Below are 288358 nucleotides of genomic sequence, written 5' to 3'. Positions count from 1 at the left end.
TCCTCCCATATCACCTTTGTTCTTTTGAATTTTTATCATCTCATCCAACTTAGTTGAGCTAGCATTAAATTTTTCTTTGTTTGACTTGAAAGTTAAAATCCATAGGACTATTGAAAAAGAGGGCATTCCGTACACATATGTTATTGCCAACAGTTTTGCAGGCTACTTTCTTGCTAATTTTGCCCAGCTTGGCCTAATAGCTCCTCCAAGAGACAAAATTGTTATTTATGCAGATGGAACTGCCAGATGTAAGTGTCATTTTTATTTTTATTGTTGATTAATGAAATAAATTGTCATTCTTTATCATATTGCATTGTTGTAAGTGTCATTGTTATTTTCACACCACCTTTGTTCTGACTTTTTAGCATCTCATCCAAATTAGCTAAGCTATCATTGAATTTTTTGAACCTGTAGAAAGTGATATTCCTAGTTGTGTCAAGGCGATGCACTATTATGCAAGAAGAACATTTGAAATGTTTGATCTTCGAACAAGGGATGAGATAAAAAGTTGTAGGTAGAAAGAAGGTGAAATGGGGAGCCTATCTGCTGATGTTACAAAATCTCCAGTCTAGGATAGAGAGGATATCCTAGTGAATGAGCGCAAAAAGATGTCAAGTGATTGTCTTGATTGTAGTGGGGAAGCGCCCAAGTCACATTCAAATATCTGTTTGAAAAATTAGAATCAGTTCTATGGTATTTGCCTGCTTTGAGCAACGGAGGAGGGTGCTGACTTTGTTTTCCTTCGCTTCGGAGGAGTAAAGGTAGGTTTAGTCTTCTTTGGTTGAACCGTGTCCTCCTCTTTCAGGATATTCTACTCTCTAGCTCTGTGGATAGCTTCCTTTGTGATACCCATGTCTTCAGCAAGCTATTCTACTTCTTTCCTTACTCTCTTCTACATACTGGGCCTAGTGAATTGAGAATGCAAGCTTAGAATCTTCTCTTAATAAGTACCAAATCTCTCTTTCTTCTCATCCACAGGCTTGCTCAAAATATGTTGAGCGTACATGTTAATATTATTAGCATCAACTTCAAACCCCATGGGCATGATCCATACTATTCTAGGATCAACAACTTCCATCGAGCATTGATCAATATCCACCATGAAGCATATGGTTTCCTCATATTTCTCGACAATCTCCTTCAGGATCCTTTCCCTACTCTACATCATGCCTTGGAATGATTTGAAATAACCCCACAAAACAAATTTTTGTGCTTGTCCATCACCCAATCCTTGCAAAGCTTCCTTAATTTGTACAACCACTAGTTTATCATATGCCCATTGTACCTTACCTACACCAAGGATCTCATTCATGAAATAAAGTACCAAATAGACAATCAAAGTGCCAAACTTAAAGACGTGCTTCTTATCTTGTTTGATCTTCTTCAAATTGCTCATCAATTCACTCTGCAGTACTCTGCACAAGTCATACAACTTGTTCACCTTTAGGATTTGATATGTTGCATAAATTGCAGTATCGAAGACTATATTAGCTTTGCTAGATTGATATATCTTATAGCCAATCACCATGGATGTAAATCTCACATCATACTCAACAATATCACTAATTTTCATGGATTTGTTGTCATGTTGTGGACCGGTTACCTTTTTCACTGTTGTGTTTTTCACATTCCTTAGACTAAGGACTTCACTGGTTGCATTCAAACATGTTACTGCCTGGATTGTAATCTTAGTAATATTGTAAGATTTATCCAGCCATATAAATTCATCATGTACTCTGCTCAAAAAATACCTAACCCATTCGAGTTCATCGAAAATCGGAAAGTTCATGAACTGAATGAAACCCTTATCCTACAAAGATTTGAAATCAGGTTTAAGATTGCCCATACCATCAATTATATGTTTGGTGTAGAGAGATAGCATTTCTACATTTCCAAGCTCCTCAATATTGCAGTGGATATATGCCCTAACGTCTTCGACATGCAATGCCCCATACGAAACATATGAGAATGCACCATTCATATCATCTTCTATTGATTTGTAAGGATGCTTTTTGAATTGAGGCCTTGTCCTATCGATTATCTCGAAAACAAGTGGAGTCACCACACCAAAACAAGAAGATGACATTATTGCAATCTAGGTTATGAACAAATAGCTTCGAACTTAGAAAAAAACTTTTTGACTTCAACTGGATACAAGATATCTTTGTCGAATCTTCACAAGCTTTGTTTTCGCTGGACAATCTTCTTTGCCATACTTTTTAGTTCTCTCGTCTTGCACGCAATGTGAAAAATGAATGTCAAAGTGCCTTTTTATCTTTTGAATACCTAACTTTAAGGTGAAATAAATTCTCAACCCTAAAGTCCTTCTAGATACCCTGCAACTCATGAACATTATATCGAAGTATTAAATCAGAATAATCTCTTATGGATATCTCTTAGGATCATCTATACAACCATATACATCCATCTGCAACCATGTACAGCCGGTAACAGATCTCAGAAAGGGGATACATGAAAAGCTTCCCCTAAGGCCAAATGCCTTAGTTACCGGATGAAGATCCAACACTGGGATCAGGTGCAGACCCATTCGTTGTATTTGAATCTTCTTTCTTTACCCACATATTCTTGTGTTGTTCTTTGATCTCTTCAACCCTTTATTTTCCTTTTTCATCTGCTTTTCTCTTGTCTACCAGAGCATTCTTACTCGCATTCTTGCTTCTACAGTATTTTGGAATATGACCGATTTTTTTGCAATCACAACAAACAATGTTGTTTCTCTGATTAGGCTTGAAATTCCCTTGATTTCCTTTTGATCCGTTTTGGTTAGCAATATTTCCAAATATTCAATAAGCATAGCATCTTACATTCCTCCTATTTACCATACTTCTACATTCAATTGACTTATGACCATACTTATTGCAATTGAAACATTGACCGAAGAATGTTGTAGTATTCTGATTAGCTCTATTTCTGCATTGACTTTCCATATGACCAAATTTATTGCAAACAAAGCATTTACCATTGAATTTGTAATCATTAGTTTGTCTTACTGGAGTTCTCTTATTCTTCTAATGATTGCTTTGACCAAATCCGGAGCTTTCTCCTTTCTCAAATCCAAGTCCTCCCATATCACCTTTGTTCTTCTGACTTTTTAGCATTTGATTTCAATTTTCAAAATTAGTTTAGTTTCTATTTGTAATTGTTTCTATGGTGTATCATTCAAAAACTCCTCAAAACACTAAAAAACTCAAAACTACTTCAAAAATCCAAAACACCTATATGTTGGTCAAAGTCTCTGATGGAAACAAACATATTAGATTATGGTTTAGGATGAAGGGGCAAGTTGTAGGTGTTATGCCCTGCATACCTAACCCCATTAGTTTCCTTGTCTTGAAAATATGGGTCCCTCCTTTTTTCTTTTTGTTGCTTTGTTTTTTTAGTTTTTGCCTTGACACTTCGGAACTCTGGAACCCTAAAGTCCCAAAGTGTCCTTTGCCTATTTTGAAGTCCTACCCTGAAACCCTAGAGTTCCAAGGTAGGCACTTGTTCTTGTTTTTGTTCTTATCCCGGAGCCCCGGAGTTCCGAGGTAGGATTTTGTTTCTTGTGTTGGTCACAACCTTGGAACCTCGGAGTCCCAAGGTTGTGCCTTGTCTCTTTTTTTTCGTTGAAGTCTTGGAACCCTGGAATCCTGGAATTCTGAGTTCTTCATGTTTTGTTGCTAGTCATTTCGGAACCCCAAAACCCAAATCCCAAAGTTGTGTTGTTTTTCCAACCCTGGAACTCCGGAACCTAGAAGTCCCGAAGTTGCTTTGCTTGTTTTTTTTCTTTGTCCACCTCGAAACCCCGGAGTCCTGAGGTGCCCCTGCTTGTTCAAACGTTGGAACCCCGGAACTCCAAAGTTCTGAGATCTGCTTGTGGTTTTTTTGGCTTTTCTGTGTTTTCACCTCAGAAGTCCGGAACCCTAGAGTCTCGAGGTCATGTTTAAGGCGATTGTATAGATGGAATATCGAGGGTATAAATAGAGGAAATGAACCTTTTTGAGCTCATTTGTGCATTCAAGTTTTCCAATTTCTTTGCTCTGCCTCCCGACTTCGCACCTTAATATCGCCGAGTTTTCGAATGATTTCTTCTTCTAGGTTGGTAGATTTATTTGCCCTCTTTGTGTTTTCTTGTTTAGATCTTTTAGTTTTTTATCTTAGATTTATTTTTTTTATTTTTTTTCTTGTTTTGCATGTTCGTGTTCTTCCCGCATCCCTTAGGGTTTTCCAACCCTAGAACCCCAGAATTTCAGGCTCAGCAATTGTTTCACCTCAGAACCTCGGAGTCCCGAGGTTGATCTTTTTTGGAGTGTGTGTTTACCTCGAAACCCTGGATCCCTGGAGTTCTGGACCCCCCTTTCTGACCAAGTGATGAACTACACAGAACCTCTAAACCCCAGAGTTTCGAAGTTCCTTCCTTTTAGGACATTCGTTGAATTACCTCAGGACTTCGGGTCCCTGAAGTCTTGAATGAGCTGCACACTTAGTGCACCCCGAGACCCCGGAGTTCTGGGTTTATTGTTTTAAGTCTTGTCTTACCCCAAAAATTCGAAACCCTAGAGTCCCGGGATCCATTGTTTTGGTCCACCCTAGAACTCTAGAACCCTAGAGTCACGGGATCCGTTGTCTTGGTCCACCCTAAAACTTTGGAACCCTGAAGTTCCAGGCCATGTTATTTTAGCCCATCTTGACCTCGGAACCTCGGGTCCCTGGGGTCTTGAGGTCAATTGTTTAAAAAAAGAGTTTTTCACCCCAAAACCCTAGAGTCCGAGAGTCCCAAAGTGGATAATATAATTGATATATTTTATGATGTGATAGGCTAATTTGTGGTTCTTTCTTGCAGATCAAAAAATTAGATGGACCCAACTTCTAGCAAGAAAGGCAAGGAATTGGATAGACTCCCCACAACCATAAAGTACCATTATCAGGGGCAGGTTTATGTGTCAAAATTGGATGACCAAATCAAGTGGGTAACTGACACAAAGGTAGGACATGTTGAATTAGAGGATATTGCAACACAATTGGATAAACCAAGGTTAGAGGCTCCTTACAGGAGGATCAAGAGATTAGAGCTGTTAGAAGCAATTGTTTTTCCCCAATCCATCCAAGCCCCTGAATTCATTATGACCGTGACACACTTTTACAATGCAGACACTAGGAAGTGCATCGATGCCCAAGGAAGGATAGTGATAGATTTATCTATTGACATGCTAGGATATGTGTTTGGTATTCCTTCAAGAGAGGAAGAGATGTTGTTAACAATTGAAGAAGAAGCGGTCGAGGTATGGGATAGGGATGCTACTTCAAGAAAAAGGCATATGAATGAAAATTGGCTCGAGGAGGAAAAGAAAATAGGATAAAGGCCAATGACATTCTAAGGGAAAATTTCAAGGAGCCATAATGTCACCTGATTATTATGCTGAGCAAGGCCTTCGACAAGACAGATTGCTGACACTTCCACCCATGGATGTTTCACTACATGACTACTATTCTGATTGGCAAGAAATATTTTGACTGGGCTCAGATCTTATCAGATAATATACACAAGCAATTGGTAGATGTGCATAAAATGAAGAAATTATTTTTCACTTCATATGTGGTCTGGGTAGCAGCGCGAGCAGGAAAATTTCCATGGTTAAAGACAGAGGGCCAGCTCAGAGATGAGGAAGAGAACAAGAAGGTGTGGGAGTATTACACCCAACTCCCTCTTGACAACGCAAAGGCGCATTACAAAATAATAAACGATGCCTTTATTTTCCCTATCATCATCAAACTCACAAGTGATATAGGTTATAGAATAAGCCTAGAAGAAATGGCCATAATCAAGGAATGAGCATGTTGGTTCATTTAGAATGAGTGTTCCACATTTATTAGGGTCAGTGGATTCACAAGGAGCCTTATTTTGTTGCCAAGATATTGCAATGACCACATTATATTATTAGAATATGTCAGGCAGATGCTTGGGTTGCAATCACTTTTGTCTTCAAAACATAAGACAGGTATGGATTTTTTCAGTTTCTATTGGTTATTTTTCCTGTTCCAAGATTCAAGTAGCTAAGATGGCAGAGCAGGAGTTGCAAGATCTAAATTTGAAATAATTTAGTTATGCTAAAGAGTATTATGAGCCATATGACAAACTAAAGCAAATAATGCCAAAGGCATATGAGGGACACAAGTAAATATTGTGGGATTTTTGGGCCAACCTCTAAGACAGTTTTGAAGATAGAGAGAAAAAGTATTCCTGGCTCTCAGTTCCATAGATTAGGAATTTTAAAATAGAGACCAATCTCCCTAAAGAGTTAAGGAATGATGGTGATTTATTAGACCCTACATATAAGGAATGGGAAATTGATAAGAAGCCCCTCTCTCCAATCAGATGGTCAGGGCATGAAGAGGTGGATATTGATAGAGTAATTCAAACCATTATAGATAGAACTAGGCAGTGGCTAGGTTTGAGGGTTAGGCCAAGCGCTTCAAAGGGGAAGAAAAAGGAATTAACCTCAAGTGTTCCTCAGTCAGGGGATCATAAGGAGTATGCTCGGAAGACAAGGTCCAGCTCTAGAAAGAATACCTCTACGGACCTAGAAGAGGCCATGCAACTCGAAGAAAGTACTAAGGAACTCCTCAAGAAATTTAAAGAGAAGATGAGGAAGGCCGAAATTTTGAAGAAGGCTGCTAATTTTGGAATTAGAGAAGGATTAGGAGTTGTGCCATTGGCAGAGGTACTTCCTATTAGGGAAATAATTGGGCAAAGGCCAGGAGAAGGCACTCAGGAGGAAGATGAACAAGGGAAAACTAATGAAAGAACCCAGCCTCCTCCTGATACGACAAATACATCTACTCAACCCCTGCCAATAGCAACCACACAAGCTCCAATTTTAATGTCAACCACTACAACCCCTTTGCCAACACAATCCGGTATTTTTGCAACAACATCAACAACACTACCTAAAGTAACCACAAGTATTATTTCCTGTTGTAGAAAATGTAAGTATTCATAATATTGAATCAGATTCTGACCAAGAAGATAAACAGTTTATGTAACAATTGGTACAAAGATGGACTGAAGGGAAGAAAGAAAAGAAGTTTACCAAGCTCAAGGAACAAGTACCAGTTGACCCCATGAGCCTTGATGAACAAGGTCTACTAGCTGAGCAGCCACTTGGGGGAGAGAAGGAATGAAATGAGCCTGAGGATTCACAAGATGAAAGATTTCTCTTAACTCCAAAATACCAAGAGCATATGCTAAAAGAGATAGCTGCTAAGGAAGGTATGGAGGAAATAGATAAAGGTGGTAGAGAGTCTGAGAAAAAGATGAGTGATAGGTTAAGAGAGTTGCATAAGCAGCAATAGTTGAATGTTAATACTGCTCTCCAAGCCAACCTGGCTCGTCAAATTGCTTCACCCCAAGGAATTCAAGACCCTAGCATAAAAAAGAAGAGGAGAAAGATGAAGCAGAGGAGCAGTCAGACGTGCACGTGGAAACTACTGACATCGTATCGCATGAAGGTGAAAAGGATAAAGATGTGCCACAATGGTTAAACTTCACCTTTGAGAAGAAGAAGAAAGTGGTGCTACCAAAGGTTACATTACAATAGATCATCATTAAAGAACCATGAAAAACAAAGAGAGCAAAGACAGTGCATCACTTGTCAAGGATAAGTTCCGGTAAAGTGATTGTTGATGTAGCAGTTCTAACACAAGTTGAAGGTCAAGACTCCCCGAAATACCAGGTTTCATAGGTTAAATTGGGTAAATAGACCAAGTGGGGAGAGATGGATACATTGGAACTTGCTACTAGTGTCATTAGGGGTTGAATAGAAAAGGAGCACATCTCCCATTCAGAGGTTAAGACACAGCTAGAACAATATAAGTAGCTATTGGTGCAGATGGGTAAGCCCCTAGATACATGTATAGATGATAACCTACCTTCAACCTCATCACTCCCATAAGGAGATATAAAATTTTTGGTTGAGGTAAGACAGGTGGCGGCTACAGAAAAGGCATGGGCATGAAAAAATTATATTATTCTTGCAAAACACCATGAGGGAATATGTGAAAGTCGTAGGTTGGAGGAGAGTTAGCTTCTTGTTCTCAGCAGTGGGAGCGGAAGCTCAACATTTTTGGCAAACAATTTCGAATTTTGAATAAAGTTTTAAATCTTGGGGAAGAGGTCATAGTAAGAGAAGACCTCCTAGGCAGAGATAGTTGTAAGAATTTGCAATCCTACATATACATTTTGGAGTTCAAGATTGAAATTCTTCAACATTATGGGAAGGATATAGCAAGTATTCGGTCTCCCCTTCTCGGTGTAGTATAAAAGTACAAGAAGTTTGTAGGACAGTTGTTAGGAGTTTTGGGGCTTGATATAACCAGTGTGAGACATATGGAGGAGGATCAGGTACTCCATCGATGGGATGCATATGAGGCATAGTATTTTGCAGCTCTTTCTCAGTTTGATGTTGCGTTGATGGACAAGTATACATATTTGATAACTCAGTGTCAACATGTCATAGAAACAATAGAAGAGTTGGAAGGCAGAAGAAAGAATGTAGAGGAGATTTTGAGGAAGTATAAGTTTAGGATTAAACATGTTGCTGACCCTCCTACTGAAGTGATTGCATGTATCATCAACAATTACAAGACCTATAAAAAGAAGTGAAAGATAAACGTATAGTTGCTAATGATAGCATGACTTTTTGAAGGAGTTTTTGCATGATACCACACTGGGACTTCAACTGCACCTCCAACTTACACTTTGGTTTTGAGCAAAATTTTGCATGACTATGAAAGCTTGGCCCATGCAACACCGTTTTCGTAGTGCTCTCAGTCCCAATTTCGTAATAGTTAACTGGAGTCCAAGGCAGAGACTTGCATGTCAACTATGACTCCTTGCTTTTTAGTTCTTAATTTAGGTAGATTTATTTCCTAGAAAGTAGGATGAGTAACTCCATAAATTGAGTTTTATTCATTTGTAAGGGTCCACAAATTGATGATTTGAGGCCCACTTAGAGATTTTAGATTTTTTTTGCAGATTGTTATGAACTAGATTATTTTTGTAATACATTCTTTGAATTTAATACAAGAAGTAGCTTATAGATTGCCCAATCTATGTGTATGTGTTATTAATTTGTTCTTTGCAGTCTGGTAATGTCTATTGTTTGAAAATCAACAACTTGTTTTGGTCTTATGTTTATTGCTTTATGAATCATACTGCACACATAAGTGGTGTATGAGAATTACTGGGATAGACAATATTGTGGTGATATTTTTTCCATGAATTTGTGAGGTTGTTGACTTTGCAGGTTTATTGGAGGTTCGTTATTGAATGTTGATTTGGATGATATTGATGATTTTTTGATTGCAGGGTACTTACTAAGTAGCTCATTAAGTTGTTATTGAATTAGTTTCATTGTTATTTTCTTGTTTCCCTATCTTTGCAGTTTACTTCGAAAGAGTCTTAAATCATAAAATACAAAAAAAAAGGTGAAGTTATTGGGATCCGTTTAACCAGCATGCCCCTTCACAGGTACAATCACATCAACCATTGAGCTACCCATCATTGTCGAGACCCGACTATAAAGACCTTGGAGTGGTTAGTTTTTTTGAACTTATTGCTTTTTAGGAGAGGTGGTGAGTGTTTACACAAATTACCTGACTGTTGGTGTGTCAAAACACCCGTCAATAGTAGGCATAGGGCAGGATGATTTGATCACCCTTAAACATTGACCATTAATGAGACCTTAAGTTGTCTCACATTTAACCCATTAAAATCATCTATTACTTCTCAGTGTAATGATGGTAAAGTGGATTTGAGTAATAAATGGAAGTTCTTTAACTTGTTTAAGGTAAAATCTAAAGTAGATATTTGGTTTATTTTTAGTAAATAAATGTGATCCAAATCTATTCTAATATGTCTCCATGAGATTGCAAGATGTTACAATGCAGCTGAATGAGTTATTAAACTCATGACAACATGATTCAAAAATAGTTGAACTAGAGAGCTCCAAACATTAACTCCTAACAATTCTTTGAAGACATTATGAGAAGGTAAAGAATACTCCTATAGACTGCTAGTACACTCCAACATTCATGCAAAATCATGGAGCATCAGTCATTCTTAAATCAATGGACAAAGTATCTGTTTCATGCAAGTTGTAGTTGCACACTACTCTACATTATCTTTCTCCAACAAAGATAACTCAAGTTACCAAAGCACTCCAATGTAATTGCATGACTGCAACATCTTCTTCATGATGATTAACAATGATTTGGTCAACTAAACTAATGACTAATTCCATCATTCACGTTGAGAACTTGAAGACTTCCTAAAAATTAGGTGCCCAAAAATTGTGAAAAACACTCTCTCAGTAAAACAATGATATCTCACTCGTTTCTCAACAAAATTCAAAACTTTAAAATGATTTGGAAAGAAGACTTCAAGAGATAAAACTATTTTTGAGGGTTTGATGAGATTAACAATAGGGAAGGAGCACTTTGTATCAGAAAATGATTGAGACAAAGGTGGTAGGATGAAGGACAGCAATGTCAGTTTTCTCAAAGTTTTGTAAACGACCCCATAAAAATAGGATCTTGGATCCACCTTCTTAGTGGATTGGTTGGGTAGATATTGAATTAAAATTATATAAATATATTGTAATCAATCAAGCAAAATGGGTGATTAGAAAGGCTTCTTTTAGCATGAGGAAATAGGGTAGATCTAGTTTCATTTTCATTACTATATTTTCCAGTTTTTCCTAGAGTAAATTCAATTTCAAGCAAGTTTTTCATTTCTATCAAGTGTCAATTAGTTTATCCTTTTCAATTCCTACAAGTGTGAGATAGATTAGCATTTCATTTCATGCAAGTGTTCTCTTTTAAATTCCTACAAGTGTGCTTTAGACTAGCTTTAGACTAGTTAAAAGAGACTATCAAACTAGTTTTCTTCATTCTCTTTTGCATATAACAATGACACCACCCTAGTTTGATAAATTAAATGATGAATATTACGATGACCCCATCAATCATATAACTCCTTATGAAGCTAGACAAATGGTCAATAAAAGTGGCATGTTACTAGTTCTGTCTTGGAACTTAGGAGTGATATTTTTGTTAGATCAAATAAGGAAACAACAAGACCCATTATTTGTGGTTGAAGTTGACCGTGAAAGAGGAGTTAGTGTGATGGGGTATCATACTACCCTGTGTAGGGGAAAAAGTGAGACTAGGACAATGTACCCTAATCCTAACTTTTGACACACATTGCAGAATACGAAAGAGCCTAGAGATATCGCACGGTTGGCTACTTCTTTTGGTGAAAGAGAGAGCCACGGGATATCTATTAGGATTTCTATTCCCTTGTTGAAATTGAAAGCTAAAATGATACAAGTTCAAACCCTAACCTCAAAATGTAAGTATGAACTAGTAACAAGTTTGCAGAATTGAGATTAAGCAATGAACAGCTGTAAATGTAAGGATAAAATAAGAATGCAGATATGTACCCGGAGTCGAAATCGGACTGAAAATGTTCGGGACGGGGGCGCGTGCGCCACTGTCCTGAAAACTGCACCGGAAACCACTGTTTTGCACCCTGAAACACTGTCTGGAAACTGTCAGAAAGCTGTCTGTCCGGAGGACCAGGGCGCCCAGCGCCTTTGTCCCAGGGACCAGGGCGCCCAGCGCCCCTGTCCTGGCAGGACCAGGGCGCCCAGTGCCCCTGTCCCAGTCTTCTGAGCTGCAATTGCACACAGAGTTCTGCCTCAGTCTCCTCTTTCCGGATTTGTGTCCTGCGGCGTCGTCCGAATCCCGAAACCTGCAATAATATCTGAAAAGGGGGAAGGGCGGCTATATAGGGTTTTGCCTTAGTCAAACCCCCGCTTTGGTGATTTCCACCTCCACGAATAGCCAAGTTGTTTTGTAAAATGTATTGTGTGTGCAGACCTAGTGTGTGTGCAAGGTCCAAAATGCAAGAAAGCAAACTAGAGCAACCTAGAAAGTAAACCCTAATTTCTTGTAAATGATAATGCAAATGCTCTAAATCAAGATGCAATGTGATCTAAAGCATGAATAAATGATATATGAAAACAATATGAAATCATACCCAACCCTCAAGGGAGGAGTACAAGCCAATCTTCAGTCGGTAATCTCCTATTGTTCTTCAATGTCTTCCAAGCCCTAATTGGATGAATGAATGAATTTGATAGATGCTTGATAGAATGATGTTGAGTGTTGTTGAAGTCTTCAAAGATCTGCTCTTTCGCTGCATATGAAGTTCCTGGAAACAAAAATCCGATCCTTTCAAATGAAGAAAGAGAGCTCTTATGTATGAAACCCTAGGTCGTAAATTCGTATTTTGGCCGACCTAGAGATTGAATATCCCGCCAATTTCTTGGGGTTAAGCTTTATTTTATGATTGGATCGTGCTCCCAAAATTTTGGGAAAAATGTCCGGGACCATGTTGCACGAGCGCCATGGTCCCGACAACTTTTCACCAAATTTTCAGGGCCATCGGATATGATGATTTTAGAGAGAATCCCGAAGTTACAGGTGATTTCGAGATGTTTAGACCCCAAAACCAAGCCCCCAAGTTCGAAATAGGACTTAATTAGGGTTTTTGATTAAGTGGTGTATTGGAAGAATAAAATGCGAAGGGCGCGCTTTAGTGAAAGGGCCCAACTTTGTGATGTAGAAAATGATGAAATAGGGCCTTAGACCTAATTAATTTGATTAATTAAGTGCTTAAGGAGAAATGCAATGCAGAATGCAAAACGCACTAAGGCGGGTGCTAAACTAGGTGCGAAATTGTATCACCCTAGCGAGTGCGTACAATTTACGACGCTACATACCCTAAATGCATTGTCTCAATGCGCCAAATCACCCAAGACTTAGATTCCATGATTGTTGATTGGAGTTGAGGAAACAATTAGTGATGGTGTAGTTATCAGAATATTAAAGGACACAACTACCTTAAAAGTTGCTACAATTACTATGCACTCGACAATGTTTGTAAGAGATGTCATAGGGCACCAACATAAAATGCTTGAGAGATTGATTGTTGAACGAGTGGAAATGAATACAACATATAAAAAATTGTTCCAAGAAAATGTAAAGATGAATAATACCTTGGGAATTAAAGCCCCACTCGCTCTGCCAAAAGACCCCTCTACTAAAGATCAACCCTCCTCAACAAAGGATGCTAGTGTTGTGCCATCACAAGAGGTTGTGCAAATAAAGGAGCAGTTAAAAACAATTGAACAAGAGTTGAAAAGAAAAGCGTAATTTTTTACAAAGGTCAAAGCTATTGAGAAGGATGGGGATTTAGATGTGATGAAGGAACAATCTTACATAGGCCCTACAACAATGTAAGGGTTTTGTAGAAATTTTGAAACCATTGAGTGATACTTAACAACCTTAGGCCAGCACTCTAAGATATCTAACTATGGTCACAAGAAATTTCCCAACAACTCTAACAATCATCAATGCTACTAGAAAGATGTTCAATGTATTGGTAAAAGAAGTTCAATATTTGGAGAATAAGGAGCAAGTAATCAAGGAAAAATATGATTCATTTCACATGCTCCAATATTGGACAATCCCATAAATCCTAAATGAGGATGGGGAGATCAAGAGCCTAGAAGAATGGAAGAAGGATTTTGATGAGATGACACAAGTGGAAATTAGGAAGATTGATTAAGTAGATCAGCTAGAGGTGTCAATTTGTCATATTGTAATTGATAAGATCATTGCTACAGATATATCTTGTATGGAAAATTTATAATAGAGGCCAAAAATATTGTTGATAACAAATGCAAAGGCTTTGACTAGGGTACAAGAGATTCAAGGTTTTAAGTCGCCATCTAACTTTTAGATTGCACAATGGCATCAACAATATTTCACCATTGAAAAAGAATGAGTAGCGGGATGCTATGCAAGGATGGATAGAATATGCTTTAGACACAATTCAAATATGGGGACCTTGCCAGATCATGCAGATCATGGATGCCTCATGTTGACTCAGGGCAACTAGTTGTCTTTGGGGTATAGATTTTTTAGTCAAGTAGAATTCAATGCCTTGGTTATTTCACAAGGCTTCACTATCGGTTATTTCCTATTTTTCTTATTGTAATTCATTTCACTTTCCACTTCAGCACCAACTATGTCATCATTAGAAACTCTTGTTTCCAACAAAGTGTGCAATGAACACAACAGATCAACATGCCATGCCAACAAGCCAAATGTAACGGAAATTTTGAGAGAAAATAGTTATATTTGAAATTCCCTCCTTAGGAATATAAATAGGTTTTTGTCATATGTGAAAATGTTGAGGTACCTTGGAATATTCTTGTGTAGTGTTACCAAAATTTGACACATCAATAATGGAAGAAGATCACATAAGATTAACAAAAAAAATATTTTTGAGTCAACATGGAAGAGACCAAAAAGAGATCTCAATGCTTTGAATCATTCCCAAGTGGTGCAGGAGAACCCTTCTAAGGTCTTCCTCCTTTTGGTTTTTGTTGGTGTTTTGCTTCTTTGAGAAGCCATTGTAAATGTAATAAGAGCCATGAGCTCATTGGTCTTATTTAGGTCCTAGTTTAGGTCCTAGGTTCTCAAGTCTTGGTTGATATTTATTTTAGAGGAGAGGTAATGTGTGCCATTGATGAGTTTGGGGTCCTTTTAGCATGGTGGTGTCCATAGGATAGCCCAATGTAGGCCTAGGAGTCAAGAAAAGCAACTTTGCAAAAGTTGCTCAAAAGTTGCAAAAAGTTGCATGACAACTTTTCAAAGTTGTCAAGCAACTTTTCCACCTAATAGGTCAAAAACCTTAGTTTAGCGTGGAGAACCCTAATTTTGGCACACAAACCAAGGACAGGATACTATATATAGTTACAAACCCTAAAATGATGGGTTGGATGTTAGTTTTTGTACAACCCAAGAAAAGAGACCTTGACTGTGACTGTGATTTTGTTGCCAGTCGGCACAAATGGAGCATCAAAGAGTGATAATGTATTGTTTTGTAGAATAAACTATGTTTAGATCTTTGTGTTGTGTTTACTCTTACATTTTGAGCAATTAGCTTTAGTGTGTTGTGCATGTTTTGAGTCTTTTGTAAATATTTTGTAAAACACTCTTTCACTGTCTAGTTTTGGACTATTTTGTGTCAATGGGTTGACAACTCCTATCCCCATTGTGGAATCACCATGAAACCATGGAGAATAGGAGTACAGACCCTATACATTACCTTAGAGCAAGCAGGGCCCTTGAAGATGCAAGGAAGCCATCCAAAGACCCACTCCTAGGTGAGACTAGACAGTGCCCGGCTAGGAAGGGTTAAGGTTGCAGAGGTCTGTGAGAGCAAGGAAGGTCAAAGGAGGATGCACCCTTTGGAGGAGTTGTAGAGGGGTGTTTGGAGAAGAATTGGTGAGAAGGAGGGGCTTCCACCAATCCAGACAAGGTGGTAGAAACACCAAATCATCATTGTGACCCTGGCAGGCCTAAAAACCGTCTTAAAACCCCTTAAAAACCCCAAAATCCACCTAGGGAAGTGTATGGACACTTGGAGTCCCAAAACCTAGAAAATATTTGAGATTTTTCCAATTGACCAGTATTCCTTTTGGGGAGTTTCACAAGTTGGTTCATCGTTTGCAAGGGAGAGCCCTAAAAGTCTAGAATGGAGGCCTAATTGGGCTCATTCCTTGTAGCCCTATTTTGTAGGGAAGAAGCAAAATTATGAGATCGGTAACAAATAGGAAGGCCTAAACCTCTTGGGGGGCACATGAATGGATGGAAAACCATGTCTAAAACCTGTCCTATCCTTGCTAGGACCTAAGAAGGTGTAGGACAAGCCAAACCCTTATTAGCCTAAATAAGGGTTCTTTTGAATCTCATGAGTAGGTGAGACCTTAGGAGAAGTATTGCGAGTTGTTGGTGGGTGGATTGGGAAAGGTCAGGGGATTCCACAAGCAAGGGAAGTCCTAGAGACCCTAGGGTGTGGTTAGAACACCTGGTGATCCAAGGAAAGGATCAAAGAGCATAGACTAGGTTATTCTATCCCATACCCATTCCCATCAGATTGGTATCAGAGCAACTTAAAGATTTGGTGGACTGTGCATGTCTCTATATTCTAGTGAATCAGTAGAGGAGAACATAATGGTCACTAATGTAGAGCTGGCTAGGGAGGTAGAAGAGCAGAAGGAGAAAAATAGACTCCTTGAAGAAGCTATGAGTGAGATAAGGGACAAGCTGCAAGAAGTGGTTGATCAGAGGGCACATGGACTCTGGGGTGAGGACACCAAGGATAAAGGCAAGAAAAATATTGATATAGATGACATTATGCCTGAACCAGACCCCTTGATCAATGAAGAACCTTTTGTAAAGGCCATCAAGGCTTTGAATACAAAAGCTTTTGAAGGATTGCCACAATTCAGTGGAAGGATGGATATTGACACCGTCGTGGAATGGATTGAGGGTAGGGAGAACCATTTTGAGTGTGAGGGTGTAAGAGAAGCCCAAAAGGTTAAGGTTGCCAAATCTAGACTAAGGGGAGCAGCCTTGACATGGTGGAAATACTTGCAAGAGGAGAGGATTAGCATGGGGAAGCTACCTATTGCAAATTGGAAGGCCATGGTGAGTAAGATCAAAGAGAACTACTTGCCAGAGGACTAAGTCCAACTTCATAAGAAGAGATAGGGATTAAAGTAGAAGGATCTTGATGTGGCCTCCTGCACAGAGGAGTTTCAAAAGCTTTGTCTTAGATCCAAAGTCTAAGAAGAAGAATCCATCAAGGTGGCTAGGTATCTAAGTGGTCTAAAGTGGAGCATCCAAGAGGAGATAAGCCTATGGACTCCTGCCACTATCCAAAAGTGTCATCAACTTGCTGCTAAGGTAGAAGAGAGGAACAAAAGGAAGGGTGACTCCAACAACAGGGGTAGAGGCAGAGGTAGAGATCAAATGAATCACCAAGGTGGTTACCAAAGCAAGACAAGTGAACAAAGGAATCAAGGAGAGTCCAAGTTGAATGAGCATAATAGTGAGACCACCCTTAGAGGAGGTCATTCTCGAGGTAGAGGTACACAAGGGGGCCTAAATAGGGGTAGAGGTATTGACAGGAGTAGTTCCTACTTTGCAACCATGAAATGCTACAATTGTGGTCAATTGGGACACCCGGTCTATAGTTGCCCTGACAAGCCTACATCATCAAACAGTGGAAAAAGGGTTGCTTATGCCCATGAAGACACATCAAGCAGCAACACACTTGAGGTGGACCATATTGAATCAGAGATTGGAGAAATCCAATGTTCAATAGAGTCTTGATAAGACAGTCGGTTAAGGGTGAACCTAAGCATAGGAGAGCATTGTTTAGGGTGAGATGCAAGATCCTTGGTAAAGTTTGCAAGGTGATAGTTGATTTAGGGTCAACTGATAACATCATATCAGATGAGGTAGCCAAGAAGTTGAAACTCACAAGGATACCCCACACTAGCCCTTACAAGGTGACATGGTTGAATCAAGAGCAGAGTGTGCTTGTCAATGAACAGACTTGGGTAGAGCTCTCTATTGGAGGATACAAGGATAAGATCCTTTGTGATGTGTTACCCATGGATGCCTATCATCTACTACTAGGTAGACCCTGGCAATTTGATAGGAAGGTGATCTATGATGGAGAGGAGAACTCCATTTCCTTCAAGAAGGATAGCAAAACCTTTAAGATTCAGTCTCTGACAGAGGATGATGAAGGAACCTCAAGAACACCTAGTGTCTTACTTAACACTGGTAAAGAGTTCTTACACTTGCTGCATGAAAAGGAGACAGTGGGATGTGCCATCTTTGTGAAGCCAAAGGAGGAGGAAGACAAGTTGCAGACAGAGGTACCCAAGGAGGTGAAGAAAATGTTGCAAGAGTATAAGGACATAGTGAGTGATGGAGCACCTGCAACACTTCCACCAAGAAGGTCCATAAGCCATAAAATAGACTTTGTTCCCGGTGCATCCCTACCTAATAAAGCTGCATATAAGCTCACACCTGATCAAAACAAGGAGGTGGCAAGGCAAGTGCAAGAGTTGTTGGATCAAGGACTGATCAAGAAGAGCATCAGCCCATGTGCAGTCCCGGTAGTGCTAGCATCAAAGAAGGGAGGCAAGTGGAGACTTTGCACTAATTCAAGGGCAATCAATAGGATCACCATAAGGTATAGATTTCCTATTCCTAGGATAGAGGATCTGATGGACTATTTAGGTGGTGCCATGTATTTTACTAAGTTAGACCTTAAGAGTGGTTATCATCAGATTAGGATCAAGGAGGGGGATGAGTGGAAGACCGCTTTTAAGACCACATAAGGGTTGTATGAATGGCTTGTGATGCCATTTGGACTCACCAATGCCCCAAGCACCTTCATGAGGTTGATGAATGAGGTGTTAAAGGACTTCATAGGCAGGTTTGTGGTGGTGTACTTAGATGACATACTCATCTATAGTAGAACCAAAGAGGAGCACCTAGAACATCTGAGGTTAGTCCTAAAGAGGTTGCATGAAGAGAAGTTGGCAATCAACTTAGAGAAGTGTGAATTTTTGAAGCAAGAGTTGGTCTACTTGGGATTTGTGGTGTCTAAGGGAACCTTGAAGATGGATCCAAGCAAAGTGGAGGCAATCTTGAATTGGCCTACCCCTAAAACAAGGACTGAAGTTAGGAGTTTCCATGGTTTAGCCCAATTCTATAGAAAGTTTGTAAGGAACTTCAGTGGCATATGTGCACCAGTACTTGACACCATAAAAGGAGGCCTAAAAACCAAATTCAAGTGGATTGAATAGGCTAATAAAGCATTCCAATTATTGAAGCAAGAAGTAGCCACAAAACCCATCCTACTCTTACCTACTTTTGACAAGCTATTTACATTGGAATGTGATGCAAGTGGCATTGCAATAGGGGGTGTATTGAGTCAAGAGGGAAGGATTGTGGCATTTTTTAGTGAGAAGCTTAATGAAGCAAAGAAGAAGTACTCAGCCTATGACCTAGAATTGTATGCACTAGTTCAGTCTCTCAAAAAGTGGAGGCATTACCTACTCCCAAGAGAATTTGTGGTGTTCACAGATAACCAGGCTTTGAGTTCCATTAACACTCAAGAGAAGCTTAGCAATAGACATTTGAAATGGATGGAATACCTCCAATCCTTTACTTTTACCATCAAGCATAAAAAGGGGCAACTCAACAAGGTGGCAGATGCTTTAAGCAGGAAGTTGTTGATTGTCCAAGAGTTACAATTGCAGAGCATAGGAATAGAAGGTTTCAAGGACCTCTATGAAGTAGATGAAGTAGATGAAGACTTCTCATCAGCCTACAAGGTCTGCAAGGAGTTTGAGAATCATTTTCATGGTGAGTATGTAGAATACACTCTTCAAAGTGGTCTCTTGTTGAAAGGTAATCAGTTATGTGTGCCCAGAGGATCCATGAGAGAAAATATCATACAAGAGAAACACAATGGTAGTCTAAGTGGACACTTTGGGATCAATAAAACCTTGGATCTAGTATAGAGGTACTACTATTGGCCTAGGTTGCCAAGGGATGTGAGAAGGTATGTGGAGCAGTGTGGTGTGTGTCAAAGAGCCAAAGGAGGGTCAAGTAATGCAGGCCTCTATCAGCCATTACCGGTCCCAAATAGGCCTTGGGAGTGTGTGAGCATGGACTTTGTAGTAGGACTCCCCAAGACAAAGACAGGTATGGATAGCATCTATGTGGTAGTAGACAGGTTTTCTAAGATGAGCCATTTCATTCCATGTAAAACTACTCATGATGCTAGCTATGTTGCACATCTCTTCTTTAAGGAGATTGTAAGGATTCATGGACTCCCACTAAGTATTGTTTCAGATAGGGACAACAAATTCATGGGCCATTTTTGGCAAACCTTATGGAAAAGACTAGGGACCAATTTATCATTTAGCTCAGCTTACCATCCACAAACTGATGGTCAAACTGAAGTCATTAATAAGGTGTTAGGCAAGTTGTTGAGTTGTCTAACCAAGGAGTATGGGCAGACATGGGATCTAGTCATTCCACAAGCGGAGTATGCCTACAATGATAGTGTAAATAGGACCACTGGAAGGAGTCCTTTTGAGGTTGTCTATGGTAGACATCCAAGGGGAGTGTGTGAACTAAGAGAACTTGGTTCCATGGAGATGAAGAGTGGCCAAGTAGAGGACTTCACTCAAACCATCAAGGAGGTCCAAGAACAGGTCAAGTCTACTCAAAAACTGAAAGCTAAAGTGGATGAGAAAAGGAGAGAGGTTAAATTCAAAGTGGGTGACTATGTGATGGTCCATCTGAGCGAAGCTAGAATGCAAAGTGGCAGGCCTACTAAACTACAAATGAAGAGGGTAGGACCTTGTAGAATTCTATCCAAATATGGTGAAAACACCTACAAGGCAGATCTTCCTTCAGATTTGGCTATATCACCAGTCTTCAATGTTGCTGACCTGATACTATACAAGGGTGAAATAGCAGGACAAACTGAGAATCAAGCCAAGGTACTACAAGACTTGGATGTGAATGCTTTACCTCAAGTGAAGCAACCCATAGCAGAGGAGATCTTGGAGTCAAGGGTGAAAAAGTCTACTAGACACTAGGTCTAGATGGAACACTTGGTGAAGTGGGTAGGTCAACCTGAGACTGAAGCCACTTGGGTTGAAGAGGGCAGGTTCAAGAAACTTGGTATTGATCCGGCTCTCATTTCCCCCCTAGTTCCTTAAATTTTGTGCAGAGGGGGAGTATGGTGTAGGATCAACCTTCTAAGGTCTTCCTCCTTTTGGTTTTTGTTGGTGTTTTGCTTCTTTGAGAAGCCATTGAAAATGTAATAAGAGCCATGAGCTCATTGGTCTTATTTAGGTCCTAGTTTAGGTCCTAGGTTCTCAAGTCTTGGTTGATATTTCTTGTGGAGGAGAGGTAATGTGTGCCATTGATGAGTTTGAGGTCCTTTTAGCATGGTGGTGTCCATAGGATAGCCCAATGTAGGCCTAGGAGTCAAGAAAAGCAACTTTGCAAAAGTTGCAAAAAGTTGCATGACAACTTTTCAAAGTTGTCAAGCAACTTTTCCACCTAATAGGTCAAAAACCTTAGTTTAGCATGGAGAACCCTAATTTTGGCACACAGATCGAGGAAAGGATACTATATATAGTTACAAACCCTAAAATGATGGGTTGGATGTTATTTTTTGTACAGCTCAAGAAAAGAGACCTTGACTGTGACTGTGATTTTGTTGCCAGTCGACACAAATGGAGCATCAGAGAGTGATAATGGATTGTTTTGTAGACTAAACTATGTTGAGAGATTTGTGTTGTGTTTACTCTTCCATTTTGAGCAATTAGCTTTAGTGTGTTGTGCAGGTTTTGAGTCTTTTGTAAATATTTTGTAAAACACTCTTTCACTGTCCAGTTTTGGACTGTTTTGTGTCAATGGTTTGAAAACTCCTATCCCCATTGTGGAATCACCATGAAACCATGGGGAATAGGAGTAAAGACCCTATACATTACCTCAGAGTAAGAATGGCCCTTGAAGATGCAGGGAAGCCATCCAAAGACCCACTCCTAGGCAAGACTGGACAGTGCCCAGCTAGGAAGGGTTAAGGTTGCAGAGGTCCATGAGAGCAAGGAAGGTCAGAGGAGGATGCACCCTTTGGAGTATTTGTAGAGGGGTGTGTGGAGCAGCATTGGTGAGAAGGAGGAGCTTCCACCAATCCAGACAAGGTGGTAGAAACACCAAATCATCACTGTGACCCTGGCAGGCCTAAAAACCCTCTTAAAAACCCTTAAAAACCCCAAAATCCACCTAGGGCAGTGTACAGACACTTGGAGTCCCAAAACCTACAAAATCTTTAAGATTTTGCCAATTGAACAAAAGTCCTTTTGGGTAGTTTCACAAATTGGGTCATCGTTTGCAAGGGAGAGCCCTAAAAGTCTGGAAGGTAGGCCTAATTGGGCTCATTCCTTGTAGCCGTATTTTGTAGGGAGGAAGCAAAATTGTGAGATTGGTAACATAAAGGAAGGCCTAAACCTCTTGGGGGGCACATGAATGGATGGAAAACCATGTCTAAAACCTGTCCTATCCTTGCTAGGACCTAAGAAGGTGTAGGACAAGCCAAACCCTTATTAGCCTAAATAAGGGTTCTTTTGAATCTCATGAGTAGGTGAGACCTTAGGAGAAGTATTGCGAGTTGTTGGTGGGTGGATTGGGCAAGGTCAGGGGATTCCATAAGCAAGGGAAGTCCTAGAGACCCTAGGGTGTGGTTAGAACACCTGGTGATCCAAGGAAAGGATCAAAGAGCATAGACTAGGCTAGTTTATCCCATACCCATTCCCATCACCAAGTAGACAACACAAAGGCATGTTTAAATATTACAGGGCATGCATGACATAACATTGATACAACATATAGAAGATTTAAGATATGAATAGAGAAATGCCACAATAGATTTTGCACCTTTATCACCTTGCACCAACAGACTAATAAGGGTCATCCAAAGGACAGGCATCTCAAAACATGGCAGAGCGAAAAGGTGCGGGAACCCCAAATTTTAAATTGGGGAATGGCAGAATTCCTAGGGAAGGCGGATTTCCTGGGGAAGGCAGTTTCTTTGGGATTGGAACTAGTAAACAGGCAAGAGGACAGGCATATCAAGGGTCAGAAGAGGATAAGGAAATAGTCAACCGAGGGAGGACAAAGATTCGAAATTCGGGGACCCATACGACATAGGTAAAGGTAAAAAATGGTCTTCGCTCTTTGGAGTGAAACCACTGGCTAAATCTAGGCTCCTGGAAGTTAAAAATATCTCAGATCCAGTTTCGGGACTGGTTGCTATCTCTGTTCCGGATAAAGTGGTAGATATGACTGTAGCAGGTCTATCTATGACATTAGTGGGATGATTTTCTGGCTTTAGGCCTAACATCGATGATGTAAGGAATTTCATAAGGAGAAAATGGCTTGTTAAAGGTCAAGTGGATGTGGTAGCGCTGCCTAGGGGGTTTTTTTCCTTCGCTTTTAACTCTGAATAAGACATGAATAAGGCTCTTTATGAAGGCCCATGGATGCTTGGCAAGTCATCCTTGGCTCTTCAGAAATGGGCCCCGAACCTCACCCTTGACGAGTCCTTCGTTTCTGTGCCAGTATGGACATGCCTCCCGGGTCTCCCGCTGGAATACTGGAATGAGGAAGTATTCAAGGGTATTGTGAAATCATTTGGAGAACTTCTGTCGATTGATCTAATGACGGCAGCTAAATCAAGGTTAGTCTTTGCTCGCATCTATATTAATGTTAATCAAATGACGGATATGCCCCAATCCATAGAAATCATATCTAAACTTGGAAAATGGTCCCAAGCTATTGAATATGAATCACTTCCGTTTGCATGTTTCCATTGCAAAAAATCGGGGCATTGGGCAAAATCATGCCCGCTTAAGAAAAGCAAGGAAAGCAAGACTAATGGCAATATTAAGAACAAAAAGATTTGGCAAACGATTGATAAAAAAGGAGACCCATCAGCTGAGTGGGACCAAAATAAGGATGTTACAGAATTAGTTAATGAAGTCAAGAAGGCTGGGAATAGCATTAATGAAAAACAAGATTGTGTCTTCTCTAATAACCAACCAGAGAATTCTATAGAAGTAGAGCAAGGAACCGAGTTGAAAAATAAAAATAGCCCAGAGGACTAGGAGATTGGATTTGTCAGTCAGGAGAAGGAAGATTCCGGTCTAGCCTCTTCATTCTCAAAATCGGCCGAGGAAAACTTCAATGAAGCTCAAGACCCTTCTGACATCGAGCCCTTATTGCTTTTAACCAATGGAAGCCCAAAGCCTCATCTTTGTAAAACCCCTTCTCAAATTGTGGTAATGGATATTCTGGAAGGGAATCTCTAGATTCTTGGTCCAAGAGAAGGAAAAATGAACAAGGAGGAACTCAATGGAGGGATCTCAACTAGAAGTAGGAATAAAAAAAAGGTAGATGTTGGAAGTCAGAACAAAAAGCAGGGAAGGCCATCCCTAAAACATCAAAGGGAACAGGAAAGCTGGAAGAACCATGTTGATGGAACACAGTGTTCCATTGAGTCAGCCCTATCCCCAGTTAAAGTATGAAGATAATATCTTGGAATATCAGAGGGTTGAATGCCCCTCATAAGTAGGATGTGTTACGAAACATCATTAGAGATCATAAACCAGATGTGGTCCTTGTTCAAGAAACCAAGATGTCTAAGGAAAAAGTTGAAAAGATAAGAATTTTCAAGGAAAATGGTGTCATAGGTTCTAACTCAGAGGGAGCTTTTGGAGGAATTACGATTTTTTGGAACCAAAAAACCATTAAAGGTAGGGAAATCATCTCTGCTTTTAACAGGAACTCAGTTCAGCTTGAGCATATTAAGGACAAATTTGTCTGGGTGTTATCTAATGTCTACGCACCTAACACTAAAACCGAGAGAGTTAAATATTGGAGAAGCCTTGCAGACGACAAACTCAAGTTTGCTGACCAAAGCTGGATTATTATGGGAGATTTCAATACTTCGCTCAAAGAGGAAGAGAAAATGAGAGGTCTCCCTTTACAACTTGATGGGAAACAAGACCTTATGGATTTCATAAATGATCAAGCTCTCATTGAAATAATCTTCAGATCGTCATTTTCTAACAAAAATTATGTTGTCCCCCTAGGCAGTGTGTTTCAAATAACTGTATGTATATAATTGTCGATTAGTGAAGGTTAAGTCCAGGGGAGGTTACACTCTCTTTACATCTTTATTTTGTAGATGAGACCTACTTTCCCGCCTTGTTAATTCTTTGTTTTCATCTTTGTTTTGTAGATGAGACCTACTTCCCCACTTTGTAGGGTAGGTGCCCACTTAGAAGAATCCTAATAAGTTATTAATGCATAGGCAGTGACCAGGAAGGCACTTATTTGACCAGGAAAGAGAAGGAAGGGCGATCCCGGGTGGCGGTGATGCGGGCTGGGCCCAAAGGGCGCCTGTGACCTATTGCAATAGTACTTTTTCCTACTCTTTGAGGCAAACAGTTTCACCCGCATGAAAGATAGGGACAGGGGCAGAGGCACAGGTATCATGGGGTCATTGGCATCAGGGATTAAAGCAGATCCAATTAGCAGAGGTCATAAGCAAAGGCAGTTCGCTACCTAGCTATAGCAATCTGATCAACCGCTACTTTGGATGCTGATGGTTCCAAAACCTGGGTAGATAACTAGATCAACTTCATCTTAATATCCGACTTGATCCGCTTCTGGTAGATCCGCTTGCCCCTCTACCATTGGATATGGATACGCTCGATCCGCATCTGGAGGATATGGAACTGACTGCATCTGGATTTACAACTGGAGAATCTGCTAGGGCCCCTGCTCTATTCAGCTTTGTACCCAAACACGTTGCTGCATTCATTCATCCTATAGGTGCCTTTGCCTTTGTCTCTGCTCAATCAACTGGATCTCCAGGGCATCAATTACACTTGGACAAATAGAAGAACCGAAGCTAACCTGATTCAAGTAAAGTTAGATAGAACTTTAATTTCTCCTGATTGGTTAACCAAGTTTAGCTGCTCCCTTGCTTCTGTTATCAAAATTAGGTCAGACCATTACCCCATCTCCTTTTCTACCAACTCTCTTTCGGCCAAGAGAAACTTCCCTTTCAGATTTAAAAAAGCGTGGCTTTCCCATCCTTCCTTAGAAGCGCATATTGCTGAATGGTGGAATTCTGAAGTGGAGGGTAAGGCTCTTTTTAGAATAGCCAAAAAGCTCAATATCCTTAAGGCCAAAATTAAAATCTGGAACAAAGAGATTTTTGGGGATATTTTCAAGAGCAAAAATCAAGTCAAAACAGAAATTGTAGGATTTGAGAAATACAAATCCACAGAACCCAAAGAAACCTGCATGCAAGAAACCTGTCATAGAGAAAGAGAGAGAACGAAACAAGGGTTTTGGCTCTGACAAAGTGAAAAGATTTATTATCAGAGAAAAATGAATCAAGAGAATGACAATAATACAAGAGATCAATCCTTATAAAGGAGATCAACACCAAAAGGAAAACCTAACCCTAAGGTGAGTGCATTTAATAATTAAATATTAATTATTAAATGACTAATATATGCATAAAGTGAAATCTTAGGAGGAGAGTAAAGTTAATTAATTACTTTACTCTAACACCCCCCCTTAAGATGAGCTACAATGCAGCTACAAACAATGCAGAAGAAAGCAAAGGAACTACAATGCAATAAAGGGTCCCGGCAACAAGGCCTGATCAGGTACCCAAATACAAGAAAATCTCTATAAAGCGGAGTAAAGGAGAAAACCCAGTGGGAAAAAACTCCTCTCCAAAAAGAGATAAAGAATCATGCTAAAAAGAAAACATGAAGGAAGGAAGGCCTCACTAAGACCCCCCAAGGACAACTTCCTTCACCCCAAGCATGGAGCGCAACTGAAGATAGCGCGAAGATGCCAAAGGTTTAGTGAAGATGTCTGCAACCTGCTTCTCTGTAGGAATGTACTCCAAGATGAGAGAACCATCCTGAATCAACTGCCTGATGAAGTGCATGTGGATTTCAATGTGCTTTGTCCGCTGATGCTCCACTGGGTTGCGAGAAATGGGAATGGCACTCTGATTGTCACACCAAAGAATAGTGGGACAATCTGGAGGAAACCCAAACTCTGTCATCAACTGCCGAAGCCATAAAACCTCCTGACTGGCTAACACTACTGCACGGTACTCAGCCTCTGTAGATGATAATGCAATAGCAGACTACTTCTTGCAAGACCATGTAATAGGACCAGAACCAAGGCAAAAAATGAAGCCAGAAGTAGACTTCCGATCATTGACATCACTAGCCCAATCGAAGTCAGTGAAGCCAATGATGTGAGGGGATCCTGAAGTATAGTGAATGTCATAATGAGTGGTGCCCCGAATGTACCTCAAGATAGGTTTGGCTGCTTGCCAATGGCTCTCATGAGGATCATGGGAGAACCGAGAGACAAGGCCAACCGCAAAGGAAAGATCAGGACGAGAATGTGTCAGGTACAACAAACTGCCAACCAACTACTTGTATAAAGTGGGGTCTACTGAAGGAGTAGAGCAAGTGGAAGACAAAACAACACCTGACTGAAATGGAGTGGGGGCAGACTTGCAATCAAGCATGCCAAATCGGTGAAGCATATCAAGAGCATACTTCTCCTGAAATATGGAAATCCCATCTGAAGACTGAATAACCTGTAGACCCAAAAAGAAGTGCAAGAGACCAAGATCGGTCATCTCAAACTGCTCTATCAAAGCTCGCTGAACACGCTAAATCATGGAGGATGAGCTACCTGTAAGGATGAGATCATCTACATATAGCACAAGAATCAAAAGATCACCCTCCTGACGCTGAATATACACTGTGTGATCGGAATGACAGCGTGTGAAGTGAGAGGAAAGCAAGAAAGAGTCCATCTTCTCATACCAAGCCCGAGGGGCTTGTTTGAGACCATACAATGAACGTCGAAGTCTGCAAACCAAAGAAGTGTCCTGCACAAATCTCTGAGGCTGTCCATATAGATCTCCTCATGTAGGTCTCCATGCAAGAAGGCACTCTTCACATCCATTTAAAACACTGTCCATCCCTGTGAAGCTACAAGTGAAAGTACCAAGCGTATAGAATTCATCTTGGCGATAGGAGAAAAGGTCTCAGAGTAGTCAATACCCTCTACCTGAGAAAACCCCTTCGCAACAAGACGGGCCTTATACTTATCAATAGAACCATCTACAGCATACTTGGTACGATACACCCACTTGCACCGAACCAACTTTCTTCCCTTAGGAAGAGGACAAAGATCCCAAGTATGATTCTTCATCAAAGAAGAATACTCCTCATCCATGGCCCTATCCCACTCAAGGTGTCCTGTCGCCTCTGAAAACTTTTGAGGATCATCTGAAATGGCATGACTCAAAAGACTAGAACTAGATGTCTGAGCACGAGTGCGACGAGTATCTGAAGGATCACCTGCCAAAGAACCAGCTGCATCAACAGTATCACGGGTCCACCTCGGCAAAGACAGAGCAACTAGTGGTGGTGGAGAAGGTGGATCATCATCTACATCATCCTCAAGAGATAAGTAATCCTCAAGAGATGAAGAGGAAGGAGTAGGCAATGAGGGAGAAGTTGGTGATGGAGAATCCATCCGAGGATAGAGCTCATCAAACTGGACATCCCGCCGAAACAAGACCTCTCTGGAATCAAGATCAAACAACCTGTATGCCTTAACATCCTCACAGTAGCCAACAAATATGAGTGGTCGGCTCTTCCTCTCCATGGTTGTCCGCTGAGCATCAGGAATAAATGCCCAAGCCTCACTACCAAAAACTCAGAATGAAGAAACATCAGGCTTGACATGGGTCCAAGCCTCCTCAGGAGTCATATGTCACAATGCCTTATGAGGCATCCGATTCTGAATATAATTGGCACAATTGACTGCCTCAGCCCAAAATGAAGAACTCATGGCTCGAGACTGTATCATACAATTTGCCATCTCCCGTAAGGTTCTGTTCTTTCTCTCAGCAACACCATTCTGCTGAGGGGTGTAAGGAACTGTAAATTGATGTTGTAAACCATGCTCAGTGCAAAAATATCTGAAAGCCTGATTAACATACTCCCCCCCATTATCTGTGCGTATCCTCCTGATAGAAAATCCAGATTGCTTCTCCACAAATGTCTTAAAAATCCTAAATGAGTCAAAGACATCAAACTTGTACTTAAGAAAGTACACCCATGTACGTCTAGAGAAGTCATCAATAAAAGTGAGCACATAATGGGCCCCTGAAAAGGAAGGAGTCGGAAAGGACATAAGATCACTGTGTACCAACTCTAGGGTTGCCCTAGCACGAGAGGCTCGACCCTTAGGAAAAGGATCTCGATGATGTTTGCCAAGGACACAACCACGACATACACCATCAGTACAAGAAATCTATGGAAGCCCAATCACAAGTGCCTGTGTACTCATCTGCTGTAGATATCTGTAATTGACATGGCCAAAACGCTCATGCCAAAGCCTGCTCACTGAATCTGCATGTGCTATAAGAGAGGAACCAACAGTGTCTGAACTCTCAAAGCCATCAAAGCTATATAAGTGAGATGCAGAATTCACACTCCCAGTAGCCACAACCAAGTCAGGATCATGAAGATCTCGAATAACCACATCATGAGGTGAGAACTCAACTGTCTTACCAGAGCCAGAGTGGCAAATCTGATAAACGGATAGAAGGTTTGTCAAAATGTCAGGAACCAAAAGCACATCCTGTAGACAACCACCATCCAATGAAATAGTACCGAAACCCTGAACGAAAAGTTGTGCTGAGTCACCAACTGCAATATGTCTAGTGCCTATAGGGGCAAGAGCGGTGACCAAATCCTCTGTGTGTGTCATATGGTGAGAGGCACCAGAATCTAGAATCCAAGTGGACGCTGAGGACAATGCTCGTGCAGAAAGAGCATGACCTTTCCTTGTGGGCTGTGAAGGAGGCTGAGGTGCACTGATATTATGTTGCTGCATGGCTTCCTCCAAAGCCTCTAAACATTTCCAACACCTGGAAACGGGATGTCCTTCTTTGCCACAAAAACTGCAAGGATCACCAGATTTCTTCTTAGCCTTGGAGGAAGACTCACCAGACTTTGAAGATTTGCCCTGTTTAGAATTGGACTGTGGTTTTGAATCAAACTTAGGTGGTGGCTTGGAGGGATTCTCACTAGCCTCTGAATCTTTCTTAGGCTTCATTTTCTGCTTCTGTTTTCCTTTGGAGGACTGGGCTACCAATGCTTGGTTCTCTGAACCTGAAAGTGAATCCAACTGCTTAAGCTTAGCTTGCTCACGAGTTAGACGATCACAAAAGACCTCAAAAGAAGGCATGACATGTCGAGCACCCAAGGCATCCATGGTGGAATAGAAGGTCGAAGAGAAGATTTGAAATGGACCTCGAAGCTTGGAGAGGATCAGAAAAATACACTCTATATCAGTCTTAGTCTTACCACAACCCTGCAAGATAGATCTTTGCTGTTTGAACTTCATCAGAAAGTCCTCAATAAAGGGAAACGAATCAGGTACCGAGGAAGTTAACTCTGCCTCAAGTTGCAAATCTCTGAACTCGTTGATAGTACCAAAAAGTCCATCAAACTTGGTCCAAATGGCTCGAGGAGTGAAACAACCCTCAAGATGAAACTGGAGACTGTCAGAAATGTGTAAAGCCATCAATCCCATAGCCTGATCCATATTGTTCCTGTGCTACATAACCTTAAAAGGACGTGTCAACTGAGGCTGAACCTCATCCAAACAGGACCATAACCCTCAAGACTGGAGAAGATTCATCATGCGACCCTTCCAAGTGTGGTAATTATGCGGTGTGAGAGATTCAATAGGTCTGTTGGCCATCCTGTGAATTGTGCCTCAACTGCTCTGAATTTTTTTTAATTATTATTAAGTGGTCTTTTAGAACTAGACAGAAGATGCAGAAGGGGTTTGGTTGTTTTGTTTTGGTGTTTGTAGATTCTGGTTTTCTGATGTAAATAACAGAAAGCAAGAAAAAAACACCCCCCACAATGCAAAAAAATAATCCCCAGTACAAACTGAAAGCCTGAAAATGATAGAAAGCAGTAACTGGTTGAGACAAAATTATGAGCGCTTGAAGAATTTACTAATGAAATAGACTATAGATCTGGAAAGAGTACAGAACCACCTTTCCGACGCCTATTCTCTTTCGAAAAACGGAGCAAAAACAAGCAAGTTATGCCCCTCGGAGTGCAAACAGGCTCATCGGACTTTGACTGTGAAAAACTGCAATCAAACTAGAGAAATATAAAAAAATTCCAGCACCATTAAAACGGACTCGAAGTCAGCTTTCTAACGCCTATTCGTTTTCAAAAAACGGAGATCGGACGCCCGATTTTGTAAAACAGCTTCAAAAAGGCCAGTTTGGCCCTTCTAGCCCTCAAGGGCTTAAAAAAAAGGGGCCCCTGGTCCTCTGGGCGACCAGGAGCTGGCGCAAGGGGCTGGTGGCGTGGGAGCGGCGTTGCTGGTTTTGGCAGAGGGCGGGAGTCACGCAGGCGGTGTAGTGAGCGGCGGGCTGCTGGGCGGCGCAGCGGTGGCTGCCGGGTCGCGGCCGGTTGTTACCGCCGGCGGCGGTGGCCGGGCAGTGGCCGTCGGGCTGCACACCGGCGACGCACGCTTCAAACAGGCGGCGCCCATTTTGTTAAAAAAAAACTGCACTTTTTTTATATTTTTTTTTTTTTTTTTTTGTGTTCGCCTCGACTTGCGTGCCCTGGGGCCGTACGGTCTTGGGGCAATTTTTTTTGCCTTCTGGAGCAACTGTGTCCAAATCGAACGAATTTTATATGAAAATAGGGGTTTTTGGACACTGCGAGCACAACGGTGAGGTCCGTTTGGGCTCAAAGTGCACCGAAAAAAATACCCCCTATTCCAAAATAAAAAAACAGAAAACAAACACAGATCTGATGCAACCAAAATCTAGATCTCAAAATCTTTCAAAAGTCTGAACAAGCTGCAGCAGATATGGCTCTGATACCATGTAGGATTTGAGAAATACAAATCCACAGAACCCAAAGAAACCTGCATGCAAGAAACCTATCACAGAGAAAGAGAGAGAACGAAACAAGGGTTTTGGCTCTGACAAAGTGAAAAGATTTATTATCAGAGAAAAATGAATCAAGAGAATGACAATAATACAAGAGATCAATCCTTATAAAGGAGATCAACACCGAAAGGAAAACCTAACCCTAAGGTGAGTGCATTTAATAATTAAATATTAATTATTAAATGACTAATATATGCATAAAGTGAAATCTTAAGAGGAGAGTAAAGTTAATTAATTACTTTACTCTAACAGAAATAAAGGATGTTCAGGATAGAATCCAAGTGGCTGGGTTGTCTGAAGATCTTAGGATGGCCGAAAATGTCCTCTTGTCTAAATACCACACAATTATCTCCAATGAAGAGACGTTCTAGAGACAAAGATCTAGAGCCTTGTTCTTGAAGGAAGGCGATAAAAATACCCAGTTTTTTCACTTAACTGCTCTTAAGCATAGGGTGGCTAATAGAATATCCAGACTATCCTGCAGTAAAGGCATCCTAACAGAGGATCATGATATTAGGAAGGAAGCTCTTGAGCATTTTAGCTCCTTGCTGGGAGAAGTGGATAACCTGGATATCAGCAATCAAAATACCCTTTTACAAGCAATTCCTTCTATCCTAACTTAAGCTGATAATAACCTTTTATCCAGTATTCCCTCTAATCAGGAAATCAAAAAGGCGGTGTTCTCTTTTTAGGGTGATAAGTCCCCTGGACCGGATGGTTTTCCAATGTTTTTTTCCCAAAATTTTTGGCACATCATGGAGGCTGACATCTGCAATGGTGTTAAAGAATTCTTTGGCTCTAGAAGGCTCCTTAAGGAACTAAATGCTACCTTCATTGTCCTTATCCCGAAAATCCCAGGCGTTGATTCTCTCAGCAAGTTTAGACCCATTAGCCTGTGTAACTTTGTGTATAAGATTTTATCCAAGGTTCTGACTTCCAGGTTGTTGGATATTCTTCCAAGAATAATCTCTGCCCAGCAGAATGGCTTTTTCCCTGGTAGACAGATTCTGGATTCCATTATTTTCATTCATGAAAATATCCACTCCCTGAAAGTGGCGAATAACCAGGGCTTCTTCCTGAAGTTAGACATGGCTAAAGCTTTTGATAGAGTGAACTGACAGTTTCTCCTTAGAATTATGAAAGCTTTTAGTTTTAGTGGCAAAGTTATTCAGCTTTGTTCTCAACTTATGGAAACTTCCTCATCTGTTGTTATAGTCAATGGTTCCCCGTCCAAATTCTTCAAAAGCACCAGAGGTCTTAGACAGGGGGACCCCATATCCCCTATCCTGTTTACTATTCTAGCAGAATGTCTGGGTAGATTTATTCTTAAAAATGTGGAAGATGGCAATCTTAGGGGTCTGAAACCTTCTTCTTCCAATGTTGTTTGTTCTCATGAACAATTCGTTGATGATTCTATTACCATGGGGGAAGCTACCATCTTGGAAGCTAAAATATGAAGAATATCTTGAATACTTATGAATCTGCCTCTAGTCAAAAAATCAACTAGGATAAAAGTTCTTTGTTCTTCATCAATACCCCAGTCCAAAGGCAACTAAGGATTGGTAGAATTCTTGGCTGCACTATTTTTGAGCTTCCCTCCACTTATCTGGGGCTTCCTCTGTGTCTCAAGCCCGAGGATTCCTTCTGGAATAAGTTGATAGACAGACTTAACTCGAAACTTGCTGGTTGGAAAGGGGCTATCCTTAGTCAAGCGGGCAAAATTACTCTACTTAAAGCCATTCTCCAAAATCTTCCTGTTTATGCTCTCAGCTTGTTCAAAATCCCCACTAAGTTTGCGGAAGCCATTGAAAGAATCCAAAAAAAGTTTCTTTGGTCGGGAGTGGAAGTCAAAAATAGAATTCCCCTTATTGCCTGGAATAAAATTTGTTCCCCCAAGGCCTCTGGTGGGTTGGGCTTAAGGAATATCGGTACTATGAATAAAGCTTTATTAGCCAAACAAATTTGGAGATTGAAAGGAGAGGAAAGAGAATGGAACTCAATCTGGAAAAACAAATATCTTTATATGCAACCTTCTGAGGAAGAATTCCTTGATAATTCTTTCATTGTTGAAGGTTCGACTATATGGAATGTTGTTCAATCTGCTAAAAGTTTGGCTGCTACTGGTCGAGCTTGGAACCTTGGGGATGGGAGGAGAATAAGATTTTGGGAAGATAGATGGATATTGGACAAACCCCTAGAGGAAGTCCCAATCCTTAAAGACTGGAAAGACTGGTTCAAAAGTAGGTTTGGTGAGCTGGTCAGAGATTACTGGAGAAATGGGAACTAGATTGATTTTAGCCAGCAGTGTCCGAGGCTCAAGTTCCTTCAGATTTCTCTTTCTACTAAAATCCCTATAGACAACAAAGATGACAGATTGATATGGAGGGAAACCCCAGATGGGAAATATTCTATTTCCTCAGCTGTGGCTATTCATAATGATTCTATGGAAGAAATTCCTATCTGGGCTAAAGTTTGGAACAAGAAGTTAGTTCCTAAGGTTAACATCTTCTTTTGGATTTTCATCCAAAATAAGGTTTTAACCCTGGATAACCTTCAAAAGAGAGGTTTTGTTTTTCCTAATAGGTTTTCTCTTTGTTGTAGGGAAGAAGAGATGGCTTGCCATATTCTCAATCAGTGCACTTTTAGTCGGGATATTTGGAAAATCATCTTAAGCAGGTGGAACCTAAGTTGGGTTTTCCTGAACTCCCTAGGGGATTCCTGGCAGTAATGGCACTGCCCTAATTCTAATCCTAAAATTGTGGAGACCTAGAGACTCACTCTGTTGATTGTTATCTGGAATATCTGGAAAGAGCGTAACAATAGGATTTTCAGGGATAAAAGGGCTATTCCCAAAGTGGTGGCAGATAAAATTTATAGGAGTATATTTGAATGCCTCTATGACACTTATCATGGACCAGCTGCTAAAGATGACTTCAAAGACAGGTGGAACCTCTCCACCACTACTACTAGCAAGGAGAAAGGAAGAGATGGTCTTGTTTGGTGTTTTCCTCCTTAGGGGTGGATTAAAGCTAACTTTGATGGGACCTCAAAGGGGAATTCGGATAAATCCAGATATGGGGGCATTGTCAGGAATTTTGCTGGAAGTTGTTTAAAAGCGGTGGCTGGTCCTTTGAGGAATCAATCTAGTCATTTTTCCGAAGCCTCAGTTGCCTTGAACACCTTAATTTTAGCCAAAAGTCTTAATTATGAAAAATTATGGCTTGAGGGAGATTCACTTAATATTATTAAGTGTCTCAAGGGGGAGTCGGATCCATCTTGGTCTATTGAAAATATTATCATGAAAGTCAGGGAGATCATTACAAGTTTTAAGGAAATTATTATTCAACATGCCTTTAGAGAGCAAAATAGTGTGGCAGACTATCTAGCAAATATAGGAGTTTACTCTGACTCCCAATCAATTTGGCACGAGGAAGATCTCAATTTAAAGATTAAAGAGCTCTTTAGAAAGGATCGTCATATGGGGAGAGAAGGACAGTATAATCATGACAGGGATTATGAATAATTTATGCCTTGATGGAAAGGTCATCATTACTTGGAAAAGCGACTGATCCCCAATAATCTATAATAATTTGCCGCACGCTTTGTGGGTTTCTCGATTCAATATCTTGAGCAACTTCGGGAAAGAAGGGCTTAGTTTGCAGAGAAACAGAGTAGATAGTTTGAATCCGAAGATGGGAGGAGACCTCACAAGGGAGGAACCAGACAATACGTCGACTTGGAAAGAGATGTCGAAAGTGTGGGCAAAATTGGAAAAGGGTTCTCTCACAAGCTTCATGGAGAAGCTCGTGGACTATGATAAAGGTAGGGTAAACCTCGTCGTTTCCAAAATTTCCGAAAATTGGTCTAATGGCTCATTTAAAATCTATGGAGTTAAGTTCAAGCTGGACGCTGGGCTTATAGCTACAGTGACTGGAATGCCCCACACTGGGCTTAATTTCTTTTGAGACCTTAAAGTCTCCAACAATGCGGTCAATCTGTTCCCGAGGAAAGAGAAAGAGAGGGTTAGAATCGGTAAAGCCACTGGGGGCTACTACGAAGCAGCTAATATTAAGAAAATATGGGGATGGGTTCTAAATGCAATTATGGAATACATCACGATTGAGGGCCGATTCTCTAGGGCCCACACCTACCACTTCGTTCTCTTAAACCATTTCAGACACAAAAAAAAGGTATCTCTGTCCTACTACCTTTTTAGGTCCCTTTCCAGGTCCCTCAATAAACATAGTAAAAATCCCTCTAGCCCGATTCTCCACTGTGGGCTTTTGCTTCTCATCTATGAGCATTGTAAAACCCTCACCCTGCTGGAAAACAAGAGGATTTCTGCCTCTCCGGGTATGAGAAAGATGGAGGGAGGAGACTCCAGCAAGGAGAAGGAGTCCTCTAGTAAAAAAAGAAAAAGTGCCCCTGGGATGGAAACAGAGGAAATTGATAAGGAATGCAGCGAAATGGAGACTGATGACTCCAATGGCGAAGACAGCTGGAACGATGAGGAGTTGGGCAATGAGGAAGAAAGTGGTGATAATGAGCCTGGAAATGAAAGCCCTACCCTCAATGATTGCCCTGGTAAGGACAACAACTATCCCATGGAGGATGTGGATTTCAAGGATAATGAGGAAACTGATGTGAATTCCGAGAAGGAAATGAACCAAGATTCTGAGAAGGATATGACTAAGGACAGAGCTAGTGAGGATAAGGAAAGTGCGGATAAAGGGCTTCTCTTGGATAACCTCAAGAAACTCACTGAAGTGAGAATGGATTATGATAGATGGACTTACGAGCTTCTGAAGAACCTGGAAAAAAAGGGGAAAAACACGAATGAGAAGAGGGAGGATGACAACAAAGACCAGATAAATTGGAAGCAGAATATGGAGGATAAGGTTAAATCGCTGGAAGAAGGGAGAGAGGCAATGAAAAATCTTATGGGCGTTATCCCGAGTATCCTTTGTGCTGTCACTAAAAACCTGGAGGATATTGCTAAGGTCGTTGATCATACCAGCTCTCCAAAACCGGTTGTGGAACTTGACTTGGACGAAGAGACTATCCAGACTGGTAGTGGTGATGTTACTCTGGTTGGTGGCGCTGCGAAGAGGACTAGGGCTAGTGTCAAGAAAGTTGTGGCTGCTTCTGCAAAGGATCTCCCTAATCTTGGGGATAACATCAAAGAGCTGCATGAAATTAGCAACACCCTGGCGAATGCCCTGGAAAAAATCAACTAGTTTCTCTCTTGGAGTCCGGCTGGCTTGCTGGCTTTATGGGGCTTTTTCTAGTTTTCTTTGGTTTTTTGTTGGCTTTTCAATGGTCTGTTCCTTTTTGTATCTCTTTGCTTTTGTTGTTTAAATTCTGCTTGTAAAGGGTTTCGAGGCCCCTTCAAAACCTGCTTTTACCTTAATAAAAAACAAGGGTCATCCAAAGAGAACCTAACATAACATAAAGACATATCAAACATCACATCATAGGGGAAACACATTACACACAATAAAACACACACAATAATCTATGACACAAATGAAGCTAATCAAGCAAATCGTTTGTGTTGAACACAATGTACCATTGACTAGAGGGGGTGAATCAGTGGTTTCCAAAATTCTTAAACCTTTTCATACTAAGAGAGAGTATCGGTTGGTAAAACAAACACAAGTAAACCTACTGATGAGATAATGCAAGACTTCACAATGCAATCACACAAAGGCACATCACATGACACTAGTATATACGAGGAAAAGCCAAGATGGGAAAAACCTCGGTGAGAAGTGTTGTTGGAGTCTACTACTCCAATCTAGCCTCACAATGAAAACCTTCAGTTACAACATTTAGGGCACCAACCCAGGGAGTACCACTCTTGCTTTAGGGCACCAACCCAAAGAGCACCAACCCCTACACCGAGCTCCAACTCAGTGATCTATAATTTACATAATCAATTACAAAAGTAATAGTCTAATTACAAGTGAATCTTGTAACCACTGCATACACTTTACCCTATCGGTTTCTCACCTCCTCTGCCTCATCGGTTGACTTATTCTCTTCCTTCTATCTATCTCTCTCTCAATCTCTCTTCTCACCTTCACTTGCTGTTGCTGACACACCGGTTCTACCTCTGCCCGTTGGATGATTAGTCATAATATACACCTGTTGTTGGTTACTCTGCTCGTCGATTTATCCTTACTCTGCTCACTACCTGCCCAATCTTCTCTCCCATACACACATGTAGTTGCTTCAATCTCCACTACCTTCCAGTTGGATTGAACACTTTCGGTTTCCACCTCTGCAACTCACTTTGCAATATGCTGGTTTGTTTGATCTTGTCAATTAAGCCATTGTTAAACCCTCTCACCAGTTTAACCTTCCCTACTAGCTCTTTTCTTCACATGTTGAGTTCCTTGACTCTTCTCAGCCTTATCTACTATCTTCTCTACTCACGATTACTCTCCTTTACCAACCAACATCCTCGAATCTGGTCTTCTGCCTCCATTCTTATTACTGAGCTTTCCTGCCAAAACGCAACTTCAAAATCTTGGCGTGCAAGGGTTTCTTCCACTGATCATGAGGTTAATCAGATCCAATCATATATCATTTTGCATGAAGATGAACAACCTGCAAGCAACTAGCCATCACCTACCATATCTTCTTTCTTCCAAGGCACATTTGCTAAACTTAGCAAACATGGATAGTCCGTCGGCAAGGCACTTGATCAATCACCATAAATGGTTCAACAGATTGCATCACCAACCTTGTTTTGCACCTGGACATTCTGCATTAATCGATGCATCCCATCGATCACCTCTATTTGACCTTCCTCGAGCCGCACACCTCTGCAACACCTCCTATGATTTACGAGGTCTGCATTTAATGTCGATCAACTATGTAACTACCTCGTCGGTGCACACTCCATCTACCGCTTCATGCATGTCCACCACCTCGACTCCACATGGCACCTCTATTGATATTCATCAGCTTAGACCTCTGTGTCGGTTCAAACAAAATCACTGACCGAACACTTAACCAGTGCATACCTACTAGTCATCTGACCCTTACTGGTATACCATATTTTACCGATTAACCTTCTTGCCATTGCCTTCTATGTCTTGCCAGTTTATTGTATTTGCTCGATCATCAATCATGTCGGTCCTCACTAGTTATCTAGGATGAATCACCATGCGCAACTTCATCAGATTGAGAGCACTTCATTTTTGTCTTTGTTCACTTGGTTGTATGTTGGTATCCACTTTGTTTACGATTGACATGTTTTTGCCTTCATACCTGTAATGTACATGATATCTTCATGCCATCCATCTCCAACTGTTATGCATCTGTGGCAACACCACTTTCTATTTGCATACCGGTAACTCCATGTGTGCAACTCCAGAGCCTTATCTTCATTTTACTAGTTCTCTTCTCAATCGCTTTGCCAAGGAGGCAAACTCGCCATATTAACTCTTCCTTCTCTGCCCTGGTAGCACATCATGTCTTCACATGTTGATTTGGTGCACATCTTTGATCTCAACCTCAAGAGGCTTCCTCATCTTCTACATTAGTCATCTGTTCTATGCATCCAATCACCTGCCTTTGCTTACTCTAACTGTCTTATCCTGGAGAGTCATGATGCATGCCAAGTAAATTGTGGGATAAGCAAGGTATTAACACTTGCCAATAGGAATAATAGTCATTGCACTTCAGTTGCCAAACACCAGTGGAGGAAGATCTATGTCACCTTCCAGTAATAATGTGACTTCATTGAGGAGAAGATACCTCTTCAACTTGACATATATCCTGGTAGCTTTTCCATATGTCATCTTTTCTCACTAAAGCAACACACACTCTTTCAACCTTCTCTTTCTCGATGGGAGTCCTACTAGTTGACAACATACTAGCATATCGGTTGCACTGCTAACCCTTTATTAGTTCATACTACAACAAACTTTACTGGTCACAAGCTTATCGGTTCATATCACTCACTGGTCACTTCTCTATCATGCTTGTTTAGCATCAACATGCATACTCACAAATCGGTTCCTTCTTCCCAATACTAATATGTAAACCGGTTACTCCAACATTATTACCTGGTGACTTCACTGTCCACACTACCGGTCGATAGCACTAACAACATATCAACTATTCTCCCATACAGGTTGTTTTATTTTATGATATACCGGTCGACATCAATGACAACACAATGCCAACAATTTGCCTCCCAATATTGCTTAACATTATTTAGGGATGGTGGACAAGATGAAAGAGGAGCAAAAATGAGCATGATCGATGGAGCTAATGCAATTTCTAAACAAAGACCATGCTCTAATGATGTGTCACTAGGAGCTAGGATTAATGCTTTTGAAAAGTGTGAAGATAGTTCATGATTAATCTCAATAATCTCATACATATCATTAGAAACATTAGGTTCAACATTGTTATCATGAACAACATTATTATCATCATCCATATCATCATTTGAATTAATCATAATAGGATCTGTAACACAAAAAGAAATTGAATGGTCATCATTTTTCTTAAGCATCTTTAACCTTGGTGATTAGAGTTGAAATTCCTCCCTAAGGTTAGGTGAAGGTTGGACAAATGGGACTATGTCAACATTTGGTGTCTTTAGGGAGGAAATGGGTTGAGAAGCAAGTTCACAAGCCTTGGAATGACATGTTCGTCAATGTCCTCTCGCACAACAATTTATTTCAGTATTAAATGAGACTTGTGAAGGTTGAGGGTCAATCAATATAGGCTTATTTTCTTCCCTCATGGGGGAGGAACAAAAGGAGCCTCACTATGTTTAGAGATACTAAATGTTGGGCATTTTCTTTTATAAGATATGGTAGGTGGGATTGCAACATAGGAGGAACAAAATGTGTAGGTGATGCAGGAGCATCCTCTATCTATGAGCAATCTTGCATCAACCAAAAATATTTCCTTAGAATTGTTCCTGTTTAGTTCATGTAGCAGTATTCTATGTTTCTTTCTGTGTATTCCGATGGTTGTTTATCTTTCATTGCAGATCATATTTTCGGGTTCTAGGTGTGTTATTGTGCAGTATTCCATATTTCCAATTCATTTGGGTTCTTTTCTAATGATTTGTTCCTTCCAGAGTAACTATTTTTGGGTTCTGGAGCAGTTTTGAGCTTATCATCTAAGTTGGAGATTTCTTCTTTTTTGGAGCGATTCCTAGGATTGCAGATCAGTTTGGTAGCACACTCAATATTCATAGGCCCTTGGCTGACCTTCCTTTATGGTTCACACTTCCAAATTGTTCTTGGAGGATGAGATCTTCATGTTTTAGGGCCGACCTGTCTTACACGTTTCATTTTCCTTGGTTAATGTAATCTTTTGTGGCTAACTCGGATGTGTTATATATATATATATTGTTTTCTATAGTCATTAGAGGGAGATTGATTAGTATGAGGTTCTAGATTCATGATTAGAGATCCAGATAACTCTGAGAGTTCCAGATGGATTGTAACCTAGCATGTTAGCCTGCATGTAACCGGTTGATTACCGGATGTTCTATGATGAATATATGACGATGCAGATGTCTGACTCTGTAATATTTCTGTGTTATTATTTCTTTTGTTGTGTTACTCTTGATGCATGATCTGGTCAGTTCTCTTTGACGACCCACCAAACCATGGCTACATCAAGTACTATCAAAGCTGGTTGTGAACCTTGAGGCATTCCTATGGGTGAATAGATCGTCGAGTGGAGGAAGGCTACGAGTGTGTTCAATAGATCATCGAGTGTGAGGCAATTGAAACCTTCAGTCATATCACCAAGTTGAGTCAATTGCACCAGATCAAACGAGGAGATGCTTCTTAGAAGGATGAACCCCAGACAGTAGAGAAGATGATGGGGGATTTCAAGAATGAGATGAGGAACGAGATCCGGAATGCATTGGCTGGTTTGCAGAGGAATTCAGAGTCTGAGGATGAATATGAAGAAGCTAGAGAAGAGCTTGAGGTGGAAGAGGTTGAAGGACCAGAAGATGGAAGAGAGGAAATATTTCTAAGAGTGGTGGCACAAGCAAGTAAAATACATAAAGTGGCGATTTCAAACTTTTTCAGAACGCTGAATCTGGAGGATTTGATTGATTGGATTGAAGAGTTGGAGGACTACTTTGAATTTGAGTATATTAAGGACCCGCAGAAGGTTAGGTTGGCACAAACTAAATTGAAAGGGAATGTTGCCTTATGGTGGAAAGAGTTGCAGAAAGACAAAGTGGAGAATGGTGAAATGAAGATCACTTGGTGGAGACAAATGGTTGCAAGATTGAAGGGTAAGCTCATTTCGAGAGACTATGAGTTGGAATTGTTTAAGAAGCTGTAGAACCTGAAGCAGAGGAATATGATTGTGAAAGAGTATATGGAGGCATTATACAAGGTAATGATCAGATCTGGACATAGAGAGATGGATAGGGAAAAGGTGGCTAGATACATAAATGGACTTGCATTTAACATTCAGTTTGAGATGAGTATGCTAAATATCTCTATAGTTCAGGAGTCTTACCAATATGCTTTGAAAGATGAGGAGAAAGTGAAAAGAAGACAACATAATAACCCTAGAGAAAAAGAGAGAGATATAAGGGGCAGATGAGTGACAGTTTAGAGAAGCAAAAAGTGGATGAAGAACCAAAACCTAAGTGGAATAAAGAACTAGATCAGAAGACAAAGAGAAAAGGTAGTGGCAGTAGCAACAAAGGATTTTTGGGCAGAAGTTTCAAGTGTGGAGAGGCCGAACATAGATCTTATGAGTGTAAGCAAGGGGTGGCAAGAAATTATGTAGCAAATGAGGATCAGGAAGCTAGAAACACTGAATCTAAATGTGCACTGAAGCAAGGAGAATCTCTTATGTTTAGGAGAAACTTGATGGAGTAGAGAAGTGAAGATACCAGACCTACTCAAAGAAGGAGTCTTTTCTGGACCGTATGCAAATCAAGTGGTAAGTGTTGTAAGGTTATTGTGGACAATAGAAGTACTAATAATTTGGTATCTGAGGAGATGGCGAAGAAGCTTGGATTGCAGAGGCTTAAGCATCCTTGTCCTTACAAGGTGAGTTGGTTATAATATGATCAAAAGATAGAAGTGAAGGAGTCGTGTTTAGTGCATTTTAATATTGGACCTTTTAGAGATGACGTCTTATGTGATGTTGTGTCTATGAGTGCTTGTCATGTTTTGTTGGGTAGACCTTGGCAGTTTGATAGAAGAGCTGTTTATGATTGTAGAAGAAACCTGATCAGTATTGAGAAGGATGAGTAGAAGTTTGCTTTGACTTCCTTGAGGGAGAAGGAGAAAGAAGTGAGAAATTTGAGTCTTGGAAAGAGTTACAGTAATGAGAAGCCAATTGTAGAGGCTACACCGATTGGTAGCATGCATTTGCAAATGGATCTAGTAGATAAGTCTGATAGGAGGATGGAACCGGATGGCAATAAGGTTATGGTAGCAGACTGGACAAAGTCTTGTGGCAGAAATAAATCCGAGTTATAGAGTAAAGAGGGAAGCAGTAAGCAGAGACAGTGTGCAAGTAAGAAGCAAGGGAAGAAGAATAAAGGGAACCGTAAGTTGGAGAATATGATCGAGGTTCTGGAAGAGGAAAGGAAGTTGTTTGCAAACAAGGAACATGTTTGGATAAAAAATGAGCATGGGGTTTATATTCTGAATCCTTTTAGATGTTCATGAAATGCCACTCATGGAACATCTATTTCTACATGAGGTGTTTGATGTAGGAGCATCCCCGGTCTATGAGCAATCTTGCATCAACCAAAAATATTTCCTTAGTTTTGTTCCTGTTTAGTTCATGCAACAGTTTTGTATGTTTCTTTCTGTATATTCTGGTAGCTATTTATCTTTCATTATGGATCATATTTTCAGGTTCTAAGTGTGTTATTGTGCTTTATTCCAGATTTCCAGTTCATTTGGGTTCTTTTCCGGTGAGTTGTTCCTTCCGAAGTAACTGTTTCTGACTTCCAGAGCAGTTTTTAGCTTATCGTCTAAGTTGGAGATTTCTTCTTTTTCAGAGCGATTCCTTGGATTATGGATCAGTTTGGCAACACACTCGATATTCTTAGGCCCTTTCTTGACCTTCCTTTGTGGTCTGCACTTTTGGATTATTCTTGGCGGATGAGATCTTCACTTTTTGGGGCCGACCTGTCTTACACATTTCATTTTCCTTCCTTGGTTAATATAATCTTTTGTGGTCGACCCGAATGTGTTCCAGCGGATATATATATTGTTTTTTGTAATCATTAGAGGGAGATCGATTAGTATGAGGTTATATATTCATAATTAGAGATTCAGATAACTCTGAGAGTTCTGGATGGATTGTAATTTGGCATGTTAGCCTGCATGTAATCAGTTGATTATCAGATGTTTTATGATGAACATATGATGATGATGATGTTTGATTCTGTAATATTTCTATGTGTTCTTGTTGCTTTTGTTGTGTTACTCTTGTTGCAAGATCTGGTTAGTTCTCTTTGAGGACCCACTAGACCATGGCTTCATCAGTAGGAAGAAAACCAGGTCCAGGATGAGGAGGAATATCCACGGGTGAATGGTCTCTAGGTTTACTTAAGGCCAATATTATGTCAATTTTAGATTTTTGATGAGATGGACAAATAATATTATCTCAAAGCTTTAAAGGTTTATCTTGTTTAGGCCAAAAGTAGTCAAGGGTGAAATTTCCATGCTTTGTTGGGGATTGGTAAAGGCTACGATTAATCATGATAATAGTCCCACTGTGAGGGAACTTCAAACACTTATGGATTGTAGAAGGGATAACTTTCATGGAAGAGAGCCAAGGATGTCCCAACTTCACACAAAATTGATTCAATGTAGGAATAATAGAAAAGGTAGCATCTAAGTACTTAGTACCAACCTCAACGGGAAGAGTAATAGAACCAATAGTAAGGGAAGAGAAACCGTCATACACCTTGATATATCATTAAATCAGATTTATCATATGTGAATTGATGCAATTGTTGAGTAAAAAGATGTTCTTCGGTAATAAAATTCACCATACATACTGGATCAATAAACACCCCTTTGTGAGAGTTTGCCTTTAACCTTCACAGTAATGTATAATGGTCCATCAGGTGCAAGAATAGTCTCAATAGGATCAAAGGTGATAAGTAATTCAGGTTTAGATTTAGGTTTTTCAATGAGGTTCACGACATTATTGGACTCCACACCCAAGTTATCAAAAAATAATGCGAGAGGCTGAGACTCAACAACATTGGTAGAGTGGGAAGGCAAAGGATTGTTGAAGATTTAGAGGTTTAAATTAGGAGGTGCTGCTGACTTTTTCCTTTTATCATTCACTCTAGCTATAGATATAACATTGTTATAAATAAGGTCTTGAATCTTATGCCTCAATTTATAACTTTTTTAGTATCATGACTTGCTTAGCAATGGTACTGGAAAAAGGTGCTTTGTGGTCAAAGGAAGGTACTAGAGGCTTAGAGGTATCTATAGGCTTGGTGGGAGGAAGTTACAACACATTAGCATTAATAAACCTCAATATTATGCTATACAAGGACTCAAAAAGAGGAGTTAATTCTTTCCTAAAGTATTTGGATAAAGGGGCCACACTTGGTGTTGTGGCTATTGTTGCAAGGTGTGTGCCCTTGGTATCCTTGTGTTGTGCATAGAAATCGGGTTTGCGACATGGCTTAACCATCTCCCTAGATTTATTAAATCTCATGGTTGTATCAAGAATTAATAGGTCAATCTTTTGGTGCAACGACAACTGTGTTTCTAACAAGTGGTATCAGTGCCTAGGTTAGGGGTTTTGTAGACTTCTCTACAACTGTCAAGTCTTCCCAACTTCAACATGCATAGATAGTGGAAAATTCATTTATGATTGGGGAGGCCCACCTACACCCAAATACTGAAGTCCAACTCTCTTAAAGGATCTACTTTCTGCCATGTGTCATCATAGTGGAACTCTAAAGTCTCCCTGTGAAGTTCCTCTAAAAAAGCTTTGCTAGCTCTCCACCTGTCCTCCTCGCAGAAGGTCTCCTCCAAAGAACTAAAAAGATAACCCCGAGCCTCGACTACAAGACACATGTCCTGATGACATCCCTTCTATAGGCTAAGATGATCTTTAGTAGATAAATTATGACCGCCACACCAACTAGATGAAGAATAAAAATGAGAAGAAACACGCATATGCATGAACCAGAAAGCTTCAAGATTTTTTAAATCCAAGAAAAATCATGAGAATATTGAAATCCATTATTCCCTTAATCATGATAAAACACAAATGCTTTTCATGCCAAAAATTAAGGGAGAATTGATAGCTCAGAGCTTTTCAGTACAAAATTGGTTAGTAACAGCTTGTGCTCTGTCTTTATCATTGGCGCCGCTGAACACTGATTCCTTTTGGGAGAATTGGTTATAAAAGAGGAAAAACATTATGTAATAGTAGCTCTTGGGTCTTATGGCTTCAGTCACTATTATGTGATCTTTTCATTCAGAAGTTAAAGATTCTAAGAATTCAGGGTCTTAAGACTCTTTAAGTTGTCCTTGAAATGATTGTTAATCTCTAATTATTTGAATACATTGTGATATACATTTGAAGCCTTTGCACTATATACTAAATGACAAAGCATTCCCTTGTTGCTTTTATGTTTTCATAGATAATGCACTGTGCCTACAACAATGTATGATTATTGTCTTGTATGTGTTTCTCTAGTTTCTTCTCTTGAAATCTAAATCATGTTAAGTATTTACTCCTTCATTTTTCATAAAGAAGGGGTCTAGATTATACTCATAGGAAAGTTAATTGGATTAATGCTTTCACTTGGCCTTTATGTTACTCTCATAGATAGGTTCTGGATATGGTGCCTTATGCCCTTGTTGCTTTTTGTGCCCTGTTCTCATTCCAATTTAATTGAAAAGTAGCATGATGTGCCTAATTAAGTGAAATAAGTAAATTCTCTAATGCCTTTTCATGTGTTGCTTAAAGTGATTTAAGAGATTTGCATTCATTGAGGCTTCCTTTTAAAGATATTTAGATTCAGGGTGTGATTTCTTCCTTCCCTTTTCCCCCTTTATAAATTTGAAGAGTTGACTTCTAAAATTTTGGAGGTTGTTTCATAGGTCGCATTTTGTCCACCTGTGAAACTTCTCGATTGCCCCACTCTTAAGGTTAAACCTTATTGGGGATCAACAATTTTAAACCCCTCACTTTTACTAGGGGAGATTGTTGCAAGGTGTGTGCCCTTGGTCTCCTTGTAGTCAAGTTTGCAAAATGGCTTAATTGCCTCCCGTGGATTCATTAAATCTCGTGGTTGTATTGGACATTAAGAAGTCGACCTTTTGGTGCAACAATAATCATGTTTCTAATAGCTTCCATTTGAATGTTGATGTTGTTGGAAGAGTGACACAAACAAGGTAGGGAGATCCAATGAAGGACGTCCTCGCCTTGCAGCCTATAACACAAAACACCATGCAAGATACCAACAACCGATAACACAACATAAGATATAATCGGTAACATATAAAGAGCAACCTAACTGGTAGAAGCAACACATGATATAACCGGTAAATAGATAAATCAATCGTTACAACCATTTAATGAATTACATATGCCTTCAGCGGCTACACTTGCTGGACCACAGCCCAGGATTACAAAACAATCCATACAACACAAATCTAAGATCCCCAGATCTTCTGCTCGACAAATAGGTCTCCGACAACAGTTTGCACTATTCTGCACACTGATCCGGACCTCAGTCCTTCCAGACTTTACTCCCCCCGGACTATAATCTCTCAGGAAACTACATCCTCACTCGATCTCTTCTTCCTCCAACCTCTGTCCTCCAAAATGAATCTTTAAACTTTTCCTTTATACCATCCACAAGTAATAAAAACTCGATCAGGTTGGCCAAAGACCAATCGGTTCATGATGAAACGTGTAAATGATAACATGTCGGCCCAAATCACCAAGAACATCTTCAAATCCATAAAACTTCATGCGGTCCTCCGGAAACATCGGACAAGGCCCAAAACAACATCGCTCAATGATCTGCAAGTTACAGAAATCAACCGCAACCCAAAATTCTCCTTTGCCACACACTGCAAGACCAACTGGTACGAACATACCAAAACCGAGCCAATACCGGGATCAAATCCAAATGTCGGTTTGAACTACTCTAGTGCTCCTGCATCAAAGAGTTATTATTTATCTTGATGAAACCTTTGTTGTGTTTGTTGACTTTTGGAAATGATTGTTGAGTGCTCACATTCTTATCAACTGAAGCCATTGAAGGAGATGATTCAAATTGGCTCACTTGAAGCCAATAGTTATAAAGCACTGCACATAATTTCATGAAAGAAGTAAATTCAAAAAATAGAATCTTATCTCTAATATCCTTTTGCAAATTAGTAATGAATTTTTTTATCATGATCAGGCACATGATAAGAAATTTATGAATGCAAATGTTTGTATCTACCAATAAAATTAATTACTTTTTCTCTAACTCCTTGCTTACAATGAATCAAATCAGTCAAAGTAATTTTAGGACCAATGTTATTTTTAAATTGTTAAATGAAAGCATTAGCCAATTGTTAAAAAGATATGATAGACTAAGGAAGCAAAGAATGATACCATTGCAAAGCTTTATCTCTAAATGTTCAGGTAAATATTTTTGCCATGAGTATTTGATCACAAGAGAAATCACTACACAAGGTTTGTAATGTCTTCACACGAGTCAAGGGGTTCACCTTTTTTATTGTATGACTCTAATTTCAAGGGATTTCCACATTCTTATGAGAAACCGTACAAACAATCTCATCAGATAATCGACTTGCTACATCATAAGTGGGAAAGTTGAATTTTGATTGGGAAAAAGAAGCCAATTGTTGTTGTAAGGATATAAAACTTTGTGCTAAATTATTGATAGTGGCTTTAATGGATGGATTAGAATTGGACATATTGGATTGTGATGGAGGAGAAATGTTATCATAGGTGGGTGGAGGTTGAGAATAAGGAGGGGGAACATTGTGATATGTTGGTATAGGAGATGGTTGGGAAACAAATGGAAGACTCACAAAAGGAGGTATATAAGAGTATGAGTTAATAGGATTTCCCCCATGACTAACATGTATAGGATTAACATTTTGCATAGAGGTAGTCATGATAGAAGATGCATACATAGGCACACTAGGAAAGGATGTAGCCATAGCTGAATTGAATGCTCAACTTGATTAGTAGGATGAGAATAACCAAGAACTTCAACAAAATTTAGATAGGCATAATATTGATATCAACAATACGAGAAATGCCACACAACACTTCCACACCTAACCCATCACTTTGAACCATTATCTTCAATCCTTTAATCATGGAGATTGCCTCACTATTTGGGTATTCTTGGCCTATCTATTATTGGAAATTGTGAAATTCCATGTCAAGCTTCTCCAATTGAGCACTATTAACCCTAGTTAGTGATCATCATCCTCGTCATAAGAAGTGTGAGGTGAATGAGGATATATGATATTATGTATGTCATGTTTTCTGGATAAGAGGAAGTACCAACACTCACATGGAATAGGTTATTTAACTTGAGCTCCATATCCTTGATGTTTAAACTTTGGGGAGACATAAGTCTACAACTTCTTCTTACTTGAATATTGGATGTAGGACTAAGGGTAACAAAAATCATTCACAAAGAAAGAAATATTGTATGCAAAGATTTGAAATCATAAATTTTTTGATAATGCAAGCTATATGTATGATTAAACAATGCAATTTTTTTGTAAAATGATTGATTAACCAAAGAATTAAGCAATGTGAATTATGAATTTGAACACAAGATGCTTCTAAATTTGAAAATGATATGGAATTAAAATTAGATCTAAGCATGTAAGTTGAAAGTTATTTAACCCATAAATCAAAATTGTAACAAAATATCTAGGGTTTTGTCAATTTAACCTTTTAATTGATGTTAGTTAAGTGCAATGCTTAAAGGGTAAGTTGAATAAAATTCCTAAAAATTAGATTTGAACATAAACAAGCATGAGCTACAGGTTCACCAAAATGTAAGATGTTGGAAAATTAGGGCTTCAACACCTTAATTGGTAACTTGGCCGCTAATTTCTATGGGATCACTATTACATAAAGAAAAGGAAATTGAACCTGCTTGATCCAATCCTAAAAGGATTGAATTCAAACTAGGTTAATTTTTCCCTTGTTAGAGTTGAAATTGAATTGTAATTAGAGTTACTTGCGATGCTAGACCTAGGACAACCAACGAGAAATTGACATAAAATGATAGTAATAGAATGTTCCAGATATCATGTAGAGTTGTAGTCCTAGATTTGAGGAAGGAATGTGGATTATAACCTACGATGGAAGATTTAGGTTGAATTGTTGGGACCAAGGGGAGTGGGTCGCCCTGGTCCTCCAAATGTCAGGGGTAGACAAACCCAATGTTTTTCAGATTAGGATGACGCACAAAATTTATTATTGGAAGATCATAAAAAATTCTCAGGACCAAGGGGAGCTGGTTGTCCTGATCCTCCACTTTTTATGCCTTCAAAATCTGAGTTTTATTGTTATCGTCTACACTGCTGTATTCCTCGCTCATAGCTCCAGAGACAATTCCCTATACACAGAAAGAAGGAATAGGTTTGGTTGATGGAGGTTTGCCTTTGGTCAAACCCCACTTTAGGAATTAACCTTGAATTGAATTGATAATTGAAATAGAACTAAACTAAAATAGAATGCTTTCCTTTTGAGGAAAAGGCTAGATCTGATTTGAAAATGCTTGAATTTGATACCTTGATGAAGTTTGTTTGAATCCTCATGCAAAGGTTTATGATGCAATGTAGAATGTCTTTATAGAAGGTTGATCATGGATGCTTGATCTTGACATCACCTTCTCCTTCAATGCTTGATCACATAGACCTGAATTGATTTTGTAATTAGGAACTCACTTATGATTTCTTAGCTCTCCGAGATTACCAAATGAGAGGGGTAGGCTTCCTTTTATACCTAACTATGCATCAAAGGTTTGGATTTTCGAAGCAGGCCAACATGGAGGCAAATTTACCACCCACATCAAGTGACCATTGTGAGGTCCTATTTTGGGTCATGATTTGGAGGACCGAGGCACCTAGGTCATCCTAATCCTATCAATTAGAACTCAAAATGGGATAGAGGCTAGGTAAGGAGTTGAAAATGTAGATTTCAAGATGGTAGGAGTAGCTTCAAGGTAGTCATTAAGCACTGGAGATCAGAACACCAAGCTAAGGGCTAAGCAAGGATGAAATTGTATAGGGATACAATTTACAATGCTACAATATCATATAAGAAGATTTAAAAATCCCTCCATAAGAGTTGAAATTAAGGTGAAAAGTAAATATATTTGTTGTCTAGTTAAGGGTTTATGAGATTATCTTAATGTGAGACCAATACATATACAATACCTAAAGAAACATAAATAAAGACACTATTTTTTTACTAAAAAGATTGTTGAGACACATAATTGTACTACATCATTGAGTATGTAATCTACATCTACATTAATTAGAAAGACAACTTGAATACAAAGAACCTAATAAAAGACAAGGCTAAATAAAATAATAAACTATCTATTAAGATCCACACTAAAAGACCCTTAAATTTTTATAATACTTCCTAGAAAACCCTTATACTTAATTTTATCTTAATAGATGTAGTTTTGCTACTTTCTTAATCTCATTGATTGTATGATCTCTAATTAAGATCTGTGGTTAAGGTTGGGGTTCCATTGAGGGGTGCTTCCTAAAAAATAGAGCTCGAGCTATTGAGTTTTTTTAGGAATATGATAAAGTTAGTGGTCCCATGAATTTCGTATTGCACTTTAGCTAAAATGTTTAAGCTCCTAAATTTAAGGACATTGACAGTCCCATGAACTTTATGATGCATATCAACTTAAGTTTAAATTCCTAAATTTAAGCAAGTTTATGGTAAATAATTTTAGTTTTCTTTTGATGTTTTTTAGTGGGAATAAAATTTAGACGATTGACAAGTGTCATAAAATATTCCTAAGTTGGTGGGACAATTTTTAGGCCCACCCCATTTTCATGTGCTTAATTTTGCAAGCCTAAAAAGTAGGGGCTCCTATTTTATAGAAAAAAATTCCAAATAATCCTATAGCAAAATAACAATTTCTTGATGAGACCACCTCTTCAAGTAAGCTAATGCTTAGCTGAAGGGAACCCTCTTTGGGGTTTTCTAACAAATAATAAAAAATAAAAACAGAAGCTTAACCCCATGTCCCAATGTTGTTGCTTAAGTGCAATTTCTACTGGTTTAGCTAAAACGCTTTATCTTCTCTCTTATCTTGTATATGCTTGATATTGCATTATCATATCTAACAAATCTTTGAATGCATCTATCATCTAGTTACATTTAAATTAGTTATCTTTATATCTCATGTAATAGGGGTTTTTCTCCATTAAGCGGGGTTTGTTTCTGTTGCTCTAGATCTTTTTATCATTGCATCTCATGTAATAGGGGTTTTGCTCCATTAAGCGAGAGTTGTTTCTTTTATGTTTATCCTTTTATCTATTCTATTAATATGGTTGTCTGTGGCGCTGGAAACACTAAAGTAAGGTTTGACTGAGGCAAATCCTATACAACTCAAATATTTCCCTCATCCCAGTGTGTGCAGATGACGAACATGTTCTGTATTGTCGAGAGTATATTTTAGAGTATTTTTGTATATTTTTAATTCTCTATCCAGACAAACAACAACGAAGTGCATAGACGTCCTTGCAACGCGTACGCATCCTCAACCCGAGACCGAGCCAACTTTGTGGTATAATTTGCTTTATATTTATATGCTTCTTTTATAGAACTTAGAATTTGCTTATTTTGTTATATGTTTTTGTAATGTGGTGAATTTTAGGGTTTCCACCACTACATGTAGTAAAATCACTAATTTTGTTTAGGGACCAATTACATTAAAGAGGGATGAATCCAATAGATCTACCCTCAGATCAACAAGGATAGGGATGGTAATTCTGAATAGATTCACTTGTTAAGATTTGATTACCTCTTTTTAAGTTGAATCACGAAAATGCTAAAATTAGGGTAAATGTGCTAAAATTGAAGTAATTATGCATGAACTAAGCTATAGTCATCAAACAGAGCCAAAAACCTGGATCTAAGCAATATGTGAATGTTCGGATCTATTACTAGAAGTCAGCCTGAATTGTCGGAACTAGAATGCCCGTCGCTCTAGTCCTTTGAACTTTTTGCCATCCAAATGGGAACCTATTCGTCTCTATCAATAATGTTGATCATGAAATTTGCATCTTCGTACCTATTTCCTGCACACAAAAAAGGAGGGAAAATTGTTGGGAATAGGGGTTTACTAAGTCAAACCCCAGTTTAGGAATTAACTTTGAATGAAATAATGCAAACACTGAAATAAATGTTGGAAAAATATACCTTAGATCTACAATTGTTGATGATGATGCTTTGCTTCTTGAATGTAATCACATATGTTGTATGAAATGGCATGAACATGACAAAACCCTAATCACACACACATGCTTGCATAATTTTTAATTAAGCGGAAATGATAAATTAGAATCATTTCCTATTTTAGTGAGGAAACAACTGCTTAAAAATTGAAAATAAACTTTGAAAAAAAAGCGAGGCTGAAAATAAGTAGCAACTGCTTATTGGGAAGGATAACATGTGGTTTTACAATTTTTTCTCCCTTCTTTTTATTTGTTTTCAATTTTTTTTCCAAAATTTATGTGAAAAATAAATACTAAAGATTTCTTTTAAAAAATCCAATTTAATATGACTACTTATTTATAAGTAGCGAAAATTCAACATTCATGGGGCCACCAGCTTCACAAATTACTACTAAAAACATTGAGTAGCAACTAATTGCTAGCAAAATACGCTAAGCAACCGCATGGAACCTTGCCCTAAGACCCATAAGATAGGGGTCCCATGGAGCTTGAGCTCTATATTTAAAGAAGAGGTGGTCTCATGAAGAAATTGTTTTTTTGCCATAAGATTATTTGGAATCTTTTTCAACAAAAATAAGAGCCCCTAATTTTTAGACCGAATTTAAGTAGGGAAAAATGGGGTGAGACTAAAAATTGCTCCACCAACTTAGAAATATCCAAAGTTCTCTTCTTCTTAATCAAAAAAGATTTTAATGACGTGGGGAAGACCAAACTTGATTAATTAAAAAAAAAGCTCAAAATCATAAATTCATCTTGAAACCGTTAACTTTGACTACGAGGCTGGCAGTTTGTTAATCGTAAGTCTCAAATAACTGTGCAGACTGCCAACTTGGAAGCGGCAATTTTTTGGTTTCCTCCTCGAAGTGAGCAGGGTAAAGGGGTTAGTGCAAGAATCAACATTACAGTGGTTCCTATGTTTTCCGTCTTTGGTGAAAGTCTGAGAAGCGGTGGTAGGGAAGAAACTGTGATGATATTATCGAAAAGAAGAAAATTTAAGAGCTTAGTATTGCAACAGACAAATCAGAGATGCAAATAATCAAACGGCTAAGCAGCCGGGGGATAGGGAGAGAGGGGTGGAGAGTGACTGCCAGTGAAGGCAAGGAGATTTCCATACGCCAGTCTTTACAGTGGCAAGGCGACATTACGTATCCCTTTTCAGAGAAAAAACTCTCCTTCCTTTATTGTTATTTGACGATTATGAAGAGTATGTTCTCAAAAGCCAAAGGGTACGAGCAGGGCAGGAAGGAGCTGCTGAGGGTGCCGGGAATAGGAGGGAGAAATATGCAGAAGCTGCTGGACAAGGGCATCACAGATATTGCCCATCTTAAGCACCTCTACCGCCACAAGGTAAGCCTGCTAACTGCCTGCTGCCTCCCGCCTTCTTGTGTTCAGCTTACAAAGCGCTATTAGTGTCTCTTACACAAGCTCGCCACTAATATAATTGGTCAAACAATCCATGGTTGATAACAAACTAACCAAAACATTATTTGTCGGACTCTAATTTCCGTGCAAGATGGAAATGGTGTTTATAAGATAAAAAGTGAATAAATATTTCAAGATTAAGTCTAGAAAATTCCCCGTCCACTTGCCTTGAGTTATATATATCTTTGTGAAATCGTATGTATTCTTTATTCGTGGTTCTTTAAGAGGGAGGTTTTGTATTAATGATCTCAATGTGACTTAGGCATTGCTGGCCATGGAGCCGCCGTCCTCTGTTTGTGAGCTTGCTGTCATTCTGCCATGGTTTTTTTGATATTAAAGCTCTGCATTTTTTCATCCTTACTTGGACATCAAGCATTCTATATTTGATTCAATTTCAACGGGAACATTACAAACTGCCACAACAACACGAGACGATTAGTTTTTACCCCGATTTATCGATCATTGAGGCTTATATACATAATACATGGAGGCTTACGTACATAATACACGGAGGCATAACCTTACATAACTCTAATATTCAATTTCTTGTTGTTTGTTCAATCTTCTGGATTTTCATAATTTTGGGTGTGGGCATCTTTGCAGTCATTTTAAAAAATTCTATGAAAAAATTTGTCTTGTTTTTAATTTTTTCCAGAATTTGGTCTGTGAGAAATGTTTTCTTGATGCTTTCCATTGGGAAAAGGATGAAATAAATGAGAACTAATGTGCATCCTTAAATGAGAACTAAGGTGCATCCTTTTAAGATGGCGATTATAAAATAAAACTGGTTGCTTGCAAAGGACATCTGAGTTACTTGGCTTCATACTTTGGTGATTTTCATAATAGAACGATCTCAAATATGGGGAAGAACTGTATCGCAAGCAAGGTGTAATAGGTCTTTTGTGATGCCCCCCTTTTTCAGGTTAAATTAAATTAATAATATAATTTAAGTTGGGTCTCAATAAACTTTAATTTTATGGGCAACTTAATAATAATATTATAATTAAAATAAAAGTTATTTCTTAAATGCTAGTTGTAAGGGGGTGCTGTCTCGGGGAGACCAGTATGCTTCTGGGGTTGTAAGTCCCTTGTTATTCTCAGCAGGTGGAAGTTGTGGTGACGGACATATGGATATTGCCAAGCTACAGTTGTGTGAGAACTGGACGAAAAACTTATATAAGGGGAAGCAGAGTACCCCGACTGTTCACGAGAGAACGTATCTACATTGTGCTTTACTTTCCCACAGGCGAAGGTTCATGGTGGAGAAATCCAAGGAGGACCAAAACAACATTCCAGTGAGCAAAGGAGTTCAGAGCGATTGCAGAGCAAAGGTGAAGTAGGAGCAACAGCAGAGTGACTTGGAGTCCCCGTTCAGGGAGGGGGCTTGGGTCTTGTACTGGGTAAGTCGTCGCGGGCTCACGAGAGAGTCAGTGGTGCGCCAGGTTGAGTTCCAAAGGAGACAGGGCCTTTGTGGATCAGGAGTTTACGTGAGAAGCTACAGCTAGGGGCAAGGTGCAGTGGTATTTGTACCAGTGTTTCAAGAGTGGACGTTGATCCAGGGGCGGGAACTTGTAATCGGGTGTTGGGGAAGTACTCGGGGTAGTGACCAACGACATAGTTGGAATTGTTTGTAGACCGGGCCAGGGGCCATTCTTCAGATCAATAAAGCTATCTTATTGCCCCAACATTGTGTTATTGTGTAAGGATTCCACCGTGCAAGTTTGTACGTGTTGTGCAAGTGTGTGTGTGCAAGTTCTGGAGCTTGGGAGTGCTTACAGGCGTAGTCCGAGTTCTTGGAAGTGCTTGGATCTCACAGACAAGTACCTAAAAGATCGTTGGTGCCGCATGGGAAAACCTAGCCCCGTGACAGTTGGTATCAGAGCACAAGGTTTTGATACCCCAAGCTAGCACACTAAAAGGCAGTTCAGTTTACAGCAGTCATGACGAAGTCAAGAGCGGGGGATGCTGATGAGGAGTCAGAGGGGGAGCAGGGCTCGCCCCATATTCATGTCACTGAGAGGTCCAAGACAAAGGAGCGACTTCTTGAAGTGAGAAATTGTTTGGAGGCTTTGGAAGAGATGGAGCTGCCGGCGCGCGTGGAGGCCGCCGAGGTAAGACTGGACGTTGCTAAAGGTGAGATCAAGGATCTCCAGGTCCTGTATGGACATGAACAGCAAGAACGAGTTAGACTCGAAGATGAGTTGAAGAAGGCTCTTCGGGAGATTGAGTTTGTCAAGAGTTGTGTTTCTCAAGCAGGGATTACCAAGGGTGCAAGAGTGACACCACCTGAAAAGTATGAGGGTGATCGAGATGACAAGATCATGGAGAATTTCTTCTTTGACATGGGTAGGTACCTGAAATCCATGAGGGGATTGACGGACGAAGAAAAGGTGGAGACGGCCACAGGATTCCTCACTGGAGCAACAAAGCTTTGGTGGAGGACCAGACTTCAGGACATGGAGGCTAGTAGGTTGGTAGTCAAGGTAGACACATGGGATGAGTTGCGGGACGCACTCAAGGAGCAGTTCAAGCCAGAGAATGTAGGTTGGACCTCCTTCAAATAGCTTTCAGACTTGAAGCAAACAGGGAAGATCCGAGATTATATCAAAGCTTTCCGGGTCCTTATGTTGGAATTTCCAAATATGGATCAAGATTTCAAGTTGTACCACTTCTTGAAGGGTCTGGCACCGTGGGCTCAGAACGAGCTACAGAAGCTGAAGGTTCCAAATGTCGAGGAGGCCATTTCAGTCGCGGATCGATTGGTTGACTACAAGGATTTGTCGAAGGCACCGGGTGGATCCTATCCGCCGAAGAAAGACAAGAAGCAGTTCCAACCCAAGGATGATGGAAAGTCTAAGGGAAAGGGGGACTCTTCTAGCAGCAAACAGAGCGGGACAGGGAAGTCCTCATTTGGTAAAGGTTCCAGCAAAGGTTCGAGAGACGCCGAGTCAAAGACTGACAAGAGAGGGCGTGGGTGTTTCATCTGTGGAGGCTCAGATCATTGGGCGAGAGAATGTCCGCAGCGGCAGAGGTTGAACTCTACACAGATGTCAGCAGAACAGGATGGTCAGATTGCAGCGATGGGTGTGATCCAGCGTTTGGGTGCAGTCAATGCCACCGAGCAGCCTAGGGCAACGGCTGCCGAACCTGAGAACCGTAATAAGTTGTGTTACGTGGAGGCCCAAGTGAGTGGGAAGTACACAGTGGCTATGGTGGATACAGGAGCTACTCACAACTTTATCTTAGCCGGGAGAGCTAGAGATCTGGGGTTGAAGGTGCAAGTAGATGCATGCTCTTTCAAGGCGGTGAATTCCCCGTTCAAAAAGATACATGGTATTGTCCGGGACATACCACTGAAAGTCGGCTCGTGGCAGGGTCGCATGGATCTGACAGTGATCGAAATGGACGATTTCGAGTTGATTTTGGGTTAGGAGTTCTTGAAGATCAGCAAGGTTGCGGTGATACCTCACCTAGATTCGTTGGTGTTTTTAGATCCGAAGCAGACATGCTTGGTGAAGATGACAGAGAGGCGACAGTCTGGGAAGGCTCCGATGATTTCAGCATTGGGAATGAAAAAGGCGGCTAAGAAACATGGTAAGGAACCGATGTTTTTGGCAGCGCTACTTGGAGGTTGGGATGAACTTGAAGATGTGCAGGAGACACCCATTCCACCTGAAGTAGAGGAAGTCATTCTGGAGTTCGAGGACATTATGCCAGTCAAGCTACCCGCTCAACTCCCAGAGAGGAGAACTGTAGATCACAAGATTGAATTGGTACTAGGGGCGAAGCCACCAGCACAGGCTCTGTACAGGCTATCTGGTCCCGAGATGGTAGAATTGAAGAGGCAGTTGGAGGAGCTGCTTGAGGCGGGTTACATCAAGCCATCCCGTTCTCTGTATGGGGCGTTCGTGTTGTTCTAGAAGAAGAAAGATGGAACATTGAGGTTATGTATCGACTTCAGGGCCCTGAACAAGTTGACCATCAAAAATAAGTATCCCCTTCCTCTTATTGCTGATTGTTTCGACCGATTGTCTGGGGCAAAGGTCTTCAGTAAGCTTGATCTTAAGCAGGGCTACTATCAAGTGAGGATTGCAGCGGGAGACGAGGAGAAGGTTGCATTTGTGACCAGGTATGGGTCATACGAGTTCATGGTGATGCCGTTTGGGCTATGCAATGCACTCGCAACATTTTGTACACTCATGAACGATGTGTTCGACCTCTGTTGGATAAGTCTGTGGTGGTGTATCTGGACGATATACTAGTCTACAGTAAGAACATGGAGGAGCACAAGCAACACTTGGCATAAGTATTTCAGTTGCTCTGGGAGAACAAGCTTTTTGTCAAGAAGGAGAAATGTGCGTTTGCTCAGGAAGAGGTGTACTTCTTGGGGCATATCATTGGAAAAGGTTTCATTCGTCCAGATCCAGAGAAATTGAGAGCAATCCGAGATTGGGAACCCTTGCAGAATATTCATGAAGTGAGGTCGTTTCTCGGTTTGGCGAATTACTACAGGAGGTTTGTTGAAGGGTTTTCTAGATGTGCTGCGCCCTTAACAGAGCTTCTAAAGAAGGACCGGAAGTGGAAGTGGTCAGACAAGTGTCAGATGGCCTTTGAGACACTCAAGGAGAGGCTCACGTCGGCGCCAGTGTTGGCATTGCCTGATTTCACGAGGCCATTCGAGGTTCAAAGCGATGCTTCGGACTTTGCAGTCGGAGGGGTGTTGATGCAGGATAGACATCGAGTGGCTTATGAGTCAAGAAAGTTGCAGGATAGGGAGAGGAATTACCCTGCCCATGAGAAGGAGATGACCGGGATCATTCATTGTCTTCGAACTTGGAGGCACTATCTCTTGGGAACGCAGTTTGTGGCGAAGACAGACAATGTTTCCTCAACGTATTTTAAGACTCAGGCGAAGCTCACTCCAAAGCAAGCCAGGTGGCAAGAGTTCTTAGTAGAGTTTGATTTTGAGATTCTCTACAACCCAGGAAAGAAGAATGTTGTAGCAGATGCTCTAAGCAGGAAGGGACAGTTAGCTGCTATTGAAGAGGACAACAGCAGGAACATACCAACCTGAGGACCAGCATTTGTCAAGGACAGGCTGGGACTAGATGTGGAGGAAGTGATCGCTGTAAAGGAGCGAGGATTTGGAAACAGGAAGTGGAAGGAGTTCTTAGTTCATTGGCAGGGCCAGTCCCGAGAAGAGGCAACTTGGGAGAAGGCTGAGAACCTCTGGAAATATGAAGCCAAGGTTTTGGAGTTCTTGGAGAGGAACTCCAGCCTCCCCTTCTAAGTGTAAACAAAGTTGGGGGCCTTTGCAGCATAAGTCTAGGACTGTGTTGCCGGCGTCGAGGACGTCGCCTATTTTAAGTGGGGGAGGATGTAAGGGGCTGCTGTCTCGGGGAGACCAGTATGCTTCTGGGGTTGTAAGTCCCTTGTTATTCTCAGCAGGTGGAAGTTGTGGTGACGGACATATGGATATTGCCAAGCTACAGTTGTGTGAGAACTGGACGAAAAACTTATATAGGGGGAAGCAGAGTACCTTGACCGTTCACGAGAGAACGTATCTACATTGTGCTTTACTTTCCCACAGGCGAAGGTTCATGGTGGAGAAATCCAAGGAGGACCAAAATAGCATTCCAGTGAGCAAAGGAGTTCAGAGCGATTGCAGAGCAGAGGTGAAGTAGGAGCAACAACAGAGTAGCAGAGTGACTTGGAGTCCCCGTTCAGGGAGGGGGCTTGGGTCTTGTACTGGGTAAGTCGTCGCGGGCTCACGAGAGAGTCAGTGGTGCGCCAGGTTGAGTTCCAAAGGAGACAGGGTCTTTGTGGATCAGGAGTTTACGTGAGAAGCTACAGCCAGGGGCGAGGTGCAGTGGTATTTGTACTGGTGTTTCAACAGTGGACGTTGATCTAGGGGCGGGAACTTGTAATCGGGTGTTGGGGAAGTACTCGGGGTAGTGACCAACGACACAGTTGGAATTGTTTGTAGACCGGGCCAGGGGCCATTCTTCAGATCAATAAAGCTATCTTATTGCCCCAACATTGTGTTATTGTGTAAGGATTCCGTTGTGCAAGTTTGTACGTGTTGTGCAAGTGTGTGTGTGCAGGTTCTGGAGCTTGGGAGTGCTTACAGGCGTAGTCTGAGTTCTTGGAAGTGCTTGGATCTCACAGACAAGTACCTAAAAGATCGTCGGTGCCACACGGGAAAACCTAGCCACGTGACACTAGTATTAAAATAAAAGTATTTTTAAATATTTAAAGTAAAAAAAAAAGGAATTAAAAGTATTCTTAAATGTTTGGAGGGAAATTTAGGATCCAAGGACCCAATTTGAAAGGTATATCAAGGAGGTGCATATCTTCATTTGGAGATCATTCAAGCTATCATTTGCATGCCACTTTCAGATTTGAGCAATTGTTCAATCTAGGACATCTAAGGATGAAAACTCTCGGTTGTTCAAATTCTTGAAGTCAAAAACCCTTTGGAATTTATCATATTGGATCAAGGATGAAAGCCCTCGTTTCCTATTTTGGGTGATTCCTTTCAGGGATCACAATTGTGCCAACTTGTTGAAGATTTGAAGACACTTTACAATCTGCTGGATTGCCGCTACAGTAGTGCTACAATGTTTGTTGCTGATTTTTGTAGAATTGATGCAAGATCCCAGCAATAGACCAATTTTGGTGGTGCAGTCACGGCAGGAGAGTCCTCAAGAGAACAGTTTGGACCGTGTGGCAAGAGTCACACAATAGAAACAACACAACGCAATGGAGGCAATGCAGAATCAGACTTTTATTATATCAATGAATTCAAATACAAATTGGCCAGCAACATGCGGGCTTACAGATTCGGCACACAGGCCTGATTACAAACATGTTTAAAATACAGTATCCGGGCTCAAGCAAGAATGCGAGCCAACTCCGGATCCCCTAACCTTCTGATTAATCTTCTATCTTTGATATATTACTTCCGTATGCCTAATTACATTGATTTATATGATATTCATAGCTCTAGGATGATCCGCGTCGGCCCAAGATGGAACAATTGCCGATGAATAAAGATGCAACGTGTAGAACAACAAGGTCGGCCTTTGACAAAAGAATTCCTCCAAAAACAACATAGAATGATGTGTGGACCTAAGAAAAAGGTCGGCCACAAGACAAGGAACATTGAAAGCAACAAAATTAGGCTCCACAAGCTACGGAAATGATCCACAAGATTCTCCATTAGCAAAATAGGTCCAAGCGGCTTCGGTGCTCTGATTAGCACATATTCCGGAAGTGACAACTTGCTGGAAAAAGATCCAAACGTCCTGAGAACTTAGGATAAGATAGATGAACATGTCCACCAACAAAATCTAGCTCCACAAGATCCGGTGAACAAATGTGGCAAAACATAGAATGAAATGTTGAAACTGCAAGCCGAACTGAACAGAAAACAAAACAGAAAAACAAACTGGAATGTAAATGTTTTTGGATGATGCAAGATTGCCAAGAACCAGGGATGCTTCTGCATCATTTGGTTTGCAAGAAAATTTCAGTATTTTATTGCCATAGTATATTTGAAGACTTCTATATTTTGGGAGAGTCATTGTGCAGTAATAGGGGCTGGATCTGAATTATACAGGTCTATGACAGTCAAGCCTAGCTGAGCACCACCATTGGGAGGATACATTTGACAATATATTGCTGTTTCAACCCTATTTCCAGCAGATCTGCATCATTTCCAAACTGATTAGAGACTTTTCTAGCATTGTACAACCAGCCATACATCTCCAAGTAGCAGCCATACTAGTCACCAACCTTTATTTTCTGTTTACAAACATTGCAAGGTCTGATCTAAATCTAATTTGCATTGTTTCAGTTGCATACAACATTTGTGAGTGCAAAAGTATCATGTATGTTCTAATTTGTACTTTCCAACATCTTCATTCATTGTTTTTAGTAGTTATACTGTTAAAATAAATGATATTGGAATATTATTTGACTGCCTTATTTCAGAATCGGCTTCATCTCATCCTGGAGTTTTTATGACATAAATCAGCAAAGTTTGGTTTTGTTTATTGCAATTCTGTATTGATATCAATAACTTAAGGGTCTTGAAAAGTGTGGTTAGAATTTATACTTTGTTTGGATTCATTTCCTTTCATAAAAATACAAAAATAAATAAAATACAAAAAGGGACATTAGAGTAATATTAGAGCAGCAATCCTCCAACCGTGGGTTTGATTTTGTGCATGCAGATTTACAATGGACACTTGAGTGAAAGGTTACCTTGGAGAAAGAACATGGATTGGCGGCGTAGGTTCTTACCAAAGAAAGAAAACACAAATCTTAAACACAACTTTTGGAGCAATTTTGTAGCATTAAAATGCATTTAGCGGAACACAATAGAATGATCCTGTTCAAAGGGCAGTAGAGGATCAACTAGAAAGAGATGAGTGCAAATTTATTGCCTATTGTAAATATGAGCAAGAGTCTGCTATTTATAAATTCGTTATCAACAATGAGGAATACTTGGAGATATTCAAAGAGAAGAGAAGAGAAAAAAGTAAGGAATTGATGAAGGAAGAATCAAAATCACAAGCAGAGGCCGAGGAAGGAACCAAGAAGCAAGAGAACCCAACTAGCAAGTTGAAGGTGAAGATTCTTTGTTGGTTCTTAACAAGCTTACACGGAGACATGTCCCCAGCCTTGGAGGCTGGTGCCCCCGTCCCCTTGGTGTTTCGAGGACGGCAGGACAGTACAGGGACGTCCCCCTGCCGTCCCCCTATTTGCAAATCCTCTGGAAATGCCCCTAGATTGTGTGGGGATGCCTAGCCATCCTCAAGATGTCCGTAGGACTTCTAAGGGGACGACCAAGCATTCCCTACAACAGTAGTATAACAGAAAATTTTGCCCTATAAATGCATTTTTCTACATTTCTGCTTCATCTTTTCAATCATCCAAATTTTTTTTTTGCACCCCCCTCTATTGTTGGGTTTTTCTCACATCTAACACCTTGTGCAGCTTATCATTGCTGCCCCTCAAAACCCATTAGGTTCTTGTAACAAGCCACCCCCGGATCATGAAAACAAGTCTGATTTTTTTTTTTTTCGATTTTCTGATTTTTTTGGTTTTTGTTAGTTTTCTGATTTTTTTCTTTTTTACTTGAATTTGACAAAGAATTGATTGCAATAATGAAAGAATGCTAAATAATTACAAGGAACTGAATATAGGACTGCAAAGGACAAATTTATTGATATTAATTGGTAATAAGGGGTCAATTACATACCCTAGGAGATAGCTACAAGTCTGCTACAAAGTTCTGATCTACTTTTATGAAACTCTAAACCCTATGTTGCCTGAAGATGATGTTTTTTGGCAGAAACTGGCTGATTGATGACCGAGGTTGGTACAGCCAGGTCTGGTCTGGAAAAATAAGTCTGAAACAACACGTATAATACTATCCAAAGTGGCAATATACTCCCACGTGGGCTGCAGCTGGAGTCCGGCCTGCCAGGAGTTCTCAATACTTCTGGATCTGCTGATAAAACTCTCTGATCTGTCCTTGAAATGCTGGGATCTTGATGCAGGAGCATCCCTGGTTCTTGGCAATCTTGCATCAACCAAAAATATTTCTTTTCTATTTGTTTTCTGTTTTGCAGTTTCAGCATTTCTTTCTGCATTTTCTTGCATTTGCTCACCGGATCTTGCGGAGCTGGATTTTGCTTGTGAACATGATCATCTTCCTTATTCCTAAACCGCGAAACGTTTGGATCATTTTCTGGCAAGTCATCGCTTCTGGATTTCGAGACAGTTTTCTGGCTTAGAACACCGGAACCGCTTGGACCCATTTGCTATTCGTGAATCTTGTAGAGCTTTAGTTTGTTGATTCCAATGTTCCTTGGCGTGTGGTCGACCTTTCCTCTATTCCGCACTTATTCCTTTGGATTTTTCGGAGGATTCTCTTTGGTGGAGGCCGACCTGGTGTTTTACATGTTTGATCTTGTTTTTCGGCATTTGATCCCTCTTGGACCGACCCAGATTCCTCTAGTCCATATAAATCAATGTAATTAAGCATCATAAATCAATCAGGAAAAATATAGAAGACATATCTTGAGATTTAGAGGTCCGGAGTTGACTGATTCTGTAATTGAGCATGTATGTAGCAGGTCAGTGAGCCGAATCTTGTAACCCGGATGTTACCGGTTTTCTGTAATCAGTTTTCATGATCTAATTCATTCAGTTTTGGATTGCCTCCATCATATCCTCTTGTTTCCGTTGTGTTTAGTCTTGTTGCCTGGCCCAGACTGATCTCTTTGAGGTCCCTCCTAACCGGTGACTGCACCAAGTGGTACCATAGCGAGATTTCGTTTCGGAGATTGCGTTGTTCTGGAGATTTTGTTGTGGGGTGGCGGATTGTGGATCCGACCTGCAGCTGCAGAGGACTAGCGTGAAGATGGCGCAAAGAGGAAATAGGAATGGTGGAGCTCGTGGGAATGCAAACTCTTCTGTGATGGAAATGTTGAAAGGAATTGCAGCCTAGTTGGAATCTGTTGAAACAACTCAGAGAAGAGGTAGACATATTGAAGATGTAAGTGAAGATGAAGAAGAAGAAGCACCAACATAACAAGTAGCAAACCCACCGGTGATCGATCCAGACAAAGAGAGGTTCTTGAAGGTTTTGAGTAGGGCGAATGCCAAACCACATTTTACCCCACCGGAGTATGATGGTAAGTTGGATTTGGATGAATTAATGGATTGGATCTTGGAGATGGAGAAGTATTTTGATTTTGAGAACACCGCAAAGGAAAGAAAGGTGAAATATGCCTGTACCCGGTTGAAAGGTCATGCATCTCTTTGGTGGGAACATTTGTAGATTGATAGACAGAGAAGAGGTAAAGAGAAGATCAAAACGTGGGAGCGGATGGTTGCCAAGTTAAAATCGAAGTTTATGCCAGCTGATTATCAAGTAAATCTGTTCCGGAAGTTAAAGATCTTGAAGCAAAAAGAATCTAGTGTGAAGGAGTATACCGAAGCATTCTACAAGTTGAATATCAGATCCGGACATGTTGATGATGAGATTGAGCAAGTTGCGAGATATTCGAATGGATTGCGGATGTCTATACAAAATGAACTCAGTTTGATCAAGTTACAGAGTGTTGAAGAAGCTTACCAATATGCCTTGAAAGTAGAAGAGAAGTTGAACAAAAGACATGAGCAGAGACAACGAGGTAGAGGTGGAAGGTTTTCCGGAGAAAGATTTCTGGGAGGAAGAGGATATTCCAGAGGAAGAGGAACCTATACAGATCAGAACAAGGAGAAGGAAGTAAGCAAAAATGGTAATTCATACCGGAAGGATGACAAAAATTTCTACTAGAGGAGAGAACCTGATTTTACTGGAATGAAAATTTTGGAAAAAATGATAGAAGACAAGATAAGAGAGTGTTTAGAGGAACTTGCTATAAGTGTGGAGGAGAAGGACATCGTGCTTTTGAATGTAAGAACACTGGGAGAACAACATTGGTGGAAGAAAGCCCCATCGGATCAGCTAACAAACCGGAAGATGGAGAACCGTTGATGATGAGGAGAGTTTTGTGTCATACCGGAGAGGATGAAGAGCCCTTGCAGAGGCGAAATTTGTTCAAGACCAGATGTAAGGTATTCGGTAAGTGTTGTAAAGTAGTTATTGATAATGGTAGTTCGGATAATCTTGTTTTAGAAGAAATGGTGAATAAATTGAAGTTGGAAAGATTGAAACACCCTAAGCCTTATCAAATAGCATGGATTCAAGATGATCATAAGTTCTAAGTGAGCAATGCTTGGTGAAATTGAAAATTGGAAATTACCATGATGAAGTTTTGTGTGATATTATGCCTATGGATATTTGTCACCTTTTGCTGGGTAGACCTTGGCAGTTTGATAGACAGGCAATACATGATGGAAGAAGGAACATATACACTATTGTGGCGAATGGGATGAAGCAAACCTTGCTACCCTCGGAGGAGCCCTTGAAGAGTGAAGTCTGTACGAATGCTAGAATTTGTTTGGTGGATGGAAGGAAATTCTTGGATGGAATGAGACATGAGAACGTGTGTTTTGCCTTAGTTCCTAAGAGGACTGAGAACCTAGAGCATGAAGAAGAACAACTGGAGGAGGCACAAGAATTGCTGACAGAATATGAGGACATCATTTCAGATAATGTGGTTGATGGATACAACTTGTGAGGAGTATCAGTCATTGCATGGACCTTGTTCCCGGAGCTAGTTTTCCTTACAAAGCTGCACACCTGATGACACCGACAGAGAATGAGGAGTTGAATAGACAAGTGCAGGAGTTGTTGAAGAAAGGTTTGATCAGAGAAAGTTTGAGTCCTTGTGTAGTACCAACAGTGTTAGCACCTAAGAAGAATGGAGAATGGAGGATGTGTACCGATTCCAAAGCAATAAATAAGAACACGGTGAAGTACCGATTTCCTTTACCTAGGATGGATGACATAATGGATTGTTTGAGTGGAGCCAAATACTACACAAAGATAGACCTGAAGAGTGGATATCTTCAGATAGGAATCAGAGAAGGAGATGAGTGGAAGACATCATTCAAGACAAATGAGGGATTGTATGAATGGTTGGTGATGCCTTTTGGGTTGACTAATGAGTACTTTCATGAGGTTGATGAATGAGGTGTTGAAGAAGTTCTTGGGTAAGTTTGTTATTGTATATTTGGATGACATTTTGATTTTCACTAAGACAAAAGAAGAGCGTTTGTTGCATTTAAGACAAGTTTTGCAGAGGTTGAGGGAAGAGAAGTTGCTGATAAATCTAAAGAAGTGCAGTTTCATGAAAGACGAGTTAGTCTATTTGGGGTTTGTGATATTGCGAATGGATTGAAGATGGACCTTGAGAAGGTAAGAGCAATTGTTGAATGGCCTACACCAGAAAGCATTGGAGAGGTAAGATCATTTCATGGATTGGCTAGTTTCTACCAGAAGTTTATCAGAATTTTCAGTTCAATTTGTAGCCCTATGACTAAGACAATGAGAGGAGATAAGAAAGAATTCAAGTGGACAACCGAAGCAAATAAAAGTTTTGAATTGCTGAAGCAGAAGGTCATTGAGCAACTTGTGTTAGCTTTACCGGATTTTAACAAAGTATTTCAAGTGGACTGTGATGCAAGTGGGAACGCAATTGGAGCAGTATTGAGTCAGGAAGGGAGAGCAATAACTTATTATAGTGAAAAGTTGAATGATGCCAGGAGGAGATATTCAGTGTATGATCAAGAATTTTATGCCATAGTTCAAGCCTTGAAGAAATGGAGACATTACTAGTTGCCTAAGGAATTTGTGTTGTATACTGACCATCAAGCCTTGTAGTATTTGAACAGTCAGAGTAAGTTGAATCCGAGACATATGAGATGGGTAGAGTTCTTGCAGAGTTACACCTTTGTGTTGAAGCATAGGAGTGGGAAGTCAAACAAAGTTGCTGATGCATTGAGTAGAAGAAGGAATTTGTTGACAGAGATGAGAGTGACAATATTAGTATTTGAGGAGCTGAAGACCTTGTATGATGATGACCCAGATTTTGTAGAACCTTGGAAAGCATGTAGAGAACCGGTTATGGTGGACAAAAGTCAGTGGTTGGATTATTTCATTCAGGATGGGATGTTATTCAAAGGAGTTCAGTTGTGTATACCTAAGAGTTCTATGGGGGAGAATCTGATAAAGGAAAAGCATAGTGGAGGATTAGCCAGACACTTTGGTGTTGACAAAACAATAGCATTGGTGAGTGAACATTACTTTTGGCCCCATATTCATAAGGATATCAGGAAATTTGTGTAGGGCTGTAGAGTTTGTGGTTGCAAAGGGTAGTAGTCAGATTGTGGGATTGTATAAGCCTTTGACAGTACTGGAGAACCTTGGGAGGACATAAGCATGGATTTTATACTTGGATTACTTAAGACACAGAGAGGAAATGATTCTATATTTGTGGTGGTGGATAGATTCTCAAAGATGGCTCATTTCATACCTTGTAAGAAGACATTAGATGCAGTGCATGTAGCTGACTTATTTTTCAAGGAGGTAGTAAGATTACATGGATTACCTAAGAGCATAGTTTCAGACAAAGACACTAAGTTTGTTGGTTATTTTTGGAGGACACTTTGGAAGAAGATGAAGACAGATTTGAAATTCAGTTCTACTTTTCACCTACAGACTGATGGACAGACAAAGGTAGTAAACTGGAGTTTGGGAAATTTGTTGAGATGCTTAGTTGGAGAGAAGACCGAAAGTTGGGATTTGATTCTTGCACAAGCAGAGTTTGCCTACAATAATTCAGTGAACAAGAGTATTAGAAGAACACCTTTTGAGATTGTTACCAGATATCAGAATTGAGAGATATCAGTAATGAGGACAAGAGGAGTGCATAAGCAGAAGAGTTTTTGTAGATCACATGGTGGGCTTACATATTTAGGTTAAATAGCATTGGAAGATATGAACAACAAGTATAAGGAGAAAGCAAATGAGAAGAGGAGACATAAGGAATTTGAAGTTGGCGATGAAGTGATGGTGTATCTGAGAAAAGAAAGATTTCCAGTTGGAACCTATAACAAATTGCAGATGAGGAAGTTTGGACCTTGTAAGATCTTGAGGAAGTTCAGTTCCAGAAATGCATATGAAGTGGAGCTACTCGATAGTTTGAGTATTTCACCTATATTCAACATTGCAGATCTACATCAGTATCATGAATTGGAATTCAGTGAAGACAGTATTGCAAACTTGGAGAACCAGTTGCCCTGGAAGGAACCAGATCAGATTGAAGACATTTTGGACAGTAGGATTGGACGTAGTACCCAGAGCAGTCAGTACAAGGAGTATCTTGTAAAGTGGAAGGACATACCAGTTGAAGATTCATCTTGGATTTCTCAGGCAGAGGTGGACTGCCTTGGTTTTCCTCTGATCCCAGTAAAGTGAGGGACTCACTTTTTCAACAACCCCGAATGTCTGATGCAAGAGCATCCCCGGTTCTTGGCAATCTTGCATCAACCAAAAATATTTCTTTTCTATTTGTTTTTTGTTTTGCAGTTTCAACATTCCTTTTTGCATTTTCTTGCATTTGCTCACCGGATCTTGCGGAGCTGGATTTTGCTTGTGAACATGATCATCTTCCTTATTCCTAAACCGGAGAACGTTTGGATCATTTTCCGGCAAGTTATCGCTTTCGGATTCCGAGATAGTTTTCTGGCTTAGAACACCGGAACCGCTTGGACCCATTTGCTATTGGTGAATCTTGCGGATCCTTTCCGTAGCTTGTGGAGCTTCAGTTTGTTGATTCCAATGTTCCTTGGTGTGTGGCCGACCTTCCCTCTATTCTGCACTTATTCCTTTGGATTTTCCGGAGGATTCTCTTTGGCGGAGGCCTACCTGGTGTTTTACACGTTTGATCTTGTTCTTAGGCATTTGATCCCTCTTGGGCCGACCCGGATTCCTTTAGTTCATATAAATCAATGTAATTAAGCATCATAAATCAATCAGGAAGAATATATAAGACATATCTTGAGATTTAGAGGTTCGGAGTTGACTGATTCTGTAATTGAGCATGTATGTAGCAGGCCAGTGAGCCGAATCTTGTAACCCGGATGTTACCGGTTATTTGTAATCAGTTTTCATGATCTAATTCATTCAGTTTTGCATTGCCTCCATCATATCCTCTTGTTTCCGTTGTGTTTACTCTTGCTGCCCAGTCCAGACTGATCTCTTTGAGGTCCCTCCTAATCGGTGACTGCACCAGATCTGCTGCTAATTCCCTTCTAAACTGAAAATGGTGACTTTCCAACAAACCTCTGTAAGATACAACCTGTATGAAGGCCTTTGGGTGGTCTTTTATACTTATAAGCACCTCAAAATTGTGAAGGATTCCGTCTTCACAATCCAATATCTGAAAACCTCACTCAGAGCTCCAATTTCCAAGAATACCAAGCTGAAAAATGATTGAATGAATACCCAATTTCCTCTCCAAATGTTGCTTTAGGCCGTACCCTTTTTAGGGTTCCAATGGCATCTTCCTTGTAATATTCCCTTTTTGATGCTCAAGGGATGTTCTCAAAATGGTTTGAACCCCTTTTAGGCATTAACATTTTGATTTATCAAAATCTGATTTAAAAAATAACCTTGTGCTTACTAGGAAGCACATCCTCCAAGGTGGTCCCCTCCATTTGACCACTTTATTATTTTAATTATATAAATGACTTTATTAAAAGGCAATTATTTAATTAAATTGAAATATTAAAGTTATCACTTTAATATCCAAATTTATTTTGGAACTAACACTCGACCACCTCCAACTATAAATCTGATGATGCCACCGGTACTTGGGATGATGTCTGGATGTAGCAGGCCAACTGCCAGTTTTCCCTAAAAAATAGGGATTCTCCTAAATCATAGGGAACTGTCTCTAATCACCTAAAATTGCTCCTCTAGCTCCTTGCCAATCTCCTTGACCTCCTGAAGGTCAATAGGTGAAGTACATGTTTGCTCCTTAAAAATAGGAACCTCCCTAGAAAGGAGGAGACAACCCTCGAGCAACTGAAAATGTTCATAGGGTCTCTTGCTATGCTCCATAAGCTCCGGGTGATCTTCGAGTGAACTGTCAGTCACAACTTAAAAAATAGGACCCCTTCCTAAAAAATAGGAAATCGGCTTTGAGCTTTGGAAATGCCTCATAGACCCCTCCAAAGTCACTTTACCCCTTTGAATAGGTCCCTTGCCCTTTGCATTAGCCTACGAGAACCCCTGTCAATAGGCTAACCTTGCTAGAAATCATCTGCCTTACGAAGGTGCAAAAATGGGGACATTTATAGTTTTCCACTCTATTATATTGCAGTTATACTACTGTATTAAAGTTTATTATGCTATTATACTACTACTATCATGATTTATTTTAATTTATATATTGATATTGCTGTTATTTGTTATTGACATCTCTCTCTCTCTATTATATATATATTGAAAAATGGCCCTTAGACTGCCCTCCCCAAAATGCGTTTACCGTACTCCACCACTTGCAGCCATATAGATAGTCATGGGATTGAGTGATTTTCAATTTGTTATTGTTGTTGGTATATTTCCAATCATTATATGGGCGTTTTCAGCCACTATGATGCTAATTTTGCAAGGGAACTCTAGTATCGTAGTTGTTTTACCATTTTAATATTGTTTTTAGGGGTTTTGATTTTGGACTGTTGTTATCGGTCATATTCTGCTACCAGTTTGTAGAATTGTTGAAATTTTTATGCATCATGCTGTTTGTGAAGGGTTTCAGCCACTTAAACTGTAAAAAACAATGGACTTGACTATTGCATTGCAGATTTGGATGAGGTTAAATTCTGGCTGATACAACTTCATTTCAGCTTATATGCAAGCTGATTGGGCCAAATTCATGAGGATTACAGTCTACAGGATAGTGGTAATGCCCACATAACTCGAGGGAGTTATCATAATCCTTTGGTCTTGTGGGAGTTTGTGGATATTTTCATTCCTCCTCATGTCCAAGAGGAGTATAGGGAGAGTTGGAAGCCTTCATTGTTTGATCGAAGTCGAAGATGGAAAAGTATAATGTTGGAGTAATTAGGACATTTATCTAATTATTTATTAATTGGGTCCTTTATTACTTTTTCACTTACTTTCTTCATCTAGAATTTGCATTTTTGCTTTTCTAGCATGTAGTTGAGCTTAATTTAGCTCCTATTTTGCTTTGCTTTAGTTCTACTAATATTAGCATTAGGGTTTGCACCTAGGGTTTCATTCATCGTTTATAAGAATTCATTCATACATTGTAATTGTATCTCCATTCATTCTTTTGTGCAATAATATAGAATTCTCTGGTTGTTATAGAGCATATTATCCTTGCTTCATGTCTTTTGTGTGATAGGTGTTTTGTTTGTAGATGAATCTTGTCTCCTATGGTTGTATCAACTTCTACATGGTATTAGAGTTGATCTATTAAGTTCCTGTTTGCATGCTTGAGGGATCCTACTTGGGGTGATTTTTTAGTGCACATTGGGCTCAAATGAAAGTCACCATCGTGCTTAGATGGTCCATAATCTCTAAAATGCTTGTCAATTTGTCAAAAACGAAGATAAAACAATTTTTTGCAAATCTTTTTAGTGGTATGGATTTTTGTACAGATCCATACTGCTTGCATTAGCAAAAAAACAACACCTAACAAAAATCAGGTCAAGAAAATCTCAATGCAAAACCTTTTCTTGGCAAAAAAATTTGGAATTTTTTAAAGTTTTCAGAGTTTTTTTGTAAGTTAAAGAGGTGCGATTTTTTTTTTAAAGAGGCAAAGTTCATTTGCAGTGTACAAACAAGTATAGCTGCAAGTTTCAGCAAGGAATATTCCTCTTTCCTATTTTTCTAAGTTATTGATTTGGGTACGGGTATAGATTCATGGTTACGACAATTTTTTTTCCTTGGGTACGGGTACGGGTCCATTCGTACACACACATTATAATAATATTATTATATATATTATATAACTATAATATAATATAGAATATATAATAATAATAATATTATATATAATAATATGATTATATTTTATTATATATAATAATATTATATATATGAATTTAAAAAAATTAAAATTAATAAATAAATAAAAAACCTATTTTACTATGGTCTACATATACTTGTATACAAAAAAGACAAATACAAATGCCATTGCAAACGGAAACGGAAATATCCTGCATTTATAACGAAAATTGGAAGAAAGTGTGATGACATTTTACTATAGGCGAAAATGCACAAAGATTAGAAATGAAAACGGAAAGGCACAAATATCTCCTATGATCAGAAACGAAAATGAAAGGGCACAAATATTTCCTATGATTAGAAATGGAAACGGAAGGGCACAAAGATTTTTGGCGATTAGATTTGGAAATAGGAGGGCACCCATAGGGAACTCAGTCACTTGGGACGAACTTGAGGGCGAACCTGGTTTGTATAGGGACCAGTTTATGCAAAAAAAAAGAAATTCATTATTTGCATTTTTTTTTTATTGCATGAAGAATATTATAGGGGAATCTTTTGCCACATTAGCAGAGTACGCTACATCATCAGGTTAGTGCCACATCAACAGTCCTATCAGCACCATGTCAATAACCCAGTTTGTGCTGACATCAATAGTTGGTCAATCAACCCTTTGACTAGTTTGACCCCTCAAACCTTCAAATCAGAGAAACGGGACTCGCCTGGACTCGCCCAGACTTGGCGAGTCCGAGTCCGAGTCATGCTCGGTGAGTCCTAGGGGCTCGGACTCGGACTCGTCCGAGTCTGGCGAGTTTGGCCCAAACTCGCCAAACTCGGTTAGTCCCGAGCCTCGGACTCGGCCGGCGTAAGGCAAATGAAAAACACACAAAAAAAAATATAATGCAAAGTTTTTTGAAGTCCGTTTTTTTATGTTAATTGTCTTCTAGCCCTAAAAGTGACTTTCATTTCATTCACTTGCAAAAAAAGGAAGAGTAAAGTGAGTTGGGAAGAAAAACAAGGGTGCATAGAAGAAAAACCAGCAAGGAGGAAGCTCAAGTTTTCTTCAATTTGTCACATTGAAGCTGCATTGTGTTTCAATTTGGTGCATCAAGAGTTGGATAGGAAGACTTTGCAGCTCGTTTCAAGCTTGTTGTAAGAGGTACGGTTGTTTTTTTGAAGATTAGTTTGTTTCTTGTATGCAAAAATTCCATTTTGTATCCATTTATTTTGAAAGTTTTACATCTTCTTTCAAAATCTTTTGTATGTGTGTATGTAGCATGTAGTATGTAGTTGTAGTGTTGTACTATGTAGGGTTTGTAAATTTCTTTTTTTTTAAAGTAGGGTTTGACAAACCCTACTTTAGTTTTTTTGAATGTATGTAATATGTATTAATTTTATTTTGTATTTGTAATGTTTTATTGCAGCAAACTTCACTTTATTATTTCAATTTGCCTCAACTTCAAGTTTCACAAAACTATCCTAAAATGTCTACTTCAGCTTCTAGACCCCCCATTAGAAAGGACTCTGCTTGGAAATATCATGAGGATTTTCTAGGGCAAGGGAAGGGGCAAACTAAATGTATGTTTTGCAAAACAATATTCCATGGAGGTATATATAGGCTGAAATACCATATTGCTGGTGTGCGTGGACATGATGCCTAACCATGCCTAAAAGCAGTCCCTGAGGTTGTACGTGATTGTTATGTAATGGTTGAGGAGATTGAAAGAAAAAAGAAACAAAAAGAGGATCGAGCAGCCATTGGGAGAGAGATAGTTTTAGGAAGAGGGACACAGTTAGGTTGTGTTGGAGGCCCTTCTTCCTTACCTCCATATTGTCCCACTCAGTTTGCTACTGCTGGTGCTTCTGTTTCTGCTTCTGCTTCTATAAGTGGCAGTGCCACCGCCACTTCTCATGCTCCTACCACTAGTAGTTGTAGTGGGAATGTTACCATTGGACCTAGGATTCGTAAATCTAGGTTGGATTCCTTCTTTGTGCCTCGCACTACTCCTGGGACCCAACTGTCGCTTGAGGGCATGGGTTGGAACAAGGAGGTCCATGATGCTGCTAAAATGGCAGTTGGCAGGTTTTGGAGCTACAACTGTATTCCATTCTTTGTAGCCAGGTGAATGTTTTACTAACTTTTATGTTTGATAACTTTGATTGTTTTAATTTTTATACTTATCTCATTGAATTTTTATACTTAACTTATCTCATTGAGTTTCTTTGCGACAGGTCTCCTTATTGGCAACAAATGGTTGATGCCATTACCATATGCGGGGCGGGGTTCAAAGCCCCTAGTGAGAGTGATTTGAGGGGACCCATTTTGTCTCAAATGGTGGATGATGTGAAAAAGGATTTAGATGAACAACGCCACATATGGAGCACTAAAGGTTGCACCATCATGACTGATGGTTGGACGGATAGGAGAAATAGAACTCTCCTTAATTTTCTTGTTTCTTCCGCAGGTGATTGATTAATTTTAGTTTCATATAGTCTTTAATTTTTTATTTTTTATCTAATGGTTTATTGAATGATCATTGACCTAGCTTTATTTTTTTATTTCAGGGGGCACCGTTTTCATCAAGTCCATTGATGCCTCCGCCCATTGCAAGAATGCCACCTACCTATGTGAGCAGATAGAGGAGGTGATTGAAGATGTGGATGAGGAGAACGTGGTACAGGTGGTGACCGACAATGCAGCAAATTATGTTGCTGCGGGTAAACTTTTGATTACAAACTAATTTTGTTTGCAAATTAATTACTATCTTGTAGTTTGTACCTCCATTAATTACAATTTACAATGCAACAACTTATGTTGCTGCAGGTAGACTATTGATGGAGAGGCACCCATCTATAGTTTGGACTCCATGTGCTGCTCATTGCATTGACCTCATGTTGGAGGATATTGGAAAAATCCCATGGGTCAAGAGATGTGTAGAAAGGGCAAGAAATGTCTGCAAATTTGTATATAATCATTCATGGGTGTTGGCTCTTATGAGACAATACACAGAGCAGAAGGAGTTAGCTCGTCCAGGAATCACAAGATTTGCCACAAACTTCCTCACATTGCAGTCCATGCTTAGGTCTAAGTCTGCCTTGAGACGTATGATTGTTGGTGAGGAGTGGTCTTCCTCATCCTATGCTACCACCCCTGCAGGGATAGAGATGGCAGACTGCATTTTTGATGAGCAAGGCTTTTGGGTCCCTTGTGATGAAATAGTGAAGGTAATTTTTTTATAAATTCTACAATTTAACTTCATGTTTTATAACTTATTATATGTATTCTCTTATTTGCTCATTTTTCTAAATTACACAATATTTTCAATTTTGCAGTTTGTTAAGCCCTTGGTGGTTTTGTTGCGAATTGCGGATGGAGATAAGCCCGCAATGGGCTATATATATGAGGGCATGGATAGGGCGAAGGAGGCCATCGGATTCGTCTATCGAGCGGATGAGAGCAAGTATGGTCCCATTTGGGAGATCATTGATAGGAGATGGCATCATCAGCTTCATAGGCCCATCCATGCGGCAACCTATTATCTGAATCCGGCATTCCGTTTTATCCCTTCTTTCAAGGTTGATGTGGAGGTCCTTAATGGGCTATATGCAATCATGGAGAAGATGGGACCTGCTGGTACTTCTCAGATAGACCTTTTTCGAGAGCTACAAATGTTTTCAGATGCACAAGGGGAGACCTTCTCTCGTCCTGTCGCCAAAGATGGTAGGACAACTATGATGCCAGGTAAAAATAAATTGTTAGGCTTAATTTTAGTTTTATTCAATACTATATTGTAACTTGTTAAATGAGTTCATGAGTGAGACTGATTTTATTTATTTTTCTCATTTCAAACTCAGATCATTGGTGGAACTTTTTTGGCCCAGAGACACCAAATATTCAGAAGTTGGCCATTCGCATCTTGAGCCAACCATTCAGCGCATCAGGTTGTGAGCGCAATTGGAGTATGTTTGAGCACATACACTCCAAGAGGCGCAATAGATTATCTGTGGAGAAGATGAATGATCTCGTCTTTGTTCACTACAACCTCCGCCTGAGAATGAGAAAGAATGCAATAGTTGACATGTCTCCTATCATTCTAGATGAGGTTGATCTTGAAGCAGAGTGGGCCAATGAGAATCAGACAGCTCTTGGGACTCCTACAGCTGTATTTAGTGATGATGACATTGATTGGATTGATCAGGTAGTTATAGAGGCCGAGGCTGTAGCCATGGCAGAGGAGTAGAGAGCACGAGCAGAGACAAGAAATACTGAGACTCAGAGTGACACAGTTGTTCCTGATGTTGGCGAGCATGACACAGCTGTTCCTGATGTTGGTGAGCACGGCATGGTGTCACGGGGAGCGACTATGACTGCTGAATCATCCAGGACCTACTTTAAACGCCTTCGCAGGGGGCCAGGGCGAGAGGGTGCAGTTGCACGGCCCTCTGAGCCATAGGCTTGTACACTTGTAGTTGTATTTAGTATTTACTATTTACCTTTGGTATTTGTATGAAACATTTGATGATGATCATATGATGACATGGATTTTTTATTCCATGAGTTTTGTAATATTGTATACATTTGACAATATTTATATATCTATGTTTGTTATTTTCTTCAGCTACAATTTGCGTTTATGCTTATGTGATTGATGTATACTTGTGTATGTCATCAAATGAGCCGAGTTTGATGATGTTTTTGTGTCTTTAAGGTGTATTCAATAAAGGGTGTCTGAAACAAGTTTTAAATCTTTAAAAATCTCTAAATTTCTTGAGTTTTTCACTTTCCCGAGTCCAGCCGAGTCTGGAGTCGAGTTTGACGCCGAGTCCCGAGTTCGAGTCCGAGTCGGCCTTGCCAAGTCCGAGCCGAGTCCGAGTCCCGTTTCTTTGCTTCAAATACCTAGTTGTGTTTTTTTGCCCATAACTTTGTCATACAGAGTTGAAATCGGGCAAACAATATATTGTCAAAAAGTTGGTTCTGGCATTGATCTTCTTGTGGTGGTAGTTTTGTCAGATCTTGCACCAATTTTCCGTACTAGGCCTCCAAAGTCAACATTTAGTTTCGCACTTCCGGGGACATATCTTGCACATACAAACTCCATTTTTCAACTTACATATAGTGTCGGAAGGATCTTTGAGTCCCCTATTCGAATCTCAAGTCTTTTTTTCTAGAATTTGCCCCAAGTACATTTTACTGAGCTTTTTGTGTTTTCACTATTAGCTCAATTACTTGGATGTTGTGGCACTTGGGATGGATCTGTTTGTTGGAGAGGGTTGTATTTGATTTGCACTATTTGTTTTGAGATTCTTGGGGTTTGATAATTTCATTTGAGGAGGTATCATGGGGTTTTTTGTTCACCCTTCTATCGTCATCTTGGTAAAGGGCAATATGAGTCTTGGCGTAAGGGTATTTTGACACATTGTAGGTGGCTTGAGTTTTTGCTCTATCTTTATGGATTGGTCCCTCAACTAGATTCAGAGAGGGGTCAACATGCTTGGAGAATCATTAATGACCATGTTGTAGGTGTGATTGGTTCTAGTGTTGACGATGACACTATGTGTGCTTTATGGGACATTGAATCTCCCTGCGCACTATGGACTCGCCTTTGGGAGATCTTTGGAGACCCTCATATCTCTCCATTTCTAGAGGATCTTGCTGCAGATTGTGTCATTCCCCTTGCACATGCAGATTGTATACTCTATGATCATGGTACTTTTGAGATGCTTGAGTATATCACGAGTCTTTCATGTTCAGATGGATCTGAGGCTTGTCTCTTCGTACTCACTCCTCATATTGAGATCATCATCTCAGTCATCTTCATCATATTCTGTTGTTCTTGATTAGATTGGCATTGGCTCGTGCATAGCCTCCATTGATTTAGTTCAGCAAGTTGATTGTTCCCTTCCAGTTTCAACTTTGTGGGATGACTTCTTGCTAGATGTTGCAGGGTTTTTTGTTGAGTCACATATTGTATACATTGGGGACATATTTGAAGATCTTCATTCTCTTTGATGGCAGTTTGAGTATTCTTGTCATCCCATCCTTAGTGCCTTTAGAGGTTGTTCTTTAGGTATTTTCACAATTGTTTGGATTTGCTTTAGTTGATTTGGCACATCATAATTCAAATAGTTGGACAATTGAGCAGTCTTCCATGGCACACATCATGAGACTTTTCCTTCCATCTCCTTTCATGGAGTTGTTTCAGACTTGTCCACTTGATTTGTTTCTTCCTAAGGGGAGGAACATGGTTTGCCGCTCTTGGATCTTCATCAGCATTTGTCCTCGAGCCTTCATCTTCGACATTGGAGCTTATCCCTCTTATGGGAGGGATACTTGGTCTCTTCTTTTCACTCCTACGGGGGAGATGTTGATTGTACTTATGTGACCGATTCAGTACTTGGGGGGACATCTTGAGTTCTTCATGCTTCTCACATGTATTTTCTTTTTCATTTCTTTTGGGGAGGGGTTTTTTCCCACTAGGTTTTCCACCTTTTCTCCATTTGTGAGAATTGCATTGCTATGCATTGGTTTGTACATGAGCACCTAATCAGGCCTTTGTTGCCGGGACTCATTCATGCATGCATTCATATTAGCTCTTTAGCTTATCCCTAAGTTAATCTTAAGGGTATTGGAGTAATTAGGACATTTATCTAATTATTTATTAATTAGGTCCTTTATTACTTTTTAACTTGAGCTAAACTTAGGTGATTTTTCCCTCTAGAGTTTTCTTTTTTGCTTTTCTAACATGTAGTTGAGCTTAATTTAGCTCCTAATTTGCATTGCTTTTGTTCTCCTGACTTTAGCATTAAAGTTTGTACCGAGGGTTTCATTCATCCTTTATAAGAATTCATTCATTCATCGTAATTGTATCTCTAATCATTCTTTTGTGTAACAATACAAAATTTTTTGGTTATAAAAGCATACTATCTTTGCTTGATCTCTTTTGTGTGATAGGTGTTTTGCTTACAGATGAATCTTGGCTCCTGTGGTTGTATCAACTTCTACATGGTATCAGAGCACAATCTTTGCCCCCATATATGATGGTGCATCTCATCACAATACTCTTAAAGGAGTTGTTCAAATGACATAAATGAAATTCAGATGCTATAACATGATTCATAGTGTTGGCATGATGGTATTTGAGCATCCAAGTATGTTTGTTGTTTTTTGGTAGAAGTTGTTTCATATGATAAGTATGGGAGCTAGACTCTATAGGCATTACAACATGATACATCATCTAAGATTGCACATTGCTTATTTTGGTCAAGGTGGATTGTGATGTCCTCTTTTTTAGGTTAAATTAAATTAATAATATTATTTAAGTTGAACCCAATAAACTCTAATTTAATGGGCAATTTAATAATATCACTATGTTACTGAGTACTTGTATTTGGGGCTGGGTATGTGTATTGGCATGGTATGGGTATTGGTTCGGTACCAGTTTGCTCTTAGGTACGACCAATTAGTACCTTGGGCATACTTGGGGCGAACCCATGCCTACTTGCTACCTAGGATGCCAAAAAAATGATTTTTTTTAACAAAAAGCATTTTTTTAAATTTTGCACACCCCCGCGACATCAATTTGCCCTTAAGTGAGGATATTTGGCGTTTGCAACTCATTTGACAAACGCAAAACACCAAGAAGAGCATTTTTTCCCTCCAAGCTATCATTGTTGGGTTTTGAAGGTTGCTTCATTTTTTTCAAAGGTGAGGGCTATGGGGACTAAGACCCATACAAGCATAAATCCTCAAAAAATCTCGATTTTCATGATTTTTAAAAATCCTCGGTCAAAATGATGTCTAATGATTTTTAAAGGTTTAAATTGCGAAAAAATTTGTGAAAAGATTGGCTGATAAGCACATTTACTATCCACCAACCTATCGCAATACCCTATCCATTCAAAATTGCTATTTAATCGCATTTTTTGTTGTTGATTTGTAGCATAGAGCTGAACTCTAGCCGTTGGGACAAGGACATCAAGGATTCGTTAGATTTCATTATGTTGTTGAGGCAAATCGCAAGTAGGCAACCTTGGATGGGTGTATATTTCTAATAGATGTTGAGTACATTAAAATAGAGATGCGTTCTTTGGTATGCTTCTAAGTTTGATGTTAAGGACATTAACATGGAATGGTTAAAAATGTGCTGGTTTTTTCTCAGTATTCCACATGACTATCATTTTCCTCAGGCTTGTAGTAATGCTTTCCATGTATATAAATCCAAAGACACAATTTAGTGGCAAATAGTAAACAATATCATAAATACTAAGTAAGGCTTCTATTTGATTTTTTCAACATATTTGAACCTTATAAGAGTACTTGCCAAAAGTAAATATAGAAAGCTAGAATAAATTGGAACAAAATTCTATTGGCTTGGTATCAACCCAAAGATATTTGTTTTCTTGGAATTATTGTGATTTTGACTATTCAAAAGACTTTTAACATTTCAATTGTCAACAATAATACCTAGTGGTTTAGATTATCAAGGTTAGGTTGGGTCAAATTTCGTTTTCATATGCTAACAAAGGATGATAATTGGAGCTTCAATTTGACACTAGCCATCAAGTTTTAATGACAAGCAGATAGGGTAGTGACAATTATATAATCAAGTGGAAGGTAGAAGTATATGCATAACAATAAATAGACATTGTGGAACCGGAAGTACAATGGTTCCTATTAGAACTATAAAAATCAGCTTGTAGTGCTGAAATAATGAATTGTAGCAATATTTTATATCAAAATGAAGGATTTTATTGGTTATATTTGAGTTTTTTATACTTTCTCTAGGCTTAATGCTTGTTGATCAATGAAATTCATTGCTTAGATGCATTCCCTACAATTGTTAGAGAACTACATTCCATTTAGGCTCGTTATATACATGGAGGTTTAGAAGGCCTACAAGGAATACAATGGTAGTAAATGAATGCTATAGACATATAGCATAGCATTCCATGCATGTTAAATAGGTATCATGAAAACTAATATATGCCTTGAGAGAAGTCATGCCCTAGTGTAATATCCCCAAATAGGATACTAAAAACAATACAACAATTTCTTCAAACTAGGGCACAAATCTGATACAAAAAAGCTTTTACATCTACGGCATAAATCTGGTAATTTATTTGCATTTAAACATTTTCATTACAACCCAAAATTCTGATTAGATTTCAGTTCAAAATTACAACTGAAGGATAGCAAATACTGATTATTATTAAACTCAGGAAAATAACAATCCAAACCCTTATGATTGCCCAGAAAATTCCAAAACTAAATTTCAGACCTATCTATCAAATAAATATGCAAATCTCATACCAAACTAGGCCAAATTTGGGTCAGAATTTTTTTTCTAACCCTATCTGTCCTTCCAAAGTGATGCTAGGCTCCCAAATTGACCATCTCTAACTCTGAAATTGATGCCCTTCAACAACTGTCCGTAGAAAACCCATAAATGAATGATTTGTAGTAGTAAATGTTCCCAGATTTGAGTCTTCAACATTGATATTATCCTCAATCTGGCCAACGAACTTGATGAATTCTTACATCCCAGAATAAGCAATGTGCTGGGGTTTCACAAACCGGAGTTCTTCCACCGAAACACTCTTCCGATTAGGGAGAGCCCATATGTCTCACCGAAATCAGGGATATTTAAGGGTTTCATTCCTCAAGCCAAAATGCAGCAGCAATAAACAAAAATCTTCATCACATAATGCTCTCAAAATGAGCCCTTAGCGTGTTTATATAGCAACTTCTAAAAAGATGAATTAGTTTCCACCCTTGATAGTCCACCTCTTAATCCAAGACTTCAAAATAAAAACCTAAAATGTGCACCAATAAGAATTCCTGAAGCTGGGTGCCCACGTTGGCCTTTGTCACATGTTTTAATTAAGTCACTTAAGTACATAAAAGAGGGGACAACTTAAGTCCCTTGGCCAGGCATCACTTAAAATTGCCTAAAAAGACGTGCCCAACTTAAATAACTTAAATTCACTTAAAAATAACTCAAGTTCACTTAAGTTCCATCAGAAGACGTGCACTCAACTTAAAATTAGAAATTAGAACAAGCCAAGGACTCCATATTTTACCCAATGATACTCTACGTCCTCTTCCTCTTGGGTAATCCAAGGAAAGGACAGCCAAATTGTTGTTAAGTATCTTGATTTGAGTTGGGTACGTTACAATCCTCCCCACCCAAAGAATGCTTGTACTCAAGCATTTGAAGACTAGGATGCTTAAGAATCTCCTCTCCTTGCCATGTTGCCTCCTCTAAGGGCAAGTTTTTCCATTTGATAAGATACTCAGAAATTACCTTATTCCTCAATCTTTTCTCCCTTGTAAAATTGTTTCTTGAATAAGTATCAATTCACCCTCTTCATCCATAAGAGGTAATTCCATAGAAGGTGTGACATATTGTCCAAGTGCCTTCTGAGGCATGACACATGGAATACATTGTGAATCTTGCTGGTAGATGGCAACTCTAGCTCATATGCCACCTCACCAATTCTCTTCGTCACCTTGAAAGGCCCATAAAATTTGGGTTTAAGCTTTTCCACCCCACTTATCTTCAATGAAGATTGTCTGTAAGGTTGAAGATGGACAAATACCAAGTCTCCCATGAAAGACCTCTCAACACGATGGTGATCAACATATTTCTTCTGCTGTTCCTGTGCAATTTGAATGTTCTCCTTGAGTGCTTTGAGGATATCTTGATTTTCTTTAGCCCACTCAAGAGCTTTTGGGGCTCTAGAATATGAAAGGATCAAATCCACAAATGTAGAAGCTTCATACCCATCCAAAGCTTTAAAAGGAGTCATGCCAATGCTCATGTGATTTGTAGTCTTGTAACAAAATTCTGCCAAATGTAACCATCTTGCCCATGCTTTTTGTTGACCCGAAACATAATTTCGTCAAATAGTCTTCAAGCCACTTATTTACAATTTCAGTTTGACCATCCGTTTGAGGATGATAACTAGCGCTAAGATCAAGTTCCGTTCCAGCCAGCTTCATCAATTCTTGCCATAAAGTACTGATGAATATGCGGTCTTTATCACTTACAATCCTCTTTGGCACTCCATGCAATCTGAAAACTTGCTCAAAAAACAAACCATTAACTTGTGGTGCTTTAAATTCGAAAGGCATTATCATAAAATGAGCATATTTTGTAAGTCTATCAACCACAACAAAAATTCAGTCCTTACCATTTGCCTTAGGCAGTCCTGTAATAAAATCCATAGATATTTGCTCCTACCTCTGATTAGGAACTTCAGCAGCCTTGCTGGAAAAAAAACTTCAGCCTTGTTTCTTTGGCACTCTAAACATTCTCTCACATGCTTAAGAACATGATCCTTCATACCTCTCCATGAAAATCTTTCATGAATGTACTTGTATGTCTTCAAATAACCAGGGTGACCAGCAAGCTGATTGTTATGAACAATAGCAAGAATTTTATGTTTAAACTCACTTTTGGGCACTAGGTAGATTCTATATTTGTAATAGATGATATCATTAAGCACCTTATACCTCTCATCATCTATTTTACCATCTAAATTATCACAAGCATGCTGAATTTTGTCATATTCTGCTGATATGTGTTCCTTCTAAGTGGCTGAAATTTCTGAAAGTGAACAAAATGTAGGATTTCTAGACAATGCATCGACAACAACATTATTTTTCCCCTTGACAAATCAATATCAAAATCATACCCTTGTAGCTTACTTACCCAACGTTGTTGTCTTTCATTCAATCCTTTTTGCTCCATGAAATACTTGAGGCTATTATGATCAGTCCTCACTATAAACTTGCTGCCCACAAGGTATTGGCGAAACTTTTCAAGTGCATGCATGATTGCCAACATCTCCTTATCATATGTAGAGAATCTCCTTCCCACTTCATTCAATTTTCGGCTCTCGTAAGCAATGAGATGCTTGTCTTGCATTAGCACAACCCCAATACCAATACCAGATGCATCACACTCAAGCACAAAAGGTTTAGAGAAATCCGGTAAAGCCAAAACAGGACAAGTACTCATTACCTTCTTAAGATTATCTATGATCCCTTGAGACTCATTTGTCCAAACAAAAACATATCCTTCTTGGTCAAATTTTTCAAATGAGCAGTTAATGAAGAAAAGTCCTTCACAAACTGTCTATAATATGTGCATAGACCAATGAAGCCTCTCAATTGTGACACGTTCTTTGGTGGTGGCCAATCAAGTATAGCTTGAATCTTCTCCCTATGTCCTTCACTCCATCGTTTCCAATGACATTTCCAAGATACAATAGCTTGGTCATGCCGAACTCACACTTAGAAGCTTTTGCAAAAAGGGAATTAGCTGCCAAAATACTCAATACCTCATCAAGGTGCCGAAGATGCTCCTCCCACGTCTTGCTATATACTAGGATGTCATCAAAGAAAACCAACACAAATTTCCGCAATTGCTTGTTGAACACATGGTTCATACAAGAGTGAAATGTAGTCGGAGCATTTGATAATCCAAAGGGTCTTACCAAACACTCAAAATGTCCATAGTGGCATCTGAATGTTGTTTTGTGCACATCCTGCTCCCGAACTCGGATTTGATGGTATCCTGATCGAATGTCTATTTTGGAAATGTAGACCGTTCCATGTAGCTCATCCATCAACATCAATACGTAGAATAGGATACTTGTTCTTGATGGTCTTCTTATTAAGTGTACTATAATCTATGCACATCCTCATAGTGCCATCCTTTTTTTTCACCAAGACAATAGAAGAAGCGAAAGGACTAGAACTGGGCTATATATGTCCTGCATCCAACAACTCCCAAATAGTCTTCTCAATCTCATCCTTGAACCGCTTGGGATGATAGTAAGGATCTGTGAGATCTGTGACAACTAGCTTGCTATCCACAAGCTCAATGACATGCTCAAAACCACGATCCGAAGGTAAAACATGTGGTAAATTTGAAAACACTATGCTATGCTCATCCAACAAGCCCTATATGTCAACATGATATCCTTGCTGTCCTGTACCCCTGGGCTTATTTGTAGTAAAACACTGCACTAGCCACTCAGTCTCTGAATGACGAAAAATTCTCTCCATCCTCTTAGCTGAAACAACTCTAGGTGCATCTGAAGATAAGCCCCTCAATACCACTTTTTAACTATTTGCTATGAAACTCAATTGCATTGTCTTGAAGTCCGTCAGATATGGACTTATGGTATGCAACCACTGAACACCCAACACAACATTAGTTTCCTCAATGTCAATGATATAAAAGTCCTAAGTAAGGTGTAATTACACAATGCCATGCTTAACTGTGGAACAAGATTTGCACAATGCAATGTGCCATTTGCTGTCCTCACACGAAAACCTTCATGTTCCTCGACTTTCAGACCCCTCTTTTTCACATAGGACACATCAATGAATTTGTGGGTAGCCTCATTATCAATTAACACAACAACCCGTTGTCCCTGCACAACACCCTTAACTCTGAAAGCGCTATAATGAGGAGTGGTAGAGAGAGCTGCAATTGTACCCACCATTTTTGTCAAATCATTTTGATGCTCATCTGTGCATGAATCTCCATCCATCTGCTCCTGCTGTGCATTCTTAAACTGTGTCTCTTCCAACTCATCATCACCAAATTCTTTAAAAATCTCAATCCAATGGGCTTTGCCCCCACTCTTACACCTATGTACAGGTGTCCAAGGCTCACAACAATCAAAACAAAGCCTCTTCCGCCTCAACTTATCCCTTGTATCATGAGCTGTCCCACCAGTTGGTTTAGATATCTCTCCTGCTGGTTGGTATATTCAAGTTTCTTGTCCTTCTTTTGTGGCCAATTCTGTGGTGAGGATCTTTGTGGAAACTTGCTGGGAAACCTAGCCTGTGGTGTTGATAACTCCATATTCCTTGCACACTTAATAGCATCTTGCAAGGGCGGTGGGTCAAAAGCTTTGACGCAACCTTTAAGAGGTTCAACCAAACCCTCCATGAACCAAGAAATCAATCTTCTTTCGGACACATCAGTAACCATAACTGATAATCGCCGAAATTTCTAAAATATATGCATCAAGTGTGCCAATCTGTTTCAACTGAGCCAACTCTCTAGAATGTGCCTCCAAATCCTTTCGGTCAAATCTCTCCATCAGTGTAGTGAAAAACTGGTCATAAGAGACTATGGCACCATGTCCTTGTGTTACTAAACCGTGATACCACATTACCACCATTCATGTGCAGCCCCTTCAAGGTGAAGTGTAGTAAATTTTATGGCTCTCTTTCATTTGGTTCAAGGCAAAGTAGGTGTCCAATTTCCGAATCCAGGCTCTAGCTGTACATCTAGTTGATCCATCAAAACTAGGTAGAGACAAACTTCCCAACTTTTTTTGCAACTCATAATTCTGTTTTCCTTGATTGTTTTGATTTTGTCTAGGCCTTGTGTGTTTGGTGACTTCCAAGTAGTCCCTGAAAGAGATGGCTGATTGAAAATCTGGTCCCAGGGCTTTAATATTTAGCTAGTATTTCAGTTTCCTCATTTTCCTCCATAGGTTCCTCTTGTGCAGGTTCATCTTCTTGTATAAAAGTGGGCATAAATGGTTTGGACTGTGAGGATCTGCCTTACTGTTTGCAATTTTGCTACCTTCTTCCTCTGTATGCACCAATGTCCTACCATTCGCTGTGTTATGGGCTAACCGACTCAAACAGAGGTGGTTATCATTCAACAGTCTTATCATATCTGAAAACATTCGTTTTGCTTCTTCTTCACTTGATGATGGTGGCTGATCTGAACGTGCCATTGTTTCTTTGAATTTCTCCAGGTTGTGACCACCTTTTCCACACATGCAACGAAATCCAACAGGTTGCCAAGTCTTGCAGCTCTAATACCAGTGTAATATCCCCAAATAGGATACTAAAAACAATACAATAATTTCTGCAAACTAGGGCACAAATATGATACAAAAAAACTTTTACATCTAGGGCATAAATCTGATAATTTATTTGCATGTAAACATTTTCATTACAACCTAAAATTCTGATCAGATTTCAGTTCAAAATTACAACTGAAGGATAGCAAATACTGATTATTATTAAACTCAGGAAAATAGCAATTCAAACTTATGACTGCCCAGAAAATTCCAAAACTAAATTTCAGACCTATCCATCAAATAAATGTGCAAATCTCATACCAAATTAGTCCAGATTTGGGTCAGATTATTTTTCTAACCCTAGCCATCCTTCCAAAGTGATGCTGGGCTCCCAAATTGACTAGCTCTAAGTCTAAAATTGATGCCCTTTAACAACTGTCCGTAGAAAACCCAGAAATGAATGATTTGTAACAGTAGATGTTCCCTGGTCTGAGTCTCCAGCATTGATATTATCCTCAATTTGGCCTTCGAACCTGACGAATTCTTGCAACCCAGAATAAACAATGTGCTAGGGTTTCACAAACTGGAGTTCCACTGAAACACACTTCCGACTAGGGAGAGCCCATATGTCTCACCGAAATCAGGGATACTTAAGGGTTTCAATCCTCAAGCCAAATTGCAGCAGCAATAAACAAAAGTCTTCATCACATAATGCTCTCAAAATGAGCCCTTAGGGTGTTTTATAACAACTTCTAAAAAGATGAATCAATCTCTACCCTTGATAGTCCACCTCTTAATCCAAGGCTTGAAAATTAAAACCTAAAATGTGCATCAATAAGAATTCTTGAAGCTGGGCACCCATCTTGGCTTTTGTCACATGTTTTAATTAAATCATTTAAGTACATAAAAGAAGGGACAACTCAAGTCCCTTGGCCAGGCATCACTTAAAATTGCCTAAAAAGATGTGCCCAACTTAAAATAACTTAAGTTCACTTTAGTTGCATCAAAAGATGTGCACTCAACTTAAAATTAGAAATTAGAACAAGCCAATGACTCCATATTTTACCCAATGATGCTCTATGTCCTCTTCCTCTTTGGTAATCCAAGGAAAGGACAACCAAACTGTTGTTAAGCATCTTGATTTGAGTTGGGGACATTACACCTAGTCTTGTGGGTTTATGTTAATCCCTCCTGAAATTGGCCTCATATATTTCCTGTTTAACTGTTCAAATAGATTTTAGCAACAATTGTACCATTGAAAGGGAATGTTCCTCCTGCTTTGATTTTTCATTGAAACTTGTACCAATAATCTCTCAAATTCTCAACTGAAAGTCCATTAATGTTTAAAACTCCATCATCTACTTATGTGCAAAATCCAAGAAAATTTACTTGAATAATAGCTAAAACTATGGCTCAAATAGTCGCTCTCTTCTTTTGTACTAGCAAGTCTTTATTATCGATTGGAAAAATATTTAACATTCCTTTTATTGTTTTACAAATCTGCTAATATAGTTATCAATTAGAACATTTCAATATCATGTATGGTCTTTGAGATGTAAGATTTTGTTTCAAAAGCATTTTCTATTACTGTATCTTGAGCTATTTGATTCAAAACATATTAAGTTGAACTTTGCTGTTGCTTTCTTTGTCATAAAATTTCTCTTTCACTCTAATAATACTAGTATATATATCTTAAATTTTAATGTATATAAAATACGTCGAGATATATCAAGGCATTGGATTTTTTCTTAATATTTTGGTTAGAGTTAAGGTTCAATTTGGTATATTGTTGTATTTAGGGTTCATGTTTGAATTAAATTCCTTGATATATCTTAGCATAATTTATATAGCAAATGGGACCCAAACAATGTAAGAATTGGACCCCAAAACATGTAAGAGAAATATATTAATATTAAATTCAATATAAACATGTTAATTAGGGTATAATTTCATTATTAATATTAGTATTATATTAGTATTAGGATTACTATAATATTATTATTATTATACTATAATAATTATAGTCGTGATAGTATTAATAAATTCTCTCATGAATAATTTAATAAGGGTTAGGGTTTTGTTTAGTGTTTAATATAGTTTCAATTTCTATACACATCAAGATAGATCACAATGATAGTGATTGTAAAAATTCATCGAATATAGTATTATTGAGTTTGAACTATTCGATATTTAGTATCAAGTTATAAAATTAATCTAAATAAATAAAATAGTTCCAGGGTAAATAAAATCGATTTTCCAAAATGAAATAAAATATTTTTTTAATAAATAAAAAAATAGAAAATATTCAAATAATGTAGATAAAATAAGTAATTCTTAATTAAAAGTTTAAATTTATGCTTTCATATATATAATAAATAACTTGTTCTTGATATTTAAGATATTTATGTTTAGTAAATAAACAAATAAACAAATAAATATAAAAAACTAACGGTGTCACAATAAAGTTAAATGGCTATCAATTTTATCTTATTTCAGATGAAAAGTTGAAATAGAATTATGGCAAGTAAATGACGGGCAATGAATTTATATAAGTGAACTCTGTGCTTTGTTTAAAATAATTTAGCTCTAAATCCTCCAATTTCACGTTAACATAACAAATTGGGAACATTAAGCGTCCAAAAGTTGTAGTGCTTTCTACACCACGTCCAGTTAAATTAAAATAATTCATATTTAAGAATACTATTTTAAGAATGGTAGAAGAATATTTTCCAGTCCTTTTACACATAGATGATATAAATGGAGGATAGTGTGAATGGTTTAGACGAAGAAAGCAAAAATCAAAGTGCTTCGCTTGTTTTTTTGTTTTATTGATTTTTCATTCAATAAAAAGTAGATAAGTAGCTGATTTTTTGGATTTTTGTTTTATTGATTTTTCATTCAATAAAAAGTAGATAAGTAGCTGATTTTTTGGATTTTTGTTTTTCTCACATTTTGTTTTTTTGGGTGGCATTGTAGTGTTCTCTTTCAAATTGTGCTAGAAATTGCAAGTCCCATTAAATTTCAAATATGAACCAATTCATTCCCGTTTGCAATTTATGACGTCTCCTTACCAAAGGAAAATTGTTTTTGTAGTGATTTTCTTGAGCATGAGTATTCTGAGATCTTGGAGGCCAACTTGTATAGTCATGAGGTTGAATGAGTTTGGAGAGGCTCTAAAGTACGAGCTTCAACATCAAGCCCTGCATCCGTCTAGCATAGCTCTATTTGTTGTAGCAAGTCATTGGCTACATTTGATTTTTTTGGAAATTTGTACTTAGTTTATAGTTGACTTTGTACAAACTATATTGTAATTGCAATTTGGCCAACTATAACCATCTAGTTATTATTTATGCACTATAAAGTATGCTTTGTGCTATGCAATGTAATCAACAATATGAATATAACAACAACGTCCTATTTTCTACAATTCATGGGTTAAACTCTATTTTGTTTGCTCTCTATATCTTTATGCTATGGAAACGCCCTTAAATTTTAAAAAAGAAAAGCAGTTTTTGTCCTTTTTCTAAAATTTTGTGTGTTTATTTTTTATCCAATTTTTACCCTATTTTAAAAAAAAATGTTATACTTTTGGTTTCTGTTTTTTTCCTCAAACGATTTTTGCTGCTATGAGTAAGACCTGCACCAAAAGGGTAGGAATCACTGCACAAGGAAGTGTTAGATAATTGTCATTGATGTCAAAGCTTGATGCATAAATCAATTTTTACAGCTGCCAAGAAAGGAGAGCAAATCACAAAGCTGGCTGCCACTTTTAGAAGGAAACAAGAAAATAGCGTTTGAGGATATGAGCTGCCAAGAAAGGAAAGCAAATCACAAAGTTGGTTGTCTCTTTTAGAAGGAAACAAGAAAAGAATGTTTGAGGATATGAGCTACCAAGAAAGGAAAGTAAATCACATAAAGATGACCACCACTTTTAGAAGGAAACAAGAAAATAATGTTTGAGGATATGATAGATTTTATGTCATAGAAAGAAAGATTTAATGTGACATAAAAAGAAAGTTTTAAAAATCTGATTTATGTCATAAAAAGGAAGATTCAATGTGACATTCTTAGAAAGATTTAATGTGACATAATTAGAAAGATTTCATGCAGATTTATAAGGTTTCATAATCAGCTTTGGGCACCCAAAATATTTTAGAAATCTTCCATTTTTTGAGAATCTAAACAGTAGCGCCATTTTTAGTAGGTTTTATCCTTGAAGAGTTTCAAGGATATGGATGAAAAAAAGATTTTTTTTTTGTGAGATTATTAAAAGGGGAAATGCAGTTTTGAGAAAAAAAAGTGAATGTTGTTTTTGTGATTGAAAATCAGAGATAGTTTGTGATGAGCAGAGAAGGAAGGACAAATCTATGAAGATTGAGCAAAGTACAATGATGTTTTTCAAGGAAAGTTTATTGGAGGTTGGTGCCTCATATTGAGTCAGTGCTTAGAGGGAGTTGGTGCTTCTAGTGAGTTGGAGCTCACGTCTGTAAGATCAGTGTCTTATGTGGGTTGTTGCCTACAGTTTGTAAGAAGTTAATAAAAGCAATATTTTGTTAGGGTTTTCCACATAATTTCTGTGTTCGTGTTGTTTGCTTGATGGTTTTGAATTTATATTTGCAGATTTGAAATAAGTGTTAAAATTTGTCCTAATACTGATTCACCCCCTTCCCTCTCAGTATTAGTTTGTGCTCTTCAAGAAGATTTTTCCATCAAAAGTAGGTAAATCTTTCATTTTTTTCGAGTTTTCAATAATTTTTTCAAGTTTCTTTTATTTTTTGTAGTAAGTTTTGAATATTTTTTGAACTTTTTATGCATAATGTGGTGTTATAATACCTTTTTAATTTTATTTTTTTTCAATTGTAGTGTTGTTAATTTGTATTGTTTTTCATTTGAGGTTCATACAAAATGATTGAAAGTTCTAGTTTGATTGCTTGAAATGCAGAGATTTAAGTTTGATGCAAATGTCACCTCTTTGGCGACATACAACAATGATTCAACAATATCCTAGTGGTGGGGGTTTTCTTGACATTGTTTACTTCGGTGTTTTAGCTAATGTGGAAAAGAGTATAAGAGCTCATATTTTTGAGTGAAAACTCACTCACATGCCATCCCTTTACAATGAATGTAATGTCCCCTTTTGTAAATGCCCTAGTTTTTGCCCTAGAATCACAAATTCCTTTCAAATCAGAGATGTAAGATGGCTAGAGGTATAACTTACAAATTAGATCTTGATTGAGACCCTTCAATCGTGTTCTATATAAGATCAATCTTTCCTACTAGGGTTAAGAATATTATCTTAATCATCATTGTAGTTTACATAACGTGCATGTGGATTCTCTTCAAGCTTAACTCAATGACCCATCCACACTATGAAGCCCATGGGAGATCATACAAGGCGCCTTGAGCTTAACTTGAATGGACTACTAGGCTACTCACTTTCCTTATATGCCCACATCTCCCTCCATAGTGGAATGACAAATTGAAAAGCTTTAAATAAATCATTATGAATTATGCATACTTTCTTATTTTATCACATTCCTACTTCCTATCAAATGATAGTCCAATAACAAATCAACCAATTCATATTGCTATACTTTCTACTTCATACCACAGCATTTGATAAATATGTAACTGCTGTTCAATATATATATGTATTGTCTGAATCTGCAATGTTTATTAGATCCAATGTTTATCTTGTCTTCGATGATGATCAATTGATGGTTTTTCCAATCTGATTCGATCTCCTCCTTTTATATTCCCCATGGTGGAACAAATAGACATAACCTTTCATTTAGTTATCCCTTGAAGGAGACACTACCCATACCTTCTCAACAATCATGATTCTCCGTAATGTAATTGATGCTTAATATGAAATGGCAATCTATTAATAATTAATCGCTGTTTTTGGTATAATAATGATTGCTGCATCAATTTAATGAGACCTTGCCTTAATATAGTGATGTCATTGGTGCCTTTAATTCTCTAGACTATACCAATGATCGTATCCACTGTTCTTTTCCTTTGTGCCCAGGCGTAGGTACATAACAATGGTTTCGATTGGGACTTAAGATCAATGTGGTAGCTCCAGACGCCCAACATAGATGGCATTTGTGGCTAAGGAAATCGAACATTATGACAATTCTAAAACCCATGTTTATCTTCCATGCCAAAATTATGATTTCTTTCCAACGCCTTGTCCCACCGAAAATGGTACAGTTGGTTTTAGATCAAGAAAATTGTGGAGTCTTACTGATAAGACAATTTTTTGAGAAACGGTAATAGTCAACCTTATTGGGAAAAGCACAAACAGATTTGTTATTATTTTGCTTTCTTCTTGCTTAAGAATGATTGAGAGACTATTCCATATCAAGGGCATGACAATGAATAAAAGTTTGTTGAGGGCCAAATAAAAAAGGGTTGCCAAAAGAATAAATATTGGCTTTTATTAAAGAACAAGAGTATGGCAACATGACAAGTAATAAATAGATCAAAGTCTCTTGTACATCCTCTTGCCAAGAGAAGCTTGTAGAAACTTACTTGTGGCTTCTCACAACCAATTGGCCCACATTCTTTCATGCCAATGCCACCATTTTCTAAAGAAGAGAATGTTTTGATTTCACAAAAAATAGGCCCATTGAACAAGGCCTTCAAAAATGAAGTGAGGTAGGTTGTAGATCAAAGCATTGCTTGTTGCATTTATGGCAATGGGCTTCCTTTGAATATTGTTAGATCACCTTATTGGCAAGATATGGTGAAAACCCTTTGCAGTACACCTCTTGATTCTATTAGTCCTGGGCATGAAAAGGTGCGAACAACCTTATTGGCGAATAAGATACTTTTAGTAGAAACTGTTGGCAATAGTTATTATGTGTTGTCATTGATGTCAACATTGTGCTCCTGTTGGATATGGTTCTTTTCCGGTTGGTTGCTGCTATCCCGGTTGGTTCCTATTCCGGTTGGACTTGGTTTTGGCTTGATTTTGATCCGGTATGATCAGATCCGTTGGTTTCGGTTTTGGATGGTTATATGCTTGTCATATTCAGTTGGTTCATGATTTGGTGCTCCGGAAGCTGCTTATGTTCTAGATTACCAGTTAATATTCTTGGTACCGGTTGGCTTTACCGGTTGGTGATATTCGATGAAATGGTTAAGTAATTTTGGTCCGGCTTACTAAAATGGTTCCTAACGTGCTGAAGGTGTTCTTGATCGTGTCCTAATTGTTTGGTGGCTTCGCATTGGCTGACGTATTGATTTGGTGATCCTATTTGGATCCGGTTAGTTATTCTGTGTTATTACACTGAGGGTTTCTACCGGTTGGTGAAACGTGTTGACATTGGCCTTAGTGGAATTTCCGGCGGATATAATTGATTGGGAATTTGTATTAGGTCCATGCTATGTAATGTAAATCATAATATTGGTCCGGAGGTATCGTGTGATGTAATTTTTGTAATTATGGTTTATGGGTTTAGGGTTTAGCCGACCTTGTTATCAAGGTTGATGATTTGTATTTATAGGCGTCTTATTCATGTAAGATGGTATGATATGGTTATGTCTGCATTATCAGAGAGAGGTAATTGTGCGAACAGAGATATATCATTCACGAAAGGTGTGAAGGATTTAGAGTTGCAGGGTAGACATCTGTGCTTAACCAGAACTGTATCAAGCATTAGGAGATGCTATCTTGACAGTTCATTTTCTCGGGAATGTAGTCCGATGTTTATGCAAGTCAGTGAGACTTCTTTTTGTGATGAGCAGTGAGCTCTAGGCGGCTGGCCTGATTGCAAGTGCAATCCCCATTGTAATTATTTCACATACTGCTGCAGAAGTACTATCTGATTGTGGGTGGGGTTTCCCACCGTGGTTTTTCCCTTTACCGGGTTTTCCACGTCAAAAATATTGGTGTTGTGTGTTGTGTGCTTTCATGCTTTATCTTTCACTGTGCTGTTTATATTGTGCTTCGGTAAATGGTTTATAATATGCATTAACTGTTTAACTTGTGGAAAACTGATTCACCCCCCCCACCCCCCGCTCTCAGTTTTCCTCCGGTTCATTATTGGTATCAGAGATTCTAATAGAAACATCATTGGGAGAAATCAAGGATACATGGCCTGAAATAGGCGTATCCATCATTTTAGATGGATGGAAAGATTGTAAAAATAGATCATTGATCAATGTCATAGCAATGTCCCCTAAAGGGGCAATGTTTTTGAAGGCAGTTGATTTCAAGGGGCAATGTTTTTGAAGGCAATGGATTGCAAGGGGCAAGGAAAAGATGCAAGTTTCATTGTCAATATCCTCATTGAATCCATTGAAATGGTGGGGCTTGAAAATGTTGTCCAAGTCGTAACAAATAATGGTAAAATCTGTAGGGCAGTTGGTTTTGTAGTGCAGGGTACATATAGTCACAGTTTTTAGACACCTTGTGTAGTCCACTCACTCAATTTGATATTTCAAAAGATGGGCAGATAAATTGAGTGGCTGAAATAAATCTACACGAAGGGTGAGAGGATCCCAACGTTTGTGACTAATAGTCATGTCACAAGGCATCTTCAGAAAATTCTCCAAATTGGAGTTGTTGAAGGTAATTTAAGTTTTATTTTTTAATTTTTTTTACTTTAATTTCAATTTTTTATTGTTGATATGTGACATGTATTTTTTTATACCATGTGAGGTTCCTGAAACTTGATTTGCATCTCACACAATCGTCTTAAGACAACTTGTGAAGGTGCAAGAGGCCTTGAGTTCAATGGTCATCAAGTTGTGGAGTGTATGGAGGCAGTCAAACACAAAATGAGCCCAAAAAGTAAAAGCATTGATCCTAGATAATGAGTGGTGGGCTCGTGTGGAATATGTTTTGAATTTCATTGAGCCCATCATGAGCATGATAGGATAGGTTGATACTAATCACCTATAATTGGGTGAAATTTATGACGGCATTGACTCCATGGCTGAGAAAATAAGAACAATAATAGAAGCCAAGGAATATGACACCAACGTAAACATTTTCAAAATTGTGCAAAAAATTATTGTTGATTGTTGGAACAAAATGACCACCCCCTTACAGCTCTTAGCATTTGCTTTGTTGCCAAAGTATTATAGCAAAGTGATTCTTTCATTGCCAAGGAGGGTGCCACCATATAGGGATGGGGAGGTTGCTGCTAGCTGTAGGGCTACATTTGGATAGACATTTTCAGATAGAGGTATCCAAAGTATTGTCTTGAGCGAGTTTGGTCACTTCATATCTTCAAAAAATCATGGTGTTTCCACTCTTCTAGACAAATATAGGAATGGTGCTATCTACATGGTCAAGGCCCTATTTATTTGTAGCCTCTTCCAATAAAAATACTCTCCCAAGTATGCATCTTTTTATTTTTATTTTTTTATTTTTCTCGTTTTCCCTTTGATTCTATTTATAGTTTTTATTTTATAATAATATAATTTTAAATTTATGTTTAAAGTTTTGAATATATAAAATCAAGTACTATATGTTGTATGCAAACTCAACAGGCTGCAAGCTCTTTTTCAGCTTAGCAGAATTGGAGTATAAACTCCTTCATTCACTTAGTTATGCGCAACCGTTTTGGTGCAAAAAAAAGTTAGATGATTTCGTCTATATACACTCTAACTTTCGTCTCTTGTCACATAAAAAACCTGAATACAATGAGGGTGTGACAAAGAATTGGGATCTAATCTCTAAGTTTGCCGATTTAGATGCTACAGTTGAAAAGCTAGCCAAAGTCTCCATAGATGAGGCAGATTCTACACTTGACGCACCTAAGGGGAGTGGCAATCTAGTTGATTGTGGGTCAAATGAAATTGAACCAAATGTTGACCTTGATGCTTTTGATGAAGAAGAATATGAAGACTATTAAATGTTGATTGTAATTCAAATTTTTAATGTAATGATATTTGGAGACTTGATTATTTTAATTTTTGCAAATTATGAATATGAGGTCTTTAAATATTCTAATTTCTATTTATTGACAATTATGAGTATCATTGTTCAACTTCTTATAATTAAATCGATAATTTTGGACACACGCACACACACGCACGCACACATATATGTATTTATAATTTTGAACATGTTACACACACACACACACATATATGTATGTATGTATGCATGTATGTATATGTGTGTGTGTGTGTGTATGTGTGTGTATATATATATATATATATATATATAGACACACACACATATACATATACCTGTACCCAAACTGGCAATTTAGTGATATTATTATAATTAAAATAAAAGTTTTTTTAAAACACTAGTATGAGAATAAAAGTATTTTTAAATACTTCAAACAAAAAAATGAAAAAAAACAGGAAATTAAGAGTATTTTTAAACTGGCATGTTTGAATTCTAGAGGACGGAAACCCTTTGGAATTTATCATATTGGATGAAGGATGAAAACCCTTGTTTCCTATTTTGGGTGATTCCGTTTGGGTATCACAATTGTGCCAGCTTGTTGAGGATTTCAAGACATTTTACAAGCTGCCACAGTGCCGCTACAGTAGCTTTACAATGTTTATTGCTGATTTTTAGAGATTTCATGCAATATTCTAGCAATAAGACAATTTGGATTTGCAAGAAAATTTCAGTATTTTGTTGCCCTATCATATTTGAAGACCCCTATATTGATTTCAGAATTTTAGGAGAGTCATTGTGCAGCAAAAGATGCTGGATCTGAATTATTCAGGTCTATGACAGTCAACCGTAGCTGAGCACAACCATTGGGAGGATATATTTCACAATATATTGCCATTTCAATCTTATTTCTGGCAGATCTGCATCATTTCCAGACTGATCACAGTCTTTTCTAGCATTGTACAGTTCAGCCATACATCTCCAAATAACAGCTGTTTCCTGGTACAACTGGTAAATTAAATACAGGAAATAATAATGTACATGACAATGCATACCAGACACGGCAGAAAATATATCTTTATTCGCACATTCAATTATTACAGAGAAGAGACCAAAGATGGTCGGCCAAGGATTACACTAGATCCGACAATACCATCCCCCTTCCTTGACAGTACACAACATATTTAAAGGACCCGACGGTTGCCGAGAGGTACACAACCGTCAACCAACCGACACATAACCACCCGAGACTGACAACCCACTCAATACAATTAATTAATACCTTGTCGGATAACAAATATTATCAAACATAACAATAGGCAATTTATGCTGACAACAACAGCCATACTAGTCTACAACTTCTATTTTCTGTTTACAAACATTGCAAGGTCTGATCTAAATCCATGTAATGTCCCTGACTGGTGGCTGGGTTGGCCAGCACCAATAATTTAAATAAATAAATAAATTAGTAATATTAAATAATTTTGCCTTGTGAGGCTGACTTGTCTTGAATGATTTTCTGTTTTGTGGCTGACCTGGATGATACAATTTTATTTTTCTTTCCTTTGGAGCGACTTGGAGGATTAGTGTGGCTGGCACCTATTGAAAGGAGATGGATTCATTGGAAGACATTAGAGTTTTATTATTCAATTTGCATTAAACGAATGCTCTGCCATCTGAGAGGAAAATCTCAGAGGCCAGGAAGGTGGGATGACACCCTCATCTTCTATTCTTCATTTTGCATTAGCACTGTGGTGCTAGTTAGCAGTCCATTTATATTTGCAGGTCTGAGACATCGAATCAACAGGGAGTGAGGAGGTCACCAATGATCTATTTTCCTGTCGCATAAGAGGATAAATGGCACCCCTGTCAAATTCTATCTCTAGCTCTTTGAGATAGTTCTGATCCATCAGGTGTTTCTTTCTGTTACTAATATATGTAAGGTCAGATTACTGCTATTCAGATATTTTATGAATGATATCAGATTCTGTGTGTGAATCGACTCTTGCATCATGTTGTTGATTTTATGGACTGTGCAATTAAATTTGTCTATTTTGATAATCTATAAGTAATTTAGAGTTACTAGTAGTGTATTTTTTCCATTTTTGAGTCTTACCTTTCGCAATCAGTTAATCTTTGAATTTAACAGTTTCAAATAAGAACAAGTACTGGAATCATTCAGATTTCTGGCTCATTACAGTGATATCAGAGCCATTGTTCTTGCCAGCCTGTGGGAACTGCTGTAAGGCAAATGAATGAAGAAAATATGCAGGAAGTTATCAAAGAAAATAGAGAATTTCAATCCTCTATGAGAGCTTCTATGGTAGAGATAGTTCACATCCTAAGAGATATGAATCAATAGTGGAAGGTTGGTAGATACAATCAGCCTCATGCAAAAAGAAGTAACTTGGCTAATAATAGGATTTCAAACTATCCTCCTGCGAAGACATTTTGGGCAAAATTTTTGTGAAAGGAAGAAAATCCATGTGAGGAATAACAATTACCACTTCATCCAAAAGATGAAATAGTGAAGTATCGTGAAGCATATAATGCTCCAAGTCAAGCAGTTTGTAATGATTTATCTTTGAGTTCTATGAATTTAAGACAAAGAGGACTCCAAGAAGAGGAAGAAGGGAGTTGGTAAAGAGAGGAAAAGTTAGAATCAAAACAAAAAGAAGTTGCTAAGAAGGAGATTAATGATCATGAGTCCAAGAATATAGAAGACCAGTCAAAACAAGAGCAAACTATCAATGAAGTTAAGGTTGAAAAAGCATTGCTTGTTCAACATGAAGAGGCTAAGATAGAAACAAGCATTCCGATCTACAAACTACGTATCAACCTACCAAAAGGGGAGTCATTGCAGCAAGTAATAAATTTTCAGAGTCACCATGTTGAGGATCATGCAATTGAGGAGGATGTCTCAGTTGATTCTAATTCTGAAATTTTAAGTCACAAGGATGATTGTGTCGGAGTGAGTCTCACAAAAGCTAAGGAGGTTAAATACTCTATAGATTCTAATCATCTCAGCTCAAGGTATGGGAGTAATAACACAGATCTGTTTCAGTTTTACCATAATGAAAAATATCTTTACATGGGAAACGTGAAAGGATACAAATACTGTTTGGTCCAAAACTACCTATACATTTTGATGTGGGATCTAATAGTTCATTTATCTTTGATGAGGATTATTCATAAGCTTGATTATGGACCTTCATCCCTAGCAATGTTGAAAGAGATCTCAGCCATGCTTCTGGTGGAAATTTGTGCTCAATGTTTATTGATATAAGATGGTTTCACAATTCTGATTTTGAGTAAGAGAATGCAATGCTACAGCTGGGGATTCAAGATGAAGGGAGTTGTTTATATCACACTAGTGCAGTAGGGTAGTGGAATAGTGAATCTGAGGCTGATATGGGATCTTGGTATTTTGTTTTGAGACATACAAGTGTAGAAGGCAGTTGGTTGGATATAGAGTGCGAATTGCTTGAGGAGGACAACCAATTTGGGATAGGACTGTGTTGTTACATATTTCACACACCCCATTGCAAATGGGGACCCCCTGTTGTTGGCTTTTTAGGGTTTTGTCTTAGCTCTGCTATTTCATGTCTTCCTTTTTTTGAGAGTTTAGAGTTAATTTTTTTTGAGGTCATCTAGGTCAAATAGAGAAATCATGCTCCGATCAGTGTCTGGACACCACCAAAGCATTCATAAGGCCCGAAGGACAAAGATCGCAATTGCTTTGAGTCAATTTTGACACCTTCCTATTTTTTAGGAATTTTGCTTTTTACTTTTTTTGATTTTTTGGCACTTTAGGACCAATTTGGGAAGCAACTTTTTTGGCTTTTGGGAAGCAACTTTTTTGGCCTTCTTTTTGCTTTTTTTTTGTTGCTTTTTTAGCTTTTATGAAAGTAGACCTAGGATTGGGTTCCACAGGTCATGGTGACAATGTTCGTGTCTTCAGAATACAAAATTTGTGTCTCCAGATGTAAAAAGCAGGGTAAAATCTCCAGGCTAGGGTTTTGTTCTAGATGTTCCAGATAAGCAACATGGCAAATCAAACTTGAAGATGGCAATGGAAGCAAGGTTGGAGGCTGGCACATGAACTTATGGCTAGACCAAGATCAAGTTCGCCCTGCCCAAGTTAAGCAATGTCCGACCAACCTTCAAGTCCGCCTCAGGTGTATATGGCATGAAGAAGTTCATGAAGAAGGTCATGGTGACAATGTTCGTGTCTTCAGAATCAAAATTGTGTCTCTAGATGTAAAAAGCAGGGTAAAATCTCCAGGCTAGGGTTTTGTTCTAGATGTTCCAGATAAGCAACATGGTAGATCAAACTTGAAGATGGCAATGCAAGCAAGGTTGGAGGATGGCACATGAACTTATGGCTAGACCAAGATCAGGTTTGCCCTGCCCAAGTTAAGCAATGTTCGGCCAACCTTCAAGTCCGCCTAAGGTGTATATGGCATGAAGAAGTTCAAGTTCGCCATGGAATGGCTGTCCAAGGCCAAAGTCCGCCAAGGAAGAAGGCAAGGGGACATGGCAAATCAATGGCCAAGTCTGCCATGGAGTGGCACACACAAGGTTAAAGTCCGCCTAGGCTTAAAGCACATGTCCAAACATGAGGTTGAGTCCGCCCACCTAGAAAGGACCAATGTCCGGTTGATGAGAAAGTCAGCCCTACAAATGGCTGGACAAAGGTGAAGTCTGCTTAGGCATCAAATCAAAATGGCGGGACATGTGTCAAGTCCACCCAAGGAGAAAAAGATGGCAGATCAAGCTTAAAGTCCACCCTGGAGGAATGTGAAGAAGGTCTAACATGATGTCAAGTCCACCCAGCACTAAGGAAAACATGTCCAAAGGACCTCAAAGTCCGCCCAACCAAAGAGGAAGGTGTCCAAACCAATAGAAAAGTCTGCCTTGCCAAGAATGCATATGGCAAGCCAAGGATGAACCCCGCTCAAGGATGTCCAATCAGCCTTGAAGTCCGCCCAAGACATAGAAGAGTGGCATGCAACTATTAAAGTCCGCCTAGATGGAATATGGCATACATATAATCAAGTTCGCCATGAAGAAGAGGAAAATAGAAACAGACAAATTTGACAGGAAGCACATAGAATTCACCATTAACGAAGGATCAATTGAGTTTGGAAATTGAAAATCAATCCAACACTTAGAATATTTTCAAGATAAGTTCAACACTTAGGAAATTTTTTGAAAAAGTTCAACACTTAGAAAATTTTTGGAATTCGAGAGAAGAATCAAGAAGCTTCTATGCCAACTTGCTCAAAGGGAAGGTAAAGTTGCCATTTTGGGAGAAATAAAACAAGTCCAAGTTCGATGAATATCAATAAAACATAAAATAAAAAAAGAAAACAAAAAACTTAAAGTTTCTAAAAATCGAACTTCTCAACTCTATATCAATTCAACTTGTCACTCTCAATTCATTATCATTTTTGAAGATTGGAGTTCAATTGTGAAGAGGTTTTCTCTCTCTTGAAGTTACGAAAGATTGTTTTTTGAAGAAGTGAAATTTCAAAGTGTTGGAAGAAGGAATAAAGTGTTTTTTTTATAATTAAAGACAGAATTTATAGAGTTGAAGGCAGATTTTCGTCAAAATCAGTCAAAAGTAAATTCCAGAAGTTAAAAAATCCATATTTTTGACTGATTTCTTTCGTTCTTCTTCTGTCTTGATCATTTATTTCACGAAATTTACCAAGCCCTTAGCCGAATTCTTCCATTTTCAGTTTGATTTTTCACAGAAATTTAGCTTTTTGACAGATTGAAAGTGAAATTTTCGAGTAAATCGCCCAAAATCAGAGTTAAAAACTTTAAATTTTCTCAAAAAGTAATGTTGAATTTTTATGTTTGTTGCAGGTTAATGACAACCAGAGGAGGACCTTTGAGGAAATCTCAAATGAAGTTTGCCCGTAAAGGGTTGCAACCGGAATCAAAAATCAATTCCAAATGGAAAATGTCACAGACACCAACCTCGGGCACGTAGACTTCAAAGATTTCAGAAAGAGAATGTATGGGCTAGATGGATTTTTGCCAACTCCTATTGCTCGCCGGATGATGAGAAATGGCATCGTCCAAGCGTTTGTATTTCCACCAGCTATGGAATGTGCATAACTTATGGTTGAATGTGCCATACACTACAATACCCAAGAAAGAGAAATTGTTGTGCCAGATGGAAGAGTCTTGGCTCATCTTGGAGAATTAGCATTTCAGGAAGCATTCGAGATTTCGAGCTACAACAGGACTTTCTATAAAACTAAGGAGGAAACTAGAAGACTCTATGAAGATCATCCTGAACTTCGTGCAACCGATGTCAATAAGTCGTGGCTAGAGAAGCCAAGACCCAATCTCAAGAAGGTGCCAAAGAAATTATTCCGCACTGACTTTAAAGAAGACTATGGTGATCTCATCCTGCTGTTGAACAGAGTAATGTGCAACCCTTAGGGTGCGCCATTTGAAACATGGATGTACTACTTAATTGATGAGATCACCTCAGGTGTTAAAATGTTCAATTGGTCCCGAATAATCAGTGATAATCTTGACGAACAGCTGAAGAATTTGGAAAGGACGAAGTTCTTTTACATGAGCTCCTACATAGTCTACCCGCTGGCAAGAAACTGGAGATACACTGGATTGATTTGCAGAGGGTGGTAGGCAATGGTGAAAATGAGTTTAAATCCTATGACTGTTATCCACAACTGCAGCTGAGCGAGAAGGCCCACTTCAGGCGGGTAAATTATGCGTTCCTGATGTATATCACCAGAACATTGCAAGGAGGAACCCGTGAGAGACTCACTCTAGAAGCCAAAAGTTTAATAATCAAGTATGGATCCTGGTTTATCTAGTTTCCGAGATTCACATACATAAGAGTCTAGGGGTTTACCGGATGTCCTTATTGGCCTCCGATTTATCCCACCAATAGAATTGTCTTGCTTGAAGTCCTTAGGCAGCTGGAAACATATCAGGGCTTCCAAAGAACAAAGCAGAAGGCAGCTATTTCCTTTCCATTTTTCATTGGGAATATGCTAGAGTCTTGTCCAACAACGCAGGCAGCTGAGAGTGCCAAGTTGGAGATGCAGTGGTATCCATTCACATTCTTTCGATCCTGAGCTGATTTTGATCCTCATAGTCATATTGGATCAGTGAATGGATAAAAGTACAGACATAGGATTGACTTGAAGATTTTTGGGCAAATGTTCTAGATGAGTTCGAAGTCAGGAAAAGGCTATAGTCTAGATTGCTAGTAAGTTTGATCAGAACAATTGAGCTCTTCCGTGTTCCTGATCAATTGGAAGACGATGGAGAATACACTCAACCGCTCTTTGATGAAAATTGGTCTCTTTCTCTTGTGAAGTGGTCAGAACCAGAACTCGCTGATCTAAACACCTTGATGCGGCCAACTGTCAAATATTCGCAATGGTGAGTTGACCAGCAGGTCCAAGGGTTGAAGCGAAGAGGTGTGACTCTCACATATAACCTGATGGGCGCCATGGAATCATACTTTTCCAATGAAGAAAGTCCAGGCTAGTTGAAAGCATCAATTCAAGAAAAAGGAAGGAAGCAGTTGATGACCCTTCAAGGTCAAAAGGGAAGGAAGTCACGAATGAGGAACTTGCTCAAAAGAAGAAAAGGTCAGAGCCATCCCATTCTGCTACATCTAAGAATTTGGACAGCCTAATGATTATCACCATCTCTTACAGGGTCAGCCAGAAATCATTCCCTCCTGAAACTCATCACCCAGAAATTCTTAGATGTAGCAGAATTTGGACAGCCTAATGATGAGTTTCAGGAGGGAATGATTTCCGCTCTTCGAGGAGCTCAAGATATTCCATGCGAAGAAAGTAATCAGAAAGAGGAAGGCATTGAGCAACCTATGTTTCCCCACTGGCTGAAAGGAAGATTGAAAGTAAAAGTACTAGTGGAAGTCTAGGAAGAAGAAGATGACACGACCGATTTCTTGAATAGACTAGGGAAGGTTGCTGCAAAGAAGCCTACTAGGAAGTTCTCCACAATCCAGAGAGATGAGACAGGTTGTCGTACAGTTCAGATTGCTGTACCAAAAGTGGACAAGTCAAAAGAAGATATAACTCATCAGGAGTATGAAATTACCACCTTTGACTTGGGAGCAACTACAAAGGGTCAAGAGGTGGAAGACTTAGACAATTCAGTCGCTTCCATGAAGGCGAGACTGGACAAAGAGGTAGGAAAGAAAAGAGAATACAAAAAGGAAATTGAGCGCCTGAATGAATACATTCAACACTTGACCAAGCCACTTAATCAAGGCAATTCGACAACTCCTCCACTCATGAATTCCTCGCAGGAAGCAATTGGAAAATTTGAAGAAGAAAAAGTGACGACAAGAGAGGCTAAAGAATGGATGGCAGGCAATAGAGAAGGAGCAACCACATTTGTGGACAAATTGATGCTAACATATGGCTAGACTTCCTTCTTGCTCTCCAGAATTGCGAGCATGGTAGAAGCATGGGCTAACCTTCATGATGTTCAGGACATGATTATCTTGTGCCTTAGAGTGTTGAAAGGCATGCCTAAACAGGAACTGATTGATGGAAAGATAGCTGCAGCAGGGGCTGCATATGACTTCAACGCATGGCATTTTGCATTGGTTGGACAGAGCGAAGTCCTGGAGAAGGTGAATGCAGATTGTACTAAGACCGAAGAGCAGATTAAAGAAATACAAAGCAAAATCTTCCTCACAACTACTAATTTGGTCGAAAAGGAGACCATCCAAGAAAGTGATATGCGGCTGGAAAATCTAAAACTCAAAACTCACGAGATTTTCTTCACCATCATAGGACTAGTCCTTAAGCAAAATTTAACCAACGCATCAGAATTCTTGTCCATCCGAGATGTCTTCCAAAAATAGGAGCTGAAATAGGAGATTGCTTTTGCTGCTTGTGCAGACTTGGACGGATGGGAATACAGGATCAATATGCTGCCACATGTCACTATGGAAGAGGTCGGCTCGATTGTGTCCAGATTCATTGAACACATTGCTGCTCGCGAGGATAAGGATGTGTTTTCTAGGGAGATGGCTCTTCGTGCCACTTGTCTAGCATGCATTTGTTTCTAGTGTTATTTTGGGAAACTCTATCTAGAATTGTGCTGTCTTAATCTCAGCCGTTGATCTTAGATCGATCTCGGCCTTTCAATTGTTTTCAGAAACTCTATATAAACTCTCATTCTCTCATTTTAGTGTGGTGGAGAGATTTATGAAATTGTTGCTTAAAGCTATTTTGATAATATAAGTTCATTTGCAGTTTGCTTTGAAGCCTTTTTATTATCACATGGTTGCATGGTTCCATATCTTTCTTCAACATAGAATAGTTTTGTTTAGAGTAAATTTGCTTTCAAAGTTGTTAAATGAATGAAGGATTTGATAGTATAGGTTGGTGAAACAATTGCTCATACTTTCTTTGAATAGATGATTTTTATTCAATGCGTAAAGTTAGGCTGAGCTTATATCGTGGATGCTTAACTTCTACTGTGGATGAATATTGTTTGTTGGATGGTATCATTTGTAGTCTGAAAATTTCAAGCACAACCTTAGAAGATTGCACCTGCTTTGTCTAGTTGTCCATAGTGTGGTGAAACAAAGTATCGTTGATAGGTTTCACCTAATCTTTAGCGTCTCCCGAATTCTTAGGAGTAGCATAAAACTTCTAAACCCTTATCCTTTTACCCTTTTTTGAAGTCCAAAAGTTCAAAATCAAAAAAAAAGAGAGAGCAGTTATTGTTATATTCGTCTAAGTCCTAACTTGTGATCAACATTAGTTGAGCGTAAGTCCCCCTTGTATTTCAGCATACATTGCCAAGGAAGATATCCAACATAAAGTCGCGTGTTCACACATATAAACCTTGGAGTCGCCGTGTGGTCTTTCTTTGCAATCTTGGCACATGTAGTGATTTTGTTCAAGAGAGGGTAGAGTGTCCTTGACATTTTATTCTAATGTTCGGTGAATGATAAAACATACACCAACAGACTGTAATGTCTCCGATTGGTGGCTGGGTCAGCCAGCACCAATAGTTTAAATAAATAAATAAATTAATAATATTAAATAATTCTGCTTTGTGAGGCCAACTTGTCTTGGATGATCAATTTTTTGTTTTGTGACCGACCTGGATGATACAATTTTATTTTTCTTTCCTTTGGGCCGACTTGGAGGATTAGTGTGGCTGGCGAATATTTAAAGGAGATGGATTCATTGGAAGACATTAGAGTTTTATTATTCAATTTGCATTAAATGAATGCTTTGGCATTTGAGACGAAAGCCTTAGAGGCCAGGAAGGTGGGATGACATCCTTATTCTTCATTTTGCATCAGTGCTGTTGGTGCTAGTTAGCAATCCATTTATATTTGCAGGTCTTAGACATCGAATCAACAGGGAGTGAGGAGGTCAGCAGCGATCTATTTTTCTGTCGCATAAGAGATAAACAACACACCTGCAAAATTCTATCTCGAGCTCTTTGAGATAGGTCTGACCCATCAAGTGTTTCTGCTACTAAGATATGTAGGGTCAGATTACTGCTATTCAGATATTTTATGAGTGATACCAGATTTTGTGTGTGAATTGAATCTTGGATTTGTAGCTTCAAGAATGCATCATGTTGTTGATAACTTGATATTATGGACTGCACAATTTTTATTATCTATTTTGATAATCTATAAGTAATTTGGAGTTACTAGCAGTATATATTTTCTACTTCTGAGTCTACCTTTTGCAATCAGTTTATCTTTGAATTAGATGATTATATTTAGACTTTGCTTTTTTTTTTTAATAGTGGGCGTTTTGTATTTTAGATATACGTAGTACCATCTTTAGCTACAGATGTATTTTCAGTGAAACTTTCAGTTTTCTAAGTAGTTCGACTCATGCAAGGAAGGGTAAACTTCCCTAGATGGAATTAGATTAGGCTTTTGCTTTTTCTAATTAGATCAGCTTTCGTCATCTGTAAAAGAAAGGGTAAATTAAAAGATTATTATTCTAGTTTTGTGCAAATGCATTGTATTTCCTTTCAGATTTAATGAGAAGACTGTTGCAAGTTTGAGTGCAGAATCTGTTTACCATGGTTGGACAATTAACAATAATTTGCATGATTTCAATCGTGGCATGTCATTTACAAAACCATATTTGACATACAAATCATACATGATTTTGAATTTGCAGTATGACACAAAAATAATTTGTACAGATCTTGAAAGTAGATTAAGTTTTGTTGATTATTCAAACATATAATCGGTGTGCATATTGTATAAATCAGATCATTTTTTTTATATTGGATGTGCTAAAGCTTTGCATAGAAGTTTTAGAGAACAAAATTGTATACGTGTGTCAAAAACTTATATTATTTAGAATATATAGTTGGTTATTTACAAATCTACTAAATTTGCATGGTTAATGCTTGGATAAATATTTTAGTATCATAGTTCACATCTTTTGATAATTTGGAATGTAGAGTAGAACATCAAAATATTTTGTAAGCTGGAATGATATGGAATGTGTAGCTGATCATTGACATAGCTTGTTTACAGTGTCCAATTGATGAAATTTTTATATCTGATGGTACAGCTACTAGATTATAGCTGGCAGGCTTGATAATACACTATGATTTTTACCTAAGGGCCTGTTTTATTTCAACCAATGGCAAAGATTGCATGTTATTGAGCGTGGCCAGAGAGATGAAGTAAGCTAGAATTCTTCATTCGAATATCAAGAAAGGAATAGTAGTTAATTGATTTGTATATTAACGAGCACACAAAACAAATAGGAATAGAATCAATGGCGTTGGGCCTATTCATCAGTCCTAATCACATGAATAGAAAGCAGACATCTTGTATTGCCTCTTTCTCTCTCTCTCTAGTGGTATCCTTATCTATAAATGCTTCTGTGATTGCATTGAATGACTCGTGGATCATATGCAGATCTATGGTTTTGCTTTTCCTATCATAGTTTCCATTCAAATATTACCTACATATTTGTACACTGTAGTGAAGAAACACAATATTATATGTCCATCTTTGAGGCCTTTGGTTGTATATGTAATAGTGCATCTGGTTGACAATATGTAATTATGATCGCAACAAGAAGCACAAATATATGGATCAAAGCACAAACAAAAAGATTTTGCAGATCAATGGTATAAGCACCATTTTTCTTGTGAAACACTTTGTATATCATATATGGAAAGTTTAATAGGCAAATTCAAGATAAATAGGTAAAAAATAAATCTAGCATCTAATGTACTTTAATTCGTTGCCAACAAAGTTATATGCTCTAACATATAGTGCAAACAAAGATATCTAGGAACGAATTTCTTCCTATTGGGGCTACTATATCAAAAGAATCCATTAATGTTCTTGTACTTCGGTAATTGTTGATAAAGGAATTGTGCATGATTATTGTTAAAATTTGTTATCATTTTCTTTGAAACATTCTTCATCATACAAGCCTTTGGATAACAAGTCAAATATTTGGTTGGCACGGAATTGAGAAAATGGCATGGTATTTTTTCCATTAATTAGAAGCATTATTGACAACATTTTGGATGGTATGCTCCATTTCCATCTCTTATGTAGTAAATTCTAGTGAATTGCACATCAATTTGATTTTGTTTACTTGATTACTTGTGTCTATGCTTTTAGAATCATTATGCTGATGGAAAAATAATGGAAAAATGAATATAGTCAAAGGAGAGATAAAATTTCGTTTCTACTTGTTTGAATGTAGAGAAGAGTTAAAATGTTCACTAGTTAACCCACTAATAATAACTGCTAAAATCAAAAGTTAGGATAAAAATGAATATGATCCAACAAATAATAGTTAAACATAACCCTTTCATAATACTTTCTAATATCTATCTCCTTAACAGTGAAAATATAGCGTCGTAGCATTGAACCTCCCAAAGTAACTTTGAACTTGATTAAAGCTTGGATTACTTTCTTGGTCCACAAGCTACAGTGTTAGATGTTTCTCTTCCCATTCAGATCCATTTCATCTTTAATGCTCCATCAAGGCAATTATCTTTAGGTTGTCATTACTTCTGTCTTTTGTATAAGTAGAGTTCCTATCTCTGAGTCACGTAGACAATATGTGACCCCTTTATTTTGTTTTGATTGCCCTGATGCTTTGGTACTGTAGACATCATCCTATAGAGGAAGCCATTCATTGAATCCATTTACCTTGTAGCTGGAAGCTAAGTTGCAAGAAACACAATCTCTAGCTGTTCATTTATTTTGCTGACAAATATTGTGCGAGACCTAATGCTTATTTCTGAGACACCTGCCTCGTTTCTTGTCTTCAGAAATGTTTAGTGATAGATGGAAAACACAATTGTTTTTCATGGTTGTTTCTAGCTATAACATGCCATTTCCAAGCCATTTAGGTTTGCTAAAACACCATTTGTCCACATCAATCTTTAAGAGGATAGGGAAAATCCCTTTTATCAAACATAGTTTTGTATTTTTTGATAATATTGGTTTTGTAAATTGCATCATTACATATCATATGCAAGCATTGCAGAGTCGCAGACATTGTTGACTGTTGCCTCATCCTCATATGTGTGGATCTTGATGTGATATCTTTTCTTTGATTTGTAGATTTGGGGATTAATTGGCCTCAGTTGGTGAGACCACCAAAATTAGATTTCACCCTCATACATTGAAACACCTCATTTATCAAGAACCAACTCAGTCAACACAACAATGTCCACAACAAGAATTAAACTCAGTGTGTATTGCCAAACAGCCAATAGACACAATTACACCATATGTGATCTTGATGTGACATTCACATTATATTTATCTTTGAAAGAAATTTTTAGTGTTCTCTTTCTTGTGTAAAAGATTTTTTTTTTTTTGGTCTATATGTGATTTTGTACCATCTATTGATATACAATTATTCTACATGTATCATACATGTGCACATTTATGATAAATAATGATACCCTGTCTTATATTTAATGGTGTTTGAACTATCAGCAATGTGTAGACACACCTGCATGTGTGTTTGTTTCTTGTTGCCAAAATCTCTTCAACCTTATTGCTTGTCATGTTTTCCATTTTTGGCAAAAAATGTTACAAGTTAGGTGATAAAATTGATCAATAGATCCTTGCTAAGCAAAGAGAGAAAACATACCTAAAGATTCTATGCCGCCCAGGATTATGGTGTACCTAACATACAAAATCCAGAGTCCCTTTCAGACCTTTTGAAGTTAGTATGGATCACTTATCTTCAACCTAATGAATTACCCAGCTAAGAAGTTTTAGCCATTTGTGGGAATGCTTTTTCTTTTGTTAAGGAATTGACTGATTTTATCAATACCCTTATTGACCTTAAACTTGAAGAAACAAACTTATTGGTTAGCTTAGGTGTGGCATCTGTCTTCACTAAGATTTCTTTCGACAGAATAGTAAAATTTGTCAGGGATGTTATGGACAAGAAGATTACAATGTTAGTACAGTTGCTTAAGATACACTTACTACAGAGGTTGATGAGTAAATGGAAAGGGTAGGCATGAGGGCGCCTCTCTCCTTGACTGTGGCTAACTTATTTATGGAGAAATTTGAAAAGGCTGCAAGGAATCCTCCCACTTGAAACCAAAGTGGTAGTATTGCTAAATGGATAACACTAATGGAAACTTTGCTCATGGAAAAGAGGGGCTCGAAAAGTTGCAAGGAATCCTCCCACTTGAAACCAAAGTGGTAGTATTGCTAAATGGATGACACTAATGGAAACTGTGGTCATGGAAAAGAGGGGCTCGAAAAGTTATTGACAAATATGATGCACAATTTGGGTATATTTAACTTACTATGGAAGTAAAAATAACCATTGTCTCCCATTCTTAGACATCTGAACCATTGGTAAATCAGATGGTTCTGTCTACTGTCAGGTTTACTGAAAAAAGACAACTTATGGATATATACATTAGGATCCCTGACCCTTAACACCTTAGCCATGAGGAGAAGAATCTCTAACAATCTGTAAAGGAAAGCGATGAGTGACTAGCAAATCAAGAAAAGCTGGTGAAAAAAATAGATCTAGGAGGGAATCTAAGACAGAAAAATTTCTGACTTGATGTTTAAGAAACTAGAAAATGACTAGTCAGGATTTTGAGAAAAAATGTCATAAAACCATTGCTGAACCTTAAGAAACTGCCTCGAAGCGTCAAAGACTATTTGGGACCTGATAAGTAGAAAATAGTTTTATGAGATATTTCTTGCACATGTGACATTCCCTAAACTGATGAGATAGTTTGATCCTTACAAACAAGAATCAAAGAACACAGTCTGGACAACCAACGATGCAAGACAATCAAGGAGGGCTTGTAATGACCCTTTCTAGCATGTGTTATATGATGTTGTCGTTAGCCTATTTCTCCATGGTCCCATAGGCTAATCAGGACATTTAAGGAATCTTGAGGATATTTGGCCTAGGCAGTTTCAGTTGTAAGCGATTCTCATGTGTTTTTGAGATACTTACTATTTATAGTAAGTCAGTGGCTAGGTGAGTGATTCAATATTTCTAGTGAATTCTTGGACGGCAATTATGTTAGTGGTAATGGTTTGATACCAATTGGAGATTTAATAGTTATTTGGTGATATTTATTATTTAAAAATTAAGTTGAGTTATAAAGTTAAAATTAAGTTATTAACTTTATTGTTATTTAATAACTTTAGCAGGACACATAAAGTTATGTGTTATAGATATTAAATGTCCCCTTTCACTTAAAGTACATGGGTGCTCATAAAGAGGAAATAAAAATATTAAAATAAAAGGGAACCTCATTTATCACATTTGCCAGGCAAGATGAGTCGACCTCTTGAGGAAAGAATATAAGGGCATTTTGTATGTTTTTTCAGGGATGATTGGTTGAAGATTTGGAAAGTTCTAGTTTTCGTTGGAGGCTCAATTGTACAAGGGCTTTGAGGACGAAATCCCTCACTGCTAACAGTCTCTACGCTGTTGCAGTACAGAGTCTGGAGATTAAATTCATTTTCAGCTTTCAAGGAAATAACGCTGTGTGCAAACAGATTTTCCAGTTCGAGTTTTGATGCATTTATAGACTGATTTGGAGATGCGTTTCCAAGGAAGGAAGTAAGGTTGTATTTTCTGAGTGTCTTGCATTGCTGGGCTGTGCCTTTTTGCTGGCCGTATTCCGTGCCGGGCCTTACCAATCTGTCTGGGTCGTGCTTGCTGTTAGAGCCGTACTTAAACCTGCTGGTCCACAACTTCTGCTGGGTCGATTTCATACTTGGCTGGATCATTGGCTTCAATATAGAAAATATGGGGATTGGAGAGCATTCTAGGGTGTCATAATGTTGGTTTAAATGTGCCAGAGCTTCCCTACAACAGATTGACTCAGTATTTGCTGTTCGGAGTGGCGTCTAGGGCTCATGAAGGTAGATTTTGTGATCAGCAACTTGTAATCCAAAGTTGCTCATAAGGGGTATGTAGTAAGCTCATTAGAATGATTTGTAATGCCTTATTATGATAAACAATACAAGGGTGAACTGCTGTATCAGACTTTGTGATCAGACTGTGTTCCAGTAGTGTATTTATCAATTGTTTGCAAGAGAAGTATTTCATTTGCTGTAAGTCATTGTTTGGAATTTCTTGTCATATCAAGCACACATCAACACTCAAAACTAAACATGAAAAAACCAGAAGGAACTGCATATTACAGGGCTTTTAAGACAAATGAGGAAGAATGGACAAGAAAGATTTCTTACTTGATATTCAAGGAACTAGAAAATGACTAATCAGGATTTTGAGAAAAAATGGCATAAAACCATTGCTAAACCTTTTAGAACCTTAAGAAACTGCCTTGAAAGTGTCAAATACTATCTGGGACCTGATAGGTAGAAAATATTTTTATGAAGTTGCATGTTGAGATAGGTTTATCCTTACAAACAAGTTTGGACAACCAATGATGTAGTGTTAGACAATCTATGTTGGATGAACTGTGAAGAAAACCAATCAATCAATTTGCATTGGAAATTCACAAATTCTATCTTTAGTGAGTGGAAGAACAGAATAAGGAAGGAAGCCATAGGAATAGAAATCTGATCTGAAAGTCTTTGTTGGGGTGTTTGTTTGGAATCTTAGTCAAACTTGGAAGTGTTTAATTAGTTGACTTAGAAAAAAGCTAATCGAACTTTGTTTAGTTTGTGATTAATTTATTCATTACTAATTAGTTGCCTATATAATTGATTTACGTTTTAAAGAGGCCCTCGATTTATTTTTTCTTGCTTTCTATTGTTTCTTCCTTTTCTCCTCCTTTTTTCTATTGCTTATTTTTTTGTCACTTTACCTTTAGCTTGGTAAAGCTTCAACCCCTCTCATTGTCACCTGATTGTTAATAAGAATTGGTATCCTATTCTTTCTTTTGCTCAATCATGGGCTTCAAGCTACTTTATGTTGGGTCCAAGGAAAAAACCCAAAATATGGTACATAATTAAAGAATCTAGAAGAATCTCAAACATTTAGTCATTAAGATAAGTTACAATATAAGTTTCTACACTCTTGTACTATACTTAGCTAATATGTCATTTGGCTTTCTTACAATAATAGCAAGTGCTATTATTTGTCTTCATTTTATTTTCTTATCTACTAGGAGTGTTTATACTTCTCTCACTTTGTCATTAGCATTTAACTACTCTTTTGCAACAGCTATGATCACATACACTGGTGTAATTTGAGTGGGCAATTGACTTAAAAATAAACATAACATTGTTGTACTGGATAAGCTACAAAAATTGCTTTTGCATCCCTCAGCTTGCACTCTTTGCTAGTTCCTTTATTTGAGAAATGAACCTGTTGATATGTCTTTGTTGCATTGCTGCCCATCTTCAACCCAAACAACAGCTGTTTTAAACTAAGTTACCGGTTCGGATTCAGTCTCAGGCATGGGTACGTGAACCCGGTTCGTGGGTTCGGGTAAAATTTTTTTTGCCCCTTTGGGTTCGTGGGTCAGGTTCATCTGTACACACACACACACATACACACATATATAAATACATACATACACATATAAATACATACATACACATGTAGACATATATATAAATACATACATAGTACATACACATGTATACATACATACATACATACATACATACATACACATGTATACATAGACATATTATCTGTAAAAAATTAAAGAAATATTCAGAATTATAAAACTAAATACATTTAATAGTATGCTACTTCATCATTGATCAATGCGTGACGAAAACCCAACGATAGAAGGCATGCTTTTAGGGTTTTTAATTGCAAAAAAAGGTCAAAAATGTTTGTTTTTGTTATGTTTTGGTGCTCAGAGCCTTTGAATACACCCGGATTCGTACTTGGCGAACCCAAATGCCTGGGTACGTACCCAAGGCCTACCCAGGGCGAATCCCACATGAACCCGAACTCGAGCAAACCCTATTTGAGTGCATGGACCAAAACAGGCAAACCCGGAAACATAGGTTTTAAAGACTTTTCAGCATTCTCAAATTTTGAACTAAGCAATATTTGGCTGTTACTACATTTCCTCTTCTTTCATTTCCAATTCAAGCAGATCCAACTTGTTGGAGTGAGGCTCCCAAGCCAGGATCATGATTGGTAACAACTTCCACAAAAAGAGAGATAAATATTTCACCAGAAAATGATATATCATTGCTGAGATGATTTAAAAATGTACAATAGCCTTGCTTAAATAGGCAAGTGATGATGAGGTAGTTACAAATACCCTTGATACAAAATTAAATGCATGATGCTCTATGAAGCTAATATTAAATAATGAGCTATGACTCATCTCTATCTAGAATGACATTGATGAAGCTAATATTAGATAACTAACATTGGACGATATCAAATGAGAGTTCCATGTGACAACTAAGCCATTCATAAGCTTAAAATGTGTGAATGACAATTAATGACAACTAACTGTCAAGTATGCCTAAGATTATTAAATGATAAATACCTAAGTTGGACTTAAGCATGAGTAAATAATATCTATTCCAACACCCACCCTTAATTGCAACTTTGGGAAAATATTATTCTGCAAAATGCAATACTAATATGAGAATGCAAATATATGGGTCTTGGCAACTAGGCCATGGTAGGTACCCATGCACAACTAATCGTGCAACTAATCTCTTACAAACAGAGAAAAGGAGAAAACCTCATGGGACAAAACTCCTCTCCAAAAATGAGATATGCAAATCAACACCAATACTCCCTAAGAACTACGTCCATCACAAAGAATCCAATCGATAGAGAGAGAGAGAGACTAGGTAGCCCCCCCACAATGAATAATCTCCTACAAGAATGATAAGTGTTTGAAGACAAAACAAGATCCAATGCTTACAAATCACTTGTCTCCCCTTAGGAAGAAACAAAACCATATATAAATGTAGGAACATTAGGAAATTTGAACAAAAATATATTAGGGGGCCCAAATAGGGCATGATTTCTTGATGAGCGGCGGGTAACTTGCGCCATGAAATATCAAATCACTGTCCAAGAGCAGCTCACTTGTATTAAAAAAGCTCCACTGATCAAATTGGTGATAATATACACAGTTTGAAATATTGAAGGGAAATGATAATGCAGGCCCACGAACAGACTGGAGAGATATTGATGCAATTAACCGAGAGTGAAATATGGAATAGATTGGGTGGCACCAAATGAAATGGCAGAAAGATATATCGCACCCAAGAGATGACGAGGTAATTACAACTACCCTTGATACAAAATTAAATGCATGATGCTCTATGAAACTAGTATTAAATAATGAGCTATGGCTCATCTCTAACTAGAATGACACCCGAGATAACTAACATGGACAATTCTAAATGAGAGTTCCATGTGACAACTAAGCTATCCTAAGTAAACTGAGATATCCCTTGCTAAATCTGATATAAACTTGCAGTTTATAGCTCGAGGAATATCGTCAAACAATTCATATGCAAACTTCCAGCTTGCTGGTTTGTGTTATAAACTTATAAGTCTGATATATATTCTTTAAAAAAATTCCAGAATGCTTCCAATGCTTGAGAATCAACACTTCAATGCATAAATTATCATCTAGATGCCTAAATGACTCCTCATGATCAATTACAGTGCACATATATGATTATCTACTTGAAAACATGCACCTACAACAACTGCCATTTCAGGAAACAGTTGGCATGAAAGCTAAGTGGCTGATCAATGTTGAATGTTACAATGAATGTGGAACATGCAACTTATATCCCCATTAAACATATGCAACCTCCAAGTACTTCATGATATAATCATAACAGCAAATGATGCAATGAAGTAATGACTATCTAATACAATGACCATACATAGAAACCTGGAATTTCAATGGCTGCCTTGATATATTGGTTTCATTCTCCTCAAATGCAAAGCCCTTGCCAACAAGATTATGGCGCCCAGTTGTCTCGTCACCCACGATGCTCCCTTAATTTTATTCAGAATTTTAGATGCCTCCAAGCACAAAATCGCCTAAGCCCTAGTTGTCCGGCTGAAGGAAGAGTATGGCTAGGCTGAGAAGAAATTTTATGACCAGCAGCTGTGAATGATGACAAATTCTCTTATTCTGAATCTGCTAATGATTCAATATTTCTTCTCCTTAAATCGATATACTCTTGAAGAAATCCCTTGCAATTTAAGCACAATTTGGACTCCCGATGTGAAGCTCTCCTGTAGACCAAATTCAGTAGATATTTCACTCCCTCAAATGGTCGCACACTGAAGATTATCCATTCTCCAATGGCTGCTTGCATGCTGAAAACCTTGGCTTTCGCTTGCAGAGAGAAATTCATGAAGACAAAATGCAATAATGATGCCTTAGTTCGATTTCCCAAGCAATTTATATATTCTCCATGAAGGGGGTCGAATTTCTCCTAAAAAGTGTAAATGTTATTGCAATTTCCAGTTTAATAAACAAGTTATATGCTAGATAGTGTATTTCTGATTTTTGGTATTATTATTATGACAATAATATTATCGTCTTTCTTTTCTGCAGGTCTGAAGGATGAACATGTATCGATTTCAATGTCATTCCTTTTCTTTTGAATGATGTATATATAGCAAGGCAGTCACGATCAAGTGGCACCTTGATCGGACATCCGACCAAGATGTCACTTGGTCGTGACTGTCTATCGATATAACTAATCGGTGCCATTTGTATATGTTAACAGATCGATAAACATATCCGATAATGAATCGGTGTTAAAGCAGATTATAATGGATCGATAAACATACCCGATAATGAATCGGTGTTAAAGCAGATTATAATGGATCGATATAAACAATAACAATAACTAATAGCATTATATGCTATCGGGTTAATACCCCGATAGTATATTAATGCCAATTCATAAATGAATAGACATTAATATGCTATCGGGTTACTAGCCCGATAGCATTTAGATCGACGCTTAACTATGTTAAGCAGGTCGTCGATCTAATCCATCTTTATCCAATATCGATATCATAATCAAGATCAAAGTTACAGTCTGATAAACATATTCAGTTTGGAAAGCATAAGTAAGATAATCTAATAGCATAGATTAGTAAACCAAAACAGAATAGAGGAGATTAACGAGTTAGGGAAATCTTATCTTGCAGAAGCTACTAATGCATTAACAAAAAGCACAATTTTAACTCATTAAACATCACTTAAATAATCAATTGGCCCCTTTTTTTATGATGCAAAGACCCCTTCTTTATGAAATATTAATAACTTTTTATAATATAACATTAAATGCCTTTATTAATAATTAATAAAGTGTTCACTTTATTAATAATTAAATAATCATAACTTTCCAAATAATTATTATTTCTCAATTTTGTCTGCACCTGAAAGTTAACCATTTTATCCTCTGTACATGCAACTGCCTTACTAAAAATAGAAAGGGTCCCCCTCTATGTAACTCTGACTTACTATAAATAGTAAGTAATGCATATGGAGCCCTGGAGGCCTCAAATGAAAGCCAAAACTACTAACCACTGAACACTGGAGATGATACAAACCTCAAAAGACCCTCTAACCATCCTCATTAGCCTACGAGGGTCAAAATAATAGGCTAATCATCCAAAATCCATGTCTACTAAAATGGGGACATTACATAAACTTAACATATGTGAATGACATTTAATGACAACTAACTGTCACGTATGCCTAAGACTATTAAATGATAAATGCCTAAGTTGGACTTAAGCATGAGTAAATAATATTCACTCCAACACAACTTTGTAGTTGGCATCTGCTAGGCCAATTATTTGGTACCATTTTTCTCAATCCTCAACTTTACTATCTTATTTGCTATTGTAAGATTATATTTGACAAGTAATAACCAAAGATTCTATTGCATAAAATTCAATTGCATATTGACATTTCAGGCATGGAATTTGAATCTAATGAATTTTCCATTGTTACCGATTTGCTTAGGGAAAGCCTTGGGTTTTGTCAAGTTTGAACCTAGTTCAGGGTTTGGGTCTAGTCCCCTATGGGTTCAGTCAAGGTTTGGCCTGGATGAACCTAGGCGAACCCAAGCTGAATTTTGCACCTAGCTACGTCAATCTGCCGAAGTTGGGCATTTTTTATTCTTTTTTACTTCTCTTTTTAAATTCCAAAAAGTGCCACCCATCTCTCTAACCCTAAAATATGACAGAAAATATCCAAAAGGAAAAAACAAACTCATTTTTCATATTCTGAATGAAAGAAAAAAACATTTTCCTCCATTGCTGAGTTAGCTTGTCATTGCACAAATAGAGTTGAAGATTGATTGTTGAACATTCAAAAATGGTTGTTTTGCTATTACTACGCATTTACAAGTGTTCGTTTATTGTCAAGGAGATCGTAGAGGAAGATTTCTTCAAAAGAGGTAGGTTTTGTGAAGTTTTTGTTTTTCTTTTGCTTCATTTTTTTTTTACAAATAAACTGTATTGCTTTTCAAACTTCGTTTGTTAAAATTCTTTTAATGTGTTGTTTATTGAATTTGTTGTCTTAGGTTTTACAATAGAAAACGTTTCTAGCTTCGTGAACCAATCTCACTTTAAAACAGACCCAAACTCTCCCCTTTGGAAATATGTTGAAATGGTACAACTTCTAGGTGGTGGAGGTTATGTTTGGATTTGTGGTCATTGTAAAGTTAGATATTTGAGCTCATATAGTCGAGTGAAAGGCCATTTGTGCAAGATCCTTGGACAAGACCTGAATTTTTGTCCAAGTAAAGGCCTTCCGAATGTACAACTCTTGGCATATATCATGACATTCGAGTTTGAATAAAATTTGACTATTAATAGTGTATTTTTCTATGTTATTTGACTATTAATAATTTAATAGTGGTGTGTATTTTGAATTTAATTACTGCTGCAAATATGTTTATATTTCTGATTTTCATATGTTTGTGTATGGATGAACCCAAGACAAACCCAACCCCAATTTTTTTATTTTGACTGAACCTGCATACCAAACCCTTGAACCCGAACCTAAACCAGTAACTTAGAGTTTTTCCAATGCAGTAATGGATACTGTACCAAACATCAGGTCCTACACCCTTGAATCTCTTCATACTATTCCCACAGTTATGCCTAGCTTAACACATTACCATGTGGCAGACTATCCTATGGCTTATGATGAAGTAGAATAATTTAGAATATTTTTATCATTATCATTGTATTTTGTCATAAATTTAAATCACAAGAAAAACATAACTAGTAGTAAGGTATACTTGCTCATTGTTTAAATTCTAACAGTTTCCAACAAGAATGATCAAAAGAGGCTGGAGTATGCTGATAAATCATTTTATATCAGTCTGAGCAATCTCTCAGTGTGTGATTTCACTCTACCTGGGCTGCAAACTCACAAGTGTATCTCCTGTATGCAAGCCACTACCATATATGCAACTGGTAGAGCTATAGGCAATAGATTACCCACATATAACTCTGAAGATGGAGGATGTCCTTTACCAATTCAATCTCACAACCTTATAAGGTTGCTCTCTAGTCTTCCAAAACAGTCACTGCCATGTCAGATTTTAAAATTATAGTGAACAAGTCTGTTTCACAGTCACCACAATGAGTCATAAAAGTCAAATGGATTTAATTATTGCATATATCTAGGCATGCCAGATTGCATTGAAAACATTGGGTAGCAACCCTGTAGATAATTCATTTGGGGAGTCATGCCTCCACAAAGGAACAATACTGTGGTAATCACTTTTGTGCATCTGTTTCAATTCCCATGAGCTATTTTATTTATATTCAAGCCCTCGTCAATTTTATGTCAGAATGTAACTTCAGCTTTTTATCACCACGGAAGTCTGTGCCTACTGGAGTTGCTATACTGTTTGTTTGGCACTCTACAGCAAATGTAAAACAATTTGTGGACTGTTGACTCAATGGATTTGATTGCATGCATTAGCATAATAAGCAAAAGGGATTGTAGGGTTAAAAATTAGTTGTGTATGTTTATTGCTTTGCCACTTGCACTTAATATTTTATTGCTCTCTGGCACTTTCATGATTAATATTTTGATGCTTGGAAAAGAATTAGATGACTTCTCAAGCAAAGATAGATGCCTGAACCAATAAAGTGTATCTCTTACATTATAGAATATATGTTTATGATACATTAATAAACATTGTGCAGTCTTGACAGACTTAGATAAATGTAAGAATTCTCTTAATAAGATGCATTACACCAAAGCATAGGCTAGCTTTTGCAATATTCAAATTTTGCGATCTGTTTATATAACACAAGTCCTAAAAGAACACTGGAAATTCTTGTGATGAAATAATATTTCATGAGTTTTTCAGTTTATATATAGAGTTTCACTTTCTATAATCACTGGGAGCAATAGAACCATTTTGGATGGCTGTGTTCTTTGTTTGCAGAATTTCTAATATTTTATAAGAATATTTGTGTGAAAATGTATGTGTAGGAAAGAGGACAAACCAAGATGTTAGCTGATAGTTTTTCCTCTTCTTCTTCAGTGAGGTAAATTAGTCCAGTAGTTTAGTTGTCATGAGTTGATTTCAAATTGAATGTGTTATATCGACGCATAGCACAACGGACCATTGGCACATGTATCCTATATGCAAGCACCATTGGATGAAGCTTTGATTAATGTGATTGTCCTTTTCCTTGTGTGTTTTCAGTTTCTTGTAGGTGGCAGTGAAAAGATGGTCGAGTTTCTTCATAGTTCAATTGGGATCTTCCATAAGAACCATGCAGGGAGGATAACTTCTTACATCAAGGAGACTGTTGATAAAGAGATGAAAGAAGAATTTCTCCAGGGTGCTGAGAAAACACCACAGAAAAATAGGCTTACTTTTTGTGTCGAGGGTAACATTAGTGTTGGGAAGACCACATTTCTTCAAAGGGTTGCTAATGAGACATTTGAATTGCGTGACCTTGTAGAGGTTGTTCCTGAACCTATTTCTAAGTGGCAAAACATTGGACCTGATCATTTCAATATACTGGATGCTTTTTATGCTGAACCCCAACGATATGCCTACACGTTCCAGAATTATGTTTTTGTAACAAGGGTGATGCAAGAGCGTGAGTCTGCTGTTGGGTTAAAGCCTTTACGACTTATGGAAAGAAGTGTTTTCACTGATCGAATGGTATGTTTTCAGGTTGATTTGGTACAGGTTTTATGGACTTGGATGCATTCATGAGAATATGGTGAATATAGAGTTTTAACTATGTTATATTTATTGAAATTTAGAGCAATTTTAATTCTGCAGCATGGTTGAAGATATCTATTGAATAATTTTTAATATGATATTTTGTGCCTTGTAAGGAGATGGTCAAATGCCTTGATGGCATTGGAATCTTTATTTGTCTTCTTTTGGCACTGATTTTGCTGTAGTTATTGGCGTGTTAGATATTGGAAATATCAGTTCTAAGTAACTTATTTATGTTGACATTTGCAGGTATTTGTGCGAGCTGTTCAAGAGGCAAAATGGATGAATGAGATGGAGCTTAGCATTTACGACTCATGGTTTGATCCAGTTGTCTCTGTTTTGCCAGGGCTTGTCCCTGATGGCTTCATTTACTTGAGGGCCAGTCCAGTCACATGCCACAGGCGCCTGCAGTTGCGAAAACGAACAGAAGAAAACAGCGTAACACTAGATTATCTGCAAGGTTTGCATGAAAAACATGAAAACTGGCTCTTCCCTGCCCAATGCACAGAGTCTGGAGTGTTATCTGTGAGTCAGTTATCTCATGATATGAATAGCATGATGCATCCTGATATAAGGAATCGGGTTTTTCTTTTAGAAGGAGAACATGTACATGCAAGTATTCAGAAAGTAAGTCAAATGTGTATGTTTGGAATATTTGTAGTGAGGTTGAGTTCTATTTGAGCTCTTTTTTTGGTTCAAAATTTTGCTGAGAAACATGCACATGTCAGGTTCCTGCCTTAATCCTGGATTGCGAGCCAAACATTGACTTTAGCCACGATGTCGAAGCAAAGCAAGAGTAAGCACAGCTTCCCTGTTTTTTATGGGTTGTTATCTAGTTGTGTGGCTTTTACACATCACTTTGGAATGATATATTTAACGTAAATTAAAAATCAATAGCTTTTGACCTAGATCCCAGTGGAATACTAGATCTTGCTATTAAGAATACTTAGCACATTCTTATGTATTGACTTAAGTATCAGAGTTCATAGCCTTGAGCTCAAGTAGGAAATTGAAGATGGTATCCTTCCCCATTATCTTTGAATATTCATATGGAGAAGAAAGTAAATTCATTTCTCATTAAGTGTGGATGTACATATTGGAAGGAATAGCTTGTCTTCAACTATTTTATGGCACATAGCTCAAAAGCCTGGATCCAGCAAAAAGTTGGCAGGCTTAAACTTTGACTCAGACTCGGGATTCGGTAAAAATTAAACACATTAAAAACCACTTAAAGTTGTAAAATAAACTTAAATAATGTTTGAGAAGTATACATATTAAAGAATGAATTAAGAGAACGCAAGTTTATTTTGATCATAGTAACATTGTACTGATTTAGGATTGATTCAGCAATTCACATGTAAAAATGGAATCAATAACTTGGAATTTAATCAGGAATTTTGGGAAACTAAAAAATGCCAAAATACTCATAAAAACTGAGAAAAAAATGTTGTTTTGTTATATCAATCCAAATAAAGGGAAAATGATTTTTATTTTTTGTATTTTAAAACTAGAGCTGGGGTTTGGGCATGGCAACTCCCATTGGGGTTGAGGAGCTGGATTATTTAATGCCTTCACACAATAGATCCACAAAAGATGGTAGTGTCTTTGCTTGTGCACTTTTGAAAATTTCTGAGAATATATGCTTTGTCCTCATACTTCTTGCCAAGCTCGTGGAATCCTGTATTGCCTTTTCAGTATGAAGATATCTACAGCTAAACCTGTGGAAGGGGAAAAAAATGGGGTTATACTTATTGTTTAAAGTAGACTGTCTTAATAAGTCTCTAGGATAGCATATTTAAGCCTCAACAATTTTTGTTAAAGATTGGCATTTGTGGTTGCCTAAAGAACTGAAGTGATAGTGGTGGGTATTTTAGCAAGTGTAGTAAATATATCCTAGCAGGCTTTACTATAGCGTGTGCTGTGCTCTGTGAATGGGAGATTATCAGAAGCAGATTCAACAAAGTGCTATGGAGGTTATAACAAAAGAAGCTTCAACAGGGTTTGGGTATGAAGTGTTTAGGGCTAAAGTAATGGAGAGTAATGGCGGAGGATTTGGTAGGATGTTTGTTATGGGACTTTTTCCCGTGAAAGAATTTGTAATAAAGGAATATATAAATTTCAAAGTAATTAAGAAACATTAAATTATAATGAAAGGGTGTGACTTTTGTAACCACCCTTAGGGTATTATTAAAAACCCGTAAATTAATAGAGAATGGGGGAGGAGGCAGAGGAGAAGAATGCAGAGAAGGATAAATTGAAAGGAGCACAAGAGAGGGGATAGTTAAGGTCTGGTGGTTGGGCATTGGAGAAGGGGCATACAGTGTGTGTCCAACTCGGGGTACAACGTACACTCGGGAGTGTCCTGGCCAGGGCTGTGTTTATTTCATGTCGTGAAGGCATGTGGGGTTCTTTGTAAGAACCGTGTCCTCTTGGAGTGCTTCCTTGCCTGAAAACCCTAGGCCTGTAACTAATCCTTTGCGTGCTGGAAAGCAGCCTCTCTCCTTGATTTACATATATGTATTTATCAATTTTGTTTATAGTCATTGCCCTAATGTTTCACTGTTGCATATTATTATTATTAATGTTTTACTATTTGATTATTGATGTACATTAATGTTTATAAAAGTTCTTTCTTGAATATATTTTCTGCATAAATATATTGTTATGTTTTTAATGTTTATTTAATATTATTTGTGAGTAACTTATCTATTATTACATTAAGTAAATTACTTTTTCTAAATGTATTAAATATTGCACAAAAAACCTTATAATAAATGATTAATAAATTACCTTACTTTTAAAACTATTTACATTGGGTGAAAATGTGAATTACAATGTTGAGATTGAGAACAGCCAAGAGGAAGTTTAGCAAGAAGTCAACAAGCCAAGTCAAAATCCAAGAAGAATCAAAAGTAAAAGGTGTGAAAAATTGTTATTATAAAGATTTGAGCTTGAACTAGCTGTTGGAAAACACACGAGCTGAAGTGTGTGTTTTACAGCCTTTATTAAACTAAACTTGTGGGAGGACACTACTGCAATCTCGTTAATGACCAAGGTCACTACAGTGATCACTTTAGTTGTCAGTTGGAAAAGTTGATTGAAAGCAAAGAAAACAGAGGAAATAGATGAGGAATAGGACTTAAGTCAACATGTCACTTCGTTCATGGGTTTTTAGGAGTAAAACTAGGCTAAATATCTCCTAGAACATGTCTGGAGGAATGGACACTATAATAAGTCCATGACATAAGAGTGCGAATCACGAATTATGCAATTTTCAGATCTACATTTTCCCCCCATGTAATATCCCTTGCTGTAGTATGACTGAATATGTTGAATTTAAGTCAAGGAATTTTGTCAAACAGTTGTCCTTCACCCCTTTAACCTGCTGTTACTAAAATCTGATTGCTTTCTTGATGTTTATAGCCCAAGGAATATTATCATACAAACATTTAGCTTTCTGGTCTGAGTTTCAGTCTGATAATTTTGTGTGTTATTGACACAAGAAATGGCTAAGGTGTGAAAAATTGTTATTATAAAAATTTGAGCTTGAACTAGCTGTTGGAAAACACACGAGCTGAAGTGTGTGTTTTATAGCCTTTATTAAACTAAACTTGTGGGAGGACACTACTGCAATCTCGCTAATGACCAAGGTCACTACAGTGATCATTTTAGTTGTCAGTTGGAAAAGTTGATTGAAAGCAAAGAAAACAGAGGAAATAGATGAGGAATAGGACTTAAGTCAACATGTCACTTCGTTCATGGGTTTTTAGGAGTAAAATTAGGCTAAATCTCTCCTAGAACATGTCTGGAGGAATGGACACTATAATGAGTCCATGACATAAGAGTGCGAATTACGAATTATGCAATTTTCAGATCTACATTTTCCCTCCATGCAATATCCCTTGCTGTAGTATGACTGAATATGTTGAATTTGAACTCAAGGAATTTTGTCAAACAGTTGTCCTTCACCCCTTTAACCCACTGTTACTAAAATCTGATTGCTTTCTTGATGGTTATAGCCCAAGGAATATTACCATACAAACATTTAGCTTTCTGGTGTGAGTTTCAGTTTGATAATTTTGTGTGTTATTGACACAAGAAATGGCTTTGCATAACATTGCGTGTTATTGACACTGATACACATGGAACGTATTTACAAAAGATTTCAATGATATCTAACATTACAAACTCAATGCATAATGATTCTTTTGATATTTTCCATGCATATTTATGAATTTTCAAATGACAAATGTGCATTTATGGCCAAGAGACATTTCTACAATCACTTGGTACACAACTGATATCATTATAGACATAATACTAAATAGAGATCTGCAACTTATTTTTCATTAAACATGCACTCCAAACTGACTCCCACTTGAATGCAATTCTTTATACAAACTCAGATTTGAATTTTATATATATATTTGCTCAAATCGTATCATCTACAGCAACATTACTGACCCTAAATTGACATGGAGACTAAGACAAGAACCTGTTATATGATCGCTCCAAATGGTAGCTGAAGAAGCAAGCAATATTTGGAAGATCGGGTTTATGATTGGAGACATTATATGGGATAGAGAGCCGATGTCAGGAAGTGACGGGGGGGATCCCAGCTCCCCGGCAGCACCGAGTCCTTCTTGAGACCAAATCGTTGCTTTTCCCAAAATAACAGCAGCTACCACGTTCTCCTTTCCATACTAAAGACCATCGATTTCTCCTCAAGATGAGAGTGCTTCAGTCAGAGGGTAGAATCGATGCACCATTTGGCCCTTATGAGCAAAAATCATGGGTTTTCCCAGGCTGATGGTAATCTGAAAGATGTCTGAGATTAAACTCAGAAATAAGCAGATGCTAACAGCTCCTTGAAAAGAATCAATGAAATCCTCAAGCATTCACAATGTCTCCATCAACTTCTCAAAATATTACTTAAGCAAATTGGCCTTGGGCTATGGATAAGGCACCAATGAGATGACTGAATTATCACCTCCACAAATGCAACCCTTAAAGAGATGTTTCACTCACTCAGTTATGCTATCTATGGGAGTTATCGTTCCTAAAGACAAGTAGATCAACTGCAGAAACCTTAGTCTCCACAACTCAATAACACAATATAGATGTCAAGTAATCGTTGCCAAACAATGAGACTCATCCCCTATTTATTCTTTTCCTCACATGGATCAGTCTCCCTTCTAGAAGATTCCCTTTTATAAAATAATATTTAAGTGCATCTTAAATTAATATTTAATTGCACTTTAGATAATATTAATATATCATTATAATATAAAGTGCAATTAACAACACACGCGACATCATACGTGAGAATTCATTATCTCACCAAAAATCATATAAAAATAGAATGTGAAGCCACAAGCAACTGTCCAAGCGACCTTCTAAACAAACCGTATTAGCCTACGACGAGAGCCAGGAATAGGTTAAACCCTCTACGAACTGATCCTCATGAAAATGGGGACATCACACACCATTATATTAACCTTGCAAACTAGGTGAGAAAGCATGCTAAAGTAAATACGCTGCATAAAATAATATTGATTTGTGAGGATATATCCAACGATGCATGAGGGTCCATGCTCTTTGTCTTCTCTTTTGTGTTCTTCACTTTAATATGTACTTTGAACTTGCAATGCATCCATGGAGGAGAAAGAGGACTTTGTATTCACAAATAATTATGTAGAAAAAAAATCATACATTGTCATACATCATCTACCAATTTGTTGAAGTGTAATGTCCCCTTCTCATTAGCACGTGGACATTCATAAGGTTGGCCTATTATTTGATCCTCGTAGGCCAAGAAGTTGATTAGGGGGTTGATCTGGCAGACACTGATGGCTTCACATTTTATTTCTACATGATTTTGGTGAAATAGGGGGATTACACATATGATGTTATAATTGCACTTAATAACATAATGTCATTTTATTAATATTTAAAGTGCAATTAAATTAATTAATGCGTAATAAAATAATCAAGTGTAATAAAAGAATATGAGTTTGTTAGAGAATAATCTTCTATAAGGAACCAATTGATTGGAGGGGAAAAAATTAAATAGAGGGAGTTGGTTCATTGTTGATCATCGGTTATTTGACATCTTCTCTTGAGTTTAGATTTGTGGAGCCTAGGGTTTCTGCAGACTTGGTCATTGGGAACGATACCTCCCTATGATTCTCATAATTGAGGTGGTGAAAGATCCTCCGAAGGGTTGCAGCTGAGAGTGGGAGATAATTTCAGTCTTCCATATTGAGCTTACTGAATTTTGTGGCATCTCCATGGTAATTGGTTTTGTGGTGTATTCAGCATATTATCTTTTGGTCTCCTACGTGCATCGATTCTAATTGTGGACAAGAGGCGATTCATTCCTTGGGATCATTGAAGGTGTATATTTTCAGTTGCTGGTGTAAACCAGGTCTGAGACAAAATCGAAGTTCTTCCTCCATCCCCATGATTTGGCTTATTCTGTTTGATACAGGCATCGAACTTCACCCTTGAAGGTAGCGCTACACTTGGAGAGAGGCATCGATCATTTTCAGGGGATTAGTGAGGGCTTAGGAGCTGATAATTATTTATTATCAGACCTCCATTCTTGCAGCAGGGGCGATTCTGAAAATAATTCGATTTGGTAATTTGAGGGCTCCAAAATTTGGGATATTGATTGCTTCTTCAATCTCAAGGCTAGGCAATTATAACCAGGTTCTTTTGGCATCGTTACTCCTTGTAATTTCTTGTTATATGCAAACCTCCATGGCTGCCATGTGTCTTCATATTTTCTGAGTATTCAATGATAGGTTGCTAGGTCTTTGGGCATATGTTTGAGCACTGTAATGAATCTATTGTCTCATGAATAAATGGAGTAATAAGGTTGCATCTCATTGTATATTGTCTCAAGGTTTCATACCAACTGTTTGTTTAAATTGCAGTCAGCTCTAGGTGTGATATTCTTGCACTTAAACTCATATTATTGCATTAGAAACTACAAAAACAAGACATCTTAATTGCTCTTTGTGGTTAATGCTCTAAAACTCAGTCTGAAAGTTTATGACAGTTGTTGGCGGCATTATTGTACACGGGAATAACATTAGTTAATTATGTGTAATTGTTTTGGTTAGTTGGCAACCGAGGGGTGAAAGTTGCGGTGCGACGGTTGGCGCTCGCACCCCCTCGGTACCCTTTTATACTTCGGAATGTAACTTGTAACAGACACTTATTGAGGAATAGAACATCTGATACACTTTGTCTGATATTTACGGCATTATTCTGCATTATGTCCTTTATGTCTTAAGTTATTCACCCGAGAGGGCAAACATTTGGCGCCGCTGCCTAGACGAACTCGGGAACGGAAGACACGGATGGCGCACAGACACAATGGGCCTACCCGTTGGTGAAGTAAACCTGGAGGCCGACGACGCGCGGACAAAACTTTACACAGGAGAAGACACGGCAACGCGAGAATTTTCGATTTTGCTCCAGGTAGCCATTCAGACATACGTTCGACGAGAAGCGGCAGAGGTAGAAATCCCACCAAGTGCCATGTGGACAGCGCTGGAGGTTAGCCCGGCAGTAAACCGGTTAATGAACCACCTCCCCCGGTTGCTTGCACAGGCATCGCTGGCACAACAGGCCCGCCTGGAGGAAGTTGCCCAGGAAGAGCGACGACAACAAATCCTGCAACGCTACGAAGAAAACAGTCGACAGGAAACAGAAAGAGATGGCGCCAGGCCAGGAGGGAATTGAACTGTGAACTTCTTATTTTCAAATAAAAATGTCATTGACACGAGTTGTACTTGAGCAGATGAATTAATAAAGATATGTTTTGATTTAAGAATTGAGAGTTATGGAGATGTGTGACAATTAATGCCAAACCTATTGAATAAAGATAGGAATAGAAAATTGGAAACGAACGAGTGGGAGGCCGTGCAGAGGGCTTTGATTCTGGAGCAGCAAGTAGAACGAAGACGGAGGCTGAGGCAACTTGCCAAAGGACGACCTGCCGAAGGGGGGCCCGAGGGGAACCAAGGAGGTGTCACGGAAGGTGCAGAGGCCGACGAAAATTTCTACGCGTCGCCAGATCATCGTAGGACGCGGAGCCACGAAGAATTTTTAGAAGAAACAAGGTTACGGCGAAATCTAGTCGAGGAGACTCGGGATCAGTTTAGGAACTTATCCCTCACGCCACGGAGTGAAGATCACCAACGGGAAGCAGGAGTAGGAGCGTGTCAAAACGAAGGGGAGGGCAACAGTACGGGTGTAGGTGCCACACGTGACAGGCAAAATACCGTACCTCCAGGACACACCACCAACACTACCGGAGGTAGCAGCGCAGGGCCACAGACACAGCCACAGACACAGACACAGACACAACCGCCTCCAGGAAGACGACAAGGGATGGCGAGCAAACAAAAGTTACCAAAGTTCACAGGGGACGGCAAGGAAGACCCCTTACGACACTGCCGTACATGTGAGACCATTTGGTCCGCCAACGGAGTAACAGACCACGATGACTGGGTACAGCAGTTCCCAGCCACGTTACGAGGAGTCGCCATAGATTGGTACTCTGATGTAGATAAGCAAAACGTGGCCACATGGGCTACCCTACAGAAGGAATTCACGGAGGAGTTCCGGTTGCTTCGTGATGACAACGAAATTGTGACAGAGATATACAGTACCAAGCAAGGTACTAAGGAGACAGTACGGGCATACAGTCGGAGGCTAAAAGAACTCTTGGGTAAAATGGAGAGCTAGCCGGCTGAGGGCTTAAAAAAACGATGGTTCATGGAAGGATTGAAATCCTCCCTATGAAAAAAAATGAAGATTGTACCCCCGACGTCATATGACAACGCCTATAACAGGGCAATGGATCTGGAAAGCGAGTACAAAACATCAAGAAAGAAGAAAAGTAATAGATATTCATCTGACGATGATGAAGATTCTGACGGAGAGAGCAGTAGCAGTAGCGAATCGGGTAAAAAGGTACATGCGCTCCAGAAGGACATGGAACGAATGCTGAGAGAATTCAAGGCCATGAAAGGGAGTACAAGTAAGACGGAAGAAACTGAAGTATGGTGTACAGACTGCAGGAGTGATGGACACACAAAGGGTACTTGCCCGAAGAAGGCATTCTGTGAGATTTGCCAAATGATGGGACACTCCACCAAGGAGTGCCCATACAATATGAAAACCCGAAGCCCGAACCAGGTGTTGTTCACAGAGCAGGCCACAGCATCCGCACCAGCGGGTACGGGCCAACAGACTAACACAACGACATCATCTGGAGGATACCGGGACAATAGACGCGGCGGCGGAAGAAACAATAACAATAATAACAACAAAAACCGGATCCAGTACGATGCCAAGGGTCGGCCGATGATTCAATGTAGGGCCTGCAATCAGTGGGGACACTTCGCCCGTGATTGTACGAAGGAAGCCAACACTCAGCACCTCTGTCGATGGTGCGGGCCAGGCGACCACGAGGACGCAAATTGCCCGAAACCTGGTGTACACCTTCTGAACATAGAACCTACGAAGGCAGAAGTATTGGCAATCACAAGGGCACAGGCTAAGAAGATTGCCTACCCAAATCCCCACACAGAGACCGAGAGAGTGCGGGAGGCCAGAGACGAGATCACAAAAGAAATGGCTGCACAAGGACAAAACAGTCACCAGACAGCAAGTCCACCACGGACGAAGGGAGAAGAGGAAATCTTACGGCAAATCTTGCAGGTAGAGGTACCGGTGAGAATTCAAGACCTCCTGGAGAGTATGCCGCAGCTAAAAACGGCTATTTTAAACTCTGTACCCCCACAAGTAAAAACGAAGGAGGTCGTGCGCCCCACAACCAACCCCGCGTTTAGGGAGGTCGCGAGCCCCGCGGTCGACCCCATGTTGTTGGTAGTCAACAGCGGACGCCACTCGGCGGTGGTAGAAATGGGTATACTAGGGACCACCTTAACAAACACTATTGTGGACGGAGGATCAGGAGTAAATGTACTACCAGAAGCGACATGGAAAAAATTGGGAAAGCCTACGTTGTGGCCCCCTACGTTCAACCTGCTAGGGGCAGACCAACATGGGATTAAACCCATTGGTACCCTCATGGGCCAGCAGGTGATGGTCGGCAAGCAGCCGTTCGTGCTGGATTTTGTGGTAATTCCCTTAAAGCAGAAAGGATATGACGCCATCCTGGGGTGGGGGTGGCTCATTGCAGGAAAAGCGAACCATAATTGGAAGCGGAATACCCTTTCTTTGGAAAACGTTGGGAGGAAGTACGTAATCGACCTCCGTACGCAGATGGTGAGCGAGGAGTTAGCCTCTTCCTCCGACTCGGAGTCCGAGGGACACCAGTTAGCGGAGGGTGGAAATAGATGCCGCATGGAGCCCAGTGATGAAGGGGTGTTAGAACTGGAGGCATGCTCAGGAGACGATGGGGACTCCTTGAATGGCCTCTTCCATTGGCAAATGGGAGATTATGAACTATTTACACCCTCGTGCAATGTATTGAGCATCGAAAAAGAACCAGATATATTTCCCCCAGAATATGGTGAGTATAAGGAAGGGGAGGCAGCAGTGAATGAGGCGCCGGCACACCAATTCCTGAAGGGGGAGCCTATTAAGTATCAGGAAGCCAAGTTAAAGGAAATGAATCTCGGGGAGACAAGTGACCCCAAGATCATCCTGGTCGGAGATGATTGGAATCCAGTGTTGAAGGCCGCAGCCTTCAAAATTTTCCTGGAATACAAGGATGTCTTTGCATGGACATACAAGGACTTGAAGGGCGTGCCCCCAGAACTATGTGTGCACTGAATAACGTTGGTACCAGGAGCCCAGACAGTGAGGAAGCGGCCGTACCGAATGAACAAAAATTATGCTGTATGAGTGAACGACGAAATTGAGCGGATGTTGGAAGCAGGCATAATCTTCAGAGTGCAGACAAGCGAATGGGTGTCCCCCATTGTGATTTCCCTCAATAAAGAGGCCAATCAGATCCGGATTTGTGTAGATTTCCGGTGCCTAAACGCTGCACCGTTAAAGACCCATTTCCCATACCCTTCACAGACAGCATCTTGGAGGAAGTAGCTGGACACGAAATCTATTCCTTCATGGATGGGTTCTCTGGTTACAACAGATATCCATCGCGGAGGAAGACAAGCTGAAAACAACCTTCGTGGTGGAGGACAGTGTGTACGCATACAACCGAATGCCCTTCGGTCTATGCAATGCGCCTGCCACCTTTCAGCGCATCATCTTGCACATATTCGACAAGATGTCGGTGGGGAACTTCAAAGCATTCCTAGATGATTGGTTGATTTACACCGAACAGGGCACCCACTTAAAAACTCTCGGAGAATGCCTGGAGAGGTGTCGGAGGGCACGGTTGGCCCTCAACCCGAAGAAATGTAGATTCATGGTACCACAGGGAAGATTGCTGGGACACATTGTGTGTAAAGAAGGATTGAAAACGGACCCGGACAAGATTCGGGTAATAGTAGAAATGGAACCTCCGACGGACGTCACGGGGGTAAAGTCCTTCCTTGGTCATGTGGGGTACTACAGGAGGTTCATCAAGAACTTCGCTGAGATATCCCACCCGTTGGATAAGTTGACAAGGAAAGGGGAACCATACATTTGGGCAGAGCCATAGAGCAAGGCCTTCGAAGAGTTGAAGACAAGGTTGATGGGAGCGCCCATACTGGCATACCCGAATTGGGATAAGGAATTCCACGTTCACGTGGATGCCTCGAACTATGCCATCGGGGCTACATTAGCCCAAGTAGGAGGACACGGGCTGGACCACCCCGTTTATTTTGCCAGCAGGTTGCTCTCGAAGGCGGAAAAGAACTACAGTACCACAGAACGTGAAGCACTCGGTATGGTCTATGCCGTACAGAAATTCCGTCATTACCTCCTGGCCACACCATTCACATTTTACGTAGACCACCAGGCACTCATGTATTTAGTGAACAAGCCCATTATCCAGGGGAGGATAAGTCGTTGGCTATTGCTACTATTGGAGTTCACATTTTTAATTGTGGTAAGACCAGGGCGAAGCCATGTCATAGTTGACCAGCTATCGTGGATTAAGTCAGGGGAACCTCCAGAGGGAGTAAATGACGATTTTCCGGATGCACACTTGTTCCAAATAGCCGTACTCCCTTCGTGGTACAAGAAGATTGGAGAGTACCTATCGACGTCCCGATTTTCGGAGGGTATGCATCCAGGGGAACGAAGAAAGCTCGCATTAAGGAGCAGGACTTTTTCGCTCATCAACGGGTTACTTTACAAGATGGGGCCGGACCAGATATTAAGGCGTTGTGTCATGGAGGAAGAAGTCTCAAGTGTATTAAGGGAGGCACATGAAGGGCCCGCAGGTGGACACATGGGTCCAGACACCATAGCCCGAAAGGTGCTTCTCGCAGGACTATGGTGGCCAACGGTATATCGCGACGCCAGGGAGTGGGTCGTGAGATGCGACACTTGCCAACGGGCGGGCAAACCTCTGAAGCGGGACTTCATGCCCCTCAACCCGTCGCATGCATAAGAACTCTTTGAGCGATGGGGACTCGACTTTGTGGGTCCTCTTAAGGCCAGTCGCACATGACGGTGCCGATACATTATAGTTGCGACAGAATACTTGACCAAGTGGGTGGAGGCAAGGGCCCTCCAGGATAATTCGGCAGTAAGCACAGCAAAGTTTATTTATGAACAAATCATTACGTGATATGGTATACCTATTCAGTTGACCAGTGACCGGGGAGGCCACTTCGTGAACCATGTCATACACCGGTTGACATCAGACTTCAAGATTTTTCACTCATTCTCAAGTCCGTACTACCCACGTGCCAATGGCCAGGCGGAGGCCACAAATAAAATAATAATGTCGGTGATATATAAGTCTTGCGGAGTGGAGAAGGATGACTGGGAGGAGCGCCTACCGTCAGTACTTTGGGCATACCGAACGACCTACAAAGTAACTGTAGACACCCAAAATTGTCATGTCTAATTAAATAAATATTTAATTTATTTAATTATCTAAGCCTAATTCTTCTATTAATTAAATAAATCTTTATTTATTTAATTAATTCATTATCCTCTTCTAGCCTTATTTCTCATTTAAATAAATACATTTATTTATTTAAATTATCATTTTCCTGAATTAAATAAATGTTCTTATTTATTTAATTATCCTACTTCTTCTATTAATTAAATAAATCTTTATTTATTTAATTAATTCATTAGCCTTTTCTACACATGACACATGTCATTCATCTCTTAATTCATACACTACCTACCCCTTTCATTATTTTATTATTTCTTCTACCTACCCTCTAATCATAGCCGACCTCCTTTTTACACCTCTCAATCTTATCCCTCCATTTCATATTGTGTCTTCTATTTAAGGAGATGCCTTCTTCATTATCAAACCCTAATCGACAATTTGAAGGACTTGACTACACTACGATCCTACTTGCAACCACATTCCGTTCTTTGTTGAGCTCTTGTGCACATAAAATCTGAGAGCAAATATATCAAGCAAGATCAATGGAGATAGGAAGAATGGAGATCAAAACCCTATTGGACATGTGATGGTATAATCTTTGTGATTTCATGTGATTTGCATTGTCTTAGGTAATCTTCATATGTTATGGTGGATCTTTGTTGATTGTTAGGCTAGGGTTTTGTGGTTGAATTCATTTAGCCTTTCAATGTTGTTATTATTGTTATCCATTTTCACCATATACATTTTGGCACGCCCGGTGGGACTCCTATCCCTTTGCATTTAACTTCCTTGTTGCAGATCTTATGTTTTTGAAGTTGCAGATCGGACATTTTCGGCAGCATTTTCGGTATTTTCGCGTCTGCGCACTTTCGGATCGCGTTTTTGATTTTTAGGGGCGTCTGCGACAACTGTATCCGCGTTTGTGTTTTGGTCATATTTCATTTTTGCAGGTTCCAGGGAGGCGCGTCTGTGTTACAGAAGCGCGTCTGTGTCGTTTTCCCCGTGTCTGCGTACAGAAAGCGCGTCTGTGGTTTATAATCGCGTCTGTGTCTCACAGAACCGCGTTTGTGTAGTAGAGTCGCGTCTGTGATCATTTTAATCGCGTCTGTGCTTTGCAGGATTTTCTGTTTTACTTTTTTTTGCAGAAACGCGTTTGTGAGGTGTTAAATCGCGTCTGTGTTGTGGAATCGCGTCTGTGTAGGGCGGAATCGCGTCTATGTAAGGTAAAATCGCGTCTGTACAAAAAAAAAAATAAAAAAAAAAATTTTTTTTTTTTTAGGTTTTCATTTTTCGCCATTTTGTCTTGCATTTAATGTTTCAGATCTAGTTTATTTTTGGACTAACATTTTCAGATCTAGCTAACAAAATTGGTGCAGCTTGTCTTGGAAGCAAAATCGTTTGGTTGAAGGCCCCTATTTTCACAAAGTCTTTTGGGTTTTAAAATTTACCTAACTTGTGTGCTTGCAGGAAGGGGTGATCATTTGAAACAACCCAAACTACTAACAAATCTTTGGTGCAGGTCCTTGGCAAGGTTTTTTTTTGGATTTTTATTGTGTGCCTTGTTTTCATAGACTAGCAAACACTTCCATTGGTGCACTAAAATTGAATCATTGTCTTTTGTGTCTGGAGCAATAGGCTCTTTTTGTTTAATCTTTAGAGGGCCTGTCTTCCTGTGTGGTCATTAGGACTACTAGTGAGAAGAGGACGACCCAAGTGGTAGCGAGGAAAACCCACCTCATCCGAACCACTATAATCAAATGTATTCATGGTGAAAACTATGAATAACGTGTGCTGATTAGTTCATATCGACACTATGTCTCCCCATAAACTCGTTTGATCAAATTTATTTGATCATTTGTAGGGCGTAACCCCTACCGGCTGGGAGCCTTCTGTATTTACAGAGCTAAAAGTGCTGCATGTATGGCCACACGAGCGGATGCCCTTACTAGCACCTTTTTGTTTTAGAGGCCCAAATCCTTCTAATTGTTGGGGCAGGAGGTCGGACCTCTGGTAGCGGCCCACACACATACGGTTCTTAGTAGAGATACAAAGTTCGCCATGGGGAGTTTTCATGGGGACTGATGCTTGGCTGACCCGAGAAGTGAGTGCCGAGGGTGGAGCCAGTGAGGTCAAGCATCTAAGTATCCGCTCTGAATAGCGTAGCCTCGGGGGTAAAACCCCATGTGGGATCAACAACTATTGTCTTGGCCAGCCATAAGAATTGTGCTTGACTTATTTTAAACATTCAAAACATTCAAGACCAAACAGCAAAACATTGTGTCTTTTGTGTCTTCAAGTGTATGCAAAACAATTTTACATCAAACAACACACTTTTCTTGGAGTCATTGTCGGTCTAAACACTTGCAAACATTGAGTCCTCATCAACACTATGTCCTCTTGTCACGAAAATCAGTCAAACAGTCAGATTGAGTCACAACAAAACGACTTCACAGATTGGAAAAAATTGCACAAAATTTACAGAAATGCGTCTGTGTCTGTTTTAACCGCGTCTGTGTTGTCTAGGCACGTCTGTGAAGGGCAGAATAGCGTCTGTGTTTATAACAGTGTCTGTGTTGAATATAAGAACGTCTGTGTCGGGTAACCGCGTCTGTGCAGTATACAGTCGCGTCTGTGTCCAGAATTGAAAAGCTGTTATAGTCCAGCAAACATAAACAAGACAATCTTAGAAGCGCGTCCGTGTTAAACAGAGTAGCGTCTATGTCAGGAAACCGCATCTGTGAAGTATACAGTCGCGTCTGTGTCCAGAATTGAAAAACTGTTACAGTCCAGCAAGCAAACACAGTCAGTTTCGGAAATCTTGAGCTTCCTAGGTCATCTCTCTAAGGTTTCATTTAGCATTCAACCTGTCTTTGGGTCTCACAAAGTCCATCATTGCTTCACATCTCACTTTACATTCACATTTGTCTAAACTTGAGTCAAAAGGTCGCTTGCTTGTCCTCATCATACTTTGTCAACACACTACATACAACAACACTTTGCTAAGTGGTCCCTCATCAAGGTTTCTTACCTTTGGGTCTCATTTGGTCTTACTTAGGGTCAAGGTCAGCTTACCTCATCAAGAGAAACTATCCTCTCTTTGGAAGTCACACCTACTCTACTACATACATACTTGGTCTTACACTTTGGACATTGCAAGTACACTTCAGACTCATTTACATTTCATCCAACTCTTGGTCTTCCATACTCTTTCCATTTTTCATCTAGTCTCACACATCTTGGTCAATACCTAGTTCATGGTTGAAACCCGTCTTCAAAAATCTAGGAGAGAAACTAAAGAAGCTCAAGAGTCCGCAAACATGAGTTCTTATGAGTATGACAATAATTTATTTTTCAACACTGATCACACTACATTGCCGGACATGGATGTCTATAGAAACAATCCAAATGTTGAGAACATGGACACTACAAACAACAATGCTACACACAATGACAATATGGACAATTTTTCAGTACATTCAGCAGATGTGGAAGAATCCATTATGAATCCCAATTTCAATCGATTGGTTGAGGAAATAATGAGGAGGGATAGACAATACTTCTTACAAATGATGGCACAAAGTGGAGCCAAGATACCTCATGATTTTGACATGTCTCAAATAATGGAACATAGACCTTTGCAACAACCTCACTCCAATATGGATCAAAGGAGACCTAATAGTGGAGGAAATAGAGGACCACATATGGTACCTGAATCACCATCAGCTTTGCTTCAAAAACCAGAGGTCCCACATACAAATGGTCAAACATATGATACTTACCTTCGTAGACCATTATGGAAGTCTTATGCAGACAAATATGCTCAATCACATACTAATGCTAAGGATCAACCACCAAAACAATGGGATATTCCAAGGCATGCTCAAAATTTGGACACAAGGAAACCTCATGTCAAATTTGGGGGCAATACAATGGAACATGACATGCCTGTAGAATATGGTATACATGCGCAAAATAGATATGGTGTTCCTCAACATGAATCTATACCAAGTGGTCCATATACGCAGCATCATTATAGACCTCCTCCATATGAACATGTGTATGATCAATATCATCCATATATGCAACACGCACCTCCTCCAATTGGTGCCTCAAACATGGGGTATGGTCCAAGAAGTCGATCTCCACCTAAGAGCAATTTGGAACAACAAATCAGGGACTTACAAAAGAAAATGGAGGACATAAATACACCAAAGCCAACATACACAATGAGAGACATATGTCCTTATCCATTTGACAAGAGCATTCCAATGCCTCCATTTCCTACACACTTTGTGACGCCTAAATTTGACAAGTATAGAGGAAAAGGGGATCCTAAGGCACACATAAGACAATTTTTCACAACTTGCATTGAAGTAGCTTCAGAAGAGACATATTTGATGAGATTATTCCCACAAAGCTTAGGCGATCAAGCTATGGAATGGTTCTCCCAACTTCCACCTGGAATTAAGTCATGGGGTGACTTAGCAGAGGCATTTATTCAACATTTCTCCTATAACATAGAGACAGACATATCAGTCACTACTTTGTGCAACACCAAGCAAAAAGAGGGAGAATCTTTTACATCATTTTTACAAAGATGGAGAAATCTAGCCAGCAGATGCTCTTGCGAAATTCCACAAAAACAAATGGTAGAAATGTTCACCCAAAATGTTAACAAAGACATTGGCTATGATCTAAGGAAAGCTTGTTTGTCCACCTTCAAGGACGTCATTGAAAAAGGCTTAGCAACAGAGAAGGTCCTAATTGAGCAAGGAGTCATTAAGATATTTAAGGAAAACAAAGATGACTTTAAAGGAAAAGACAAGCCAAGATTTTGGAATAAAAACAAGAACACAGTCAATGATGGTGTTGTTGATGCCAACACGGTGCGACCCAAATTCATCTTTTCGGGATCAAGTTCTACAAACAATCAAGTGAATACTCAAACAACTTCTAGATCACGAAGGAAGTACACTCCTTTGGGAGAACCACTTGAGTCAGTTTTCAAGAAGTTAGTGGCAAACAAGGTGATCACAATTCTAGATTTCCCGCCATATGAACCAAAGGTCAAACCAAATTGGTGGAATGATGATGAGTATTGTGAATTTCATAAAAGCAAGGGTCATAAAACAGGTAATTGTCATCGACTGAAGAATATTGTGCAAGATCTCATTGATAGAGGTGACATTGAGATTGAGGGACACTCATCCAATCAAGAACATGAGATGTTTAAGGAACCATTCCCAAAGCACGACAAGGGAAAAGCTAAAGTCACAGATGATCAAGCCAACTATACTAGAGCACCTTACAACTATGATTCAACTATCAATCATATCTCGATGGACAATCATATCTCTACTATTACCATCAAGAACAAAAACCCTGAGAATCCTCCTCAACGACCCAAGATTGTCCTAAGAGGTGTTGGATCTTCTTCCGAACCTACTTCTGAATGTCATGTTACAACTCGTCGAGATAAAATTACTTTGCCAGGTGCTTCAACTAAAAACACCGCTTCTTCATCTACCAAACCTGAGTATGACCTTGTAGAATAGTTAGGGAAGACACCCGCGCTCATCTCCATCCTTGAGCTCTTACGCATATCCCCCGCTCATAAAGCTATTCTTGACAAAATCTTGAGAGACACCGCCGTTCCTACTGATCTAAACGTGGACCAGTTTCAGGCCATGGTGGGATACCTTTCCATTCCACATTCCCTTACATTCACAGAAGCCGATGACGCCTCCGTAAGTCAGCGACATAATGCACCATTACATATTGAAGCCTTCATACACAAACATCGAATAAAGCGAGTCCTGATAGATGGAGGAGCTGGTCTAAACATTTGTACATTGAGCACCATTAAACAATTGGGATATTCTGATAAAGCTGTGAATTCAAAAAATCAAATCACCATCAAGGCATATGATGATGAAGAACGCTCATCCAAGGGCACGGTCACCTTACCTCTAAGAATTGGGCCAGTTACAAAGGATGTGGTTTGTCAAGTCCTGGATTTAGATCTCACTTATAATATATTGCTAGGACGTCCTTGGATTCATGAAATGAGGGCAGTCCCATCGACATATCACCAATGCATTAAGTTTCCTCACAATGGAGTCGAGGTAACAGTTAACGGCGATCCTAATCCGTTCATATATTGCAATAACTTGAGATTACATACTGAGATTATCATTCCCAGTAATCGTGAAGCTGTTCCTTCTTCGGCATACATTGACCCTGAGTCATTGAAACCTTCGACATCAAAACAGGGTGAACTTAACGGCAGATTTCAGGACAAAGGCATGGGAGAATACACTTTAAATCAGACCATGTATTTACGACAAGTCATGAGCTCTCCAAAAGAATATGGAAGGCCACATCCTAACAAGCAAACATCCATCATGACGCTCAAATGGGACCCTACTACCTTTCAAAGATGGGGCAAACTAGAAGAGGAAGGTTTATACAAAATGCTCTACAAAGACATTGAAGATGACACACAAGATCAGATCAATATACCTTGTGAGAAATATGGCAAAGGCTTCAAGATTCTACAAAAATTCGGGTATGATGGAAAAAGCCCTCTTGGGTTACGAAAAGAAGGCGTTATGGAGCCCTTACAACTTGAATTGATTGTAAAAAGGGAACGCTCGAAGGGACTTGGTTTTCTGACTTCCAAGATCCACACTAAAAGGACAGAAGAGGCATCACGAATCAAAATTGCCAAAATTCAACAAGAGGATCGCTATTCCACAGACTCCAACGAATGGGAATGGGGTTCAGACAAATCCTCCAGTGACTATGAGCTCACCGAGACGTTCAGAGAGCTAGATGAACCCACAGAAGAGGAGGAGTTTTATAACAAATTCAGAGTTGGTCAAGAAACAACCCATGAGGAGTCTACACAGTCCTTGTCTCAAGGTTCTAGGTTGAAATCACATAGGATGAGAACACCTGTTCCGGAATGCGCTACTAGTGATGATAATTTGGATTCGTTCGCGATCGAGACTGATGAGGAGAGTGCCATCGATGACCTCGATAATTACCTTGACATACCCGAATATAACCACATCTTCACTCTTAGCCCCGCTAACTTCGAAGACATTAACGGCCTTCCCCTTGTTCATCACCAACTCATTGACTGGGATAATGAAGGACCTGTACAGTTGGATACATTCCAAAACGATGAAGCTTTTATTGATTATCTAGGCATACGAGATGATCTTCCCCCCTGGAGACCATAAAGCGGGATACACCATAGAACTTAATAGCGTGGCATATTTTGGTGAGGGTGTCGGACCTTCCAGTCGCAAAAATGTGAAAATAAGAACAAATCAAGGGTCTTATGGCGAAAACCACACTGTGGCGCTATCTGACCCCAAAAAAGTAAAAAGAAAGGACGTATCTGAGGGTGAAAACCTCTCTGAGGCGCCCGAAGATGGAAGGCTCGACATTCTCCCAGCATCATATGAGGAAAAATCATCCATGTTGGTAGAGGAGACTATCAAAACAAACATCGGTACAGAAGAGGTTCCACACAACATATTCCTAGCTCAATCACTGACAGAGTCTGAAAGGTCAAAATTCATAAGTTTCTTCAAAGAGCGACAAATCAACTTCGCCTGGTCATATGCTGATATGCCTGGATTGGATCCGGATTTGGTAATGCATCATCTGACGGTCAAACCAGGGGCAAAACCAGTAAAACAGAAATTAAGAAAAATGCATCCACAAGTGGCATTACTAGTCAAAGTAGAACTTGAGAAATTACTCGATGTCGGATTCATACGTCCAATTGATTGTCCTGAATGGATCTCTAACTTGGTACCTATCAGTAAACCAGATCGCAGCATCAGAATTTGCACAGATTTCAGAGACATCAACAAAGCTTGTCCAAAGGATGACTTCCCATTACCAAACATTGACTTGATTGTTGATCTCACAGCAGGTCATGAAATGCTATCATTAATGGATGGATTCTCTGGCTATAATCAGATAAGAATTGCACCCGAGGATCAACATAAAACAACATTTACTTATCCGTGGGGAACTTTCTGCTGGAATGTCATGCCTTTCGGGTTAAAGAATGCAGGTGCTACATATCAAAGAGCTATGACTACTATCTTTCATGATCTCATGCATGTAACTGTGGAAGATTATGTTGACGACCTCTTGGTCAAATCAATAGACAGAAATACACATTTGGACATACTTTCAGTTGCCTTCGATCGGTTGGAAAAATACAAAGTAAGATTAAACCCTAAGAAATGTGTCTTTGGAGTAACCTTCGGGAAGCTCCTAGGATTCATTGTATCCAAAAGAGGAATTGAAGCGGATCCAGCAAAAGTCAAAGCTATCTTGGAAATGCAACCACCAAAAAATATCAGTCAACTTCGATCCTTACAAGGCAGACTCCAGTCCATTCGAAGATTCATAGCACAACTGGCAGATAAGTGTAATCCTTTTCAGCACTTGCTACATAAAAACATCAAATTCAAATGGGATGACAACTGTCAACAGGCTTTCCAGACACTCAAAGATTATCTTCTAAATCCGCCAGTTCTGATGCCACCAGTTCCAGATCAACCACTGTTATTATACATTTCAGCTACTCCAACAGCACTGGGGGCACTCTTAGCGCAACAAATCGTTGAAGGCAAGGAAAAAGCAGTATACTATATCAGTCGCACATTGGTGGGATACGAGCTAAACTACACACCAATTGAGCGCGCATGTCTGGCTGTGGTCTTTGCTTCACAGAAATTACGACATTACATGCTTACTCATAAGACAAAGTTAGTTGCAAGGATAGATCCGTTGAAATACCTTCTAAATAAAGCAACACTTACTGGGCGACTGACCAAATGGGTAATGATACTGAGTGAATTCGACATCGAGTATGTGGACAAAAAAGCAATAAAAGGACAAGCCATCGCAGATCAATTAGCAGATGCTCCCATGATAGATGATGTTCCTTTAAGTTCAGAATTTCCAGATGAATCCATTTTAACAGTGTCACATGCAAAGCCATGGCAACTGTACTTCGATGGCTCATACACACAGCATGGGGCAGGAGCTGGCATCCTCTTTATAACTCCTCAAGGGGATTCTATACCAAAATCATACCGTTTATCATTTCCTTGCACTAACAATATAGCAGAATATGAGGCATTAACAACAGGATTACGAATTGCAGTTCAATGGAAGATCCAAGAACTTCGTGTTTTTGGAGACTCCCAACTTGTTATCCGTCAAGCAACTAGTGATTATCAAACAAAAGGTGAAAAGTTAATGCCTTATAAACAAATGGTGGATGATCTGAAACAACACTTTACAAAGATAGACTTTGAGCAGATACCAAGAGAGCAGAATCGCGCCGCAGATGCCATGGCTACAATTGCTTCACTAATTGATTTACTTCCAAACGAGACCTGCTATGAGTTCTTGGTGGATAACCTTTTGGTCCCTTCATATGAGATAATGCCTACTGAGATGATATGTGTTGTCGGTCCCGAATCCCAGTTATATGGTTCCATTTTTACATACCTACGAGACAATACTTTACCTCCTGATCTATCAAATAACCAACGTCGCACTTTCATTCGCCAATCCTCTCGATATGTCATTTTAGTTGATATCCTATACCAGCGAGGTCTAGATGGCACTCTTCTTAGATGTTTAGAAAGCGACGAAGCTCAGATTGCGTTACGGGAAGTGCATGAAGGAATATGTGGTCCACATGCTAGTTGTCCTACCTTGGCCAAGAAACTCATCAGGACTGGATATTACTGGCCCAATATGGAGAAAGACTCATATCAGTTTGTCAAGAAATGTAAGCAATGTCAAATTCATGGAGACCTCATACATGCGCCAGCACAAGAACTTCAACCACTTGCGTCTCCTTGGCCTTTTTGTCAGTGGGGACTCGACCTCATAGGCAAGATTCACCCTCCTTCTTCCAATGGTCATAAATTCATTATCACCGCCACAGAGTATTTTACAAAATGGATTGAAGCCGTGCCTCTCACACAAGTTACTGGAAAACAGATTGCTACATTCATCCTTAACTATATCATATGCCGATATGGTATTCCTGTTTCCATTATTACTGATAACGGGCGTCCCTTCAAAAATCAGGATGTTCGCGAACTCTGTGACCGCTTCCATATCTCCCATCGTTTCTCCACACCGTATTACCCCCAAGGTAATGGCCAAGCTGAGGCGTCTAATAAAACAATCCTTAAAATTCTCAAGAAGACAGTCGATGACGCTGGCCGTAATTGGCATATCCAACTCAATCCTGCACTTTGGGCCTACCGCACAAGCGTCCGTACACCTACAGGAGCTACACCCTATTCACTAGTTTATGGTTCTGAAGCCATCTTGCCTATCGAGGTCGAGTTACCCTCTTTACGGGTCTCTTTGCAAAACATCATCACTGATGAAGATTACAGGGTCTTTCGCTTACAAGAACTGGAACTGCTAGATGAACGGAGACAAACTGCTCTTAATCATCTCAAGGCTTACCAACAACGAATGAGTCGCAGCTACAATCACAAGGTCAAGTCTCGCACATTTGAGGTAGGTGACTTGGTTTTCAGAGAAAACCCCAAGAATCAGCAAGACAGAGAGAAGAAGGGCAAGTTCGAACCAAATTGGCTTGGTCCTTACATCATTACAGCAACATATGGATCTGGGGCATATCAACTCTCAACTACAGAAGGTGAACCTTTGGAGGATCCTATCAACAGCATGCACCTTCGCAGGTTCTACACATAGCTCGTCGGAATATCCTAATTCAAAAATACAAAAAAAATCAAAAATTTCAAAAATACAAAAAAATTATAAAACAAAAAAAATTGTTACTTGGTGAAAACCTGGCAAACAGGCGCCTTGTGACACAAAAAACATTGAAAAATCGAAAAAAGTAAAGAGAAATAATTTCGTCCAACGGTGAAAACCACTTCGGTGGCGCCCTGGGCAAGTACCATGGTGAAAACTAGGTCACCAGCGCCATGTGTAGAGATATTGCTCCTCCCTCCTTCAGGATTCTCTTTCATCATTTCACTTTGCACACACTCACAACCTATTCATCCATAATAAACTTACCCATTCCCATCATGGCTTGTTATTGATCTACCCAAGATTGGTTAGCCATTCATAATAAACCTCCCTTTCCATCCATAATAAATCAGATCCTATCTGTGGCTAAGGCAAATCCTACGTCTAGTGATGGGTGTGGAACTGAGAACATCACATGTTTCGAGGAGTACAGTTTCTGCCAGCTTCCTTCAGTCTATCCGCGCACAATCCACAATAAAGCAACATTTGCATCACAGATCCGCAATAAAGTTTCATCTTCTCCGCAATAAAGTATCAGTTTCTTGGATTTAGTCAGTTTCAGATGAGACACAGCAGCAACAATTGGCTTCAACAAAATCAAATCTTTCAACAGACTCAGACAATATTATGGTTCAGTGCTATCTATCCTTTCTGTGAAAGTGAACATTGTGACCACAATCAAATAAGACTTATACAAGTGACAAGAGACACAAACTTGAGGACTACAGTGGATGTTGGTGTCGAGTCTTGGTTTTCTTTTGATTTTATCTTTCTGGTGACATGTCTTTTAGCTTTTCCAGGATGTCTTTGACGAGAGATTCTATCTCCAGGATGTCTTTGACTAGAAAGGCGAGGATGGGGTATCGTCACCTATTTGTATTTTCTGTCTGTGGATTGTCTCTTAGTAATGCTATGACTTGTCCAAGGATATGAGGACATTGTGAGTCTAGTATGAACTGGGGCATTCCTTGTTTGTGACTGTCTTATCTCCATGCAAGCAGGTACAATGACTTTCTAGGTCGAACATATGCCTCGATTGTCATAACCTACTTGCCATAATAAAGCTCAATGATGATAACGCACAAGAAGCTCTTTCACTTTCATATCTTCTGTCTTTCATCCCCCCTTTCTTGATTGACTTCCATCATCCTTCTCGAGTCCGCGTAGCCTGCTATCACATGACTGAGTATAATGACACACCAAAAACATTTGCATTTCATGTAGTTGCACCTGCATTACCACATATAAGCATTTCATACATACATATAGATATCACAACTGCATCACATCCTGCACACAACACCTGTTAGCACAATTTACATTTGCATTATCATATTCATATGCATTACATACATTTACATTTGCATTGGCATAACATTTTAAAACATAAAAGAACAAAAATATTGCATTACATACATATTTGCATCCATATCATAAGCATCACATAAGAACATCTCATCACATAGGTACACATGCATATAGCTGCCGCAAAGATGAATCATCTCATATATATAATCAAAAGTGTCATGATACAATGATGTCAAAATCATATGGCTACAATCACCCGCAGGTGTCTACAATACAAAAAAATGGTACAACACTGATACAATGGGAGCCCTCTATGGCTATGATGAACTCCCTCCCTCGGAGCCGCCTGGCCTCGATGGAATCTGAGCCCCTGAAGGACCCGCCCCAGGATCACCTTGCCTATCTCCTCTATCTGGTGGTGGTGGAGGACCCATGACCCCACCACTAGATGCCTGCCTCCTCCGGCTCCCTCCCGTAGCTGTCGCTGTACGCGACGGTCTATGGAAGCTCCTCGCCCGCTGATCTGCTGGCACTGCACCGTAGTAGAGGTCCCTCCAGTAGCCTATCTCCTCTCCGGCCCGCAGGACATATGCATATCCTGCCCCTGTGTCCTCCGCCGCCTGTCTCCCTGCCCTCAGCGCTGTCTCAGCCTCTGTATAGCGCTGGATCGCCTGATCTCTCTCCCGCTCAGTATCCCTGAGCCTGGTCCTGAGCCGGGTCCTGAGCCGATCCCTCTCCCTCTCCAGCTCCTGAATCTCATCTGCCTGTCCCTGGCAGATCTCTCTGAGCTCAATCAGTTCATCCTCCTCTAGGTCAGCCCCCTCTGCCTCTGCCTGTGGCTCCCCCTCTGCGGGTGCCTGCCCCTGTACCTGTACTAGTGCCCGTACGGGTACCTGTCTCTGTACATGCCTCTGTGCCTGTACCTGTCTCCGTCCTTGCTCTGTGCCTGTACTGGCACCTGTCCCTGTACCTGTCCCTGTCTCTGTACCTGCCTGGGACCCTGTGCTGCTGGTACCTGTAGCGGCAATCCACCGCGACCCCTCACCACCCAAGCCGGTCTCTCCTCATCACCCTCCCTCCGAGGTGCAACTCGCCTCTCCCCAACTACTCCCCTCCGCCGCCGTCGGCCTCTACCCCCATCACCTCCACCATCATCATCATCGTCCCCACCTCCATCTCCATCCAATAGCTCCCCTGGATCTGTCAATCGTGGGAATGGATGCTCTGCCCAATATGTTGAATACTCAGCATCCATCCCGGCGTCCTCAATCTCAGCCAGCCGTGTAAGAGCCTGATCATATGACAGTAGCGGCCCAAACTGCGCCTGATCTCTGACTGTGCGGGCATACATGCCCGAGCCCCATGGCATCCTCTGAATCTTGCCATACTGCCTGCAAACCCTGTCCACAAGCTGCCTCTCTAGCACATAGGGCGTCCGCCCAATCAGGTACCTGCTCCGGAAGGTGTAGGGCAGCTCCACTGCGTCATCCTCCCACTCCTCGCAGCCTAGATATGGTCTCCATATGACCACATTGATATCATCTAGCACCCGCCGCCAATGCTCCAACCTGCCAATCCGTGGCTGCGAGGTGATCATATCGTACAGATGCACAAAACTGCGTCCATGTCCCCTGCCTTTGAAGTGTATCGGCCTCGTCACTGGCAGATGCTCGTAAGCCCAAACCTGCAATAGTGTCACCCCGCAGCCCAATCCCACTGACCCGTGATAAACAAACTGGTGAAGCTCGTAATATAAATGGGCCAGCACACATGGTCCCCAGGCATATCTGGTGTGCTGTGTCACTAGTGTCTCCAGTGCTCCCCCCCAGCCCACAGCCAATCCCCGTGTCGCCCTGTCTGGACATAGGAATCCACTAATCGCTCCTCCGATCACGGCCGGCAATGCTAACCCTGTAGCGGTCATGGTGTCCCATGCCACGTGTCCTGCCCTCATCTCTAATCCAGGGTCCTGAAACACCCGTCTCAATGCCTCTCTGTCACCATCTCGATCGTATGGGATCAGCTCCCCATCGATCGGCACCCGCAGAATCCTATATACATCCTCAAGGGTGACTGTCATCTCACCCATCGGTAAATGGAATGTGCACGTCTCAGAGTGCCATCTCTCAGCTAGCGCAGTCAGCAAACCCATGTTTGCCCGAAACTCAGGCACATACAGCACGTGTCTCAGACCCATCTCCTCGATGGCAGCTCTATCCTGAAACGACAACTCAGGTCGCAACCTCTGCGTCGACGGGAATCTCTCCCGTGACTCTAACATCGGCAAATACTCCTGCAGTCAAGCAAATCAATCATGTCAGTCATAGTGGCATTCACTGTTTATCACAAAATGCTACTCGTTATCTAAATGCACATGGCTATTTATTCTAGTGACACTCACTGTTTATCACAAAGTGTTACTATCTATCCTAGTGGTACTCCCTGTTCATCACAAAGTACTACGTGTGTGACACTCCCTGTTCATCACAAAGTGTTACTCACATTTGCACTCCCTGTTCATCACAAAGTGCTGCTCATACTTTGGGTACTCCCTGCTCATCACAAAGTACTCTGTCTTGGTACTCACTGTTCATCACAAAGTGCCTTGATCTATCCTAGTCTTCCTAGAGGACCTGCTTGAGTGTATCCTCTCAGCAGCTTATCCAATCGACAGCGTATGTTCATCACAGAACTGCCGATTTGACCTAGAAGACCAAAAAACTTGCATTTTTCAACGCAAACGCGCTTGACTGACACAAACGCGCCTACAGACTGCACAAACGCGCCCGTACAACACAGACGCGCCTGTATAACACAAACGTGCTTATACCGTGCATAAACGCGACTTGGCGACGCAGACGCCCCTGAATGACATAAACGCGCCCGCATCCGACGCAAACGCGGTTCCAGACGTAAACGCGCCTGGCACCTACACAGACGCGCCTGGCGGACACAGACGCGCCTGACACCGACACAGACGCGTTTCAACGGTTTTTGACATTTTTTAACTCTACTTCTAAGCGCATTTATTGCTCTATTCGACATGCATTAATGACAAAATTGAATGCGTCAAAGTACGAGGAGGTTTGGTGGTACTTACCGGCTCTCCTGCCTCTGCTGGCCTCTGAAATCGGCGAACATGGTCGAATCTATGCACGAAAGCCATCGCTGCTGACTGCTCCTGCTCTATTTTCGCTCTGCAATATGCTCTTGTGAATGTGTAGATGACAATGAGGATGTATTTTCCCTCGTGGTCTATCTTATAGACTGCCCTAGCCCTCGTTTCCCGAGTCAGTTTTCATTATCCCGTGACTTTGTCACTTTATCCGGTCAGTCCATTCTATTCCGTCTTTCTTATCGAGAGATTGTCTGCAATCTTTTCAGACATTTTCATCCAATCTCTCAAGGGGGCATATCATTCCCATCTTGGGGCAACTCTGTATCAGTTCATATTATCTTCTTTGAAACAACGCGACAAGCCGCATTGTCTCAAAGAGGGGCAAAATGTAGACACCCAAAATTGTCATGTCTAATTAAATAAATATTTAATTTATTTAATTATCTAAGCCTAATTCTTCTATTAATTAAATAAATCTTTATTTATTTAATTAATTCATTATCCTCTTCTAGCCTTATTTCTCATTTAAATAAATACATTTATTTATTTAAATTATTATTTTCCTGAATTAAATAAATATTCTTATTTATTTAATTATCCTACTTCTTCTATTAATTAAATAAATCTTTATTTATTTAATTAATTCATTAGCCTTTTCTACACATGACAGATGTCATTCATCTCTTAATTCATACACTACCTACCCCTTTCATTATTTTATTATTTCTTCCACCTACCCTCTAATCATAGTCGACCTCCTTTTTACACCTCTCAATCTTATCCCTCCATTTCATATTGTGTCTTTTATTTAAGGAGATGCCTTCTTCATTATCAAACCCTAATCGACAATTTGAAGGACTTGACTACACTACGATCCTACTTGCAACCACATTCCGTTCTTTGTTGAGCTCTTGTGCACATAAAATCTGAGAGCAAATATATCAAGCAAGATCAATGGAGATAGGAAGAATGGAGATCAAAACCCTATTGGACATGTGATGGTATAATCTTTGTGATTTCATGTGATTTGCATTGTCTTAGGTAATCTTCATATGTTATGGTGGATCTTTGTTGATTGTTAGGCTAGGGTTTTGTGGTTGAATTCGTTTAGCCTTTCAATGTTGTTATTATTGTTATCCATTTTCACCATATATAGTAACTACTGGACAGACTCCTTTCCAGCTAATGTATGGACAAGAAGCCGTGGTGCCAGTTGAATTCATGGTACCGAGTCTGCGGATTGCCATCGATAATCGCCTTGGCGACATGGAAAGCCTGAGGGAGAGGCTGTACGCGTTGAACAAATTGGACGAGCGAAGGGTGATGGCTCAGTGGGCGACAGAAACAGCCCAGCAAAGAGGGAAGGTGTGGCACGACAAGCATCTCCAGCGAATGAATTTTACTCCCGGACAGCTGGTGCTAAAATTCAACGGGAAGAACGAAATTAAGCCTGGAAAATTCAAAGTCCGATGGTTAGGGCCCTTCCGGATACGTGAGGTCAATACAAACGGGGCGATAAAGTTGTGGACGCTGGACGGGAAGGAGATACCAGACGCAGTCAACGGGTCGAAACTAAAGATCTATCACGAACGGAGGGAACCAGGACCTCCCAGTCAGTCAGCCCGCTAGGGAAAAAAAAATAAAATAAATAATTTGAAAAAAATATATTTAAAAGAAAATTTGAAAAATATATATATATATAATAATAAGAAACATAGAAAATTGGAAAAAAAAAAAAAAAGAAAGAAAGAAAGAGGGAAAAAGTGGCCACCGTACGGTGGGACCACTGAAGGCGGCATCACCGTACGGTGGAACCATTGACGGTGGGACCACCGACGGTGGGATCACCGACGGTGGAACCATCGTGCGGTGGAACCATCGACGGTGGAACCATCGTGCGGTGGTCACACCGTGCGGTGGGAGCTACCGAAGGCGGCTACCAAGCAGGCCGCGGAAATATAAAACGCCGCACGACAAAGCAGCCGATGAACAAAACACCACGCGACGCCAAGGAAAGGAAGAGGACGCACATCGCCGAAGGCACACCACGCCACGCCGCAAGGAAAAGACGCCACGCCGCACGAAGGAGACACCATGCCGCACACTGCTGAAGGAAGAACATAGCGAACACCGCACAGCCAGACCACCACGCCACGAGGCGCATAGCAAGGGTTTATGCACAGCAATCCCACGCAGCCACACCATAGGCGGACCAAATAAGGGTTACGCGGAGCAGCCGAGTGAAGAATAAGAGCCACAGGTAAACCAAGCAGCTGCACGGCGGCAGCCAAAAAGAGAGGGCCGTTACGAAGGGTGGATTTTTTCTAAACAAATCAATTACGGGGAGATCGATGGATTCAGCCGGGAAGAGGAGTTGGAAGAAACAGCTGCATGCTTCTTCCAGTAGCAGCCAGAAGGATAGAGGTAGCAATATCAGGATTTTAGCTTCAGGAGTGCGTGTTGCAGGCGGCACCATGGATGTCAGCGCTCGGCAAAAACAAAAACAGAAAACACCACAGGTTGCCGCAAGTGCGAAAAACACAGTGACGCCACAAAATATTACTTTCGAGGGCCTGAATGGATTAGAATGCCGAAAATGGTGGCAGGACACCCCCGATAATGACCTGGTAAAGCAAAACCTCCGGAAGGCACAGGTAGAGTGGGCTATTCGGATGCCTGTGTTCCCTATCCGGGAGTACGAGGGTGCCCTACGCTTCATGGTGGACACCTTCGACAGGCATACATGCACCAGCACGTTTGAATACCTCCGGAGGGATGTCACCATATCCTTCAAAGCAAGGGATTTCACGAGGGTATTCGGCATTCCGGGCAGCCAGGGTAAGAAAATAGACTTGAAGGCCAAGAAGATGACACAGGAGGAGAAGGAGTGGTGGATTAAATTAGTCTCCCGGAATTTGACCACAGCGGAGTTGGACAGCGTGGCTAGAGCCACGAAGAGTCGCGGAATCCGTAAGACTTTTGTTGCGGAGGGCCATTGGAGGTGCATCATGGATGTCATCAAGAGCAGATTGACAGGGTCGGGTAGGGCGTCAGACATTGCCCTCCCTCAGATTATGCTGATGAATGGACTGATGAATGGCATCATGTATGACTGGGCAGCGCTACTGGCAGAGCGTATGTATGAGTTTCTGACGCTCCAGCATTGCACATTCTATATGCCTCATTACGCTATAGGGTTATTCCTGGAGGCCACGTGGGAAGTAGTGCCGGAGGACGAGTTGGAGGTACGGCCACAGGGACCGTTGACAGCGGGAGAGCCTCCAATAATGTATTGGAGGCACTTGGACATTGGGCACTCTTTCGCGAAGTGGAAACGGGTGATGGATAGGGCCTCGGCCTCAGGGGAGCCTGACAGCGGGAGGGAGTCCAGCACCACGGAGGATTCCGAGGAGGAAGATGAGGAGGACGATAGCAGCCAGGCAACGGAGGAGCCTGTACGAGTCCGGTTTGCCCCACCTCTGTTACCGATGGGCACGACTGTGCCAGCATCTGGAGTAGGCGACACTTGTATTCCGGCCTTCGAGCAGAGCCATACGCCTGCTACACTTGGTCCCCTCCAGCACGAGCAACAGGGAGCATCGTCGGGCCCAACCACAGCGGCACTTACCGAGGACATGGCAGAGTCAGGGACGAAGGAGTCACCGCATCAGGTAGTGGGCGTTGAGGAGCAGGGGCCGACGGAGGTAGAGGATACCGAGCCTCACGTACGGTTGGACGTCGTGGGTAGTGACGCTGTGATGACTGTTTTGGCTTCGTTGTTGGAGGAGCCGACGACAGCGACCCATCCACCGGTCACAGAGATGCGTGCTGACCTCGAGGCTATGCAGAGCTGGCTCACACAGCAATTTCAGATGACACTGGCACAGTCGGAGGGAGCTGTTGTATTCTCACCGTGTCGAGAGACTGGAGCGGAGGTAGTCCACTTGGATGACTCGTCAGGGGAGGCACATGGACTCACAGTTGGGCACGAGGCAGGCGAGGTCGCCTCTGGGCAAGCACCAGGAGATGGTGCACCTTCGGTGGCGGAGGCGGTACCTTCACAACAGGATACAGTAGTGACCGTTCCACCAGGGATTTCCTAGTCTTCGGCACAGACGGGGGAGGATGTTGAGACTTATCTCGCTGACATGGCTGATATGGTAACGAGGGGTAGGCGGGTGGTGGCTGCTGCCCAGACGCAAGCATTGCAGCAGGTGGTGGTGGAGCTAGAGAAGGTCCTACAGTTTATGCGGGTGGGCTGCCCGACAGCCTTTGCTACCTGTTTTGAGTCTCAGGGGTGGCCGACCGCGAAGACAGAGGAGATGCTCCAGGCTTGGAGGTTGCGTTAGCCCGTTGTGGAGAGTCGGGTGACGGCAGTGGTCCGCGAGATCAAGCAGGTCTATCGGGATGCCTATTATACATTGAGGCGTATATAGCAGGAGTCTGCAGCCAGGGAGGCTGCCCGCGTAGTGTTGGAGAGAGAGGTGGCCAGTCAGCAGGCCTCATGGGCAGCCGAGAGGGCGCAGTTGTTGGCACAGCTGGAGGTGGCCCGCACAGAGACGGCTGAGACCCGGACAGCGAAGGTCGAGGTAGAGACCTGCCTGGCAGCCGAGCAAACATGGTTGGCCTCCGCGACGGAGGCAGTGGATACAAAAGAGGAGTTACTGGAGGCAGCACACATGGTGAAGACAGCTCTAGAGAAGGTCCTCGTAGCGGAACGGGATGTAGCTGCACGCACTCAGCAGGTGTATGAGCTTCGTGCCCGCTTGGCGACCCAGACACCGCCATCTCACACTTCTACTTCAGGGACGCTTTCTCAGCCCCCTCCCTAGTCTTTCAGATATCTTGTCTAGGTTGCATTATCTCCATTTTTGTAAGTCGCCTGGAGACGACTTTTCTTTTTGGGGGGAATGATGTTGGCGGCATTATTGTACACGGGAATAACATTAGTTAATTATGTGTAATTGTTTTGGTTAGTTGGCAACCGAGGGGTGAAAGTTGCGGTGCAACGGTTGGCGCTCGCACCCCCTCGGTACCCTTTTATACTTCGGAATGTAACTTGTAACAGACACTTATTGAGGAATAGAACATCTGATACACTTTGTCTGATATTTACGGCATTATTCTGCGTTATGTCCTTTATGTCTTAAGTTATTCACCCGAGAGGGCAAACAACAGTCAAGCATCAAAGTGTTTGATGAAATATTCCTAGGCCTAGAAATTAGATTTTCTCATCATAATCAGCCAGGGATATTACAGTGGTATCAGAGCTTTCATCTTGCCATCCTGTGATCAAATTTATGTTGGATGAGTGCAAGAGAAATTAGGTATTATACCAGGGAACAAAGGAGACAATAGTATCAAATTCCACAGGTACCTGAAGTGGATACATTTTTAGCAGCACTAAGGGAAAGAGACACCAGTAAAATAGTTCAGACTATGGCGGAAGAAGACAAGGATGCACAGATTGAGAGGAAATTTGACACCATTCTTGATATGATGTCACGTTTGTTGGGAAAAATGGAACAACAGTCTAATAATAATCTCCATTAACGTCATGAAGCTGAACATAGTGGAAATAATGAAAATATCAGGAGTGTTGAAGGGGAAAGGTCTGTCCACAGAGTTGCTAATAGAGGGTCAGCCTCTAGACCACTTTTTCCCACCTTTACACTGAGGGAAGAAACACCACAAGTTGCTGCAGCTACTTCTTTTGGTGATGAAGCAAGGCAAGCTTACTTAGAATACAACGCTTTACCTACAGATTTGAAGGACCAATGGACCTTTGATCAATACATGAATCAAAGGAATAGAAGAGGAGGAAGAAATGACCATTACGTCCCACCAAGAAATGATTATCAGCAAACACTTGGTAAGATCACTATGCCCTATTTTGATGGAAGTAACAAATGTACAGCTAGGTCTTGGGTACAAAAGCTTGATAATTATCATTAAGACCTATCCCTGAAGAGGATGCTATAAGATTTGCCACATTACATTTGGAGGGGGTTGCTCATGAGTGGTGGTACCACGGGTTGATCACTCTTGGTCACAACCTAATTACCACTTATGATGAGTTCACTGAAAAGCTGATTGAAAGATTTGATGTTAAAGACCCCAAGGTAAGCTTTCGTGAGCTAGCACAACTAAAGCAACATGGTTCCCTTGAAGCATATGTTGCTGATTTTCAACAATTATCAGTCATGGTTCCTAATATCAGGGAAAGGAGATTGGTAGTTTTATTTATTGAAGGGCTAATGGAACCACTGAAGGGCTGGTTGAAAGCCTTTGATCCTCCATCTTTACAGGAAGCTATGAAGAAAGCACGTGGCATGGAATTTGCAGCACCTACCAGCAAGTTTACATCCAAAGGATCATCTTCCTACCGTGACAACAAGAAATCTCCGAAGAAGGCAGATAAGGCAAAGGGTAAGTTAACTTTTCCACTAGACTGTGAGACACTCAATGACTTGAGAAAGAAGAAATTGTGCTTTTATTGTAAGGGGCCTTATGATGCTAATCATGACTGTCCTTTAAGGCCTAAAGGGAAAGCAAACAGAGCTATGTGGGCTTTTTATGAAGGCTCAAATTCTGACCAGCAATCAGATAATGAAGATTCAGAATCAGAAAAGTCAGAACAAGAAGGGGAAGTTGAGACTGAAGTAAAACATAAGGAGACTCATCTCACTAGCATTCAACATGAGGGTTCTTTTAGGATGAGAGGAGTCCTTGCTGGTCAAAAATCATCACTCTACTTGATACAGGTGCAACACATAATTTTATTGATGCTAGACTTGTTGAGAGACGTGGCATACGCACCGAGGATTTTGAGGGAATTCGAGTGAAGGTTGCTGATGGTTACACTCTCAAGTGTGACAAGATGATTTCCAACCTTCCCATGCGCTTGAATAATTTTGAATTCAAGGCTAATTTTTATGTGGTGAACATGGGAGACACAGATATGGTTTTGGGAATGACATGGCTACATGACATAGGAATATTTACCCTCAACCTTCATGAGATGGAAATGAGATTTGAGATGGATGGAAAAACACGTGTTGAAGGCACTCAGGGACACTAGTTGCAGGACTATATCACTTAGGAGGATGGAGCGTCTCTTGCATCATTACATGGTTGAGTGGGCAGCAGGTTGTGTTTTGAAGCCAACGCAGGAGGAGCAACAAAAACCTATCTATCTGCCTGACTTACAAGAATTGAGGATCAAGCATGATAAGGTTTTCAACGAGATTCCACTTGGTAGACCTCTAGATAGAGGGATAGATCACATTATTGAGTCGGAGGAAAGTGCTAAGTCCGTGATAGTCACTCCCTACAGGCACCCTAAGCGACTCAAAGATGAAATAGAAAAAACTATTAAGGAGCTGCTAGCTATGGGACATATCCGACCTAGTAAGTCACCATTTGCTTCATACGTGGTCCTGGTCAAGAAAAAGGATGGTACGCTGTGGATGTGCATTGACTATAGGTTACCAAATAAGAAGACTATCAAAAATAGATATCCAATCCCTAGAATTGATGAATTGATTGATGAGCTACATGGTGCCCAATATTTCTCCAAAATTGACTTAAGGTCAAGGTATCATCAGATCCGAGCCGGGGAGCAGGATATAGAGAAGACGACATTCCGTTGTCATTGTAGACATTTTGAGTTCGTGGTTATGCCATTTGGGATAACCAATGCACCTGCTACATTTTAGTCCACGATGAACAGGGTCTTTCATTCACAATTGCGGAAATTTGTGTTGGTCTTCTTCGATGACATTTTGGTGTACAGCAAGACATGGGAGGAGCACATTGCACATCTTGATACAATCTTGGTATTCTTGGCAAGGAGTCACTATATGCCAAGGAATCCAAATGTGACTTGGGAATGACAAAGTTGCTTTATTTAGGTCACATCATCAGTGCTTAAGGAGTGCGTATGGATCCTGACAAGGTTAAGGCAATTGTAGAGTGGCCTACACCTGTGAATCTTACGCAGCTTAGAGGGTTTTGGGGTTTATGTGGTTTCTATTGCAAGTTTGTTAGTGGTTACTCTCGGCACGCAACTCCACTCACATATTTGACTAAGAAGGTAGCTTTCCTTTGGTTTCCCGAGGCACAGGAATGCTTTGAGATGTTTAAACGACTTATGACCACTTGCCCAGTGCTTGCATTGCCAGATTTCACTAGACCCTTCGAGTTGCAATGTGATGCTTCAGGTGAGGGAATTGGAGCTGTCCTTATGCAGGACAAACATCCGATTGCATTTGAGAGCAGGTAGTTGAGAGGCCCTAAGAGGAGCTACAGTATATAGGATAAGGAAATGTTGGCCATCATGCATGCATTGGCCAAATTCAGGCAGTATTTGGTGGGCAGCAAATTCATTGTAAAAACAAACCATAATAAATTTCCTTGGACAACAGGATCTTAATGATAGGCAGCAGAAATGGGTGAGCATGCTGCAATCATATGACTTTGACATTTCTTTTGTCAAAGGTACGCAAAATGTAGTTGCTGATGCACTATCACGCCGTCCACATTTGAGCTCCATGGCAAAGGTTTCGGAAGATTGGAGGCATTTGATTGTGGCAGAATATGCCAAGGACTCTTGGGCTTCAAGTATAGTAGAGGGGTCAATACATGATGATAGATACTCTGTTGTGAATGATCTAATCATTTACAAGGGGAGGATATTTTTGACCCCAGGATCGGATGTGAAGGACATGGTGATGAGGACTTTTCATGATACTCCTATGGCAGGTCATCTCAACTACTTCAAGACATACAAACAAATATGGGAGAGGTTCACTTGGAAGGGGTTGAAATCAGATGTTCTTCGATATGTTAGAGTGTCCTGTCTGTTAGCAGAACAAGTAGGACCACATGTACCCTGTAGGCTTGCTTCAGCCACTTCCAATTCCTGACAGGAAGTGGGAGTGCATTTCCATGGACTTCATCATGCGGTTACCAAAAGCTCAGGGTAGAGATTGCATCTATGTGGTGGTTGATCGATTGACCAAGTATTCCCACTTCTTTCCGATCGCTACTACATATTCAGCTACGGAGGTAGCAGAGCTTTTCTTTCGTGGGATATTCAGATTGCATGGTTTACCACTGAGTATTGTGAGTGCCAGGGATAGTCGATTCATGAGCCATTTCTTGTAGGAGCTCTTTAGACTTTGTGGGACCGATCTCACTCCAAGTACCAACTACCACCCGCAAACTAATGGACAAACAAAGATAGTTAATAAGTGGGTGGAAGGATATCTCAAGAACTATATTGTAGGGCAGCAAAAACGATGGGCTAAGTGGATATATCTTTGTGAATATTGCTACAATACCACTTACCACCTTTCTATTCAGATGACACCATTCATGGCATTGTATGGGTATGAGGCGCCTAGCTTTCTTGAATTGTTGATGAGTGATAGTAGAGTGCCTAGTGCTCTTCGGGAGAATATCCAGAAGGCACGTAATTAGCAGAAGCAGTATGCAGACCAGAAGAGAGTTGAGCGCTCATTTGAGGTAGGTGATATGGTGTATTTGATGTTGCAGCCGTATAGATAGTCCACTATCAAGAAGAGTGGTGCCGAGAAGCTTAAGCCACGATATTATGGTCCCTATAGATTTATTAGGCGTGTTGGAGAGGTGGCTTACAAGATTGAGCTACCGACAGACAGTAGGGTGCATAATGTGTTTCATGTCTCATGCCTCAAGAAGGCGCTAGGACATCATGTGATTCCTTCCACAACTTTACCACCCTTGGATGATGAGGGTAAGCCGATTTTAGTACCTGAGGCTATATTGGATGTTAGGGAGAAGCGGTTGAGGAGACGAGTCATCAGGGAATATTTGATCAATGGAAGGACTTGCCGGTTGAGGATGCTACTTGGGAAAGTGAGGAGATTTTGCAACATCCAGCATTGAGATTGCTCGAGGACAAGCAATTTCAGGGAGGGCGGACTGTAATGTCCCCTTCTCATTAGCACGCGGACATTCACAAGGTTGGCCTATTATTTGACTCTCGCAGGCCAAGGAGTTGATTAGGGGGTTGATTTGGCAGACACTGATGGCTGCACATTTTATTTCTACATGATTTTGGTGAAATAAGGGGGATTACACGTATGATGTTATAATTGCACCTTATAACATAATGTCATTTTATTAATATTTAAAGTGCAATTAAATTAATTAATGCGTAATAAAATAATAAAGTGTAATAAAAGAAAGAGTTTGTTAGAGAAGAATCTTCTAGAAGGAACCAATCGATTGGAGGGAAAAAGAATAAATAGAGGGGGTTGGTTCATTGTTGATCATCGGTTATTTGATTTCTTCTCTTGAGTTTAGACTTTTGGAGCCTAGGGTTTCTGCAAACTTGGTCATTGGGAACGATACCTCACTATGATTCGCATAACTGAGGTGGTGAAAGATCCTCTGAAGGGTTGCAGTTGAGAGTGGGAGATAATTTCAGTCTTCCATATTGAGCTTACTGAATTTTGTGGCATCTCCATGGTAATTGGTTTTGTGGTGTATTCAACATATTATCTTTTGGTCTCCTATGTGCATCAATTCTAATTGTGGACAAGAGGCGATTCATTCCTTGGGATCATTGAAGGTATATTTGCAGTTGCTAGTGTAAACCAGGTCTGAGACAAAATCGAAGTTCTTCCTCCATGCCCACGATTTGGCTTATTATGTTTGATACAAGCTTCAAACTTCATCCTTGAAGGTAGCGCTACACTTGGAGAGAGGCATCGATCATTTTTCAGGGGATTAGTGAGGGCTTGGGAGCTGATAATTATTTATTATCAGACCTTTATTCTTGCAGCAGGGGTGATTCTGAAAATAATTCGATTTGGCAATTTGAGGGCTCCAAAATTTGGGATATTGATTGCTTCTTCAATTTGTTGTCCGTATTTTTGCATTCACAAAATTGGATAACCCCTTTTAAAAATTTTCTTCAAAAATGGAAATTTTTACTTGAAGGCACACTTCCCAAGGCAATTTTTTTTCTTCTGGTTGAACTGAACTTATCTTCAGTCCATCCTCGATCCACGTTTCAAATTTCTTTGCGTTTCGAGTTCGTTTGCTATGTCTTTCCTTCAAAATTGGGTTTTATTTCTTGGACTGCAAGTGGAAAATTTTCTTTCCTTTGCAGGTTAGGAATTTTCTTTATGTTATAATGGTTTTAATTTAGCAATTACAAGTGCACTTTATAAAGAACTTGTAACTTGCTTTTTATTTCCCATTTTCCTCTTTTTTCTTTTAAGTTGTTTTTAGGAACTTTTTGGACAAATTGCAAGTGAATTTAAAATTACAAGTTTTATGAGAGCTTGTAAGTTCTCATAAAAGTTCGTACTTTGTGCTTTTAAGTTGTAGTAGGGGTTTTATTTCCCTATTACAAGTCTTTTAAAGTTTTTTTAAAGTGATTTTTATGTTTTATATTTACTTGTAATGGGAATTTTATTTCCCTATTTCAAGTCTTTTTGTTTTAAGTCATTTTAAACTTGTAGAAAGGATTTTATTTCCCTCCTACAAGTTGTTTTGACTTTTTGCTCTTTTCTCTCACAAACCCGAATTTGCCTTGGAAGTGAAAAAAGTGAAGTATTTAAAACTTGTAAAGGGGATTTGAAAACCCGATTACATCTTTGAAGAGCATTTTTCACTTGCATTTGCAACCCAAGAACCCGATCTGCATTTTTGCTCCTAAGAACCCGATTTTCATGGATTTGAATCCGATTTTCATGGAGGAATGCGTTGAATGAAGGAGGTGTGGTGTTTTTTGTTCCTCTTTTGCTGGTTTATGGGCCACGTTTTCTTGCTATTTGGAAGGCTTTTTTGCTGGTTTGAAGCCACGTTTTTGCCCCATCATGGATGTTTTTACCAGCACGTGTTAGTGTGTTTTGATCTCCCTTTGAAAGGCGTTTTTCCTTCTTCATTCCCAACGTGGATTTGCGAAGTGATTGAGGGTGTTTTTCTTCTTCCTTTCATGCCGTTTTTTGTGCAAAGAGTTTGAATCCGAGTTTGTCTTGGATGCAAAAGGGTTTCAACATATTGATTTCTTCTTCTATTTAAAGAGTTGATTGTTTCTTTTAAAGTTGATTCATCTCTTTCAAGGGCATCTTGATCAAGCAAGGTATGTTTCATTTTCAATTTTGCATTTATTTTCTTTTTGTTGTTTTAATTTCCTTGATTGATCATGATAGGTATGTATCTTGTTCTTGCTTGAATTCGTTTTTACAAGTTAAGTCCTTCCCTTTTTTCCCAAATCTTGAATGCAATTTGGAGATTGCATTGTTTTTCCGCTTTGTATTATTTCCATCTACTTGCATTCGGGTTTTTTAAATCCGATAGCAAGTTGAAAATGTTGGTTTTTCCCCTGTGGTAGATAAGACTTAACATTCTTTTTGCCAAACTTGCAAAATAAAAAAGTTGTTTTAAAGCCTACCCATTCAAAACCAGGTTTTATAAACCTGATTACAAGTCAAGTTCTTCCCATTTCACATGTGGTCAAAATGAGATTATTCTTCCGAATTCCATTCATAGTTATTCATGTTTACTATCGTTGGTCATAAATTTCATTTTCCCTCATGTCAAAATCCCATTTTTACCATTTATTGCACATTCACTCATTTTTCCCATTTCAAGTCTACTTGCAGTCGGGATTTAATAACCTGATTGCTGTTATGTCTTTCCACAAGTTTTCATACTTGCAACACGTCTCCCAAGATCCTAAATTGGTCAAAAGCTCAGTCTTAAAAACCCCTTGTTTACCCATCACTCCAGCTCCAAAATCTTTAGGGTTAAAGTCGAGTTTTCCTCCTTTAAAGAACATCATATGGCTCTTTCAACGGATCGTGATGTTGCATTAACACTTCCGGATTTTTATCGCAACGTTACAAGTTCTTGTTCAATGACTGATTTGCCAGCATCGTCTTCCCAAAAGAAGATGAAGTACTAATACGACAAGTATCAAAATGAGATCTCTCCTTCTCAAGTCTCTTCTTCATTGGATGAGATTAAGGATACAAAGATTGGACACGTGGATATGTCAGACTTTCTCAAAAAGATTAAAAATCTTGTGGATCACAGCATGCAATATTTGTTGAATAGTCATATTCATCTTGCCTCTTCTTTTCCAGTGGCTGCCCTAGAACCAAAATTCGTTCTTGCTTGTGCCGCTCACTTTGATCAGGAAACCAGAACTATTAGGGAGAGGTAGTTATTCGGCTTGATGCTGAAACTATTGAAAAAAAATTCAAAATACCCACAACTCCTATTTATGTAGAGATTTCAAAAGAAAGTGCAACAAAATACTACATGAAGAGGGAGAAGGAATGTAAGTGACATATCAATAGGTGAATTGAAGAACCTAGAACCTATCTTACCTGGTGGGCTAAGTTGTTTCGCTGTGATTTCAAAGAAGAGATTGATACAATTACCATTTTGAGCAAAATCATGGGTTTAGAGCATTCAAATGTCTTTGAACCATGGATGTATTAGTTCATCGTACTTATCAGACAGTCTCAGCACATCTTTTGGGGTGAGATTATTAGCGACACTTTGTGTGAGCAGCTTGGCAGAGTTCCCACCACTTTGACGTTCTACATGAACTCATATTTGGTGTATATAGCAGCATCACTCAGACACTTCCTTGGTCTTTCTACCAAGGGTGATCACTCGTTTGTGCCTGTGTGGGATTACTATGATCAGTTGCCTTTGAGACCTAGTAGGTTGCATTACAAGAGAGTCCGAGATGCTTTCTATGGTCAGTACATGTATCTATTTGACAAAACATTGAAGAACATAAGATTGTCAAATGCTGCATGGGAGAAAGTAAATGACTATGGGTGTCTTTTCCTTTAATTCCCAATATTTACTTATTTGAGAGTTGGATGCTACAGTGGGAAGCCATACATTCTTCCAAGATATCCAACCGACAAAATCATTCTTATGGAATTGGAAAGACAACTCATGGCAGTTCATGCACAACAATCAGTTCGACATAAGGTTGGAATGGGGATATCTTCTAATAACCCATTGCAGATTGGTCGATATTCTCTCATAACATTCACGAAGGCCAGAGCAATGGAGACTGAGATGCAGGAGATCAAACTCGAGAGGTTCAAAGCGAGAGTAGATTTTGATTACAGAGGCATGAAAGAAAGGATTAAAAGACCCTTCATCCATGTGCATCGCATAGAGGACATTTGGATTGATCTTCGCACAGAAGAGGAGATCTGTAGGATGGACTATTACAGGCTCACACTTGAGCAGATTGTTGATTTGAACCTTGCTAGCATTCCTGAAGGAATGGTTGATGATGGGAATGTACTCGACTCCGAGTATGTTGAAAAAAGAGTCAATGAAGCACCGCGTCCATCGGTTCAATGGTCACAGAAGGAATGCACTTCCATTCTTGATAGATTTCAGCCAGTCTTAGCTAACACCAATGCCTGGCTCAAAAGCAATGGCGTTAGACTCATCAAATTCAAGATTGGAAAAGAAGATGATTCTACAGGGCCTATCGGATGCAAGTCTGAAATCAGAGTTGATAACAAGGAAGGTGCTTCCTCTTCAACTACAAGGATCAAATTGAGAGTCAACAGAGCAATGGTAATTCCTCCAGAAGAAGTGACAGTGAAAGGGAAGGAGAAACCACAACTTCATATTGTTGTGCGAATCGCACACCCATCCCCATCTTGGACAGGGAACCCCCAGTTTGTGCCTTTCTTTCTTGATCCTGAAATTTGGCTAAGTCTGAAATGTCCTGATCCTGAAATTTGGCTAACTCTGAAAACTGAGGAAACCTCCAAAAATTAGAATTTGCAATATAACTCTTGGAGGTCTGAAACCACTCTCAAACATCTTGAAAGTATATATGGAATATAACTTAAAGTATAAGTGACATTTCCTTTCTTATACTTAAATGTTATATTCCATATGCTCAATTTCGGACCCAGAAGCCAAAAGTTGAAAAAGTGAAAAGACCCTCAAAGTCCGAAAACCACTTCAAATGTCCATCTTCGGACCCTAGGGCTAAAATGTGAAAAAGTTCAAAAGTTACGAAAATGCCCCAGAGGTCCGAATTTCACTTAAGTTGTCCAATTTCGGACCTTGGGCCAAAAAGTGAAAAAGTTGATAAAACTGGCAGGAGGTCCGAAAAAGTGAAATGTTGCAAAAGTGCCTTCAGGTCCGAATTTCACTTAAAGCACCAATTTCGGACCCTAGGGCCGAAATTCTAAGTTTCTTCTAAATTTGCAAAACGCGTTTATAGGTCCGAAATTCTTCTGAAAATTGCGAAATATGCCTTATGGTCCGAAAATGCCTTTGGGCACCAAAGCGCGAAAACTCCAAAATCGCAAAGGCAAAAAAGTGTGCTAACACTCCGAAATCTTCAAAATCGCGAAGGACGCCTTAAGGATCCGGAGTTTGCTATAAATTTGCGAAAGTATCCAGTTCGCTAAAACACCTTTGCTTCGAAATTTATAAAATGCTGAATGGTTCGAAATTCTGGGCAAATTCCAAATATGCTGAAGGGTCCGAAGTTTTTTTATTTGCAGAAGTGTTTAATGATCCGAAAATTACCCTTCAGCTGGAACAAAAACCCCAAGCGCTCCGAAATTCGCCAGAGGGTTAAGACGCCTTCAAACCTTCGAAATTTGCCAAAACGCGTTTAGCTCCGAATTTATAAAAACGCCTTATGGTCCGAAGTTTTCTTTTAAATTCTAGAACGCCAGGAGGTCCAAAAATGATAAAGTTGCAAAATTCAAACAATCCGAAATTTCCCAAAAGGGTGCTTTAGGTCCGAAAATGCTTAAAAAGTTTGTACGAAACCCCAAGAGCTCCGAATTTCGCCCAAAACATCAATTTCGGACCATGGGGCCGAAATTTAATATTTGGAAGAGTTGCAAAATCCCCAAATGGTCCGAAATTTCACTCAAAACGCCAATTTCGGACCTTGGGGGGCTAAATTGGAGAATATGATGAAATTTCAAAAACGTCTAAGTTCTCCGAAATTTACCAGAAAAGCATGAGAGTTAGAGTTTTAAAATCTGCAGAAGCTCTCCAAACCTCTAGAATCGCGCCATAAACCCATTTAAAACGCCCAAGACTCCAGAAGTAAAATCACGCAGAAGTAAAAGACCAAGGATCAGATTTCACAATCAAAGAGAAAGAGAAGCATTTTCAAGATACATCTCACAAAGAGCTTCTCAAGCCAGACGTCGTAATTAAATTTAATTTTTGTTAAATTAAATTATTTAATTTTTCAAATTGATTTAATGAAATGAAATTGGTTGATCGCAGGACGTCATTGAAGAACCAGGAGAAAAACCTGAAACGCAAATCGAGGAAGGGTCGCAATTCAAGGCCAGGCACTGAAGATTGGAAAAAGAAAAGATACAGGAGCGCAAGAGCAACCAAACATTGGGAACCGTGCCGCTGAACAAAGATGAAGTCCACCACCGGGACCACAGACCAAAGAACACTCTGAATGCTGCAAGTTTATGCATTCTCAAAAAGCACACAGCTGGATTTAAGTCCAGAAATTCAGTTTTAAAGCTAAAATTGCTTTATTGTAAACTGCCTATGGGTCCCGTGCAAGATATTTTTGTGGATAACTATTCCCAACCACCAAGAAGATTGGATAGACTTGAATTAAAGCCAAATAGTGGCAGGTAGTTGAGATAGTTGCTGGTTGGATAACTGAGAATTAATTGGGCATGGGTTAAAGCTGTCGGCTTCTGGAAGACAGATCAGGGCCCTTGGATGCAGTCCATCCTAGCCTTCGGTTCAAAATTGTAATATCTATAAACGGTAGAGGCCTTTCTTTTGTAAAGGGTTAGATTGTTAGATAGTGAGATGGTTAGATAGTTAGATTTTAGAGTTAGAATAGGTTAGATCTTAGCAATAGCATAGAGATGCTGCAGAAATTGTTGTAATAGGCAGTTGAAATCAATATATAAACATTGATTTGGTGTTTATTGTCTTGTTTTCATCCTGTTTGCATGGTTTCTTTCAGCATTTTAGATAGATCTTTCTATTTTGGGTGTGCAGGTATTTGATAGATTTGGGCTCATACCACTAAGGATATGCTGATTGTGTATCCTTTTGTGTGGTTAACCTGAGCCTTCGATTGTGCTTAGTTCAATTGCAGGTGTCCGTCTGAGCTGCGCCAGAATTGGGTGCTTAGCCGTGCGTCTCCAGTCTGAAAATCTTCCAAGTCCCTTTGAAGATTGCACCGTTCCTGCAAGGTTGTGAGCTATTCTGGCCAAGCAGGAATTGGTTATGTGGAATCCGTCTACCCGCATACCCATGTTGTTAGTTTTAGATCTCCTAAACCTTTCCTTTTGCTCTTTATTGCGTAATTCGAGAATCACAGCAGACTAGCTTGTTGCAAATCGTAAGTCCCCTTGTGTTTCCAGCAAAAACACATCAAGCCACTGAGAGATCCCGCAGTCAAGACCTGACAAAAGAAACCTTGAGGTAGTCTCCTTTGATCAAACTTAGAAAACAGCATTAGAGACTTCCTTATCTCAAGAGAGTAGGATAATCAGTCGGCTATTCTATTCTGCGTTGGCCGTATGGAGTTGCAGCAATGCGATTTCATCCACGTCAACACATATTCACGTCATTGATCCTGAAGATCCTGAAGAAGAGCCGCAAGAAGATGATGCTCCTAGGTCCACAACTTTGGAGTCACCTCACGAAGTTCCTCCTCAAATTCCTTTGGATTTGCCTATGTCTCCCTTTGACACCGATGTGGATTCTTTTTCTACCATCCACGTTGATCTTGTTCCATTAAGTATGAATGTAGAGTGTGTCATTCCAATTTCAGCAACAGAACCATCTCTTGATCATACACAAGAGGATTTGCTGAATATCTTTGAAGATAATCCTACCCATGTCTCTTTGCCTAACTTGTCATTATCGGAGATTGATACTTCTACTTCTGGTTTTGGCAAATTCATGTTGCAGGCATCACATCCTCCAGTAACTGAACGGGCCATGGTTGTTGTTCAGACAAAAACCTCTCTCGAGGTGACCACTATAGCTCAAACAGATCCTGCTTCTTCCACACCTCCAGCTGCTTCTGAGGCAAATTCAATGGCCTTACCTCCATGGCTAAGCTCTTTCACTCCTAAAAGAAAGAAGCAGGAGATTTCTCGACATCTTTGATTTTCAACAGCTCAAACAAACTAAACCCAAGGTCGCTAAAAGAGCTAAGATAGTTTCGAGAGTGACAGTTGACAGCAATATGATGAAAGTTGCAGAGATTGTTGAACCAATGGTAGATAAGCCACATGAAGAGATGCAAGCTTTTGACTACAAAATCACTAGGGTGGAGCTTGGTAAACAAACACATGCAGTTGTCATGCATGATGCTCAGCATTCAGTGACTTCATTGGTGCAACAATAGGATGAACTCCTAACAAAGAAAGACAAGCTGGAGGAGGAAAATTTGCAACTTATCTCAGTCATTCAAAAAATCATCAAGTCTTCTGAAGAATGGACAATCCTTTGACTTCTTTCAATACCAAAGAACCAGTTCAGGAAATTAAAAGAGTTGCTCAAAAAGTGCAAGCACTAGATTCTTGGGTAGATCAAATTACTGATTCATGTATTCGGGTCTTGGAGGAGGTTTTCCAGGTGATGGTCGAGCTGGAAATGATCAAAGAGAAATTGAATCAAACTTCAACAACTTTCAAACAAAATCTGGAGAAAGTTGAAAGTGACTTGAAAGTTTGGCAAAAGATGCCATAGGAAAAGCTGAATGTTTTGCAAGAGAATGGCATCCTTCCTACTAGAACTATGTATCTAGAATTTGGAGAACTTCTAGAAAATAAATCCCTTGTCTTGAAATCTCACTTATTGAAGAAATTGATGATACTTTGGGATTGCGCATGGAAGTGCTGCAAGATATTGTTTCTCACCGTGAGAAAGTTTCTTGTAAAATTGTAAATCAAAATGTGGAGTTGTTGCCAAAAGAAGATGTTCTTTCAGATTTGAAAAGGAAGATTCAGCTGGAATGGCAGGATGAACAATTTTCAGTTGCATCAATCCAAGCCTTATTAGAAAGTACCAAATCTTTTGGCAGGAAATCTTGGCTACTCTTGAAAAGCATAATCCTACGATTCTTAGTTGCAGTGATACCATTGTCAAAACAATGATTGTTGCTAAGAACACCGATGAGCCAAATCTTGATGAGCTACAAGGAATTATCCAGAAGTTTGAAGGATACGTGGCCAGACATGCTACCGTATAAGTGTTTTCAAAACATAGTTTATATTTCAGAATTGTAATTTCAGATTTATAGCTTTTCTTTTGACAAGTTTACTTGTAGAAACACTTTTGTAATTGCAAGTTGATCACTTGCACTTTTGTAAATACAAGTAAGCTGATTACAAATCAATTTAGAATAGGACTTGTAACTTTAAATAAGTCTTAGTTAGTAATTGGAATAAGTCATGGTGGTTGAGAGAAATTCTCAAGCTAGTTGGGATCCTCCTACCTTTTTCTCAAGGCCCCTCTCCTATAAATACTTGAGGGGGTCTATTGTATTTTTTATCTTTTTGGAAAAGCAAGAAAACTCTGTAGGATTTTCTACTCATAGAAACTTTGAGCTTTATAGTTGTAAATTTACCATTTTTGAGTAACATGAAAAAAGTAAGAAATTTCAGACTTTGTGTTGAAGTCTTGCTTTATACCTTTGTGTTCTTATGTCATTTTGGGGTATAACTTTGTGCTTACTTTGAAGATTGTAGGAGGCTGCTAAAGAGAGCTTCACTTCATTTAATTGCAGACTTTGTGTTGCAGCTATTGGGAGTGAAATTAGTTTAAGAATTACAATTAGAATTGAGAAGTATCTCAAGACTTTGTGTTTGTGATAGATTCTCATATAGATTAGTTTTAAAGTGCATTCTATTTGCAGATTTTGTGCTGCTGTATATTGCATTTGGTTCTGAAAAGTTATTATTACAAAGGTTGATAGGATCGCAGATATTCAAGACTTTGAGCTTGATATTGTTATCCCGTCCCGGAGGAAGTGACGGAAATCTTTGGGTTTTCAGGAAACTTCATTTCCTCTTTTTCATTTTATGGTACAAGTTATTACTGATATTTTCTTTTAATTGCTATTCTTTTTTATGAAGAGAAAAGAATATAGTTTTTCTTGAAAGAAGAAGGAAAATTGTTGCCCCATCCGTATTAAATTAGTTTATATAGGGGGAGCATTCCCTTAGAATTAGGAGAGTTTTTATTCACACGCTGTGGCTGAAATCCACAATTTTGTACAACTGTTGAGGTGTACAAAATTTTCAACCAACACAATCTCAAGGCTAGGCGATTATAACCAGGTTCTTTTGGCAGCATTACTCCTTGTAATTTCTTGTTGTATGCAGACCTCCATGGCTGCCATGTGTCTTCATATTTTCTGAGTATTCAATGATAGGTTGCTAGATCTTTGGGCACATGTTTGAGCATTGTAATGAATCTATTGTCTCATGAATAAATGGAGTAATAAGGTTGCAACTCATTGTATATTGTCTCAAGGTTTCATACCAACTGTTTGTTTAAATTATAGTCAGCTGTAGGTGTGATATTCTTGCACTTAAACTCATATTATTGCATTAGAAAATACAAAAACAAGTTGCACAATCATCCTAGGTGGTTATATAGCTGTTTAGAAGTTGTTGCAAGACATATCTTAATTGCTCTTAGTGGTTAATGCTTCAAAACTCAGTCTGAAACTTTATGACAGTCAAGCATCAAAGTGTTTGACAAAAAATTCCTAGGCCTAGAAATCAAATTTTCTCATCATAATCAGCCAGGGTTATTAGATGAAGCTAAAGCAAGAGAAAATGTTACTCATGGAAGGAACTTACTTGATTACACAGAGTAAACAAGATATAGAAACATACCATACATATCACATAGTAATACTAGAGAAAAGTAATCAACACCAGAACATGTCAGAAAGATATGTTCTTTTATTACCAAGTGCAATGTGTATACAATCATGAATGTTGCCTGATACAACAATCAAAGTATATATAGTTCTTGACAGTTAGTTAAGCCTGCCAATTGTCAACAACTACTAGTAACCTCTTGGGAACAAAAGTAATTACACTACTAATTATAATACTAACAAATTATTTATGACTATGGCATGACTACCACCTATGTTAGCCCCTCCCAAAAAGAAGTCTTCCAAACGATGAAAACAAAATGGGGCTTGAAAACACAAAATCCCTGAGAAACAGGAGGATGAGAAGACATCCCTAGACTATTGGGAGACGTCGAAATGGACGTAGCCCCCAGAGTGGGAAGTCGCTCGCGAAGATGTTGCACTTGCTTTGTGTAGAGTTGCGGATCACGCTACACCACCAACTCGCGTTCCCATGACTTTAATGTAATGTCCCTACTATTTAGAGATCATTAACCTGCAGAATAGATTGTTAGAACATAACCAACATATAAATATATATATAAGTAATTTAAATTGCAATCTAACTTCAATGCTCAATTAACATAATCATAATTTTCATCTAAAAAAGGATACAATGTCATACGTAAGTATGTCCTTAGGTGGCCGTGAGGCTCACCTTCTTGGAACCCCTTGGTCCCAAGCCCTCCAGGAAATCGAAGATGAATTCGAATCCTGTCTTGGGTGTAACCTCTTACACCCAAGCCATCCAAGGAAGACCCTTGTCTATTCCTTGCCTTGGGTGATGCCTTCATCACCCAAGTCCTTAGAGGGGATCGGCCCGGCCTTTGAGTCTTGTCTTGGGTATAACCTCTTACACCCAAGCCAGCCAAGGAAGACCCTTGCCTTTCCTTGTCTTGAGTGATGCCTCCATCATCCAAGTCCTCAAGGGAATTGACCAGATCTTCGAGTCATGTCTTGGGTGTAACCTCTTATATCCAAGCCAGCCAAGGAAGACCCTTGCCTTTTCCTTGTCTCGGGTGATGCCTTCATCATCCGAGTCCTCGAAGGGAATCGACCAGATCCTTCTCTTCTTGGTTGAGTTTAAGTCAACCAAGCCATACATTTGCATATCAATTTCAATACACTCCTATCTATTTGTGTTAACATGGGTTCCTAATATATTCTTTAACATATATATATGTCAATGTACTTTACCATTTGTAACATATGCATTTTATTAAATACCTTTGTATTACACAATCCTTCCTAAGGTGTAAATTTGGGAATACAATAATTAACATGATCATATCTTTTACCTATATTTAATGACCACTGAATATTACACATCAAGTAATATATATATATATGCACTTGGACAATAATTAACGTCACATATTTACGGGCATTCCACATTACCCGTTAATTACTGTTAATGAACATTACATATTAATGATTAATACTGAACACTGACTGATGCTCAATGAACATTATATATTAATTGTTAATACTGAATACCAATTAATTAATAATGAACGTTACATATTAATTATTAATACTGAATAATAATTAATTAATAATGAATATTACCTATTAATTAATAAACCTGAACGTTAATACCATCATTCTTACCTGTCGTCTGCAACGTACTCTCCCCACCTCGCACCCTCCTCCCTCCTTTTTCTTTACTGTCTCTGATGTTCCATATAGCCCGTGAAGGGTCGTGCCCCTCCACGGGCCCCTTCCGCATGAAGGGGTGCGGGGGTAATCGCAGCCTAGGCTGCAGTTACCCACGCACCACTTCGTGCGGGAGTAACCAGGCTTAATCTATTTGTTTAGGCCATGCCTTTGTAAGATGTTCAATATATTATTTCCCTTTTTAAAATATATTAAATATTAAATACAATTCATTTAACTATATTAAATACTTAATATTATTTCCCTTTAAATATATTAAATATAACATTTCATTAAAATACACTAAATATTATATATCATTTCATTTTAAATATATTAAATGTTAAGTATCATTTAAAATATATTAGATATTAAATAATACTTTTCTTTATTATTTTATATCAAATATATTTCCTTTATTTTTAATGTATTACTTATATTATCATTTTAACCTTTTATTTACTCTAACCAGTTCAATCAATCCATACATTAACATTATTAAGTATTTTTACATCCGGTATAAATTCTCTTAAGAGTGCCCAATATGTCCTTAATCCTGATCGTTGACTATACGATTAGTGTTCTTAAATGGTGGTTCATACCAAGCACCATACTTGAACCCATCTATAATAATAGTCTTTCGATTACATTCGCAATTTTGTCTCTTTTAGAGACTCCACAAAATTGAGGACCGCTAGTGATGTAATGTTCAATTAAATGTTATGTCAATTAGTCTAAATACTATTCTTGTTTGTTGTAGGAGAAGCATATGATTACTTTGTATGTATTCTTTTCACCCATCCTTATTGTTTAAGAAATATTATTAGTTATAGCTGTTGATAACTGTTAATTAATTAATAATAAATAAATTTCAAATATTCCTTCGTTGGTAATTATTATATAAAATAATAGTGTCTTCTTTTAGGGTCTCTCTCCGTATATGTATAACGATCTCGGGGGGACATGACATTTAACCATGTGCATGGCTTCCTTCGGGTCCTTATACTTCTCCACTTCCTAAGCCATGGCTTCCTAACGTGCTTCCAACTCTGCCAATTTGGCATCCTTTCCCTCCATAACAGTTCGTTGATGCTCTAGCTGATCCTCTAGGGACACATGACGCTGCCGCTTAGACGAGGTGAGTTGTGTCTGTTGAGCAAGCCGCTCTTGCACAAGTGCCATTTGAGCCACTAACTCCTCCCTCATCATGTCTCGAGCAGCCTCTGCCTATGCAAGTGCCTTAATCCTCATTGTCTCAGCTTCCTCTAGGGAAGCATGTGCTCCCTTCATCCAGGTGAAGAAATCCCTAAAGCAAGTCTCCATGCCATGGAGTGCAGATGATATGCAACGATGCTTACCCACTGTTGTGGGCCTCATTGGTTGACATTGGCCACTAGAAGTGCATGGCCAACGTCAAGTTGTCATGACATCTCTGCCACCTCATGTATCACCAGGGCAATGTCCTCTAGTAGAGCCAAGTATCTCTGCACTGCCCCCATAACATCTTAACTGTTAGGTTTAGAAATTTGGATGGTGAGGTCTTGTGTCTTGTCCTCATTGGTCTTGTGTCTTGTCCTCATTGGAGCCCTCTACAGCCCCTTCATCTGGTAAGTTGGCCTTTGCCTTGATTGTGTGAGAACTAGTGGCAATCTTTGGTGTGGTATGGCCACTTGGCTCCTCCACCTGTACTGTCTCTATCAAGTCAATAACATGGATCGAATGCTCCATATCACCTTGGGCTCTCTGTTCTCCTCTCACTTCATGCTCTTCCTTTATACTTTCCAATTGCACCATTTGCCCTTGTGGCAACATTTCCAAGTTCTTCAGAAATCTAGATTATGGTAGGGCAGGGGCGGTAGTTGTCTCCTCATATTGGTTGAGCCAGTCATCAATCCCTACATCTACTCCTTTCGTCTTGTCTGGTGTGACTATGGTATCCATGGCCATTGGCACCTCCAAAGTGGTAGCATTGGCAAGTGCGACACTACTCACAGGTGTGGTGGTCGATGTTGTTTTCCACTTGGCTGCCACAATGGCCACTGGTGTGGCTTCTCGCACCCTTTGTGGCATATTAATCCTCAATGTGCTTTTGTGCTATGATGTGTGCAGAGGGCAAGAGCCTAGTTGGTGCAAAGATGATGGCATTGCTCCGTGCAATTGTCTTAGGCACCTATAGTGGCAGGGGACACAGTGATGGTAGTGGTCACATAGGTATGGTTCCCTCCTTTGCCGACTCCTCTTTTGCCGAACTTGTACTAGCACTATTGGAGGAAGTCTCCTTGCTGGACAAGACTGTAAGGCTATTATTGGTCTGGAGGAGAAAAGGGAAGGAATTGGAAGACTTGATTCATCTTCTGTAATGCTTAAGGAAAATATTCTCCTTATACATTTGGTTGACATTAAACTAGGTAATGGTCAGTTTACTTGGAGTAACAGGAGGTGTGGTGCAAGTTCTATCTCTAAGAGATTGGACAGATTTTTATAGTCAAGTTTTTGGGTTGGTAATAGAAGTGTTAGCTCAGAGATTTTGGATTGGAGAGGCTCTGATCATTGGCCCATTAAACTGGCCCCGGTTGATATTAGTAGGATAAAAAATCCTTCCTTTAAGTTTCAGTTTGTGGTTGCGTGATTCTTCTTTGCAGGACCCGATGACTGATTGGTGGGCGAGGGGTAGACCAAGCTATGGTACATCTATGTACATTTTTGTTAAAAAAACTGCAGTATGTTAAGTTCCAGCTCAAGATACGGAATAGACAAAGTTTTGGGAATATTTTTAAGGCTAAGTGGCTTAGATCCAACTTGATAGCATTACCAGGAAAATCAGGGAAGAAGGGCTTACAGTGGAGTTCCTAGAGGAGGAAATGAAAGCTCTACAGGAAGTTACAAAATAAGAACTTCGAGAAGAAACATTTTGGAAACAAAAGTCCAAAATTGATTGGTTACAAGAGGGCGACAAAAATACAACATTCTTCTACATCTCAGTCAAAGCTAGGAAGCATGGGAATTCCATATCTTATATTTTGTCTTCTCGGGGAGTTCAATTAGCCTCTTCACAAGATATTGCTAAGGAGGCTGTTCAGTATTCTTCATCCTTATTTACAAAGGTCTCTCACCTTGCTATGGAGGAAGAGAATAAGATTTTAGAGTGCATTCCCTCCCTGGTTATGAGGGGGGTGAATGAGAAGCTTAATAGCCCAATTACTATGGAGGAACTTAAAGGGATTGTTTTGCAGATGAAGAAAGGTAAAGCTCCTGATCCAGACGACTTTATGATTGAATGTTTTTAGGAATTTTGGGAGATTGTTAGGGAGTATCTTTTGGCTGTTGTTCAACAGTCGTGTAGCAGTAAACAAATGCCGAGAGCAATGAATTGTACATTCTTGGCTCTTATTCCAAAGAGAGAAGGTGCTAACTCCCTTGATTCGTTTAGACCAATTGCCTTGTGCAATGTGGTGTATAAGATCATCTCTAAGTTGATTGCGGAGAGACTCAAGAAAATTCTCGACAAGCTTATCTTAGAGGAGTAGGGTGGATTTGTGGCTGGTAGGCAAATAGTTGACGAAGTTGTTATTGCTGCAGGAGTTTTACATTCTATGGGGAATTCTCAGGAGAAGGCGATGCTCATCAAGCTTGATATCGCTAAAAGCTTATAACTGTGTTGTGGGATTTTCTTCGGAAGATTCTTTTTGCCTTTGGATTTGATTGTGATTGGATTAGGTGGGTCACGAGTTGTGTTACTTCTACTTTCTTTTAAGTTCTAATCAACAGTGAACCAACCTCTTTGTTTGGTGCTTCGAGGGGCCAGTGGCAGGGGGATCCTCTTCCCCCTTTTCTTTCTGTGTTATTGGTTGAAGGGCTAGGCTTCTTAAGTCTCATGTTTACCAAGGGCTTATTTTTGGATGGAGTTGGGGTAATGGTATTACCCCTTCAATCTCATTTACAATTTGTCGATGATACAGTTCTTATGGGATTGGCATAAGTTCAAGAAGCGTCTAGTTTCAGAAGGGTGTTAGACATTTATCTTGTTGCCTTTGGTCAATAGATTAATCAAAGTAATTCCTCTATTTTCTTCTACAATACTCCGCCTGTTACTCAGAATAGGATTGTTCAGATTCTCAGGTTTCAACCTGAATCCCTTCCTATGGTGTATTTGGGTATCCCCCTTGCTTAGGGATCTCTTCCGAGGGGGGACTTGGCAGAAAATTTTTGACAAGTTACGGGAGAAAGTAAGTCACTAGACCTTTAGGTGGTTGTCTTTTGCTAGTAGAGTGGTGCTTTTGAAATTGGTGATTCAAGCCCTGCCAATGTATAGAAATATAGTCTAGGTGGCCCCTTCCAGTTTTGTCAAGGATTTAGAGGCTCTCTCTCAATAGTTTTTATGGGCTGGTAATCACTCCTCTTCCAAATGGAGTTTGGTTAAATGGGATACTATGTGCAAACCAATCCAGGAAGGGGGGTTTGGTTTGTGTCATGCTTCTCTTTCAAGTCATGCCATGGCTGCTAAGCTCTATTGGCGTTGGTGCACCACTCAAAATTAGCGCTGGGCTAAAATTATCTCTTTGAAATACTTGAGGGGAGTGGATCCTAAGGATGTGCCAAGGTATAATTTGTTAGGAAGAGGCTCTATGATTTGAAATACTCTGAAGGAAGGGGCAAAGCTTGTAAAACATGGTCTCTTTTGGATAAGTAACAGGGGATCTGAGGCTCTTTTTTGGTTTGACTCTTGGGATGGTTATCTTCCTATTCTATCTATGTACCCCCAATTTACAGTCTCTTTCCATGCATTTCATAGAGGCTGGTTGGGAAAAGGTGGAGGATTTTAAATCAGCTCAGACACCGAGACAGGTGGAGGCTTTCAAATGGAAGGATCCTAGTGAATGGCCGCTTGGAGGTTCTATGAATGATCGAACTGAGCTCATCGAAATTCTTGCAGGTAGAGCTTGCAACTCCCTAAGGGGAGATGACATTCTAGCTTGGAGTCCGGACCCAAGAGGGATTTATTTTGTGGCCCGTGGATTTCGAGAACTTGCTAGACATAAGGATGGGATCAATGAAGTTCCTTGGTGGAAAGCAGTGTGGCATAAGTTTGCATGGCCAAAGTGTAATTTTTTCCTTTGGATTGCAACCCATAACAGATGCCTTAATGGGAGAATCTCCAAAAGCAAGATTTTTAGGGTCCGTCAATTTGTGCTCTTTGTGGAAAGGATGCAGAGAGCTCTCCCCATCTTTTCCTTCGGTGTGGTTTCTTGAAGTACCTTTGGCATTTGTGGTGGAGTACTTGGAAGCAATCCTGTGTTGACACTTCCTCTTTGACAAAGTTTTGGAGAAGCCTTGGGAGACCTTCAACTAAGGATCTCTTTCTTTAGGTGGCTTGGGGTATTGGATTGGCTTGTATCCTTTGGCAAATTTGGTTGGAAAGGAACTGCAAGCTCTTTAAGTGAAGGAAGATGATGGTGCAATACGTTTGGCAGCATATTGTTGGGATGATCAAGAGGTTGTCCAGGCCAAATGTGATATGGATGTCCCTCTTGAGGCTTGAGAAGTGGAAGTAATGGAAAGTTTGGGTTTAGTTGCAAGTAGCTTGAAGGTGAACTCTTTGAAGAGGAGGTAGGTATGTGGAAAGAAAACTCAAAGAGAAGGAAAGTGGGAGCCCCCCTCAGAGTTGTTAAGATCAATACTGATGGCTCATCTAAGGGTAATCCCGGGAATGCTAGAGTTGGAGGTATCGGGAGACATAGTTCAAGTTTGGTTCTTTTCATTTTCTCTATTTATAAGGGATATTAGACTAACAATCTCATGGAGGCTTGGGCTATGCTCATTGCTCTGGAGAGGTGTTGTGAGATGGGCTGGAGAAATGTTATTTGTGAGAGATTCTCAAATTGTGGTTAAAATACTAAATATGCACGAGTTTGATGAGGCAACTGGCAGTTGGCTTTTGTGGCTAGACAAATCTTGTGGTTGAAAAGATCTTTGGATTTTGTTTCTTTTGTTCACATTCCACGGGAATGGAATAGTGTGGCAAATTGCTTGGCCAAGTGGGCCTCAAAGCACATGGGAGAATCTCCAAAGCACATGGGTGGTTGGAGTATTGTTGATTGGGAGCAACTCCCCTTGGGGTGTTCTCAATGGCTTGAGAGGTTAATTCTTGAGGATAATTAGTGCTATTTTTTCCGTAGTTGGTTGTAGGCTTTCTTGTAAGCCCATGTGTTGGTTGGAGGTTATTGCTTTATTGTACTATTGGTCTTCCTTGATTAATAAATTTTTACCCCTTCCCCCCCCCAAAAAAATAGGACATTTATCTAATTATTTATTAATTAGATCCTTTATTACTTTTTCACTTAAGCTAAACTTAGGTGCTTTTTTGTTATCTAGAGTTTTCTCTTTTAGATGTAGTTGAGCTTAATTTTGTTAATGCATGGTAGCTACGGTAAGATAAATGATTGAATGAGAGATAAATGAAGTCTCTCATTCAATCATTCATCCTATCGATTAAACCATTAAGAAAAACTTCAAGCTATTTTATTTGATGATTATTCCTCATCGATAATCATGGCATATTGGTAATCAACGATAGTTATCTAATTAATCATCTATCCCGATCTATATCGGATGTGTTCTCAACAAGTGATTATTATATTACTATCGGGTGGCATAGTAATGCACCGATTAATGATTAATGAATATAACCCTTAGTGAAGTGATCGGTGTCGGTTAACATAGACACCGATTCACTTCGGTTAATTTGCAATGCCAAACGCCATCATTAATACCGATTGGCATATCGGTTAACATGTTAATATGTTACGTGAGTCCCGATTAATATCGGGTTGGCAAATATGTTATATGTTATGTGATCACCGATTAATATCGGGTTGGCAAATATGTTATATGTTATGTGATCACCGATTAATATCGGGCTGACAAATATGTTTAACACCGGTTGATATTATATACCAAAGGGTGCGATCAAGTAGTGTCTTGATCGGTCATGTCCATAAGACATGACCAGTCAAGGCACTGCTTGATCCTCCCCTCTCATATATATATATATATCATATGGCATTTGAGAAAGAGGATATCGAAATCAATAAATACTCCTCTTACCTGCCAAACAAAGAAGATAGTTAGAATTATAATAGAGATAAAATACATAGATATATAAAGAATAAAATTAGAATACATCTTGCATATTGAATTGTAAATTGAACAAACTTTTACAAATTTAGCTCGTACTTTGCATTGCTTTAGTTCTCCTAATTTTAGCATTAGGGTTTCATTCATCCTTTAATAAGGGTGCATTCATTCATTGTAATTGTCTCTCCAATATTGTTTTGTGCAATAATACAAAATGTTGTGGTTGTTATTGAGCATATAATCTCTTACTTGATCTCTTTTGTGTGATAGATGTTTTGCTTGCAGATTAATCTTGGCTCTTATGGTTCATCATCAACTTCTACATTTATATTATATAAAATAAATTATATAAATATTTATAGATTTTATTATATATAGATATACACACAAATTCACATAGGAAAATAACAAATGCTATACCTAGATCTTAGTTATTTAACAATGTTAAACTATTTCGATTATTTTGTGAATATATCACATTTTTAAAAAAATCAAATTTATGTAGGCAAATTTAATGACGATTTTTTTTTCGATTTTTTTATGTTGTCAAAAACTTCATCAGAATTTTATTGTTGCCAACATGAATTCGAACTTGAACCTTGTGACATAGGCCACCCTTATATGGTTATACCTATCTTATCAATTGTTCTCTCCATATTTGTTCAACAGAGATATTCAAATTGGGGTTTGGTTCCACTTTTGATTTAAAAGCCATAAGGTGACAATCCCTCCTCACATGCTATCCCATTTGTACAAGAAGCAAGATAATAACCCCTTCGTTTTTTATATCGCGTTGAAGCATTTTTTAATCCATTTGATAGCATTAGAGAATTCAACATTTGGGTTTAATGAAGTTAGAAACATAGCATTCATATGGGCCAAAGTGAATTTGCCTTTATCAATTTGATAGACCTCCCCCAAGGGTTTTAGAGAAAATTTAAGTAGAAGCCATAGTTGAGGAGGCAATTTGGATATTTCTACCCATTTAGGTTTAGACTTCACTAATACTTCTTTTAATTCAATATTAAAGTTCCATGATAATGCTTTCAAAATTGATATTGCCATATTTTAAATATTTTGTGTTAATACTCTATTTTTTATGTTAGAAATTCTGAACACAACTATGAATAAACCGGTATGAATTATTTTTTTAGGTAAGCTTCTACCTTATAGGGGTAGATTGCTTTCTATTAATCTGGAAAAACTAGTACATTTAGTGAGAAATTACCTTAACCCCTTTGCTCAATACTTTAATCTTCTCCATCTGAGAGGCAGAGAATAGATCTCCATTTAAACCAACAAAGTTGGCAAACCGGGAAACCATATGAATTATTGTTCGAAAGGAATTCTTAAAAAAATTCTTGAATGGGAGAGCTTCTTTATTCAAAACAATAAAAAATTTCAATGCGTCTTAACCTTTCCTTTAACTTTTCCTTCTCTACAACAATTTGCATAGCTTCTTTCGGAAAATAATCATGAGTTTGTTGGGAGAGTGAGGTAGCTTATCTTGTCCCTCTTTCTTTCTTCAGAGGATTAGTGATTTTCAATCAAGTAGTTCCTTTCTTATGTAGCATAACTCCTTGCAGAGAAAAAAATAGTTTCCAGAACTGTCTCTGACTCCTTTGATTGTACAACTTGCACGAAAGAGTTCATAAATCTCCTCCCTCTCTCTAGTCTAACATTTTGGTCTGTTTTGAAAGTTGTTACTATATATATATATATATATATATTGAATGCTCAGAACTGCATATAATGATCATAAAGCTTTATCCGGAATCCTATATAATATGGCCAATTTTTGGGTGAGTTTTTGCTTATATAGTGCAGGAAATGAAGATGTGCAGGGAAGTAAGTCGGTGGCAGAAATAAGAAAAGCGGACGCGTTTTGCTGTATGAATATTGTTGGTTGAAAATTTTGTACACTTGGGGGAAATATACAAAATTGTGGTTTCAACCACAGCACACGAGTAAAAACTCTCCTAATTAAGGGAAGGCTCCCCCTATCTAACTAAAATTGAAATAAAAATAGGATGGGACAGCAGTCTTCCTTCTTTCTTCAAGAAAGACAATATCCTTTTCTCTTCACAGAAAAGGATAGCGATTGAAAATGAACAGCAGTAACTACTTTCAAGTGAAATGAGAGAAAGGAAATGAAGTTTCCTGAAAGCGCAAAGACTTCCGTCACTTCCTTCGGGACGGGACAGCAATATCAAGCTCAAAGACTTGACTATTGGAAGTCCTATCTACCCTTTGCTAGACTAAATTTTTACAATGGATAAAAGATAACAGCTCAAAGACTGGAATAATTTATTCTTTTAACACAAAGACAAGAACTAATACAAGCTCAAAGACTTGCTGCTATTTCTTATCAAACAATAATTTTCCTCAAGAATAGACGCAAGCTCAAAGACTTGCTGCTCCTTCTAGAGATTTTCCTATTTTAATTAATCTTCTCTACTTGCAGCTCAAAGACTTCAAATCAGATTGGACTAAGCTCCTTTAGAAACACTTTGCATAGAATAAATAAAAAGAATGAAACTTAAACATGTAGCTCAAAGACTCAAAACTTGAGTAATCCTTCTTTCTTATTCTTCAAAACCTTCAATTCACACACATAAGCTCAAAGACTTCTTGCTGTAAATTTGGCAGAGTTTTTGCTTGCCTTCCAAAAGATATATTTACAATGGACCTCTCAAGTATTTATAGAAGAGGAGCCTTGAGAAAAAGGTGGGAGGATCCTAACTAACTTGAGAGATTCTCTCAACCACCAAGACTCATTCAATAAATAACTGAGACTTCATTAATTAACTAAGAGTTACTCTAACTAACTAAGACTTATTCCAACTACAGTTCTAATCGGACACAACTTGTAGTTGCCTTACATGTAATTACAAAAGTACAAGTAATGTGTAACTTGTATTTTACAAAAATTACTTTTACATGTAACTTGTCAAAACGAAATTACAACTAAAGATTACAAAAGAGGGAAAATTCAACTAAGTGTTGAAAAACACTTAAGTTTGCCTTTTGTGAAGACACGAATCCTTGAAATTTTCTGATGCTCACTTGTAGTTCCTCGGGATTCGGTTCATGGGTGTTCTTAGCAACAACCATAGTCTTCACAATAGTGTCGTGACAGCGGAGGAGCGCAGAATTGTCTTTATCCAGGATAGACTGGATCTCATGCAAAAAGGCTTGGTGTTTCATCAATGCTTGAATTGAAGCTGCCAAGAATTGTTCGCTCCTCCATTCATTATGAATCTTCATTTGTAAATCAGCAAGAACTTCTTCTGGAATCAGCTCTCCATCCTGACTTACTATATTGCAAGAGGCCCTTTCACAATGTGAGACAATACCTCGATAGACTTCATCCCGGAATCTCCTTGCATCACTGATCTCCTCAATGAGGGATTTAAGAACAAGGGTTTTGTTTTCCATGAGTTCCTCAAATTCCAAGTACATGACCCTGGAAGAGATGATGGCGTGCTCCTGCAAAATACTCAGTTGTTGTTGGGGCATGGTACGCCAGATTGCCAGACTTTTCTCAACACTTTCCAGATTCTTTTTGAAAGTGTTAGAAGTCTGATCCAGTTTTTCCTCAATGGTTTCCAACTTAGACATTATTTGAAAAATGTCTTTTACCACTTGAATACATTGATCATGAAGCTGATCAACCCAGGAATCCAGTGCTTGTACTTTCTGAGCAGCCCTTTCCACTCCACGAATCGATTCTTGGGAACCAGAAGAACCTATGGAGTTACTCCCTTCAGCAGCAGGTTTTGTGATTTTATGAATGGCTGCCATGAGCTGTCGGTTTTCTTCTTCTAGCTTGTCTTTCTTTGCAAGAAGATCGTCACACCTTTGCACTAGTGAAGCAACAGAAAACTGAGCATCATGTTTAATGACCTCATGTGTTTGCTTGCCCAATTCTACCCTTGTAACCTTATAATCAGCAGCTGACATTTCATCAAGTGGTTTATCTGCAATAGGTTCCACAATTTCAGCTACTTTCATCTTGTTGCTATCAACAGTTACCCTAGAGATAGTCTTTGCCTTCTTAGCAACTTTTGATCTGGACTGTTTGAGTTGCTGGTAGTCAAAGGCATCAGGTGAGATCTCCTGCTTCTTTCTTTTCGGGGTGAAAGAACTAAGCCATGGAGTCCAAGTCATCAACTCACTTCCAGTAGCAGCCGTAGGCGAAGGAGAAGCAGTTTTTGTTTGAATTACTGTGGTCACCCTAGAAGGAATATCTGTTTGAATAGCGACCACGGTTTGCTCAGTTACCAATGGGCATGAAGATTGTCTCATGAATTCTTCAAAACCAGAAGTGGAAGTATCAATTTCTGATAACTGAATACAAGTGGGATTATCTTCATGAACTTCCAACACACTTTCTCATTGTTGATCAGGAGAAGGCCCGTATGCTGAAATGGGAACTGCATTCTGAGGAGACTCATCTATGAGCAAATCAGGAGGAGAAAGAGGCGTCTCAATGGAAACTGGAGGAATGACCTCGTGAGGTGAGTCTGAAACTGGAGACCTAGGTGCATCATCAGATTGCTGCCCCTCTTCTGGATTATCCAGATCGATCACCCGAACATGGAACCGTGATTTCTCCTTCCCACGAGTAGTCGTCTCCTCAGGAGGAAGCACTACTGCACGACTAACTCGTAACTTGATCCTTGTGCCTGAAGATGAAGCACCCTCCTTGTTATCAATCTGAATCTCGGACTTCCGTCCCAGAGGCCCTGTAGAATCATCTTCTTTACCAACCTTGATTTTAATAAGTCTAACAGCATTACTTTTCAGCCATGCATTCGTGTTGGCCAAGATAGGTTGAAATCTGTCAAGGATGGAGACGCACTCCTTGTGTGACCATTGGATCAAAGGAAGTGGAGCTTCCTCAACCCTTCGTGAAATGTATTCAGGATCAAGTATATGCCTGTCATTGATCATCCCTTGTGGGATATCCGTCAAGTTCAAGTCAACAATTTGCTCAACAGTGAGCCTGCAGTAATCCATCTTCAGAACTTCGACTTCCGTGCGGAGATCTACCCAGATGTCTTCAATGCGATGAACATGCACAAAAGATTTCTTGATCTTCTCCTTCATACCTCTATAATCAAAATCAACTCTAGGTTTGAATCTCTTAAGCTTGATTTCCTGCAATTCAACCTCCATGGCCTTAGCCTTCACAGATGTGACAAGGGAGTATCGACCAATTTTCAATGGGTTTGTGCTAGAGATCCCCATTCCAACCTTGTGTCTAGTAGACTGAAAAGTATGAACAGCCATGATCTGTCTTCCCAACTCCATAAGAATTATCTTATCGGTTGGGTATTTTGGAAGCATGTATGGCTGTCCATCATAGCATCCAATCCTCATGTAGGTGAAGGTGGGAAATTGCAGGAATAAACACCCATACTCAGACACCTTGACCCATGTCTCATCTGATACTCTTTTGTTTCTGAGATCTATGTCAAACTGACACATGAAATATCCAAAGAATGCATCTTGGACTCTTCTGAAATGCAGTCTGCTAGGTTTCAATGGCAACTGGTCATAATATTCCCAAACTGGTATAAGCGAGCGATCACCCTTGGTAGAAAGACCTGGAAAGTGTCCAAGTGACGCTGCTAAATATACCAAATAAGAATTCATGAAAAAGGGCATAGTGGTAGGAACTGCTGCAAGTTGTTCGCACAAAGCATCGTTGATGATTTTGCCCCATGAAATGTCATGCGACTGCCGTATGAACATAATGAATTGATACATCCATGGCTCAATGACATTAGAGTGCTCAAGGCCCATCATCCTGCTGAGAAGAGTGATGGTGTCTCCTATCTCCCACTTGAAATCACAATGGTACAACTTTGCCCATCTTGAGAAGGAAGGACGAGGCTCTTGGATCCATCTATTGATGTGTCGCTTGCAATCTTTTTCCCTTTTCACATAATACTCTGCTGCACTTTCTTTGGTGATTTCCATATAAACAGGTGCAGGAGGTATCTTGAAGACCTTCTCGATTGTATCCGCATCAAGACGAATTATAGCTTCACCATCATCATTTTTGATGACTCTTGACTCTTTGTCAAAATGATGGGCGCATGCAAGAACAATCTCAGGTTCTAGGGCAGCCACTGGGAAAGAAGATGCATGATGGATATGGCTGTCCAACAGCCGCTGCAAGTTGTTATCCTGTGGATCTTCTACCCTGTGAATGAATTCTGCCATATCAACGTGCCCTATTTCTGTGTCCCTGATGCGATCCAATGGAGAAGATACCTGGGAAGGTGTAACCTCATTCTAGTATTTGTCATATTTGTATTTCATTTTCTTTGGAGTTGGCGATGCCAGCAAATCTGACATTGATTGTGAACCTAGAATGCTGTGATGAAGACTTAAAAGAGTTAAGGCCACATCATAATCAGCGGCAAATATCATTCTTTCTTTTTCAAATGGGTAAAACTTTGATCTCTGAATTTCACGGTTTTGTGAGAGGAAGAGGGGAGATATGTAGAAATGGGAAAATCTTGACTTTGACCAATTTCGGATCTTGGGAGAATTTTCGCAAGTATACAAGTTGGAAAGTACATACATGCAATCGGGGTTTTAAAACCCAAATACAAGTACACTTGTAAATTCGAAAATGGAGAAATGGATGAAAAATGGGATTTTGACTTGCAGGAAATGATGGAAATGGAAAGTACGGATATGGGGAATGTGAATGAATAGAAATGGGAATATATCCGGGAAAGTCATTTTCATGAAAATGAGAAGAACTTTTCAACATGTAATCCGGTTTTTAAAACCCGAATTTGCAAGGGAAGGGTATTTCACACTTTTTAAGCTTGGAATTTTAACCAAAAATAGTTAAATTCCTTAACCGTAGGGGAAGAACAAGAATTTCCAGTGAACTTGTAATCGAGATTAAAAATCCCGAATACAAGTTTAAGAGGGAATTTTAGGAAGAACAATGCAATTCAACAATTGCATTTCAAAAGGGGAAGATTTCTTTCACGAAAACCAATTTTCAAGGGGAAGAACATCACATGCCAAAAATGCAACTAATAACGAAAAATAAAGAAAACAAGAAAATAATAAAAAGAAGAGAAGAAAGGAAGAACATACCTTTATTAAAAATGCAAAATGCTTCTCCAACAATGCAATACTTCTTGAGATGAAGAAACAAAACCGGACTATCAAACCCTTATCACATTTTTTTGTAAAAATGCCCCAAATATGGCAGCAATCTTAAACTTGGAGGAGCAAAATGCCAATGAAAGTGTGCATTTCAAGTTTATTGGAGCAAAACGCCTAAGGTATTTGTTGGAGCAATGACGCCAAAGGTATTTGAAGAGGCAATGACGCCAAAGGTTAGAAACGCGGCCAAAGGAAATCACGTTTTTGCAAAAAACGTGGTATTCAATGCACCATCAATGGATCATTAAATGTCTTGAAACTTATCCCATACTCCACGCCTAGGTGGGAGAGGGCAAAACACCTTAGGAGATTGCAGGTTTATGGAGTAAAAAACGCCCAAAATGTGGATTGGATAAACCACGTTTTTGCTGATTCAGCTCCAAAAACCAGTAATAATAAACTCTAAATGGCGAAAAATGTGTTTGAAAATGCATGAGAATAGGATACAATCCTAAACGCCTTGCATCTCTAGCAAATCTCCCCAAAAAATCGCTTTGACATCTTCAACAAATCCATTTTCCTTGCAAATCGGGTTTTGGGAGACAAACAACAAGTTCGATTTACCCAAAAACATGCAAATCGGGTTTTAGGGAGAAAATAACAAGTTTTATTTTCACTTTTTCCATTTACAAGCCAAAATCGGGTTTTAAAAGACAAATAGCAAGTTCGAAATTGTTAAAAATGCACTTTTATGTCAAAATCGGGTTTTAAAAGACAAATGACAAGTTCGAAATTGTCAAAAATGCACTTTTATGTCAAAATCGGGTTTCAAAAGACAAATGACAAGTTTAAAAATACTTGTAAAAGGGAAATAAAATCCCTATAACAAGTTAAAAACACTTGCACATATGTAATGGGGATTTAAAATCCCTATTACATGTGAAAACCATTAAAGTAGGGGTTTTTTGAACAAACTGCAAGTTTACTTGCAGTTGAGCCAAAAAACCCCTATTTTAACTAAGAATGACCCAAAAACAATAAAAAGATAAAAACATTAAAGGGGAAACTTAAAATAAATTATAAGTGACATATTTAAAACAAAAGTGCACATGTAATTGATCAAAAATTCCCCTACAAAGACCATAACAATGAATATCATTAAAACTTGCAGTTTGAAGAAAATTCTCCACCTGCAGTCTGGGTTTTAAAACCCGAAATTGAAGGAAAGGCATAGCAAACGAACCCAGAATTGGACGAAATTCGAAACGTAGTTCGAGAATGGACTGAGGATCAAGCCAGTCCAAGGATTAGTCGAAATTCTGCCTCGGGAAGCGTGCCATAGAGTAAAAATTTCAATTTTTCCATAAAATTTTACCGTAGTGGTCCTTCATTTTTTGAAAACAAAAAATGAGGACAACAAATATAAGACCGAATTTAAATGAATTTTAAAAGGAATTATTGTTTTGGCGAATTTAAAGGTAAAAATTGTGATTTTTATCTTGGAAATTTCCTGTTTGGTCTAGTTCACAATTTATCATTATTCCTTGCACTTTTTTGACAATTTTTGCTTCTTTGGGTCAAATTACCAAATTGTTTACAAAAATATTTTGAATCGTGCAGGCCTCATGGATTGGTTGTTCAATGTTTATCTAATTGACTATTTAAACTTTTGGCAATTTTTGCTTCGTTTGGTCAAATTACGAAGTGTTTGCAAAAGTATTTTTAATTTGACAGGGATCTCATGGATTGGTTATTCAGATTTTTTCTAATTAATTATTTAAAAAAATATATATATAATTTGCATTTTTAGCTTTAGAAAATATGTAAAATTGTATGGTAATTGCTTACTGCGTTCTTTAAAATGTTTTATTTATTTATATTGCTAAAGATATATAGGTTTAAGGTATCCTAGGCCCAGAATTTTTTTTGATGAGATACCAGCCAACCAACCAAGCAAAGAAAAGAAAAATGACATGAATTTTGAAAATCAAATTGAAGCATTTACTTCTGTGCTGATTTGGCAATCTCCCTTCAACTCCAATCATATCCTCACTATTAGATAGTTGCAAAATGATAGATAGTGATTTTTCATCTTTTAGTGAAACGGAACCAATGAGTACACATAAGAAGAAAAGTTCTCTGTATTGGAAGTCTTTCTTGTTTGTGATGCTGACTTCTACAAGTTTTAATGAAGAGAAAAGCTCTTCCACTTTAGTGTAATCTTCAAAGATCAGCTTTTTCAAATTATTTTCATGGAGGGAAAAGAATGAGTATGAAGTTATGAACCATCTTTCCCAACTTGTCCAGCCTTAAATTGGCTTCTATATCTGTCAGCATATTTTGTGTATGAGATTTTGGAATTCTGTCTTTAATTTTCCACGATATTGTTTATTTGTCAGTCAGTGCACTGACCCTTCTTGACTGCTTTAATGATTAGTATTGAATTCCCATCCACCTGAAGTTTTCGCCATTCCTTATCTTTTGACAGACTTATTCCTTGTAAGAGAGACATTACTTCTGGCTTACAATTTTTATTTAGTCACAAGTGGACTGAGTTTAAACAGACTTTGTCCCATGCTTCTGCAGAACCCTCTATACCCAAATGCAGGACTGCTTTTCCTAAATTGGGAAGGGGAAATCGTTTATAATTGCATCAGGGCTATGTAACTCTGGTTCTGCTTCTAATGTGCAGTCAAAGATGGAGACCTAGAAGTGAAAAATTAAAATCTAATTGTAAAGTTTTCATAGCAAAAAGTCTGAGTATTGAGGGAAAACTTGGGACAATCAAAGGAGACTCAGCTTAAGGGAGTTGGTGGCGGCCCAATTTGTAGAACACTTTCCTGACTGAGATTCTATTTTACAAGGAATTGAGATGACAGAAAAACCGATGGATACAAGAAGGCTCTTGAAGCCATAGCATTAGTTGATCTTGAACAGGAGATTCATGCAATGTGAAAGTAACTACTGTAGGCTGTGGGAGCCATTGCCAACTGGATGCTTCAACTTGGGCAAACAGTTTGTCTTTAGCCATCTAATTTTTTATATTCCCTGTCAGTTTCAATTATATCTTTTTATTTATAATGGTCTTAATATGTTTATATTTAGGGCCTACAATCCCATCTCCAGAATACCATTCTGTTATAAATTCAGGTTACTGTACTTTATCCCTGGCTTTAGTTTTGAGTCTTTGACAAGAGGGGTCATTATCATTGGAAGGTTTTTATGCTGTATTTGGTCTGTTAGACGGGGTACTAACACTTTCTGTAACGGATGCTTGCTGAAACTTGAGTTCACATGTAGGGTGTGGATCTGTCAGGTTATGGAAAAGCTCATGTACCTTCTCTCAAGCATAACGATAAATCTAGTTGGAAGACAAATCTATCCATATTCTTGGGAAGCATCCTTTTTCCATTGGTACAGAATGTACTTTTTTCTACCTTTTACACCCGACGTCACTCAACTACTATTTCCTGACACAAGACTTCTAATCGAACGAGGGCTTTCTTTCCCTCTCTCAAAGAATAGCTGTAACTCTTCAACATTTTTTCAGAACTTGCATGAGAACACTTTTCTGTATTTTGTTCTCTTACAGTAAATAGCTTCATGCATACTTCCTTAAGTTTCTCCAGTATGTTTTAGATTTTCTAGTCCAGACTCAATATTCCAGCTAAGTTAGGTACTTTTATCTACATAGTTTCTATACACCATGAAACCTGTTCACATGGTACATGATTTATAGGAAAGTAGAACACAATATAGCTAAGACAATATTTATGTATTTCATGATTATTTGAGATTTCGTGGTATCAAAATTATAATTTTAAAGTGTGTGATTGATATTCTTCCTCTGATGCATTCAATTAATAGTGTTCTTGCAGATATGCCTGTCAAGTTGCGGAATTTTTTGAATTTGTTAAACGACAAAAAGAAATCCAGACTCAAGATAAAGATCAAAATACTAGATATTTGGAGAAGGTAAAAATTTCTAAGAAGGGTGGCATACTGGGTCCTGATGGGAACTTATTACGATCTGCACAGCTGAATTCTTTGCAACCATGCTAGGCCGTTTCTTCTTTCTCTCAGAGTTGTTTGAAAGGGTGGCATACTGGATGCTGGTAGCAACTTATGATGGCTCTCAAAGCTGAGTTTTTGGAATTTTTCTGTGGACGCTTTTTTATCTAACTGGCTTCTATACGGGGTTATCTTTTAGTTTTTGAGGAAATAATTCTGTTGGAAGTATTTTCTGTGGCATGATGGTACTCTTTTGATGCATTCGAAATTGCACTTTAAACAGGAGCTCAAGTGTTTTGGGTGTGATAAATTTCAACTGGGGGAAGATAAGTTTCTATGGTGAACCCTGATCCAACTGTTATATGAACTTGTGAAAATGACTTTGAGCTGATCTGACGGAAAAGACAAGGAGACGGAAGGTCAGAGATTCAAAAAGATAGATGACGTGTACAGTGTTCAAATACAAACTTTAGCAGCAGAGCCTATTCAAGTTGCATGTATATCTGAGTTTGGTAGGATCGTCATTGTGTCTTGACCATTTGAATAAGGTTTCATGATAAGATTACACTATTAATCGTGTTTTTAACAATGTGCATCATGTTGTTGTACTTTGGTTTCTGACATGCTATGCTTGCGAATGGTTTTTGGATACTAATTTATCCTTTCTCATGCCTTTTAGATGGGATGAAAAACCCCTATTTGTTTTTATATATCATTTGTATCAACGCTTTAATGATCGGAAGGAAGAAACTTCTCTATCAAACTATAGTCTAGATGTAATGTATGAGTAATTTCATTTGAAAAGAATATAACTTACATCATAGCCGATTATATATGACAACTTAATGTTGAAGACACGTAGGAGGAATAAGTTTAGAGGTGCTTCATTAATGGTAAAATGTGAAAAATATATCCTAGCATTGACAAAGTGTAAGCCATTTTTCTCATTTTTTTTATGTTTTTTTGAATATCCTATTGTGCACAACTTGAAATTTGATTGTTATTTTTTGTTCAATCTTTAAGAAGTTTCCAAAGCCAGCATAAATAATTCAATTGAATAGAATTGCAATGTAAAATCCAAACTGAGTGGCTCTTGGAACCATGGTTGGACTACTCGCGACTCGGCTCGACTCGCCAAGCCCTTGCGAAAAAAACTCAGCAACGTAAAAACACGCTTAATTTTAATAAAAAATGCATTTTTTTGCAAAATTTAATGAGAAGATGCATCCAATGAGTCAATCAATGATAACACAAAAAAAACAAGCTGATTCTAGATATATTTAAATGCAAAGTGTCTACAAAATCGCATCCTCATGAGGAATGCTGATGGCTGGAAGCAAAATAGTAAATAGTTCTTGTAAAACCAAAAGTAAATACATCATTACAAATTACAATTACAACTTCCTCTTCCCAACTCTAGCCAAAATTAGGGGAGAGGTAAAACTAGAGGGTCTAGTCTTAGAAGTCGTGGGCATGATTGTGCCTCCTCGCTCGGTATGGCTGGCTCATCCTCCATCCTGAATGAAGCTATGTCTCCACCTGCTTGTTGCACTGGCAATGAATCCTCATCCTCATCGTCTTCCTCCTCAATGTCATCCAGCGTGAAACCAAATCCACCCCCCTCCTCCATAGCTTGCCTCTCCAAATCAGTGTTGTCATCCTCAGAAAACAATGGAGGCTGCTTCTGTGGTGTCCAATCACTGTAAGGATCTATATCATCCAAGTCAAGTGGACCACCTGCTACTTCCTCTACCTTCCTTACGCGCAATCGAAGATTATATTGCACAAAGACAAGGTCATTGAGGTGTTTTTGAGCTAGCTTGCTCCTCTTCTTCGTGTCGATGGCTTCAAACAAGCTCTAATTGTGCTCACAACTAGATGAACTACAAGGTTGACATAAGATTCTGAGGGCAAATTTTTTGAGATTTGGGGTATTTCCACCCCAACTTTGCCACCAAGCATCTGCAAATTAAAATTAGATTGAAAGTAGCACCCCTCACTAAGGTTTGAGGGTGAGAAAAAGAGGGGTAGAGAGATAGGTCTAGATCTTGGTGGAGATCTACAAACGCGCAATATTTGAAATTTCATCATTCATACTCATAGTTTCAAACTTTCAACTCTAAAATGTATAATACCAAGATTTCTTCAATGCTAATTATGTTGTTATATGGAGCCTAATCAGACTCGAAGGTTAAATTTTCCCTACTTCCATCAGCGCAGTTTCCTCTCATATTTTTCGAAGGGGGTTTGGGGGCAGCGCCCCCAAGTTGGGGTCAAGGGGCGATGCCCCTTGCAGGGTCAAGAGGTCAAGGGGCAGCGCCCCTTGAAGTTCTTTTTATTATTTTATAAAGGTGTGGTGTGTTATAAAGTATAAGAAAGGAAAAAGACATATTGAAATGCCACTTATACTTAAATGTTATATTTCATGTGTATATTCTGATGAAGAGAATGAAACTGACTTGAAAAAATAAAATAAAATTATTTTTTCACATGTTTGTGCCTCTTTTTTTAGTCTAGTCGAGTTTTTGCAAGAAACTCTCCGAGTTTTTGCAAAAAACTTAGCGATTACTCGGCGAGTTTTTGCTGTGAGTTAAAGTCGTAAAAAATCGCAGAGCTCAAAAACTCGGTGAGTTTTTGAAACTCGCCGAGTACTCTACGAGTGTTTCATCTATGCTTGGAACACGAATGTGACAAAATGGAGATCTGGAAAGGTAGTTCCATCGACTTCTACTAATAAATTGAATAAGGTTTGCAACATACATTCATAACAATATATGACACTCTTGGACTACTATTTTGGTACATCTCAAAATCAATTATGCGGTACACACACTCATGTTACATGATCCTTAATTCTAAGGAAATCAGATACAGATTAGTACTTTTTGTAATCGCCTATTTATTTAAAAGCATGAATCTGATTACTTAATGCTACTCTCTTTATTAGTATTTGATAGTTTGACCTGAATGTATCAGAACCTATATAGTTATAACTTATAACGTGGATATTCCAAAATTAGATAGTATGTGCTTGGAAGTGTTGGACTATTTATAGTTTTAACTGTTTGTCCTGCATCTTGAAGAGATCTAGACTTGTCCTGTTTTCCTAGAGAGGAGTATCCTTGGAAATGTTGCACTATTTACATTTGAAATGTTTGTACTTAGACGTTAGAGATCAGGTTTTCCCTCAACCCTGGAGAAGACCAGACCAGGATACATACTATCGAACATTTGAGTAAGCAAAACCTCTAAATCTGTGCATATTTTGATCTAAGCCATGTATGGAGCATAAGTTACCTTTAAGGAAGCATCTATCCAGCTCCTAGGATTCACTAATACATAAGTGATAGTGTATGCGATTAACTTATACATTAGTGCATTCTAGATGTTGGATAGCCATTTCCATTAATTGACTAGGGAGTCTGCAGTAAGCCATACCAATGGTTGCAAGAATTCAATACCTAAATAGCTAGTTCCATGTACTTGCAGTACTTGCATTAAAACTGCAAGACAACAAAATAGAGTTAAAAACAAAATCTAAAATCTTTGATTGATTTAGTCAAAAAACAGTAAAGCTACAAGACAACAAAAGAGAAGGAAAAACAAAATTTAAAATCTTTAATTAATTTAGTCAAAAAAGGGTAAAAATAGATATATTTGTCAACTCAGAATTTAAAGGTAGGATAGAATGGTGTCAATTTTATTCTCATTTATAGGCAATGCAGAACTACTTAACTATCACAAAAGAAAATTATCTAAACTGAAAACTAATTGTGTTAACCTAATTAACTCCTAAAAATTAATATTTGCATCCTTCCCTTTATAGTTAAACAGAGCATTTCTTTGAACTATCTCTTGACCAAGTGCTCTGTCCTACCATTATATTGATTTCATCAATAAACTCAACTTACCATCTTTATTTGTAGCCTTGATAGGTCACAAATCTTCAAGAGTTTGTTGAACTTGTTTAGCATTTTTTGTAAAGAGCCAGGTTGAACTATTTTTGTAAAGAGCTAGGTTGAATTATTTTTATTCTTGGCTTGCCAATTCATTAAGTGTCAAATCTTTGTTGGACTTGTTTTGTCCATTTTTGTGAAGAGCTAGGTTGAACTATAATTGTTTTTGGGCTGCCAATTTTGTAAGTGTTCAAATCTCTGTTGGACTTGTTTTGTTCTTTTTTTGTGAAGACTCATTGGTGCTTCCATATTTTGAGGAGAAGCTCCATCATGACCCAATGTTAATATAATGTATTCTCAAACATGACAACCTAGGTTCTTTCGTTGACTACCTCTCAAAATGGTGAATCTACACTCTCTAATCACTAATTCAATCATGCTATGCTGGTAATTGCACTTTGGTGTACGATAGGTATGCAAAAGAGGTATAGAAGGTCTATTTGTTTTTTCATATATTTGTGCAATACATCGGGTCAATTGGTAGGCCATTTAGCAAATGATGTTGTTTGTGTAACAAAAGTTTAAATGGAGAGGTGATAACTACAAATGAACTATGCATCCATTCATAAGAATCCAAACACAATTGAAGCAAAACCTTTGTATTAGGAAGAAAATAAAGCTCTGTTAGGAACAAGACCATGTGGGGGAAAGAGTCAGAGAGATGGAGATGGAGATAGAGAGAGGAATATATAGAGATGGAATAGATAAATATATTGAGAGGGAGAGATATTGAAGAGATATAAAGATAGAGATTTGAAGTGATATATATAAGAGGTAGATAAATGGAGAGATAACAAGATAGAGATGGAAGAATAAATATAGAGAGATAGAGATAAATAGGGAGAGATACATAGGTATAGAGGTATAGGAAGAGGGAGAGGGGATAGAGAGGGGAAATATGTTTGGAGGTAGAGGGGGAGAGGAAGAGGGAGACAAATAAATAGAGGTAGAGATAGGGAGATAGAAAGGGAGAGATAGAGAGAAAAATAGAGGAAGAGGGAGATGAGATATGGAGAGATAGATATATGGAGTGATAGAGAGATAGAGAGGGAAGAGGATAGAGATAGAGACAAACAAATAGAGATGAAGAGAAAGAGAGAAATAGGGGAAGATAGAGAGGGAGAGAGAAAGGGGGAGAGATATTTATATGGGAAGAGAAAGAGAAAAGAGGTATATGGGAAGAGAAAGGCAGAGACAGGGAGAGATAGATAGGGGGATAGGGAGGGAGACAAAGGGGGAGAGAAAGAGAGAGATATATGTAGAGGAGAGAGAAGAGGGGTGTGAGGGAAAGATAGCTATATATATATATATATATATATAGAGAGAGAGAGAGAGAGAGAGAGAGAGAGAGAGAGAGAGAGATGTTGGGATTAAGGTGTCTCAACCTTAGAGTCCTAATATGTTTATTATTTAATTATTTTATTTTTTATAGACTTTGAAATTCCTAAAAATTAGAGAACTAGTGTTGCTATGTTGGAACTATGACGGTTTCTTTTATCTACTGTGACGATTACTAATTTGGTGTAAGAGTCATGGAGACTTATTGTTTGGTAGTTGGTATTTATGGTGTTCATTTTTGACAAGTGGTGTGAGGTAGATATTGCATATGGCAAGATGACCATTATGGGTGAGTCATGAGTTAGTGCTTTGGAAAGTTGCTATGTGCAACGTTTCATGGAAATAACAACTTGTTTTTGACACCACTTACCTTTTGAGCATGTGAATTGGTTTTGGAAACCATTAGCACTTTCCACTTGTGTTGAGCTCTATAAATATGTAACTTCTTTTTGTATTTTGCATGATAGGTTGGATATCTTCTAAAAAGCTATTTTTTGTTGGGATTTTCTCTAGAGTTCTTTATTGTTGTAATTACTCTTGAAGAGCATTGACTTTGTGCATTGTATTGTAATTGTTGGTTGTTGTTGATAATACACTTGAGCTTTGGCTTTTGGAGTGTGGTTTTTTTTTCCTAAAAGGGTTTTCCCATGCAAATATAGTGTTATGGTTTTATTTGTTTAAATGTGAATTTGCATGTGTTAATCTAATCTATAGAAGTTAAAGGGTTTTTAAGAAATTTTTGCATCCACTCTCCTATTAAATTTAGCATTTGGAAGCATTGTTTCCACACTTTGCTTACTTTCAATTAGTATTAGAGCCTGGCCAGTTTTTTTATTGTCGTTGGGTTGAAGGGTTTTTTGTGTTGATCTAGTTTTAGTGGGAGGTTTGCAGAAAAAGATTTCATAACCTTGTTGTGACTTTGTGATGGCAAGCACATCGAGTAGAATATAGATGGAGAAATTTAATAGCAGCAATTTTGAGTTGTGGAAACCCAACATGGAGGATATGCTTGTAGATAGAGATCTATGGGTTGTTGTTTCTTTGATAAAACCCCAAACTGCACCATGGGATGTATGGGACACAATGATAAAAAAGCCAAGGATTTGATAAGATTCTATCTAGCTCATTTTATGCTTTTGAATGTCAATGAAGAGAAGACTGCAGTTCAACTATGAAAGAAGCTTGGTGATATTTATTTGGGGAAATCCTTGGTAAATGAGGTATTCCTAAGAAAGAAGTTGCAAACTCTTAGGATGGAGGGAGGAAGATTCATTGCAGATCACGTGAATGCATTCAACATGCTAGTTGCCCAACTTGGTTCTATTGGTATCAAGATTGATGATAAAGAAAATACATGTTTTTATTATGTTTTTTTCCAAACTCATGGGATCACCTTGTGATGGCCATTGGAAGCACAACAACCACTTTTGAGATGGAGGATGTGGTTGCAAATCTTCTGAGATGGCTAAGGAGGCCTTGGTTGCTCATGGTAGAATGATGGAGAAAGACAAGAAGAAGAATGAGAAGGGTAAATCCAACTCTCCAGGGAGACCTAAGTTTCCTAGTAAAAAGTGTAAGGTGAAATATTGGAATTATGACAAAACTGGTCATTTTCGAAAAGATTGCGAGGAGAAGAAAAAAAAGGTAAAAAGGATTTCTCTGATCCTGATTATGACTATGAAAAATCCTCCCAAGATGAAGTAGATGCTTTTGTCGTAGCCTTGACAACACATGCACAAAAGATGTGTGGTTGATAGATTCAGGTGCCTCTTTCCATATGATCTCTCACACAGGTTGATTTTCAAAGTATGGAGAGTTTGATGGTGGGAAGGTGTATTTGGGTGATGACTTTCACTTGAAGGTTGTTGGCCATGGAAGAGTCAAGATCCGATTTCCTAATGACAGAGTGAAGGGGATTGATGGTGTCTTGCATATTTTTTGGTTTGGCACAAAACTTAATTTTAGTTAGCAAGTTGAGTGATGCATGTGTGCAGGTTGTTTTCTTGAGTGGTGGATGCAAGATGACAAGAGGTTTTATGGTGTTGGCTAAGGGTGTTCTGATTGGCACCTTGTATAAGGTAGATGCATGCACAATTCAATGGAATAGTGATTCTATGAAGTCCAAGAGAAGGGCTTTGGATTCTTCATCCTCACCATCGGATCAAACAAAGAAGAAAACTCTTGTTTCTACATCTGATGGTTATATTTTCTGGATACCTATGGGTACAAATGCTTTGGAGATCAAACTCTTAGTTGAGAAGACAATGTTATGACACCAAAGACTTGGTAACATTGGTGAGAAGGGTCCTAGAGCCTTGAAAAATAAGTGCCTTATTGAAGGCCTTGATGACTATAATCTCGAGTTTGACTTTTGCGATTATTGTGTTTATGGTAAACAACACCGCGTTTCTTTTTATTCCAGTTTTCATAAGTCTTCTGAAATTTTGGATTATATTTATTCAGATGTGTTTGGTCTTATTAATATTACTTTGATGTTTAGATTTGTGTATTTTGTCTCTTTCACAGATGATTATAGTAGGACATTTGTGTATTTCCTTGAAATTAATTTGAAGTCTTTAGTGGGTTTAAGGAATTTAAATCCTTGGTTGAAAATCATAAATTAGTAAAAAAATTAAGTGTTTGAGGATTGACAATGGTGGTGATTTTTGTTTGGTAGAGTTCGACAGTTTCAGTAAGGACCATGAGATTGAAAGATCCAAGACAACTCCATACAACCCATAACAAAAATGGAGTTGTAAAGAGGATGAATAGAATGCTAATGGAGCTTGGGCTAGGAGTATGTTGAGTGGTGTTGGGCTTGAACAAAATTTCTGGGTTGAATATGTAGCCACTGCATGTTATTTGATTAATAGATCTACTACTATGGTGCTAGTTGATAAAACACCCATGGAGGCATGGTCTAGTAAGAAGCCCTCGTTAAGACATCTCAAAGTCTTTGGTTGTGAGGCATATGCACGTGTCAAAGTGAAGAAAGATCAAAATTGGATAACAAGGCGATTAAGTGTATCTTCATCAGCCATGGTGTTGGTGTGAAAGGTTACAAGTTTTGGGATCTAGTTGTAGAGAAGGTTCTCTATAGTGGATATGTGATCTTTCATGAGTTAAAACTTTCCAATGTTAATTTGGAACTAGAGAAAGGAGAAAAATAGGAAAAGGAGGTAGTTCAGGTACAACCTACTTTGAGAAATGAACTACGAACTCTTGTTGGACCCGATGATGAAGAGAGCTCAAGTAACTCTGAAAGTTCTAAAGAAGAGCAAGAACCTCAACCTCAACATTTGAGGAGGTCTACTTGGATAGGCGACAACCTAACAAATTTGGTTATTCATCTGAAAGGTTTGGTTATTCATTGTTGGATTCCAATTGCATACTTGCTTTGATTGCTAACACTGATGAGCCTAGGACTGTTAGAGAGGCTATGGGTATGCATGATGTAGATTCCTAGATGGAAGCCATAAATGAGGTTTTGGCTACATTAAAGAGGAATGGTACATGTGATTGGTACTTTTTGCTCGAAGGATGAAAACCTGTTGGATGTAAATGGATGTTCAAGAAGAAATTGGGCTTTGATGGCAGTGTTGAGGAGCATAAAGCATGGTTGGTCACAAATGAGTATTTTCAGGTGGAGGGAATTGGTTATGGTGAAATATTCCCTCCTATAGCTGTAAGGACCCGCTTGTCCTAACCCTAGTTAAACCACCATAGTAACTCACAATTACAGTTAACTTAAATTTGTCATTAATGCACATGCAAAGTTTACGGTAACTGACATGCAAACAGTAAAGAAACTTGGCATTTATGTGGATCACATCTAACATGCAAACTAAGTACAACGTAGCAAAACGGAGTAGTGTACATGGCGATACAACAACATGCATAACCTGTAATTTATGCGTCGTAAATAAATTCAACGATTTCGAATTAAGTGTGTGCATGTATGGAACAATAATGTTGAAAGAGTTATCACGAAATTAAATTAACATGCAAAATGCATAATTAAATTAACTAACTGAAAATTAAATCCGAACATGCATGCATGCAGTGGAAAATAAAATTAATCTATAGAAAATAAATCATGCAAAGATAGATGCATGTTAGTGGGTTAGTAGTTTTTCTCTCTTCTTTCTATTAGTTACATTGCATGGCGACCTTCTGTCGCATTTCATCATAGGACCTTTTAGGTCTTTTACATAACTTTTACTTGCGACCATTCTGGTCAATTTACAAAAAAAAAACAATATGAATCATATAATTACAACATAAAATTTATCTGAATTCCCTGTCTCTGGATGTGTCATCGTCTCCGTTGCCCTTGGACAAACCTCCAACCTGCAAACTAGAAGGCGAACATATGACCGGGAGGCATTTTATCTGCCCAACCAAATGAATGTTACGCTTCTCGATGCTCATGATAAGCTCATGTCCCTCATGACAGAGTATCCCAGCAAGTCGGTACCAATTGGTGGGAATGGAACCTGTGCATGTATGTTGAACTAACTACATATGTTATGGCAGGGAGAAATTAAATTACTTGGTTGAGTTTTAACCCTATTGGGGAGGTGAAAATCACCCTTCCTTGGTTAACCCATAATTAAGCACTTCTTTTTCCATAAGCATCTATTTCAGACAAGAGAATTAAATTAACCCCTCCTTGATTAATATTATTATAATTGTATAAAATCATTTCTAATATTCCAATAAATCAATCTTATATATATGAATTTTGTTTTTGCTTAATCAAGATTTGATACAGCTAAATTTGAATAAGAAATTAATCTTAACAAAATCTCAAATAGACACAATGATACATCAATCAAATTAATTGCTAGCTGCATACCCTTAACAATTGGTAAACCAGTATTTAATCAATCGTACCAATATAATCGGCGGAGATAAAATAGTGAAATCTTATAAACCACACTTTAATCAAATCCAAACTTAATCAATCTTACACTTTCGTCAAAAAAGAAAAAGAAATTTATCGAAAGATCTTAAAACAAAATAACAATCTAATGACCCACATAATCTAGACTCAGCAGGGAGAAGAAAAATTCCGTTACAGAAGAATCACCTACCCAAACACTGAGAGGATCGATCTCAGCTGAAAAACAAATAGAATTACCAACTTAGCCAAGACTCTAAAGACAAATAGAAATGAAATTTCATGGAAGGCGTGGTAGAGGGAATAAACATTCTCCTGCAGGTCTAACTTTTTCCAAAACATTTCAACATTCAACTAATTGTCAAATTAAGCATCTATATGGAAGTAATAGAAGGAGAAGAGAGAGATCCTTCACAAATATGAAAACTAATAAGTTGTTTTCAAATATAAATATCCATTCATTCCTAAATTGCTGTCACTGGAAGGGGAAGAAGGCGATTTAGTGCTGATTTAGGCCAACAAGATTCAAAAATACATAAAACTACCTACTCAATCAGCGACTCAGCCAGAGGGTGAAGGGCTGATTTGGTTTATCCACCCAATAGGAACGATTCTCAGCCATGGAGAGGGGCGTGGAGGCTGGACAGAGGGTAGACGTGGGTGAATGGAGGAGTAAGGCGTGAAGAAAAAAAAAATCCATCGCCCTATTTCAATTACTAACCTGCAGAAAATCATGCAAGGCGTTGACAGGGAAGATGGTGGAAGAAGGCGTAGTTGGAGAGAGAGGCTCAAGTCAAGGGTAAAGAAGAGGAAGAGGAAACGACTTCCTGTCATCGCCTCTGCTTCACCACTTTCAGCAAAACGATATGATGGCAGCAGGTAACTTGGTAAAATCTAACTCAGGAGGCGTGGTAAGGAAAATAGAAAGGAGGCGTGGAAAACCAACATCGCCCTTCCTCCATTTGTTTTTTTGCCATGCACAGCCTCTTTTGGGCGAAAAAGGAAGGTGTCTTATCTTGGACCAGGGACCAGGCAAATAAACTGTGAGCCATCTGGCCAGGTAAGAAGGGAAAAATAAAGGAAAGATTACCATCGATCAAGCTATTAACTGGAGGTTAATTTAAAAATCTTGAAAACATGGATTGAATGAGAGGAAGTGATTTATTATTTCAGAAGACATTATTACCTTACAAAGTTTACCTTGCGGTGCTCAGGAGGAAAACAAATTCGTTTGAGCCCGTAGTCAATCAAAACTATGAAGTCTTGCCGATTTTGGAAGGGCGAGAGGCGATGAATCCTAGTTGCGATTAAACGTGCAAACCGAGTAATCACCCAAAAATTAATAATGTTAGAGCCCGATTTTTGGACAACTCAATTATGATAGTTACATCCTGTAATATTCTAAAAATGATCACTTAAATCATGGGTCCTTAATCTCGACCTAATGTCGACTACATCATCAAGGTTCTCAACCTAATCTCGACTACATCACCAAGGTCCTAATCAAAGACAATTAAATCAATCTTGAGCACCTAATTAATTAACCCCTCAATCATCAATGTTACATGGCAAATAAATCATTTTATATTAATTAATTAATCATTCCAAGTAAATCATTTTAATCAATTATCCTATTTATTTAATTAAATATCTTAGCATATTTAATTAATAAATAAATTTGTCATTAAATCATTAAAAATAAATTAATTTACAAAAAGGAATTAAGTCGAGAAAATAAATCAACTTGAGATATTTCTTTTTCTAAAATTGAGATAATTTGAGAAATCTCAGAAAAGCAAGAAAAACAGTTAAATTGAATAAATCATTTTCTCTAAAATTAAAACTCCAAAGCAAATCTTGACGAAAGAAGTTTAGTTGCATTGAAGAGGTTTTTTCTAATAAAAATCTTGTGCATGGAATCAACTAATTTTATCTCAAGTGCTGAAATCAACTAATTTTATCTCCAATGCAAACTCAAACTTATAATCTCAATGCATTCAATCGAGCTTTAATTGGAATTTATCTCAAGGTTAACTCAATCTAATATTCTCTGAAACTGAATCAAAGCATCCAATCATTTCAATTCACCTAGATTGTGCTTTTTCTTGAGGAATCTCAACCGCTCATCATTAATTGATCTTGACCGTTGGTCTCTCTTTGGATTTTCTATAAATTCAGCCTTTCACCTCTCATTCAAGACACCCTGGAGATTTGTTGTTATTATGTTGTTTTTGCTCTAGAGTCATTGAGAATATTGTGCTTTGAGATTATTGCATCTTAGCTTTTTGCATATTTAGTTTAATCATTTATAGCTTAATCCTACATTTCTAGCTTAATCTTGCATCCATTTAGCTTAATTTTGTGCTCATATAGATTAAATCATTCGTCTTGGTGTAGCTTAGTCACTGGTATTGCTTAGACAAATCTGAGAGCAATTCTATACTCGCATCTTTTAGAAGGCAATAGGTCGATTTGTTATGGTTTTTATATTCATGATTATATCTGTCTAACCATGCATGCAATGATTTATTGAGTGTTTGTGTCTTACAGCTTGCAGATTACCACTTTTCACACACATTTTTGGCGCCCACTGTGGGGCTCAAGAATTTAATTTTTTGGTTTTGCAATCATTTCTTTTTATTTTCCAGATTTCGTCAGTACAGTCTTTGCAAACTGTCGTACGATTTTATATTGCACATAGTACAAGTTCTGAGTTTTATCATTTGGTTCGTTGGGAATCCTCGTACAATTTTTTGATTATGTCATTTCATTCTATGTTTACTCGTCTGGTTATCCAATGTTATCCAATCAGTGTGTTTACTCGTCTGGTTATCAATGTTATCCAATCAATGGATCATATAGAATTTAAATCCATAATGCATCAAAATGTGCACCGCAAGGTATAATGATTCCATAACATGGTTCAATTACTTTTCTCAATAATTCTCATGCAACCATTTACTCATTTGCAACACCAATGAAATCATATAAAACAATCGCCAGTTAGGCATGCACAATGAATCACAACATCATCAATCTAAGTACTGAAATCAATCATAATGTGGAATTACATCTTATCCACTAGTCTCATGAGAATCCTATTGCAAAAGGGTCTCATGATCATGATGTATCAAGGTTCTATCTTGAAAGATAAGTCCATAACAGAAATGAAAGAATTATTATGATGGGTTCGGGATAGGACCCCAAACCCCTAACATATATATGATACACAAGCAAATTACTTCTAATTATCATCCAAGGGGTCAACATTCACTAATTTATCCGTCTAACATAGCCCATCCTTTTGAATCAAAGAATCTTTACATAGTGTATCAACTATCCATGCAAACTATTAATAAGATCAACCATGGTCAAACTAGGTTAACTAGAGCTTAATCGGGGAGGGGTACTACAACTTTTACTCATTCAAAGGAATTTAAGACATTTTTCCTTGAGTTTAAGGGAAGATAGATAAGGGAGAAGATAAAAAAATATTACATAAGAAGTATCTTGATGGAGTAGTGAAGGAGATTCAAAGATATGATCAGATGAGGAACACTCCTTTTCCATCCTTTTTTACAAGTGAAGATGGCCAATTGAAAGGACAAGATGAATGGAGACAAGAAGTTATCCATTTAAATCCACTTATGACAAGGGTTGAATTGAGTGATCAGGACAAGATAGTACAAAACATGAGTACTCACATGGATACCTTATTTTCAATTGTATATGGGATGGAATCCATTAGTGCATTGAACAATATTCATGCTAGTCAGCAATATATTGATCATTTGTCCTAGTTGAATTTTTTTTATCCATAGATATGTTTAGAATGGAGAAAACAAAATGCAATTAAGTCATATTTTATGAAGAATGGAACCTTTCCAAGCCAAAGGTCACGAGTGTTTGTATGGGCTTCAATGGTGAAATGAATGACTTAGTATTCATTTTGATATGTTACAAGTTTTCCTTTTTGTGTTTATTTTAATATTGATGGCATCTAGAAGTATAGTTTGGAGATGAAGGTGTATGTTTTAATTGTCTACAAGGAGGATTTTGGCAGTAGGTGTTTACGATTATTAATCAACATTAGATGTAGTCCTACCTACATCTTAATGGTTTCCAAATCCTCAATGTGTCTTTTCTAATTTGTTAGTAATTTAAAAATTATCTCTCCTAAGTAATTTCAAACTCACTCCAACAGTTATGTGTGGACTCAATTTTTGTATTGTAATATAATGTAATAATTGTTTTGGGTATTATGATTCCAAAAGGGGATAGTTGAATATTTTTTGTTTGAAACTGGAATATAAACAGTTTGAGGCTTTGTTGCTCCTTCATTCCTATAAGAAGGAAATTAGGACCGTGTAAGGAGGTTCAAAAATCATTTTGGGGAAAGCATATTGTTGTAATAATTGAGATTTTGTAGTGATTATGTGTTCTAAATTTGGCTTCAATTTTTTGTTGATATGAATGAAAGAATATCATTGAGCCATCTCCAAATTGTGTGTCTTTATTATATGAATCAGTATATCAAGTGTATATTTGATTTGTCGATGTAGTTATATACATTTGTGTGATTTGTTTAATGGGTTTTCTCAAGTAGAAATTAAAATTCTATTGACTAGATTGTTGTGGTCTGGAGAAATCAATTTAGATTAAATGAGTAGGGCTTTGTGGTAGAGTTGCTTGCTTTTTTATGTCAACCATAAAAAAATTAAGTGCTAAACAATTTTAGTTATAGTCATTGAAAGAACAAATATCAATTTTGTGATTTGACTTTGTAGCCCTATTGTTAAGGCACTGATCGTAGTTTTTCTCCAAAATAAATGTTAAAGTCAATTTCATATTTTATTTTTTTAGTTGTAGGTTTTAATTTTGGTTTTTAGTTTTTGTTTCACTTCATGTCGGTGTTTGACCAAAAGAAAGGAGAAACTTTGATTAAAGGAATAAGTCAAATAAAGCTTTAAGGTTATGCATGACGTTATCTACAAAAATATCATTGAATAATAATTGGCATAACTTTAGGGTTTAAAAATATGTTGATTTGATAACCAACATTATGATCTGCTCAAACTAACATTTAAAAAATTATATTATTAAATATTAATGTTCAAGATAATGATTCATTCTCATCTCTTTTTGCCTAAAGAAAAGGACATATGTACTTAACTATTATAATCTCATCAAGCAAATAAGTCAAATATAATGTTTCAAATTCTCCTAATGTTGTTATATGTACCTTTTTGGCACTAATGTTTCAATTAAGCTAGTATTGTTGTTGCACTACAATTCTTAATTAATTTAAATTTTGTTACAATATTGTCATAATTTATTTAATGTTGTTACAAATGTTCTCATGTTATATCATTTGTAAAAACTATATATTGATGCATGATTGTCATTGCATACTACAAAAATTTATTATCATACTATCTCCTTTTCCATTACAATTTTGGTTACCTATATTTAATATCTCCAATATGATTCTACATTTAAAACCACGTAATACATAAACCACTAAATTAGGAAAACTCTTTATAACAATCCATATCTTGCAATATGTGTTGAGTATTCCATTACTCCCAAGAACTTGAGAGGAGCACTCACAAATACAAATCACGTCAAAGTATTTAAATGGCCTTATGTTGAACACCAACAGATGTTGAGAGTGGAGGTGAATTAGCATACACTAAAACTTAATCAGATTTAATTTTTTACTAAACATCCATTCCATCTAACATATGCATGAAAGTAAATAACTGAAACCACAAAAGAAACCACACAAGAACACCAATATTCTTACATGGAAAAATCAAACTAGGAAAAACCATTGTGAGAACTATCTCAATATATGATAAACTGTAATTATGTTTAGGCCAAAGGCCACAGAGCTCACTGCTCTTGAGATGACTTGCAAAGCTAAGGTGCACAACATTAGGGAAAGATTGAAAAAGGGGCATGTAAACATTGAATATCACTTCTTCAGGGCATGATATAATACATCTGATACAGATATAACAATAGAGTTGAACTAAAAGGAACCCCTTCCATTAAAAGGTTTATCAGAATTTACAATCCAAAATATATCAGAAACTATCTTCATCACCACTTTGTAACACTTTTGGACCACTATACTACTTCACATATACTTAACACAACAGCCACACACACTTCATACTCCACAATGATTCCACCCTTTATATACCAACCACAACCTCAAGGACACCAATTTAAGGTCAGTCTAATTAGGTGTAACATGTGAATACAAAATAGTTTACTAAAAACAAACTCCAATACAATGCAGAAGGGGAAATGAGACATTTGAGGATTCACGCCAAGTCAAGACACCTTCCTATCCATCCTAAAATATTGACCATAGATCCACATACAACTACACAGATGAAAACATTAGACGTCAAGTGTAAAAGATAAAACTTTCAAAACATACTGCCACAATCTTGCACAAACTTCAATGCAAACCAATAAGAGTAATTTTGGATACCCAAGATAGCATCAAAAAATAATAATAACACTAAATAACTGAGCCACGTCACAAAAATACTAGTAGGTATAGGAATGCGACACATTCTAGTACACTCATAATGGAATAGTCATGCATGTCTAAAGACCGATTGTGGATCTTGGAAACTAGTACCAAATCTTTGGAAAAATTAGGATACATCATTAAAATCCTTTTGGAACAACTACAAATAAACTACACACATCTACATGACCATATTGTAATCTGACTATAATTGCACTATACCATATCACATCTGAACCAAGAAGGTAACCAAGTAGCTCATCTGGATCAACAAGTTTGAAATCAATGACAATAAGAACTCATATATGTGCACAACAATCTCCCGCTTTTTTATTGATGGCAACACTTGCGCCAATAATAAAATCACTCCCCTTTTGACGTCAAAGATAAAGGGTGTCTTCATGTAGCAAAACTGGGCAGTCTATATACAACTCCCCCTATCTACAACACTTCCTCAAAACTGGAATCCAAAACTGTATAATCAACTTGTCTACATATGTACTCAATCAAAATTTTCTTACTGAAACAACATCCAACCACCTTGTTGAGTTGGGGTATGATACTCTTATGAACAAACTTTAGTTGAGCCCAGGTAGTACTCTAATCAGCTCCTTTAGAGACCAAAAGATTTTTTTCACTCTTCATCTTCAATAGAAGATCCTCTACCTCCTCACAAATTCCCAATACCTTAACTATCTTTATTAACTATTGTGAGTCTTTAAGGATATTCAACATAGTGGTGAGATGCATATCTATGATATCTCTCAACTGATAGAAGTCCTTGATCCATTCTTTCTAATTTATCAACAAATTGAGATTTATGTACAAGTTGTCTAACTGTACTCTCCCCTTATTGTATCCATCCTCCTTAAAATTTATTGACTTTGACACTTCTACAATCTAATTATAAAAAATATTTATCTAATCTTGCATACCCTAAGTTAACTCAGACCACTTATGAGAAAATTGATATACCTCTACCACATTATTTATACTCTTCTCAAAAAATCTTATGCTCTCTTGTATACGGTTGCGTGCATCTTCACACTTATTCACTAGAACACTTAGCCTCTTCTCTTCCATCTTCTTTTTATAAATTTCTTCCAAGTTAGAAACATAGTCCTTTGGTCCAACCAGCATAGCCTACAACTACTACTCTTCACTAAGAGACTCATCAACTTTTACTTTCGAAAGTTTCTCATGGAGGAACTTCACAATGTTATTTATCAATTGTGCAATCCACCTTAGAAACAATGTATACTTACTAGTTTTATGTTGTAGAATATCACCCAAATGTAGCATACAAAGGGGTGACATCTTATCTAAATCTAGCTTACCTTGTGTCACTGAAACCTACAACACTTCTGATGTAACAACGAGTTCAAAATTCATCAACAACTATAATATTTATATTGCAAAATATCTAGATAGTCCAAAAGATTCTCCAATTAAAATTATTCTAATTATCTTCTCCTTTTTTACCGGACTCACCTTCTCCAGATTATATTTATTTTCTTCTCTCTTCTCCTCAAGTCTCTCTATCTTTTCTTCTTTAGTTTTCTTCATCTCTATTTCTTTTTTCCTTTCTTTGTTTGGATCATCTTTCTCCTTCTCTTCTTTTGTAACATCTAAAATCTCCTTAGCAATGTCCATCACATTCTATCCTATATTCAACTAATCATCTAGAATAGTATCTACTTTCTTCTCTTCTCCTATCTTCTGGAACAGTCATACTAATTGTTTCTCCTGAACAACTTTCAATGTTTGTCTTCTATGAAGCAGAACACAAAGTAACCTTTGAAATATTTTCATAGCCTCCATTGCATCATTCTCTGTTTTCTTTTCTATCCTCTTAATATCTCTTATTTCTACTCTCATGATTAGATTTACTCTTTCTTTCATTCGAAATCTTGTATTTAAAACCTAATTTTTCCTATCCCTTTCTTCTTTTCGCAGTGGATTAATTATCATATAAAGTTCTTGAGACCTTATGTGTGTCTCCTTCATTATTGTGTCCTTTCTCTTCTTTGTTAATACTTCTAAAATCTCCTTAGGTAACTTATCTTCAATGTCATCAATAACTTTGTTAAAGGTAATCATATACCTAATTATTACTTTATCAATTATCTCCTTATCTACTAGAGGTGCATCTGAATACATCCCAATAGAGAATTTCAATGAATTATGTTCACATGTTGCATTTACCAAACTATTAAGATCCAAAGGTTGATAATTTGGATCAAATTCAATGTTATGTTCCTTCTTCTCCTTAGGCTTGGCAAGAACTGTCTTTTTGACTTCTTTTCTTTTCTTGCCAGAGGTCACTTCCAGAGTGACCATTGATCTCTTCCTTCTAACCGGAAGCACTGCATCCTCTTCTTCTCCTTCTTCTTCCACCTCTTCAACCTTAGTCCCCTTAGACCTTGTTTGGATATAAAATTGTTTCTTCTCTACTTCCTCATTTGAGATATTGATTTCCACTTCCTATACTTTAGGCTCTGAGTCATCTTTCTTTCTTATAGCTTTCTTTTTTGCCTCTATACCTTCTTCTCACTTGTATCTGACTTAGTCAGGGTTCCAAAGGAACCTATCTTTACTAGAGGGGAGGTGAGCACAAACCTCATCAATTGTACCAAATCTAGGCTCATTTGGATTTATCAAAAAATGTATAATTGTACTAATATGTCTCTCAATCTCTTCTACAAATACCTCATAGGGTAGCTCCAAAATCCATGCACTTCTTGGCTCAATAGCTTTAATATAGCAGTTATCTCTACCCACACAAAATTTGAACACATCCCTATACTTTCACACCACATCTAGAGGAAACCTTTCTCTATCTTAGACAGTGGTTTGAAGATTCTTACACAAACTAGAATATAATGTATTGTATGCTTTATTGTTAGTTCCAAAACTTATAATATGTTGTCTAATTTGTAGTGCTACTGGAAAAAACTTATCCCAAACATGATCCTTAGCTCCTAGAAGATCATTCATAAACATTAATGCCAAACAAAAAATTAGGGATCAATATTTAAAGGGTTACTTTTATTCATTCTTTCTAAGTCATCCAGCAACTGCTCCCTCATTAACTCACACAGATTGAATCTCTCTCTGACAATCACCATTTGATGTGTAGTGTAAATGGCTATAGCGGTGGCAAAACCCTCCTAGTTCTGATAATAGATCTTGTATGCCAAAATATTTGTCACATACCGAATTCCCAGACCAACAATATCGTCAACTGTCATAGCCCTTATGTCCAACTAAACACCATTCAACTCTGTAACAATGTCATTCTTAACACTCTTCTTTGGAACTATACCGATACAACACATACTGATCAATTCCCTAATGGAATCCCTATTATCTTGTAGGGTTTGTCCAAATACATTATATCCTCATGAATTTGTGATGCAAGACAGGGAGGGACAATTGGTCGAATTGTTGTTAAAACCCTAGTTACTCTAACTAATCGAGTAACCCTGAGAAAATTTGTAGTATCTTTCTCCTTCTAATAGTTCAGAACTTCAAATCACCAGCAAATGGAAGATATTACACTACTCTATACCCACATGTGCTCATCCAAATATCTCGAATCTATACAACAACATATAAGTATAGAAAACAGAGTAATTTGCAGAAATTGGACTTCCAAAACGATGCCAATGATTTCAAAGTTTTAAAAATATGTTGTAGAATCAGTTTTTGAAAATTCAAATTTTCGGAATTCACATAGCAGAATTTGTTTCCAACCGTTGGCTTATACAATTTGTACCAAAATTTTCACTTTCCCGCGGTCACAACAGACCTTTGGGTTGCATGATTGTTCAACTCCCAAATCTTGAAAAATCAAATTTAGACACTCACATCGGAATAACAATCCTAAACTGACAAATCAATGTTGGACACCGATGTCGGAATAACAATACCGAACCGAGGTCCTGATCACCCATCAGAATAACTAATAAAGGTGGGGTAACCATTCTATGCAATTCCGATAGAGTAAACTTACCCGGATGTCCCTATTTCGGTATAGCTATACCAAACAAGGCATTTGGATGTCTATCGACATAGCCATCAAAAGTCGGTTGAACAGTATTTTCCAATCCTGATAGAGTAAACTATCCCAATGACAACATTGACAATTTTTTACAACAATGACACTTTATCAGGTTAACTATCTCGATGACAATAATGAGAACCTTAGAATTGTTAGACAGTTCAAATAACTGAAAGACAACTGAGAGGGGGGGAGGGGGTGAATCAGTTGTCACAGATTACCAAAACTATTAGCAATTTAAAACTTTAATACCAGAACCCAAAACATTAATACCGGAATAGCAATTGAACCAATTAAGCATAAACAATAATCACAGAATAAAAACCATCCACATGACACCAAGATTTATACATGGAAAACCCGGTAAAGGGAAAAACCATGGTGGGAAGCCTACCCACAGTCAGATAATACTTCTGTAGTAAGTATGTGAATTACAATTGAGGGGCTTGCACTTGCAGGAAGGCCAACAACCTAGAGTGCACTGCTCATCACAAAAGGAGCCTCACTGACTACATAAAAATCTAGACTACAATAAGGAGAAGTGTTGAACTGCAAAAGATAGCATCTCCTATGCCTAAGTACAGTTTCGGTTAAGCTCAATACCAGAGGAATAAATCCTCTTACATAAACCCAATTCGATCTCCAATGATCGACCAAATCCTCTGCCTGAATGATATTACATTATTTGCACATTACATTCCTTGACCATGACCTCTAACATAACCATGATGATCTACAATGAGATCTTACATCTATATATACAAACCCTTGACCATAAACAATTAGGTCGGCCACCAGATAATAAACCAATTACATAATTACAAACCATGTCAGCCTTAGACCAATCAAATAATATCCAACACATAAGACATCCTAAAAACACATCAAGAGGTCCAATCCACACGTTACATTAAAGCCGGTCCATAATCTAGATCAATTGGGACCTAGTATAGGTCCACACGCTACAACAATGATCTCCATCTGCCAAGTCTCGAACATGATCACCAACAACACCCTGAAACTCCACCAGAAGTTGCACCAACACCACTTATGCAATTCATCAAAGATCTTCATCAAAAGCTCTGTCGATGAAACCCTCGCTGGAACCAGAAACTAAGCTTCTAAGCAAGAAGGATAGCATCCGATCACCAGACCAATACCAACTGACTGAATATGAGCATGAGTATCATTAACAAGCCAATTCCATCACCAAACTATACCGGAGCCTAACGGATCATGCCAGATCCAAAACAACCAAAATCCACTCAACCTATTAGGACCATAAGGGTATCGGTAAAGCATCCAAACAACTAGTGTTTGCATCAATGAAAAAACATCAATACAACACATAATCTATTCCACCAAATGGCCAGCAATCTCCCCCTTTTGTCATTGATGGCAACACTAGATGTGAAAAACATCTAAGTACCAAGAAATGCCAAACAAGTCTCCCCCAATGGAAGATAGTCAACAATCTCCCACATACAGCTCTGAATTTTAATATCTCTCCCTTGTACTTTTCTTATTCATATCTCTCCCCCTTTGACTTTTTCTTTTTCTTTCTTTGTCTTTTTCACATCAATATCTCTTCCCCTTTGACATCAATGCCATAAATCTGACAAAAATATCAAAGCAAAAACATAAACCACTGAATCACAAAGCTGACTACTACCCCAGAGCAGTAGCATCCCACATCAATGTCGGAATGAATAGTATCTTTGATAATGCATGTCAGGCTGATGCCAAACCGCATCAATCAAATCTCTAGCGGAGGGGCAAAAACTCCCAATCTGTCTCTCAGATACTCAAATGATTCCTTGGGCAAAGGTTTAGTGTAAATATCTGCAATCTGCTCTTTAGTGTTCACATAAACCAGTCTAACTTCATTTGCTTCCACCTTTTCATTCAAAAATTTATACTTGATAGATATGTGCTTTGTTTTAGAATGAAATACCATATTCTTTGATATATTAATAGCAGCAGAGTTATCACAGTGAATAACTATCGGTGCATCACAATCCACCTTTATATCCTTCAATATTTGCTTCATCTATAAAACTTGTGTACAGTTAGTAGCAGCTACAACATACTCAGCTTCAACAGTAGATAAAGAAGTACATGACTATTTCTAGTTGATCCATGAAACCAACTTTCCAAGAAAGAAACCTCCACCGGAAGTGCTTTTCCGATCATCAATATTTCTAGCCCAACCAGCATATGTATATGCACATAAAGTAAAGTTATCATCCTTAGGGTACCGCAAACCATATTCTGATGTACCTTGCAAGTATCTAAAAATCCTTTTCACTGCAATCTCATGATTTCCTCTAGGATCACTCTGAAATCTTGAAACAATACAAACAACATTCATAATGTCAGGCCCAATCTGAGTCAAATAAAGAAGACCTCCAATCATAGATTTGTATCTTGTAGGATTTACCAGTGCAAAAACATCTTTTCTTGTCAATCTCTCACTTGTAACCATAGGAGTACTTACCGGTTTAGAATCTCCCATACCAAATTTTTTCAACAATTCCTTAGCATATTTAGTTTGACAGATGAAAATACCTTTGTCAGTCTGAGTAATCTGCAAACCTAAGAAAAATTTCATCTCACCAATCATAGACATCTCAAATTCTTTCTCCATATTCTTAGAAAATTCTATGCATCACTTATCTTCACCTCCAAAAATAATGTCATCAACAAATACTTCAATAATCAATATATCATCATCAGTAATCTTATAATATAAATTACTATCAACACTGCCCTTAGTAAAACCAGGCTTCAAAAGATATTTATCCAACCTTGCATACCAAGCTCTAGGTGCTTGTTTCAATCCATATAAAGCTTTCCTTAACCTACAAACCATATTTGTATCATCTGATAGTGAAAAACCATCAGGTTGCTCAATATAAACTTCCTCATTAAGATCCCCATTCAAAAATGCACATTTAACATCCATCTGATAAACCTTGCAGTTTTTATAAGCAGCATAGGCAAGAAATAATCTTACAACTTCAATCCTAGCTACAGGTGCAAAAGTCTCTCCATAATCAATTCCTTCCTTCTGAGAATATCCTTTACAAACCAATCTAGCCTTATTCCTTATAACTTGACCATCCTCATTCAATTTATTCCTAAAAACCCATTTAGTTCCAATAACATTTTTATTTTTAGGTCGGGGAACCAAGGTCCATGTGTTATTTTTCTCAATCTGATCTAATTCTTCTTCCATAGCTTTCAACCAATATTCATCTTTACATGCCTCAATTATTGATACTGGTTCAACTTGTGAAATTAAACATACCTCATTACTTGTCAGTCTTCTTCTTGTCATCACTCCATTGCTCTTATCCCAATGATCTGATCTTCTGAATGATTCAATCTCACATGCTTTGGAGTCTTATGACTTTCTATTCCTCTTCCCTATTCTTCAATTACTGTAGAATTCTCTGATACTGTCGGAGTAACTGTTTCAACACTATGTTCTGATAAAGGTGCTACCAGTTCAGATATAATCATTTCCATTGCCAGTTCCTTCTCATAAACTCTGATTTGACTTCTGTTCAACTCATCTACTTTGACATTATCATTCTCCACAATTCTCTACAATCTCTTGTTATAACATCTATATGCTTTTCTTTCATTAGAATAACCAAGAAATATGCCTTCATCACATCTAGGATCAAATTTCCCAATGATATCATCTCTCCTAATATAACATTTACTACCATAAATTCTGAAATACTTAACTGTAGGTGTATTGCCAAACCATAATTCATAAGGTGTCTTACCGGTTTCTCCTTTGATATGTACTCTGTTGAATGTATAACCAGTTGTGCTCACTGCTTCTCTCCAATAGATATGAGGTAAACTAGCTTCCATCATCATTTTTCTATCAGCATCCAAGATAGTTTTGTTCTTCCTTTCCACAACTCCATTCTGCTGAGGTTTCCGGGGAGCAGAAAATTGTCTTCTTATACCATGCTTCTCACAAAATTTATTAAACTCACCGGATGTGAATTCTCCACCATGATCTGACCTTAAACATTTAATATTCAATCATGTCTTAGTTTCCACTTTAGCCTTAAAGATTTTAAACTTTGCAAATGATTCAGATTTCTCTTCTAGAAAAGTAACCCACATCATTCTAAAATAATCATCAATGATTAGCATGAAATATCTATCACCTTGAAAACTTTTAACTCTAGCAGGTCCACACAAATCAGTATGAATAAGATCAAGAACATCATTTGATTTATCTTGTATACTCCTAAAAGAGGTTCTGACCTGTTTACCCATTTGACATTCTTTACATACCAGATTATAGGGCTTCATAATCTTAGGTATATCCCTAACTGCCTTAGTTGAACGTTTTTTCACAATGCAATCAAAATTCACATGACACAGCCTTCTATGTCATAGGCAACTCTCATCAATTTGTGTAATCAAACATGTCTTCTCATCGGAGTTCAAATGAAATATATTACCTTTTGTCTGTGTACTGGTTGCACTCTCTAAACTAGATCTGTTAATGATTTTGCATTTTCCATCCTTGAACTGTAATTGAAATCCCTTATCTACCAATTGTCCTACACTCAAAAGATTATGCCTTAAACCTTCAACATAATAAACATTGTCAGTATTATTCTTACCATCTAATGATATAGTTTCTTTTCCTTTGATCATACATGCTTTGTCATCTCCAAATCTAACTAGACCGCCATCAAATTCTTGCAAAGATATAAACTTCTCTTTATCTCCAGTCATATGATGTGAAAAAGCATTGTCAATTACCCATTCATCCTTGTCTTCAATTTTAGCAACAAGTGCCTTCTCTTCAGATACATTCACTTCCAGTGCCGGATCATCTTCCTTGATAGCCAGGAACACACATTCCTTCCCATTGACGGAACCACTAGCAGAGTCTTATGTCGGTTCATCATCAGAATTAGTAGTGGCTTCCTCATCCACTATGTAGCATGATTTGTCTATGTTTTCCTTGTACTTGTACTTGTTCTGATATCCAGGGTTAGGATTAAATGATCTTCTAGCTCTTTCTTCAGATCTTGAATTCCTTTCAGGACATCTAGATGCAAAATGACCAACCTTATTAGATGCAAAACATTTAAAAGGTGATTTTCCTTCATACTTACTTCCTACCGGTCCTTTAGGTACTCTTCTAGAAAATAGTGCTTCAAGTTGCTCAAACTCGTCATCTTCTCTCTTCATATCTTCTAATTCCTTTGCATACAAATCTTTCCAGTCTTGCTTACCGGTTGTAGATGTAGATGCATGAAAAGAAGGTTCAAACTTAATAGCTCCAGAAGGTCCAAATTCTTCAATCTGAAAAGCGGATAGTTTCCCAACCAAAGTATCTATGTTGATAGATGTATTAGCCATTGTTCTCAACTCATTAAGAGCAGTAGCCTTCATTTGTTAAGCCAGTGGTAGAGCTCTCGGGACTTTAGAAACAATTTCATCTTCGCTCAGAGTTCCACCACAACATTGAATTCCCATAACAATCTCATTTACCCTTTCCATGTATGCAGTAATCCTTTCATCTTATTCCATCTTCATGTTTTCATATCTCACCCGGTAACCATCAAGTCTAGCAATATTCACTGTAGGGTCACCTTCATTAAGAGTCTCCAACTTATCCCATATAGCCTTTCCAGATGATTTGTCGGTTAATCCCATTATTTGTTGATCAAAAAGTGCACACAAGAGGGCTTCTCTTGCTCTACAATCATTCTCAAGCTACTTGTCCAGGTTTGTCGGAGGAAGATTGTCAGATCCTAGATTATAAGTTGTGACACCATTCTGTGTGATCTCACAAATCTCCTTGCCAAGACATCTCATATGAGTCTCCATCCGAATCTTCCATATTGTGTAATTTGTTCCATCAAGCCTCGGAATATCCTTCCGAAAGATAGCTCCAAAAGAACTAGATGAACTTGAACTGTTAGTGACCATAGGATCTTCCTCAAGCGGTTAATCTTTCTACAGAGAGGACCAAAGCTTTGATACCAATTGTTAGAGAGTTCAAATAACCGGAAGACAACTAAGAGAGGGGGGTGAATTAGTTGTCACATATTACTGGAACTATTAGCAATTTAAAACTTTAATACCGGAACCCAAAACATTAATACCAGAATAGTAGTTGAACCAATTAAGCATAAACAATAATCACATAATAAAAACCATCCACATGACACCAAGATTTACATGTGGAAAACCCAGTAAAGGGGAAAACCATGGTGGTAAGCCTACCCACAACCAGATAATACTTCTGTAGTAAGTATGTGAATTACAATTGAGGGGCCTACACTTGCAGAAAGGCCAACAACCTAGAGCGCGCTACTCATCACAAAAGGAGCCTCACTGGCTACATAGAAATCCAGACTACAATCCGGAGAAGTGTTGAACTGCAAAAGATAGCATCTCCTATGTCTGAGTACAATTCTAGTTAAACTCAATACCGGAGGACTAAACCCTCTTACATAAACCTAATTCGATCTCCAATGATCAACCAAATTCTCTGCCTGAATGATATTACATTATTCGAACATTACATTCCTTGAACATGACCTCTAACATAACCATGATGATCTACAATGAGATCTTACATATATATATAAAAACCCTTGACCATAAACAATTAGGTTGGCCACCAGATAATAAACCAATTGTATAATTACAAACCATGTCGGCCTTAGACCAAAAAAATAATATCCAACACATAAGACATCCCGGAAACACATTGAGAGGTCCAATCCACACGTTACATTAAAGTTGGTCCATAACCTAGATCAACCGGGACCCAGTATAGATCTACACGCTACATCAATAATCTCCATCTACCATGTCTCGAACATGATCACCAACAACATCCTAAAACTCCACCAAAAGCTACACCAACACCACTTATGCAATTCATCAAAGATCTTCATCAAAAGCTTTGCCAGTGAAACCCTCGCCAGAACCAGAAACTAAGCTTCTAAGCAAGCAGGATAGCATATGATCACCAGACCAAAACCAATTGACCGAATATGATCATGAGTATCGTGAACAAGCCAATTCAATCACCAAATTATACCAGAGCCTAACGGATCATGCCGCATCCAAAACAACCAGAATCCACTCAACCTACCGGGACCAGAAGGGTGTCGGTAAAGATTCCAAACAGCTAGTGTTGGCATCAATGACAAAACATCAATGCAACACATAATCAATTCCACCAAATGGCCAACAAGAACAACTTTACAAACTTGCAAATTACGACTCCAAATTTGACATACCCACCTAAAAACATGAAATAACATTACAAATTGTCTCAATAGACCTTATTGAATCAAAATGACATGACCCCTAACTCCTAAGACTCAAACACCTAATTGACATGGTAACTAGACTCTAGATGCTCCTACACCATACACCCAGAGAGGAAATATTTCATGCTCCTAATGAAATGAGATCTGCAACTGAGACCCTATGTTGTGCTATATCCTCCTCTGACATCCAGGTGGCATCTTCATTTGGTAGTCCTAGCCACTTGACTAGGTGCTCCTTATAAACTATCCTCCTTGTCCTCTTCACTTCTCTTGAGTCCAAATGGCTTCAAGTTGCATAGGCTGAGCAGGTGGAAGGTCCTTGACTCATTCCATATCAGCATCTTTAGCTCATTCTTCTTCTTGACCTAGAAAATCAGATTCCTTATAGGGATACAAATCTTCTACATTGAATATAGGTGAGATAGCAACCCCCAGTGGGAGTTCAATCTCATAAGAATTGTTACCATATGTGTGAACCACTTTACATGGCCCTATCTTCATCATCATTATCTTTATGTACTTTCCCTTTAGCAATATCTCCTTCCTCAAATGTGCCAATACTAGATCACCCACCTTGAATTGTGCATCTTTCCTCTTCAAGTCCTCCTTCCGCTTATACTTGTCTACATTCTTCTCAAGTGTCTCCCTGATCTTCTTATGGATGTCATGCACAGTTACTACAAAGTCTTCACCTTGGGCACTCCTATCCATTTCACTCAAATCTCTCAATTCATAGATACCTCTAGGATGTACTCCATAGACAACTTCAAATAGACTCTTCCCTATGCTCTAGTTGATTAAATCATTGTATGCATGCTCTGACTATGGTAGGATTAGATCCCATGACTGATTGTGCTCCTTAGTCAGACATCTCAGTAGGTTGCCTAATGACCTATTGACAACCTCAGTCTGCCCCTTTGTTTCTGGATGATAGGCAAAACTAAAAGTTAGATTGGTTCCTATTTTTCTCCACAATATCCTCCAAAATTGTCCAATAAACTTTGAATCTTTGTTCGACACAATTGATAATGGCAATCCATGGATCCTTACAATCTCCTTAAATAATAAGCTTGCAATGTGGGAGGCCTAATTGGTTGTTTTGCATGCAATGAAGTGAGCCATCTTGCTAAACCTATCTACAACTACATACACATTGTCATATCCCCTTGTGGTCCTTGGTAGACCCAAAACAAAATCTATACGGATGGCTTCCCATGGTCTATTAGGTATGGGAAGAGGTTAGTACAACCCTACATTACAACTTGACCCCTTTTCTCTCTAACATATACCACAACCTTCCACAAACTTCTTCACATCTAGGTACATCTTAGGCTAGTGGTAAAACCTTTTGACATGATCCAATGTCTTATCACATCCAAAATGTCCTCCTAGACTGCCACTATGCTTCTCTCTGATCAAATTCTCGCTCATAGAACACTGTGGGACACACAACTGAGCTCCCTTAAACAAAAGACCACCTTGTAATACATAATCTGCATACTCACTATGAAAAGATCCATGCTCACAAATAAAAAAACACTTCATGAGTCTGCATCATTCTGATAGATACCTCTTAAGGAATCAATTTCCACACTTTGAAGCTGCACCTCTTGTATCATCATTGTCCTCCTACTCAAAGCATCAGCTACCTTGTTAACCTGCCCTTTCTTGTGCTTTATGGTGAAGGTATAGGACTACAATTGCTCCATCCACTTCATGTGTTGATGACTCAACTTCTCTTGACTGTTTAGGAAACTCAAAGCATGGTTATCTGTATATACTACAAACTCCATGGGTAGTAGGTAGTGTCTCTATTTTTTAAGTGTTTGTAGTGTGGCATATAGCTCCAAATCATAGGATGAATACTTCTTTTTGGCTTCATTCAATTTCTCACTAGAGAAAGTTATTGGCTTCCCTTCTTGACTCAACACTTCCCCTATGCCATAGCCACTAGCATCGCACTCTATTGTAAATACCTTATCGAAATCAGGTAAAGTAAGGATAGGTTGATGTACTACTCTTGTCTTGAGGTACTCAAAAATCTGATTAGCCTCTTTGGTCCATTGGAATTTGTTCATCTTCTCTCTCTTGATGGTGTCTATCATGGGTGCGATAATATGACTGAAATTCTTGATGAACTTGCGGTAGAAGGTTTCTAACTCATGGAAACTTCTGACTTCCCCAACTGATTTAGGTGTTGTCCAGCTGAGTATGGCCTCTACCTTTTGTGGATCCATTTTTAAGGCCCCTTGTGCAATGACAAACCCCAAATATACCAACTCTTCTTTCACCCATTCACACTTCTTGAGATTGATCATCAATTTCTCTTCATCCAACCTCCCTAACACCCTATCCAAGTGTGTCAAATGGTCTTTCTTAGTCCTGTTGAATACCAATATATCATCTAAATATACCACTACAAAATTATTTATGAATTCTCTTAGGACCTCATTCACGAGTCTGATGAATGTGCTAGGGGAATTAGATAGCCCAAAAGGCATGACAAGCCATTCATAAAGGCCTTAATTAGTCTTGAAAGTTGTCTTCCACTCATCCCCCTCTCTAATCCTTATTTGGTGATAGCCACTCTTTAGGTCAATTTTAGAAAAATACCTTGCTCCAACCAGACTATCCATGAGATCTTCCATCTGAGGTATGGGGAATCTATATCTGATGGTTATCTTCTTGATAGCCCTAGAATCAGGACATAACCTCCAATCTCCATCCTTTTTGGGTGCCAAAATAGTTGGCACAACACATGGACTCAAACTTTTTCTCACCAAGCCCCTATCAAGCAACTCTTGGACTTGCTTCTTAATCTCCTCATTTTGTTGAGGTGTCATCTTGTATGTTGCCTTGTTTGGTAGGCTTGCACCAGAAATGAGATCAATATGATGACACATCACGGATGGGGGGCAAGGAATTAGCTAATTCCTTCATTACTATACCTTCATACTTATCAAGTAGGGTCTACGCTTCTTTAGGGACTTCCTTACTATCTTTATCTGCTACTTCTGAGATTAGCTTCCCCACAATGGCATAGCCACACTCCTCTTCCTCAACACCCTTCATTAACTCCTTCTCCTTCAACACCATCACACTAGGTCCTTCATGGACTACACTCTCATCTTCCTTTAATGGGGTAAGTGTAAATGATACTCCCCATTTCATGATGACATGGACATTCTTCTGCCCATCATGTTGGGTCTCCCTGTCATATTTCCAAGGTCTACCAAGTAGAATGTGACACACACCCATGGGAATGATATCACACAAAAATTTATTCTCATAAGCACCAATTTTGAACTCTACCCAAGACTTCTCACTGACAAGTATTTGCTGACCTTTATTTAGCTAAGACACCTTATATGGTGTGGTATGAGGGATCCTCTTTAATCTTAAATTTTCTACCATCTCTAAGGAAACAAGATTATTAGTGGAACCAAAATCAATTACCACCTTATATACCTTTCCTTGTGCCTTACATGTCGTTCTAAACAAAGATTTTCTTTGTGGTGGTTCCTTCATGGTTGAGACTTTGATCAGTGTCCTCCTCATAAGCAAAGCTTCTCCAGTCTCAAGTGTTGCCTAAAATGAAGGTGAATTAAAAAAATTTGCTTCTTTCTCATGAACAATTTTTTTCCTCCTTTATCCTCCATATGATCTTGTACTCGCCTTGTCTGGAAATCTCCAAGCAGGGTTGGTGCAGGAGCACCTAGTTGAGTAAAACTCTCATTTTTGAGTATTTTATGCTTACATTTTTTTAATGTCTTGTGTTAGGTTGATAATGTTTTTTTAGGTTGTTATGTGTCTTTTTTTTTTGTTTTGATCTCATTTTGGGCTCAAGAGATCAAGTTTTGCCTTTCAGGCTTTGAGTTGACAATTTTTGGCAAAAATGTGCAAAATTGCCAAAAAGGTCTTCTAATGCTTTCCAAAGCATTGAAACATGTTTGATAAGTGTTTTTAGGCATATCAAATTTGTTTAGACAAGTTGATAAGGTTATATTATCAAAAATGCCTCTTGGAGCAAGAAATGTTGTCATTTGGCTTGAAAATTTGTCATTTTTGGGTTTTTCTAGCAAAATGTAGTTGTGGAAGCCTCATGTCCATACAGAGCTTGGTAACTAATTATAAATTCTATAAAAATTCCTCCCTTTTCCTTGAGAAAGGTTGGTGATTGTATGAGCAAGAGCTTCTTAATAAAAATCATTGAAATTTTGGCTTTTATGACTAGTTTTTCCTTCCTTTGAGTAACAGTCTCTACTGTAGCTCTCATTGTCCATACTGTACCTTTGGGAAGTGTGCATAACAGTTTTACAATGCTCTCTAAGTGATTGTTGTTCTGGTTTCCTTGAAAATTTGATTATACAAAATTATTTTCACTCTTGTGTGCTCACTGCCCTGTTAAGCGTTTGGAGTGGGAAAATGCCACAACTTGACTAATCCAAGTCCGGGATCCCACAAAATGGATTAGTCAAGTTGGCATTCATGTATATACTGTACATATGCTCTACTTTATGCCAAAAGTGTGGTTGGAAGAAGGACTTGAGTGAATACTAGGCAAGTAGTGATTACTCGGCTAGTAGCATGATTAAAAACTCAAGATTTGTACCCAAAAGCAATTTGGAGTGAACAAATGAATGAGGCAGAGGTTTGGACATGTGGCCAAGGATTTTTAGCATCATCTTGATGTGTTAGAGTAGCTTGTTCCATTTAATCATTCTCTTTTTGTAAGCAAACAGTGAGTTCATTATTTTTGTGTTTTGTGTTTGTCCAAATGCTCATGGAATGCTTCAAAAGCATCATCCAAGCCTTGTAACTGAGAAGGAAATGTAATAGGAGATTCTCTAGTGTTTTGCAGACCTCATTAAGGTATACTTCCTATTCAAACTCTTCATTATGCAGGTCCAAAGAAGTTGCAGCAGTTGACTGGTAAAGGACAACAATTTAACAGTCACAGTGGCATTTCTCTTCATTTTTCTCAATGGCTTGCCAAGTGTTTGGCATAATGCTTGTAAATCAAAGGTAGGGGAAGCTTTAATTTTCTATGGCAGAGGTCTCCTAGTAGTGTGGGGGTTTGAATCAAGCTTGGTGAAGGAATCCATGGTGGAAGCATCCAAACCCTCATGAAACCCTATGTTTAAGCCTAATTTTGTGGACAGTCACTAAACCAGGTTGAGGGAGTCCCAAACGACAAAAATCCCTTTGTTTAGACCTATTCCACACTAACCAAATCATCTCCCATGGTCAATAAGCCCATCATTGGGCAGCATGAGCAAAATTTGGCCAATTGGGCCTCCACGGGCTAGTAGCCCTTTTGACTGCATAACACACAATTGACTATTTTTGTCAAAATGCATAAACCCGGTTATAAGGAGGAGTTTGGGGTTTTTGAAACCTTATGAGATCTCTCCAAAATAATGAAATGAGCATCAAATAGGCCCTTGGACAGTGTGTAATCCTTTTGGAGGTTTTTGACTTTTGGTTGGTGTTTTGAGTAAGCTAAGGGCTATGAGCCTTAAACTAAGTTGGGTGTCAAACTTGAAAAAAACCTTGCTGCCCCTACATTTCCATGTTGAAGAATCCTAATGCACTCTGAAACAGAGGGTTGAATGCAAAAAGAACAGAGATTGAGGATGTGTAGATGGGTGGAGTGAGCAATTTGAGTAGGTTTGAGCATGGGCATGAGCTATCACCAAAAAGGGAGGTTGTTGGTGAAGACTTGTAGAGAGAGACGTGACTATTGCAACTAATCTTGGTATTGGCCAACATAAGGAGCAGACATAAACAATACTTTGTTTCCTTTTTATGACTTCTTGACCAAAATTGGCCTTTTGAGCACTTACCTAGCAATCTCCCTATCAAGGGTGACCAAGTTGGCCACATTGAAAGCACTTCCCTGAGAATGTGTTTGATCACCTTCCTTGGTTTCCAAATTTGCCTCTTGTGTTAGATCTCCTACCCCTAAATCCACCTCTTTTCTCATTGGTTTGTTCTTGCTCACCACTAGTCTCCCCCTGATGCTTTTGGAATTGTGTCATGCCTCCCCCAAAGCTTCCTCTTCCTTTATTATTATTACCTCTACCTCTGGCCTATTTCTCTTGTCTCCTTTTAACCTTCTCTTCTACTCTTGTGGCTAACTGAAAACATTCCTCTACACTCCTAGGGTTAGTTAGGCTCAACTCATCTTGTATGTTATGTCTCAACCCATTTACATACCTTGCTATTTTTCCACTTCATCTTCATGGTGCCCTACCCTCAGGCTCAATTTATGGAACTCCTTTGTATATGTCATCACATCCATTTCTTTTTGCTTTAAGTTCTGCAACCTCTTAAAAATTTTGACCTCATAATCACCCACTAGAAATTGGACCTTCACCGTTGCTACCATTATGTCCCAAGTGTTAATCTTGGGCTTTCCTCTTCTCATCCTATTTGACTGAGTGTAATTTTACCAAGTCAGTGCTGACCCCTTCACCTTAGTCTTGGCCAGCTTCACCTTTTGGTCCTCTGGAACCTCCTTGAAGTCAAAATAGTTATCAAGGGCATCTATGCAATTTAGAACCTCCTCATTGTCCATCTTGCCACCATACATTGGCATGTCCAATTTCATGTTTGAATTGTCTCCTTTGACAGCCTTGAGCACCTTAAGAAACTTTCTCTCTTCTAGCCCCAACTGTTCCTCTTGGGGTACATTTTGGGGAGCTTCATTCCCCTCCTCACCTACTTCTTCTTCCTTCGGGTCACTATCCACATTAGCAACCCTAGCTCTCCTTAAAACTGCTTCCAGTGCTGCTATCCTGACCAACATACCATCTCGGTTCTCCTTGACTTACCTCACCTCTTTTGTGAGGGTTGCACTTCCCTTGGAAGGCATCTTGTCCTTCTCCTTCTATCAAATCACTATTTCCACTCAAACTTCACACACACAAAACTCCCAAACAAAACCTAAGCTCTGATACCACTTGATGCAAGATAGGGAGGGAGAAATGGTCGAATTGTTGTTAAAACCCTAGTTACCCTAACTAACTGGGTAACCCTGAGAAAATATGCAATATCCTTCTCCTTCTAACAGTTTAGAACTTCAAATCACCAGCAGATGGAAGATATTACACTACTCTATACCCACATGTGCTCACCCAAACAACTCAAATCCATACAACAAGATATAAGTATAGAAAACAAAGTAATTTGCAAAACTTGGACTTCAAAAAAGATGACAATGATTTCAAAGTTTTGAAAATATGTTGCAGAATCAAATTTTAGAAATTCAAATTTTTAGAATTCACATAACAGAATCTATTTCCAACCGTTGGCTTATAAAATTTGTACCAAAATTTGGACTTTCCCGTGGTCACAACAGACCTTTGGGTTGCATGATTGTTCAACTCCCAAATCTTAAAAAATCAAATTTAGACACTGACATCAGAATAACAATCCCAAACTGACAAATCAATGCTGGACACTGACGTCGAAATAACAATACCAAACCAAGGTCCTGATCATCCATCAGAATAACTAATAAAGTCGGAATAACCATTATATGCAATTCTGATAGAGTAAACTTACCCCAATGTCCCTATTTCGGTATAGCTATACCAAACAAGGCATTTGCATGTCTATTGGCATAGCCATCAAAAGTCGGATAAACAGTATTTTCCAATCCCTATAGAGTAAACTATCATGATGACAACATTGACAACTTTTTACAACAATGACACTTTATTGGGTTAACTATCTCGATGACAACAATGACAACCTTAAAACAACTTTACAAACTTGCAAATTATGACTCCAAATTTGACATACCCACCTAAAAAAATGAAATAACATTACAAATAGTCTCAATAGACCTTATTGAATCAAAATGGCATGACCCCTAACTCCTAAGACTCAAAAACCTAATTGACATTGTAACTAGACTCTAGGTGCTCCCGCACCAATTTGACTCAAAATTATCTTAATACACTCCTCTTCATAGATAAAATGAGGAAATTCCTTCCAAATATTCAAACCTATTTCTAAAATATTATTATACTGCTCCTTGAATGAAGTCGAATTTGCTTCTGTCAACTTATCCTAGATATCATGAAACTTCAAATGACTAACCTATTCCAACTCGGCATGAATGTATATCCTCGCGTCTTTAGTGTAAACGCAATCAATAGAAAACCTCAAAAATGTGCCTTCTTTGTCTTTCACCATTTCCACATACGAATACAACTTGAACACGGGTCATGGCTTCAATAACAATCAAAGTCACCATTTCACATTTTTATTGATATCACAAAGAATATAAGGTTTGTAGATAAAGCACTTCAAACACATTGATCACACAAGCAACTTATTTGCATGCAAGATCTCTCAAGATAGAAATATCACAAGTGATCAAAAAAATCTTATTGATGCATTACACTCACCAACTTAGGGTTAACCTAAAATAAATGCATTTTATTGTTACAACTCAAAAAGTTGATACTTTGTTTTATCACATTTCACAAACGATGTTGTGAACCAACAAAATCATTTAGAAATCTTTGAAAATACTCTCACAATCTTTGCCATGCTAAAAAAAATATCAGCATCCAAACTATGAGGGGTTCATAAGATCTTCTTTTCACTCTCCCACTCAGACAATGCATTTTGTCTAGCTACTAGAAGTGGAATCTACACCAACATTAGGTGCAAACCCATCCTCACCCTTTTCTTCCTCCTTCTCATCTTTCATCTTCGTCTTCTTATTTTCCTCATTAACATCAAATTTCTTTATTGAACCAGTAGACTTCTCATTCCTTTCTCTGCAAATGTTAGAAATTAGGATCTTAGGATACTAGTCATTATAAACAAGATCATTAAGTAAATGAAATGAGAAACAAACATGCATAGATGTAAATATTACACAAGATATACATGGGGAAACCCTTTCGGATTAAAAAACCCCATAAAGCATCATTTAATTAAAACACTTACAAATATAGTCTATCATAAAATAGACTTGAACTTGGGGACGCTCCTTCAATCTTCCAGATGGCCAATAATACCTCATGTGCATAGTAATAAAACTCACCATAAATCTCCAAATTCCCATACCTCTCAAATGAGAGAGAACCTCCTTAAATATAGGAGGAATGGTGGCTTCACTAGTCACACCTTTTCAATAACCCCCACTCATAAATAATTAATAATCTAATAGTTATTAGATTATAATTATTTCAAATTGGATATGCTTATAAAGCATATAATATATAAGGTTGTATAACCTTATATTAGAACATTATATATAAATGTTATAAGGATATGATCCCTAATAACATTATGTTCTAACTTTCCCCCTTAATGTTAATAGGGTTTCACATGTCAATTTTCATAAAAGAAAAAAATGAAGTACCCCAGTAACGTAGGTCTTCTTTGACAGTGATAAACAGGGACACAAATATATGCCAACATGAAGATCATGCATTCCAGACTACATGAAATTCATCTTGTCATAATTTATAATCCCAATGTTTTAAAAATGATGCTATGAGGTCTTAAAAAATTGCATTAGAGCTCCGGTCTCCTCAAATTAGCCTCACCCCAGGTTCATTACATAGTGCCCGTAGGACTTAATACAATGATTTTACAAGTGGAAGATTTACAAGGAGAAGAATTTACAATATGCTCATAGGACTTAAGCACAAATGTGCCTATAGGACTTACTAATACCTACCTGAAGTATTTAAAACAAAAAAGACTTACCTATGCCTATTTGCAGGCTTAAAAGACTTACTAATGCCTATATAGGTCTTATTTCATACCTATTAGGACATATGCCTACCCGTAGGATTTAAAACTAGGATTTAGCCACTAGGTGGTGTCATTGACATGCACACTCCCCCTCAATGGCATCACCTAAAGCCAAACATTATTTGAATTTGGAGTATATAATGCCTATTAGGTCTTACATCTAGGATTTAGCCACTAGGTGGTGTCATGTACACTCTTCCTTAATGGCATCACCTAAAACCAATCACTGCACAAAGGATTTCAAAGTGATGGCTAAAATTTGAATATATAGCATGTGCCCATGATCTTCAAAGTGTCTTTATTATAGAATGATTTCACTTGAGTGAGGTGCCCATGATCTTCAATGTTCATTTTGATCTTTAGAAATGATATTCTCTAGAAAGAGTAAATACTTCAAGTAATATGGTACTTTTACATGTATCCAAATGGAACTCTTCCATAAATCTTCAAGGCCATATTGATTCTTCGGGAGCTATATTCATATTTTGCCCATTTGATTCAAAGACACATATAAGATAGTCTTCTTAAATTAAAGTATTGCACCATCCATGTAATAGTACTTGCACCATATGTTTTGAAGGCATAACTTTGCCATAGAAGAAACAATATAATTAGTAACATAGTAATCAATTAAACTAGATTTTTGGTGCAAAGAAAGAGCATAATATTATGCATTTGTCATTTTCCAAAGATCATATATTATTCGTGATAAATTTAGAATATAATCTAATGATTAGTAGCAAGAAGATCAACATACATTTTCATAAGCATAAGAATGAATAATTTAGAGAAGCAAACATACCACTACATATAGTAATGATCCATAGAAAAATTAAAGCAACGGGTGAGTTATTTTTTCTAGGTTTGCTCCCTAGATAGTTTATAAGGGCAATAGCCACCCATTATAAGGTTCTTTACACAAATACTTTTAGAGGATACCTAAAGCTCATAAAAAATGTTAGCTCAAGTAACATTCTAAAGAGAAAAGAATTCGGTAGCCAAAAGATGCTTTGAAGATTTATATAACTTCAATTTGTCTATGGATGTGTAAGAGTTTGAAAAGAAATTCTTACCTTTCGATTAACTTTATCATCCTTGTGTCATGGAGTAAGAAAATGAATGTCCATTTTAATATAACAAGAATGAGAATTCTTGAGAGAATTAATAATCTCATTAGATGGTTGCGAAAACAATTGTGTACTTTATCAACACATCATCTTAGATCTATTTATGCATTTGTATTTGTCTTTATAGTTTGAAGTGTTCCCCTTAATAGACTTATCTTATCTATGATATATAGAATGTTTCTTGATTATAATAGTACTCAAATAATTAATATTGAATGGAATTGATATTTGCCTCATTTTTCATATCATTTTAGTTCTCTCAACTAGGAACATATTATAAGGAAATCCAATAGGAGTATTGAGCTTCTTATTCTCATTGATAAATGGGATTTCTTATATTATAAGGCTAAAAAAGGAATATTTTAAAAATGGAGTCATCAAGTCTTTTTGGGTTGTCAACCCAAATGCTAGACATTAGCTAAAAAAGATTTTTGTGGCTCAAATTTACTAAATGTGTCATTATAATTACCTTGAGATAAAAATTAAAATTTAAATATCATATCAACTCATATAATTGTCATCTAATACCTCAAAATTGAGAACATAAAATAATCCAAGAGTGATTTGTATTTTTAAACTAAAAAAATTGTATGCATTGTGCTTAGATCAAAGAGTTCTACACAGTCGAGCCTTAGACAATTGATTAATAAAGATTAGAAGAAAAAAAGAAAAAGAAAAAAAAAGAAGCATCTATGCATATAACCATACTTAATCTATTATCTGCAAAGATCAAACCAACTTTGAATATAATGTGCATTCAAATGCGCACCCATTTTTTGTAGAGGGATGCTAAAAAAATTCATTGAATGATTATTTCTATCCAATTGAACAATGTATCTTTGAAAAAATATTGTGATGCTTTTTGCTAACATGATTGGAACAATTTCTATTTTATAAAAACATTTCATGAAGATATTAGATCAGTTTTGGGCAGTGGATAGTTGTGGATTGGATCCCACTCCTACTCTTTGAGCAAAAAGTGGAGTAATTCATTTGAATTTCTTATAGGACTTTGTAATGTCTAATCACTATGAATTATGAATACTCTCCATAGTATATTTGGATTATGAGGACAAACAAGACAAAGCAATAAAAAAATTCTGAAGCATTTAAATAGACAAAGGATTTCTTGCCCATTAATTTTCTGAGATTGCTCCCACTCAAGGAATTAGAGGCAACAACCAACGAATTCAGCTGTGGCAGTAAAAAACATGTGGAACCTTGGTGGTAGACAATCACCCATCACATGTGGGTCATGCATTCTCTTATCTTATTTTAGTCTACTAACATTTGGTAGTAGAATATGAAATCACACTAACATTTGATAGCAAGCTTCCAGTTTTGTTTGTTTTTCTTTCTCCTCAAGAAATATGAGTGGCCAAGTCAAGGAAAAGAGATTCGGTGTCAGTGAAGAATGAGTGACATCCGTACACCCTTGTCTACTTAAAGAAATCCTATCCTGTGACCATGCAACAAATACTGTGGGCTTGTAGAGTCTATGCGAGAAAAGAGCAAGATTGAGAGTATATGGGTATTGATTAAAGAAGGATGGGTTTGTGATTTAAAGTTTGGTAGGATGACTCAATTTTATTTAAATATCAAATTCTTTCTTACATTAAAAAAATTCAAGATTCTTGAAAGATTTTGATTTTCTTATAAAAAGTGACATTCTATCATAAGATTTAGAATTAATCAAATGATAATAATAAACAATATACATTATCGAGTTGTATATACACTTGAAATTCTCTGAAGTGAAATCCAATTTTATTGGAATGACTTAAGCTTAGATAATATTATATAACTTACCTTAGGGGTGAAAAAAAAACATTCCAAACTTTCTCAAATGAATATGTACCTTTCACAACTCTTAAAAAATTGTTGTTAGATTAACATGATGATATAAGTAATTTAGAAGGTAATTCAATTTTTCCTACATGATACAAGATGGATAAAAAATTTCATATTTAACATTTTTAAAAATGATAAAGGACAATAAGAAAATTTTAAAAACTATTTCTCTATTCTTCTCAAAGGACAAACTTTCTTTGAATTTTTTTTTTATCAAATCATTACCTCTTAAAGTGCAATCCCAAATATTTTTGAAAAAAGGTGTCCTTGTAATCATGTTGCTCAACTAAAGTAATATATGATGCATTTCTTCTTCAAAAAAAAAAGATTAGCATTAAAAAATTATATCGCTTACTAAGACTTGTGGCATGGATTGTAAGAATTTGCATAAGAGATTTTCCATCAAGTTCAATGTATTCTTCAATGAACTTGTAAAAATGATTAGTAGCACCTAACCCGCACTTATACCATGTTAGAAATTAGGATCTTAGGATACTAATCATTATAAACAAGATCATAAAGTAAATGAAATGAGAAACATGCATGCATAAATGTAAAAACAAGATATACATGGGGAAAATCTTTTCGGGTAAAAGACCCCATAAAGCATCATTTAATTTAAACACTTACAAATATAGTCTATCATAAAATAGACTTGAACCTGGGGACGCTCCTTCAATACTTCTACATGGCCAATAATACCTCATGTGCATAGTGATAAAACTCACCATAAAGCTCCAAATTCCCACACCTCTCAAATGAGAGAGAACCTCCTTAAATATAGGAAGAAGGGTGGCTTCACTAGTCACACCTTTTCAATAACCCCCACTCATAAATAATTAATAATCTAATAGTTATTAGATTATAATTATTTCAAATGGGATATGCTTATAAAGCTTATAATATATAAGGTTTTATAACTTTATATTAGACCATTATATATAAATGTTATAAGGATGTGATCCCTAATAACATTATGTTCTAACAACAAAACCTACCAATATGTCCAATTTTATTACAATTATAACAAGTCAGACCTTGTTCCAAATCATTACCATTCCTTCAGATTTTGACTTCAACTCAACAACCTTGTGCCCAAATTCGTTGCATGCATAATATCCCTTGAATGGTTAAACATTTCTACCATAGTTGGCATATCCATTCCATACCATCTTACTTTTGTACTCATTTGCCTTATGTCAAAACTTATTGCAAGTGTATCATTGACCATTAAATGAATGGGATCTTATCTTACTTCTACATTCACTAGCTCTATGTCCAAATTTATTGCATGAAAAATGGTCACCATTAAAATTTGATGAATACCTAGTTTGAGCAACAGTGGTACTTTTGTCAATCTTCTTGTTTCAGGCCAGAATGAAACCTTGTTGATCTTTGTTAGAGTCTTTCAATTTGTCCTCGACCTTTCCTTTCCTTTGTCTTCTTCACTCAAACTCTTAGAACTTTCACCATTTTCAAATCAAAGTCCACTTTTACCTTTGTTTTTCTTCTGAGCACAAAGAATCACATAAAGCACTTCACTTCCACCTTTAAGCTTCAGACCTTTGTCAATTTGTTAGTTTGCCTCTTTCATCTCTTTCCTCAACATATCCACTACTTGATCAAGTTTGATACATTCTCGGGATTCGTCATGTAGCTTTATTTAAAGATCATCAATAGCCTTTCTTCCTTCATCAAGTAGCTTTCTCAAATAAGTGATCTTCTCTTCTACTTTCTTGCACTTGTTTCTACTTTCATCTAGATCTGCAAAAGAATGTCTCAATTATCCATCCATGTCTACCACAGCATCAATGTCCCATTCATTTTGTTCTATATAGCATCCAAATTAGAATCAAATATAGTTTTGAAAAACTCGGATCTACCTCAATTGTTAGGTTATTACTTCAATAACCTTGGTCTAATACCAATTGTTGAACACCACTAGATGTTGAGAGGGGGGTGAATTGTCATACACTAAAACTTAATCAGATTTAACCATTTATTGAACATTCATTTCATCTATCATATGAATGAAAGTAAATAACTAAAACCACAAAAGAACACCAAGATTTTTATGTGGAAAACCTAAAATGGGAAAAACCATGGTGAGAACTATCTCAGTATATGATAAACTAATTACAATGTTTAGGTCAAGTGCCAAGGAGTTCACTACTGTTGAGATGACTTGCAAAGTTAAGGCACACAACCTTATGAAAAAATACAAAAAGGGACATGCAAACACTAGAAAGATCACTTCTTCATGGAAAGATACAATACATCTAATATAGACACATCAATAGAGTTGAACTGTAAGGAACCACATCCATTGAAATGTTGATCACGGTTCACAATTCAAAACATATATGAAACTATCTTCATCACTTCTCTATAACACTTCTGGACTATTGTATTACTTCCCATATACTTTGCACAACACACACGCACCTCATATGTATCTCCATAATGATTGCACCCTTTATATAGCAAACACAACCTCAGGCACACCAATTAGGTTGGCCTAATTAGGTATAATATGTAAATACAAAATAATTGACTAGAAACAAAATACAATGCAATGTAGAAGGGAAATTGAGACATGTGAGGATTCACACCAAGTCCACACACCTTTCTATCCATCCTAAAACATCACCCATAGATCCACACACAACCACACAGACCAAAACATTATAGATTAGGTGCAAAAGATAAAATTGCCAAAACATACCACCACAATCTTGCACAAACTTCAATACAGATGACTGAGAGTACTTGTAAATTCCAAATATAGCATCAACAAACACCTCTAACACTAAATAACCAAACCGCATCACCAAAATATTAGTAGGTATAGGAATACAACACATTTTTATACACTGGCACCAAAACAAACACACATATCTAAACACCAACCGTGGATCCTTGAAACCAGCACCAAAGCTCCAAAAAAATTAGGATGCATCATTAAAAGCCTTTTGGAACAACCACAAATAGAATCCAGGCATTTGCATGAACATATTACAATCCCACTATAACTGTACTATACCATACCACATATGAACCAAGAAAGTAACCAAGTAGCTCATCCAAGTCAACAAGTTTGACATCAATTACAACAAGAACTCATATATGCAACACTTTATCCTTTTTTTCAAAAGATACATATGAAGATGATAAATAGATAGAAATATATTAGTTAAATGTTAGAAGCAAAATCATTTCACTTCACTCTCCTCAAAAACATTGAGAATTATATACCCACTTTGTCATAAACATATGCTTCACATTCATCTATGCATGTTGAATCAATAGACAAGACAATTGATTCTATTAAAGTTTCTACAGGAAGTTCAGATTTTTTTTACTTTAAGACATTCATATTTACTACTCTAATAAATACACACCCTTCTATTTTTTGAGGTGTTAATGATAGTAATAGGTGTTCTACAGATGCACATATCAGCAAGGCATCCATTTTTTATGGCAATGTAATGAGAATTTGAGCAACATCAATAGGTCTCTACTGGAGGGATAAGCTTAGGTTGTTTCATGGTTACAGTTTTCTTTTACATACACTTAGGGCACGTCCCCATGCGACTGCTTAGCTTATTTTGGCTAGCAGCTGCAGCTCCACTTTTTGTGCAATAATTTCTGGAGCTGGTGACCCCATGCATAAAAAAGTTGTGCTTATTTTTAAGCAGCCCTCTTAAATGACACTTTTAAATAATATTTTTTACATATAAAATTTAAAAACAAAATTTAAGGCAAATAAAAAGGAAAGAAAAAAAATTTGGTGAAGCCATGTGTCATTTTTTTAATAAGCAGCTGCTGCTTATTTCCAGCCCTTCCTTTTTTTTCTAGCTTATTTTTTATTATTAAGCAGCGGCTGCTCCACAAAACTAGGAAAAGATTCCAAATTTTCTTTTCCCTCTAATTAAAAAATTCCATGGGAACACTTTCAGTGCTTAAAAATAAGCAGAAAATAGACTTAAGCAGCCGCATGGGGACATGGGGTTAGTCTCATAGCTCTTTCAAGCACATGCTTCCAACTTTATCTATAAGAAGGCTAAATTTTTTCTCAGAGTTCTATTTTGTTGCCTCTTATCCTTAAACTACTACTACCTCTTCAATAATCTTTGTTCCATATTTGGTAGTTTTGTACTTGTGTACTTATATTCTTCCAACACTGCAGAGAAGATCATAAGTATGTATGAGTCTGGCCAAAATAACCTTAATAATTTGGAGAATCCTAGAGTATTGATATTGCATCTTGTTGATATCACAACCGTGAATAAGCTTCAGATTAGAAGGGGGATATTGTTTGATAGAATTGCCTACAATTTCCCTCATGCAGGGTTCTTTGAGAAACAAGAGGATAACAAACTTATCAGGTATGTTTCTTCAATTTAAAAATCTTTCGTAATGAAATAAAATTTATCAAAATGAAAAAAAAATATATTTAAATAAGATTTCCATTGATTATGTCTTGCAACATGTAGCCACTTTAAATTCAAAAGTTTTATAATTGTTGAACTCTATTTGTTGGACACAAAGCATCATCACTTGTCAACGATGTTTGATCCGGGTGGATATGCTTTCCACCAAAAATAATGTTACAACAGTTACCAAAAAGTTTCCAAGTATAGATTCGAACCCGTGATCTCCATAGCTAAACCGTCCACCTTTGCCGCTACACCACACATGCAATTTACTATTATTTAGAAAGAAGTTTCTTTTAGCTAATAACAAACTACCCAAAGAGAGAATGGAGGCCGACGGGGGTTGAACCTTGACCATCATCCTCCCAAAATATTACATAACCGTTGCACTATTTATAGCGCTTGAGATATTTTTGGGGTAATATTAATTTAACCAATACTCGATCTGCCTATCCTTAGTTAAATAAGGGTATATGGTTAAAACAACCCCTATTTATGGAGTAAAATCAAATCCATAAAATAGTAAAGGGTTTATTACGAAGATTCAATTAGTTGAAAGGGATTATCTTTGTAATTAGTGGTTATAGCCTTTTTTTGGCTAATTTCATGTATAAAAAGGGGTATTAGGCTTTTGGTAGGCATCCAGGTGATGAGAAGGAGATTATGAGCTTGAAGATTTGTTCATTATTCCTGCACATTGGAGAATAATGTTGCCATTGTGCTTGAAGGGAATATCTTGTAACACTTGTAATTGATTTTGGAGCTAATCGGATCGGTCCCCCTATTGGAGCAGGACCCAGAGACGTAGTCCGACCCGCGGACGAACTCCGTTATCAATTGTGTTTTGTCTTCTTTCTTTCTACTCTCTTTCTTTCAGTTCATTACCTTTATTATGCTTTGTTCATTTAAGCATTATTATGTTAATTCGCTCAGATTAAAGCTTTGAATTAACTTGTGTAATATTGTTAAGCATTTGTCTGTAATTGTCATAGATCCTAATCAGATCAAGTTTGGTATCAGAGCTTTGTTTGACTAGTATTGCAGAATTGAATGCTAACAAGATCCAGGATTCAACGAGGTGAAGGCAAGCTTGAAGAATATAATCCTGAGATCGGAAACTGAAGAACTAATCCACCATCACAGATGGAAGGAAAAGGTGGTGAAGAAGGTTCCGAAGACAAGAGTATTCAGAAGACTCTTCAAAATTTGGAAACCATTGTACAAGTTTTAGTACAAGAGAGAGAGGACAAGATGTGAAGACGTGCAGCTCGTGAGAACAAAGGGAAAAGACCAGGAGGTGACCATGAGCCTCCAAAAACACCCCCATCTCCTTCTTCTCCTTCTTCCCCGTCTTCTCCCTCTTCTACTCATTCTGAGTCTTCTTCTCTTTTCAAGAGTTCACATAAGCCTAAGATTAAATTGGATGTAAAATTTGATCTACCAAAGTATTGTGGGGAATTAAATGCTGAAAAATTAGATGATTGGATTCAACAGGTTGAAGTCTATTGTAGAGTTCAAAACCTCTTAGATGATGTTGATAGGATCCAATTAGCTACTCTTCGGTTAGGAGGTACAGCTCTAACCTGGTGGGAGAGTAGAATTCGGGATGGGTCTTCACAACATGGTAAAATCAATTTAACTTGGTCAGACTTTGTTAATGCTCTCAAGAAGCAATTCTATCCCCTAGGCCATATGCAACAGCTAATGATGAGCTGGCAACTTTTTAGGCAAGGGAAAGGTCAGTCTGTCCAGGATTACACCCATGAATTCAGAAAGAAGGCTATTGCATTAAATGTTCCATTGTATACTCAGGACACGTTGCTTAAGTACATAGGTGGTCTTCACTCTTATCTGAGACATTCAATTTTGGTCTTGAATCCTAGTAACTTTGATGAAGTCTGTGTCCAAGCCACACACCTAGAGTCAAGAGGTAAGGGTTCTTTTATTGATAAGTCTAATAAGAAGCCATCTAAGTCTGAGAAAAAATCCCAAAACAAAGGGAAGGGGAAAAAGATAGCTATAGTGAAGAAAGAGGGTGAAAAACCCACATGCTCACATTGCAAGAAAGAAGGGCATGATGATTCTAGGTGCTGGAAGCTGCACCTTGAAAAGTGGCCAAAGAGATATGGTGGAAACAAAGACAAACAAAAGACTGCTGCTATAGTTAGAAAGGATCTTGGATCTGACTCTGGAGATGAGACAAAGATCGTTGCTGCTGAAATCCAAGGTAAAGAAAAAGGTAGATCTCTCTCATCAGCTACAAGTTCTTCTAATATAAGTGCAAGTACAAGTAAAGATTCTACTCCTAAGAAAGATAAGCAAAGGAATGAATTATTTCATATTCGGGTTGTTATCAAACATACTAAAGTTGATACATTATTTGATACGGGTTCTCAAGTTAACTTGATATCTGAAGAAATTGTTAAAAAGCTTAACTTGACTACAACACCTCATCTGAAACCATACCCTCTGGGATGGGTTTGCAATGATGCACAATTGCAAGTAACTAAACAATGTAAGATAAGATTTGCTATCACTGCAAACTTTGTAGATGAAGTAGAAGCTGATGTAGTCCCTTTAGATATTTGTGGTCTTGTACTTGGGAGTCCTTATCTATATGACCGACAGGCTATAATCTATAGAGGGGAGAACAAGTATCATCTTTTTAAAGATAAGATTGAATACATTGTGCGGGCACATAAGATAAAGACTAATCTTGCACTAGTTAATGCTGGTCAGATGAAAAGGTTGGTCAGTTCTAGTAAGAACTTTGTGTTAATGCTTGTAAAAGCCAAAGAAGATGAAACATTTGAGGCATTTAAGGGATGTGATCCTAAACATAAGACTGAAATGGTCAAAGTTGTTTCCGCTTACGATGACTTGTTTTAGGAACCAAAAGGATTGCCTCCTAAGAGAGAGATACAGCACGAGATCCAGTTGCAGCAGGATGTGCCCCTTCCAAACATTGGCATGTACCGTTTATCAGTCTTGGAAAATGAGGAGATTAAAAAGCAAGTTCAAGAGCTGGTTGAAAAAGGAGTTATCTGTCCTAGTACTTCTTGTGGTTCTCCTATTGTGTTGGTTCCAAAGAAAGATGGAACTTGGAGAATGTGCATTGATTACAGAGCTCTGAACAAGATAACGATAAAGAATAGGTATCCTCTTCCTAGAATTGATGATTTACTTGATCAGTTGAAACATGCTATCTATTTCACTAAGCTAGACCTGCGTAGTGGATATCATCAGATTCAAATTGCAGAAAATGATATTTGGAAAACTGCTTTTAAGACTAAACAGGGACTGTTTGAGTGGTTGGTTATGCCCTTCGGGCTTTGTAATGCACCAGCTACATTCATGAGAGTCATGAATGATGTCTTTCGTCCTTTTATTGATGATTTTGTCATAGTCTACCTAGATGATATTCTTGTATTCAACAAGTCTTGGGAAGATCATGTAATTCATGTTAAAAAAATCCTTGATGTATTAAGGAAAGAAAAACTTTTTGTAAAGATGTCTAAATGTGAGTTCGCTAAGACATCCTTAGTGTACCTAGGCTATGTCGTAGGGAATCGTCAACTAAAAGTAGACCCTACGAAGGTTGATTGTATTGTAAAATGGCCTAAGCCAAGTACAGTCACAGAAGTCAGGAGTTTTTTAGGTGCAGTTCAGTACTGGAGGAAGTTCATTGCAAACTTCTCTTTTATTGCTTCATCATTGCACACATTGACCAGTACGAAGGCAACTTTTCAGTGGGGAGGTCCACAACAGAAGGCTTTTGACACTTTGAAGGAAAAGTTGAGCACCGCACCAGTTCTGGCTTTACCAGATTTACATCAACCATTTGAGATCAAGACAGATGCTAGCGGGTTTGCCATGGGAGCTGTACTCATGCAAGGAGGTAAACCAGTCTGCTACCACTCTGAAACTTTTTCAGGAGCAGTAAGTAACTATCCCACTTATGATAAGGAACTTTATGCTTTAGTTCAGAGTGTTAAGAAATGGAAACACTACTTAATGGGCAAAGAAACTGTAATCCACACTGATCATCAGCCACTTCAGTATTTGCACTCACAGTCTAAACTGCAACAAAGTAGGCATTTTAGGTGGATGGGTTTTCTTCAACAGTTTCATTTGCTGATTAAGTATAAGAAAGGTGCCCATAACAAAGTAGCAGATATGCTCTCTAGGCCTCCAGTTAAGAATGCTTTGATAATCCTTAAAAATAGTTCCATGGTTCATGAAAGTTTTCAGGAACAATATGCTAATGATGAGAACTTTAAGGACATATATGCAGCTCTAATCCAGGGTAAACATGTAGAAGAAAAAGATTACTATGTGCAGGATAACTTGTTGTACCACTTGGGTAAATTGTGTATTCCTAAAGATGAGTAGGCACAGGTGATTCGAGAAGCACATACCTCTTTGATTGCAGGACATTTCGGGGTAAGTAAAACATTGGTTCAATTACAGAAGTATTGTTACTGGCCTTGTATGCAAGAAACTGTTACAAAGTATATAAAGGGATGTGTAATGTGTGCAACCAGTAAACCAAGTAACAGGAAATTGGGTTTGTACACACCATTACCTGTACCATCCCGTCCATGGGGAAGTGTGTCTATGGACTTTGTGGGAGGTTTACCTATGTCTAGGAAGGGACATGATTATTTGTATGTTGTTGTTGATCGATTCAGCAAAATGTGTATTCTAATGCCTTGTAAGAAACAGGTCACTGCTGAACTAACAGCTCATATGTACTTCCAATTTGTATGGGTTCATTTTGGGTTACCTACTTCTATTGTATCAGATCGAGATTCTCAATTCTTAGGGGAATTTTGGACATCTTTGTGGGGACTCATGGACACCAAGCTGAAGAAGAGTACAGCCTTCCATCCGCAGACTGATGGACAGACAGAGGTAGTCAACAGGACAGTTGTTCATCTGCTTAGAGGTTACTGTAGCAAGCATCCTAAGTTGTGGAATGAGAATCTTCATTATGTGCAACATGCTTACAACCATGCAGCACATTCCTCTACAAAGAGGTCTCCTTTTGAGACTTGCTTTGGCTATTTGCCAAAGACACCAATGGACTTTGCTTTTGGAAAGGACGATGTTATAGATGGACGCCATGATGCAGAAAGGGCTTTAAAGTTCATCCAAAAGGTCCAAGCAATCCATCAGGTAGTAGAAGCATAGTTGGAGCAGAGCCAAGCAAAATACAAGGCTCGCCATGACAAGCATCACATAGATCATCATTTTCAGGTTGGTGACCGTGTTTGGTTACATATCAGCAAGGAAAGGATGCAAGGTGAAGGTAAGAAGCTTAAGCCTATCAGATATGGTCCCTTTGAGATCTTGGAAAAGATCGGTACCAATGCCTTTCGCCTTAATCTTCCTCCATATATGCAAATTTACTCAGTTGTAAATGTAGAAAATCTGAAGTTGTATGAGCCTCCAATGATATTTGAGGAAGAGGCTACTATTCAGATTCCTTCTGTTGATGATCTAGCACCTGAATACATGAATGTGTTACAAGAGGATGTCATCCTCGACAGAAATGTTAGATCTTCTAAAAGAGGTGGTGTTGAATACCTCAAAGTGGGACGTAAAGGGATGCACCCTGGTAAAGCAAGATGGATGGAGATTGGAAAGGTGAGGGAACTATACCCTCACCTACTTACTAAGTAATCAAGCTTTCGGAGGTCCAAAAGCTCTCCAATGGGGAGGATTGATCCGGGTGGATATGCTTTCCACCAAAAATAATGTTACAACAGTTACCAAAAAGTTTCCAAGTATAGATTTGAACCCGTGATCTCCATAGCTAAACCGTCCACCTTTGCCGCTACACCACACATGCAATTTACTATTATTTAGAAAGAAGTTTCTTTTAGCTAATAACAAACTGCCCAAAGAGAGAATGGAGGCCGACGGGGGTTGAACCTTGACCATCGTCCTCCCAAAATATTACATAACCGTTGCGCTATTTATAGCGCTTGAGATATTTTTGGGGTAATATTAATTTAACCAATACTCGATCTGCCTATCCTTAGTTAAATAAGGGTATATGGTTAAAACAATCCCTATTTATGGAGTAAAATCAAATCCATAAAATAGTAAAGGGTTTATTACGAAGATTCAATTAGTTGAAAGGGATTATCTTTGTAATTAGTGGTTATAGCCTTTTTTTGGCTAATTTCATGTATAAAAAGGGGTATTAGGCTTTTGGTAGGCATCCAGGTGATGAGAAGGAGATTATGAGCTTGAAGATTTGTTCATTATTCCTGCACATTGGAGAATAATGTTGCCATTGTGCTTGAAGGGAATATCTTGTAACACTTGTAATTGATTTTGGAGCTAATCGGATCGGTCCCCCTATTGGAGCAGGACCCGGAGACGTAGTCCGACCCGCGAACGAACTCCGTTATCAATTGTGTTTTGTCTTCTGTCTTTCTACTCTCTTTCTTTCAATTCATTACCTTTATTATGCTTTGTTCATTTAAGCATTATTATGTTAATTCGCTCAGATTAAAGCTTTGAATTAACTTGTGTAATATTGTTAAGCATTTGTCTGTAACTATCATAGATTCTAATCAGATCAATGTTGTTCAAGAACGCAATGACCATTCTTAACAAAAAAAAAAAAGCAAGAAATCCAGGTTACCCACAAAGAAAAACACACTTATGAGAAGTGGAAACTGGAAAAATAAGGACAAAAATGTGGCTTGCTTTAAAAGATTTTGTTGAGTTTAACATAGCATATTATCCTGGTTACATTAAACGAAGAGTAGATGGACCCAACATTTCTCATAGTTTCTTCTTGGGAGAGGTAAAATTATTAGCATGTCAAGCACATCTCTTCTTTTGGTTTGCATGCATGTGCTAATGTGTATTTTCACTTATATACTGAATGTCTCCTTTGGCATCTCCAGCTTTAATGAACAAATGGATTTTCCTTATAGCCTAAAATTTCTTCAAAAAGTCATCCAAACAGCCTTGAAACTGAAACATACCTAAAACAACAGAAGCAAATTTGGAATTCTCAGTTAAGGAGTTGAGGATTAATAAGGATAGTTGTAGATAAGACATCAAAGCAAAGAGATGCAAGAATGAGTTGTTAACTTGATTGAGCATTTCATGCTATTTTTCTAGTTCAAGATGAATCTTATAATTATTAGCTCAATTGCACTGCTTTCCTATACCAGTTTTACTTTCAGCTTCCTTATTTGCTTGTGCCCTTACAGATGTGGAATAAAATGGAGAACAATGAAATCCCATAAACAATTTCAACCTAAAAGATGAAAGGTCAGTTCTATATAAAAAATAAATAAATTCCCAAGCATACGATTATACTCCTTAAAGTTTGTTAATTTTTTTTAACTGTACAAAATAATTCGCTGACTCTCTTTCAAGAGTAGATTACCCCTTAAGCTACATAATACTTATATTCATTCACCAAGTTATATTTCTGAATTTGAGTTTGAAGATCCTCTCACCTAGCAAAATAATTGTTGGTTTAGTGTTTATATGCATTTTATAAGTTGTTTTTATAATAAACAAATTTATGAAAATTATTTATTTTTAATAGTTTGTTATTAAGTTCATAGTATTTGTAACAATTACTTTAATTTCTCATGTCATGAAATTTCAGTCATAATGTTTCCAAATTAATTGTTTTCAATTTCATAACCATTTCAAATTACACATCCTTCTTTCATTAAATCTTTATCATAATTTAAAACACCACACAACTTGACACAATGTGTCCCTTGTTTATAATATCTCTATGCAAACATAAAGGAAGAGATCTAGATGAGAGATTCAATTTAACCTTCAAATCTCTTTCTTTTGTGTGATTGGAATTTACATGATTATGCTTTTATATGTATAATGTTGGAAGCCCGTTGATTGGAGAAAACGATTCTATTTCACTTTTTTGCTATGTGATGTTTTCCTTCAAATTGTCTAGAAATGACTATTTTCAATGTTCAAATTATTATAATTTTTGTTAGTATTTCTTTTGCGAATGTGACAATTTTTATTTGACAAAAACTAAATCAATGGATCCCTCCCACTGCTAATCTGACCCTCTCTTTTTTGTGGTCTCTTTGTCTTTCCCATGTGGCCTGGGGGATATGGAAAGAGAGAAACAATCGTGTTTTCAAAAACTCCTCTCTACCTATTCAAGTTGTGGCTTCCAAAATATGCAAGGCTATAGTGGATAATTTCCATTATGGGGTTGTTGATCTTTCGATTTATCCTCGGATTGCTCTTTTAGCTTATGATTGTCAGGTTGCTACCAAATGGAAACTTAATTTTGACATCGCATTCCACTGAAGAATCCTCGTAATCCAAGAACTAATATCTTTTGGAAGGTCCCCCCTTAGGGGTGGGTGAAGGTTAATTTTGATGGGGTGGTGAAGGGTAATCTAGATCCAATAGGTTGTGGGGGGAATGTTGAGGGATGATAATGGTGAGTTTATATCGGTGGTAGCACTCCCTTTGGGTAGCCAAACCAATCACCTTGCCAAAGTTGTTACTACCTACCATGGTCTAAAACTTGCCTATCAATCGAATTTCAAAAATGTTTGGCTCGAAGGGGACACCAAGAATATAATTCAATGTACTAAGGGGTCCCAAAGTCCTTCGTGGACTATCCAAAGTTGGATAAGGGAAGCCAATAAGGTTTATTGAGTATTTTGATAATTGTATCGTTTCCCATTCACATAGAGAGACTAATTGCATTCTCGATTATTTTGCTAATGTCAGGGTCCTTAGTAATGCCAAGCAATTATGGACCAAGGAAGATATATTACCATCAAACATGGTGGATTTGATGGTGTATGACATGATACATGCTCATGTGGGAAGCATTTGTTAATTGATATGGCAAAATCAATGCATTATACCTTTTGTGCCACATTGCCTAGTTCCCATGCTTTCTGGGTGTTTTTCTTACTTGTCGGGACTTGGAGTTTTTATTTTCCTAGACCTCTAGTTTCTAGTGTGAAATACAATGAGTCCATTATGGGGGAGGATAGGAACCGGCTGGAGCCAATTAACTGTGAAGGAGTGAAGAAAAATACTACAATACGGGTGATTTTGCAAAAAGGGGATGTCACTCCATATCTGGAAAGGCTTCATGGGTATAACCATAAACTATCTAAAATTTTCATCAATGGCTAGAAGGAGACCTATGTCTCTATGTATGGTAAGAAAGTGGACCTCACGAAAGAGCTTATCTCTGATATTACGAGCATGCCAATGGATGGGAAGAAGGTCTTCAAAGACAAAAAGGCCTCAGAGGAAGCAGTGCAAAACTCTCCTAAAGGTAAAGAGGGGAAACATCTAGTTAGGAATTCAAAGAGTGGCATTGAAATTGTCTCTATCAAACCCCTTTGGGTTGTTGTCCTTAAGGTACTTATGTAACATCTCTACCTTGATGGTTGCTATACTAATATTTTTGGGCATCATTTTGTGCTAGCTAATCATTTTAGACATAAGGATAGGATTTGTTTTCCATTTTATCTTGTGTCTTCTTTGAATTAGGGTATTAGAGAGTTCAAGAAGAACCCTAAAAACCCTATCTTCCATGAAGGCCTTATTATGCTTATTATGGAGTACATTAAATATTTCCCTCCCCTTATAAGAGTAAGCCTAAATTTTTTTAGGATTTGACCCCCTTGAAGGATGAGGATTCAGAGTTTATTGTGTCATAGGATGAGGGGTGAGATACTAAGGAATATTTTAAGACTAGGGTTGGAATTAAAAGGGGGAACTCAAGCTCGACCAAGACCCTGAAGAGAAGGAAAAGGAAAAACCCTCCCCTGTTTCCTCTCACTCAGAGGAACAGAGCGATCACCACTCTTCCCTTTCGAATGATGTTGTGGAGGGATCTAAGGAAAAGGGAGCTAGATCGCCTTTCCCTCATCAGCTAAATGTCGATTCTCCCCATCTAAACTTGGATATGGAGAATCATAATGATATCCTGGGTCTTGCTAGGGATGCGGCGGTGGACTCTTTTAAATTGCACAAGTGGTATTTCCATGTAATCAAATAGATGAGCCTTAAGATAAGGTCTTTTCAAGCTAGGTTGGATGAGGGTGTGGAGCATGGTGATTTGTGGGTGGACAAAAAAGGCGGAAACATGGTGGTTTCTCTTCAAAAAGTGGTTATGGATGTGGCAAATTTGAAATTAAACTATGAAGGGCGTATTGTGGCCCTAGAAACAAAAAACGGAGGATATTAATGCTAATTTGGTTAAATTGGTTAAGTTCAGTCATAATGTGATTAAAAGGCTTGTGAGTAGTTTGAGGACTTTAGATGACAATTTTGAAAGACTACAACATAGAAACCCCCAATTTATTGATTTGGAGGACAAAGGTAATCAAGTTGGTGCTAAAGAGGGCAAAGGGCCATGCAAATGAACAAGAGGCCATCTCAAAAAGGTTGTTAATCAATTGTTGAAGGATTTGTAGGATATCAAGAAGATCACTTAGGAGGCTTTCGAGTGTGAGGTTGAGACTACTGAAGTTTTAATAAATCTCAAGTAATTGTCTTCTGATGTTGTTTGCTCATATTGGCCTGGTGCCTTGCTGTTGTTTGGACTTATCTTTTATTTTGTTGTTGTGTCTATTTTGTTTTGTTGATGGAAACATTTTGTATATAGGTTTTTAGGTCCCTTCAAAACCTGCTTGACCCTTTAATCAAAAACATTTTGCTTGCAATATTATTTGTTAACGTTAAAAATTGTCAAACTTTATTAACATATTTTTTTAAGGAATCATTTTTCTCACTTATTGAATGTATTTTATATTATTAACATTATGTATGCCTTCCTCATGAATTTCATACGATCTTGGGCATAATAAATAATTCAATAATTCATGTATTATGCGTGTGTGGAAAGAGTTGTCTATTCTCTCCCCTTGCACACTGGTAAGATCTTGTGGATCAAAAGGACTTTTTTACTTATGTTACTTGAGTCATAACATTGTGTATGCTATTTATCATCAGTTTTTTTGGTGGTCTTGATAAGAAAAAGTGACATTTTCTCACGTATTTAAGTATTCATTAATTATTTCATATGCTTCTAGATTAGATCGTGTAGAATTTTTTCATATGAAGCATAAAAATTCTACACAGTCTAATCCAGAAGCATATGAAATAATTCTATAGATTGTGGAAACTTAATATCATTATTCATTCATTTTTTCCACTCAAATGTTTCTATTCATATGGGATAGGCATTTGTCATATTCATGGAAAGAATCCAACTGTTTTAAGGAAAACTCCAGTCATAATAAGCTAGATTAACCAAGTTAACCACCAAAACTTGAATCTAACTAACTAAATCCTTAAGCACAATGGAATTTAATCAAATTAACAAAACACTAAATTAAAGCATTAGCACCCCTTTTTATCAATTCAATCGACTTACATTGCTCTTCTTCATCATCGTGTTGGTGTGGCTCTCAATGCTATGCTGGAGTACCTGCATAAGTTAGACACAATAATTTTGAAGATAGTGGCTAAGAAAAATTGAGGAGAAATGGGTTGAAGTTATGGAGGATGAGAATGGAGAGTTGAGATTCATTCTGGAACAGAATTGATCAATGGCTGAGATTGCTTGAGACAAGATTGATTGGGAGTTTAACTCATTTGATTGATGATTCAACTAGGTTGATTGATCAATGAACTTATTAGATTGATCAAATGAATAATTTGACTGATTTGTTAACTAATTTGATTGTTATGTTCCAAAAAGTTGATTGAGAGTTGAAAAAGGTGATTGGAGAGTTAGCTGGGGAGATGACTGAATTGATTGCTCAGTTGACTAAATTGATTGCCTCGTCAGACTGAAAGTTAGTGGGAGTTAAAATTTCAACATGTACTATAGGATTTTGAGATGAAATTCACATTTCATTTTTATTTAATTTGAATTTGGATTTTCAAAAAGTGAAATGCACATGAAATTAATTGAAATTTGGGGAGAATATGAAATTTGAATTTGAAAAAGAATGAGTTAGTTAATTAATTAATTTTAAAAAATTATTGAATCATTAGATATGGAATTTAATTAAATAATAAATATTGTTTAATTAAAGGTTTTAATTGTAATTAATTAATTAATTAATATTTAATTAATTATAAAGAAGAGGTTTAAATGGTGAGTTGATTAAAAGAGAGAAATAGAATTAGTAATTTTGGAGAAATGTGATGACTAGAATTAATTCAGAAGAATAATAATTAGTTTAATTAAATAATTAAATAATATTTAATTAATAAGGCGAATAATTATTATGCCATTGATGAGACATTTTTAGGTGTCTTCACCAACGATACAAAAGGATTGGTGTTTGAGTATACAAGAGAATGTTGGGCTGCAAGAGTTGCAGAACCAAGGACGATACCATAGTTTGATGCATGGTGGTTGAGGCATAGATCCGTCCCATTGACAGATCCGCATGTCAGTCACTCCTCAGCACATACGACATCGGCGATGACAGAGGGGAGATGATGGGAAAGACGGAGGGTATGGAGGGGATGGGGGGAGGGGAGCAGTTGCGGCCATCACTGTTGCAGGAGGAGAGGAGGAGGATGAGGAGGATGTGGACATTGGTGGCAATACTAACAATAGTGAGGGGGATGATGATTCTTCCTTGGGATCATCGAGTAGTGAGGGAGATGAGATCTCTCAATACATTGACATGCCTGAGCTCAAGGACATACTAGATGCAGAGGTAGGTGGAGAGGGTGGTGATGGAGGACAGGGTTATGACCAATAGGATGATGACGATCCTCAAGTCCTTAGGGCATGGATCCAAATTTTGGAGGATGATCTAGGTGCAAAGTAGCTGAGATGGAGAGATGATCGGTCCTTAGTCCAACAGGAGTAGCAGGCATGGATCCAAGAGAGAGACCATCTCTAGAGGGAGTGGGATGACGTCATACAAAGGGATCGATTGGTATTAGATGCCTATGATCAGTAGTTTGGTCCAGGGATAGACATACATACATAGGATGACAATCTTTTCAATGCTACCAAGGAGGCCTTATATTATAGACAGCTTTATGAGAGGGTCATTCCTGAGGGTCAAAGAGAACCTAGCTATCGTGAGTACAAGTCTCATAGAGGCAGTGTCGGTTAACACATTGTTTATAATGTTATATGAGCCTTTAGGCAGTTTATTGTATTATGACATATTACCATTTTTGAGATATATATGATATACAATTTTGGTGGTGGTCATATATGCATTTGTACTATTTATGTGATACATGACTCTACATTCTTTCTATGATGCACTTTACTTGATTTGGTTTGAAATGTATGCATGATTCTACATGATGCACGATGTTATTTACTTATTTTTTACTAATGTTCTTACGATGATGTAATGATATTTAAAATGAACTAAATATTTCAAATGTATGCAACTAAAATGAAAGTATATGAATCTAAATGAATGATATATGATAATGCAATCAAAAAATGCTATTATAATGAAATATGAATAAACGATGAAATGCTAATAAACTCCACTATATGACAATGCACTTAAATAATGGATCTATATGATAATGAGTCCAAATGAATTAATGCCCTTAACTAAACTAATGCAATCACCTAGTGCCACTTCATGAATATTATATGATAATGAATTAAAATGTATGCAACTATTGTAATTTAATAAAGAATGTTCACATGAACTTAAATGAATGCATATGAATTAATGCATCTACATGATCACAGATCATTTTGTTAAGATATGTTAGAATATTGTTTGACCACTTGACTCAATTAACCTAGAAGAAATATTAGTAGGATGAAAGAGGATCGATTGATTAGGAGAATAAGATGAAAAATTGAACAGATCGAAGATGATAAAACCAAAATTTTGTGTGTCTTTATTCACAGCACAACATTTTCATCATTGAGACTTATTATGTATCAATGGAGCTTTGTACACCAAGGTATGAAGAACCAAGGTGTAAGGATATCTCATTGTAGAAAATAAACACTTAGCAGACAAGGAATGAACCCCTCCATTCTGGGTGTAGCACCAAGGTTCAAGGTATGTGCGACAGTCACGAGCACAGTTATCCTTGACTTTATTTTTACATAGGATACTTGATGAATGAATGTACCAACACAAACACCCACTGGAACTATTGCCTTATAACTTCACTGATTCACACCACAAACAACAATCAAAGAAAAAGATCATGTTCATCATGGCTCCTCTACTCTCGTGAGGACATCCTTGAGTAGCATAAGAACATGATCTGTCACCAATTGATAAATGATAAAGACTAACTTGGACAAAATCCTACAGCCATGTTTGGTTTCAAAGATTTGAATACCCCATATAAGACTGATACGTTTGGTTTCGAGTGTACCCTTCCCTGTTTAAGGCAAATTGATAGATTGATAGGGTTGGTTGACTTGATTGTAGATGTTGCTAAGATAGTTTATCCTTTTGCTAACTTCATGTGAAGTGTTTACTAGATATTTGCTAGGGTGTTTGATTTCTTGTGAGATATTTTATTGCAAGTTTTTCATTATTTTTTGAATTTTAGTTCTTTTTAAAAGAGTTTTTTCGATGTTTTTGTATTTTTTCAAGATCATATTTGGATGTTTTTGTGCTTTATCTGGATCATATTTGAATATTTTTTTGATTTTTTCAAGATCCTATTTGAATTTTTTTAGGGACTTTTTTCAAGACTTTTTCTAATTTTTATGGATTTTTTCAAGACTTTTTCCGATTTTTAATGGATTTTTTCAAAACTTTTTCTGATTTTTATGGATTTTTTTAGGACTTTTTCTTATTTTTTATGGATTTTTTTCAAGACTTTTTCTGGTTTTTATGGATTTTTTTTAGGACTTTTCCTAATTTTTTATGGGTTTTTTCAATTATGCCCCCTACTATGCAAATCGGTGATGATGCACATGGGGACAATTTTGATAAGAAACTATGCTTATGCAAGATGAAAATGCAATCTCTTATTGAACAAGGGTGTTTTTGTTTGTCTACCACTTTTTCATACACCAATTGATTTAAAGGCACAAAACATTTCAGAGAGGGAAGTTTAATTTTTTCTCATTAGATCTTTGGGCCATCCAAATTAACCCACTAATTAACTAAGATTTATAGATGGAGACATCGAAAACTTCCCCACTGAAACTTGAAACTTTTGGTCATCTCTTGTTTACATGTGTGCGATTGGATTTATTCTGACCCTTGTAGTCATTAGAGACCCTTAGAATCATATATGACTAGCTACATAAGTTATTCTTACTTCAAAAGTATCCTGGATAGAGCCCCGCTACTAGTCGGGCATCTATAGCCCCAACGAGGTTATCACTGTAATTTCTCGAATATTGCTCCATTGCCAATAAGCATCTATAGCCTTGATGGAGTTATCCACATGTTCCCATATCCAAGATTTTTATTGTACTTTTTGCATAATAATTCTTGCATGCTTTCTTTTTCTCTTTTGCCTTGATATTTTGATTGGCATTTTTCTTTTACATTCTCACATTGGATTGTAAGTAATGAAACTCACATGGGTGTGACAATCACAGTGGCGCTGAAGTAGAATTATGGATTTTTCACTAGCCATATAATCAACTAAGTATCTATAATGATTTAGAGTAAATGATTAATGTGTAAAATATAGCAATCGATAGACCTCGGGTAACAAGGCCCAATAGAGAAACCTCCACCCAACCTAAGTCCTTCAAAAACTTCAATATGTTTATGAATGACCTAAGTCCTTCAAAAACTTCATGCGCAGGTATCTAAGAAATGAGATGACCCTCTCTCATTTTTTAGTGCCAACAAGTGATTAACTAAGGCAATCACCTTGGTTTATTAATGTAACTATATGCAATAAAATTTGTGACTATGATGCAACTTTGTAAATAAACTATATGCAATGCAATGCTAAAGGAATAATATGCAAATGCAAAAAATGAAATCTACATTAACCTAGCCCTTAAATGTAGTGTCGTTTGAGGTGCATATTTTTCATGGGCTCGCGGAGTGGATCTCCCTCCATTGTGGACAACTTATATGCTCCATTACCAATGACCCATGTTATTATGAAAGGACCCAAACAGTTAGGTTCAAAATTTCCTAGTTTCTCACCCTCTACTAGATTCTTCTAATTTTTCTTGAGGACCAAATCTCCCACCTCAAAGTGTCTTGGCCTTACTCTTTTGTTATAGCTCCTTTTTAGTCTGTTTTGATAGCCTTGTAGGTGATTTCATTTTCTTTGTCGCTTCTCATCCAACATTTCTAGCTCTTGATGTCTGGCCACTCTATAGTCCTCCTCTGATATAATGCCTTTTAGGGAAAATCTGAGAGAAGGTAACTCTACCTTAATGGGAAAGATAGCTCATGTACCATATACCAATGAGTATAGGGTGGCACTTGTGGTTGTGCACACACCTATTTTGTATGCCTAGAGTGTAGGATTTAGTTAGAGGTACCAGTCTCTTCCTGCTTCATTGACAAATTTCTTTAAATAAAAAATATTGTTTTGTTAGTCACTTCTGCTTGACCATTTCTTTGGGGGTAATATGGTGTTGCAAAGTGATGTTGGATGTGAAATTGATCGCATAAGTCATGTACCTCTTGATTTTTGAATGGACGTCCATTATTAGTTACTATGCACATTGGGACTCCATACCGAAGGAACTTTTCTATTTGTTTTGCAGTGGTATAGGTTAGAGGGATAACCTCCACCCACTTGGTAAAATGTATGGTAGCTATTAGGATGAATTTATGTCCATTGGAGGATGAGGGATTTATCTTGCCCACAAGGTCTAGTCCCCACTGTGAAAATGGTCATGGTGATGTTATTGGTTGAAGGTCTTGAGAAAGGACATGTATTAGGTCTCCATGTAACTGGCATTGTCTACATTTTTGCATATATTTATAAGTGTCCTTTTCCATAGTTGGCCAATAATATTCGGCTCTCAGTAACTTCTATTCCAATGCAAACTATTGGAATGTGCCCCACAGATTCCATCATGCACTTCTTGTAAAGCTAATTGTGCTTCTTCGGCATTCAAACATCAAAGAAGGGTCCCATCAAAGCCTTTTCTGTATAGAGTATGAGCAATGATAACATGTCTCAATGCCTTTCGTATGAGAGTTTTTTTATGATCTCTAGATAGGTCAAGAGACATGTATTGGTCATGTAAGTATGCATATCTCATTATACCACAATGACTCTGGGCCTACTATCATGCATAAATACTCCAAAGAGGGGATTTCATATGTTGGTACTATTAGTTGTTCCACTATGAACTCAAACTGAGTTTCATTATTTGGCATATCCAAAAGAGACTCAAACTAAGTTTCATTATTTGGCATATCCAAAAGAGATCCTACAGTTTCCATAGCATCTGTTGATTTATTTTGTTGTCTAGGAATTTTCTCAAGGGTGATATGACTGAAGTGTTGTTTGAGTTCTTCAATCATTTATTTATAGGGCATCAGTTTGTCATCATTGGTACTATAATTATCATTGACTTGATTAACAATGAGCTATGAATCTCCGTAGACATTTAATTATGTTATCTTCCATTGAATGGAAGTACGAAGTCCTATAATGAGGGCTTCATATTCAGCTATGTTGTTTTTGTATGGAAAGCTTAATCTATAAGATTTTGGAATTGAGTCACCTTGAGGGATGACAAATAAGATACTGACACCTTCACCATGATTGGTGCAAGAACCATCAAAATACAACTTCCAGGGTATTGAGGTTGTTATGGCGAACATAGATTCATCAGGAAAATCTACTAGGAGTGGGTGATCATCCTATATAGGAGGTTTTGCCAAGTGATATTTGTCCTTTAATGGCCTTTCTATCTACATATTCAATGTCAAACTCATTCAATATCATGACCCATTTGGCTAATCTTCCTGTTAATGCAGCTTTTCTCAAAAGGTACTTAAGAGGATCAAAGTGTGCTATAAGTTTGATCTTGTGACTCAACATGTAATGTCTAAGCTTTTGGGATGCAAAGATCATTGTTAAACATGCCCTTTCTATGGGTGTATAATTGAGTTCATATCCCACTAATGTTTCGGTAATATAATAAATGGCTCTTTATTTTCCTTGACCATCATGTTGTGTCAGTAGAGCTCCTAAAGGAGAACTAGTAGTTGATATATACAAAACTAAAGGTTTAACCGATGTTGGTTGAACTAATACTAGTGTTGACAATAGATAATATTTTAAGGCTCGGAATGCTTCTTGACATTGTTCTGTCCATTTGAAGGTAGCACCTTTATTCAAAAGATGTTGAAATGGTTGACACTTTTCTGCCGATTGTGCTATAAAGCGCCTGATGGATTGTAATCTTCCCTACAAATTTCTTAATTGTTTAAGTGTGGATGGTGGTGGGATGTCTAATATGGCTTTGACTTTTGAAAGATCTACCTCAATTCTTTTATTGGATACAATGAATCCCAAGAGTTTACCCGATGTGACACCAAACACACACTTTTTTGGGTTAAGCCGGACATTGTATCGTTGAAGCCTATCAAATATTTTGGCTAGAAAATCAAGATGATAATCCCTGGTTTTGGATTTTGCTAACAATTCATCTACATAATCTTCCATGATATCATGTATCATGTCATGGAACAGGGTGGTCATTGCTCTTTGATAAGTTGCACCAGCGTTCTTGAGACCAAATGGCATCACATTTCAAGAGTAAGTGAACGTTGTTTTATGTTGGTCTTTTGGTACAATCTTGATTTGATTATAGCCAGAAAAACTAGCCATGAGTGAAAGCATTTCATGCCCAACAGTCAAATCCACAATTATATCTATGTTGGGTAGTGGAAAGTCATCTTTGGGACAATCCTTGTTCAAGTCCCTAAAGTTAGTGCAGATTCTTATGCCTCCAGTGGGTTTGGTCACTAGTACTAAGTTGGATATCCATTTTGCATAGTCTATGAGTCTTATGAAGCCTACATTTAACAACTTTTGTAGTTCTACTTTTACAAACAAGGCGATTTGAAGGTGCATCTTACAAAACATTTTCTTATATGGATTTGTTCTTGGCAACAATGGAAAATAATGTAGCACTAGTTCTGGATCAAGTCTCGACATGTTGACATATGACCAAGAAAAAATAATTGGTTGTTGTTTGAAGAATTGGATAAATTTTTATTTTTCTTCTAGTTTGAGAGACTGAGCCAAGTGTATCTTGTGTACGGTTTCAGTGTCTCCAATATTGACTTCCTTTGTATTTTTATAAGCAATGTTTCTCGTTCTTGATCAATAGGGAGGTCATCTAATCTGCTAGTGCTTGGGTGTTCATCTCCTTTAGCCTCTGCAAAAGAGGAGCTTGTCTCTCCAAAATAGGTTGTCCTGTCCAGGTCTATTGAAAATCCAACTTTGTGATAATCATAAGGAAGTGCATCTCGAGCACCTAGGAATTCTACAATAGCTTCATCATTTTTGAACCAATCAAGATGTGGTTCATCTTCTTGCCCCCATTCTATTAAGTGAGGATACATCAAACAGAGATCTGTGCCTTCTTCTAGAGGAGGTATTGTTGATACCATGCAAACTCGGCTATCATAAACATATTTGATTGACTTTGGATCTATTGATTTGTCTTCATAAATAATTCCATCATCAATAGGTGATTCATTATCATAAGCTCTGAATACTATATATGTGTTGCATCTATGAAGAGATAGGAATTCATACTCATGGGAATCAGTTATACTTTCAATGTATGTCTCCCTGTTTGATCCTTTGTCATTTAGTTCATCAATTTTCTCAGAGAGAAGGAGAGAGAGAGAGAAGTTTCAACAATGTTGATGTAAAATGGGGTGTTCCCATGACTTGTATATCCTTCCTTTGTGACAAACATATCATTTAGTTCTTGGATGAGAGACTGAAGTAATATGATGTTAATGTCACTAGCTGGGGCTATTCTTGTTCCCATTCTTGTTCCCATTGATGTGTTGCTTGATGATGATGGTATGAATGGGTACTTGATTCATTTGTTGGTGAAATTCTCATTTTTGTAAATACATTTACATGTGATGTTGGTGCAAAGACAATAATTGATAGATTATTCTGGCTCGGTGACTCAGGGTCTTGATTCTCACCTGTTATAGGTTATGCTACTAGAGTTGATAGATTTTGGATAACTGGAGTATTTGATCTAACTATTGTTCTTCTTCTTGTAATGCCATTATATCCTAAACCCTAATTCCTTAGGTTTTCTGACAGTAATATGGGCTCTATAATGCCTCGAGAATGTGCCCCCAATCCCATTGTGCCATCATAACCATGTCTTTGTAACATTTTGAAGCCATTTCCATATTGATCTAAAGGGATTCTGACATTTGAACTATCATCTTCTTCTTTATATAGCCATTTGTTCACATCTTCTTCCAAGGATTCTTCATTTATCTCCCCCCATATTATGAAGGAACAAGAATCTGTGAATTGGACTATTTCCTTCCCTTTATATTTACTTGTTGGATTTGGCAAGACTCTCCCAAAGGATCTAGGAGACAATTGGCCTATTGATAATGTTTCGGAGTAGGAATATTCACCACATCCTTCATCATTGAACTGGAGCAATGATGTTATAGGTGTGCGGGATGATGATGCTTGAGCGTATGATATTTTTAGGGATTTCAACTGTCTACTGAGTGGAGCCACTTGATTGATAGGAACTTGGTTGTATGTGCTCGCTCTCAAATAATTTCAATGTTGGAAGGGATTCAAATCACCTTTTATTCTGATTTCAATGTCATTATAAGGGAACTTAACACATTGGTGGAAACTTGATGGTATCGCCTGCATGCAATGTATTTATGGGCAACCTTGTAGCACATTATATCCCAACTCTCGATCCAAGACTTGAAATGATACATCAATTGTAACAAGTCCTACTTGTACTGGCAAGGTAACCACGCCCTTTGATGGGAACTCTTCATCATCGTATTCTTTGATGTTTATTCTTTTAGTGGGATCAATATGATGTTGTGAGTAGCCCAATGCTTTGACCAGATTAAGCGTACATATGTTGAGCCCCACTCCACCATCTATTAACACTCTTCTGACCTTTCTCTTATGAACAAACACTTCTAGATGGAGAGGATCATTGTGCATGGGTCTATCTGTTGGGACATCAAGTTTTGTAAATGCCACATAGGAGGCAGCTAAATTTCCAACCATGGAATGGAAGGTGTTCTCATCCATGTCACGAGTGACAACAGATCCTTGAAGATCTTTATCTAGGATTGCTTTGTGACTTGGGGAGATGTGAAGAAGCTTGAACAATGAAATTTATGCAAGGGTCTTTCTTAATTGATCAACTACATTATAGCTAGTCATTGATGGAGGAGGATTGGATGGCACTCCTTGCAATGTGACCCCCCTCGATCATCGAGTAACAATTGCACAATATCAGTTTCTTGGATTGATCGTGATTATGGAAACTATGTCATCTCCTACACTGATTGCATTGATTGTATAGTTATCTTCTACCTTGGTGTAATTTGTAGTATCATCATGTGTCCCTGAACTGGAAGCCTTTCTTTTGTCATTTTTAACAAAAGGATCCTTGAAAATTGTATGCTTCGTGTTCGCAAATGCTTTATTAGCATCCACAGTAATGTCACCTTGATCGATGAGATCTTGTATCAGGTTCTTGAGCTCATAACAACTTGATATTTTATGGCCTTTGATGCGATGGTATTCATAAAAGTCATTATCATTCCACTAGGCTGGTTTGAAAGGACCTGGTTCATATGGCTTGATTTCTCGTAGGGTGATCATATTAGTTTATATCAACTTTTTGAGGGATGGCTCAATTGGTTCTCCAAGTGGTGTGTAGTTTCTTCTAGGTGTATTAACCATTGGAGGTATGGGGTTACCAGACTGACATTTGCATTCATTGACGATGCACTATTATCTTGGGACTAATTCTTGTTTGGCACAAAGGGCTCAACCGGTCCTTGTAATGATATCACTGGTTGAATTCTGTTAACCACACGGGCATCTGCAACTCCATCATTTTTCACATTTTGATTTTTTGACTAGAATTTTGATTTTTCATTATTTGTGTTGTTAGCTGATCCTCTTTCCTTCTGATTTTTTAGGACCCCTTGCTATACCAGACCTTTCTCACACTATATCCCTCTCTATGATCTCCTTGAAGGTGATGAGACATTGTATCTGCAGTGGATACTTGATTTGTGGAATGAGATTCTCAACAAAGATGTCAACCTGTTCAACTTTTGGTATATGACTAAGGCATCTACGGTATAGGGATCTCCAACTTTGCAAAAATGCAGTGAATGTCTCGCCTTCCCTTTGTTTGGTAGCACATAAATCCATTAGAGTAACTGGATTATCTATATTATGTGAGAAGTTTATTATGAACTTCTCTGCTAATTCTCCCCATGAGAAAATCTTTGGTAGGAGGTGTGAAAACCACTCTAGTGTTGTTCTCCCCAAACATTTGGGAAATAGGCACATCAAGTATATGTCTTCATGAGCCACCTCAATACATGCAGTGAATAACTCCCTGACATGATCTCAAGAATCACCTTTTCCTTTATATTTGTCAAACTTGGGAGTTTCAAAATGTGGTGGAAAAGGTAGCATATACAAAGTCTTGTCAAAAAGATAAGGACGAAGATCCTCCATTGTGTAACTTTTCTTTTCATTCCCCATTTGTATATTTGTCATCTGTCTTAGGAGGTTTTGAACTTGATAAGCCAATATTTCTATCTGGTTCAAAGGTGCAGTGGCCATATATGTGTTCCCCACAAAAGGATTGGTGTTTGAGTATACAGGAAAATGTTGCAACATTGACTGATTATCCAGTTGTGTGTTGTAATTTCCACTAGGTGTTGTGAAGTAAGAAAATTGGATGCTAACATTGGGTTGACCGGATCCATGCATCCTAGTGGAGCCTTGATTCAAACCTTATCCACTATAAGTGGATCCCACAAAGACTGATGTTGTTGGTTGAGAGGTACTTATGGGAATAGTATTCAGAGTCATACTTGTTTGAGTTTGTTCTGAGGTGTTCGAGGCACTTGCTGTGACATTTGTATTTTAGGAAATAGCACCTGACTGGGAATTCTAAGTTGAAATTGTGGTAGATTGGGTTCTCACTACTTGTGTGTTTTGATATGCAACATGTGTGGAGCTTGAAGATGCAGCTTGTGTTTGTGTCGAATTTGGTTTTTGATTTATATTATGGTTCAAAGTTACCCAGGGAGGTAATATTGTTGAAATCTCAACATTTGGGGGTAACTTAGCTCTATTCAAAATCAAAAGAGAAAGATATGTATCCTTATCGTGATTAATAAGTGCATTAAGAACCACGAGGACTTGTGGATCTTGTTAAGTAGCATCAAGTTCCTCTTGTGTCAAATTTTGTTGGATTTCTTCTGTTGAATGCATGTTGTTTATGTTGGTTGGCAGTGTTGCAGCTCTTCAGGGTTGTGTGTGTTGATAGTTAGGTAAGTCCATGTTCCATGTGGGGTTAACAAAGGGGTCACTATTTAGGTCCATCTTATTCTTAGTGCTTTTCTATCTGGTTAATGGCATGAATGACTCCTATGACGACTTGGGAATGAAAGATCTTTGGCAAGTAATGATGCACCTAAGATGACAATGGTAGACTCTTGAAAGACTATGTATGCAAATTACCTTGATACTTTACTAAGGACTGGGGCAAGGGGGTTGAAGATTGGGATGAGGAGATTGTTGTTGCTGTAGTCTAAGCCTTTCTAGCCTCTTCAAAATTATTTCTCTTTCAACTACTCTTTGGATTCAGACTGCTTTTCTTATTTCCTTGTCTATGACAAACTCACCTCCTCTATATTGGGGGACACTTTTTCTCAACTTCCATGCAAGGTTATCAATACCATCAATGATTTCTCCCTAATTGTCATTTGGACCAAGATTGGGTTGCTCAAACACGAAGAAACTATCACCACGCAAGACCATTGCAACACATGCTATGGAGACTCTGTAAAGAACATGCAAATGTAACTAAAGGAGACTTAATCTATTAAGCAAGTAGATGTCACTGCTCAAAAGATGTTAAGAGTCCAGTATAGCATAGGGAACTAAGATTGATATGATGATTGACTAAAAGTAGGGGTCTTTTGGACTCAATAACCTTCTTGGGAGAATGTTTGGACTTGATACATATTATGACTATGCAAGAGATAAGTGGAAATAAAAGGCTTGGATTTGACACTAAATGTAACAGGAGGATTTAGGAAAAGACTATGCATACCTTAGGAGGACTAAGCATGAACTAGGGAAAGACCATATGAGGACTAAAATGTAATATGGACTACTCAAGAAATATGAGGATTAGGGATGTAAAATGAAAGCTAAGCTTAGACCAACAACGCAAAACCTATTGGATAAACCTATTGATTATGCAAGGACAATATGAGGACTAAAGTTGGACTATGCAAGATACACTAGGTAAGGACTAATGCAATATTGTCTATGCAAGGATGATATGAGGACTAAGGTTGGACTATGCAAGATACACTAGGTAAGGACTAATGCAATAATAGCTATGCAACGATGATATGAGGACTAAGGATGAACTATGCAGGATGAAGACTAAGGACCTGAAATTGACCTATGATCACAAAGGGTGTAAATAAGAAACTTTGTTTTGAGAATTTTAGGATCTTTTTTGACAGTTTGGTGTTGATCGAGGTGTTTGTTTGAGTGACCTTGTTTGGGAAAAAAATTGTTTTGAAGGAATTGTCATTTACAACATACAAATGTGAAAAATAGTATGGCCAACTGAATTTTTTTCTAACAACTCTGAAAATTAGAGTTACATGAGTGAAAAGGGCCTAAATGGGCCCAAGAAGGAATGACTCTCACTGGTTTAATACATCGAACAAATTAAAGACATGAGAAGCATTTACAACCTAGGTTGGAAAGAGGAAACCATTCGATGGGAACCCCGCAAAAAAGTACCTCATACAAGATGGACAGATAGAGACTCTGGTAGCACTGGCTCCACTCTACACTTCTCAGGCATGACAGATTCTCTTACCCCGAAGATCCAAAGATCTTATAACTGGTGAATTCCTGTCTCATCAAGATGGGTACATGAGGGGTATCTACGGGGTACGATCCACACTCCCTGAACCATCAAATGTGGGATTTTTGGTCAACTAAAACAACTGGCTCGTAGTATAGTTCTGAGGGATCACCAATCTAACGACAGATTCTTGAAGCAAGCCACTTAAGGCTTTAACTAAGCTTATTGGTGCAGAGGGGGCCTCCACATATGTCGAATTCACTTAGTGCTCCAGCCACCTGACCAACATATTTATATAGTGGCTTGGAAAACCTATTCGAGATTGCATTGGGAGAGTAGATATCCCCAACGTGTCCCAATTTGAGATACCTTTGTGGGGTGATGAAATCCCTAGTCAAAGAATATCCCTCTCTACAAAAATAAAAGTGGGTGTCATTGTCACTTTTCCCTATCTCCCAAGACCCCGAAGGTGGGTGGAAAGGTACTTCATGCAACTATGGGTCCACCCAATGAAATGAGCAAGCACTCCAAACACAGAAGACAAAACTTCATTAGCCTTAGAGAATTGTAGTATGTGATCTATCCTAAGCATAAAACAATTCCATGTTCATTTTTAAACCCAAATCGAAATGTGAATTGCATACAAATGGGTTTATTTTAGATTATGACAGAACGATTGTGAATTTCTGTCAGAATGCATGCAACACCGTTAACGATAAAAAAACATGGAAACTAAAATGCTATCAAAATAAAGTGTTAGACAATTGAAAATTTAACAATTTTTTGCTCTAAAATCCTAATGTTGTTCCTTCTGTCATTCCATATTTTCGTATATAGCCATAGATAAGTTTTTGGGATTTTGCATAAGTAATTTGTAGCTCAGGTTCGTTGAACTTTCACTCTAATTGTAATAGTTTTTGGAAGTAATGTTGTTGTCTTCTTTGTTCAGCGCTCCTCCTTGATCCTGTAGTTTAAAGTTTCACCCTGCGTGCCATAAATTAGGGACATTTTAAGCAAATACATGAAAATTAAAAACAACAGAATGTAAGAATTTTAATATTTAGAAGAATTGTTCAAGATAGGGGAGAAACATTAATCGCAAGTAGAAATGATTTAATTATGGGCATGTGTCTCTATTCTGAACGTATATGATAGATTATATCAATTCTTGTGAAATAGGTTATGAACCAATGTGAATTTTTTGAAGGACGGATGCAAAACAGGTACAAAGCACATGTAATTTTTTGTGTCTATGAATGCAAACGTTTAATCTATTTGCACGATGTCATACAGGCAACCTACAAAAACACCAAATCAAGCTGAAATCCATACACAGAACTTGCAAAAACACTAAATCGAGAAATGATATTAGTTTGTTGTTCTTCACGTCGTGTTCACCATTTTTTTTAAGGAAAAATTCGATCGTAAATAAGATAGATTAACCAAGTTAACCACCAAAACTTGAATCTAACTAACTAAATCCTTAAGCACAATGGAAGTTAATCAAATCAAGAAAACACTAAATTAAAGCATTAACACCCCCTTTTATCAATTCGATAGACTTACATTGCTCTTCTTCATCATCATGTTGGCGTGGCTCTCAGTGCTATGCTGGAGTTCCTGCATAAGTTAGACAGAAAAATTCTGAAGATAGTGGATAAGGAAATTGAGGAGAAATGGGTTGAATTTATAGATTCTGGAGGATGAGAATGGACGGTTGAGATTCATTCTGGAACATAATTGATCAATTGTTGAGATTGCTTGAGAAAAAAATGATTGGGAGTTTAACTCATTTGATTGATGAGTCAAGTGGGTTGATTGATCAGTGAACTGATCAGATAATTGTGTTGATTGATTTGTTAACTAATTTGATTGTTCTATTCCAAAAATTTGATTGAGAGATGAAAAAGGTGATTGGGGAGTTAATTGGGGAGATGACTGAATTGATTGCTCGATTGACTAAATTGATTGCCTAGTCAGACTGAAAGTGAGTGGAAGTTAGAATTTCAACATGTGTTGTAGGATTTTGAGATGAAATTCACATTTCATTTTTATTTAATTTGAATTTGGATTTTTTGAAAAGTGAAATGTGCATTGAATTAATTGAAATTTGATGAAATCAAAATTTGGGGAGAATATGAAATTTGAATTTGAAAAAGAATGAGTTAGTTAATTAAATAATTTTAAAAAATTATTTAATCATTAGAAATGGAATTTAGTCAAATAATAAAGATTATTTAATTAAAGGTTTTTAATCGTAATTAATTAAATAATAAATATTTAATTAATTATAAAGAAGAGGTTTAAATGACGAGTTGATTAAAAGAGAGAGAAATAGAATAACTAGTAATTTTGGAGAAATGTGATGACTAGAATTAATTCAGAAGAATAATAATTAGTTTCATTAAATAATTAAAGAATTATTTAATTAATAAGATGAATAATTAGTATTCCATTGATGAGAAATTTTTAGGTGTCTACACCAATGATACAAATTAGACACCCATTTGAGATAGACATCTATCCACAAAAGATAGGCATATGCTCAAGCCAGAGTCTTAGACTTAGCAAGACCATCTAGGTCTCGAGTAACTCTTTGAAGAGTACACTCCCCTATTAGGTATATTGAAGTCGTTTTGATTCAAGAGTATATGATCTAGATCATTTTGGGAGTGGTCTAGAGTTTTCTGGGGATGTTATAGATCTGTCCAAAGGTAACAAAATGAGTGGAGGTGAGAAAATTTGAAAATCTAATTTTTTGGTATTTTTTACATTCTAGTAATTTATATTTTCATAGGCCTTCAAAGCAAAATTTGGAGTTGAAACTATCATCATTGCCTTATATTAGAGCTCTTTTAGATCGTTCCAATCATGTTAACAATTTTAGATTTTGAGAACCAAGTAGAAAGTTATGACCTTAGCAAGTCAGGGTATCTAAATTCCTAGTTTTTTTAAAATTCTTATTTTGTTAGATGTTTTATTTAGCAAAAGCTATTCATTTGAATTCATAATAATTTGGGCACTATTTGAATTATAGATAATTGTATAAGGCTCATTTTGGATAAGAGAAAGAAAATTTTTGGATGCAAATAGCTCTCCTACAAGTTATGTTATTGTCCATTTTCTCAACAATACTTGCAGGTTTTTGCATACGTAGTATTGTTAGTTAAATTTTTCACATAATTTAGATCATTGATATTAGAGCGGGTATGCTCTTGTAGGTAACATTGCATACAATCTAGTTATCAAAGGATGAGATTGGAAATACATAACCCATTAATTTACCTCCCTTTGAGGCACATGATGTCAGATCTAGATATAAACCCTATCCAAGCAATGATGAAAGAAGCCCTAAACAAATAGAGGGAAGATATGATGATTCAAATTTCTCAAATTCTTTAAAATACCCAACAATCAAACATAGAAGAAAAACCATTTGGTAGTCACACTCCTTCAAGGGTGCAGGTAAATTTTGTAATTCCAAATTTTGAAGGTAAATTTGATGCAGGCGCTGTGGATGAATAATTAACAAAGTTAGACTGATATTTCTCTATGAATATCTTTTCTAATGCTAAGAATATATATTTTTCTCTCTTCAAAGCTAAAGCACATGTGAGGCAGTCATGGGAAGGCAAACTTACCTCAAAGAATAACAATTCTGCAATAGATGAAGAGGGAAAATTAGATGGAGGAATATTAAATAGTCCTACATGGGGGACTTGGTAGAATTTATCAAAGAAGAGTACTTCCTTGAAGACACTTATGAGGAGAAATACATGTAGTGGCATCTACTTCGACAAAAGAAAGATCAAACTATGCACGATTACACTAATAAATTTCATGCTTTATCAACTAAGCTTGATGTCCAAGATCCAGAGAAGCATCAAGTGTTAAAATATCATAGTGGGATACATCGATATATCCAAATAGAGATGACTTTCCTAAATATTGAAACATTGGGGATTTCTTATAACTACGCCACAAAAATTGAGAAGAAATTCAAACAAAATGGGAAGAAAGACTATTTTGCAAATAATAAATCCAAGTGTGAAAGTAACAGAAAATTCTTAGGAAAACAAGCTACTTAAAACAAGTCCTCCTCTCAATCACTAACATGGAACACGGGGGTAAGAAAGACACCTAAGAAAATAGGTATGTGGTGTGATATCCAAAAAAGTTCTTGGCATAATATAAAGGATTGCAAGGCTACTAAAACTTTGATGGTAGAAATACATGAAGTAGAGAAAGAAGTTGACATGTTGCCCACATGCACCTTTGAGAATAAAAGTGGTAAATATATTATTGATGTGGACCCATATGCCACTATTGCTACTACAAAAGTATACATCAAGATGATGAGGAACATTTATTTCCCTCAAAAATATCGGTGAATGGAAAGGCTCTACACTTCATAGTTGATAGTGAAAGTTAGAAGAATATAATATATGTTGAAGCTCTTGAAAGATTAAACCTGAAGACAAAGCCTCACCCACAACCAAACTCCATGGGTTGCGAGAAAGGGATATACATGTAAACAAATAATGTTTCTTATGCTATTCCATCAAACCATTCAAAGATGATGTCATTTTTTTATGTAACATCCTTGGACATACGTGATGTATTTCTAAGGCAGCCATATATGTATCAATGCCATGGTGCATATAAATTAAGGCCACATAGTGTTATTGTCAAATTGGGAGAATGAAAGTACCAAAATCTTGAGGTAAGTCTTGCAAAATTTTCTTCCTTAATTAGTGCAAAATAATATCTACACATTTAATTGTCCACACTGTAGTAATTGTATTGTTGATGATATGACTATAATAGTAAAATAAAATCACATGTACCAATAACATTGCAACAACAACTACCATTTATCAACAAAAACAATTAGACTTGATATTGACAAGATATCAAAATATCTTCATTTTAGTAGGAAGAGTTCCACTACACTATTGGGTGAAGCACTCAATTGGTATCATCCTAGAGACATCATTCCTAAATGGGCCATTATATAGAAGATCAATTTTGGAGAATGATGGGATCAAATGGAAGATTGAATAACTAATTTAGAAAGGCCATATCTGACCAAGTGCATCACATTGTGGCCAATTAAGTGTGTTGGTTAGAAATAAATATTTCACATGAAGGCTATGTATTGACTACTATGCCTTGATCAAAATCAATGTGAAAAATAGATATTCAATACCTCAAATTGATGATCTTATGGACCAATTATAGGGAGCTAATTTTTTCACTAAAATTGATTTGAAATTTGGGTACCGCCAAGTGCCAATTGATCCTACAGATGTTTGTTAAAATGCCTTCAAGTCAAAAGAGGGGTTGTTTGAGTGATTGGTGATGCCTTTTGTGCTGATAAATGTCCCTATTGTTGTGATAATATGCAAATATGTGTTTGGATTGACTGAGTGATGTGTTGTCATTGTTGTCAACATATTCCTCTATGTGTTCTAGTGTTGCAGTCAGATTAAGTGAGTTGGTTTGGACAGTGTGTTGCAGATGAGTTGTTGTGGATCAAAAGGTTTTGAGATAAGTATATCTAGTTGATTCAGCTCTCATTTCAGTGGTTCGTAGGGAGATTTGATCAAGTTATGAGATCCAGTATTGCGGTTGGTTTTTCAGTTGTTTGACGTTGATCAATGTTCTGGATTTTGCTCCTCATTGCAATATCTTGGTTTGTAGATTTGGCAGATTGTTTGGGACATTCTGTTGTGTCCTCAATTTAGATGGTTCATGATTTGGAGGTCCGCAAGTGAATCTTTCAGTTTGACAGTCATTGCAGTTAGTGTTCTTGAAGTTCGGTATAATGATGATGAAGATTCTAGTAAGTGGTATTGGCGTGGTTGTTTCTATGGTAATTTATGATACTTGTGGATGTTTCTATTTCGTGCCCTATTTGTGTTGATGGTTTGCATTGATTGTTGTGCTCGTTATTGATGATTTTCCTTGATCCGGTGGTGTTCTTCATGTCCTTGGCCGACATGATGTGTGTAGTAGTGTGTTGTGGATGTTCGAGGCATAATTCTTGGAGGTGTTTCATGTTTGAGGTGTTGATTTAGGTCTATAGTATGTCTTAGCCAACATTCTTTTGGTCCGCATAAAATTTTGTAGCGTGCATGGTTATATCTTTATAATTTGTAATGTCTATTGAGTCGACCTTGAAAGATAGGTTGATGATATGTATAAATAAATGTAATATCTTTGTAATTGTATGTTGGGGATGTATCTGTGTATGCAATTAATGCTTTGATCTTTCAGAAGTAGTGAAGTAGTGTGAAGAAGTGCGAAGAAGTGCAAAAGAACAGAATATGTGCCTAATCGGAACTATAACCAGGCATTAGGAGATGTTATTTTCTCAGTTCACGATCTTCCAGATGTAATCCAAATGTGTTTTTAAGATAGCGAGTCTTCCCTGGGTTGTTTCCCTTTGTTGTTTTTAAGCAATGAGATCTAGGCAGTGTGCTTGAACGCATGTGCATTCCCCATTGTAATATTTCATATACTTCTAATAGGGTATCATCATATTGTGGGTAGGTTCTCATCGTAGTTTTTCCCTTGACCGGGTTTTCCACATCAAAAATATTGGTGTTATTTGTTTTATTGATGTGGTCTTGATTAATGCTTTCACTGTTAATTATTAGATCTGAAATTGTGTTTGAGTTAAGAAAAGATTTTGAGAAAAATGATGCACCCCCCCCCTCTCAGTGTTTTTCCTTTTTGCCAACAATTGGTATTAAAGAAGGTTCCTCTAAAGAAGCTTGATCTCTTCAGGTGATCTGGGATGGCAACTTATAAGAAGGATAGTCCAAGATTTGATGGATCAAACTACACTCTTTGGAAAAGCCAGATGGAGTTTCACTTGAGACGCCTTGGTGAAGATTATTGGAAAAATACTTAAAATATGTATAACATTCCTCAAAATGGTCCTTGAATACAATATTAGAGCCAAGGAAACATTGTTGAGTACTTTGATTGATTTTGAAATGACAAATGTGATGTATTTGCAGACTACTCATAAAATTTGGAAAAAGTTGGAAACTTTGTATGAAGGTGATAGTCATGTGAAGAATGTCAAGTTGCAGAGCTTGAAGGGAAAGTATGAGTTGTTGAAGATGGGCGAAGATGAGAACATTACTTTTTTTTTATCGAAAGTGAATGAGCTTGTGTGCAACATCAGATGTGTTGGTTGGGTATTGGAAGAATCAGAGATTGTTGCTAAAGTATTGAGATCCTTGCCTCTTGCTTGCAAACACAAAGTTGCTACTATTGAGGAGATCTGGACCATGACTAATGTAACTAGAGACATGTTGATTGGCAAGCTTGCTGCCTTTGAATGGAGTGATTTTGGTGACTCTCTTCCTAACATAGAATCTGCATTCAAAGCTACTATTTCTGGAAAGTGGAGATATGATCCAAGAGAACGTTCTTCAAGAAGGGTATCTAGATATGAGAAAGAGATGAAGGAGATGGAAGAAGAATAAAAAGAACTTGAGGAGCTTGAAGCCCTTATTGCTAGCAGATTGCCTAAAGGAGCCAGTAAGTATGAAGGGAAGTTGCCTCTTAAATGCTTTTCATGTGATAAAATAGGACATTTTCTTCAAGGTGTTCGGAAAGAGTTCCTAAGAAAACATAAAAGCCTAAATATTAGAAGAAATGTTATTATGTTGTTGATGATGGTGTGACAAATGATGAATCTGAGAAAGGAAATTTAGGTGATGATGAATGGGTATTTATTTCTATCAAGGAAGATGATCCAGTGCCCATTGATTCTGCTAGTTGCATTAATGAGGAGAAATCTTTGGCTGCTAAAGTTGAAGAGAAAGATGAATGGGTTATTGACAATAGCTACTCTCATCATATGATAGGTGATAAGAGTAAGTTTATGAATATGGAAAAGTATGATGGTGGTGTAGTAAGATTTGGTGATGACAAAGCTGGTATAATCTGTGGTAGAGGTTCCATTCCTCTTGATAGTAAGCACAATAATGATGATTTCTTGTTTGTAGAAGGTCTAAAGTATAATATTTTGAGTGTTGGATAGATGGTTGCCAAGGGATGTGATTTACAATTCAAGAATGGAAAGTGTAGAATCTTAAGTGGTTCCGAAATTGAGATTTCATCAGGGACAAAGACTAAAGGTAATATCTTTCACTTGAATGTTGGTGGTAAAAGTTGTTTGATTGTTTCGATTGATGAAAGTTGGTTATGACATAGGAGGATGTGTCATGTGAATTTTTATTGCATGGTAAAGATGATTTACACTCAACCAGTGAGAGATCTTCCTAAGTTGGTAAAGCCTACTAATACAGTGTGCAAGGAATGTTAGTTAGGGAAGCAGACAAGAGTTACTTTTAAAAGCCAAAAATATTGTTCTAATGGATTATTAGATCTTGTGCATACCAATTTGTGTGGTCCTTCTAGAGTGAGAAGCTTGCAGGGAGACATGTATTTCATGTTGCTGGTTGATGACTATTCATGGATTATGTGGATTACTTTCTTAAGGGAGAAGTTTGAAGCCTTGGAGAACTTCAAGATTTTCAAAGCCATGGTTGAGACCGAGATAGGAATGAAGCTAAAGTGTCTGAGATCTAAAAGAGGTGGTGAATTCACTTCCGGTGAGTTCAATGAATTTTGTGAAGAGAATGGAGTGAAGAGACAATTATCTAAACCTAGAACTCCTCAACAAAATGGTGTTGAGCAGAGGAAGAATAGAACAATTCAGGAAACTGCTAGAACCATGATGATTGAAGGAAACGTTCCACATATCTATTGGAGAGAAGTTGTGAGTACTACTGTATACACTCTTAACCAAGTGCATATCAAAGGTGATATTGGTAATACTCCTTATGAGCTATGGTTTGGTCATGTTCCTACAGTTAGATATTTCAAAAAAATTGGAAAAAAATGATATATCAAAAGAGATGAAGATCTAGGGAAGTTTGATGCTAGATGTGATGAAGGAATTTTTCTTAGTTATTCTACCAAGAGAAAGGCCTACTAGTGTTATAATAAGAGATTGAGAAAGATAGTTTATGATGAAAGCAATGAAAGATAGATCAGATCCCGCGGATATGATTTTGATGATCAAAATGACTAAACAGATAAAGGAAAGCAAGTGCAGACCCAGAATCTAATTCAGATTGTTCCAAAAAAGCCAAAAAATTAAGGAGAGACTAGTGCTAGTGCAGAAGAAAGAACTCAAGAGTCTGAAAATAAAGAAAATTCTAAGATTCCCACGTATGTGAGGTTGAATCATTCAAAAAATCAGATCGTAGGAGATAAGAATAAAGGTGTGATGACTAGACGAAGAATTGTTGAAGAATATTGCTTACTTTCTAAGATTTAACCTAAAGATGTTAATGAAGTATGCAAAGATGGAAGTTGGGTTAAAGAAATGGAAGACGAATTGAACCATATTGAAAAGAATAATACATGGATTCTTGTTCCCATACCTAAGGATAAAAATGTAATTGGGACTAAATGGGTCTTCCCAAACAAAATGATCATATTAGTTGTGTGCCTTTAGTATATTGTTGTTGCTAACAATTGTTCTCAGGTAGTATGGATGGAGCAGATTTTAAAAGATATCAGAGCTATTTATGATGAGCCTACTGCTATATACTATGATAATTCAAGTGCTATCAATATTTCTAATAATCTGGTGTTGCATTCAAAGACTAAGCATATATCAATCAAATTTCATTTCTTGAGAGAAAAAGTGAATGGGAAGGAAGTCAAACTGGAGTATGTATCTACAAAGGAACAAATTATAGATATCTTCATGAATCCTTTGCCTAAGGATACTTTTGAGCATCTCAAAGAGAAGCTAGGGGTGATTGCCCCTCCTGATAAGAACTAAGATGCATGGATTTGCATCAGTCCGATGAATTTCACAGTCATATCTTGTGATCCGGATTGAGGAGTAGTGGTTGCTACTCAGGGGGAGTAGTCAATGTTGTGGTTCAGATGTTCAATTTTGTGTGATTTGTGGTTTGAAAATGTGCCTTTAGCATTGATGTCAAAGGGGGAGAGAATCATGTGAAAATTTGTCATATCATATGCTAGATCTCAGGGGGAGATTGTTGAGAGTTGTTGAGAGTTGTTCTTTCTTTGTCATTGATTGTTTTTCATATCATATGTTTCCATCAATTCCAAAGGGGGGATTGTTGGCATAATGTACAAATATGTGTTTGGATTGACTGAGTATGTTGTCATTGTTGTCAACATATTCCTCTATGTGTTGCAGTGTTGCAGTCAAATTCAGTGATTTGGTTTGGCCAATGTGTTGCAGATGTGTTGTTGCAGATTAAAGGGTTTTGAGATAAGTATCTCTAGTTGATTCAACTCTAGTTTTAGTGGTTTGCATGGAGGTTTGATCGAGTTATGAGATCTGGTATTGTGGTTATTTTTTCAATTGTTTAGTGTTGATTAGTGTTCTGGATTTTGCTCTGCATTTCTTTGTGTTGCAATATCTTGGTTTCTAGATTTGGAAGAGTGTTTGGGACATTCTGGTGTGTCCTCAATTTAGATGGTTCATGATTTGGAGGTCTGCAAGTGAATCTTTCAGTTTAATAGTCATTGCAGTCAGTGTTTCTTGAAGTTCAGTATAATGATGATGAAGATTCTAGTATGTGGTGTTGGTGCAATTATTTTTGTGGTAATTCATGATGCTTGTGGATGTTTCTATATTGTCTCCTATTTAGGTTGATGGTCTGCATTGATCATTGTGCTCATTATTGATGATTTTCCTTGATCTGGTGGCGTTCTTCAAGTCCTTGGATAACATGATGTATGTAGCATGTGGCGGATGTTTGAGGCATAATTCTTGGAGGTGTTTCATGTTCGAGGTGTTGATTTAGGCCCATACTATGTCTTAGCCGATATTGTTTTGGTCCACATATAATATTGTAGCATGTAAGGTTATATCTTTGTAATTTTTGATGTGTGTTGAGCCGACCTTGAAAGATAGGTTGATGATATGTATTAATAAATGTAATAATATCTTTGTAATTGTATGTTGTAGATGTATCTATGTGTGCGAATAATGCTTTGATCTTTTGGAAGCAGTGAAGTAGTGTGAAGTGTGAAGAAGTGCGAAAGAGAAAAATATGTGCCTAACCAGAACTGTAACCAGGCATTAGGAGATTCTATTTTCTTAGTTCATGATCTTCCAAATGTAATCCAAATGTGTTTGTAAGATGGTGAGTCTTCCCTGGGTTGTTTCCCTTTATTGTTTTTGAGCAGTGAGCTCTAGGTAGTGTGCCTGAATGCATGTGCATTCCCCATTGTAATATTTCATATACTTCTAATAGGGTGTCATCATATTGTGGGTAGGTTCCCACCATGGTTTTTCCCTTGATCGGGTTTTTCATGTCAAAAATCTTGGTGTTATGTGTGTTATTGATGTGGTGTTGATTTATGCTTTCACTTTTAATTATCAGATCTTAAATTGTATTTGAGTAAATATTTTGAGAAAACTAATTCACCCCCCCCTTGCCCCACTCAATTTTTTGCCTTGTTGCCAACACCTGCCACTTTCATGAGGATGATGAATGATATTCTTAGACATTTCACTAACTCTTTTGTTGTATTTTATTTAGATGGCATACTCATCTTAGTAAGACATGGGATGAACATCTACAACATTTTGAATTGGTACTCTCAACATTGTAGCAAAATAAACTCTATGTCAATAGAGAAAAGTGCTCTTTTAGATTGGAGAACATCCAATACTTGGGTTATATTATGGATAAAAATGGGTGTTCATGTTGATATTACCAAGATTCAAGTTATCAAGGATTGGCCTTCTCCTAAAAATATTAGAGGACTTCATAGCTTCTTGGGATTGACAAACTTTTATTGGGTTTGTACTTAGATTCTCTAATTTGGCATGGACTATGAATCAAGTACTTTGGGGTGGAGCCATGGAAAAATTTGTTTGGACAAAGGTACAACAATGAACTTTTGAGGGGTTGAAAAGGAGGCTATGTTTAGCACCAATCTTGGTATTTCCATACCTACAACAACCTTTTGATATTGAAATAGATGCCTTTGATTATGCCTTGGGAGTAGTTTTCATGTACAATGGTCATCTAGTGGCTTATCATAGTGAAACATTTTTTAATACAGTCTATTGATATCCCACATATGAGAAAGAGATCTATCTAATTGTACATTCTTGCAAACAATGGAAGAACTATATTTTAGGCAAAGAGACTTTCATCCATATAAATCATGAGCCCTTACAATTTTTGTAGACAAAAGGAAGTTGCAAAATTATAGACATCGGATATGGCTTTCATACTTGCAACAATTTCACATTAATATTCGCTACAAGAAGGGTAGTAGTAGCAAGGTTACAAATTTCTTGACTACTATCTCCTATTGTAGCACTAGTTATGGTACAGGACTCTTGTGGGCATCAAACAAAAAATTGGCCTGATATGTATGACACAAATGTTGATTTTTTAAAGTGTACACTCAATAACAAAAGGTAAGCATGTCCTTGGATTTTATTTGCATAATAGCATACTTTTTCATATGGGTCATATATGTTTTCTTACAAAAGAGAGGGAAAATAATTCTCTCTGTCACCTTTGGACAACTTTGGAATGTCCTTAGATTACTCTAGACCACTCCCAATGCACTTTGGATCAAAATATTTTTAAATACATTCATAAAAATAAAGACTTGAATTCTACCTCATAGTTTTTCCTAAAGCCTTCTAAATCAAGCAATCCATTTGAGATTCTTTTAAGTAAACCATGAATGTATTGTATTCTTTAATTTATCTATAAAAAATTAGCTTTAGTTTTAACTAGATGATTTTCTTGAATGGTTAACCCAATCTTAATTTTTAAACTGATATAATCTTTCTTGAGTGTTTCCCAGCTCCATTATTGAACACTTGTGTATTGGAAACCTGCTTCACTCACTACATTGCTTACATGTATTAACTCCAACTAAGGATCAAGTTGTAATATATTTCTAAGCCATGTTCTATGTGAACTGTTTAAAGAGCTATGCATCCCTTTTTGTGACTCTTTTCCCCTAAACAATTCCTTTACGGATGTTACCCATGAAAGGATCATCATAAATATTGATTGTTATAATAAATACTTGTTACTTAATTTCCATCTAATATCTAATCCTAATTCAAGAAAATAAAACCTTTTTTTGAACAAAATACCAATAATTCTTGTGTATAAGGCAATAGTTTTGTTTCCCACTTTGAACCCAAATTATTAGAATTCTCTTTGAAAATTAAATATGTGGAGATATTGGTACTTCCCTTGTGGTTTATAAGATGATGTGGTTATGTTATTGAAATTAAAAGGATCAAATTCAATCATTTAAAAAAATTATATGTACATTTTATGAAACTACAAAATGGTTTTCTCAATATAATCTTAACATCAAGTGGATCATTTGAATTATCTTTTTAATTTGTGATTTAGGGAAGATTACTCATTCCTCGGATTTTAACCATCAAGGTGTTCTCAATTTCTTTCTAATAATTTACAAGGATGGTTTGACATATATCTTTGTTGCAACTATTCTAGACTATAAGCATAATAGCTCAAATACAATGACAAGTGATCCCATAATATTGGGTTACTCGTTTTGGCCAAATATGGCACTGAAATCAGCATTTTGCACTAGATCTTTACTTTCTAACACTTATAGCAGCTAAACCATTAAGAAATTGAAGATGAAGTAAAGTACTGATTTGTGATATTTTTCATATAGATTCTAAATATATATATTTTTAAATAATTAGATTTGAATTTTTCATATTGTTATGTAACTTTTAATGACTTAATATTTATAGTAATCAACATTTTTACAGAAGTGACATTTATTCTATAGTGCATAACATTTTTTATAGCAAGAAGGAAATTCTAATTTTTAAAATATAGATTTGTCACACCAATATCTAGTGGATGGATATTTTTTAATAATTTTTTATTACGTGTATTTTTTTTAGTTAACTTTTGAAGTCAAGTTAATTATAATTTAGACAAAGGTGTATTTCATCATGCATAACTTTTTTTGTATGCATTTGAATTAACTTCTTTTTGTGTTGAAATGAGGATATCAATACCTAAGGGAAAGATATTTTTTCTCTATTTTTCAAATTTTCCACGTGTGAAACGCAATCTTTAATGTTACATGAAAAAACCTACATTCATAAGAAATAAAAAATAAATGTATTAAAAATTATACTATTTGGAAAGCTTATAATAAGGACTACATACTTAAAAAACAAAATTTTTAAATGACTTCATTTGACCCCCCAAAAGGTAATGTAGAAGTGGTTTTTTATCAGCATTTGGATAGGTGAGAAGGAGACTCCATTGAAGGCATTATTTAAGAGTAGAGAGGTTCCATCTAAGGAATTTTTATATAAGAGGCTTTGATATAACTCTCTTCAATTAGTTACTTCAAATGGGACCTCTCGAGGCTTAACTCGTTATATTTTTAAAAAAATGTATGATTTCAGCAAAAATTAAGATGTATCAAAAAGTGTAACCTAGAATTGTGGGATCACTCTGACATTAATCACAAATGTGAGCTAGATGCATCATTAATATCAAATGTTACTAGTTGTACAATCATAAATTGTATCCTTGTACAATTTCATACTCACTTGGGCCTCACTTTGGTGTTCCTGCCTTTTATGCCCTGATTATAGCAATTTTTTCTCACACTAACATCAATGCAAACTTGATGGGTTGGCCAAGGGCACCTAATGCACTTGACCTCTTGGTCTAGGATGCTTAGTACCCTTGTCTAGACCAAGATGACCAAAATTTGTACCCTATAACAAAATATTTTTGGGGTTGAGAATATATTTCTTGTGTTGACCTTCTTCATAATTTCAAACACATTTCGTGGGGTAAGGTATAAAAGCAAGTATTACCCCTCATTTGAAACATCTCTCCAAAAATTTCCAAATAATTTTTCGAATTCAAATGAGCAAGTAGTTTATCATCACCAAAGTAGTGAAGGAGGGGTTACGTATTTAGATTTCAAGCATTCAAGATGGCATCCATGATCAAATTCTTATGAATACATTTATGCATTCCCACATGACAATATTCAGATTCTGAAACTATTTTCGTTGTCCACATCTGAATATATTGGGTCAAGGTCGCCTAGCATCCTTAATCCATATTTATGAGCTTAGATTTTAGACACAAGTTCCTTGTTGCTTCCCATTTCCATACCTATACTTCATGTTTGTGTATCTTTTTAATACTATTTGTGTGTGTTGGTCATTGTCAATTTTCCATCACCAACCCTAGTTCATGCATTCAATTCACATCATTTCAATAAGCATCCTTAACTCAACCAAGGAGTACTAAATTCATCTTATGCTCAACCCTTTCCCAATAAGTTCAAGGTTGAGCTTATTGATTTCACTCTCCTTCTAAATGTAATCATTGGAAGTAGGTTTAATTCATAGTTTGTTTGTATAAGCTTGTGAATCCTATTTCCACCCATTACCTTTTTGGTGAACCTAACATAATTTTTGCATTAAATTCTAATTTTTTATTTTAGATCTTATTTGTATGCATTTCATTAACTCATATTTGCAATCAATTATAAAATATAGCATTTATGCACTTAAATTACATAAATTTAGAGGTTTTAATTCAGAAAAATCTTAAATAGTTTTTTGAAATTGACTTGTGGGTTTCATAATTTTTAAATTATATGCTCAAAATTGATTGTTAAATTACATATTATTTTTAGATTTATAAGCATTCATTATTTAAATATATCATTTTTAAAGTGTTTTTTACTTAATTAATTGGGAAATTGCATTGTTTAATCACTTCTTTTGCTTGCATTATAAATTGTATGAGAGGCACTGTGAGTAAAAATCTATTTCATTAGCCTTGTTCCTTTTGTGTACGAGTTCCATGACCCTTTTTCCCACATCCAATATCTTGGTGAGAAGAAGTTATAGACTTATGGCTTCCCAAAGTTTAATGCTAAGGGTATTGAACTTGAGTTGACTAGCCTATTTGATGGGAGCTTGGGCGAATTATCTATTCCTACACAAGACATACATAACATTGTGAAGATTCATTCCTCTTATAATCATCATGATGAGGATGACTCTTCAACTCAATTGACTATTGAACAATTGAAGGAACTTGACAAGAAATTGGAAAGGTTTCAACAATGTATGAGTCAAGAACACTTGGGCAGAGAGGTAGTTCCCTTGATTGAAGGTTTGAGGAGATTGATTCAAAGTGATGAACATGATGTGGATGTGTTACGTGGAATTATTTATATATTTTTTTAATAAGTTAAAGTTTTATTTTATTTAAAATTAAAAGTATCAAAGTTTACATCAAAGTACATTGATAAGTTTAAACACCACCACCCCAAGAAACCAATGTAATCAATAGGGGAAAATTGAAACAACTTATAGAAACACCCTTGATCCCCAAGAACAAAAACACGTAGAATGTAAATTGATAGGTAATCAGCCACCCAAAACCAAGAAACTAACCACTAATTAAGACACAAAAGCAAAGATACCTGTCTAGTCATCCAAGTTGCATCAACCCTCCTGGTGCACTATGTAAATAAAAAACTCCATAACAAACACTAATTAAACTACACAGAAGAAGCAACAGTCGCTACCCTCTTCCCGCTATTGGAAGAAGCTCCTGCCACCTCTACAATCTTTGGCTTCTTGGTAATCTTCAAACCGGAAGGATGTCCCCTCTTCCTCTTCAACTCTTCCTACTTCTCGTCCCCACTCTGCAATGCTACTTCCAATTTCTCACAACATTCTTTAGATTTTAAAGTGTGAAAATAATTCTCAATTTAACCTAGCCTAATTTGGGTCGCAGCACAACAAATCTCCTTGTGTTCATCAACAACGCAAATGAAGAAGGGACACAAAGGGGGAATAGCTTATCCAACATGCAACCAATCACCACCTAATGCCACAAAACCTTCACCTAGTCTTTCTATTGTCATGAATGACACCAATCCCCAACACCACTCCTCCCAAACACACTAACAAAAAATCCAAAAGGCCTCTTCCTTAAGGAATAATTTGAGACACCAGGCCAAGAAAAGAGAAGCAATGTTAGTGTTTGTCATGTATTTGTATACCACATTTAGGAAGGAATCCCCTAAAAACACAATCACCTTATGGAGGAATCCATCATCCTTGAACTTGAAAACATGCTTTAGATGCTTTTTTAAGATCCTACCCCAAAATGCCACCATGGGCCTAATGTATGTAATGAGAGGTTTGCTTTCATTTCAAATAACCAACCTTCAGCTTTGAGTCACAAATTACTAGTAATTGAAATGAGATACACAATAATCTTAAGAAGCAAGTTAAATAAATGCTCGACATTCACTGCTTTATAGTGGCAATCAACTAGGTCTCATTTAATGAGAATGACACTCCTTATGTATCATTATAAGAAGTCGCCCCTTCATCCAATTTTCTCCCTTGACAATCTTCTCATATCTCCTCTTCAATATCAATAATTAAATTGACAACCTACTGTTAGTTCCGCAGATTGCACATAGTGGGGCTTTACACTGTCATAGGGGCAGGAACCAAGTCGGACCCTCGAATCATGTGTGGAGAGGCCAACTCCAGACTCTTCTAGAGATACTCGGGGACTTGGACCAACATATGACAAGGACTATGCTAGCCCTTCTTCACTTCACTATGCAAAACTCGGGAGGGTGATCCCTTAATGCTCCTGCAATCTTCACACCACACTTGCAGATAACATTAAAATAAAGTAGAAGGTCTCACTCCTAAAAGGGGCTCAATAAAGAGGGAGAATGCTATAGAGTGGCTAGCTCTCAGTGATCCTCAACCTACTTTGGAGCGTGAAACAACTTTGACAAGCAGTGACATTTACAAAAATGAAAAGATATTCTAATATTATCAATTTATAGAAAGTTGTCGATGAAATATGAGTAGAGAACTGTTACTGGAAACAACTAAAGCCACGACCAGTGTCTTATCCATTGGTCAATTGAAATTGTAGAACATAAGATAAAATATAACAGAACAGAACATTAATCTAATAGCTGGAGATTTAAGATAACACTTCCTTACAATGCAGATCTCATATATTTGTCCCAACCCAAAATACTTATCAGAATCCATGTATAAGCCCCATCATTATGTAGATCCTATCCTAGAAATCTAACCAACCCCTTAGATCAAAGCATAAGATAGAAAACACATACATCACAACAATGCAACGTACGAGAAAAACCCTTGATCTTACTCATTCAAAACATAACAGAGTTACACAATGGAGAAAATAAATTTGAACTATGTCTGCATTCATTTAATAAGTTATTTCCTGTTACTTGACTTCTGATCCAACTCCTGATAGGTGCAGCTTCATCCTTTTCTGCCATGTAGAGAAACTTGACTTGTTCAGCTTCGGTGCATCCCTCTTATACATCTTTGGATCTTTGCCTCAAGTACCTTTAAACTTTTTCTTCTAGAGTCCAATGCTCTGATACCAATTGATAGTTCTGATACTTAATGTTAAGTACAGATGCCAAGCTGATAAGATGAGAGGGGGGGGTGAATCATACAAACTTAATCTTCCATTAAAACATCAGATTCAACCTTGGTAACATATATTTCAGTAATATAACCAAAACTGTTAAACATGCAAACTCAAAAGCATATAAACATCATAAACCTCATAACACCAGATTTAACGTGGAAACCCAAATAGGGAAAAACCACTGTGGGATTTCGGACCCACTAAGAAATATACTCTTCTAGAGTATGCTCGGTTAAAAGCAAATCCTGTTAAAGATTACAAACACATTTCTAGATGTGACCCGGTTAAGGGATTTCCCTCAGATCTGTTAGGATCTTCACCTTGTTAGAAGTGACCTTGTTAAAGGATTTCAAACACTCAATCAGAATGTCACCTTGCTAGAGGGTTTTACAAATAAGACTGTTAAGTCCACTCGGTTAAGAGATTTTCTATCACTTCACAAAATAACAGTAATAAAATCTATCTGCAACTTCACATCTAAAATGCTAAAGCAGATTCTTATTTGCTCAATACAATTTAGACATAGAACTAATCTTGTCCATCTGCTCGGCTCTATACTCTGTTATTCAAAACAGGTCTTCAAGCTTCTGTGCTCGGTAATCACTATGTAGCATCCCTGTGCATACACTTGCCCACATACATTGTTTATCAACAGTTCCGTATTTATAAATAATTTGCCAACCGCTTAATCTCCTTGATCACATTTCCCATGATCAATCATAGCCATCAGATCTTCAAACTTTGACCAGGTTTAATGTATCCTTCGATTTGAAAACGTTTTACCCTGCCTTGGAACTTGCATACATTTCTTGGAACTTGTGCTAGGGTATTGCGGTTCAATCTGCGTTGTAGATCTTCATGTCGATTTTCCTTTGCCATAGATTCTTTAACAAACTTCATTCACGACATACCAATCATTTAATCATAGCCAGCTCATCAGCTTCCTTCATTAAATAATGCATGTAATCATTTAATGCATTCTGTTACAGCTCGGTTACAACTCGGTAAATACTAAACTTCACTCGGTAGACATTCTGCCTTCATTAACCGACAACGATAACCTTAGGGTTTACCGACTAGGTTCTTTGCTCGGTAACATAGTATAGTATTAACCTTTCAATCAATAACATATGTATGATATCAAAACAATCTAAACATCATGATCTCATCATTGTCTAACTCGGTAATAGTTGCCCATTGAATCTTATTCATCCCCTTATTCATCATATTCTTTCTGTGTCTTTTATCGACATCTTTATACTCATCAAATCATACTTCTCAAGATATGGCAACATCATACTGATTTAGAAAATCAATATCTTGACATCAATGACAAAATAATAATATTAAGACAGTAAATCATCCTTAATCAACTATATCCATAATCATCAACAACCTTCTCAATATCCTTATTGAAATGCCAACGATCTCCCATTGTCTGTTATAATGCCAACAATCTCCCCCTTTGGCATTGATGGCAAAACCAATTGATTTGACCTAATTGATTCGGATTGTTGTGAGATGCTGAAATGCTCTCCCCCTGTCATCAGTTTTCTCCCCCATACATTATACTTCTCCTCTTTTCTCAGTCTTTCTTTTCTTCAGTCTTCTCCAGTCTTCTCCCCCTTTGACAACAATGCCAAAAAGTAAAGAACTAAAACATAATTTCTTCCTGTATGAAGTGATTTCCTGTTGTGATGTATCAACTTAGTCTCAGTCAGAGCATTTTGTCTTCAATTCCTATTTCTTGTATTGTTTCTTGTATTGTTTCCTGCACACCTTTAGAAAACATCCTAAAGTGTGTAAATCAGCATCAACTCCTAAAAGATATTTTGTAGAGTCATCGAATTGATGCCTTCACCGAACTCGGTCAGTGAGTAGAAGATAGGGGTAGGACCCCTAACATACTTCTGAGAAACTCAAAAGTGTCCCTTGGCAGTGGCTTGGTGAAGATATCTGCTATTTGTTCCTTTGTGCTAACATACTCCAACACCACTTTCTTCTCTTGGGCTTCTTCTCTAAGATAATGATATTTGATAGAGATGTGCTTTGTCTTAGAGTGCATAACATGATTCTTTGAAATGTTAATGGCACTAGTATTGTCACAGAATATATTTACTGGCTCGGTAACTTTCTCATTTATACCTTCCAACAGTTGTTTGATCCATGCTATGTTGGTACAATTCAATGTTGTAGCAACGTATTCAGCTTCTATTGTTGACTGTGAAACACATCCTTGTTTCTTGCTAAGCCAACTCACTAGTATTTCTCCTAAAAAGAAAGCTCCTCCACTTGTGCTTTTTCTGTCATCAATTTTGCCTGCCCAATCAGCATTAGTATAAACTTTTAAATCAAAATTATTTTTTTTCTGATATACTAAGCCATAATCTTCAGTGCCTTTCAAGTATCTGAAAATTCTCTTGATTGTTGTCATGTGTGTTTCCTTGGGATTTGCAGAGAATCTTGCAACTATACCTATTGCATGTGCTATGTCTAGTCTATTGTGAACAACATATTATAGCTTTCCAATCATGGATCGGTAAAGTGTCTCATCAACAGATGCAGATTCATCATTCTTTGATAGTTTACAGTTGGTAGTCATAGGAGTACTTACTGGTTTTGAATCCTCCATTCCAAATCTCTTCAAGATTTCCTTTATGTACTTGGATTGAGTAATGAAAATCTCATTTTTCATTTGCCGTATCTGTAAACCTATAAAATACTTTATCTCACCGATTAATGACATCTCAAATTCTTTGCTCATTTCATTTCCAAAGTTCTTGCATAAAGAGTCATTTCCACAAAATATAATATCATCAACAAATATGGCTGAGATCAGTATTCCATTTTCATCATTCTTCATGTACAGATTGTTGTTCTCACTTGTTCTTATAAAACCAATCTTAATCAAATAAGAGTGCAATCTTTCATACCATGCTCTAGGTGCTTGTTTCAAACCATATAAAGCTTTGTTCAATTTACATACCTGATCTTCATTCTTGTTTTCAACAAATCCTTCAGGTTGTTCAATAAAAACTTCTTCTTCTAATACTCCATTCAGAAATGCAGATTTGACATCCATTTGATATACCTTGAAATTCTTGTAAGTAGCATATGCCAACAATGTTCTTACTCCTTCAAGTCTAGCCACAAGTGCAAAAGTTTCACCATAATCAATTCCTTCTTGTTGGGCATAACCTTTGCAAACTAGTCTTGCTTTATTTTGAATGACCTCTCCTTTTTCATTCAACTTGTTTTTGAAAATCCACTTTGTACCGATTACATTTTTGTCCTTCGGTCTTGGGATTAGTGTCCATGTGTCATTCTTCTTGATTTGATCAATCTCTTCTATCATAGCATTTATCCAATCTTCACTGTTAAATGCCTCTTTCACTATTCTTGGCTCAAATTCAGATATCAGACATGTGTTCTGTCTCAGTTTGTTCCTTGTCATCACTGGATCAGCCTTATCTCCTATAGTCTGACTTGGTGCATGATGTCTTCTGACATACTTGGCTAATATAGGCTCGGTAGGCTCTGTATGATCTTCTTCATCACTCGATAACTGGATATTCTCTTCATTTTCTTCAACAATTTTCTCGGTAAGACTTGTCAGTTGAACATAGACAAATTCATCGTAGTCTTCTGGTTCCTTGGAATTTCCTTCATCATTTCTTTCTGCAAATTCATCAATTTTCACATTTGCATTTTCTACTATTTTGTTAGATGATTTGATCAGACATTTAAATGCTTTGCTTCTAGAAGAATAACCAAGAAATGTTCCTTCTTCACTTTTCTGATCAAACTTGCCATTTCTATCATCTTTGTGTACATAGCATCTACTTCCAAAGATTTTGAAATAACTTACATTAGGTTTCTTGTCATACCAGATTTTATATGGTGTCTTCATAGTTCCTTTCTTCAGTTGTACTTGGTTCAGGGTGTAAATTGTTGTGCTTATTGCTTCTCTCCAAAATGTTTGTGGCACTTTCTTTTCAATCATCAGGGTTTTGGCACAATCCACAATAGATTTGTTTCTTCTCTCAGCTATTCCATTTTGCTGTGGAGTTCTCGGTGCAAAGCCTTGTCTTTTAATACCATGATCATTGCAGAATAAGTTGAACTCATCAGTTTTGAACTCTCCTCCTCTATCTGATCTAAGACATTTCAGTTGTCTTCCTGTTTCATTTTCAACTCTTGCCTTGTACCATTTAAACATTTGAAAAGCTTCTGATTTTTCTTTTAAAAACATTACTGACATCATCCTTGAGTAATCATCCACAAATAATATGAAATATTTATCACCATAATAACTTTGAACTTTCATAGGACCACAAAGATCGGTGTGCACAAGATCTAAAATTCCCTTAGAAGTGTAAGACTTACTTGTAAAGCTTGATCTTGTCATCTTACCCATCTGGCATCCTCGGCACATAGCATTCTCAGGTTTTTCCAAACTCGGTAGACCTCTTACTCGATGCTTCTTACTTATTTTGAACAGATTATCAAAATTTACATGACAAAACCTTTTATGCCATAACCAGGTATCATCTATCTTTGCATACAGACACTTATTCTGAGTTGAGTCAAGGTGAAATGTGTTACCTTTTGTTTGTGTCCCAGTAGCAGCTAACTTTCCATTCTTGTCATGAACTTTGACAATTCCTTTCTGAAATTCTATTCGGTATCCTGTATTGTTTAGTTGTGCTACACTCAACAAATTGTATTTCAAACCTTCAACCCAATAAACATCATTGCATCTTGCATTATCAAGAAGTGTTATAGATCCTTTACCTTTTACTAGACATGGTGCATCATTACCAAATCTTACATAGCCTCCATCATAATCTTCTAACATAACAAACTTGTGTTTATCACCAGTCATGTGATTGGAGCATCCACTATCTATGATCCAAGAATCATTAATATTTATGTGAGATATTAGGGCTTTTTCTTCATACCTTTCTTCATCTGATCCATCTTTGATAGCCACATAAACTACTTCCTCTATATCAGTTTCATCTGATTTATCATCATTGGATTCCTCATCAGCTATTAAGCATGTCTTTCTATCTCTTCTTTTGAAGTCTCAGTGTCCTCTGTAATGATTATCTTTCTGTCTATCATCTCAATAATCTCTCTTTTTAGTAGAATCTTTGTCAGGACAGTTAGAAGCCATATGTCCTATCTTATCACAATTGAAACATTTCAAAGGTAGTTTTCCTTTATACTTACCTTTGCCTCTCGGTAACCTTCTGGCTAATAGTGCTTCAAACTCTTCTTGCTTTCTAATTTCCTCATATAGTTTGTGTACTTCCTCCATGTTCTTACGAAATCTTTCGCTTGCTCCACTGTGATCTCCTTCAGAGTACTTATACTTTCTTTCATTGTAATCATTAGATTCATCAAGATGAAAAGAACTAAATGCAGATTCAACTTTATTTACCGATGACCCACTGTTATCAAAGTTACTTAACTCAAATGCATGTAGCTTACCAATAGTAGCATCTAAAGAAACTGGCATATTAGGTACAGATCTTAATTCATTGATTGCAGAGACTCGGATTGCATAAGCTAGTAGAAGGGTTCTTAACAACTTACTTGTTATATCCTTTTCTTCAATAGTTCCACCTGCTCCTTTGATTTGTACTGGGTTATGTTCTCACCTTCATTCATCCTCATAGATTCAAGTTGCCCTCTTAGACTATCCACTTTTGCTCTTTGAACATGTTCATCACCTCCATACACAAATATGAGCTTGTCCCACATTGCCTTCGCATCATTGCAGCCTTCTAGATCATTAAACTCTGAGTCAGTCAATGCAGATGTTATTTCAATCATTGCCTGGATATGTTCTTGCTTTGCCTTTATCTCTTCCATTGTCAATGGATAGGTGCTCGGTGTGATGAAATCATTCTCCAGATAATATACAACATATTCTCCAACTCCTGATAGGTGTAGCTTCATCCTTTTCTGCCATGTAGAGAAACTTGATTTGTTCAGCTTCGGTGCATCCCTCTTATACATCTTTGGATCTTTGCCTCAAGTACCTTTAAACTTTTTCTTCCAGAGTCCAATGCTTTGATACCAATTGATAGTTCTGATACTTAATGTTAAGTACAGATGCCAAGCTAATAAGATGAGAGGGGGGGGGTGAATCATACAAACTTAATCTTCCATTAAAACATCAGATTCAACCTCGGTAACATATATTTCAGTAATATAACCAAAACTGTTAAACATGCAAACTCAAAAGCATATAAACATCATAAACCTCATAACACCAGATTTAACGTGGAAACCCAAATAGGGAAAAACCACTATGGGATTTCGGACCCACTAAGAAATATACTCTTCTAGAGTATGCTCGGTTAAAAGCAAATCCTGTTAAAGATTACAAACACATTTCTAGATGTGACCCGGTTAAGGGATTTCCCTCAGATCTGTTAGGATCTTCACCTTGTTAGAAGTGACCTTGTTAAAGGATTTCAAACACTCAATCAGAATGTCACCTTGCTAGAGGGTTTTACAAATAAGACTGTTAAGTCCACTCGGTTAAGAGATTTTCTGTCACTTCATAAAATAACAGTAATAAAATCTATCTGCAACTTCACATCTAAAATGCTAAAGCAGATTCTTATTTGCTC

The 288358-nt window shown here is 38.0% G+C and overlaps 1 protein-coding gene across 5 annotated transcripts; it reads left to right on the top strand.

Moving 5' to 3' along the window:
- The first annotated feature begins 53936 nt into the window (after window positions 1–53936).
- On the top strand, window positions 53937–193435 carry LOC131078898 (uncharacterized). Of its 5 annotated transcripts, XM_059209781.1 has the most exons (7): window positions 54415–54480; window positions 109376–109490; window positions 122748–122803; window positions 122965–123432; window positions 123745–124122; window positions 124224–124291; window positions 192540–193435. In XM_059209781.1, exons 4-7 carry the CDS (start codon window positions 122989–122991, stop codon window positions 192721–192723), a joined length of 1074 nt encoding a protein of 357 aa, XP_059065764.1. In that variant the 5' UTR covers window positions 54415–54480; window positions 109376–109490; window positions 122748–122803; window positions 122965–122988; the 3' UTR covers window positions 192724–193435. The 5 variants fall into 5 exon arrangements, with proteins under 5 accessions (XP_057872720.2, XP_057872712.2, XP_059065763.1 ...); XM_059209780.1 differs by lacking the exon at window positions 109376–109490 and having other exon boundaries at window positions 54349–54480; XM_059209779.1 differs by lacking the exons at window positions 109376–109490; window positions 122748–122803; window positions 122965–123432; ... (1 more) ...; window positions 124224–124291; window positions 192540–193435 and adding exons at window positions 75290–75522; window positions 75623–75775; window positions 75882–76282; window positions 76391–76799; window positions 76913–77650 and having other exon boundaries at window positions 54393–54480.
- Window positions 193436–288358: the final 94923 nt, after the last annotated feature.

This window comes from Cryptomeria japonica, chromosome 8, assembly GCF_030272615.1.
Source record: "Cryptomeria japonica chromosome 8, Sugi_1.0, whole genome shotgun sequence".
Taxonomy (NCBI): Eukaryota; Viridiplantae; Streptophyta; class Pinopsida; order Cupressales; family Cupressaceae; genus Cryptomeria; species Cryptomeria japonica.
The sequence above is the reverse complement of the archived record's forward strand: the minus strand, read 5'-3'. Positions and strand labels throughout refer to the sequence as shown.

Coding starts and splice junctions, on each gene's coding strand:
- LOC131078898 (XM_059209779.1), top strand. CDS start 75,309: ATGGTTGATGCCATTACCATATGCGGGGCGGGGTTCAAAGCCCCTAGT. Junction 75,523..75,622: donor TTTTCTTGTTTCTTCCGCAG/GTGATTGATTAA, acceptor TTTTTATTTCAG/GGGGCACCGTTTTCATCAAG. Junction 75,776..75,881: donor AGCAAATTATGTTGCTGCGG/GTAAACTTTTGA, acceptor ATGTTGCTGCAG/GTAGACTATTGATGGAGAGG.